Here is a 273,630-nt window from a genome sequence, read left to right on the forward strand (position 1 = left end):
GTATAAAGTATGTATCATTACATTTATAATTTATTCAGCAACCAAAACTATCTGGCTTTAGATCTAAGCACGCACCCTCCTCTTGAGAAAAAAAAATCTCCATCTCTCTTTTCTGTTCTTGCTGCAGGAGGTTTTCTTGGCTTGACAACAGCTAGTGAAATCATTCAAGGTAATCATCTTCAAGTTTAACCTTAGGGAAAGATTGGTATTATGCTTCTAGAGAATTTTTCTTATCACCTCTCTTTCATGGTTGTTTTCTTTTATTTTCTCGCATATTTGGTTTCCTTGTGGTGAAAGTCCTTTGTATCTTTACACCATGATTTTGCATCTTGCTAGCATACTAGTATTCATCTCTGCATGCCATAGAATGATATATTATACTTTCATTTAACTAGATCTGTACCAATTGTGTATTACAGCAACACATAAAAAAATCTTCACCTTTAGCCTATTACACACACTCTTTGTAACTAGATCTAGATATATGCAAGTATACTCATATTATGTATAGTTTTTCCTTCAACAGCATATACATAATTTTCTTCTTGCACAAATGATAGGAGTAAAGTTGTATATGCTATGGGTCCCCATGAATGTTCCTTGGGAGTTTAGATCTGTAGTCAAAATACCCTTATGGTCTCAAATGAAAAATAAGGAAAATATGATCCATAATTTAAATCTATGTATTTAGGGTGCTTTTCATTTGTAGGAAAAAATAGGAATTTTGAAGGATTTCAATCCTATAGGAAAATTTCCTATGAAGGCCTTTGAAACAAATGATTGAATCCTTTTCTATTCTTTGAAATCCCTATGGAATAGATAATCATATAGAAATTTTGGAGGAAACTTAGCAAAAGCTCCAACCTTTTGGAAAATTTCCTATGAGACTATATTTTGTACTATTTTACCTTTCCAAGCATTACAGTGTGGTGGATGACACTTTAGGGTACCCAACTGTTAGCGCACATATGTAGATAACGGGGATCCGATGGGACCCCTCTTTGAGTTTGGGTAGTAAAAATGTGGAAGCGGATGAGAGCTAGGGTATATACAGGTTTGGGCCACCTAGGAGTATAACACCTTACTCCTAATATGTCTTTGATTTCTCTCCTAGTGGAAATTAAGATGTTATAAAGGTTCCCTAGATCATGGCTCCTACACCTTGGTTAAGCACTCGCCTAAAGTATTCAGACTAGTTGTGTTCCTCCTCCTCTCTTTCATATTTCCTAAGAACTTCACAAAGGGTGGCTGACCATGGGAACTTCACAGAGTCTTTCTCTCCGAGTTTTTTTTTCTCGGTCCCCCCTCTCCATGGTCCTAGCTCTCCCCTTATAATACACTAGGGAACACCACATGACCGAACTACAAAAGAGGTGTCAAGTGTATAGGCATTAGGTATGGAAAGTCTTGTTAGCAATTATCCATCTTGCTTGCTCCTCTGAGCTCGGGTGGGTCCCCGTGGGGCCATCCCGTGTCTGGGTATGGTGAGCGCTCGCCACACACCGCCACCCGAGATCCACGCAGGCTCACTGGAATAGGTTTATCGTGTTGCCCTAGTCGTGAGGCTCATCTATTAGTGTTTGGTAAATGCTAGTAAAAACTGGTGGGCCCAGGCAAATGGCGTGGTACTCAACCACACCGCCTACGTCTCACCACCTTGTTAGGGTGAGCTGTGGCTGAAATGATAGGCAACAAGGGTGGCAGATGTCATCATGTCCTTCACGTCGCACGCCTTAGCTTGCGTAGATATATGTTTTGTCGCCCTTAAATTGAAAGACAATCGAGTGCCAAGGCGAGACAGCTTACACCATCCAACCATTGGGAGCAGGACAGTTGTGGCTATGTGCCCTACCACCTCAATGGAGACCTGTAGGGGTAGCACGGGGATTGTGCCCAAGATGGGCCTTTGTGGCCAAGGGCTTGGGGCTCTACATTAATTGTCGCGGATATACCACTCTCCGTTGTCTTCAAGGAGGGCCACGTGTTGACCCGTGATTGTCACGTGCCATCTTCAGTAGCTCGAGAAAGAGATGACGTAGCACCAACACGCCCCGGGCCGCTGACCATGGGGACCTTGGTTCCTATGTCACTAACTCCAACTGATTAAAGGGCGCCCCAGCTCTAGGATTAGTGTATCAATGTTGGTTGGACCATGACCAAGGCAGGGCTCAAACTTAAAGCCTAAGGGCCAACTCATAAGTTGAAGTTGCCAATAAGGCCCAACCTAGACTTTAAGTGTAGGATCGCATTTATGGCATATAAAGCCCATAGCTCAAAAATGAAAAAGATTCACTCGACCATAAAACCAAGAGAAATATGTGTGAGCTAGCTTTGAGACAATCCTCTAGCATCAGTTATGTTTCAAACAAATACTACGGACTAAAATCATCCAAGAGCATTTGGCCATATGTGGATTTGTAACTCGATATATAGGATGCTACTTTCATATGTTGGGAAAGTGAAGTCTCACAGGTGTGGGGCCAAAGAAATCAAGGGGAGAGCAATGTTGACGTGAAGGATCAAACAACATGTTGCCATGATGAAGGGTTGTCAAGCAGAAAAAGACATTGTACAAAGACAATATGCAAGCTTAAACTTGCTGGTGATAGGCACACATGTCAGCGATATCAACTACTGGAGATGACGATAAAAAGGGTTTCCAGTCCTCGGAGTTTGAGTGAAAATAATGGTATTTGGCAAAAATGATACTCTTTGTATTCAAGGATTATATGAGGTAGTCTTCTATAGAGGATAGAAAGGTTTCAAAAATCTTTCGTTGATCTAATACTGCTTCTAAGTGGTTTCATCGACCTTCATGAATACCACTCAAACACCAATAAAAACCAATGAAATATGGGCAAGTTTTCCCAAAAAAAGAACTGAATCTCTTGTACTTGGCTGATTTACCGAGTAGTTTCTTGATGAGAGTAGGAGCGAATCGACCGAAAACTGTGATGAGCATGTGTTTTGTCTCAGACACATCCACAGACTAAAATCATCTGGCCATATGTGGATTTGAGGCTCGATAGAGGATGATGTTTTTCTACGTTATGCAAGTAAAATTTCACATGCATGGGGCCAAACATATCAAGGGAAGGCGATGCTCATGCGAAGGATCAAGCACAATGTTGCCAAGATGATGGATTGAAGTCAAGCCCAAGATGAAATTGCACAGAGAGCAAAAACATGCTTCAAGATCGACTATCAGTGATGATGGTAGAAAGGCATTTCCGCTCCTATGAGTTGAGGGAAAATAAGGGTATTCTGGTAAAACACACTTACTCAAATGTTATATGAGATAGGTTGTTCCCATTGAGGAGTGGGTTTCTCCACATATCCATTTGTAGTACTTGAAGAAATTCGAGTTCTTTGTCATTTTGGCTTAGTTTCAACCTCATGTTACCACCATCCTTGATGAACTGAGGGTTCCTTTCCGAGACTTGTCGTACCATGTATGGAATTGTAATATAATGTATGGTATTGAAATCTCCTTGTCATTATTACCTTGCCTATACTTCGAAGAAGCAACTAGAGATAACACACATGGTAGATTGGAAATTGCTTGAGGTTAAGCTTCGTTGGAGAGATCCTAACATGCTGAACTCTATGGGAGCAAAACCCTATAGGTACGCCATCCCTATGAGGTCTCTCGTATCTAATTGTGAAGTCCTCCAGTGATAGATGTAGGAATTTGGGATGCGCAACGGGGAGCGGGACTTGCACAGCAACTACATAACTATTACATTGGATTTTAGGGGCAAATAGAAATAATACATGTAAGAAAATAAATAGAATTCAAATAGATATGAATACATTTTAAAATCCTAAGCCCGCTTTAGTCCATCCCTAGTATCATAGATACACAGAAGGATAATGAGCAAGTCATCAATTGGTCGGATATGGTGCATATGTTAGATGTTTTCCTTCGTGGGTGCAACCACCAAGCTCAACTTGGAAGCAATAGAAAGAGGCATACAATCTAATGGATTGAGAAGAAAATTTGGAGGTAAAATGGGTTAATTCTTAATAACTATAACATAAAGTTGTCTCAACAAGTAAGATATGTCTTTACTTTGGAAACACCATTACCATAAAGGGGCGAGGAGGAATGAGGGCACGAAAGCGATGGCATAAGGCTCGGAGTGTGGACATGCATAAGAGTTTTCGTGTGCTGGTTTGCTCTAGAAATTTAGGTCGTCCATTTCCAGTTTTATGATCTAATGGTTCCGAATCAATGGGTATATATGTTGTGGCACGTGGACAGATGGCTAGATCAACTCTACCATGGATTTTTTTTTGGGGAAGGGGAGGACGTAATTGTATTAAGATTTGATAGCTTAGGGATATTCTAGTCTTTTTGATATTGTATTGCTATGTATTTTGAGACGGAGGGAGTATTATATGCGTGGTTAATTTGTTATCACACTAGTCATCTCAAATTACATGATGAAATTTGGTGTTTTCCAGGTAAGTTGGAATTAATCAGTTAGCTTAATTTTGTTGGGTTGACAGGGCAGATCGATGGCGTGCATGGATGATGTTCCTCTATGCATCCTGCAGTGCATCATGATGTTCCTGCTGCCGGATGTGGGAGACGTGGTGCGCGCGTCAGCAGTGTCGAGGAGGTTGCGTGAGGCGTGGATGGGGATGGAGGCCTACGAGCTGGATGCATCCACCATCCCTGATCATCACCTCCTCGACCTCGACTCCACCTTCGCCGCCATCGTCGACCGCGTCGTCTTCAACCACTCCGGCCCCGGCATCAAGTCCATGTCGCTGGCGCACACGCGCTACGACACCGACGGCGACCGGAGGGTGACGGCCTGGCTGGACCGCCTGGCGTCCCGCGAGCACCACCGCCTGGAGAGGCTCGACGTCAACATTGGCGCCGCCCTGCACACGCCGGCGTCGCTGTTCCGGTGCGAGACGCTGGTGGAGCTGCGGCTGGTGGTGCACGCCGCCGCTCGTGGGTTGCGGCTGGACGTGGACGGCGCCGTCCATCTCCCGCAGCTGAGGCGGTTGTGCCTGGAGCACGCGGGGTTCCGCAGCTCGACCCAATTCCAGAACCTCATCGACGGGTGCCCGTTGCTGGAGTTGCTGCACCTGAGGTTCACGGCGGTGGCGCGGAGGGAGGACACGGTGGGCATCGAGATCCGCAGCCCGTCGGTCCGGCGGGTGGTGTTGGAAGGGTGCGGCGGGTACGGCATGGTGCCGTTCGAGGTGTCGGCGCCCAACGTGGAGGAGTTGGTGTTGTCCGGGCGGAACATGGTCGCCGTCGAGAAGGGCGGCGTGAGGAGGCTGTCGGCGCGGAAGGTGAGCCTGCTCATGGACGACAAGCTGTGGTGGTACAACGTCTTTGCACCCTTCCACCACTTCATGGCCTTCCTCAACGTCGGGACCAACATGAGTCGCATCATGGCTGGCTTCCATGGCGTCCTCGAGCTCGCCATCTCCGGCTGGTGCATCGAGGTATATATATATACACTCATCTGCATATATTCTGCACTCTATACATATAACAAGAATATAATCGGAATTGCAATGCAAATGCAGTACCTGTCGAAGATCGTGGACAGCATGAATCTGCCGGATTGGGGAATAGAGGTTCTGAGAGTGGAGGGAATGTGGCCAAACCAAGGCCAAGCAGGCGTCGTCCTGCATCTCCTTCGCAGCTCGCCATGTCTCAGGAACCTTTTCATCACCAACGAGGTCGCTCACTCATTCTACCTCCCTACTCTCATCTTTAATTTCTAATAATGATGAATCCTAGCTAGCTACATGGCTACTTACATGATGAATATATGTGCATCAATGATTAAAGTGCAAGTAATTAATGGTGATACTACGATGTTGATCAGTTGGAGCATCCCAGGGAGATCTCGATCGATGAGAATCGGGAGCAGTATCCTGCAACGCCGGAGTTCCTGTTCGACGCCGTGCCCGGCCGGCTGACCCATCTGAGGCGCTTCTTCATGTTCAACTTCACCGGCAACCGCAACGAGATCAGCATCATCAAGTTCGTCTTAGGAAGCTCATCCATTTCCATCAACCCGGACCAGTTCGGTGTCACTGATTACCTCGGCAACGACTGGAGTTCCACCCATCTTATCCTAGCCTCGCTCTAGTTGATTCGCTAGCTCTCTCCTGTGTGTGTCTTCATCGACATTTTATCATCGATAGATCTGGCTAGTAGATGATGCCAGATGTTATTGCAGATATATGGTGCAACTGCACACAGACAATCCATGCAGTGGTTCATGCAATGCAAGTATGCAACAGACTGTTTTATGACTTCTTATGGGAAAAAGAACAGACTTTTTTTAAAGGAGAAGAAGCTTCGTTTAGCATTGCCGCATTCTCTGTTTTTTTTGTTATGTATGAGGTTCATCTGTATCTTTATATTGCTAGGGGCAAGGCTGGTGGTTGCTTTTGCCCTTTAATTTGTGAGTATGAGTATCACTGGCTAGGCAGCAAAACTATATATATTCTCCTAGTCCTAGGCTCCTAGCTATCTGAAGAAATGAACTTTTTTTTCTGCCTTCTTGATTTGTGCAGAATAGCTTTAGAGCAGGTACAGTAGCAGGCTATAAGCAGCTATAAATATATTTTAAAAAGATAAAGAAAGAGAGAGAAAAGCAGCGGGCTACAGATTTGTAGCCAGCTGCAGTATGGACTCCAAGACGTAATGTGTGTATGACAGGTAGGACCAGGTATTAATAGTATAGTAAGCGACTATTGTACGAATTGGCTATTACATTGGCTATAGATGATTTGGAGCTAGTAGTTAGCTATACTATTAAACTTGCTCTTATGAGGGATAACAGGGGAAGAACTGAATATGCTTAAAGGAGATGCAGCATGTATGCCTGCTTTTTGTTTACAAATGTATGACACTATGGTGGTTGTATTGATTATATATTGGTCAAAACCTTTTCAACCTCTGTCCACCAATATGCTTTATTTATAATTATACAGGTTGGCTGATGGAGATTACACCGGTAGATTTGTTGTCGAAAAATATATTAAAAGGAATCTACGGATTCATGGCTACACAATTCCTAGCATACATGTATAGATTAAGCTAAACAGAGGAAATGCTAGTACAGCTCATGTATCTGATCCATCCGGTGGAAACTTATGAAAAGTGACACCTGCTTCTGTTGTTTTGCGAGGAAAAATGATTCCATCCTTACAGGTCATATGCGTGCTGCCACTGCTTGTTTGTTTTGATTCTTCAAGTGCATAAGACAAGTTGATGAGTGAAAGTAAAGCCACCGACCTTATTACATACTTCTTCTAAGAAAACTAGCCTGTTACTGAAAATTTACAGTGGTGAATAACAGATGAAGGAAAACAAATGGATGGAGGGGAGCTCACTTTTGTCCTAGTGTTTGCCTAGAGGAAATGTAGTGGCCACATTGTAGGCTATCCACCATGCATGCAACAAGTGGAGAAGATTATATATTGCTGACTTTTCTTTTACAGTTCTTTTTGTGCTTGAAAATGACATCTTCTCTTTGACACTGAAATGCCTTGAGCGTTTTATTTTGGATCCTTGAGGAAGGAGAAGATGCGCAAAGAGTAGTTTGGTGAATCTGAATGCATCCCCCAATTTACTTCCTCTGAGGAAAGAAAAGCAATTAGCAACTGACGCACGGAAGAAAACAGTTGGAAAGGGATGTTCAGGATCCAAGGATGGTCAATGCCGGTCAAACATCCGTCGTGTGTATGGTACGAGATAGGTAGGTAATTTAATTGGCACAATCACAAACAAACAGATGAGATCCATCGCTGTCATGCTCCTCAGATAACTGAAATTCAACAAATGAATTTGATGGTGGAACAACAGAATTGTCAGGCAACTATTTGTACAGTGTAATCAACTCACGCAACATCAGAGATGAACTCAACTCAGCATTTCAGCAAGGCAAAATTTTGCGAATGAATTGCAAGATTAGCCAGAATCACTAGCAGTACATCGAATCGCCGGGCTACCTGACACACTAGAGTAGCCGCTCTGAATCTGAGATGAAGAATCGGCGGCATCAGGAGGCCGTTGGGCTTGGCGCCTCCGGTGCGGGCGGAGGAGCTGACGGTAACGCCGGCGGTGGCGTCACCAGCGCAGGCGCAGCGGGAGGAGGCGGCGGGGGCACGAGAGCGTCGGGAGGAGGCGGTGAGGCGAATGCGGGAGGGGGCTGCGCAATCGCTGGTGGTGGTGGCTGCAGAGGGGGTGGGGGCTGCGGCATGGGCATGGGCATGGCGGCGTCCGGTGGGGGGAAGGTGGGATATTGGTGCGGCGGCGGAGGAGTGGTGGCGGCTGTTGACGGCATGGAGGGCTGCGGGACGGTGTCGGGCAGGATGGGCTGGCACTCGTCGGCGGCGGCGCAGGCGGAGGAGGAGGAGCTGGCGCGCGACTTGGCGCGGTGGAGGAGGGCGCGGAAGGCGAGGACGACACCGATGAGGGCGAGGAGGGCCAGGACGGCGAAGAAGATCTTGGTGGCCTTGCCGACATAGCACCACCGCATCGCCATCGCCGCCGGTTGCTTCGCTACACTGAGATGGAAGTGTGTGCGTATGCAAATGCAAAAGCAACTTGACTTGTGTCGTCTCGTCTCGTCTACTCTCTCTGTGTAGTTGAACTGGAGAATTTTTTTTTTCTGTGGTGAAATAAATTAAAGCAAGGATGGGCGTTGGATGGAGCATGTATTGGTGGATCCATGTTGCAGCTACCTGATGATGCAGATGGCCTTGGAAACGCAAACCTCATCAATGAATGTCACTGGATCTACGTTATCTATACTTATGATTTATTGGTACCTGTACTGTACTAGTGCTCCTCATCACCTGCACGGCTGCATCTGCATGACCAGTGTTTACGACTATTTTAGGACTCTACTACTAGCTAATAGTAGTGGACGATTGTGTTCGCCATGGTACAGTATCCATAAAAAATAAACTAGTTTATTAGCGCGTGATTAATTAAGTATTAGCTAATTTTTTTAAAAAAGATTAATTTGATTTTTTAAGCAACTTTCATATAGAAATTTTTTATATTAAAAAACACGTCATTTAGCAGTTTGAAAAGCGTGCGCGAAAAATGGGCATCGAACACAGCTTAAGTCTATTTTGCCTCCTTCCACTATTGCGTTGTGCTGAATCGCGTCCTCCAAATTCGAAACAGTTACAAATCGATTTCTTCTATTGTTGCAAAGTTTCTACTCACGGGGTAGTTAACCATGGTCAAACTTGTTGACGTGTACAAATGGAATCACATGTAGGGATGGATGTCGAGTTGACTCGGCTCGGCTCATCAACAAGCTCGAGCTAGCTCTCACGAGCTAGGGGCAAGAGACATAGCTGACGAGCACAGGAAGCAGCTCAACCTCGCTTGCACTTCAAGTCTGCAACTAGGGGAGGAGGGGAGGAGCTTGACGGCGGAGAAAACGAGCTCGAGCTTGAGCTCGACGGCGACTACAAGGAGGAGCTCGACGGTGGAGGGGATGAACTCAACCTCTACAACTCCGCCGACACTTGGACAATTCACGGTTGGACCACGAGGAGGAGGCGAGCTCGACGGCGGGCACTGGGGGAGAGGCGGAGAGCGGCGGCGGCAGCACAGCGCCGATGGCGATGGCCGAGATGCCAAGATGCGCCAAGCGCCCAAGCCGCTGATGCGATTCGAATGTGATATGTGCAAGACGGTGGTGGACAGGGAGTCAGGGTCTCAGGCTGAGGTGAACTAGAGTTTTTTTGATGAGTCTATTGGGCCAATGGGCCATAATGTATGTGTGTTGTTGGCTGTGGACCTGACTTGGCCTGGTAACCCTAGCTCGTTAAGGCTCGCGAGCAGCTCGAGCTGGCTCGTTATCTCTAACGAGCTAAGATGCCAGCTCGGCTCGTTAGGAAATTCAAACGAGACGAGCCAAGTCGAGCCTGTCACGAGCCGAGCGAACTAACGAACCACAAGCTTTCTGTCCACCCCTAACCACATGTAAATGCCTTGGTTTGCACCAGATTGAGAGGAGAGGAAGAGAGGAGATTGAGAAAATACACAAAACGAGGTGAGCCATTAGCACATGATTAATTGAGTATAAACTATTTTAAACTTAAAAAATGGATTAATATGATTTTTTAAAGCAACTTTCATATAGAAAATTTTTACAACAAACACACTGTTTAGTATTCGGGAAGTGTGTGCGTGGAAAACGAAACAAACTAACTCACAATCACTGAATCACCTCCTGCAGAATAAGAAGATGGTGGAGGCATTATACCAGGTTTAGCGGTTAAGAGGGACGATTCAATCAAGAGCGAGAGAGGAGGGAGGCAAGTTGGACTAATTCCTTCATGCAGCCATTCTGTCGGCCCAAGATACATTGTGGGCTGTGGCCCAGTGAATAACTAGGAGAGGCAGCCCCATCAAACCGAGAGAAATATCTATGTGGTGCACTTTTGCAAAGGCGAAGGTTTTCCTCATCCTCTCGTGGCATCGCGCGCTATCCATTCATTCCCTTGCTACACTGACACACATCCTCGATGGCCACTTATCTCCAATCAGCAGGCCTCACCGCCGCCACTGCCAGCACCAGCCGCCTCCTCCGGCCAACACCACGGAGGCTGCTCCTCCTCGTGGCGGCGTGCTCCACTGGCGGACGGAGATCAGCCTGCCTCTCCGTCGGCCTCGCAGCCGCCGCCGCCACCATCTTCCAGCATCATCCCGCCTGCGCCGCCACCGACGACGAGCCGGCAAACAATGGGTGGTGGCTCACTGAGTTCCCTTTGCCGGTGCCAAAGATTGTCAACAGTGAGGAGTAAATTAATTACCATTACACACACAAAATATATAAATATAGTGATTGCAATATATATATATATATATTGTGTGTGCAGAGGAGCTGAACAATGGCGAGACGGGGAGCCGGACGTTCGTGAGGAACGGCATCTACATAGCCGACATCGGGCCGAGCTACGCGGCGCACGCGTACAGGCTGCGGAGCACGGCGTTCGACCTGCTGGCGCTGGAGGACCTGCTGGGCAACAACGCCGACAGGGCCAACTACGTCACCAAGTACCTCCGCCTCAAGTCCACCTTCATGTACTTCGACTTCGACAAGCTCATCTCCGCCGCCTCCGACGACCAGCGCCCCCCGCTGCTCGACCTCGCCACCCGCCTCTTCGACAGCTTCGAGCGCCTCCAGAAGGCCTGCGGCACCAAGGACGACACCCAGATCGGCTCCTCCTATGCCGACACCAAGATCATCCTCCAGGAGGTCATGGCAAAGATGGCCTAGTGTTTCTGTTGGTGTACTAGCTAGTACTGTATTTCTCTCACTTTACTTGTCATACATATATATATATATATATATATATATCTTCCTCATCACACACACATTCATATTCACATCTACGCTATGCAATATAACTTCATACTCAGTAAGTACTAAAAAGCAACAGAGCATTTCAATTCCAATTACTTGTCTGTCTTTATCATCCAAACAAAGCCAGCCCAACACAACACAGGGCACTTCTCCAATAAAATACAACCAACCTCACATCTTGTTACTACCACTGCACATTGATGCAGCCACAAATTAGATACTACAGTACTATCTGTAATGTAATGCAATGCGATGCTCGTACAATCAACAAAGCCACATGCCAAATCAGAATATTATACACACCCTCTAAGCAACCAACACACGAGGGGATGCAAATGATCCATTGCATCCCTCAAACAACACACAAATACAATTAGTCATGGACATTCATTTTGTCCAAGCCAACTCATCCTTGCGCCAAGCTACGCACTTGGGTTTGACGACGAGGGATGCCAATCTCGCACGAGTTCACCCGTGCTGCGAACCGTAGCGAGCAAATTGACTCCCCTGTAGAAGACATCTCTGGAGACAGATTCACAAACATAAGTGTCTTCGAGTCTCCTCCAAGGCATGGCTGTGTCCAAGGGGAACAAAATCATTCACACATTATAGCCACGGAAACTAGAACAAGTTTGCAGATATTCTTAGCTGAGTGCTTAGAATTTACCTGTAGCAGGTACGTTAATTTTGAGTTCCTGAACGGAACGTGCTCCTCTTTCTTTGCAATGGAGAAGATTACATCGCTCAAGCATGAGAGGCTCTTATTAATAGCCTAAATAGCAAATTTATATCATAACAGTGGTTACGCATTGTACCATGTATACACCTTAGATGCAACAAAAACTGAGGTGTGAAATAGCAAATTACCTGTGTCTCCTTTAGCCTATCTCCGGTGGCACCGCTCTTGTTAAGCCGCTCACTGCCGGCAAGATCGATTAGATTGAGCACTCCTTGCACCTGCTGGTCTGTTCCCTGTAGAGAAAACAATCCAAATGATGAATACAAAAAATTACCAGGCATTAGCAAGACCTACATTAGAAGATATCGCATACCTCATTGACACCAAAAATTCGAAGCGTGAACACACAATGACTTCTAGATGATTCTTCGTTCATCTGTGTTCTTCCAACAGATCTGCAGATAAATAATAAAGCTGTGTACAACGTATGGCAGCAAATTTAAGGTACAGATTCAGAACTCTTTCTTGGAGAATTCAGCTAAATTATTGTGCACTCTATAGCACAACAGTATGTAAAGCACAAAGATTTTGAAAATGGTGTCATAATAAAGCTAGTTTTTGACTTATTGCATTTCATTGAAATTATGCTTCTAACTTCACTTCAGGCTTTATGCTAACCTGATTATGTTTCTATGTGCTCACAGAAACTATATCCAGGTTCTTTGCCTTCTTTATATTCTTCTGTTCTCATGAATTTAATTGAAGATTTGAAAAACTGATGAGAAGAACTAGAGTGTAACCTGCTCTGAGCAGCCCGCTTGAGGAGAGAAGAAACTTCATTGATACTCGATACATCGACGATTGTGAGATCTGATACATGGGTATTACCATTGGCATCATGCTTGATACTGTACTTTGAAGCACCACCATCTTGAACAGTTGTGCGATTAGTGGCTAGCAGATCACGTATGGCTTCATTGTAGATTTCCAGCATAGATGCCTAGATGTTCAAAGTAAACATGACAGTTACAACTATAGAAAGCCTGCACCTTTGTTAGCTCAAACAAACTGACCAATTGAAGTGGGTAAGAACTCACCTGCATCTTATATTTCCATCCCTGTGAAATAAGAGCCTGGCTTGTTTGGAAAATTTGTTCAAGTGATCTCGGAATTAATCCTTTCTGGTCATGCAATTCTGGATTTCCCATCATTGTGTATGTTTTACCCGAGCCAGTTTGGCCATATGCAAATATGCACACCTGAGTTGTTTTCACATCAGTTAGCACGAATTATAAATACTAACTTTTATGGACAAACTTTTTTCCCTCTCCTATAGCGAGGTTGTGCTCTTGCACTTCTCAAAACACAGCAACAAGTAAATGTTACCTTGTAGCCATCAAGGGCGCTTTGGACGAGTTGGGAAATCTCAATGAACACATCTTCTTGTGATGCCGACTGCTCAAATACTTTGTCAAATGTGAAAGAATACATTTGAGCTGTGAAGAAAAATGAAGATTTACTGGAATGAGATGAATCTTCCAAGAGGTGCAGACATGAAAGTAAAAAACACAGAAGGATCGCAGTAAGTGTTACTATACCATTATGTGTCAACTCAATGCCACGACCTAAGTTTTCTCCACTCTTTGGATAAGCAACAGCTCCTGATTCATTTGGCAATAAAGGTCGCACCCTACAGAATACTCGAATGTTTCCCTTAAGCTCCTGCAATGCAAGAGTCTTAGCAACAACACTAGAAACACAAAAGACCAAGAACAGTTTAAGAGACATTACGAGTATTGTATTATGGAGTCTTTTCCGCAAATTCTCTCCATCCAAAATTTGTTGCTCAGCTTCTTCGAGTCGTAATTGCAGATCCTCCAACATTCTTTTTTGCTTCTCATACTCAGTCATCGTCTCCATAGTAGTCAAATCAGATCTCTACATAATTAAATAAAATAGCAAGTCCTTAAGTGCTTGTGGATATAATATATTGAAACAAAGAGGCTTTCAGTATGCACCTTTAACTTTTCGTTAGCTGATGCAAGCTGCAGCTCCAATGTTTTAATTCTCTCTGCTTGGGACGAACATGTTTCCTGTATTGAAAATACATTAGCTGCACTAATAACAGTAATTAGACATTGAATCAATTACAGCACAGGAGCATACCTCAAGGGCAGTACTTCTTGTCATGGCATTATCCAATTCTGCTACCGACTTTCCAGTCATTTCCTTGTATGTACTTACATCGGCCAACAGGGAATGTATTTCAGCTAATTTATGATCACGGTCATCCCTTACTTGCTGGAGTTCACCCCTGAGATTATCAACTTCCTTTAGCAAGTCGGTCTTTTGTTTTAGAGCTTCATTTTGGGAAGACTGCATGGAATAGAGGCGTTGTTTATCACCACAGAATCAATGCAATACAGCAGTATAATTTAAGATGAACAGATGTTTGTACTGAAACGCCGGGACTAAGATCATACCTTTGCCAAATCTAGCTGCATCTTTACAGAGTTAGCATGGTCCTTCAAACCATTCATTGTTTCTACCATAGTGTTCTTCTCTTTCTGCAGCTTTGCTATTGTTTCACCATTCTTCGTTGCATCAGCCTGGAGGTTGCTGTTATACTGCTGCAAACTAGTGTTGTATTCTTGAAGCCTCTTATTTGTGTCCTGAAGCATCTTGATCTAAAGGAGCCAAAACACAGTCAAAGCATAATCTGTAGTGAATGGAAAGTGCAGAGTTATTTATTAATCACATAAGCTTTTCTAGAAAGAAAGTAAGACCTGATCATTAAGGCGTTTTTCCTCCAACTTAATCCTTCTAAGATCTTCTAAATGCTCATTTCGGGAAGCCTCAACAGCAATCCTTGCTTCCTTTTCATCTCCAAAAGACCTAAGGGCATCCTACATTTCAAAAATTTGTTAATCATAGAACACTCCTGGAGCAATAAGAGGGAACTTAACCAGACGCACGAGTCACCCACCAGTTTCTCAGCCTCCACTCTCTTTAGATTCTCCTCTAAAGAAGCATACTGTCTCTGAAGCTCCTCATTTATTGCCTTTGATTCTTCTATTGCACTTTTCAGCTGAGCCACTAGATGACATAGCATAGATTCAGTCAGTAGAATCAACAAGCGCACAAAGTGTCATGATATGAAATGAAAGGGTGGTACCAATCTCAGAGTGATGTTTCTCTGCTGCCTCAAGTAGACCATTGAGCTTCCCAATCTCAGCCAGGTTTGTATCCTCCCTCTCTAGCAGCCACTTGATGCAAGCCCGTAGCTTTTTTATGTATTCCATCATTTGCTCGCTCTTCCCCTGCAGAAACAATCACAGCATGGGAAAAGAAAATATCAGCCAGTGTAAACAACTAAACACAGATGATGAGTCATTCAAGGTAGCAAACCAAACGGCAAAGTAACATTCAAATTTCAACTACTAAGTCGAAAAGAACATCTTTTCACCAAGGCGGTGGAAGGACGCTGTCCAATTTTATATAGTTCAGTGGACACATTTGCGGTTCAGGTCCTTGGAGCAACATGGTGCTCAGGATTATCCATTGTGAAAATTAGACAGTTGTTTGTCTCAGACTGTTTGAGGGTTTTGTATTTGCTCTAGCTAGTCCTTTTGGTGTGAGCATACAGAAATGACTTATCCAAATTACTGAGTAGCCAACATAACATATGACACAGCCTCTAACCTAACCAATTGTTACAGGTAGTTCAGTAGGGTTACTGCCACTGTAGTGTTGTCGAATCCTCTGGTTGGAACTCTGGGCGTGGCTTAAGTTGTTTAAACATTTTAAGGTAGAGAACATAACATGCATCAATTTTGACAGCCGGGAAGGAACACCGGCTATGTACTAGTATTTACTTAGTACAGTATTTAGGAAAGAGGTAAAAAATATCCCAATCCGCAGTAGCAAGCCACGCATAAGGCCAAGATCCATAAGAAACGACTATGGGGGAAATACTGATCTAGCAATAGTAAGTCTGTCCGTAAATTAGGGTGTGGGGGGAAAAGAAGAAGAAATGGGGAGGAGAAAAATCCTTGACCTTGTAGTCCATCTTGTTCTTGCCCTTCATCTTCTCGTTGAGGAGGGCGTCGACATCGTCCCTCCCGGCGAACTCGATGGCGGGGTCAGGGGCGGGCGGAGCGGCGTTGGCGGAGAGCGGGGCGCGGGCGGCGGACCCGGCGGCCGTGCGCTGGCGCTTGCCGGCCTGCGCGTCGGCGGCGTTCTCCTTCTGGTGGAGCATCCCGGGGCGAGTGGCGCGCGTGGACATGGCCGGCGAGCGGATCTAGGGCTAGGGCGAGCGGCGGCGGAGGCGGCGGGGAGAAGAGGAGGAGGAGAGGATTTTGGATTTTGGATTTGGATTTGGGAATGGAGCGACACAAGAGAGAGAGAGAGAGGGAGGGAGAATTGAAATTTTCGGTGGGAGTGGGACCCAAGCCAACGCGCCGCCCCCGCTCCTCTAACTGGGCCGCTCGGCCCATAATGAAAACCTAACGACATGTGCGATTTACATTGTGGGCCGGAAAGTGCAACGGAGGAGATTGTGCTTGTGCTTGTGCTTGCACTTGCACACAGGGAGGTCTATACTTTCCCACCCTTATCGTTTGCTCGTGATTGAATCTCCTCCCTCAACCATAAAACCGGATATAACGTCTCCACCATCTCTTAGAATTCCGTGCAAATATACTTCTTCGCTGGTTTGAAAAGCGCCTTTTTGTTGACGTGGCATGTTGACCGCATGTGGGACCCACATGTCATGCACTCTATATTCTTTCTCCATACTACTCTCTTCTTCGTCTTTCCATTTCTCCCCCTCTCTTCCTCATGATCTCCAGGCCAGTGAAAGGGGAACGTACTTCAATCAGGTCATATCTCTCAGATCCGAAGTCGTCGAAGTATCCCCTCGTTGAAAGATCCACTACTTGAAGCCATCTCTTCGCAAATCCTTTGAATACCAGCGCCCCTTACCTAGCACGTTATTGTCAACGGGTTGTACCCCGATCTCCATCCCTATGTGGTTTTTTAATTTGAAGGACATATGGATCAGCTGATACGAGGATGCAGACAAATATGTAAAGAGAGAAGGGAGACGGAGATTTTTGTGTGGGTTTAGACCCTCTGATGATGGGTAATAGCTCTACTCCTATTGGATGGGTGTTGCCATTATATATCAATCTCTCATGAGAAGTATAGGGATGAATACCTAATCTAGTTTGGCAGTATATCGGTGTAAATCTTGGGCTCAACAATTACCTATAGTTAGTTTCGTCACGTATTGACTCGCGAGATCGAGGGTGGCTTATATCGATTTGTATCTCTCTTGGGTTATTGTCTTTTGCATTATGCTTGTCTTGTCCCGTCTAGGGTCTTATATTTATAACCCCCCACCCCCAAGTGTCCCTTGTCCAATTAAAACCAGGGAGGTAAATATGGATACAATCCAAATAGTCTTGATCGGGCATAAATTGGACTATGTATTTCTTTTCTTATATTGGGACTCATTCCTTATCTATTTAGAACTTTTGCCATATGCACAAGGTTTGTTTCCTTACAAGACTTGGCATATGATGGCCCCGTGCGATCTAGTTATACATGTATAGGGCATCCCATATCTAGGATATTGACAGTTTTGTCATTTCAAAAATATATGTGATTTTTAGTGAATTCAGTTTACATTCTCAGTCATAGTTATTAAACCTGGATTAGTGGATATACCAGTCGAGCTATCGGTTCGCTAGTCCGATAGTCTTACTGACCCTCTAGACGGTCCAATTGCAGTTTGTTAAGTTATATGAACTGTCTGTTTGATTACAACCACAAATGCACGGGCTAGTGGGATGGTTAATTAGTTTGCGCAACTATCACCCCGTCAAACAGTGGTCGAATCCCTCTCCCTCTGTGCCTCGATCTATGGTCTGGAGGGGGAAAGTGATTTCATCCCTCGAGGGGATATCCCCTCGTTTCATACATGCCACCTAAATAGATGACATACAAACAACGAGAGATGTCCCCTCGAGGATATGATGAAAATCCACATCCGTCTAGAGAGAGTAGTACTACGGTCATTCCTAAAGAACCAGCAGTCGAATCCCTCTCCCACTGTGCCTCTACGGTCGTCCTCCTCCTTTCTCACCATATAATTTAATTCCCTCACGTAAAAAAACTTTTTCACTCTTAAAAAAACACCCGGCCAAAAAACTAGGACTCCATTTAAGAAACTAGTGTTTCCACCCGAAAATCAACCTAATTCCCTCATGTAAAAAACTTTTCCACTCTAAAAAAACACCCGAGCAAAAAACTAGGACTCCATTCAGGACCTAGTGTTTCCACCCGAAAATCAACCTAATTCCGATCCCTCACGTAAAAAAACTTTTCCACTCCTAAAAAAAACACCCGACCAAAAAATTAGGACTACTCCATTGAAAAATAGTGTTTCTAACCGAAAATCTATCCAGAAAAACTGTCCTGTCCACTAGAAAAACCAGCTGATCGATAGGAAAAAACTGAACCCTATAAAGCCATCCGTCGCGTCGTGCAATGCACAAGCAAGCATGATACTCACGATTAGAATAGCATCTGTGTAAAAGGAAAATCCATAGCAAAAACAAAAGGCGAAGAAACAGAGTAATAAAGCAACCAATTAGGCTTCGCAGCTGCATGGGATGTATGTGCATCAGTGCATATGCATGATGCACAGATCTGTAAGTGCGACAAGCATAGCACTCACGCATCGATCGCATGTCTAGCTAGCTCTGCTTTTCACCCTAGCTACACTTCTTCATGTATTATTTGTTGCACTAATTCTAAATTGAGAAAGTATTAAATTAATTCTGAAAAAAACTTAAGATTGAATATGCATATTTTCGATGGTATGTTAACGTCTAGGGTGTACTTGCCTCGGTGTTAAAATATAAAGCGAGGTCTCGGTGCTTAGAGAGTAATAAGTTTTAGGAATAGTACTTGAGAGGAAATCTTATATATATATGGGTGCAATGCACAGTAGGTGCAGGTGAAGTTTGAAGTTTGAACTTGCATACTTTGCGAGTACTAATATATCTTGTTAATTTTCTTTTAAAAAATAATAGCTATTTAATTAATTGATATGTAATAAATGAGTGGATGTTTACTACTCGAGTGATTATTAATTAAAAGAGTTTTCCTGCAGTGCTATACGATGAGATGCAACTCAATTCTAGTTAGTAATTGAAGTAATGTATACAGTAGCTAGCTGGTCCGACAAATTTACTTTCACGCTTTACCCTTTCTCTTTTCCTTTGGAAGAAAAAGGGAGTTATTCGATATATGATGTGTAAGCTACTTGATGCAAGCCACGATGGAACAAGGCACATCGATCGAGATCATATCATTTGCGCTCGCCGAATCGCTTTTTATTTTTCTCTCTCCAACCCTAAAAAAAAAACAATCCCGGATCGCTTGGCTGCCAAGTAATTTACTGAAGACGGAACTCGATCGATGGTGTACTGTGTACATGCAGTATGCATCGATCGATCAATTGCATCTATATATATATATTGCTAGGTACCATATAGTATGATGCAGCAATATAATGAACACAACAGTAATACTATAGCTAGTCGATCGATCTCCAGCTCCTACCGCATGCATGCATTATCGATCATAATTAGCAGGTGAGAGATATTTAATTAATTTTCTTGTATCGATCACTTAATTAACCTGGTTCTTCCTTTAATTTCTAGCTATATGGAGTTGCATGGTATATATATTCTGTACGTCTGTGTGAGTAGTCAACTTAAAATAATTTTGTCTGCATGGATATATATATATTGACGTTGAAGGAAGCATATGCATGCATGCATGAGCTGATCAGAGGAAGACAACGACGAAAGAGAAGAAGAAGAAGGTAATTAAGCTAGCATCGTGGATGGGTTTCAATCCGCCGGTGCCGCAGAATGACAGCGACTGGGAGATCAGGGTGGCGATGCTGCTGAGCCTCACCCTCCAGATTCTCCTCATCTTCGTGGGGCCCATGCGCAAGCGCTCCTCCCACCCTGTCCCGCGCTTCGCCGTCTGGTCATGCTACCTCCTCGCCGACTGGGTCGCCGACCTCGGCCTCGGCCTCCTCCTCAACAACCTCGGCAACATCGGCGGCGGCAACGGATCCTCCTCCTCCTCTAGCAGCAGCAGCATCAGCCACCTCTCGGCCGGTGTCGGCGGCTTCAAGCGTGGGCCCGGCGGCGGCAGCACCAACAACACATCCTCCGGCGGCGGCAGCCCGCCCATCTTCGCCTTCTGGACTCCATTCCTGCTGCTCCACCTGGGCGGCCCGGACACCATCACCGCCTACTCCCTCGAGGACAACGAGCTCTGGCTCCGCCACTTGATTGGCTTGCTCTTCGAGCTCTTCTCCGCCTTTGTCGTCTTCTCCTGCTCCGTCAAGTCCAACCCCATGGTCCCGGCCACCGCCCTCATCTTCCTCGTCGGCATCATCAAGTACGGCGAGCGCACCTACTCGCTCTACTCCGGCAGCGTCTCCGGCTTCCGCGACAAGATCCTCGGCGAACCCAACCCTGGGCCCAACTACGCCAAGCTCATGACGGAGTTCGACTCCAAGAAGAATGCCGGACTGCTGGTGGAGATCACCATCGCGGACGGCGAGGCCAGCAAGGCGAAGGAGGCGCTGGAGGAGGGCGAGGAGGTTCGGCTGGTGAAGGAGAGCAACAAGAGCCTGGAGGCGATGGCGTACGACTTCTTCACCATGTTCCGGCTGCTCTTCGTCAACCTCATCCTCAGCTACAAGGAGAGGAGGATCAGCCAGGCCTACTTCCTGGACCGCCACGACATGACGGCGGGCAAGGCGTTCGAGGTGGTGGAGGTGGAGCTCAACTTCATCTACGACATGGTGTACACCAAGGCGCCCGTGTCCCACAGCTCGGCAGGCTGCGTCCTCCGCTGCGTCGGCACCGCCTGCCTCGTCATCGCCATCCTCCTCTTCGCGCTCCTCGACAAGACCGCCATCCTCCCCGTGGACCGTGGCATCACCTACGCGCTGCTGCTCGGCGGGCTGGCGCTCGACGTGGCCGCCATCCTCATGCTCCTCTGCTCCAACCGGATGATCGTCTTCCTCGAAGCCAAGCACATGGCGTGGCTTTCCCGGGTGGCCAGGGCCGTGCGGCTGCAGCCAAGGCGGTGGTCGGAGCGGACCTCGCAGCTGAACTTCATCTGCTACTGCCTAGGCAAGCCCAAGGAGCAGGAGGGTCGCCGCCAGTGCTGCAAGCGGAAGACGATACCGCCGAGTGTGATGCGGTTCCTCATCTGGGTCGCCGACAAGGTGAGAGTCAGGGAGACCTTGGACGACTTCTTCTTCATCCAGCGCAAGCCGGTGAGCTGCAGTCACATCGACAACAACAACAACAAGATGAATCACTTGTGCTGCTGGCACAAGGAGGAGAAGCCGCACGTCGACGTGCTCACGTATGTCTTCGATAGGCTTAAGAAGGAGGCCCAAAAATTCAAGGGCTCCACGGACTACGACTTGATGAAGAAGCTGTGCGGCTACCGCGGCGAGGGGACCCTATTGGATGACGAGGGCCTCGTCCGAAACATCAAGATGGAGCTGACCAAGGCAACACGAGAGGCGGAGCTCAAAAAGAAGGATAATAGCTCATCAACCAACAAGGAGGAGGAGATGGACGAGTCCGAGTACTTGGTCGAGAAGATGGTGAAGGAGAAGCTGGATGGCGTCCTGCGGAACAGCATCGAGAGGGAGTTCGACGAGTCGCTGCTGCTATGGCACATCGCCACTGACCTGTGCTGTCACCGAGAGTGCAAAGAGCCTCGGATGCACGACACCAACGGCTTGATGTCCATCAGCGAGACCCTGTCGGAGTACATGCTCTACCTCCTCGTCAGGCAACCGGAGATGCTGTTGGCCACCGCCGGCATCGGCCTACTCCGCTACCGGGACACGTGCGCCGAGGCGCGCCGCTTCTTCAAGTCGGCGGAGGCGTGGGACCCCAACCACGACGACGCCCGCCGGATGCTGCTTTCCGTCAACACGTCCAAGAAGCCGGCCGATGTGAAGGGCGACCGGAGCAAATCTGTGCTGTTCGACGCCTGCATCCTAGCCAAGGTGCTCCAGGAGCTGGACGACGACACCATGTGGAGGGTGGTGGCCGGAGTGTGGAGGGAGATGCTGACTTACGCGGCCGGCAAGTGCCATGGGAGCACGCACGTGCGGCAGCTCAGCCGCGGCGGCGAGCTCATCACCTTGGTCTGGTTTCTCATGGCGCACATGGGGATGGGAGACATGTACCGGATCAATGAGGGGGACGCCAAGGCCAAGCTCATCGTCCACGACCAGTAGCCACCACATCCATCTCCCTGCATGCATTAATATTTATCTCATCCTTCAATTCGCTAGCTCTCATACTTGTACAAGTATAATCATCGTCCATGCATACTATATACTTCCTCCATACCAAAATGTTTGACACCGTTGACTTTTTAAAAAATGTTTGACCGTTCATCTTATTAAAAAAAATTAAGTAATTATTAATTCTTTTCCTATTATTTGATTTATTGTTAAATATACTTTTATGTATACATATAGTTTTACACATTTCACAAGAGTTTTTGAATAAGACAAACGGTCAAACATGTTTAAAAAAGTCAACGGCGTTAAACATTTAGGAAATGATGGGTGTGTGTATATATATATATATATATATATATATATATATATATATATATATAGCACTGGACTGGAGTATTTATTTGTAAGAGATGGATATTTGTTCCTTAATTAAGGGGGGTGTTCCGACCCCCCTTTTTTTATGCCTTGCATGCACATGATATCCAAATTTGATGTATACAAATATAAAAATGTACGTGATATCACTCCACAAACATAAACCTATAGAATCGAACTAGTATGTAAGTATATAAAAAAAATTAAACTCTAACTAATTATTCCCTGTCATATTTGATATTTTGTTGCAACTTAGGTTGAATTTAAACTTGTTTATAAATTTATATATCATATATTTAACTATGAATATTAAAGTTACATGTCCATCACAGCCAACAAATATTTTTTAGAACTTAACTTTAGGTTGATTTGTTCTTTTTTTCATTATTGTCCATTTTCAGTATTTTTTTAAAACCGTTAATAACACATATAAAAATTTTATGGACAAATTATTTTGAATTTCTTCATTCATTTTTTCACAGCATTAATCCAATACTCTATAATTTGAGAAATAATCATGTCATACTGCCATATGATTAAAATTTTAATATTTATCATATATATACTACTATCAGCATGGATTAATAAGGATATAATTCAAAGTACTAATATAAAATGAATGTTCAGGCATGAGGATAGTTTCCCTCAATGTGGGGTCTGTTTGGTAGGGCTCCAACTCTCTCAGATTTTAGCTCCAAACTCAAACTCCAGTGGAGCTAGCTCTTCTAAGATCTGGAGTGGCCTTGAAAGTATTTGGTTAGCTTAGTCAGCTCCAAAAATTCTCAAAAAGAGGATATGAGGGAGATGGACAATAATACCCTTATTTTTTCTGCTTAGTGGTGGGACTAATAATGAATAAAATTTCTTAATAATTTGAACACTATAATTCTCACTGGTTTATAATTAGAGATTACTGCTCATAATACTTCAATTGGAATGGTTAAGTGGATAAAAAATTGCAAGGGCATAACACAGCACATCATATCAAAACAAAAATCTCGTTTTTTTTATCAATAATCTGGCACAAGGACAGACACAGGCGAATACAGTACAATGAGTCATACTGATCAAATTTGGACAAAAATTATCCTTGTAACTATTATCTTGACCCAACAGGAAAAATAATAAATTATCTTTTAGGAGTTGGAGTTGTGGAGTGACCAAAATGCCGCTCCACACAGCTAGTTCGTTTTTTAGGAGCGATCTGGCCTACTCCGCTCCACTTTTTTTTTTGGAGCTGGACCGTTTGGTTAGGCTCCAGCTAGATCAGAGGTGAATCTAGGAACTGGAGCTTTAGCAAACAGGCCCTGACTTTCTCCTGGTGTAGAGCTCGACTTTTCCCATAACATATATATGGAGAAACACACAAATAAAAAGATATACACCCTATTAATTAAGGGATTGTCTATACAACTTATGACAGATAATACCATTCCATGTCATGTGAATTTTGGACCGTTGAGGCGTTGAATGTGATTTAAGATTTGTGCGCACAATAACCTTATCATTTTCTTCCTCTCCCACTTCTCTCACGTTCACACTGCCCACTACTCGCTGTCCGCTTTCGACACCGTGGCTCTGACACCGCCACCAACACCTTGCTGCCTGCCCATGTTCCACCCATCACCGGTTCTCGTCTTCATCCAGCGCTATATCCCTCTAAGCCCGGGAGAAACCTCCCTGATCTCCCGGTAGTGGATTTTGATCCCTTGAGGGGATATCCCCTCGTTGTTTGCATGTTACTCAAAATAGTTATGAAAAAAATTAAAAAAATTTGAGAAGATGTACATGTGATATTCACTCCACAAACCTGTAAGTTTAAATTCAACTTCTACATCTCGCAACGAAAAAAATAAATTAAACTACAAACTAGTTAACGTATATTCATAATCAAATTTGTTTTTTTCGTTGTGAGATGTAGAAGTTGAATTTGAACTTGCATATTTGTGGAGTGTTATAACACATGTTAATACATCTTCTCAATTTTTTTATAACCATTTGAGTGACATACAAACAACGAGGGATCTCCCCTCGAGGGATTAAAATAATTTCCCTTGATCTCCCCCCTCCAGCAACTGGCCTCCTAGCACGGTCTATCCCATATTCTAACCCATATGCCCTCTACCGAAATTGGGGAGTGGATTTTGATCCTCGAGGGGAGGTCCCCTCGTTGTTTGCATGTCACTCAAATGGTTATAAAAAAAATTAGAGAAGATGAATAAACATGTGATATATCACTATACAAACATGCAAGTTCAAATTTAACTTCTACGTCTCGCAATGAAAAAAACAAATTTGATTGTGAATATACGTTAACTAGTTGTATTTTAATTTTTTTTCATTGCGAGATGTAGAAGTTGAATTTAAACTTGCATATTTGTGGAGTGATATATCACATATTAATACATATTTTCTATTTTTTTTTATTTTTTTTCATAATCATTTGAGGGACATGCAAATAATTGCGGAGTTGCTGGCACTAGAGAAGAGGAGAAGCTCGCCTGGTTGGAGGGGAAGGAGCTCATGCACTAATCTTTGTGTGGATTTGATGGTGAAAAATCTGTAGAAGTACGTAGGAGTACACAGACACAAATTAAATACAAGAAGAAAACTCGATGTGTACTTACATTCATTATATTATATTAGGAGGAAAAATGATGGACGATATATATGGCATTGCGAGAGTAGCATGCGTGTGCAGCAAAACATTAAATTACGGAATATATATATAAGTATAGTGTTTGGATGGATGAGAGTGGATCTAGGCGGCAGCATGATCAGCAGGGTCGCCGGCGTCGGCACCTTTAGCAGTAGTGGGTTGAGTAGTTTTGGCATCGTCGTCATCAACGTAAGTGCAGTACTGGGCGAAGCCCTTGGCGGCCTCGAGGATGGCCACCGGCAGGCCGAGGCACTTGCCGACCATCTCCTCCTGCACCACCTTGAGATCGTTGTACAGCATGTCGTCCTTGACGTTGTACCCGACCTGTTTCTTCTTGGCCTCCAGGTACTCGCGTTCGAAGAGCTTCCAGGCGTCGGCGACGGCGAGGAGCGGCGGGTGGAAGACGCGGCCGGTGCGCACCATGGCCCTGGCGTGCTCCTCCTTGCGGCAGGTGACGAGCACGGCGCTCTTCTTCAGCTTGGGCAGGCCGTAGCCGAGGCGGTCGCTCCACTCGCCGTGCGGCGGCGGCGGCAGCGCCAGGTTGGTGTACCAGGGGTCGTACGCCCGGATGTCGTCCAGCACGATGAGGTAGGAGGTCTTGGCCAGCGCCACGTGCAGGATGAAGAGCAGCACGCCGATCTTGGACTCCTTGGCGGCGTCGCTGTCGCCGTCGCCGCCGTGCTTCTTGACGGCTTCCGAGGCGTTGACGACGCCCTCCACCTTGTAGGTGTCGAGGCCGAGGTTGTCGAGCATGCGGTAGAGGAGGCTAAACTTCACCTCGTACTGCTGCTGCTTGTCATCGTCCGGCGGCGTCGGGCCGACGCACACCCAGAGGCGGAGCGGGAAGGTGTCCTTGATGCGGTCGTGGACGAACACCTTCTGGGCCAACGCCGTCTTGCCGCTGCCGTGGATGCCGAAGATGCCCGCCGCCCTGAACAGCTTCTCCTTGTCGTCGTCATCTTCCTCGGGGCCGGCGAGGGCGTCCGCCACCTCCTTGGCCTCGTCGTCCCACCCGTATAGCCTCTCCTCGTCGACGTAGCTCGTCGTCCACTCGTACAGCACCTCCTTCTTATTAGGCCCTGCACCTGCACCTGCAGGAGCAGATGATGATGAGTCGCGGAGAATGTCCCTGGCCTGCTTCAGCAACGGCGCCACCACCGACGGCGTTGGCTCGGCATCGGCATCGGCGTCGGCGTCTTTGTGGTCAGGCGGCCTGGACGACGACTTGAAGGGGATGCAGTCGCCCATCTTCTTCTTCTTCTTCTTCTTCTCCTCCTCCTCGGGCGTCGTCGAAGATGGTTTCTTGCACAGCTCAAGGACGCCCTCGATGTTGCGGAGGAGGGCGTCGAGGTCGTCCTTCTTGTCCCCTGGAAGCTGCGAGAAGGCGGCCTCGTGCTCCCTGAGGAAGCTGAAGAGCTCCTCCAGCTCCTTCTCATGCCTCACCGCCTTGTTGCCTTCCTGATGGTCGTGAAACGCCGACATCAGCTTCTCCAGCTTCTGCTCCATGCCGTCGCCCGCGCCCGCACCCGCCATTGATGATGTCTGCTCACCTTGGCCTTGCTCGCTCGCCATAGCTGCTTGCCCTTGCAATCTTGCTCAATTCACTTCACATCAGCTGCCAGCATTCGATCCCATTTTATATCGATCCAACAGGCAAGCTCAACAGCAAGCTAGATACACAGTAGTAGTAATGAAGATATGCTTGCCTCGCTCCACGAGCAAAGCCACACACACTGCTCTCATGACTTTAGGATTGGACAAGCTAACTAGCCAAATTTGCAAACTGGCCGGAGTAGCTTTCTTTTCTCTGCTCATGCAGCTGCCATGATTATGATGATTTATGCCTCTCTTCACATACAGGCTAGAGACACTTTGGTCCAACATGCTACTACTACTTTGTACAATATGCGTTCACCAACAAGGCGAGTAGCATCCAAGCAACGTATCGATCAGCCCATATGCCTCAGTTTCTTTCTAGCTTCCAACTGATCTACTGATGATAACAAGATTGATTTTATTTACCATGCTAGCTGAAGCAATCTCAATAGTCTACTTCAAGCAATACAACCAATCAGGCCTTACAATTTTGATGAACTAATAATCATTTCTTTGTTACTAATTCCATATATACTCTGTAAAACTCCATTTCTCTAAAATGCAGGCTCACTTGTCAGTCCCGGCAGCCTCAGTCAGCTGGATCTATAAAGATAGCAACGTGCACCACAACTAGTAGTTGTCAATTCCTCAACCCACCATGTATCTAATCAACAAGAGGTGTTGGGATCTGATGTTCTTGTTCTTGAAATGGTGAAATGGTCGACAACCCGTACCGACGTGACAGGGTCTGGGGAAGAGGATGACCTCCACTTGCTGGGGTGCTTCCGGTGATGGCTGAGCTGATGAGGCCTCCTTTCCTCTGCCTCCCACTTGGGATCCAACTTCCAATCCTTTGGGACCTGCTCACCAAATTGGCGTGTTTAAAGATGGATAATATATGTACTTTGTTTCTGTGTACACAAACATGTATTGACACTTATATATTGGGTGATATGGATCAGCGGATTTTGAAATTCAAGTTCTAAATGGATGAGATCAACGCAATCAAGTTGAATTGTTACCTTGTCTACTGCAAGCGTGAATATTTCCAGGTTACCATCCTTCTTAATGTGGAATCTTGTGAATGATTTGTAGTTTGCAATACGCAACGAAGAGAAGGCTTCATCAAAGTGTATGTGGAACCAGTTGATGCAGATATATAGGTAACTACCAAATATGAGGGAGACAACTGGAGTTGAGAAAATCCAGAAATAGATAAACACAGAAGTGTAGTACATCATCAGAACACTCCGAGAAAGAGACATCATCCCATTCTTGCAGATATTAATTCTTGTCACAGCCATGACCTGAATAAAGATATACATTGTTTCATAATTGTAAGTAAACTATCCAAAAAGTGCATGGAAACTGTAGTTGTTTCCAAGCTGAGACACTTGTTACCTCAGGAACGTCAAAGGCTGACATTAGGTATTTTATGCATGCTGGGTACAGTCCAAGTGTCCATTGCTCCAAGCGAGCACGAAGACCGGTTGGATCAGGGAAATGCTCACTTTCCATTGACCGATACCAATCGTATAGTGTGTGATAACCTACAACAAATGAATTTACAGTAAAATTTTCAGTTCAAGTTGAATTTTGCTTGGAAGAAGAAACAGGACACAAGCAAAATCTCTGAAGTCAGGAACAAATATAAGGATCGTAGCTACATCACTCACTAAACCTTTTGTGCAGTGGAGCTCAGAGTAAATGGCTGAGGTATATTATCAGGGACATGGCATGATAGTTTTGTCAAATAAACTTCCTAGGATATGACATGTCTGCACAGGAATATCTTTTGCCTTTAATTTCCTCTAGGCACTTCAGGGATGAAATATGAAATGTTTACAATCTAGTCCAGTTGGAAACCATAAATTAGTATATCCTGAGTTTAAAAGACTAGATAAAGATCTTTTATTTTTTACATATATTAGAAGACATATCATAAGCATGAACATGCAGTTTGATCTTGACCTGCGATAAGAATTTTCATCTTGATATGAGCATGACATGGAATACCTGATGTTGCCAATAAATGATTCCGAATACAAATTTCAATTCCCAACTCCAACAGCAACATTAAAAGCAGGGCTGCAGTGAGATGGGCCAAAACATGTAGACCACCTATAATAGCTCTTTTTCTCCGTGAGAGCTTGGATGGTACAAATGAATATGACGCCAGTAATAAAGTTAGACTTCCTACTGAAGAGACATAAGAGTGTTCAAAAATATAGAGCAAAGCACTCCATATTGTATTTGAGAAGCTTCCCAGACGCCCTGACCAAGTTTCTTCATTTAAGATGTGACCAAGATTACACTGGAACAAAACAGAAACAGGATCAATTAGTCGTAATTAGATCAAGATTATTATAGCATGATAGAGCATCAAACAACATCTTAGCAATGCAAGGATACACATCAATGCTTGCTATCACCAAGTTTGATTTTCCAAGTAACCAGTAGGTGGTTAAATGCATGTTTTTTCCTTTTTTGAAAAAAGGAGCAAAAATGAACAAAGCCTGAATGAGTTTTACAATAATTGAATACGTTGAGCAACTGGGTCAACAACAAAAGTCAAATACATTTGTCGAAAGAGACAAAATAACGTAGGGAAGCATGAATAAGGTTTCTTTCAACCAATTCAAAGCTATACAGCAGCAGGTTTTCCTGTAAATTCCATGGTTAATTTCTTAAAAGGATGTCCCTTGTTTGCGGATTTTTAAGTCAAAGTAAATATATTCAAGGAACAATACATTTTCAGAGAAACTACATACAAGAAAATTATAGCTAAATAGGGTATAGAACTGACCTGTGGGAACATTGAGAATACCAGTATGAAGTAGATAAAACCACCAATTGTGTCAAACTGCCAATTCTTCTTGCGGAACTTTAGTATATTACCCAGAGCAATCTGCATATTTAATTGATAAGATTTCCTTATTTCACTTGTACACAACATACAAGCTGCTTAAGCTAGTTAGGCTATAAATTTCAGAAATTCCATTATCATAGAGAACAACATACCCCGCTAGAGTCATCGAAGGATGGATACGCAGCCTTGCACTCATAAGTAGCCCCAGAGAACTGCTCAAAGTTTTTGAAAACATGTGTTGGGTGCAAAAATGCACCACCGCATCCATTGACAAGCAAGTGTTGCACAGAAGTAGGGTTGTCTATCTGATTAGCTGAATGCCTCATAAAATGGTGTAAATCCCCGGCCAAACGAAGTTTGCATCTTCCATTCAAGTAGTCCTGGATTAAATGTGAAACATTCTTGCCAGTAGTCTCCTTCCAATACCAATCAAGAAGCCAGTTTGGCTCATGTGTCATCACAATCACAGAGTCATTCTCTCCAATCTGCAGAACTTCAGAAATGCAGTGGATCAACAAGATCTGGAAATAAAAAAAATAGTCCCAATATCCAAGAGATTCTGATGTTCTTGAAATTTTATTGGAAATGATTAACAGTTCATTCATCAGGAACTAACCAAAATTAAATGATAACAAAGTAACATGCAAGGAAGTTCTCCACCTAAAAAGCAAAAGGGGCTATGATTAAAAAAAAAAGAAAAAGAAAACTTTGTTCATATTGGGTGTTTACTAGCCACTCTGATGGCAGTATACATGGTTGAAGCAATTTTTTTTTTTAAAAAAAATGTCATGTACATGAGAAACCAAAAATATGAAAATAAAAGCAAATGCATAAACAGAATTAAACAGAAGGATATACAAGGAACAAAAAGAAATGCACCTTGTTTCGGCAAAGCTCTGCAAAGAACTTGAATTGGTATACATCAATGTCACCATGAAGAGCTAGATCAAGTCCAAATACCCACCAACCCTGGGGAAGCCGCAATGCAAAATAACTCTTCTTCTGAGGCAGAAACCATCCACCTAACCAACTTTTGTGACATACATATCTCATAAAAGTGTGCAGCCCATCAAACCAGTCTGTGGTAAATGGAATGGAAATCATGAAATGAACTTCATAAAAACAGGCATATATTATCTACCTTACATACTTAACAGTTTACAGAGTCCAAAGGAAAGGAAACAGGATATGATATAGTAGATTAATCAAGTTAAGAATTAAAAAAGTACAGAGTACACACCATGATTCCCAGGAATTATGAAACACTGTGGTCCGTCATAATCTTTCATCTTTGATATACCAAGAGGAACCTCAGGCTTGTCCAAAGCTATATGTTCAGCTCTATACCAAGGTGGAGGTTGCAGGGCATACTCATAAGGACTAAAGAAGCGCATCTCATATGTAAATGATGATGGGTTTGGGTATCTGTATATTCCAAAATTACAGAAAGTTAAAGGAAACAGAAACTACAATATCCATATTGCACAAATAAAATGGACTAAGTTCCACATACTTCACGGAGAACGACTATGGATGGGGAATTCATGGAAAGAATATTAAAATTGTGTAATCATTTATTTGCTAATTTGAAAAAAAATTGTGCTAGGTTTAGCAAGAGTTCATTGGAGTCATGTGACTGCAATGCTTGAATTCAGATCCACCCATGGATTGGTAATGAAATATGTGAAAACACCATCATCGTGTGCAAATGATAAGAAATAAACAAAACAATTTATAGTGCATCCAAAAATACTGAGATGTGCCTAAATAAACTCGAGCCTTTGCAATTATAGAGAAGAAGCTTGATGTGCTTATCCATGAGTAGCTGTTGCTTGAGACAGAACATAAGAAATGAGATCATCAACAGGTAACTCGGTCTATTCAATTATGAAGGCTAAGGTGCTCAATACTGAAGATGCAGTCTAATGCTTCAACGGGACAAAGAAAACATTTCATTCAAAAATAACTGTGAAACTCAACCATGCTGTTAACAGTCTGAATCTCCAAACATTTAACAAGAGCTATAGTCTGTATAATTTCCCATGGTATAAGGATGAAATCAATCATGTGATCCAACTGGCTAAACAACAATGAGTCTAGATTTTGTAAGTATGAATTAATTGACCACAGGAAAAGCGCAACTCTGATAAATATGCTGTAAACTTACGCAAGGTCTCCGCCAATAAGAAGCAGATTTCCACGTGGAAGAGTATGCATGGAGCCACCAATTACAGTCTGAATGGATGATTGAGCTAGCAATCGGGCAACTGTATATGATGAATTTCCTCCATCACCAGTGTCTGCGACAAAGTCAAACCAAAGGTCTTCTCTTTCATTGAAGTAGTCATACAAAAGGTCATCATTCTGAGTTTCATCTGTTGTTCTTTTCATTGCAGCCTATAAGACAATGTTAAAAAAAAAGAAGTTTGAGAGACCATGCATCATAGGCTTGAACATACACGCACGTGCACATTGACAGGATATAAAGCTGAAAATTGGAGTGTTAAAATTAGATAGCCATGACCACCAAGGCAAAACATTTCAGTGAAAAGAACCAAGGAAATGAATCACAATTCTGACTTGGAGAACCTTAGAGCTTATATTCATGTTGGGCATATCATATTGAGTAAAAGTTCCAGAGGAAACACTCTTACTTGCATCATGCGCATATCAAATCGCCCAACAAAAAGAGTTACAGAGACCATAAGATCAAATGCAGTCTTGAATAAATCAGCTGATGTCCTGTATAAAGCAAAGCCAAAGATGTTGGATTTTTCCATTGGACTAGCCTGTAATCTACTACCTCCGTCCCAAAATAATTGTAATTTTAGGTTGTTCCGTATGTATTAAGGTTTGAGAAAAAAAATACTATGATGCCCCTTATTAAATGGTGTACAAGAGTAGGAGGGTAGTTGAGCGTAAAATAGGGAAAAAAATTGAATGAGAGGTGATTAATGAGACCATTAGTACTCTATTGTGACAATTATTTTGGGACAAATTCAGATCCTAGAAATACAATTATTATGGGATAGAGGTAGTAACTTGCTGCCGTCAGAACAATAGAAAGGCCCTACCCTGAATACCAAGGTACCATGTCCAGGAAATCTGGTTTCATTTGTCTCTTCAGCTTCTCTTCCTCCAATACAGTTGATGGGTGTGTAAGAGCCCATCTGAAATAATCGCAGTGCATAATTAAGAGAAAGATTGAATGTATGCAAGCAATATTTTTGGAAAGGAAATATTACTAGCATCTATTATAAGAAAATTAATGCATCAATAAGAACATGCACGGTGCAAAACAATAAAAACATACCCAGTTGATCTCTCCACAACAAAGTTAGCAATATAAAGGCCAACAAATGTAGCCCACAATGAGTACAGAGGAGATATTTCATCTGAAGGGCCAGCACAGGATCCACTGCAAACTAGCTGGAGAATAACATGATCAAAGAAGTGTAACATGGATATTGTCAGCTGGAAACATGAAAAGAAAGAATATATGAATCGAGGCCAGTGGTACCTCCCCATAGATAACCCATTTGGATAGAAGAGGATAATCACTAGCAGATCCAACCGGAGCAAACCAAGATGAACATATCTGATCTTTTAACTCATTCATACGGAGAAAATTTGATATCCAGGTGGTTCCCTTTTCATTCTCAAGAAAAGCAAGCAAATTTGGATCAGAATTCCTACTGAAAGATTTACTTTTGTGCACAGCAAGATTCCCACAGTGACTGTAGAATACACAGCAAGCAATACTGATTACCTGAAACAAATGCAGAAATAATCTTCCAATGAGCAATCTGACAGATTAGTTTTTCTTATAAAAAAGAGTAACAAAAACAAAATTTCAGTAAACTTACAGTACAGTTCTGGAATATGGTCCAAATTCCAGGTCTTGTTCCTGCCATGCGAGCAACCAGTCCAATGTACCAGAGACCAATAAAAACTATATGAAAGGCGATGATGAAAAGGACAGAAGAGAAATATATCGTCAAAAAAAGTGAAAGGTTCATGCGCATATCAACTCCCATTGATTGGAAGCTGGGAAGATGATACAGTGAAGCGAAGCAAATCCAAGCGACATACCTGCAATTATGCAATACAAGTGACAGAATCACTTCTCCTAACAACTTAGTTATGCATTTGCAGAAGTTTCTGTGGAGCAATGGAGACAATCCAAAAGAAATATAATGTTGAGTTGTTGAGACATACTAAAGAGTTGACAACATACCATCGGTTGAAATTCGAGTAACTCGGCTGAATAGTTCTTCCGAGAAAGGGAGAAGAGAAGAAATAGAAGAAACCGATTAGGCAAACATACATGGACCACCACTTGATATTGTTGTCCAGTTTATGAATGAGGGTATGCATATTGTCAGACGAGATGAAAAAGAGGCATGCAATTATGACTGCAGTCATGATATGCCTTGAGTGTTCATGAGGATATGGATACGTGTGTGTCAGGATCGTCCTGACGCTCTTCATCTTGAGGGTTCCCAGTAATGGGCTACCACTCTGCTTGTCTGAACCCATTGAAAATGCTTTGCTTCAAACAATATATAGCTGTTTTACCCAGAGAAATGGGGTGGGTGCATTAGAGCTTCTCTTTGAAGACTGGAAGCTTGACGCTCAATTCATGTTCTGCGTGTGTTAAACAATGTGAGATTTCAGGCAGATAAAACAACAAGGTTGATTCTTGAATTTTGTACTAGTTGGTTGCATGATTGCATAAAATCCTAGTATAACCATTGATAAGCAAATATGCAATGTACGATATTAGCATGTGTGTCGTAGATAGAGTCAACTGTGCAAAAGCAAGGAACTGCGCCTTTACTCAAGAATCAATAGGAGCAGATAATTAACTTTGCGTTACTCAAGAGCGACTCATTGAGTTTGAACACATATGTGGTCTTTTTCATAACTATCCCAAGAGATAAAAGAAGGAAAACCAATCCATCCTACTAGGCTACTACTACTAATTAGTACTCCTCCATTCTCTCGGAATCGGAAGGAGAAAAAAAAATCATGGTAATTAATGATGCGATGTCATGTACTTGTTGTACTGGACACAAGAGGAGTGATGTGATGTCAGCTCCTAAAAACAGAAGACCAGATTCATTCATTCGGATCAATATTATAATTACAAAAATGGTTATTATATTGTGAAAACAGCATTTGGCAAGAAGAAAGAGTGAGAAACTGGTAGTGTCATTATTATTGTGGTGTGGCAAGGCATGGCACTCCATTGGAGAAGAAAAGAAATACAAGTGCGTGTATTGTTGGGACGGTTACTGCAACAAGGAGGGTGCGCATGAACACCGAGATGAGTAATGCAAGGCGCAAATATTATATACATACATATATATATATATAGTGATGATAAATACTGTAATAAATAGATAGCGCACCTGAGCTAGCAGTGTCGTGTCGTATAGGCAGGGTAGCCGCGGGAATGCGGTGGGGAGATACGGCCGGGCGCAGTCGGCGCCGCCGGCCAATGGCCCGCCCCGCCCCGCGGCGCAGGGAGAGAGAGAGAGAGAATCGAAGCTTTTGGCTTGGATTTGGGAATGGATCGACTCAATACTCATCCATGGGAAGGAAATGGGATTAATAAACAAACAAGGGCAATGGCGAATGGAGGGGAGGAAGAAGAAGGGAAGGGAATATCCTCCGCAGCCACAAGGCCAGATGCCATGGGCTCATATATGGGCCATGGCCCACAATCCCGTCCATCCGGCCCGGCCTAGCCCAGTAACATGTCTCCTCCTCATCACCAGAAAAAAAAAGGGAAATAATAAATAAATAAAACGAAGAAACACTTCCTTTCCTTTACCCCGTCGGTCTCCAAGTCCCAAACAAGAAGAAGCAGCAGCAGCTCGAGAGAGAGATTGATAATTACAGATCCAATCACAGGTGAGGTAGGTTCTCCTCCTCCTCCTCCTCTCTTCGCCGCAGCGCACACCACCCCAACTAGCTAGCCATTAGAGCCGGATTCTTTTCTGGACGAACAAGCGGAGAGGGAAGAAGAAGAAGAAGTCAAGAAGGTATGCACCACGGACGGCTTCCTCTTCTTTGCCCTCTTCTAGGATTTGTAGATTCATGCATGGATTTCTGTTCATCTTCTTCCTCGGACCTCTATGTAGTTTGCTCACAGATTTCTCCTCTCTCTCTGTCTCTCTCCCCTGATTTTGTTCAGGTAGTATATTGTGCGTGTACTATTATTATTCGCCCTGACCTGAACCCATGCCGTCATCGAATTATAGAGAGCAGCCCCAGTGGATTAGGCGCTAATTCATCACTTTTCTTTTCTCTATCTGCCATGAAACTTTTGGATCTAGCTGTCTCTCTCTTTTCATGGACGAATCATTCAGATATTTTTAGCTTTTTGTTCAGTACACATCTTGGTTCCGTTTAATTCTTCAACATATATCTAATCAAAAAAAGAAAGGTCCTGCTTTTGTATTCATGATGATGAGATTTTTAAGTACCTCCCTAATAATGACGATGGCAATCACTGTACCAAAAGAAAGTCGTCTTCTTTACGGCTACACGTTAGATTGTCACTGCACCTCTAGTGGCGAGGGACGGGAGAGGTCCATGGACCCAAAGCATCGCCATCGCCAGTCTGTTTGGTGGCGCTGCTGCAGCCACTCAAGTCTCAAGGGAAGGGTGGTGCAAATATGTGCTCACGAGATGAGACAGTGCTGGGGAGCTTTCGGTCCAGGACCTCTCGTACTCGTATCTCATTAACTGTTGCCATTGGGTCGTCCAACGATGGAATCGATAAGAGCATAAAGCCTTTTCATTTCTATCTCGTCCTTGCTGTTGCAATTTTCAAAGCGTTTTGTGCTCTTAGTCTTGGTTAGTAGCTGCCTTTGGATGAGCTCACAACAATCTGCATCCTATCATCTCTATCTCGTCCTTCCTGTTGCAATTTTCAAAGCGTTTTGTGCTCTTAGTCTTGGTTAGTAGCTGCCTTTGGATGAGCTCACAACAATCTGCATCCTATGGGATTCTGTTATTTTCTCTTGCATGCAACCAGAGTAAGTTGGACTCGTTTGGTTTCAGTTTCAGCTCAGCGTTAGTTTTGATTATTGGGTACCAAGGCCAATACAGAGTGCTTTCTTTTTAATAATAACTGAACATTCGCTGATCATGAACATCACCTTTTAGAGCTTAAATGTTATAGAGCAAAACAATATTTGGACTATTGTTTTATTGTGTTTAACATGGTGAACATCATGAGAATTTCTGGTCAAGTTTTCTTTATTACTCATGGTAATACGTAATGCGTTTTCTGTTTGCAGGATTGTGCCAACCACATGCATCCTTCTGGAATTATCTAGTTCCTTAATCTTTCGTCCAGCCTGGCAGATATCAAGAGGTCAGGCACATCTCGCACCTCTAAGTGGGTGTGGGTTTGCAACTACTCTGCAACCAACTTAACCTCGCCTCTGGGGAAAAGCCCGTCTTACATCTGGAGACTACGCCGAGCATTGGAGGGTCTTTTCGATTATGGTTAATTTCCAACAATAGTTGAGATGTAACACGTTTGCTGAGCTGAGTTCTCATCGAAGGTAGTCCTTTGATATAGCAATGTGATTGGGTCGACTCTGTTTGTGTTGTCCTTGTGATTGCCGTCAGAGTTGACTTATGGTTAGGTTTTTCTGCTTCTCATCCTCGACCAGTACCACACATCATAGGGCAAAGGTATCAAAAAGTACTTACTACATTTTAATTTGCTTCTCGTTGTTTTGTCCTGAAGAGAGCATTTGGATTGATTGGCTTGTCTGAACTAATTTGCTCCAACCACTCATTTTTCTTTCCTTTTATACTTTTTATTATTAGGAACACTTTCTGCCAGCTGAACAAGTCATTCTCGGTGCTTCACAGAAGGATACCATGCTTGCTGTTTCACAGATGGATTCTCAGGATCAAACAGTGAAGTCCAACGCTGGATCAGCAAGTCCAAACCAGTTGACAGATGTAAATGATCATTCAAATGTTAGCCGGCAGTATGATACTAGCCCATCGTCTCATCAAGAATGCTGGAGATCTGAAGACTTGAACAGATATGCATGCTCTGATGACAGTAAGGAGTCTGGCCACCTAAAGAAGAGCCTATCTCTTGGAAACATGCTTCACAAGGATCATGATCATCATTTTAGTGAAGGTGCTGAATGTGATATTATCGACTGTGACCACAAAGGCCATTGCTCTAGTTTGAAAAGCAATTCAGCTGTTGGAGATTCTGCTAAGTTAAACACTAAGGGCAATGAGAACGCTTTTGATGCCTTGTCTGACTTGGTCAGTCCTTCAGGTGACCATGTTGTTGACTCTGATAGCCACTACATGTGTTATGACCAGACCAAATTTCCAAGATCACAATCTGCTATATTTCAGAATAATTCCAATTGTGGCACAGAAGGTTCTGCTGATTCTGAGATACTAGGGCCTCGTTGCAGGTCTTATGAAGATCTGTGTTCAGCGGTTAGTGAGAAGGTTGATTATCTGAATAGCGATCTGTGTTCAGCGGTTAGTGAGAAGGTTGATTATCTGAATAGCGATCTGTGTTCAGCAGTTAGTGAGAAGGTTGATTATCTGAATAGCGTCGAGCCACATCACTCTAAATCAAATTTGGATGTGCAATGTGCTGGACCTTCTTCTCCAGATGTCTATGAAAGAATGAACTTTGAGGACAATGGTTCAATAGGTTGTTCTGATGCTGCTGATGGGGGTCAAAGGTCTACTGCAAGTGCAGAAGAAAGTTTTGTTAGGGATGGGGTGCTAAGTCATGAATATTGGGATAACAAACATGTGAGCGGTCACCAATCAGTTGATCCAGTTGCCCCCTACTACTCTGGTACAGGGGATGGCTCTCACCATTCCAACAATGACCGTGGCATCAATGAAGCTCTAGATCAAGAGAGAAAAGATAACTTGTGGAACAGAGATAGCACTCCCTACCACAAATCACTTGTCATTGATGCGAGTGATCTAAAGTTGTGTGATTCAAAGGATATTAGTGAAGAACTCAAGCACAACAGAACTGGAATTAATGACAATCAGTATTTCGATGTGGACCCAGATGAACTTTCCCCAAGAACTTTTAGCATTAAAAGAATTGAGGATTGGATCAACCAAATTGATATTGACGATGACACCCTTGTTGAGGAGCAAGGAGAAAGTTCAAACTCGGTGTTGACAAAATATAATGAGCCGGTGGCTGGTGTTCCTGCTGTCCGACCTGATGCTAAAAGTCCTCTTGGCATGGAGATAGCTTACACTTATATTTCGAAATTGACTCCTACTTCTTCGTCGGCACAATTAGGAAACCTTGGCTTGGTTGCAATTCCAAGATTGAGCGCTTTCTTAGGCCTACGCTTGTTGAACTTGTCTGGGAATTCAATTGGTGTGTTCTTCTTCTCTCCATAATTCAGTAGATTAGTCACTGGAAATGTGCTTTCATTTGTTATATAAAGATTACAAAATTACCTCATTTGGGGTTTTCCTATGCACTATGTAGTGCGAATAACTGCAGGAGCTCTTCCAAGGGGTCTTCACATGTTAAGCTTGTCAAAGAATAATATCTCAACAATTGAGGGCCTTAGAGAATTGACACGCTTACGCTTACTGGACATCAGCTATAATAGGATATCCAGAATTGGCCATGGTATTGACATTAACATCTTTTACTTTCTTCTTATTTATATGCTTTTTTTTTGTTTATATGTCGTATGTCAAATGTTCCTTTGTGCATTGGTAGAGGAAGTTTACTCTGGTCTGTCTACGTAATGAATTCATGATCTGTTTTCCCCCTTGATATGTGGGCTGTTGATTTATCTGAAAAAGAAAGATCCCCATTTTAGCATGCTCTTACTGAGAATTGTTATGTTCTGCCATCCTCACTGTGTTGATTGTTGAATTAAAGAAAAGACTATCCAACGAATGAACTGAAATTGAATTTCTGCCTCGATTCTGGACAAAATGCCTCAATACTTTTGTATTATGAAAATGAAATTGAATAGGCTTCTGTCTCTTCTTATTGACTTATGATCCAAGTTATTTGTTAGGTTTGGCGTCCTGTTCTTCTTTGAAGGAGTTGTATCTGGGTGGTAACAAGATCAGTGAGGTAGATGGTCTTCACCGTCTTCTGAAGCTGAAGGTTCTGGACCTGCGCCACAACAAGATCTCCACATCGAAGGGGCTTGGCCAGCTGGCTGCAAACTATAGTTCTCTTGAAGCTGTAAACCTAGATGGGAACCCAGCACAGAAGAATGTAGGTGATGAGCACCTGAAGAAGTACCTTGTAGGTCTCTTGCCGAACCTTGGTTTCTACAACAAGCATCCTATAAGAGCATCTGGCTCAAAAGAGGTATCGGACCGGCACACCCGCAAGATTTCTTCTTCCCACCGTTCCGATCGCAGCGGTAGATCGGATCGTAAATCCTCGAGGTTGGTGGCTAGCACATCGTCCTACAAGGCACAGAGTTCACGGCATGCGCATTCTGGGCATGCCTCGAGCTCTTTTCTGAAGAATCCAAGGGGCCGAAGCATGGCGGTGGCAGCTTCAGGGCCGAGACTGATGGAATATGGCAGCGCCGGGGATGTTTAGATCGAGGGAAAGGCTCAGTAATAAGTTTTCCAGACTGCCAATGCTCTCTCCTGTTTTCTTTTAATTTGTTGGTAAATAAAGCTCAAACAATATGCTGAGTTTCAGCTGCAGCAGCAGCTTCGTATGATGATTGGAAGACAAATGGTGATTGTGTTGTCATCATCATTAATTAATTGTTGAATAATTCATTGGTGACAATTGTGGAACAAAAAAACCTTTAGGAAGATAAGATGGGCACCCTGTACACACACTGCCGATGTTATTCTCTCTTTTTGGGTCTGTACTTGTGCTATTCTTGCTGTACATACAGTGTGAAATTCTCGTCCTAAATGGGAAGATGTAGTGAAATCTTTCCGTGTAAGAATATGATAATGGTAACAAATAAAGTGACAGTCTTTGACAGTGAAAGGTACAGCAATTAAGATCAATTTGGGCAAACAAGAAACACACGTACATTAAGATTGAAGACTGACTAGGCAAAACAAAACAAACTAATAAAAGGCATCTACTGTACACAGGGATGAACACAAGAAGAAGAATATAGGGCGCCGCGTGACGGAGCTTATTCGTGAGTGGATTATGGTTGGAGCTTATTATTGTTGGAGACGTGGTTGGCTCCGACGTGGACGTCTTGGTCTCCGATGAATCGGCGCCAGAACCAGTGGGACTTCCAGACGAGCACCATCTCCTCGATGGGGACGTTCTTGGTCTCCGGGAGGAAGAGGGCGATGAAGACGGTCATGATGACCACCCATCCGGCGAAGAAGTAGAAGAGGCCGAACTTCATGTGGCAGAGCATGGTGAGGAAGGCCTGCGCGATGACGAAGGTGAAGAGCATGTTCACCGACACGTTGATGCTCTGCCCCGCCGGCCTGATCTCCAGCGGGAAGATCTCGCTGGGGACGAGCCACCCCAGTGGGCCCCACGACCACGCGAAGCCCGCCACGTACATGCAGATGAAGAGCACCACCACCGCCGCGTACCCCTTGGGGATGTCGCCGATGCCGCTCGTCCCGAACTTGACGGCGATCAGCGTCCCCACCACCACCTGGCACACCACCATCTGCGCCCCGCCCTGCAGGAACAGCTTCCGCCGCCCCAGCCGGTCCACGGTGAAGATGGACACCAGCGTCGCGAAGACGTTGACGAGGCCCGTGATGACGGCGGACATGAGCGACGCGTCGCTCTTGAACCCCAGGGTGTCGAACAGCACGGGGGCGTAGAACATGATGACGTTGATGCCCGTGAGCTGCTGGAAGAAGGGGATGCAGATGGCCATGGTGAGCTGGGCGCGGTACTTGCGGCGGAGGATGTTGCGCCACGGGTGCTGCACCAGCTTCGACTCCTCGCTCGCCGCCACCAGGTCCGCGTACTCCTCCGACACGTCCACGTCGGAGCCGCGGATGCGCCGGAGCATGCGCTCCGCCGCCTCCGGGTGGCCCCTGTCGATGAGCGAGTTGGGGGTGTCCGGGAGGAAGAGGGAGCCGAGGGTGATGATGGCGGCGGGGACGGCGGCCAGCGCCAGGCTCACCCGCCATCCCCACCCGGCCTTGATCTTCGCCGTCCCGTAGTTTATCAGCTCCGCCGCCAGGATGCCGATGGTGATCATCAGCTGGAACCCGATGTTCAGCATCCCCCGCAGCCGAGCCGGCGCCATCTCCGACAAGTACACCGGCACCGACTGCATCCCATTCATTTCTCATATTAATTTCATCCATCACCAATATATATAATTCATTCAGCATTCATGCATATATACTTTCATGGAATTAATATATATAGCAGGAAATAAATTACACTGTTTGTTAATTAATTAATTGTTCATCACATGTATATGTGTTAATAATTTTCTGCAAAGTAGAAGACTACTAGCTACTACTATGCCGACATATATGTTCATTTTTCAGCAGATAGGACAATATTTTATATATCGATTGAGACAAAGGCATGAATTTTTTTTTAATGATTGTGTTATTCTCCCTTCAAATTCAACATATCTCACATCGATCGATCGATCTGTCCCTTTATTTCCACTAGTCTAATACGTACAGTAAGTAATAATACGATTCATTTTCAGTCTTGTTCCTTTGCTGAAAACGACGCTGCTGGTATAGTTGTAACCGTATATATATGCAGGTCAAGTCTTCAATCTAAGAAAGAAAGCAATGGCCTACTCTGCAAGTGTATGCACAATTCTTCCAACTATCGTGACGACTAGACGACTAGTCTAATCTATCCACACGACTATTCTTTCATACAATGACGTCCACAATTTTTCTTTTCGCAAAAAAAAGAAAAAACTCCAAGATAGCTTAATTATTTACTAGTAGCAGTTAATTATCGATAGCTTTACCCTTTAATTTCCTATCAATCGGAAACGTACCGACAAGGATCCATCAGTGATCGACTACAATGGAGTATTAAGATTACCATTGCAGTCCGTGACTAACATGAATGCAGTTTCTAGATGATGGAAAAAGGTTTGAAATTAATTATCCTAGTTATCTGGATAAGTTTCCTTTGACGCTATCGATGTTTATGCTTCAATTCAAGGTTAATCAGCTTCACATGCATCAACACGTACTCTCGCTTTTCATCAATTAATTGGAAAAAAAATAAAGAGAAAAGGCGTCTTCAATTCCACGTGAATCTTGGATGAATGCATGGATCATGGATGATCGAATCCATCGAGTTCAAGCTACAGCTTGCATGCCACCGATGCATTCAATGCGAGAATTGTGAAGAAAAATATGAATATTTTTAATATATTTTATAAATATGTGCATGATTAGAAAAAGATGGTGATAAAATATGCATATTTGGCTACTGCGTTTATGCATAAGAATAGATGATGATGCTTCAGAAATGGAAGGAGATTTATATATATTAATTTGGGACGCAAGAGAATCTTACAGTTGAACCTCATCACGTCAGACCTTAAACTAATTCTCATTTAATTTAGTTTGAGAGCAGATATCTCTGCTTGCCAATAATTCTGGCGAGATTCTCGCACTCTAATTTTCAGGACAGTTTACATATATGCCAATAATATTCGTTAAATGGCCATGTACTAATTAATATCTTCCATGTGGGGGATCGGATGAATGAGTAGTAGAATATGCTATGAGAGTCAAAATCACAGCTCAGAGCAAGAGACAAATTAAGCAGCAAGAAGAGAAGTGGCACTGGGAACAAGTAATCTAATCATGGCCAGCTACTGCGAGTGATAAACAAACAAATCAGTCAACCTCTGTAGCTTTGGAAGTAAACATCCAGCTTGGACTTTGGGAAGCACATAATATTTGCTTATGCATGCATATCACCATCAACCTATCCAACTGGGTGGGCCCTATACCTTCTCTTGAAGACTATATATGAAAATGAGATACTAGGGACTTTTGTAGTACTTGAGAAATTAATTAACATAAAAGAAATCTATGGCTAGCTAGCTGCTAGGCCTACCAGCTTGGACTTTTTTTTAGATAATGACCAGCTTGGACTTAATTTGCACATGTAAGTTGCTGGCTTGCCCAGCTTGGCATGATAAAGCATATATATATTTGTTACTAATCAATTGATTGTGTTCAAAACGAGCAACGTACCTAATCTCACCCATGGATATTTCGTTGATCTCTTTGTGGAAAAGGTATATATTTTATATGATTATATGTACTAATGGTCATGGAAGGAATCGATGTTATAACAGTAGAATAATGATGGGTGGTGGTGCAACTGGCCGGTTTATATTAACATTTTTGTCTCATATATTGGGATGGCTCCATCAGCGTAGCGCATGTGAGACGCCGGCTAGCTTTACATAACATAATTTTCTTCACGATGTAACCATCACATGAGACTGATCGAGCAGCATCGTCTTCGATCGTGTTCTCATTAATTGATGTAACCCGAAGAAAAGCATATCTTAATTTACTTAATTAAATACACGATAACTAATTAATGTTGCTTATTATATGGAGTATATGGTAGTGTGTTTTAAGCTGGTTTAGTGCATGCAACTCCATATATATACTACTGTGTCGCTTAATATGTTTTAATTAATTGAGAACAAATTAATAAATAATTAAATGGACAAATAAGAATAGGGCGGGCGGCTGGGTACCTGATTGGCGAAGCCGACGCCGACACCGAGGAGGATACGACCGACGATGAGCATGGCGACGTTCTCGGCGGCGCCGTTGAGGGCGGCGCCGATGAGGAAGGTGAGGCCGCCGGCGAACATGGACCACTTGCGGCCGAGGACGCGGGTGACGGTGGCGGCGAAGAAGGAGGAGACGAGGGCGGCGAGGTAGAGCGACGACGTGAAGGTCTGCAGCAGCTGGTTGTCGTACTTGCAGTACTGGTTGTTCTTGTCCGCCATCTGCTTCTTCCGATACACCTCCGGGAAGAACTTCTTCAGGAACGGGTCCATGGACGTCACACCACCTGTGTATTAATTTTGTTTTAATTATAGATATATAGATAGATATATTCAAGGCACCATGAACAATTAAGTGATTATATATATATATATAGTTAATTGTTCGTACCTGATATACCGATGTCATATCCGAAGATGAGACCACCGGTGGCGGCGACGACGCATGTGAAGAAGACGAAGAGGGTGAGCTTGCCAGGGTAGTCCTTGCCTGCCCCCGTGCTCACCACCGCGCCGCCGGCCATCGCGATCTCACCGCCGGCGCCCGGGCAGGACTACAAACTTAACGACCCAGAAGAAAGCTAGCTATACCCCTACTCTCTAGCTAGTCTAGTAGAGAGAGGAGGGAGAAGCAAATCGATCGATCAGACAAAGAAGAGGGATGAGAGGGGCTCGACGACGGGCTGCGCCTTTTATAGATTCTTTAAGCTACTCCAACTTGATATAATACGTACGCGCCATCTCATCATCTTCTTAATATTCATGATATTGTTAGTTATGTCTGTCGTTTCTCTCTCTGTAGCTCATAAATTAAGCTACTCATCCATTTCATATTTTAAGTCGTTTCAGTTTTTTCTTACTTAAAATTCTTTAGGTTTGATCAAGTTTATAAAAAATAGCAACATCTGCAATACCAAATTAAATAATTTCATTAAATTTGATATTGAATATATTTCAATAATATGTTTGTTTTATATTAAAAATATTAGTATTTCTTTTATAAATTTAATCAAACATAAAGAAGCTTGATTAAGAAAAAAAATCAAATAACTTATAATATGAAATGGAGGGAGTAGCTTATAATTTGTGCCAGTTGTGTTTGTGTGTGTACGCATCATGGCATCTGAGCAGATAATTCAAACTTATTAGAAAAATTAATTAATTGGGTGCCAAACATAGAAGCAATTAATCAAGTCAACGCTTGAGAGATGGCCGGTCAGTGCAAGCTAGCTAGCCAGCAGCTGCTTGATTGATTGGCCGGATTGGACTCACCGTACCGTACGTTATCCTACCATGGACGACCATATATATGATCGATCGAATTAACCTGCTTGCAATTGCATGTTTAACTTGCATATTGCTATAGCTGGTATAATGTGCTGTACTTTTGTGATGCTGAGTTGGAGAAATTATCTAATCCAATTAAACCCAATCCAAATCCAATCCTGCTGCCGCGCCGCCGCTTTCTAGCTTGCTTAGTTGCGTCGCAAACTAGTAACAAGCTTTGACTCGACAATCGTATTTCTGCCCGTTGGTTCACATGTATGCTTGTAGTATCATATATATTCGCAATATAATTAATTAATTGTATAATGCACGCACACTCATGAACCATCCGTTCAAATTGCATGCCCCCAACTTGACTGTTATATATATATATACATACAAAACCCGCCCGATTCCTTAACTTTTCTCCGAAAAAGAAGATTGCTAATTGATCTTTGATCAACACATCGCTCGATAGATGATCGATTCATTCACACGGACAAATTAAATTGATCGATTGAAAAAAGAAACATGTACTACGACTCATATATATCCACCGGCGGTATGAAGTCCGAAAAATCGGCCGAATCAAATCTGAATATATAATATATGTCATGCATGCCGTGTTTATCCCTTCATTCACATTGAAGTGATTATTCTCATTCAGCACACAACAAATTTAAAAAGCTAGCTAGATTTTTTAGCTTGTTTCATAGAAAAAGTTCGTTCAGAGTATATATATGACAAAATAAGGTACGTATATATAGTAGCTAGGAAAGGCTTAAAAAGGGAGTACTTATAATTATCGATGGCATCAGTAAATTAAAGCTGCCGATTCCTAGATAGTAGTTGCGTGCGTGTACTGAGAAAATTAAGCAATAAGATTAGATTATAGCAGGGGTTCGATGGCGACATGTACATATATGCATGTGTTTGTTTTTCTCCACTCGAGATGACGATGCATATTTTTGTCAAATTTACCTGCGTATGAACCTATCATTCCTGTTTGATATTATATGAGTCAACAACAAATATGTAGACAATGATATCTATCTGTTTGATAGGAAAACAAAATATCCTAGCTACATCATGCATGCCATCTCACTTATGACTTATACATATATGTAAAACAGTTTACCGGTCGTAGCCCAGCCCGCAAATTCTACCTAAATTACTCTTCTATTTAGTTGTCATGTCATTGCCCGGCCTGCAACCAAAACAAACCCTTAAAATTATCTAGTTTGTCTAAAACATGTTCTGATGTTCACAAGTATTTTAACTTTTTTGAAGGGGGAACCAGTATTAATTTGTTTGAATTTACTCGCGCGAGCTACATATATAAGTTCTAGTGGAAAAATCTCAAACCAAGGGAAGTGCTACGTACCTCGCTCCTACCACCGGTGGTGCCGGTGGGTACGGCTTATTTCTAGATCTCTCTATAGCCGCTTCACCCTTAAATTATACTCCCTACGTTAAATAATTGACGCCGTTGACTTTTTTAAACATGTTTAACCATTCGTCCTATTAAAAAATTTAAGTAATTATTAATTATTTTTCTATTATTTGATTTATTGTTAAGTGTATATATATACATATATATATATATATATGTGTGTGTGTATAGTTTTATATATTTCATAAAAGTTTTTGAATAAGACGAACGGCCAAACATATTTAGAAAAGTCACGTAGGGAGTAGTTTTGAATCGATCTTGTGATGAACATCACGCTCTATCTCTATGTACAACAAACTTTAACCCTTAAATTAACTAGTCGCGTTATCGTTGAGAGGAACAGGTGAGATCGCGCCGAAGAAAGCGGAGAGTGGATGATGCATGCATACATATTGAACTACTCCTAGTATTTTAATCTAGGAGCAAGGTCAATCAGTAATGGCCAGCAAATTAATCCCTAATTCTGTCAATCAGTGATGAAGCCAGCCAATATAGCTATGCAGTACTTTTGCTCCAGCTCGAACCAACCGGCTGTACCGACATGCAAGCATGTGGATATATAGATTAAAAAAAAATAAGCACTGGTAGGAAGCCATCAACGACATGTATAGTATAGTATAGTTTCTTACGACCGTTTAATTAGTTGCCCAGTGGCGCTAACGTTCGAAAAGCTGGCGCGCGGTCGATCGATCGAACATATGGATCGATAATGCGACGATCAATTAAGAAACTGTTTGCTATTATATTAATTATTACATTAATTAGGTGGGAGTATAATAACTAATCGATCTGATCACTGCTGGCTATTTAATTTATTTATTTACATATTTTAATTTACTCCTCAGTTCAATATTGATTTAATTTCTTTTAACCAAAATTTCATACAATCGTACATACCCCAGAATTAAAACTGTAAGGATTATATACATGTGATGACGCACTCACATCCCTAAAACAACACGTACCATATCAAGGCTTGGACGTATGGATGAGTAATGTTAATTATTAGTGCTTTGTGTTGTCGTGGATCCTGGCATATATAACTAGCTAGAAAGAGAGCAATCAAAATTTATTTGTTTAGCGGCATATATATCCAACAAGCAAGAAATTATTGGGGGAAAACAGATAGATTTAGTATATATATATATATATATATATATATATATATATATATATATATATATATATATATATATATATATATATATATATATATATATATATATATATATATATATATATATATAGGAGTAGTTTTCAGTTGTTAATAGGCCGTAGCAACTAGCTAGCTGCCGTTGGTACAAATAAGATAGTAGATGGGAGGGCAGTACATAATGCGCTGTGGGTTGCGTTGACACTCAAGCTTTGATACTAGCTAGATTACTAAAATTATTACACGAATCACGGAGCTCACGCGGCATGTTATCAGGACAAGTTATATATATACTCATTGAGTATATTATGCAATAAATATATATGTAGTACTCCCAGTGGGACGTGCAAAGTGATCATCAGTTCATGGATTAATAAATAATTAACTACTCCCGTATGGTTATTAGCCGTTGAACCCAAGTAATTAAACCAGCGCAAATTAAGGTAAACAGCTAGTATCTTAGTCCTACATATGTACTACTACTATACTAGATACATGCAATGTGGATAAGAGGCATGCGTCATCGATCAACAGGTTATTAGTCTTCGGAGCCAGCTAACTAGCTAGATTTCCCATTAGCCTGCGCCAGTGATACGATACAGAGTACTCTCGGTTAAAAAAAAAACCACCGTTTCATATTACAAGTCGTTGAATTTTTTATTAATTAAAATTCTTTAAATTTAATCAAATTTATATAAATAATAATAACATATATGACACCAAATTACTTTTATTAAATTTAACATTGAATATATTGTGATACAATATTTGCTTTTATTAAAAATGTTATTATATTTGCTATAAATAAAGTTTGACTAAGAAAAAAGTTAAATGACTCCTAACATGAAACTGAAGGAGTAGATTGGTTTTGATATAATCTAGTGATTTTTTTTAAGTCGAAGGAAGTACATATACGAGAATTGAATTAGCTATATATAGCTAGCTAGCTACACCATTTCATTGAGAGATGGATGATCCAAAATATATACAACAGCGCAAATTCAAGCTAGCTAGCAGATCGATCGGTCGATCGAGGTCGGCATCATAAATAATCTTGATGATTTAAGTCTGAACCATGCATTAACTAGCAATTCATCGATTCGGCTGGCTGGTCAAACGCACGCGCGATCGGATGCAACTAGCTAGGAGTAGCAGTATCTATCTATAATCTATCTATATTTCTGGTCAAAGTCAAGTTTCTTCTTCATCAATGGAGCAGTATTTGTCTTGTTTCACATGTCGAGTCGACGACGACGAATCAACGGAGCAGCGGGCCCGCCCGGGCCCCGGCCGATTATGTTGACCCATCAACTTCAACTTATATATGGGCCTCACTCACACTCCCGTTCCAGCCCATCCAAACCTATATAACGGCCGGCCTGCCTGCCTGCACGAACTCTACACTTCCTTTCCAGCCCAATATAAGACGCCCTGCTCAAACACTACAAGCACCAGCAGGCACCAAGATAGTTAACTACTCCCGCCGACCATCCTTATTACTACCTCCGTTTTTTAATAGGTGACGCCGTTAATTTTTTCTCACATGTTTGACCATTCGTCTTATTCAAAAATTTTACGTAATTATAATTTATTTTGTTATGAGTTGTTTTATCACTCATAGTATTTTAAGTGTGATTTATATCTTATACATTTGCATAAAATTTTTGAATAAAACGAATAGTCAAACATGTGAGAAAAAGTCAACGGCATCATCTATTAAAAAACGGAGGGAGTATTAAAAAAAATAAAAAAAACCACGTATAAAATAGTATTCATGTTTTATCATCTAATAACATTAAAAATACTCGGATGATCAAATGTTGGACACGGATACCCATAACCACACTTAAAATGGGACGGATAGAGTAGTTGACAGATACAACAAATTCTGCAGATAGGTTGGGAACAAGGCTAATTAAGTTTCCCATTGTTTTCGAGGTCCTGCTGATCATCACCCAAAAAAGCCCCCACAAATCCAACTGAGAACAAAGTCAATGAGGATACTCCAAAGAGCCATGGTGATATGATTGCACGTCGCTGCTCCTTAGCCCAGCTGCAAATGAGGGAGAAAAGGATGAATTGATAGAAGGCAGGATCAGGCAGAGAACAGAAGTGAAGAACATGCAGAGATCGATACCTCTTAGTTAAGTTGCGAAGATGTTCCTTTTTCGACAGATTATCAATATTCTTCAGCAGTGGATGAACCTATATATATAGCACAACCAATTATATCAATTAATGCTTCCTATCATGTTAAATTAACTCGTGGTTAAATTAGAAGTTCAAACTCCCCTTTGTGTGTGTTGGCATGCTAGCTAGCTAGCTTTCCCCTTTAAGGTGTGCTACAGATATGGAGTAATAGTGACAAACAGTAGCCCTTGCCGCTATATATTGGCTTCATAATTATCAAATTGAAGCACTCTAGTTGCTGTTCAAAATACATTTTGAAATGTTATATTTTGATGAAAGCAGAGATCATGCATGTGCTTATTTTGACAAGAAGAAGAAGAAGAAGAAGAAATTTCAAAGTAGTTTTATGAATGAATGAAATTATTTGGTTCATCCTCTCTTAGAATTACCCCTTGCGATCCACAACTATATATATATATATATATATATATATATATATATATATATATATATATATATATATATATATATATATATATATATATATATAAAATAATAATTGGGACACCATGGTGTCCAGGCTCCAAAATCATCCACCGTTCATCTGCTTTACAATTTGTGCTAGGCAAAACCGGGTATCAGTGAAAATTAACGGGTTCAGTGAGTTATAAAGAGATTCAAATAGTGTTGTTTTGTACCTTTCCATTTTATAATCATGCATGCCGATATTTCCGTTCTTAATTACTATGGATTTTGAAAATGATTTAACCGTTGAATTTATTTCCATATATTTGGTTTGATTTATTTCCGTGTAAATCATTGTACTTTACATTTTTCTGCGTATATAAGCTGGATGCCGATGAGTTTCCCAGATCTGCATATGCTCTACCCAATGTGCACACCCTGCCATCGTCCGGCACCGTCACACCGTCGTGTCACCATCGCTAGCTTGCATGTGAAATCAGTAAGTGAGAATCCTTGTCGCCGTCGCCGTGCGTATAGAGATCGACTTTGGCCGCCTGGCAGATTGAGCCTGCCAAATGAACGTAAGCGGATTGAGCCTGCCAAAGAATTCCTCTAATATATTTCGTCAGGCAAATTAAAGGCATCGATCATTAATTTCTCTAATATATTTCGTCAATTTTACCTGCGTATATATGAGCCTACCATTCCTGTTTGATATTATATGAGTCAACAACAAATATATAGACAATGATATCTATCCGTTCGATAGGAAAACAAAATATCCTAGCTACATCATGCAAGCCATCCCACTTATGACGACTTATACATATGTAAAACAGTTCACCGGTCATAGCCCAGCCCGCACTTCTACCTAAATTACATACTCTTCTATTTAGTGGATAGTTTGTTTAAAATCTGTTCTGATGTTCACTAGTATTAATTATTTTTTTTAAGGGAACCAGTATTAATTTGTTTGAATTTACTCAACCTAAATAGGTTCTAGTGGAAAAATCTCAAACCAAGGGAAGTGCTCCTTGATCCGGAAAAAAAGGTGGTGCCGGCCGGTACGGTACCGCCAATTACCGGACCTCCGATCCCTGTAGCCGCTTAATTCACCCTTAAATTAAAGTTTTGAATCTTGTGATGAACATTACACTCAATCTCTATCTCTATGTACAGCAAACTTACCCTTAAATTAACTAGTCGCGTTATTGTTGAGAGTAAGAGGATAAGATCGATCGCCAAAAGGAAGCCGCGGAGATCGAGCGGATGATCGATGCATATGAACTATTTTTATCTAGGAGCAAAGGTCATCAGACTACCAGAGAAAAGGTTGGTCAGCAAATCACTAATTATATTGTCGATCAGTGATCGAACCATTTAATATCCTTGGGCAATTTTGCTCCATCTCAAACCAACGTACCGGCTGTACTGCTGTACTGTACGCATGCAGTTCCCGACATGCATACAAGATACATGTGGACAATATAGATTAAAAAAATAAGCACTAGTAGGTAATAGGAAGTCATCGCAACATGTACAGTGTAGTATCTTACGGCCGTTTATTAGCTGGCCAGTGGCTCTAATGTTCGAAAAGCTGGCGATCGATCGATCGAGCTTGGTCAAACCCATCAAAGGTGAGAGTTTTTTTTTCCGTCACAACTGATCTGATCCGGTGTTGTGGCACTTTTAATTTTAACTAGAAATATTGGCGTGCTACGCTGCGCCTGGCTGACGATGCCATTGATTTTGAAGGAACACCCATTATAAGTAATGGGTCCGACAAATTTCTAAATTTCATTCACCCGAATCACATCACATAAGAACATGTTTTGCTTCGCCATGCAATGGTTGAAGTAGGATAAAAGAACTTCTACAAAATATCTTTAAACAAAGCGGTGTCTGAAATCAATGTCAACTTGCAATTACATTGGAATTAGAATTAGGCAGAGTTAACTAATGTACGGTGAGCTCCCGTGTTTGGCCATGGCCAGGACACCATAAGAACAAAAGGTAAATCTTTGCTCTATTATCCTTCCAATTGTGCCAATATCATTCAGCAAGGCATCACCTATCATACAATTCAATAAAACATATACGGTGTTACCACACTAATAGATTGAGGATAGTATCAATGGAGAAAAGGGAAAAAGATGCAAGTGCAGTGAATGCGATTCCATAAAGATGGATAAGGTATATATAAACAAAGGAGATGTTGACCTAGGGAAGAAAGCACCAGTTATTACTGCAGTCAACAGGAGATAAATAACTCAACGAAGTAATGAATTAGCCAGTGACTAAATATAACAGTTTCTTTGTGTAAGTCAAAACTAAAACCTATGGATATGCTAATTAACTTATCTATACAAAGATTAAATAAGATGTAATCATGCAAGGACTTCACTTGTCAATGCTTAGCTAAGTCACATAAGAGGATACATTCATTAAGTCATAATGTAGCATAAAGATCCAACACAATAGAACTTGATTACACGTGCTATTTGGGAGCTTTGCTCAACAACTGATTACTACCAAATAGCTCAATTCTTTATTTGAACTGTAGCTTGGAATAAACTAATATTAATATGAATATATAATAGGAATATAATATGGACATGTAACTTTATAAAAGGGTAAAATAAATCTGTTTTAGGGTATAACTGAATCCTGAAATGCAATAAAGGTAACTGTCTTTTAATCAAGCAAATATTTAGAGTGAATTTATTTTATTTGAACACTACCATAAGGAATGTGTGTGGTAAGAAATATCTACAGCTACTGCTTCAATTGGTTGTGACCAAAGCACTATTGAAGATAAATTCAGACTTTATGAATTATTGCACGTAAAGGAATTAAGACCCCATTTTATATGGGCAACCAACGTATCTTAAGAATATGGTGCATGCAAGTTACAGGTCTAAGTAAGTATGTTCTTTGAAGTGATGTGCCAGTTGTAAACCTTAGTTATGCCAGTTAACTGTTAACTGATCTGGTCAAGTAACAATAACTTTATAGCTAAGTTAATGACCATATAGCTAAGCCTGATTACCCACAAGCCATGTCTACTATACTAATGCTTATCTTTATGCTACTTAGGTCAAATGAAACACGCCAAATTTGGACATTTGTTATGATTCCACATCTGTCCTATCAGCAGGAAAGAATCCTAAAATGACTATTCCTGCTTCATACAGATGCTGTAAAAACAGAGTAAGAAACTATAACTAGAAAAGGCACCTAGAAATGTGATAAATGGGCATTAAAGAATGCTAAGTATAACCAGAAGAACATAAGAACCTAACACTGTTAGATTTGTGCTGCAACAGAACTTGCTTCAGCGACTGATAATTGTTGAATACATCAATGAGGCTTGGCAAAAAGCAATTGCAGTTAGAGCAGGTACAATAGATCCTCAAGCGTCGGCGATAGCAATTCCACGTAGGCTCGAATGGTGCGCTGGATGGGAAAACAGAGGAGAGAGAACGTGAGCGAGCGACTAAATAGTCGCCTGGCTGCACGCGAAGTCCTAGAAACGAGGCCCACATGCAGAGCGCAAGGGAAGTTCATTGACTCAAACGTTGTAAAATAAAATAATATATAATATGAGTAGTATTAGAGCCCAGTTATTGTATCATGTGTCTCTTAAGTAAACTGTAAATGACATGGAAAGAATTGGAGATAGCAACGAGCTACACTATTAAACTTGCTCTTAGGAGAATAGCAAAAAGCATTGCAGTCAACCTAAAATTTAGTGCCACTGATTGGGATCCAATGCATAATTTAGAGCAAGGATAATAATAGAGCTCACTTTCTACTATTAGCCCATCTTAAAGCCAACATATATAATGGACTAGCTATAAGGTTGGCTACAATTTTCTTCTCCTCTCTCTATCTCTCACCTACACATTTAATGTATTTACCTAGGAGTTTGTGTTAAGCTAGCTCTTGCATGAGAGCCAACATTCTTGATTTTCTGTTATCTCTCTCCTCCACATAAGCTTACAGTAGGCTTATAGCTCACTATTATACTTGCTCTTATGTCATAGAAAGTACTCCCTCCGTCCCAAAAAAAAGACAAACACTGGGTTTCTGTGTCCAACGTTTGACCGTCCGTCTTATTTGAAAAAAATATGAAAAAAATTAAAAAAGATAAGTCACACATAAAATATTAATCATGTTTTATCATCTAACGACAATGAAAATACTAATTATAAAAAAAATTCATATAAGATGGACAGTCAAACGTTGGACACGGAAACCAAGATTTGTCTTTTTTTTTGGACGGAGGGAGTAGCAGTTAATTGCAATAAGATGAATAGTACCGTGTATTAATGGCAATCCTGATGTTGGAATCGTCTTGGACAAAAGACTGCAAGGTGTGACATCTGAACTTTACAGTACAAAGAAGGTTTGAAGATAAATCTACACCCACATACGTTGAGTATCTCAGAAAGATCACATGCAAGTCGTTGTCATCTGATATATTTGAGATTATTGCAAATATGAACTTGTAAAATAGGAAGAATAAAAAAATCTGAAGCTTGAACTTACTTTGGATACCGCAGTTATAGTGCGCTCACTAGCAATGCTCTGGCCAATATGAAATGAAGATGGAATGTATGATAAATCAATTCTGATAAATTGAAAATTACTTTGTCAAATCCTAAATCATTGTACATTGCTATGGAAGAAGAATGCACTTGTATGAACAGTTCCAGAAGACACTTGTTTGAATGAAACCTTGTGTTGAATCCTCTCAAAAGTGAAAAATTTTCTCTATCATGTTAATGTAAGATAATAATTGACCTAAGAAAAATGGTTAACTAACAGATTAATTGAGCTTTCAAGGCATTATCTCCATCATGGATTAATGATAAATAGCTCATTTAAATGTGCCCATCTTGTACAGAAAAAGGATGGGCAAACAATGTTGTTATGAATAAGCACAAACCAAACTCCGGAAGGACAGTAATGAGCATATACAAAGAAAAGCAATTAGAAAATCTATTATCTTCTACACTGCTATTGGGAAGCAAAATTCAATGTATACAGTTTAGAGTTTACTCAACTTTGTGCAGAATTGGATACTTGTGTAGATCATGTGCTCGAGAAGATGGTGCTCTGAGTCTATCTGCATCCTAGTTTCTCTAACAGAAGGAAATAGTGTATGAGAAGCTACAACCAAATGTACTCCATGCCAAATTAAACAATGGAGGGGGAAGCAGATCTCACTAAAAGATATAGCTAATTGGGACAGAAAAAAGCAGGAAACGCGAACACACTATAGAATCATTGATTTGAATCTTATACCTGATTACCAGAGCAGTTACCATACCTGAAAAGGCAAGGCAGTGATGTATTCAGCAGTTATAGCTGCAATTAAGAATAAGTCATGCAACACAGAAATTAGCATAGTAAACATAGAGCATTAAAGATAACTATCAAAGAGATAGAATAGGATGCCAACAAAAGTAGGATGGGTGAGGATAGCATACAACCAAAACAGAACAGAGATTTAATCAGCATGGCACAAGCAGAAGGGACAGAAGCCCCACTCGTACTGACCTATGGTCCTATCGCATAATAGCAGCCATGATTGTTGCCTCATCTCAGATTGTGAGGCTAGGTCCCCGTGCCGTGCTGCAGACCTTGGTTGTGGCTATTGGTCAAAGATGCGAGGACGACGTCCAGGAAGGTACCTAAGGGCGGAGGAGGTGAGGATTACCATGGTCACCGATGGAAGAAACAATTTATAGTGAGGAGGGAGGGGAAAATCAGATCAACGGCACACCGTGTTGTGGATTCTGTAGGAGGCGAAGGCTAGATGAGAGAGGTCCGACAGAAATGGGATTGGAGCAATGGGGAGGAAAAGGGATGGTAGCGGTGGAGGCGACACAGACAGGCGTCGGCGCTTCCGCGGCTGTCGCCGCCTCTTCCGAGAGGAAACGTGAGGAGCGCGAGGCGGCATCGCCGCGTCGATGCCGGCTGGGTCGAGTGCGGCCAGGGTTTTTGTGTTTGCTCTACTCGAAAGATCTGGACCGTCCAGTTTTGCTCTACGTGGGGCCATGTGGACGGCTAGATCGATCCTAGCCCGAGGTCGAACGGATCTTGGTAATTGAAACCAAAATGCAATTAACCAAAAGTATAGGGTGTTTTCCAAAAAAAACCTGATGAGGAGGCACCTTTTCAGCAATCCTACGGTGTTCAAGTAAACAAATATTGGCCTGTGTTGATTTAGGGACATCTTTATTGTGCTTGTTGAATAAATATAAGATTAATACAACCAATGTTAACTTTACTTATGAAGATACAGGTCGAATTTACCAAGAGCAAAAAATTGTTACTCGGTCAGTCTAAATGATTTTGCTTTTATATCTTAACTAATATAAATATTTGGATTTTTCCGGTCGTCACATCTCAGTAATCGCACTTTTCGTCCGTCAAGGCGCTAATTTTTCGTCCGCATCCGATTTCTAATTTGATTAGGTCTATCCACAAGCCCACAAGCGACCGTACGACGCTACTTTTCCATCCATACGATCGCATCTGATTTTCTTTCTGTCATCCATCCACAAGCCCACAAGCCCAAATTGATTCCACGAGAATACACAAAAAAAAAATCGCAAGTCCACCAACCCAGACTCCTTCCAAGAGTACAAAATACACAAAGCAAACCAAAATACCCCAAAAAGAAATCGCAGTCCAGGAGTCCCGGTTCCAGGAGTTTTTCTTTCCATTTTGTTTCCCTTCAGGAGTCCGGTTGCTTTTCTTTCCCTTTTCTTTCCGGCCAGGAGTCTGACTGGGTCCCGCTTTACAGATTTCTTTGGAAGACAAGCAAGACATACATTATTATTATTATTAGAAGTAGAAATAATAGAAAATGCAGCACACAAGAAAATGCAGATGGCAAGTCTCTTCCTCTCGGACATCAAGCCTCTCGGACATCAAGGCACCTCCAATTAATCTCGATTCCAGGTTATCTTTGAACTCAACCCTGCAGTTTCAATTTAATTAGATTTATGAGATTTACCCAAGGTCCTTGAATAATTACTAACATAAGCACTTCCATTAATAATAAAAATATCCTAATAAAACTTCAAAACAAGCTTCCTAAGCTAGCTTACCAGCTTACCAGGCATATACATGACAAGTTCCATCTCATCTCCACCTCTTCTCTTCATAGCTTCAATAAAGGGAGGATAGCTTTTTGACGGTAGCTTCATATTCAACATACTCCATAGCATCCTGTGAAATATAGAAAGTTGAGCTGAGAGCTCCAAAAGGTTCTAAAAAACATCAAAAGAAAAAACAGTTCAAGCCGTAATACAAGCATAAATATCGGAAAACTAAGAAATTGTGTCCTAAAAGCAATTATTGCAAACAGTTCAGGCTGTAATACAAACATAAATATCGGAAAACTAAGAAATTGGGTCCTAAAAGTAATAATTGCAAACAGTTCAGGCTGATAAAAGCAATACTTGCAGAGTAAATTTAAATATTGTCTTGAAGAAATTTCACGGACTAAATGATTGAAAAATTGGGAGAAAATAATCAAAAGGAGGAAACACACTAAACAAATTTATTAGGCAATATCATTGCAGGCTGAACTTCTGGAACTTCAGATGATATCACTTTCCCTCTGTGATGTCTCACTGCCTCGCTGGTCAAGTTTGCTTCACCAATTTCTTTCAGACCTGTCAAAAGAAGTATTTCAGTTCTAGCAAGATGTGGTACATGATTAGCAACGGCGGATCCGCACAAGAGGGGCGGAGAGACAACGAGACTGACGGCAGTGGGGAGGCTGCCAGGTTCACCCCTCCCGTCGTCTCTGGCTGCGAATCAGCGCGAGCGGGGAATTAAATCATAGGGAACCACTGGAATTATAAGACAATACTGAATATTTGGAAGAAATACTATACAATGCTCATCCATGCATAAGACAACCCAAGGTGTACAATTTTAACATATCTAGCTATACTAATAGATCAATTAAAGCAGCAAAGAGGATATTAATATTGAATATGTGAATGCAGGAACAATTGTTAGCACAAAAGACCTATTATTGGGACACAATGAACAGCAGTTTCCTGGAGGATTCGTCCAGCCACCTCAATGGACAAGCATTAGCTTATTATTATAAAAAAAATACTTATACATAATACAATCAATTTAGTGACTATGCATCTATCCTTTTCATTTTGATCTAGAGAAATGAATATTGCTTTTATCTTATCACAGCTGATTCTGAGCAAAAAAAATAAAATAAAATGTCATTGCATTAACCACATGAATATTGTAAATTTTGGCCAGTTTCGATGAAATTATGCAATAACCTGGGAAATCAGTTGAAAAATTACCTCACCACAATTTGTTGGACCATCATAGCATGATTAAAGTGTGAGAGCACGGAGTAGATAAGGTTTCCAGTGCCCATTAAGAAAGTCCCTTCTGGTCATTTCAATACTGCTATGGTAGTGCTGAAATAGAATGGGACATGGCAGCATTTTCAGCACAGCTGTACATAAGTTATTTCTAGCATAACTTGATTAGAAATGATTCAACCTCAAGTAAATTCCACAAGAATGGTTCTTCATTAAAATTATCTATGCGGACAAAAATAAATGGCACCTTGCAATCCAAAGCATCACTTCAAGTTCCATATCCAATTTTCCCTATAGGGTAGTGAGAGTAAGCAGTGCGTAGAAAAATATAGCGTGATACATCACAAAGCACAAAATAGCACCAAACTATATCTAGCTGAAGCATCGGCACATTATTAACCCTCGGCAGGATTGCTCCTATGCAAAAGCCAAAATGAACCCAAGATTTCACTTGAACAGCATGATATATTGTCTTAGAGAAAATAAAGTACCTGGGAGGAAGTGGCTGGAACTGATGGTAGTGGGGAGGCTGCCGGCTCCGCCCCTCCTGTTGTCGCCGGCGTGGAGAGACGGCGGGATCCGTGTGGGAGGGGAAGAGGTCGCCGGAACCACCCCTCCCGTCGCCGCCGCCGACGGATCTGAGCGAGAGACGGGCGGAGAGAAGACGGGATACGTGCGGGAGGGGAAGAGGTCACCGGATCCGCCCCTCCCGTCGCCGTGGACGGCGGATCCGCACGAGAGGGGGCCAGAGAGACGACAGGATCCGTGCGGGAGGGGAAGAATTCGTCGGATCCACCACTCACGTCGCCATCGACGACGGATCCACGCAAGAGGGAGGCGGAAAGACGACGAGATCAGGCGCCGACAACGGATCCATGCGCGCAGCAACGACAGCTTGGAGGCTCCGCCCCTCCCATCGTCGCCGGCGGCGGATCCGCGCGAGCGGGGGACGGAGAGACAACGGGACCCTCCGCCGATGGCTCGCGATGCGTGTCTACTGGAGAAATTTCATTATTTGCCATGCAATTCGTAAGCCTTTCAGAATTTACCACTCAATACGCACTCCTTCCAGATTCTACCACTGAGACCACGAACTTTTTAATTCCGCGCCACTCCGGCACCAATCCGTCCGTCCGCCCCAACGCCAGCGATCCCGTCACCTTGTCGCGCTCATCACCGGCGCCGGCGACGCCGCCTCCACGTCTTCCCGGGCGATCTCCTTGACAGCTCCGCCCTCCACACTGTTGCCAGCTTCTTCCACCTCGACGTAGCCGGGGCCGAGCTTGGGGCAGATCGGATTCGGGAGTAGCTGCTAAGCTCGATCCACCGCCCCCGCGGCCCCGCCGTCGTGTGCTCCTCCTTTTCTTCTTCTGTCGCCGCCGCTGCGTGCACGGCTGTAGCCAACCTCATCCCCATGATAGCCGCCGCCGCCTCGTCCGTAGCGCTGCTGCCCGTCCCTACAGTGTGTTCGTGCTTGCGGCCCCGGGCACCAAGCAGAGCTGCAGAGATAATCTGCTCCTTGTCACATCTGAGATGCATAATCAACAAAAATTTGCTAACAATTGTACTGCGAAAACTGGCAAGTAGCAAAAATTTATTATTCTTCAGAAACAAATGCATTGATAACTACCAAGCGTGCTCTTCAGAAGTGAGAACGAAGCAGAAACAAATCACATGCCGCAACTAATTGATGAGAGAACGAAGAAACAGGGGAGGAAATCAGCAAGCGGCAATTAACACATAAGATCGATGCACAATAATTTTATGAAATCAAAGGTCGAATTCAGGCATGGAATAATTACGTACCAGCCTGCAAAATAAACTCTCCAGGTGTGTTTGCAACCCCTTTTTCCCAACTCATCTCCCTCGTTTTACGCGCGCACGCTTTTCAAACTGCTAAACGGTGTGTTGTTTGTAAAAATTTTCTATACGAAAGTTGCTTAAAAAAATCAAATTAATCAATTTTTAAAAAAAAAATTAGCAAATACTTAATTAATCACGTGCTAATGGATCGCGCCCGTTTTCCGTGTTTACTGTGTACGCTGGGAACCCAGAGTAGCGAACACACCCTAAGCAATAAAACTGAAGAAAGTATGAGCGTCACCAGCTTCGGCTATGTCGAGGTGGAAGATGCCGGTGACAGTGTGGAGGGCGGCGCTGTCAAGGAGGTCACTCGGGAAGACGTGCAGGCGGCGTCGCTGGCGCCGGTGACGAGTGCGACAGGCGACGGGGTCGCTAGCGTTGGGGCGGACGGACGGATTGGTGATGGAGTGGCACGGAATTAAAAAGTTCACGGTCTCAGTGGTAGAATATTGAAGGTGTGCGTATTGATTGAGTGATAAATTCTGAGAGGCTTACGAATTGCATGGCAAATAATGAAATTTCTCTGTCTACTGAGGGTCCGATCCGGACACCGCCACTTGGGGAGGGAGGTCGCCGGGGGGATCGGTCCAGATCCTCCTCTAACCCCTTCACTTCTAGGACCAGCATCAGCAGCGAGGAGTCTACTGATGCTATGCGGGAGGAGGGGAACTGCTAAGGATGGAGAAAGTGAAAAGGATAAGCACGGAGGAGAGAGAGATTGAGGAGAAAGGAAGAAACGATAGACTTGTGCTTTCTTCTTTTTTTTCACTCCTGTCGGTTCAGCTTTTAATTTTATTTTTCTATTTTTTTCCTCCCTATATGTTCGGTTTTCATTTTTCTCCGCTATATTTATTGATATTTGACCTCAAATGAAATTTAGAAATAAAACACAATACCTCAAAAAATATCGATTTTTATGACATAGATGTGCCATCAGCTCTGACATATACAATATATAGAAAATTGAGATTATTCCCACAATTACATTATACAGAGTATAAGAAAAGTTTAATATTTGTTTGAGATAAAAAATATCAATTGTAAAAAAAAGAAAAATTTCCACGAAACTCGACATATTAGAGTTTGCACGCTATATATCATCCACATGTCACATGATCAGTCTCCATGTGACTCTACATATGATTTTGGAAACGAGATCACACACTTGCAACGCGAGTTTTGACATAGTGAGAAGCACGGGTGACCACTAAGAGACTTTGAGTAAATATACAAAAGTATTTTTTATCCGTTCTGAATATCATTGGTTTTATGATAAACTTACCTATTTTAAATACATATTATTTTTAAAATCACCTAAGAAGATAAATATCTCCCACCAGGCGTCCACTCAATTTTCTCTCCGGGGTAATGTACAAGCATCAATTTTCCTTTTATTTTTTAAAAAACAACAAGCTTCTGCCGCGTGCGTGCTCCACCTTGACGGACCGCTGTCACCACCATCGTCACGTTCCACAGTCCACTCTCTCACCTCGTCGGAGTTTGGATCGAGGAGAGTTGGGCAGAAAGAGGATTAGGGTTAGGGTTTTTCGGACCCCTCTAATTTCATCGGCGCACGACCGATCCGAGCCGTCCATCAGATCGGACGGCTGAAATCGGCCCCGCATCGGGCCGCCACCGCTGTTGGGCCACGCGGTATTTGAGCTGCTCTCAGTTCGCCCGCGTCGGGCCGTCGACGGTAGATGGGCCGCATGCTGCTCGCTCGCGCAAAAAGGGCTGGGCCGATTGTAACAGGCCGAAATAAGATTTTATTTAATTCCCACTGATTTAATTCATTTAGTCGTTTAGAAGAATTTTCTTTGGCATTATTTTGAGCCAATTTCGATTTCCTTTACATTTACGTTTTCTGTAATCCTAGAGTATATTATAAATACATGTTATCAAAGTGCCATCTCATCTTATTGTGAACTTTTTCCGTTTAAACATGATGTTTAATTCTGAGATTGTTGTTTTAATTTGTCTATATTTTTCTGACCAGTGTGGAAACTATTTGTTATTGTTCATCACATCATCCCGTGTGTATATATATAGTTTTATTTTTCCGTCCCATTGCAATGTAATTATCTGGTTCTACCAAAATATTGATCAAATAATATGGCTTGGATTTAAGGTTCATATTAAGTTCGATTTTATCTTTACCGATTTAAGGTTCTTGTGGTGTCACAAAGTAGTTTTTCCCGTTGCAATGCACGGGCACTATTGCTAGTTAAGCCAAAAAAATATTAGGAAAATTCGTACATTAAGAAAATAAAAAGAATGCTCTACGTGAATTCTCAACAGCAAAATGCATTCATGTCCAGTATTCATTTTAACTAGTTGAGCGGCCCGCGTAATTGCACGGCTAGCATCAATTTAAAATTATATTTTTTTACACATGATTTTATTTGAAATTATCATTCCCGTGATTCTAATAATTTTATAGTTTTTAAAAGCCACGCCAATCGCTTCCCCTTTTTTTTCTTACTCGATCTACCCTTCTTCTATTCACCACCTTTAGAACTTTAAAAATTAGGTCTTATTGTTTTTATAGTTCATTGTCTTGTTTGGGTTTCATTTTCATAATTTTTAGAAGTATCGTCAAACATCGTCAATTTACTACTCTACGGCCCATCTGCTGCCACCTCTCTTTGTTGTCATTGGGATTTTAAAAACCGAACATAATTATTGTTTGTGTTCTTTTTTTTTTACTTTCTATAAGTCTCGCCAAATCGTTTCTGACTTCGCCACTACTCTACAACCCGCCTGCTGCCTCCTTATTGTCATTGAGATTTTAAAAAGGAACATGATTATCATTGAGGTTTATTTTTACTCTCCATAAGTCCTGCCAACCGTCGTGACCAAGCTGCTTAACGGCTTGCCCATCGTCACTCCTCTTAATCGTCATTGGGATTCTTGTAGCACCCATATTTTATTTGCATTTATTTAAAAAGTTGTCATTTAAAATCTTGGAGTTAAATTTGGTTCTTAATTGTTTTGTGCCAATTTAGATCTCAAATCCTCTCCTAGAAAATTCCCTTCAAAATCCTGTGAAACCCTAGTCCAAATTCAAATTCAAATCCCTCCAAAAATCTCCTCAAAATTCAACTCTATAGATCCTTGAGAAAAAGTGAAAGTTCACTGTTCGAATTGGGCCTCCTCTCCTTTCCTCAGCCCAACTCCCCTCCACCCTTTCCTCCCCTTCCCACCAAAGCAGGCCGGCCCGGACCAGCCCATCACTGTGCATCTTCTTCCTTGAGCCAGCAAGCACACGCGCACGCCAACCGTTCGATGAAATGCCAACCCGAGTGCTGCACCGTTCCGCCCTCGTTCCTGAGCCGCACCGCACCGTACCATCCTCCCGTGCGCCGAGCGTCGTGCCGAGACCGCGTCGCGCCACCCCCGCACCGCGCCAAGCCGCAAAAGACGCAGCGCCGGTTTGCCATCCGGGAAACACGGCGTCCCGTCGCCCTTGTCATTCCGTCCCGTCGCCGTCCATCCGCGGGCATCACCTCGCCGTCGACGCGTCGTCTTTGTCATCCGTCTACTCCCGGGAAGCCGCTGAACCCGTGTCTCCCTCTCTCTCGCGTCGCGTCGCCAATGTCGCTCGCGTCATCCCTCTCTAGCCCTACCGCCCCAAATCCCGGCCGTAGCCGTCGTCGGCTGTGCTTGTCTATAAAATGCTGAATCAAGTGGCTGTCTCACTGAAGGTCTTGTTTGTTCTCTCACTGAAGGTCTTGTTTGCCAACGCCACAATGTGTCTCTGTTTATTTGAGACTGGAGGATTGGAAGAGGCACCTGGAAGATTAGAGGAAGCCAAGAATCTTGCGAAAAGCTCTGCGATGGTCCTCTTTCACATGCTGCAGATCTGTGGAATCTGAGTGTATTTAGATGAAGTCACTTGGTTGCTACTGCTACTGGCAGTTCTTCATTCAGCAAGAAAAACTTGCGCATTCAGCAAGAAGAACATGTAAATACATTTTATCAGAGCTTCAAAGGAAGAATACATGCAGCAGCAACAAATGGTAAATATCAAATGAACAGCATTACAGAGGTATTTAGATGCTCGTCCAATGCATTCAGCTTCGCACAATGCAGTTGTACAGAAGTTCAAGAACCCACAAATATAGATTCAGATCTCATATATTATTGCATTACACCAACACCCCAGTCCCCAGCCAGCATAACTTAGTTCCCTCCTAAACCCGAGTCCCCAGCCAGCATAACTTAGTTCCCTCCTAAACTATTACAAAACCATCTAATTGTCACCAGAAATCAACTACTTGAAGTAATCACGAACGAACGACCAGAAGTAGCAAACGAACTCATATGCCTTGGGAACTGATGTGCAAGCGTCAGAGACGACGTTGAAGAACCAAAGCATTAAAGTAATCCACCAGAAAATCCGGAGCATTAACTTCCAGATCTTCATCTTAGAGGAACCTTTGGCTTTCCCCTCCTTTTCGAGGACCTTAACCCGAGCTGTAAGCCACTTACGTGGGCCATCCGGAAGGTTCAGATACGTAAGCATGGTATCCACCTTCGTTGACATTGACTCTTCATCGTCTGAAGTACCACCATCAGATTTACCAGCAGGTGTAGAAGGTGCAGATGGACCTCCCTGTCCTCTGATCCTGAAGTGATGAACGAGAATGCCAATGACTGCATCCCACTCAGCTTCTGCACTGGGAGAAGATTTCTTGATGGCAGAAGATACAATAGCAGTAAGACTCTCATGGGATACATTCGAATCTCCAATTGTGGTGCCCAGTTTCTGATATAAGTCCTGCAAAACCATAGCATCCATCCTCTGGCGGTACTCCCTAGATATAATCTTGCTCACAATAGCTTCTATTTCTCTATCCTTGTTTTTGGTGGAGTCCTGTCAAAAAATTTAAAGATTTTAAACTATTCATCCTATTCAAAGCATGACAATGTCTACAGTATCTGCAAACAGATTTTAAACTGACAGTGCCAATAATAATGAAGCAATTCCCCACTACAAAAACTGTAGGGGGTCATCAAACAAGACATCCCCCATAACAAGAATAATGCTTCAGCCACGTATACATAAAAACAAGCAAGCGAACATGCCACAAGTATTGGTAGAAAATACAGAGTAAACTATAGGAAAGGCAAAGCTTAGCAAAGCAAATGCCAAATGGTTTGGCATCACAAAGATGTAAGAGTTCATTGAGTGATGCCAAATAACCTCTGCTGTAAAGAATATGGGGAAATAGACGCATGGCAGTGCCAAAAATGTGGGGGGTTTTCCAAAACTGCCACTAAACATACTAGTAACATACCATGCATGGCATTCAAACTGAAATTTACTACCAAAGGGAATGATATAAATTGGATAATTCAAACTGGAACTCACTACCAAAGACTTAACATCCTGAGTTAACACACTCAATTTGGATTAAAAACAACATACTAGTAACATACCAGTTCAACACAACCCCCTCCTTGTTTTTCAGAGACTGTACTCGTTGACATCACAGACACTCCTCCTTGCTTTTCAGGTATCGTACTTGTTGACATCATTTTTTTGAATTGAAAAACAGCAATGTCGCTGCAAAACCACAAGATAGAAGATTGATTAGATAGATGCAAGTGGTGGACAGGGGTGGAGCTTCAGAAAAAATGGAGGGGGAGGGAGGGGGGCACAACAAGAACATTTATTAAACATCAGGTTTAATGAGTAAATTTCACTTTAGTTCTTTTGATCCAAGCTTCACAAAGAAGCAGGGCTAACACAAAATTTTCACCTAACAGCATTCGATTGCGCTTTGGACTAGGCTAGCACGGATGAGAAGAGGGAAGGGGCAAACCTAGAACGCCCAGTGAGGAAGCCCGTGAGAACACCACCACCACCACCACCACCACAGGATGTAAAGTTACGGATCTGGCCCGGGACACCACCACCATTACCCAGTACCCCTAAGAAGCTGCAAAAACCACAGGATAGCAGGAATGGGATCGAATGAAGCGGTGGATGAATTCCAAAGAGCAGAGCAAGTAGGGGTAGGGGAAAACCCTAGGGAGGAGCTGACGAAGTAGTCCGGGCGCCTCACGAGGGTAGCTGGGCGGTCGGACAGGCCCTGCGCCGAGGCCCGGATGACGAGGCGGCGCGCGCCCGCGGCGGCGGCGGCGGCCATGTTCGATTCGTCGACTGGGTGGTGTGTGGGAGAGATGGCGGCGGGGGAAAGGGAAGGGTTGAGGGGTTCGGGACTCGGGATGCTAGCTAAGTAGCTAGGTTAGGTGTGAAACTTGACCGTACACTCTACAGGGTGGTTTTACCCTTCTCACATGACCCCACATGTCATTGGGAAAAATTTCATAAATCCCTCCCGGGTACTATTTCACAAAATTAGACTTAATAACCAATTTGAGATTTAAAACATGATGTGTTGTTATTATATGATGATGGCCGGATCAAAGAATTCATAAATTTGATACTCCATCCGTCCCAAAATATAGCAACCTTGTACTAAATCTGGACATGCCCTAGGATGTGTTACATCCAGTACAAGGTTGCTATATTTTAGGACGGAGTGAGTATTTGATTATGACAACACAGAAATAAGTCTGTTGTGAAACTCAAAAAAAAAAGTCCAAATCAAAGTTATCAACAGTAATTATCTAAGATATGCACATTACACTTAACACTTAATGTGGCTATTAAATAAAGATGTTCTAGGTTTGACCAAGTTAATAGAAAATGATGGCTACATTTCTAGCATAGAACAAATATACCATAAAATTATATTCGATTGTGTATTTAGTTAAACTAATTTGGTGTTACAGATGTTGCTACCTTTTTCTATTAAACTTACTCAAGCTTAAAGAAGTTTGACTTCAAGGGAGTATAATGTGAGATTGTACCTTAAATTTAAGAAATAGCTCATTGCCATGAGGCTTTTAGTCCTTGACATTTTCATGACGATACCATCTTCTTCATGCAGTGATGTAATTGATGCCTTGCTCCAATTGAACACTGAAATATCCAATGGTATGCTGACCAATTTCATATAACGCAGAGGTGCCCACATCATGCAGATACACATTTTTCCCTCAGAAAGGAAAGTAATTAGTAATTAGTATATGTCGTATCTCTAATTACTGACCCGACCACATTACTACACCAATCTAACCCTTGCCCAATCTAATCACAGGGCTACTTGAAGCAAAAAGGCACATTGCCACGTGGCCAAGCAGGATTTTGCTAGCAGCCAGAATGGACATGCACGCAGCCAAGCCCTCTAGGGAACATGCAAGTGCTGTAAGAAATAAATGAGCTGATTAGGACCATAAAAAAGTCCCAAAAAAATACCAACTACTCATTACAAGGTAATGTGTGAACATGCCACTTTAAAAACCTGAAACATCTATTAAGAGACATCCTAAAACGACATCTAAGGAAGAACGGAGGATGTACTTATGCAATAGAACAATAGGTACGACATGGAAAATGAGAGATGCTAATGATTTTTTTCATGATTCACTGTTACTTCGGTGTTATTTATTATACTATTTTCATGTCCTAGCAATGCGCTTGAAGAGATCTTGCATAAGACATAAATGTAGGGAGCTATGTCCTAGGTTTAAACAGCAAAGTTAGTCTATCCAATACCCATATGAGATCAAGATATATAGCGGAATCTAGACCAAAGGCCCAATTTCAGGCAAAGCTACTACAGATTAGTGAATGAGCAATTGAGGCATCACCAGGGTATCCTATTCAAAACTAAGACCTATAAAATTACTAAGTATCAATAGAAAAAGAGAGCATCCTGGGTTCTTTCAATGTTGGCCTTTGCCCTGTGATGTCACAGAAACCCAGGTTTGTTACAACTGATACCAGAATAGAAATTATGTAGGAGAGTGGGGAAGGACCATGACAACTTCAGGTTAAAGGTAGCATTTAACAACTGTGCAATGCATGGATTAACATAGACAGCTAAAAAATATGAACAGGTGTATAACATAAGTACAATGAATAACTTCTGCAGTGGCATAAGCCACTTTGTGGACAATTCAAGCAGGGGAACACTGTATGCTGCATCACTTACAAACTTTGGTGCAGTGTCTGCATTTTTAAACAAGGAAAAAGTGATACATTGACATGATCAAGTTCCGTAATTAACAGCTAACAAAAATCTATATGAACCTTATCTATTCATTCATGGATATTGCTACAAAGCTAACAATGAACTAAAGATCTGATACCACTTTACCATGCTGAAACATTTTAACTCTGTATATGCTCACAACAAAGGTCTGATTCCACTTTACCATGCTGACGTTACCATGACAATATCACGGGTGTGGATTGTGAATCTGACATCCCAATTTTCTCTCTTTTTGCCCTTATAATCTATATGTGAGTGATATGGTATATGAAACACTTCTGAAGGCGATTTGCTGACTAGGATAGTAGGATTGTCAATTTAGCACCCCAGAAGGGTCCATGAATGATTTGAGCTAAAACAACAATTGAATCTTGAGGATCAAATTGGTTATTTCCCCCATGGCAATCAAATGCACCATGCATGTATATAATGTTCAGCCCCAATTAGTCTCAAGTAAATGCAGCAAACAGGAGTAGAGAAAAGGATCTTAGGAGCAGAGATGATCAGATGACAAAAAAACAGTCAAAGATGATAAAAAGGCAATCATTCTTACCATCTGCTTGCCAACCAGCAGAATGCAGGAAACTATTAGATATATAGGATGGTATCCTGATATCACCATGTATAACCTTGTTCATATTTATTTACAGTGCAGCTATTTGGAGGCCTCAAAACATGGCCAAATGAAATTCCCGCAAATTTAACTCGGTTTCACAGTGAGATGACTCATGTAGGGCTGAGGTGCCATAGTTAAACAGGAAAAGCTGCAGATAAATAGAGTAAAAACTTGTCAAGCAAAAGGTTCAAAGAGTTAAAATACAGGATTTATATAAAATTAATCTCAAGAAGTCAATCTTGACACAATTTTAGCGATCAACGTCTGGAAATTTGTTTTTGTCTAGACGAAGAAGACATACTCCCTCTGTTCAGAATTAGATGCTGTTTTAGGCAAAGCAAGGTGAAGTTTAATTCTGTTGAGGCTCACTTACCCCTAATTAGCATGACTTCTCTCTAATTACTAATCTGTCCACATTACTGCACCAATCTAGCCCATGTCCAGTCCAGTAACAGTGGCACCTGAAGCAAAGTGGTACATTGCTACATGACCAAGCAGGATTGTGATAGCAGACACAATCGACATGTCCAGAGCAAAGCCATCTAGGAAAAATGCCAGTGGTTACAAATAAATGAGATAACTATAACACTATCAAGAATACCAACTGCAGGGTAAGTTGGCAAAATACCACCTAGAAAACCTGAAACATCCCATAGAAACACCCTTGAACGACATCTAAGAGGACGCACTCTTGTGATAGAACGAGAGGTATCACAGAGAAAAAGAGAAGTTGCTGAATTTTTCATTATTCCATGTTGCTTTAGTGTTTTAGACTTTTCGTATAGTATTTGCATGACCTAGTAATGTGTTTCAATAGATCTTGCAAAAGACATAAATGTAGGGAGTAATGTCATTGGTTTATACAGCAAAGTTAATCCATCAAATAGCCATTGGAGATCAAGATAGTAGAGTCCAGACCAAAGGCCCAATTTCAGGCAAAATAACTACAGATTAGTGAAGCTGTAGAGGCATTGCCAGGATATCTATTCTCAATTAAGACCTATAAAATTACAAAGTAATAGAGAAATAGAGGAGTATCCTTAGTGCTTTCATTGTTGGCCTTTGCCCTGTGATGTTACACTTGCAATTGATACCAAAACCAAAGTCATTTGTGAGAGTGGGGAAGGACCATGAAACTTCACATTAAAGGTAGAAACAGTGTAGTGCATAGATTAACATAATAAACAGCTAAAATATGAAAAGGTGTATAATATAAGAAACAATGAACAACTTGTGCAGGGATGAATAATTCTAGGCAGATGTTCACAGCAAAGATTTTCACCATTTTAAAATGTTATCATTACAGCCTCATGGGTCGAATTTAAACGCTCCATCCCATTTTTTTTCTACTTTTCCCCTTTATAGTCTGTGAGGATATTATGATGAATTTCTGAAGGCTAAAACAACAGTTGAAACCGAGAACGCTTCCTATCGGTAATACCAATCAAAAGAAAAATATCGGACACTTCAATTTCCCAAACAACTACCTACTCCTCTCCTCACTCTATCACACATACATACATGCATCAATCTTTAAAATATTTTTTCACATAAACTATTTATCTAATCTACGATCCAATTACACCATTATATTTGTTGATATTAAATCTTTATAACAAGATATCGAATGATTATATTCCAATAAAGAAAAACGTATGTTTAAACAGTTAAAACTCAATGTTTCATACGCTAGAGACATGTTTCAGTGTGTGTTTTCGCCATGCTTCACAAAACTTACGCAACACCTGCTCTTACTCTCTCTCCTACCATACTATTTTCTCTCCATTCCATTCATGCATGTAGTGGCCTTCAAAACAATTTATCATAAACTAATTATCCAATCTACGATCCGATTACAACATTGCATTCGTTGCAATTAAATCTTTATAACAAGATTTTACATGATTATATTCCAATAAAAGAAAAATATAAGTTTCAACTGTTAAAACTCATTGTTCCATACATAATAGCAACATGTTTCAATGTGCGTTTTCACTATGTTTCACAAAAAATTTAAATGTTTCAATTGCTGGTTTTTTTTGTTCCACCATGTATGACTTGATGTTTCACCCAATGGTCAACTGAAACATTTAACCATCCAATTTTTTTTAGGAAATCGATCACCCGATTTATAGCTCCCTCCAGTTGAAACTTGGATTTAATTAGTTGTCCACCCCCCCCCAACACACACACACACAAAAAAAACAATCAAATGGGCATAGCAAGCACAAATTTACAAAGATACTGTGACGTGAAGCCACAATTAGAGCTCAAGCACAGCAAACATGCTTTCCTCAGGCCCACTGCATATTCCAAAAAAAATAAACAAAATAAATAACAGACTGCAATATGTTGTAGCTTATGGGCTAAACAAAACTTACATATCACCAACTAGACAAGACAGAAGGAACTAAACATGTGAATAGTACTGCAATGCAATGGAGGTTCTAATTATTGCCGGACTTAATATTATACACCCTAGATGATACTTCATCTTATTCAAAAATTTTGTGCAAATATAAAAATATTTAAGTCGTACTTAAATAACATTTTGATGATAAAAAGTCACAATAAAAGAAATGATAATTACATAATTATTTTCAATAAGACGAATGGTCAAACGTATCTCAAAAAGTCAACAATGCCATATATTGAAAAATGAAGGGGGTATGTTATAAGATGTAGAGCTAAAAAGCACCAAAAAAAGTATCAGTTCCAAGAATTATAGGATGCAGGTCCTATGCAGTACTGCTCACTAACATGTGGGTCCGACAGACCCTCGGGCCCGTGTGTTAGCGAGCAATACTGCAAAGAGAGGACCTGGATTGAGAATTATACACATTACCACATGGGATCAACCAAAAAACTAAGACCGTATGCAGATTGCCATTTTTTTAACAAAAGAAATTAAAAACAACTCACACGTGCCCACATAGATTAGCCATCTTCTCTACTATCTACTGGCTAGACAGCCTAGACCTCAGTTCAGAGCAAAGCGTGAACTCTGCTTCTATCTATCCTACAGCTTTGTGAGAGTGCGCGCAGAACACGCCAATCATCCCTAACTTCTCTTTATGAGTATAAAGATAAATAATGGTTATCTCAAATTCCATATATATTATGGAAGAAATAGAATGGAAAAAAAAGCATTAACTCAAAGAGGCTGCTAAAATGGAATTCATTACAGAGTTCAATCTGCATTAGGATGACTTTGGGAATGAAGACATTGCTCAACTTGCATAATAGGAGAAAGTGTTAACCCCAAGTATTGGGATTCGTTTACTAACCCCCTATAAAAATATAAGTATGAAAATCAGTTCAAAAAGCTCCCTAATGGTTTGGCCATGTGGACTATGACAAGCTATAGTGAAGTGGTGATGGATTCGGATAAAAGAATCAAGTTATAAAGCTTGGAAAAGAAGCACATTAATGCAAATAAATAGGTATTCCCAGGGTTACTGATAAGTGAAGAAAAGGGAGCGATTGGGCTGGCTCGAGTAGTGAGCTAACATGTGAGCCACATAAGCAATACCCACCCCACCACTGTTCAGTGCACTTTTTCTTCTATAATACTCCCTCCATCCCAAAATGTTTAACGCCGTTGACTTTTTAGCACATGTTTGACCGTTCGTCTTAATCAAAAAATTTAAGTAATTATTAATTCTTTTTCTATCATTTGATTTATTGATAAATATACTTTTATGTATACATATAGTTTTACACATTTCACAAAATTTTTTGAATAAGACGAACGGTCAAACATGTTTAGAAAAGTCAACGGCGTCAAACATTTAGGGAAGGAGGGAGTAATTATAATCCAATGGTTCCACCAGGACACATTGCAAATCAAGCATCACACCAAGGAATAAGTTTACATTATGTGTCTTTTTTGAAACGAACAGCACACCAAGGTATCATGTTTTGGGATTCATTATGTGTCTTGTCATTCTTCATAAAGAGATTTTATACAAGTGCACCCAAAAAAGTATGTGTGTCAATCTTTTTTTCACCCGTGCACTTGTAACATGTTTCCAGTTCAATGTCTAGTCATTCGTTATAACCAGAAGGATATTCTATTTATGTGTACAAAATTATAACCAGAAGAAAGTATTTCTGAATACTATACAAATCTAATAACATCAATTATGTGTCACGGAAATTATATTTTGATATAGTAAATAAAGGTCAAAATATTTTTTCTAGTAAAATAAAATATACCCTACATTTTTTATAAATAATTTAAGAATAAAGACGGATGGAGTAGTATTTATTTCCCAAGCCAACAACAAATAGGATGTAGCACCTTTTATTATTATTATTATGGATGGGGAAAAATAAATCTAGTGCTTAATTTACGTTTAAAGTTATCTTTATTTATATCTTTGGGGTAGGAAATAAGAGGGCCGTCGACGGCGCTGTGTTTGATGGTCTGCGGCTAGCTGTTCTCGCTAGATCATACTCCTACAAGATCAGTACTAGTAGCTCCTAGTAGTACTGGATTGCTACTCCAACAGTAGTACTACTAGATCCATGCCGGCAGCAGCGGGGAAGGCACCTATGAAATCAAAATAATACTCCAATAAATAAAGAAAAGAAACAAGAGAGGAAAAATATGGATGATGCTGGATTGCTGGTGCTTGTGTAGAAGAAGAAGAAGAAGAAGCAGCTAGTACAGTACTCCGTAGATGGTGAGTAGCTAGCAGCTGGTTCTCCTCTCCTCTGCTATCCTCTCCTCTCCTGCGTTGACGGACGGACGGACGGTATGAGTCATCTCATCTAGTTATCCGCGCAGGCGCAGAAGAAGAAAAGACTGCAGCCTGCTCCTCTGCACAGGCGGGTAAAAAGTACTCCTACTCTGTAGGGCAAAAAAAAGGAAGAAGAGCAAGCAAGTACCGATACCGATCTGTGCGCCTCCTCAAATCGGAAATCATGGGGAGTCAGGAGTCGCCCCGCCGCTCGTCCGTCTCGTCGATCCCCCTCCTGTCCTGACACCCACGAGATTCCTCCTCCTTTTCTTCCTTCCGTCATCACCCGCAGAGCAGACCTGCCGCCGCTGAGAGAGAGAGGAGGCCAGATCCGATCTTATCCTTGAAGGGGCTAACGCGAAATCCCATCCATGCCCCCCCCCCCCCCCCCCAATGCCTATTTATTAGTACTATATAGGAGTAGGTACTGGTACGAGCCAGGCGTAATATTATTACCCATCTATTTGCTCCCTCTGTTTCGAAATGTTTGTTTGACCGTTCGTCTTATTCAAAAACTTTTATAAAATATGTAAAATTATATATCTATATAAAAATATATTTAACAATGAATCAAATGATAGGAAAAGATGTAATAATTACTTAAACTTTTTAAATAAGACGAACGGTCAAACAAGTTTAAAAAAGTCAACGGCGTCAAACATTTCGAAACAGAGGGAGTAGGAGTATTTAGTAGTAGTTGATACCCCCGCTAATCGCTAATGGGCGAGCGATCCATCGCCATCTACCCCTCTACACTACTCTCCTCCCCTTCTTCTCTTTCTACCACACCATAAACTTTTAAAAAATAAAAAAATAAAGTTAAAAAAAATTATATATAGAAATACTATATATAAAAAATATTTAAATTTGAATCGGATATGTAAACTTTTGACTTATAAACTTTGGGTGTATAAACTTTAGATGTATAGAAATACTATATATTAAAAAAATATTTCAATTCAAATTTAAATTTGAATCGAATACAATTCAAATTCAAATTTAAATCGGGTATGTAAACTTTTGACTTATAAACTTTGGGTCTATAAACTTTAGGTGTATAAACTTTAAATTTATAGAAATACTATATATATAAAAAATATTTGAATTCAAATTCAAATTTGAATCGGATAAACTTTAGGTGTATAAACTTTAGATGTATAGAAATACTATATATAAAAAATATATTTGAATTCAAATTTGAATCGGATATATAAACTTTTGATTTATAGACTTTGGGTCTCTAAACTTGAGATATGTAAATTTGAGGTGTACAAACTTTAGGTGCATAAAATTATTAAAATAGAAAAATAATGCGATGCCAAAAAATGAAACCAGGTGGAGGGAGGGGGGATCCCAATCTGATCGCTAGGGAGCGATAGATCGCCCCTTAGCAATCTCGCCCCGCGCATACCTCCGTCCCATGGTAATGGTCGCTTTGACTTTTTATTAGCAAAGTTTGACTATTCATCTTATTTAAAAAATTAATACAAATATAAAAAATAATAATTATACTTAAAGTACTTTTAATAATAAAGCAAGTCACAACAAAAATAAAAAAATTCCACACTTTTTAGAATAAGACGAATGATCAAATGTTATAAAAAAGGATAAATATTTTAAGACGGAGGTAGTATTTAATATGCAAAATCAATGTAAATCATATGTGCATTCATTTTATTACTCGTGGTGTCCGAGAGGCTCTCTGTTTATGTAATGAAGCTTGGTTTATACTCCCTCCGTTTCAAAATATTTAACGCCGTTGACTTTTTAGAACATGTTTGACCGTTCGTCTTATTCAACAATTTAAGTAATTATTAATTCTTTTCATATTATTTGATTCATTGTTAAATATATTTTTATGTAGGCATATAATTTTACATATTTCACAAAAGTTTTTGATAAGACGAACGGTTAAACATGTGCTAAAAAGTCAACGGTGTCAAACATTTCGAAACGGAGGGAGTACTACATATATAACTGATTGCAAATTGACAAACTGACTGTTTTCATGGTAGTCCAGGAAAAGATTTGATTCTACATACCGCCAAGTGCATAATATATTGCAGGTGAAAAAATAAGGTCACATATTAATGCCATGATTGAAGAGTTGAGAACTACATTATATATTTTGGGAAAAAGTACGAATTACCCCTTTAACTATTGCACCAGTACGAATTGCCCCCCCTCCCCCATCTGACCCACAAAACCAGACACATTAAACCTCAAACTATTGAAACCGGACAAATTACCCCCCTACTCAATCCGAAGCGGTTTTAATCCTACGTGGCATACATGTGGCGCCGACGTGGAAATCCAATCAGCAAAAAATAAAAGAAAACAATATATGGCCCACATGTCATATTAACCCCTTCTGTGTCCTTCCTCTCTGTGATGCTGGTGTTGGGAGTGGCCGCGTCGCTGGGCGAGCGCCAGCGGCGAGTGGTTCGACCCGCGGCTGCAGTGCGTGCTGCTGCGGCACGGCGTGTTCGCGGCGGTGGAGGTGAAGCTCGGGGACCCCGGCGTCGGGGACGGCTGCGCCGCAGCGGTGCTCGCGCTGGTCCGCTTCAACAAGGACGTGTTCGTCGGACCGGTGCTGATGGGGCGCGCCGTCGGCGCGCTGGTCGCGTTCGCCTCGCCGGCGCTGTTGCGCGCGCTGAACGGGCTCGTGGCCGCCATCCGCAGCCCGCTCGTGGACGAGCTCCACGCGCGCGGCGAGCTCCCCCGGCTCGTCTCCCTGCTCTGCTCCGCCGACCCCCGCATCCGCGCGCTCGTGCTGGAGTTCGTCCTCCGCGTCGGCTACTACGGCCGCAAGGAGATCGTCGACGTGCTCCTCGCCGAGGGCCTCGTCAAGCGCCTCCTCGCCCTGGAGGGCGTGGTCACCGCCGTCGCTGCCACATGCAGCTCCTCCCGTATTGTTTTCCAGAGGAAGATTAGTTGGTGTTTGCTGTTTCCATTTGATTGATTGGCTAGCATTGTTCCAAGTGGTTCGATTCCTGCACCTGCCTAGTGCATTCCTGCCAGTCTTAATTGCATTTAAATAAATCGGGGATCATTGTTGGTCTGTCTGAACTGTTCGTTCATCTCGCCTCTCGGTTTTGGTCAATGACCTGCGGGAGGGCAATGTCAAATGTCCAAGCAACCGGGGGAATCGGATGGGGGTAAGCAAAGCGCAAGATGGTGTAGCCGTGTTAAGGGAAGACGAGAAAGGAGATGCGTCTGATTTACCCAGAAATCCGCCGCCGCTTTCTGTGTGCCCTGTAGGAGATGAGAGGGGAAAGTGGAAGAAAAGAAGCGACATGGCGCTGCTGCCACCGGATCCGGCAGCTCTAGACGGCGGTGAGGGAAGGTGAACTGGTCGGCGGCACACGGTGTGTCCTCCTCCCCGTGGGGCTTCCCAGGCCGCCGGAGGAGAGGACGTTGCCTCTGCGCGTGTTCTCGTCGGCGGAGGGACAGTGGAGGCGCAGGCGGCTCTATGAACCACTCCGTCGCCGTCTCCGCATCCCGTGCCGCCGCGCCTCTGTGTCCTAAGCCGCCGCCGCCGTTGCCTCCGCATCCCAGGTCGGGCTCCGCTGCCGCGCGCCGCCGAACGCCCGCCGCAGGTGCTCACCGATAGAGAGAGAGTGAGAGAGGGGAAGAGGAGGTGGCGGTGGGAGAGTATATATATGACAGGTGGGCCCCACCATTAAAAAAAATAGAAAATGCTGATTAGATTGCCACGTGTACGCCACGTAGGACAAAACCACTCTGAATTGGGTCGAGGGGGTAATTCGTCCGGTATTGAAAGTTCAGCGTGAGCGATGTATGGTTTTTGGGTTTAGGGGGTAATTCGGTCGACTGTAATAGTTTAGGGGGTAATTCGTACTTTTTCCTATATTTTAAACCAATATCACCTATTGTACTAAAGAGAAGCGAGGCAACATCTTTTAATGTTTAAAATACTACTTCCTCCGTCCTATAATATAATGGATTTTGATATTTTGCTTATACTGTTTGACCACTCGTCTTATTAAAAAAATTTGTGCAAATTAAAAAAAGGGAAAAATTGTGCTTAAATTACTTTGGATAATAAAGTAAGTAAAAAAATAATTCTAATTTTTTTAATAAAACGAATGATTAAACAGTGCAAGTAAAATGTCAAAATCCTTTATATTAAGGGACGGAGGAAGTGTATAGAGTGATATTAATTTGGGTGTTTAGTTAGAGCCACTTTACGAATGTACTACTACAATAGCGTCAAAGTAACGTTGTTGGTGTGTGTTATTTCAATTAGTAGTAAAAGATGAAATAAAATAAAAGATTTTTGCTTTTTTTTTACGCTGACCCTTGACATATTTTTGTTTACTTAAAGCGCGTGGGATCGCTGGAGAGTTAGGCATGCCACGTCAGCGGTTTCTTTTGCAAATAAAACCCCGCACATGGGAGATTAGGAGTGTAGTTTTTGCAAAAAAGTCCCTGTACTTCCAGTTAATTACGTATCAGTCATCGCTACCGTCCACCGTCCGATCTCTCCTAGAATCGATTTGGGCGTCCACGTGTCCCATTGTGCCGGCCCTTCCACGCCCGTGCAATCGTCGGGTCGGGAACAGACGGTGCAGATTTCCCCAGCCCGGACTAAACCCTAGCCGCATCGCTCCCCTGGGCTGCGTCACCGTGCTCTTGCCCTCCTCTCATCCTGCGCGCCGCCTCACAGTCCTCCTCCACTCACGCGCGTCGTCGCCGTCGCCGCCGCCGCCGCCGCAATCTTGCCCTCCTCCAGCCATTGTCGTCATGTCGCTGCTGCTGCTCCCTCTTGGTTTCCTCCTCCTTTCACGCGTGCCACCGCCCCACACCTTCATCCGTCCATCATCTCTGCGCCGCCGCCGCCGCTCTGTGCAAGCGAGGCCATCAGATTTGCCAGCGACGAGCCCAGGCTACCGGATCCGGTGACCCCGACCGCACTGCGGCGCACGGCGACAGCGGCGGAGGTGGTGGGCATAGGCGACGGCGCGTGGCGGCCTCCTCCACGCGGCGGGGGTGGAGGCACGGGATCCGCCGGGCGACGGCCAACCCCCGTACGGATCCGACGGCCGGTCGCCCTGCCCACGGCCGCATCGCCTCCCCTTGGCCCTGGCGCTGCAGTCGCCCCTCCCCCTCCTCCCCGCGACATCGCACCCTAGCGCCATAGGTGCTTCACGCTCCCAGCAGCCGCCTCCTCGGCGTGTATGGAGAAACGGAACCGTCGGTGGGCGCACACAGCAAGAAACCGAAAACCGCGGCATCCAAGCGCTCCTCCCTGTCCCCTTCCTCCGGCCCTCCACCGAAGCGCCCCAAGGTGAGAGAGACATTTTTTTTCTCACCTCCTCCTCCCATGGATCGGAGATTCTTCTTGATTTGATTTTCCATCGGGGTGGTTTTTAATCCGATCTGAATCAGGCGGAGGCAGCGCCCGCGTTGCCGACGACGTCGGTGCCTAGGAGAATCAAGGAGGATTCGGCAGCGACCGCGTCCGCCAAGAGCGCTAGCTCGGGCGAGGATGTGGCGGCCAAGAGAGGTGAGGAGGGATTTCCTTCTTTTTGGGACGCGCATGGGTTTGTTGGATAGAGCTGTTAGGGTTTTGATGCTTCGTTGCACATCAAGAAGGGGATAAGACGGCCATCACTGCAGCGAAGGGCTCGCGCAGGAAGAAGGAGTAGCAACAGCAGCAGCAGCAGGCGAAGCCTTGGGTGAAGCTGCTTTCGCGGTCCTCACAAGTACATGGGAAAAAAAACTATAGTGTGTAATTAGGAGTTCTTTATGGTATGGGTATTGCAGGGTTGGAAGTTAAATCTGGGGCTTTTGTATACTGAACTCTAAAGATTCAATCTTGACGATGCCTAGGGTAGAATTTAGTGTACATGTGGTGCGTGTATGAGCTTTTGGATGCTGTTCTTTGTAAAGATTCAATCTTGAAGATATTTAGAATGGAAGTTAGTATTCGTGTGGTGATTTGCAGCTTGATTGAGTAGTAGTTTTGTTATTTACTTATTTAGAGCTTTGCAGCAATTAGACTTGGTGGCAGTCTGTTCTGTTGGCTGTTGCCCACCCTGAATCTAATGTTTAACCATCCTTTAGTTGTTTGCAACAGTCCCATCTATTCATCTTCATTTTCTGAAACAATACGTTACTTGCATTATTCTGGCCATTTTTCTAATCCTATTTATGTATGATGATATACACAACAGTTGAAGAAAAGTGGTACACAACAGCTGGATCGATCTGCTCGGCCAACAAGCAGCTTCTCCTCCATACAAGAACAATCGTCCCTGGATCTCTGCTCCGCCAGCAAGTAGCTTCTCCTCCATATAACCACATCTGTAGATTGATCTGCTCTTCCAACAAAGGGGTTGTTCCACTGCTTGCGTAGGTTCTTTTCTCATTCAGCTAAAACTTTTTATAATACAGTGATTGATGCTAATTGAGTAATCACACTAATTTCTTCGTGATTCAATTATGAATTTCCAACCGATTTCAGTATCCCAAATTGATCCCTTCTTTTTTCCCTGTATAACAGTATTTGCAGTAACAGTTTAATTATTCCCTTCAATTTCTTCACAGGATTAACTACTTTGATTTCGTCTTGGGTTTATTACAGGATTAAATAATCCACAACCATTTTATCGATGTTGTTGGACTACTGTGGGGAAATTTCTTCGACAGTAATACGTAACAATTTAATCATTTTTCCCCTAACTATACAATTTCTATTATTATGCTCCTTTGTTTTCCATTTTTATTTTTTATTTTGTGATTATTCAGGTTACCTTGCATCTGTCAAGCACCTTTGTATTTTAAGGTTTTAGTATTCTATAATGTAACATGGAAAGTTTAGTAGTACATTTGCTTCACTGAATCACTACAGATAATTCCTATCACTGAATGACATTTAGTGATTCAATGATTATATATATATTTTGCGTACTTGGGGTACTAAATGATAAGATGAAATATAACTTCAGATAATTCCCAATTTATCAAAAGTTTGGTGATCCTTTAGTCAGCCTTGTGAGCATGATTCAGTGAAGCAATGGCTCAGATGGAGATTTTTTTTATCATATGCAACAAGGTGTTCTCATATAGATTCTTTTTGTGTGATTCTTGAGGCTTTGGCAATTCTTTCTATAACCATCAGTGATGTAAGTGTCAGCTACAGTTTGTACAGGTCCCAGTCTTCTTTGATTTTGTTTACCAAATATTACCTGACCTGAGTTCACAATTTTAAGTCATAATAGTATGATCTCAAAATTCTCAAATTAACTTAAAAATAAGTTACTGTCTATTTTATCTCAAACTTACATTGATTCATATATCAAGTTTATCTTCCTCATGTATTGAGAAACTGCATAATTTATCAACTTTTCATGAATCCCATTTCCTCATATGAGGTACCATGCATCATGTCTTTGTCTACCCTATAATTCACCAACAGTGTGTTACATCCTCATTCCTCATTGATCGGTCAGGATCATCTCAATCAGATCCAACGCCCCATGTCGCTCCCACCTCCCTCCTCCTCTCTCTCTCCCGCAACCCTCGCTCTCCTCCCCATCCACGGCGCAGTCTCCTCGCTCTTTCCCATCGCTCCCTCTCCCCCATCAAGCTCGCAACCCACGCCGCCGCCGCTCCCTCTCTCCCATCGCAACCACCGCCGCCGCCGATCGCCGGGGTCGTCGTCCTCGCCTCAACCCGCCGCCGCCGTCGGACGATCATCGCCACCAAGTCACCGGGGTTGTCGTCCTCACCTCGCCTCGCCCCCTCCGCGTATCCCTCACCGATCTCCTCAACCCGCCGCCGCCGTCGGACGATCATCGCCACCAAGTCACCGGGGTCGTCGTCCTCACCTCGCCTCGCCCCCTCCGCGTATCCCTCACCGATCTGCTCCCGCCCGTGCTGATCTCTCACATCCGCGTCACCAACGTCGACCTCCGGCGCGCCTCCGCCGGACCTCCCTCACCGATCTGCTCCGCCGCCATCGATCGCTTCCACACCGCCTCGCCAGGGAAGTCACCGCCCCGGCACCGCCACTCTCGACTGAGGTCCTTGAACAGGTTCATCTTCCCCTCTTCATTAGCCGCTTGGCCCCCTCCCCTCTATCGTGCCCGGTCTCTTCCGCGTCGGAGATCATGATTTGATATTTGGTATTTGTTTTATGGCCTGATCATGATTTCAGCAAATAATCACACGCTTCGTCAGTCTCAACCAAAACATTGTTGTAGTGTTAAACTTTGAGTGTTTTTTCTCACTAACAAATGGTACTCCGTATGTGATAAGTTTTATGTGGGCTTCTGTGTTGAGATCACTCATGGGTTTGATTTCTCTTCCAGCTTAGTGCCAGGACAAACCATCGATGTAAATCCTTACGGACCATATTTATACCATATCAGTAAATTTTGTCCTAGCAATAATTTGACCATACTTAGACCAACGCAATCCATTCATGTTTTTCTTTCTGAATTTGGTAATGCTGATCAACGTTTTGACAGAAAATACCAGTTCTTATTATCTTGCATAGATAAGTTTTATGTGGGCTTCTGTGTTGAGATCACTCATGGGTTTGATTTCTCTTCCAGCTTAGTGCCAGGACAAACCATCGATGTAAATCCTTACGGACCATATTTATACCATATCAATAAATTTTGTCCTAGCAATAATTTGACCATACTTAGACCAACGCAATCCATTCCTGTTTTTCTTTCTGAATTTGGTAATGCTGATCAACGTTTTGACAGAAAATACCAGTTCTTATTATCTTGCATAGATAAGTTTTATGTGGGCTTCTGTGTTGAGATCACTCATGGGTTTGATTTCTCTTCCAGCTTAGTGCCAGGACAAACCATCGATGTAAATCCTTACGGACCATATTTATACCATATCAATAAATTTTGTCCTAGCAATAATTTGACCATACTTAGACCAACGCAATCCATTCCTGTTTTTCTTTCTGAATTTGGTAATGCTGATCAACGTTTTGACAGAAAATACCAGTTCTTATTATCTTGCATAGATAAGTTTTATGTGGGCTTCTGTGTTGAGATCACTCATGGGTTTGATTTCTCTTCCAGCTTAGTGCCAGGACAAACCATCGATGTAAATCCTTACTGACCATATTTATTCCATATCACTGTTTTACTAATATAATGGACCAGTTCTGAAGCTGCCTGTTCTTTGATGATAAACTTGTTCTGGAGTTTTCTTTATCGTTTGATGGCTAACCTGTTCTAAAGCTACCTTGTAAGACATTTTAATCTGAACACACCCATAATGCAAGACGCATGTCATTTCAGTCATTTGTCTGAATCTTTAAGTTTGCTTTAACTTCCTTTTTTGTTTACAAATTTGTTGCTTTCAAATAATATAAATTCGGACAAATTCTCAAAGCCAACAAAAAAGGAAGTTGAAACAAGTCATTTGTCTGAATCAATCTAAATTTTTAAGCCAATAGAAATATACGTCGTCTCTTAACACACCTACGATTGCCTTGGATTAATCTCAGTGGAATGGTGCTTCTGTGCTGACACCAACTTTGTGTTATAGTTTTTTTTTCATGACGAGAGTGTAAAGTGTCTTCACGCTTCATGATTATTGGTTCTGGATATGCTTCCTTATTTCTTTTTCAAGGTTCCTGAAAATAAATAAATCAGTTTGTGTCATTTTCTAGTAAATTATTAAATTATTCTCTTGATTCCCTGATTCCTCAACTATTAATTATTCCCTGATTCCTACACTATCAATTATTCTTTGCACCCTGTATTTACCTGTAGTCTTGGGCAACCATGTATCTAAAATGGCTCCTCTACCAGTCGATTTAATGGAAGCCTCTATTCAAACCTTTTTGCATCCTTTCACAATAGTACACTTATACAAGCATGGAACTTTAAATGCTCCAGCGCTAACAATGAAACAATACTGCATCTAGCTATGTATTGTAAAAACACGGCTTTAGAGAAATACTATCATCCTACTAACGAACTAAGTGGAAGTTTATCACTGGTGATGATGTTATAGTCATATGAGCACTGCACTGTTATATGTACTGGAAACTGGAAAATAGAAATTTGTATCACTGTTACATGTTAATATTTATATAAAATTTGACTTTTGAGTGTGCAACCAGAACGATACCCAGTTGATAAAAAGCATGTGCAGCGGTTGACTATTATGTGGAGTTCCTTCTATTATGTATATTGTCTTGTCTCTGTAGCATCAAGTTCTCCTATGCATTTTTGTCAAATACTCCCAACTTCCCAAGTCCATGTGAATATGGACAAGTTTCACGCTTCAAATTGATGGCAATTAATCAATTCTAAGTGTATTTAGTGGATGAATTTGACCTCGGTTTGGAGATACACGGGATATGCACTCTCTTCAAAATAGTCTCGAGTGCAAGAGTGTGTTTTTTTTCTCTGTATCTAAAGCTAGATGTGCACCGTTGTATGCTCTGGTTGCACCAGCTGGAGTTGTCTTTTATTCATTTTCAGTTTGCTTTGAAATGTCAATGAAGCCTGAACCAGTATTTTATTAGCTTTGTTTCTTAGCTATATGGATTCCATTCGCATTACCAGGATGTTTCTTTGTGCAGTGAGGTGCCGTTTTTCTCATTCAGCTCGAATGCAAAAAAAAAAATTGACAAAAACAAAATTTAAGCTTGATATATTGTCTCAATCCGTAATGTTCGCTTGATCCCATCTTCTTGCAGGCTACAACCATCCTGGGTGTTCTTATTGCAGCACCTCTATATATATTCTTTCTAGGTAAAATAACCCCTAATGTTCGCTTTCCCGACATAGCCTGTTTTTGCAGTTTAAAAACCTTATATGAACCTAATGACATTTAATCTGAATTTAACTTTACAATTGGAAATGTAGCGACTAAGAATCGCCAGTATCATTGACAATAATACAACTTTGTTATCTCCTGTCCTACAGTCTGCATAGTACTATTGTTTGATGCCTGGATTTTTTAGAGGATTCAACAAATGTAACATCAGATTATGCAGATCCAAAATGTCTTAGAAAAAAGATCAGTTTAATTTTAATGGATATTAATCTAATTCCCTTGGATAGAGTATATATATACAGTATATATATTTACTCATGAACCTTTGTCATCTTCATAATAATATATTCAGAAATGTATTTCAATACTTATATAAAAGATAGAAACACAATTTATCAACTCAAAATGGGTTCATAGTTTCTGTATTTGGTTTATATAATAAATACCCGGCTAACATGTTCTGTTTGATACTCACATTTGTATGTATTTGCATGTGCATGTATTGCTAAGTGTTTTTGACATGTGCAGAACAAGTGCAATTTCCAGCTTTGCTCCATTAGAGGGATATAAAAAAGTGATCAAGAAGAAAGCGGGTGAGAGATGTTTTATTGTTCTCAACTTTGAGCTCCAGATGTTTATGTATTACATAGCTCATTTTGTAAACACCTGCATCAAATTGTTTAATCCGTTACAGTCTTCAGTACCGATCGGTTTGTAAACATCTGCCCCTTACATAGGCACTTTTGATTGACTCGAAACACATTATATTGTTTCGGGTTCAGATGTTCACAATATGATATCCATAACTATAATATAAATAAATGAATATTTTATGAGAATATGTTACGGATATTTCTATGATCAATGGCATAGCACCGTTGATGGTTTATGTTCAAGTCTGTGAATTCATACTGTCAATTTGCAACACTGTGGATTGAGTTGAGCTAATGATTGTTTATATTTTGTTCGGAAGATATGGATCGAAATGCTTCTGCTAACCGAGATCGCATTGCCTTCAGAGATATAACTAATGTTTCTTCAGGTATTGTGAATGTGTATTGTTTTCTACTTGTACTCATTTCTATATCCTCGTTTGGCATATATGAACCATTTCCGTTTCTTTTGCATTATACAGCCGCAACGACACAAAAAACACCTTCGAATTTCCAGGGCGCAAAACGAATAAATCAACATGCGAATAGATCCGCTGATATTCACACAATCATCCCAGCTTTCACATTTACCACCCCAAAATCGACACAAAGTGAATTGTTAGCCAAAGAGAAAAGGGAAGAAAAGAACAGAAAGCAACGCGAATGGCGTGCAAGGAATGCAGATAAGAAGGCTACATGTGATGTTGAGCAAAGTTTGTCACACAGAGTTATTAGCCAAAGAAAGGAGAGATGAGAAAAATAGAAAGCAACGTGAATATCGAGCAAAGAGGAAGGCTGAGTCACAGTCTGTTGAAGAGAGTTTAACAATTGAATCTGAAATACAAATATCTACCCCTGGAAATTCGCAGTTGACTGAAAGTAGAGACGACCAATCATCTGGAATGTCGAGCATACAGAATAAGAGAGAACAGAGGAACAAATATACGCGTGAATATCGCGCACGAAAGAAGGCTATGTTAAGCAACATTGATGGAGGGACTACTACACCAAGCACCCCTTCTATTGGTAATGTTAAATGCCGTTGACTAATTTCACCATACTTTATCAATTCTTTTGATATTGTTTTGTCATGTAGGTGCTTCCTCTGCCATCAATGAAGGGTCGTTGTATGGAACGATGTGTTCTACCATTCTACAAGATCCAAAAGGCTGTAAGAAGGAGGACCTTTATTCAGATATTCCAGATGATTGGCTACATAGGAATGATACCTACCGACCTCAATTCAATGCAAGAAAAATAATAAGCCTTCCTCATTCAGGAGACGGATCAGTCCTAGGTGAGAACAACCCATCTACTTCTATGCATTACTCTATGTTTGGGGTGCTAACAATAGTAGTCACAAACACTTATATTGTAATTAATAATGAAACCCTTGTAACTAGATGGAGTTACACAATGTCGAACTATGCAACTACAAAATGTTCCAGAGGTCATTGCAGATACCGACTACGTCGAATTCGATAGTACACTATTCGAGCCTGCAAATGAAGGGGGAGTCGGCAACGGTAAGTTCTCATGAATCATTTGTCATTTATTTGTTAATAAATATATAGTCTCATGCATAATCAATCATCAATCTATAGGGTGTCTTGAGGATGCAGAAGGTGTGGATAATGATTTTGATGAAGCCAATCAAGTTATGGAGGACGATAGATATGAGTCATATCGTGTTAATGTGGGTGTTGTTAACGGAATTGATAGTGATGATACACATAATAGTGTGTACCATAAACTGCCAAAGACACACCATGTTTTAAAAAAGGTGCCAGATTGCAAACACTGCCAAGCGATTAGGTTTCAATTTGAGTCTCCTGGGTTCTGTTGTAGGCAGGGAAAGATAAATGTTATGATTCCAATAGTGCCTGATGAGTTAATACGGTTGTTTACCAGCCAAGTGCATAATGATGCAAAGTATTTTAGAAAGCACATACGGTACTTTAACTCCCATTTCTCATTCACGAGCCTTGGAGTAACCCTTGACCAACAAGTCAGCACTGCAGCGGGTACTGGTGTGTATACATTTCGTGTGCATGGTGCGTTGTACCATCGCCTGGATAATTTGGTTCCAGGTTCTCAAGGGCCGCGCCATATGCAGCTTTACTTTTATGATACAGAGGACGCTGATGCACTAGCCCATAGGGTTCAGAGGTCTCCCGACCTTGATATCAACCTTGTTCGGGTCATTCTACGTATTTTGGCACATAACCCTTATGTACAGACCTTCAATAGAGTTGGATCTATGCCCAATCTAGATGACTACAAGATTGAGCTCAACACTAATGTAACGCCTGACCAACGAAGATATAATGCACCCACCGCATCCCAGGTTGCTGCTATCTGGTTAGAGGGGGATGATCCGATGAGAACTTTTGATAGACATGTTTTGGTACATGCCAAAGGCGATAAGCCATGTTATATCAAAGCATACCATGGTTGTTATGATCCTTTGGCGTATCCTTTATTTAACCCTAATGGAGAGACTGGGTGGAACCTGAAAATGCCGTACGACGATCCCAACCAGATTCCGTGTGATGTGGAAATGGATGAAACATTTGAAGCATCAACATTTGGTGATGTACATACCAATGAAGAAAGCACTTTTAATGATCTTCCGGGTATGTACACTCGTGGCTTATGTTGAATAATTCTAATCTTTATATTCTTATGCATTGTATGATGTATATTAATATGTAAGTTTGGACGCAGAAAACGAGGTTGTTGAAAATTATCTAGACAATGAAGATGATAATGATGATAGTAGCAAATCTGGCAAAGGGAAAAAGGACAAGTTTGTCACAGTGAGGGAGTACTATTGCTTCAGGCTGCAGGTTAGAAGGGGACTTCTAAATATCATTTTGTTCGGAGGACGACTTTTCCAACAATGGGCTATTGACATGTACATCAAAATAGAGTCTATGAGACTTGATTGGTACTCAAAACCTGAAAACCAAAAAAAGATTCGTGCTGAGCTATACCAGGTAAATGGTATATCATATTTCTACAACTATTGACACTATCTCCCATCTATGATTCATTATACCGATTATTTGATCATGGTGTTATTTAATAATTGCAGGATGTGGTTGATGTACTTTCTTCTGGAGAGACAAGCGATACGGCGGTTGGTAAGAGGGTTGTGCTACCTCGATCTTTTCCTGGAGGTGATCGTGACATGCAGCGAAGGTTTCTCAATGCGATGGCTCTTGTCCAGCGTTTTGGGAGGCCAGATTACTTCATCACAATGACGTGCAATCCATATTGGGATGAGATAACGGAACATCTCGAACCTGGCCAGCAACCTCAGGATCGACCAGACCTTGTCACAAGAGTTTTCAGGGCTAAGCTGCGAGATATGCTGGATCTTATTGTGAAGAAAAAATATTTTAGGGAGGTTCAAGCTTACGCGCACGTCACTGAGTTTCAGAAGAGGGGACTACCGCATGAACACATCCTGTTGATCATGAAGTCAGGCAGTAAATTGACAACCCCAAATGAGTACGATAAAGTGATTTGCGCGGAGATACCAAACAAGGCCAAATACCCTGAGCTACATCGTCTTGTCATCAAGCATATGCTGCACGGACCATGCGGCGCACTGAACAGGAATTGTGCTTGTATGGTGGATGGAGAGTGTCGCTTCGACTTTCCTTGGCAGTTCAACCAAGCAACACAACAAGGGAAGGACTCGTACCCTTTGTACAGGAGGAGAGATGATGGATGGCGTGTCAAGATTAGAGGTGCAGTGCTAGACAATAGGTGGGTGGTCCCATATAATCCAGGATTGCTTATGCGGTATAACTGTCACATCAATGTTGAGGCTTGTGCAAGCATCAAATCTGTGAAGTACCTCTATAAGTATGTGTATAAAGGACACGACTGTGCATCTTTCTCGGTTGATCCATCTGGAGAAATAAATGAGATACAGTAGTACAGAAATGCCAGATACGTGACACCACCAGAGGCTATATATAGGATGCTTGGTTTCCCACTGTTTGGTATCTATCCAGCTGTTATGTAGCTCCAACTTCATCTTCCTAACATGCAGTATGTCATGTATAAAGAGGATGGTAATCTCGAGGATGTTGTAAATCGTCCATCTTCTACCAGGACAACTCTTACGGAGTATTTCAAAATGAATCAGGTAGACCCGGAAGCAAGGAAACTGCTATACAAGGAGTTCCCTGAACACTACCGTTGGATAACCGGACAGAATGTGTGGCAAAAAAGGAAAACTAAGAGAGGCCAAGTTGGACGGGTTGTGTACGCTCACCCTGCAGAGGGGGAGAGATACTACTTGAGAGTGCTTCTCAACCACGTGCAAGGTGCAACCTCGTTTGAAGATTTGAGGACAGTGTCAGGTACAACGTACTCTACCTTTAGAGAGGCATGCGAGAAGAGAGGGCTTGTGGAGACGGATAAGTCACATGACGATTGTTTGAATGAGGCATCCACTTTCCAAATGCCATCTGCTCTGCGTCGGTTATTTGCAACCATACTGGTATTTTGCGAAGTCACTGATATCCGTGCACTATGGGACAATCACAAGGCTACAATGTCTGAAGATTACAGCCGAGGGAACACTAACCCTGCAACAGTAGAGCAAATGGTGCTACGAGATATACGTGATTTGCTTCATTCCATGGGGAAGGATATTACGGAGTATGGTCTTCCCGAGGTCATTGATATAGGTATTTTTTTTTGTTATACTATCACGTATTTTTCTTATTAATTTACATTTGCACCACCCACCAATAGTCTCATGATGCATATATTTGTTTTTACTAATCAGGTGAACGTTGCAACGACGTAATGACAGAGATTATAGAGGAACTTAACGTGCCAGTGGACCAAGACCATTTAGACATATTTACATCCCTTAATGATGAGCAACGTGCAGGATTTGATGAGATCATTGATCATGTAACTAATAAGAAGAGCCAAATATTTTTTATCGACGGCCCAGGTGGCACTGGCAAAACATTTCTGTACAAGGTGCTTCTTGCTAGAGTGCGATCCGAGGGATTAATAGCCATTGCAACTGCGATGTCTGGTATAGCAGCGTCAATTTTGCCCGGAGGACGTACTGTGCACTCGAGATTCAAAATCCCTATTAAGATTGCTCACAACAGCATGTGCCACTTCACGAAGCAAAGTGGCACCGCAGAATTGCTTCGTATGGCGTCCTTAATTATTTGGGATGAAGCTGCAATGACAAAGCGTCAAGCCGTAGAGACACTTGATAGGTCTCTTCAAGACATTATGGGTTGTTCATTGCCATTTGGAGGAAAGGTTATTGTTTTTGGCGGTGATTTCAGACAGGTACTTCCCGTGGTTACACGTGGGACAAGGGCCCAGATAACTGATGCAACATTGCAGAGATCGTATTTATGGGAAAATATTAGGAAGATCAGATTGTCGCGTAACATGAGGGCTCAATTTGATCCATGGTTTTCGGAATATCTCCTTAGAATTGGAAATAGCACTGAAAACACTATCAGAGATGATTACGTTCACTTGCCTGATGAAATTGTGATTGCTTATGGGGATAGCAAGGATTCAGTACAAGAATTGATTAATCATGTGTTTCCATCGCTTGATGATGAAAAGAATGCAACCTCTGCATCTTATATGAGCACACGTGCCATTCTATCCACTAAAAATGATTATGTGGACAAGCTGAATGCGAATATGATTGACAGATTTCCAGGGCAGGCCAAGGTTTATCACAGCTTTGACTCTGTTGATGATGACCCTCACAACAGTTATCCTCTGGACTACCTTAACTCTATCACTCCAAATGGTCTCCCACCACACGAGCTAATAGTAAAAATCAATTGTCCCGTGATTCTTCTTCGCAACCTTGATCCAAATAATGGATTGTGCAACGGAACTAGACTAATGGTTAGAGCTTTTCAAGATAATGCAATTGATGCTGAGATTGAGGACTCCCATAGGTTTGGAAGCTAGCGTTTGATAAATAATAAACTGAGTTCGGGAATAGCTAGCCTACAGCAGATGAGAAAAAAAAAACATATACAACCATTCAGCTCTTGCCTCTGACTTTACCATTAACCTTATCTTATTGGTTCATCGTAAATAAATATACTCCTATTTTCTGTCAGGTACTATCGTGCTATTTTACATAAGGTCTCAACTCTCAATGCACTGAAAGTGAAGCATTGTGCAAAAAGTTGCCCCACTATCATCCAGAATTTCAGACTGCAGTTTATTGCGTCAGTTTCCCTTCTTTACATACTATTGTTTTTATCTTACAAAGTGTACCTGGATTTTTAAATTCTATTTCAATACAAATATCCCGCAGCAACGCGCGGGGTATCATCCAGTGTTATATATATGTGTGATGGAGTCAAGATAATATTTAACTTTAAGAATAATACAGACAAAATAATATATGCTATGTATTGATTGCTATTTTGTGTTTGCAGGTAAGGCATGTAAATAGGCCCCGTTTGTGCATTTGATAAAAAAAAACTGGGTTGTGTGCCCCATCAAGATCTTATTATTCTCTTTCAAAATTGTCAATGTATTAGTAAACAAACAAGCAGACGTTTGGGCGTTCGTTTATAATCTAAATGCCTGTCATACGTATTTTGGATTGTAACAATTTTTTACAGCGTATATATCGTACATTAAAACTACTAATATATATTGAACAGAATTTATGTGTTGCATGTCATGAGCTCATTTCGATTCTATGCATGTCTACACACAGCGTGACGCGTGTCTATTGCTAGTTGTTGTAAACGCACACGCTCTCGTCGATTCCAAATTTAAATTAGCACACAGCTGACCTATAAAAAATAATGAAAACACGGCTTGCCTTCCGCTGGAGGTCGATGTCTGTCCATAAGCAAACTGTGGTTTCAATTAGCGTTACTGTATTAAATTTACACAGTACGGTCTGAATAATCAATCAGTAGTCCAAGATGAATTTTTGTAATATCTGCTTCAAGCTGAAAGACATTTTTTAGGCATCCGAGCAAGACATTCGAAGAGATGCATCAACTTGACAGGTGGATGCAATTTGATGCAAGAACTTGAAAAATGAGCGTTTTAATGCCGCAACATGGTAGATAGATGCTGAAAGGACCTTGATGTCGCCTAGAGGGGGGTGAATATGCGGTTTTTAAAAATAAATGCGGAAGCTAAAACAAAATAGGGTTGGATTGTCTGATATCAGGTCGGATAGTCCTATGTGATCGGATAGTCCGAACTGAGATCAGACTATCTGACCTGCATAACAACAATACAAACAAGAGAACAACCTAATATCTCTAGATTCAATCCACAAGCAAAGATGTGAACTCGACCAACAACATTATTAGCATAGCACAAAGCAATGGAACAAGAAGGTAAAAAGAGTGAGGATATCACCGAGGTTTACGCGCCAATGTATTTCCTGGAGTTCAAATCCTTGAGGGGATTCTAGTCTCCGTTGAGGGGCTCGCAAAGAGCCGGGTCTTTTTCAACCCTATCCTCGTGATGTTGCACAAATGCACTCCTCCTTCCACTAAGGGTATCTCTTTCTTGCGGAGGCGAGATCCGGCCTTCACAAACTTCTCTTGGCCAACCACACGTAGATCGGTGGCCCAAGAATGACACCTAGCCGTCTAGGAGTCCTCAACCTCCAAGAGTAATAAACACCACACAACTCTTGGACAAATTCTAGTGCTCAAGATCAAAAGAAACACACACTAGGCTCCCAAACTCCAAATCCACAAACAAAAATCCAAGTCACAAAGAATAAGGGGGATTTGAGATAGAGAGGGAGAGAGCTCAAAAATCCAAAGCACTTAGCACAAAGCTCAACTCAAAGCAAGATTGGAATGAAATCAGTTTGGGCAACCCTAGAAAAGGGTTGGTGGGGGGTTTATATAGATCCCCCAAAATGTGACCGTTGGAGGGGAATCTTTCAGCCCACGTCGGATAGTCCGATACAAGATCGGATAGTCCGATATTTTAAACCTCCAAGGCAACGAGAAACAAAGAACGAAGTTACATGAAATTTCGGACTTTCCGAAACATCGGACTATCTGATGTTAAATTGGAGTATCTGATATTTTAGAAGCAAAAACTTCGTCCTCAAACAGAGACTCAAGTTCCATGAAATTTCGGAGTCTCTGTATCATCGGACTATCTGATCCAACATCGGATACTCCAACACTTAGAAAAACTCACTCGAAAGGATTTTTCAAACAAAAACAGAGAGTGAAGTTCTATGAAAAATCGGATAGACCAATACATCGGATAGTCTGATTTCAAATCGGATAGTCTGATGTTGCTCAAGTAAAAATGCAATAACTTTTTACTCCGAACTCCGATTTCGAAGATCTTGGACTCTATGGAAAGCTAGTTTCATGGGCTATCAAACCCAACATAAAATATGGTCCAAAACCTTCAAGAGATGTTGAAAAACTTGCAAAGAAACCCAATGTAAGTGTTGTGACAAGTGAAACAACTCGGGATTAAAATTTTGGTTTAGGTTTTTCAACTCACACAAACATGAAGCATTTTGAGCACTAGTATTCAACCAATTATATGCATGTGGTATCCCTCTTAATAGTACGGCATCCTAAACTCAATTTTAAAAAGCAAAGTTATACCAATACGAGTACCTTCACACCATATTGTTTTTTCACTTGGAGGGTTACCAACGTCAAGGTCATTTGATCATCGGGAAGATCTCATCTTCTTGATCTTTGACATTTCATATTCCATTTCTCAAATGATTAATGCGGATAATCCATGGCTTCAAATGGTCTCACACGGTTCATCATGACACAGTCTTCACTCGCCCTTCACCACCGGTTTCGGTTCGTCGGCGCCAAGCCCCTTGCTTGCCCTTCACCACCGCATGGTCCATCGCTTGCGCTTCACCGTCTTTCCATAGGTAGTCACTTCATACCCGCATCTTCAATATCTTCTCTTTAATTCTCATCCATCGATAAGTCCATTTCCTAGCTTCTTCATCGGACTAATCACTTTCTTATACACTCAATAAGTGCATTAGTCTCTTAATCGTTTGTCATCAATAAACCAAAACCCACTAGGGGCATAGATGCTCTTTCAGGTGCAATTTAGTATAAGAACTTTATAAGCAATCGTATAAATGCAACAACTTGCAAGGTATGTACGATTTTGATACAATAAACTAAGAAGTTATGCGACAACTTAATTATTTGGAGCATTTTTTTTATAGATTGATTTTTTAGTAATTATTTTGACAATATACTAGCGTGGATTTGTATAAGCATATTTATATTTTTATCCTAATAACTAATAACTGATAGGCAATTAAACTGGATGTAAAAATTATTACATTTCGGTTGATATTTGAGAAGGTGAAGAAAAAAAATTCTTAAAGGTAATTGGATGTAAACTGTATATACAGTATAAATCTTAAAGATTAATTTCAATATTTAAGGTAATTTTCATATGATTACTATGTAATAATGGCATATTAGTATAAATCTTAAAGATTAAATTCAATATTTAAGGTAATATCCGTAGGATTACTATGTAATGGCATATTGACATCGTGAAAAAACCTGACCTAGCATATGTTTAACCAAGTTGATACATCAAAATACTAAATTGTCAAGTTCTTGTATTAGAACGCACCCACTTATCAAAATGTTACACTCGGATGTTCAATTCTTAAATTCTTGCACTATATCGCACCCACCTACTAAGTTATTATATTGTGGGTATAATTTACTCAGATATAAATTTCTTGAGATAGAACTGAATTACTTCCACTGGAAAGGTGTTTAACCTGCAATGCAATAATACAATTTCATCTCAAAAGTAAGTTTCGATCACGTATTTTTGTTAATTAAATTAACCAGCCGGGTCAGAAGTAAAGAGATACCTTCTGTAGAAGTACTTCTAGGGTAGTGAACCGGAGACTATGACCTAGTACGTAGCTTCTGTGTAGGACTCAGACAGGAGAATGCAATTTATGGTATTTTGACTATGGGTTTATCTCATTATGGTATTTTTGCAGATTGTTGTTCTATATCGGCAAAGCACAACGTTTATCTTAATCTTATGGAAAGCAACAAGTAGTTCAATACTATGAACCAGATTAGTCAAGCAGTTTGGTCATCATGCTTCAACCCTAGGGATGATGTAAAAGCACATGGCGGCGGAGCATCGGCACGTTGGCTGTGGACTCACAGGTGACAGGTGAAAATCTATCCTGATCTTAGTCGGGCCCGCAACGACAAACGCTTTCGAGCGTCTCTTCTCCTCTCGAGGGCATTATCGTGCCGTCCCATGTTCTATATCGGGTGAAAATCATGTCTCGGCTCTCCATGAGACGCCAACCGACGACGACAGCAATTCTTCGTCGTCTCTCGCGGTTGCAATCATGTTTTTAAGCTTAAATAAACATGTTTGGAGAATCACCGGTTTGATTTTCTGCGTTCCTTAGTGGCTAATAAAACACTTTGGATCTGGGGTTGATATTTGCAGTTAAAACCTACGCGGCCCGTTTGGTTGGAGGGAGTTTCTAGGAGGGATTGGGAGTTCAGAGGGATGAGGTCATTAAGTGTTTTGTTTGGTTGGAAGACATGAAAATTTTGGTGGGATGTGGATGGGGAATTGAAGAAGGAACTCCCTCCTTTCAATACCTGGGTAGGGGCAGGTAATTGGGAGGGAATCCATCCTTTACTCTATCTAAGTAAATCTCAGCCATCCGTTTTTATTAATGACCTAATCTCCAAGTAAACTCCCTATTAATTTTCATCACTTCTACCAAACAAGATATTGAGATTAAAAATCAAATTCTCATCTTAATCCCATCATCAATTCCCTTGTGTAAACTCCCAATCCCCTTGCATCAAGTTACCAAACAAGCCGACCGTACTTTTATTGTTTTCCAAGTTGCTACAGTAAAACACATTCACTCACCTGTTCCTAGCCGTCCGATTATAGCCTCTTCGATCTGGGCCATCGATGCTATCATCAAGGCCTCTTCCCCGCCGCCTCCGCGCCAGCGCCGGCATCGTTCTCCGCCTCCCGTCCGCTTCCGGCTTCCCCGAGGTCTCCACGACCCGAGTGCACGTCACCGCGCCACCATGGGGTGCCGCCTCCAAACCTAGCCCCGGCCCCCGGCCGTTCGCAGCGGCACCTCCGCCGCCGCCTTCCGCCGTACCAGCCCTCCCTGTTCGGTAAGGCTCCTCTTTGCTGGATAACCAACCTGTGTTTTCGGTGCTTTCGGACTGAGTGCGCTGATCGGTCGGTGGGTCGCTGCAGTGGACAAAGCTGGCAACGGTGGAGGACGTCATGCCCGTCGCTGAGGACCTCGCTGCGGAGCTGAAGGTTAAGCAGGAGCCTGTGCTTCTTTTCTTAGCTTTGGTTGCTTACTCCGGATCTGTAAACTTGTTATGGCCTTAAGGCTTTCTAAGGCGACCCCGCACATCAACCTACAAATGTACATGTTCTTTTTAGTTTCTTGTCTTGCTACACCTACACACATATATATGATTCCAAATTACTCATATCTTCTGTGGGTTCCAGGTTTCAAATTTGCACTGATATGATCTGTGAAAGTTCAGCAAGCTTTGGAAGAAATAACTTACCAGTTAACAACTTATCAATACCATTTCAATGTGACACTCTTTGTTTTTTACCATGGACATCCGCAACCAAATAATATTGGATTGACTGTAATGGTATGAACTAAAAATTTGTACTGCTAGGCATATGTATCAGCTGTCTGATTATTTAGGCAGCACATCACAGTAATTGTTCAAGTTCTTTACATGCTTCTCTTATTCTCTGATTATATATTGTTCATACTGTTAAAATATCTGCTTTCTCTACCACCCGCAGCATCTCCCTGGTTTCCTGCTAGTTTTTTCTAGATTTGAGCGGAAATTTTTGTTTTGGTTCAATCAGAGGATGGAGGGTAATATTATGTACTCAATCAAGCACCAAGTGACCAACTCTGTGAGTTGGCCAATCTCTTTTCTCCGGCAATTACAATTTTCCGCAGTAGCTGGATCTTGCTTCTGATTGATTTTGCAGGGCAGTACCAATGGACATGAAGAGGCAGCAGGATACACTTATCTCCAAGTAAATTTTGCAGCACCAAAACAGTACTACACTGGCTAACATCCCCTGTCTGTTTGCATTCTGATATATATATATATTTTACCCTGTGGGAAAGATTTATCTAGGCTATGATTGAATGCCATAATATTGCAATGCTAGGCATATAACACAGGGGAGTGCGGAAATCCTGTTACTTCCACTCAATCTGGTAATCTGCCCCAATTCTTTTGCTATCGTTTGCTTTGTCCATGTACTGCATTGAAATTGAAGTGAAATTACAACATTGCATACAACTGAGAAGGACTGGAGTGATCAATATCTATAATTCAAGTGTGTAAGACTTGCTGGGCTGTGTCACCATTGCATCTGATCTAATTTAGCATTCTTGGTTTAAATTGTACTCCTCTCTCGGTTTCCTGCACGGAAGTGCTGAATGCTAATGCCATCTAGAATCTATCAATACCCTGTGGAACATAATGATTCCTTATTTATTTTCTTATAACATTGATTGTTGTTCAGGCAATATCTTTAGTTGTTAGCCGTGAAAGACAGTTTGATATGTTTGTTTTGCTGTCAAAAAATAGCCTATTAATTGTGAAGTATAAAGTTTAAGTTTGTACTCTTTATGCAATTATCTGCGTAGCACATGCACATAATGCTAAGAATTAGTTTGATTCTAATTTATATCAGGAGATTTCCAATTATGAATGCATCAACTTCAGTACGGACGTTCATTTGTAAGTCATTCAAGCGGCTCTTTCTTATAACAGTGGTTTATCTTCAAGTCCCGATTTTTTTTGCCCCTAATGTCTCATTATTTTTTAGAATATTGGTGAATCTTGTACATAAAAGTTAGTTTTTGAAAATTTTGTAGTATGGAAGGTTGTTTCTAATTTCCTAGCAGCTGGCAGTGTGCAAGAATCAGAGATAAGCTATATATGAACTTGCAGTTGTAGAGGTATACTGACCAAACAAATTGTTATTGAAGAGAAAAAAATGCCTAAAGTTCCACTGAATGTTTCAAACGAACTGTGTATTCTTCATCTTCATGCTAAACTAATGCGAGAAGAGTTAAGGATCTTTTACCTACTTTTACGCAGGGACACTTCTCGGATGCTGTAACCTTATGTTCGTATGTTCGTTTAGTTCCTTTAAGAGAACAGAAGCAATGGAAGGCTCAATGTGCTGCGTGATGTAGCAGATGTAGATGTGTTCATGCCACAGAAATAACAAATCATTTTCTAGATGTTTTCTGTAGTAAGGAAATAATAAATCTACTATTTAAATATTTTTCCTAATTTTATATTCTTGAATATATAATTTATGATTTAAAGGCAATGGTAAGTCATATATATTTCTTCATACCACTCATCTGCCATGTATAGTTTTACACATGTTTGATTTGCGTTACTAAATATTGTTGTAGCGTTAGCACAAGCATGCTACTAGTAAAGGATAATGGATGAAAGGTGGGAACATATTCATGTGAAATATTGTGGCCTCACTTCATATTTGGTAGACATATTTCTCCCAGTGGCCAGTTATATTAAGTGTTCCCTTCATTTCTCCCCATGGTTCTTCTCATCGGCACGTTCTAGGTAAAAGTTTATGGGTTCTCACGTTGATTCCTTTTAAACCATAGGAATCTTAAATTGTATTCAGTCTTATGTTCTAATCTGTAGGAATGGGTTAGTTATGTATTTTCTTGTTTTACAAAAATGTGGGCATTGTATATGCCTATTGTCCAAACTCCAAAGTAAGTTTTGCTCTGTTGTAGTACTCAGTTCTGTTGACTATCTGAATTGTCCATATATCCCATAACTCATGTAAAATCATGAAACAACAACTAGGCTCAGATTTTACTGCTTACATCATAACTGGTAGATCCTGTAGCAGCACCACATACTTTTGGAATTCATTGGAAATAAAATGAACGCAGTGAGGCTGCGGTAGCACTTGGACTATCTAGGACCACATGCTGTTACATGTTCCTCTGACAAAATTGATTTTCTGCTAAAGTCTGGTCATGAAATTAAAGGTCAAGAATGCCCATGTTCTAGTGAAATAGTGTAGGAACAATTCAGTTTTTTGGCTATTGATGAGACTGTTGTTGGTCAAAGATACAAACAAAATACCTTGTTGAAAATAGTACTGAGTACTTCTTTAGCAAGACTTTATTAATTTTTGTTGATACCTGCAAGGGCAAACTTCATAGAGATTTGCAACACTTCCCATTTTTGTATAAGTTGGGGTGCAAATTCTTTTTCCTGAATCAATACTTTGATGCATATCCTTTGAACTCCTAATTGGTTGAGAGCATCTCTAGCTTAACACTTTATCCTTAGTATATTTTCATGATGATGTGCATGTATCAGATGTAATGGTTTTAGTAGTAGCAACAATTAACTAAAACTGGTACTTTGTTATTTCATCATTTTGTGCAAAATAGGAATAATAATAATGTTTGTTCATTGTTCGGTTAGAGAAAACAGTGCAATCTATAATTGTGCATGGCTACTTTGTTAGTCAGAAAGTAATGATTGACTAGAAAGAACCCATAGATTTGTGTTTCGTTGATCCCAATCATCTGTTCCAAAAATCTGAAAGCAACATCTTGGCAACTCTACTAATAGTAGAAAAATGTAATTTTGTAGATTTGTGTTTCATTGATCCCAATCAACTGTTCAAAAAATCTGAAAGAAACATCTTGGCAGCTCTACTAATAGTAGAAAATTGTAGTTTTACGTGACGTGATATGGAGCATTGTGGGGAGGGTGTGTGGTTTGCCTGTTGAACACAGGAATTTTTTGAAATCCATCACTTTGTACCTCACACTTGACGTGCAAGTCTGCCAATCTGAAGTGTAAAATACGTGTTACTACTATGTGCGTTGAACAGCGTCCTAATTGGAGGTGACTGGGCATGGTTTAATCGGCCTTCTGGAGTGAAAGGCGTCCTGTGGTGGTGAAGCTAGGTGATGGGAAAACAGAGTAACGGGCGTAGTGAGTGATATGGAAATATATTGGATCTATCACGGTGTAAAAATTGAACCGTTATACCCTGCTGATCTTACTACAGAGTTTTAGCTCTTGTAGGATTCTTGTGTCCCAGTTCTACATCGAGACATGCCGTATACTTTGATGAAGCTATCTGATGTGATACTTGCTTATGATGTGCTTGTCCAGGAAGAAGTGGAATGTAATGCTGATAATGGAGAGGAAGGTGAAGCTGAATGAGAAGGTGAAAGTGAGGGGCAAGTTATGATGGAAGAGGAAAGTGAAGCTTAAGCTCATCCTGCTGATCTTGATCAAGGAGAAAGTGATGGGGAAAAGGTGCAGAGCCCCCCAGAAAAAAGAACTTAGTGACCGTGTGATGCAAAATGATGCAACAGGCATGCATAGTGAAGACGAAGTAGCTAGCAGAAGAGTTGTTGCCTCTGAATCTGAGGAGTCTGAAGATGACCATTATGCTGGTCGAGCTCATGAAGTTGAGGAACCTTGTGAAACAAGGAAACCAAGGTTATGGAAAAAATAATCAGAATGCTACTTATCATCTATGCATTATATGCTATTTAGATTTGACATTATGATGTAGCAATCTATCCACTGTCGACTAAATATTTCTAATTTTGCATGTGACTCAATATCTTTTGCATATGTAGATCCTCCCTACCAGTGTAGTATTTAGTAATACAGCTGGCCAGTTGAGAAAAGAGATCATTAAGTTCCCCGTGATGTATTTGGTGATAGTGATGAAGATTCACATGTGAAATTTTGATTCTCAAGTTATTTACTGTTCAGGCTTAAAGTAGGAATATCTTTTTTTCAGGCTTAAGAAATACCATATCCTCACAGAAATTCCAAACGGAGCCACTTTTTATACATTCTGCACTGAGCAATGTGGTTGTAGGCATTAGTTATTTCTTAGATACTTGTGGATGTAATTACAGTATGCTAACGATGGCTTGGTAGCATGTTGTTTTAACTGCATTTCAACAGAAGTATTCATGTAATCCAACATGCAAAGAATTATGTGCTTTATATTATTCTAAATTCAGAGTTACTATTTGGTGGTTAACTCTGCAAACATATTTATTAAGACATGTAACATCTTTGCTGATTGTGTATTTATTATCTAACTAAAAATCTTTCTCCCTGTTCATTTCTTGTATCTATATTGCATGCATATGAATCTGCGCTCCAATCAGTTTTGATCATTTTTCACACTATTATTTGCTATCTTTTTGTGGATGCATTAGGTACTCAAGTTTTCTTACTTTTCTTTTGTAGAGATCACCCATAGAAGATGGAAGTCACTATGAGAAGGATTTGCAGCCAGAGGATGTATTGGCTGATGAATGTGAGGTATGAAATCAGGTGAAAATCGTGAACTGAAACCAAAAGAGAAACCAGTTGGTCCACCGCTGAATCTGGCGGTTCCACCGTTAAGCCCTGCAGAGTGAGTTGATTATCTTGTTTTTTGAACCATATCTTTCAGTCTTTAACCATGCAGCACTGTTATGCTTTTTACTGATGAGATGGTTTTATATTGGCAGACATTAGTTCTCTTTGATGGATATTGATTCCATTGCTGTATATGCACCAGATTTTTTATTTGTTATTCTTTGCTATATGTTACTGTAAGTTATTGATCTATGCTTAAATCTTATTGTGCAGAACTCCACACTTGGCTGGTATAGTGAAATGTAGTAAGAAATAAAGGACCTGCTGCTATGAACTCCATGCTTATATATTTATCATGTGACAGTGGCATTTTGATATAGCTGGGTTTTCTTTTTTATGTTATGGCGATATTCAAGAGAACTTTGCTATCATATTCATATGCTTTACTAGGAATGTTATGATCAATGCTAAATAGTTTTGTGCTTTCGCACCTATTCAGCTGGTTATATGTTACCGACTGATTTCTTAACTTGAACGTGCTACCTACTTTCCAGTTTTTTCCGTTCTCATTCTTTTTACATCTATGACAGATGGTCGATAGCTGGGGTGGCTGGAGTCTGTTCCAGGCTTTTCTTCAGACACTGAAGAGGAATCAATGAATCATGGTATTTCTATAGCAACTGCCAACTGTTCCTTGCATAGGAATAATTAGCCACTGCCTAGTTGTACATGAAATGATTGTGTTTTCACTACCTGCTTCAGTGTTCCTAATTGGCTTCATGGTGATATAAATAAGAAGAATGAAGTGCTTATTCAAGCTGGAAGATAATTTACTACTTTCACAAATAATCTTGATGCTGTCATACGAGGCACAAAATATAACTTGATCGTGACCCCTTATTGCAGTATCAAGCCATCATTGCTTACTTTACGAGGCATAGGCATGGACTGGACTGTCAGGTTCACCATCTTCAGGTGAGTGATATTTTGTTGAACTGCATGAGTAACACCTTGCTTCCTTTTGTAGGTTTCACGGCTTTGCAGATACTTCTGTTGCTTTTGTGCCTTCCTTGCGCCGCATCCTTTTTGTTACGGTGATTGAACTCATTATAGCTCTAGTGTGTTGTCCCCTTTTTTCATGTAAGCTTGCCTACCAGTTCGAATTTTTCTTCATGTCACAGGAAGATTAGAGAGTATCAATAAGGTGCTTGCATTATATTTCTTCATTTTGCATAGTACAAACTCTGCACATATGTGCTAGTGAGATCGAATGAACAGTTCAACAACATAAGGCTTCAATTTGTAATAACGAAATGTGTTTAAACATTTCTCCAGCTTCTTTCAATAAACGATGTGTGATACGCCCTTCCCTTCGTGACTCTAACAATTAGGACCGTATTCCTGAACTTCGGGCATTAGGAGTAAGTGTGGTTTTCCTGAACTTTTGCAGGTTGCACTAAACTATCAAACTATAGGACCGTATTATTATATCCTCTCCTCTGATTGTGCTTTTTTATGGTCGGTATCACGTATGAACGTCGTCGGAAGAAGATTTTCTCGTGGCAGCGGATAATCCGCTTATTTTATCTTCTTATCTACTATTCATTTTGAGCAATGCTACACGTACTAAATTTTTCTTACTAAACTTTTACTAACAATCATCTCAACCGTTTGATTTAAGTAGATGGAAGTTACAAAATTCTAGGTGCACTCATAGCATGACACATCAGTGTTAGTAAGAATTTAGTAAGAAAAAGTTAGTACGTATAGCCTTTTCCATTCATTTTACACAATCTCAGTTTGCAATCTTGTTTTGGGCGCTGGCTCTGTTTTCCCATGATGTGTTCGCTTGTTCACATAGCTTGCCCACTTCCCGATCAGAACACATGGGGATCCTAATGGGCGATCGATGCCTGGAGATGGGGATAGCGATTGATCCCCCTCCCCCCTCCCTCCCTCCACCTGGTTTTCCTTTTTGGCACCGCATTACTTTTCTATTTTAGTAAATTTATGCACCTAAAGTTTACACATCTAAAGTTTAAAGACCCAAAGTTTATAAGTTAAAAGTTTATATATCCGATTCAAATTTGAATTTGAATTTAAATATTTTTTATATATAATGTTTTCCTATACATCTAAAGTTTATACACTTAAAGTTTATAGACCCAAAGTTTATAAGTAAAAAGTTTACATACCCATTTCAAATTTGAATTTTAATTATATCTGATTTGAATTTGAATTCAAATATTTTTTATATATAGTATTTCTATGCATCTAAAGTTTATATACCTAAAGTTTATAAATCAAAAGTTTACATACTCGATTCAAATTTGAATTTGAATTCAAATTTTTTATATATAGTATTATTATACATAAATTTTTCTAACTTTTTATTTTTTTAAAAAAAAAAATTGGTGTACTATAGTAGGAAGAGAAGAAGGGGAGGAGGAAGGGGGAGAGGAGAAGGAGTGTATCGAGTACAGGGGAAGGGCGGGGGGGTGATCGCTTGACGGATGGGGGAGCGATCACCCGCCCGCCCATTAGGATTTCCGAGAACACATCCGTTCTTTTTATAAAGTTAAGATCTAAAGCTGCATCTAGAAAGAGCCACGTCATCCAAATAATCCTAACCTTCAGATTTTATTTGGACGGTTAGATTGCTATCTTTCCAGGGTTTCTCCCCATCCGCGCGGTCGCTTCCCCTCCCCCGCTGCCCGCGCGCCTCGCTTCTCCTTCTCCCTCGCGCACGCGCGCACGCGCGCACGCCAGCTGCGCCGCTGTGCCGCCAGCCGGCGCACTCGCTTCTCCTCCCCGCGTCGCACTGTCTCCCACCCTCCCCCATCCCCCACGCGCCAGCCATGCCGCGGAGCTGCCTCCGGCCTCTCCCAATTCTTCCGGCGGCTGGACGTGCGAGCCCATCGCCATGGCGGGCGGGAAGATCCAGAAGAAGCGGCACGGTGGCAACGGAGGAGGAGGAGGAGGCGGCGGGGGTGATGGCGCGCGGCTGCAGGGAGGGATCCCGTTCGACAAGTCCAAGGGGCAACACATCCTGCGGAACCCGGCGCTGGTTGACTCCATCGTCGAGAAGGCCGGCCTCAAGCCCACCGACACCGTCCTCGAGATCGGCTGGGCACGGGGAACCTCACCAAACGCCTCCTCCAGGCCGGCGTCAAGGCCGTCGTCGCTACCCCGCATGGTTCTCGAGGTCAACCGCCGCATGGTTCCAGTTCTTTAATTGTTTTCTAAAATATATTACAAGCCTAACTAATACTACCATTCTAGGTCCCGCTAATTTTACATTACCTTTTTACTCCAGCATATGAGGTTAATATCTTCCTTCAGAAATTCTCAGTATACAATTCTGTGAGTTGTTTCTTCGTGCTTACATATATGGTGAGGATTATAATCATTTGGTTAATTCCTATTTATCTTGCAGAGGTAAATTCCCTTAAGCAATTCACAATTCCCAACTGAATGGTTTACAGAACTTTGCTGAGATAGCAAATTGAAGGTATGGATATATGTCAAAATCACGTCTTTGCCTCTTGCGATGGCAGTTTTGCTGTGATCTTTGAAGGAAGTTATTCTTTTAATATATGCGTTTGTCAGTATCCAAATTAAATCCAAACGAAATAGTTCATTTTTTTTTGCCAGGTCGGCAGAAGGAACCGGCGACCAAATTTCATTAAGATTGGAAGGAATAAAATCAAAGTACAAGTAGTTCTCGCTTGCAACGACAGGAGGCTGTCGAATTAGACTGTGGCAGGAACCACAGCCCGGCAAACTAAAGAACTGGAAACGTCAACACAACAGAAAGAAAACTAAGAACTGCAATTCTCGAAATAGCCTGCTTCTTTCCACACTAAGATCTCTTCTTTGATAGCCTCTGCTAACTGGTTAGGGCTTCTCGATCTTTGGTCGAAAACACGCGCATTTCTTTACTTCCAAATCTGCCAGCAAATCAGCATACAAGTGCTGTCGAAGTTTGTCCTGTAGCACTTCCGAAAACATGTTCTGGCCTGCAACCACCACTCTGTCAGGCATGTGTTTTCGCTCCCAGGGATGGGGAAGTAAGCGCTGATCCATTGCCGCATCAGTCTCCACACTGTGATGGTATAGTCGCAGTTGATAAACAGATGTAAGCAGTTTTCAGGTTCTCGTTGGCACAAAGTACAGCAATCAGCGTGAGGCCATCCCCTTTTTTCAAGATTATCAGCTGTCAGACAGCGTCCTTTTACAGCCAGCCACATGAAGAAACGTATTCTTGCCGGTGCCTTCGCTTGCCAGATTAATTCGCTGATTGGGCAGAGTTCCTTTGCCAAGAAGAATACACTGTAGGCTGAGGAGCAGCTGAAATGACCATTGGTGGATAATTTCCATCGGATTGTGTGGACGTGGCTGAGGGGCATCAGCTCGGGGGTCTCGTCGGTGGCGTAGCCGAACATGTGGCCCTGGTCGCCGGCGCCGATCTTAGGTGAAATAGTTCATAAATTTGATAGATCTGGAGAAAAGAATACTGATGCCTTCTGATTTTAGTATTTCTTTATTTCTATTACTGATGTTTTCTTCCAAGCTTCACGCCAACATATATAGGAACTATGTCAGTCAGTCACAAAAGTACCGATTTGAAAACAATACTGCAGTCAGATATGCGCTCTCCATGCTGATCTCCTTCAGATTTCAGTAGCCAGAATTGATCTCCTTCTCCTGATCGGTTGTTGAGCTACCGAAGTACCGATCATCTCCCTCTAGGAGCAAAAGCATTTACTCACCAACAATGAGCCGTCCATTACCGGCGATTAATTCCATTTATTTCCCTCTTAAGCCTCTTTCAGTACCTCTATAAACCACACTCCGTCGTCGTCAACTTTTAGGACTCTGAATTCATCCCCAATGCTAGCAGGGTGATCATCAGCACTGGACACCAATGGCGGAGCGCCAGAGCCTATTGGTTAGACCGGAGCAAGCCAAGCCGAGCAGGCGCCACTGGCCGGAGCTGATGGAATTACTTTGGTCCGATCCCCCCACAGGTATGATGCACCATGTTCTTGACCTGCATAGCCTCATCCAGAAACCAGGCTACTATTTCTGCTGCTACTACTACTACTCCAGTAAGAGCAGATGATGCTACTACTGATGATCTTGCTGTTGCCATTGCAGTATAGGAGCTGTATACCACACTGTTCAAATACTACGCAGCCTAGATTCTCCCTGCTCTTAAGCATCGTGGGTTAATCTAATCCATGATCCATTTTTATTTTTAGTCCTAATAGAACCAACAAATACTGTATGCCATTGCAGTATAAGTGGTTTTCTTTGACTAAATTCTTTTACATGGCTATTGCTTTATTTTTAACACTACACGCTATACTTTATTCACTTCCAATTTGATGACTGTGTCAAGAAATCCATTTAGTTCCCATTCATCCACATGACAATATTGAAAATTGAGTTAATTTATGAACTCTGCTAGGAGTCATTCAAGCGTATTGGATGTGGCTTCTAAAAACTGAGGTATGTATACCAAAAAATTTCAGCATCTGTAATAATTTTTAGCTTTTGCATTCGTCCTGTGTTGTTTGCTGCTTGGTCGCTGCATTGTTGCAGCTGCCCTGTTCGTGCTGATCTGGATATGAGTTTGCCTCTCTTTTTACTCCAAAATTTGTGTTTACTCCAATTACGAGTTAGTATAGAGTAGTAGTTATGTTTTTTTTGTTATTATTTCGTTCAGATTTATGTTACACAGGATTTAAACAAGTTTAGTTCACGAGACTACAGATATCTGATGTTGTTACAAAAGTTCTCATCATGCATATATTTTAGCTTATGCTTATAATCAGGTTAATATGGGCATTATATATGTCCTGATACATTCCATTCTTCTGATTGCTATTTGATTTACTTTTTTCCCAAGTTCTGTAATAGAACCTGTCATGAATCCATTTGATTTGCTATTATCTTAAAAAGATATTAAAAGTTTTTCGTAGGCTTTAAGTTTGATAAACTGGATGCACATGCATTTACTTATTGTCAGTGCAAATACATCCTTGAGACATATTGGATGATCCCATGGTGTTTTAATTAGTTATAAAATTTTATCCGCTCATTCCTTTACCGTATTGATCCAGTCGGTGCTCGCTCAAATTTGTTCATTATACATACAATGGCGCATTCTTTGCATGAATTGACAAAATACCATATGGAAAACACTACAGTGATTGTGTTCTTGATCTTGCTTGCTACATCTCTGTATTATCCTTAATTTCCCGTTGTGGTTTCATCTACTTAATATTACACCTCAGGCCTGGTTTAGTTACTAACTTTTTCTTCAAACTTTAACTTTTCCATCACATCAAAACTTTCCTACACACAAACTTTCAACTTTTCCGTCACATCGTTCCAATTTCAATCAAACTTCTAATTTTAGCGTGAACTAAACACACCCTCAACTTTCAACTTTTCCGTCACATCGTTCCAATTTCAATCAAACTTCTAATTTTAGCGTGAACTAAACACACCCTCAGAATCAGTAGCGTGAACTAAACACACCCTCGGAATCAGAGATTGATGGATTTCTCAAAAATTGCAGTGGTGTCCTGTCACGTCACCTAAAATTACCGCGAGAGGCACACAAAATTTGTTGAATCTCATCGCAGGCTGAATCCCTTCGTCCAGCCTTATGAGTCCATTTTAATACTACTAGAGTCAAACGCGCGCAAAGCGCGCGGCACCAGTGGTACCATTAGAGGGAATCAGTGGTTACATTTGTAAGTCAAGGTAGCCAGCTAAAACAATGTTCTTTGAAAGTTCAGTGAAGGACATGTACAAGTATAACATCATGCATGCAGATTGTGGACAGTATATATGTAGTAAAACTTGCCACATCTATGATGGCAGGATATATAGTAGTTCCGCTAGATGAGCATATACGACTACATTACAAATAGATAAATTTTAATGCAGTTTGGATGCCTTAACAGCAATTGCACTTTTTTCCCTTGAATTCAGAGAGTTGAATTACTGCAAGGGCCTTCCTGTTGATGTGCAAATGGAAGGCGCATTTTTTTTTTGCTACGATGAATTGCTTCCACTATACATAGCTACCTGAGAAGCGCGGCAAAAATACAATTTTAATGTCAATATTGGGGGTCAACAATATTATGGCATTGAACTACTCAACAGTATTAGTCCTCCCCTTCTAATTTTCTATTTCTGTAAGGATCAATGCAGGAGTGGTCCATATCAAGTAATCTGTGAATGAGGTAACTGAAGGAATATGCACGTGCTAACTGCTAACACAAGGCGATATTTAGAACTGCAATCAAACAACCAAAAGAAAATATTACTACATGATTTGGCAATATATTTTCAAATATGACAATTTAAAACTATCACATGCGTAAAATAACATCACAAATATTGTATTTTTCAAATCATCTATTATACATAGGTCCATGCAAAGGAAACACAGTTAATTCTATATATATATATATATATATATATATATATATATATATATATACCCAGGTTACAAATATTTGTATTGCCAATTGGGCTAAAAACTAAGAATTCAAATCCTCACTCCCCAAACAGATTCTAAACTTCTCTTATCAGGAATTGTTAATGTGCCCCATATTCTCAGTTTTTTAAACATGCATGTGTAATCCTGCAAATTTGTTAGCTGGCCCCAAGTCTAGCTGCAAGAGCCATCGAGTCAATAGATTACTAAAATGCACAAAAGAAGCTCCTGGATCAAGATGCAAAATTCTGGAAAGTAGTATGCAGGCTGAGAATGTTGTTTTGTCCAAAAAATTAGGGGAATTATGGAAAAATGACTTTATTAAATATTGATACCTACCCAGAAGTACTAACACAAAATATATTATTCTAGGTATAATTCAACTCAAATAAAAGCCAGTTATAAAATTCAATTTAGTTCATACATCGGTTAGTTTTGTCTAATTGTATAAACCATTAACTCAGAAGGTTCAACCTCCATTTTGGAATTCTTCAACATGTTAGCAATCTTAAAATCATGAAATATGCACATAGACCCATTGGCATCAACTGGTTACTTTCAGATACCAAGCAATTCAGAGCGATCATAGGATTTACCAATATCCATATGTACAGTAAATGAACTAAGATGCAAAATGTAGGGAGTGGTCATTTGGAGGGCAGATCCATATCTGTACGGTAAATGCATCAAGATGTAAAATGTAAGGGTAGTCAATTGGAGAGCAGATCCATATTGTAGAAACAGCTTAGATCCTAATTTTGTCATCAAAATGAAACAGCATCCATTCAAGTGATGATGCCAAATAAAACCAAACATCAGTGTGAAAAAGTTGGCAATATAGAACTCTGAATAAAAAAATAGATAAAAGTAGCAGTCTTGCTAATAATACCTTTAGTTGCACTACCAGAAGAAACAACCATGTAACAGACTTTTTCTGCATCAATTGTAGCGATTCTTACTTCTGAAGATTTGTCCAAAATTTCATCAAGAACTCCATATAAATAGTTGGTTTTCTGGACCAAACTAAATATAGCGCCTTAGTAAGTATAGTGAAAACAACAACTTGCTATACCTTCAAACGCAAGTTAACAGACTGCGGATTGGGGATCAGCTAGCTAGACTACGTGATCACGTTCTATTGGGATTGCGTGTCACGATGGAATAATGGTTATATATTTAGCTCTTCTATTTTGAATGCTACTACAATAGCTACAGCTCCTTCAATTTCTTACATTTTAATATAAGAGACAACCGGACGACTCAGCTCAGAATACATATAGTGATAGGATATTTTAGGAATTTACAGTAGTCAAAGTCAGAAGCATTTAAACCCATGTTAATTTTTTGTTATCACAAGAAGAAAAGCTGTTTTAATTAATGGTGCATACCTCAATGTATGAAAGCCCTGTGGTGTAAGTTTGGATCAAAAGCATAAGCAAAAATGGTACTAATACTCCATGTTGTCTAAATTATAAGTTGTATAATTTTTTTTTGCATCCTTTATAATACTGCATTTGCCTATTAAGCATGACCATAAGTATATTTCCTGCCTCCCGATAACATGTTCAACGCTTCCATTTTTTCACACGATAAAGATAATTGAATATTCGTAGATTTGAATTTTGATTCCTTTATCTACCAGAGTTATCTATGTACAGCACTCTCTAAGATCTGCGCTACCCCATTCATGCATGTAAGGTAAAAACAAAATAGTTAATTTTTAATCGAACCAATTAACATACTATTTATGTGTAACATTGGATATGCTATGCCATTCTTCTATGAACCACTATAGTGCATACCCAGCCATACCTTTATTCTGTTTCAATCCAACGCAGCTTTGATGGAGCGGTTCTCTGAACCAGGAAGCACAACCACCTCTTCTTTATGTAACTCAACAGATTCAACTGAGGCTATTCGTCTTGATTCAAAGTGCGCCCAAGTTTAGAAATATGAAGTGACTATCTAGCACATAACGGATATACTACCCAGATTGCCATTAATGAATCAGAAAATCATCATTTTCCTACAGAGAAGTATAATTTATGGAGTGAAGTCCTACAAATTTATTATAGAGTGCAATTGCACATGAAAATACATGCAAATTTAGCTATGCATGTATGCAAAAAAAAATCTCAGAGTTACTAAAACAATCATAAATATTCCCCCTTATGTTGAACTACCAAAGTGTGGGTTGCTAAGTTAAATCAATTGCATAGCTCAAGCATGTCTTGAATTTATTTGGATGGGGATACATGTTAGTTGGTACTTAGCAATGTGCATTTCACATTTTCACATGCCATAATCAGGTACTTCCCTACTATGCGTATCCCTTCAGCAAAATTAAATAAGAGAGCACTACAAACATACAAGTACATTATTGAGTATGCAATCCCTCCTTCTTCCTGATTTTGTGAGGGATATTCCTTGCCAAGCGAGTCTATTAAAGATCAAAAGAAGAAAAGAAGCAACAAGCTTTCCATGCACATCTGATTCTGGGTCATATTCAGAACCAAATGTGTATATCTGCAGATTATATATGTGATTAACAGTAAAAAAAATCATCAGATTTCCATAAGAACAAATGTTGTTCCTTTAAATCCAAAGAAGGAAAAAAAAACAGAAGCTTTTGACTATAAATATGTTACCGCGTCAAGTGAATTCGAAGCTTATAAGTAGTGTTATACCATCAAATTCCAGCATTGCAAATTTACCAGGTCAGTATTCATTTGCAACCAGTTATTTTGTTTGCAAGATGTCATAAAACAGGTCAAACTGATGATCAGATAAAAAAAATACATTTAGAGCTGTCATTTGCATCATCTAACAGAAAGAGAAATGAAGAATCAGAAATATGGGGAAAAAACAACACCACACAAATAGGATAAATTAAATGGTACACATACATAAAAATGCATGATACTAATCTGTTTCCTGCATAAGAGTAGGTGCCAAAACTAAAATAGTAAATTTTACTTAGTCACTCCATTTTGCTAATATATGTCCATACACAGCTGAATTGTACAATATATTAAGTGTCAATAAATCAGAAAGCAAATCCATTATGTTAACATATACAAGAGGAGATGATGGAGAAGAACAAAATTTGCAGGAATAAGAAGCACATGAATCTTGACTGATATATGATACACTAAAGATGCAAAATCTACAGCTCAACTGTTCACAGAAGCTTTATATCTCCATGACAAACCTATTGCATGATGCATATGTATATGCAATCAACAGGTCATGGTGTTCATCAAAGACATGTCTGCAACTTCCGTATGTGAAGTAACGGTGAATAGATGACGTGAATCATTTGCCTCGTCGGTGAGATTGACGTCAAATACATAACATGGTTATAATGGGAGACAACACTTAATGTCCTAAACTGAAGCTTTATGGTAGCACAGGAAGTTGGTTACCTGCTGTTGAGGACCTGAAATGAAGATGAGCAAAGGTAAATTAATCATCAAAGATCACAACAGTCAATATGTGTCCAAATTGACCAGCACACTATCCAACAGTCTGTAGTTAAGGAATTCAGCCAACCATCAACTCTGAACCATCAAATGCACAAGCCAAAATATGCATGCATGTTTGGTTACTTTTGCTATGAGACGTTTCAGAAACACACACAAAAAAAATAACTTTGGGACCCACAAATCTCTTTTCAGCATTATGGGCAGTCAGTGAAGCAGGAGCAACCAACACCTGCAAAATTAACATGATACTGTAAATCAAGGCTTGTTCTTCTATTTAACTAATAAAGCTTGGAGGTACATAGTTCTGATAAGAACTCTAGTACTATATGCAATGCCACAATTTGATTAATAATGTAAAAGAGCCACAGTTAACTGATTTTTGACCATGGGAAGCAGAGGCACGGCGGCAAAATACCTCATGCTACTGCCATGGCAAGCAACCATGAGGCTACTGCTATGACAAAAAAAACATGAGGCTTTTGTAAATGAAGCCCACGTCATAAAAAATACATGCCATTTAGCACAACCCACCACTACCAAACACCAAGGCCAAGTTCTGGTTCTAACTCACCAACCATATTACGGAATTTAGGTCTAACCTAACACTTAGCAGGCCTCTAGAACACAAACAGACTCGGAACTGCAAGAACTATATAAAAAAAGACAATCTTAGCAGAGCCCAATAGCCAAATCATATATCATCAAGTTTCTTCCCATGCAACGATGTTTCGGATGAAAAATCGAAGCAATCAAACATGATGAAACAGCAGGAGAAAGCTCAAAATGTTGATGGCGACTTGCTACCTCTCCTTGAGGCACTACCACTGCCGGTCGCTACCCCTCCTGGAGGCAAAATTTTAAAATAAAAGGAAATAAAAAAAAATAGTATGAGTCACATTGATAGATTACCACAAAGTGCTCCAGAACATGTATTCACATCTATACACAGAAAATGCATACATAATCATACATAAAAAAATGCACATCATGCCATCCCCATCTTCATCAATTTGTAGATCACACCATCACCGTTTTTATCATTCTACCAAGAACACCAAAAGGACAGAAACTTACAAGCTCAGACGGAGCTGAGGAAGATCAGCTTTGGCCTCGGGCTCCTGTGGTCGCCGGCGCATGCTCGAGGAGGAGGGCGTGTCTGAGACGCTGTTGCTATCATTGTCGAGCTGCTGCCACCGCTGCCACCAAGCTCAATAGATCCAGCAACCCTGGATCTGTCACATCCAACTTCCCCACCGGCTCTGGATCTGGATTAAAGACAAGGAGAGCAAGAAGAAAATGGGGTGGAGGAGCAAAGTCTTTCCCCATGGAACTCACTGCTGTGGAGAAAGGACCACCATCCGACACTACCGATGAGCCTCTTGTGCTAGACCAACCCATGCCTTCGGGTGGCTGGATCCGCCGGCGGGGAGGTCGTGGCTGCCGGATCCGGCGAGCACGGCTTCCCCTCCACCGGAACTGGCCCCGCGGTGACGAGAGGGAGGTGCGGCGATGAGGCTAGGTGCGAGAAGAGTGTGCGGCGGCGCGGCGTAAGGGGGGAGGGGAGGACGCGAGGAGGAGGCGGCGTGGGCTAGGGGAGAGAGCGAACGAGAGGAGAGGAGCACGGCGCAGGGGGAGAGCGAACTGTGGTGGGCTAGGGTTTCGGGGGAGGAGTTGATAGGGATAATTTGTTTTCGAAAGAGCCCCTTAGTTTTCGTGTTTCTGAGCGCAATCCTATTTTCCAGATTTTCTCTTCTTTGTATTGGATATTCTATATTTTGGAGGTCCTAAATGCAAGACTTCTAAACCAGAAAACTTTTAATTGGGATCTATTACGAAATATCAGTAAATTAGAGGGCTTTTCTGCAAAATTTGCAAAGACGACGCGGCCGCACGGGAGCTAGCGAAAATCTCACCGGATTCCAGCCACCCGATGACGTGTCGAAACGCGGCAGTGGCCACACCAGCGCGAAATTCCGTGGGAGCTGCATTTCCAGGCAGGTTTGAAGACTTTAGATTTGTTATTGCAGAAAGAGCGTTTGTTATGCACATCTACTTGTGCGAAATAAGTTTCTTATGTTCTATTATTATTATTATTATTATTATTATTATTATTATTATTATTATTATTATTATTATTATTATAACTTATAAGGTTGCCTCCTCTTATATCACAGATATTGCCTCTGTTTCATACGATTATACGAACAGGTGAATGGAACTCATTCAGCTGAATTTCTATTGTGGCCATGATTCTCAACAAGTTGCTCGTCATAATGTTATGCGTCTCATGAAATTTGGAGGTAGTTGTATCACTGAGACCACTTCTTTCCAAGCTATAAACTTATATAACTGGTTGACACAAACATTAAAATTCAGCAGATGATAAGCTAAGTACTCCATAACTTCACTGAATTAGTCGTCCAGGAGACAGCACCAGAACGCACGAAGATAGTTAACTAGTTGACAGATACATCAAATTCAGCAGATAAGTCGAGAACAAGGCTACAAATGAACTGCAGACTGCCAAGTTGATATCATACTGTGCCACCTCATCTAATTAAGTTTCCCATTGTTCTTGAGGTCCTGCTGATAATCATCACCCAAAAGAGCCCCCATATATCCAAGTGAGAACAACGTCAATGAGGATCCTCCAAACAGCCATGGTGATATGATTGTACCTCGCTGCTCCTTAACCCAGCTGCAAATTTGTGAGGGAGAAAAGGATGAATTGATAGAAGGCAGGATCAGGCAGAGAACAGAAGTGAAGAACAAGCAGAGATCGATACCTCTTAGTTAAGTTGCGAAGCTGTTCCTTTTTTGACAGATTATCAATATTCTGCAGCAGTGGATGAACCTATATAGCACAACCAATTATCAATTAATGCTTGCTATCATGTTAACTGGTGGTTAAAATAAAAGTTCAAACTCCCCTTTGTGTGTGTTGGCATGCTAGGTGTGCTACAGATATGTAGTAATAGTGACAAACAGTAGTCCTTGCCGCTATTGGCTTCATAATTATCAAATTGAACCACTCTAGTTGCTGTTCAAAATACATTTTGAAATGTTATATATTTCGATGAAAGCAGAGATCATGTGCTTTTATTTTGACAAGAAGAAGAAGAAGGATTTTCAAAGTAGTTTTATGAATGAATGAATTTATTTGGTCCATCCTCTCTTAGAATTACCCCTTGCGATCCACAACTATATATCCAAATAAACATAAGCAGATTGAGCCTGCCAAAGAAAAGCCTAACGGCGAAAAGGGATTTGGGGATTCAATCCGGCCGCCTCCCTCGAAGGCTTTAATTCCACACCACAATATATATATAGATCTAATCCCAGATCCCCTTGGGTGAGGGGACAGGCCTCAATGGGGAAACTGAACCGCACAAGAGGGAGAGGGAGAGAGAGAGAGGATGGAAGAGATTAGGGAAAGGGGGCAAATAAACCTTGTTGCTTAGAGCTGTGCGGAGGAGACTCCAGAGACGAGGGTGCTTTGCTAGCTCCGGCGGGATGCCTTCCGATTGGAAGGAGCGGCCGCCATGGAGAAGCCGCCGCGCAGCTGGGGCCGCCGACCACCACCTGTGCCCGGAACCCCCCACCATCATCGTTCTCGGTGGACTGCTTGCTGACGATGATGCTCGGGGCTAGGGTTTCGTTCCCTTCAATATATATGTGTTATGTCGCCGATCAATGAGTTGGCCCAGGAAAGTAGAAAACGAGCCGGGCCGGGCCTCTTCATAATACAGCAAAGGAAGGAATAAGTTCATCTAAGGTCCCTTAACTTGTCAACGAATCTGATTTTCGTCCTTGAATCCCAAAACCAGATACAACAGGTCCCTCAACTATTAAAACCGGTGTAGATAAGGTCCCTCGGTGGTTTAGATAGCGGTTTTGGCTGACGTGGCGCCTACGTGGCTATTTTGACTCCGTCTTAATCTGACATGGCACTGACATGGCGCTTACGTGGCAATCCGATCCAGAAAAATAATAAAATCCATGGGACCCACATGTCAGTTTCACACAGAAATAATAAAAAAGGTGGGACCCATGTGGGCCCCACATGCCATCCTCGCTGCTCCCTTCTTCTTCCCGCTATCCTCTCTCTTCTTCCCTACGATGTGGACGCGGACGGGGACAATGGCGTCGGCGTCGTTGAGGCATTCGACTGTGACCTGGGTCTTGCCGTCGGGCCTGAGCTAGGCGCAGGTGCCGTTATTGCGGACCTCGATGAGGCGGGCGCCGAGCTTGGTGGCGAGGACGTGGCTAAGGGGCATCAGCTCGGGGGTCTCGTCGGTGGCGTAGCTGAACATGTGGCCCTGGTCGCCGGCGCCGATCTCCTCGGGGCGCTTGGTGAAGTGACCGTGCACGCCCTGGGCAATGTCGGGCGACTGCTGCTCGATGTTGACGAGCACCTTGCAGCGGTCGGCGTCGAGGCCGATGTCGTCGGAGACGAAGCCGATGTTGTGGCAGGTGTCGCGGACGATCTTCTCGTAGTCGACGGTGGCCTTGGTGGTGATCTCGCCGAACACCATGACCATGATTGTCTTGGTGCAGGTCTCGCACGCCACCTTGCTCTCGGGCGAGGCACGCGTCGAGGACGGCGTCGGACACCTGGTCGCACAGCTTGTCGGGGTGACCCTCGTTCATGGACTCGGAGGTGAAGAGGAACGTCTCCGCCGCCATTTCTATCTGCCCGCTGCATCGGTTGCAACCAAGCAATCAGAAAAAAAGACTCCATTTCTGCAGATCTACTGCTGCCGACAGCTAAGTACTGACAAAATTTTGCAAATTAAAATTGGATCCACCAACGCTAGATCTAATATGTTCTCCTAATCCACCGACAGCTAAGTACCTTTTTTTTCTCCTAATCCAGAACTCCATACACGCTTTGGCTGTGAGAGGAATTGGATGTTGATTAGTTAGGGTTTAGCAGTAGGTTTTGGATTTTGGCAAGATATTTTTGCAAGTGTCGTTTATCAATTGTAATCTTTTAGGAGGTTTTCTTTCTCTGTTCTCTCCTCGTTGTATTCTCCGTGTATTCTGTTCTCCTATCCTCCATGGCCCCTGCGCTTGCATAGGTAAAGCTTGCCCTGTGTAAGATCATTTGGCTCAATATATTCAGGTGGGGATTCTCTCCCCCCCCCCCCCGGTGATTTAGTCAAAAAAAAAAAAACTCCATACACGCACAATCAAAGATTAAACAAAAAAAGAAAACAAGAATATCCGCCAACCATTTTCCCCTACCACGGCGGCGGTGGGGGGGAAGCAGGTGGGGAAGCGGTAGCTTGCCCGCCGCCGCCCATGGAGGAGGCCGCGCCTTATCTCCGCCGGCGATAGAGAGAGATGGGGGCGAGAGAAGAAGACGACGGGAGATGGGGGAGAGAGGAGGAAGAAGAGGAGGGGCTGAGGTTGACATGTGGGGCCATGTAGGTCCCACCTTTTTATTATTATTTATGTGTGTGAAACTGACGTGTGGGTCCCACATATTTTATTATTTTTCTGGATCGAATTGCCACGTAAGCGCCATGTCAGTGTCACGTCAGATGAAGACCGAGTCAAAATAGCCACGTAGGCGCCACGTCAGCCAAAACCGCCATCTAAACCGCCGAGGGACCTTATCTACACCGGTTTTGATAGTTGAGGGACCTGTTATATCTGGTTTTGGGGTTGAAGGACGAAAATCGAATTCGCTGACAAGTTAAGGGACCTTATATGAACTTATTCCGCAAAGGAAAGGGATTTGCTAACTGAACTGGCTGCCTACTGATTTATTTTTATTTGTCAGCCGAATTTGTGTCCGTTCGATTTTGTTTAAGATTCGTGCGTCCATTCACGGGCTGAAACATTTTCGCTCTCCCAAGTCCCAAAGCATGGCCAAATAAGGACGTTTGGGAGGACGTGGCACTCAACCTCGTTGCTAAGAATCGAATATTCCACGCCACACCAGCTAGACCCAAAGCCAGAAGAGGTCCTCGGAGCCAAACTTGGCTACTCGTTCTTGAAACGAAAAATGCAGGGAGAAAGCATTATAGAGGACAGAGCCTCGCGCGAGTGGCTTCGCGCAAGCGTCGGTGGTGGGGCGGTGACGAGGACGGGAGCTCGCCGGCCAACGTTGTTGCCGCTTGACCGCCCAGTCGTCCGGCGCCATCATAGCTCGAGTGGCGCCGACTACCACAAACGCTGTCGCCGCTCGACCAGCCCACCGTCGGCGCCATCTCCCAACTAAACTTCCTCCGCTGCCGCCGTTGTCGAGCTGTCACCGCCGTCGTCGGGCTGCTACCGCTGTCGTCGTGCGACCGCCGCCGCGGCCACCACCCGATGCTAGATCTGCCACCCAGCCGCCATCGCTGCCTGAGGCCGGATCTGGCCACCCCGCGTGCCACTCTGCCGGCGTCGTTGCTGCTTGGGGCCGCCGCTCCGCTCGGAAAACCGTGCCGCCGTCGTCCGTCGCGCCGTAGCTGGGTGGCTCGGCACCGCCGCTGTGCCGGATGAGGAAGGAGAGGCATAGCGGCCGGAGAAGGGGGGGGAGGCGCGCGGGTGGCCTAGGTGGGGAGCGGATTGGATAGGCCATAAGGGAGAGAGAAATAATTTTTTTATTTGTGTGAATCCTGTTTGAGGCTACATAGCACTGTGAGACTTGTGTAAGTATTCTTCTTCTTGTGTCTTTGTCCTATGTGGCAACCCCAGACTCCACAAAATGGGTGGCACACTGCTAATGCCCTAAGGCTGAATGTATAGATGGCCAAAAGGCCCGCCCGGCACGGCCCGGCCCAGGCATGGCCCACCAGCCATCGGGCCGGCACGGTCCACCAGCCATCGAGCCGTGCCGAGCCGGCTCGAAGGCGCAGGTGGCCCATCGTGCCTTTTTTAATTAAGTCTATTTTCCATCCCTCCTCCTTGGGATGTGACATATATGTAGTGAATAGGTCTATTTCCGTCCCTCAACTTTGGGCTGTGACATATACATAGTGAAAATAAGTCTATTTTCCGTCCCTCCTGTGCTGACATATATATAGCTAAAATAAGTCTATTTTACATCCCTATTTTTTCGACCATAGCATATAATATGTCTATTTTTACTCCCTATTATTTATGTGTCGGGCCTAGCCTGTGGCCTATCGTGCCGTGCCGGGCCGGCCCAACGTGCCGGTGGAGAGGCCCAGGCACGGCCCGGTGGTCAGGCCGGGCCGGCACGGGCCCAACCTCTGACGGGCCGTGCCGTGCTTAGACCGGGCCAAAACGCCGTGCCATGGGCCGGGCCGTCGGGCCTCGGGCCTTTTGGCCATTTATAGCTGAATGCCACGTCCTCCCACACCCTGAACGCCCTCTGTTCGCGCAAACGTGTCTTTCTTGCATTGCAGAGGAGACACGGGACGGGAGCAAAGTCATCGGCGGTGACGCCGCATATCCACCGCGAAGTCGGTTCCCTCGGTGGATGATTGCCCAAGCTTCATGTGTCCTCCGTCGTTTGCCTAGCAGTCATCGAGGGGCAGGGGGGCCGCTGTTGTGTTTGTTTCGGACCGTGAAGCAGCGGGGAGCAGAAGAGTATTTCGATGTGCGACGGCGAAGGGAGGATGGCTGATCTCCAGTCTGTCCGCGAATTACTCATGGTTGTTCCGGCGGCCATCAGAGAGGCTCCCATGGAGCACTTCGCGAGGGGTGCCAATGCAGTCATGGGTGTTCTCTCTCCGGCGGCAAGGCGACCAAGAGTTCTTTGTTGGCTGTCGCAGCTGGAGCTCTGATGTCTGGAGTACCAATCAACTACGGACAGCAAACCTGCTCTCAATATATATATATATATATATATATATATATATATATATATATATATATATATATATATATATATATATATTTGGAAAATCACTTCTCGATTTCTACTGTAAGCTGTTGCTTCTAAACTAGATATCTAATATCCACTACCAAAAATACATGCACCAGTTCAAAATTTCTCTCTATATCCATTTGTCCCCCAATCGAGGTGCAATAATACATGCATATTAGATGTCTATTTTTCAGATTATGCCGGTCAACTAGTTAACTATCCAATCCATATAATACAATCCGGCCTTTTTTTTCATTATCTATTTAGGTATCTAATGATTATGTGCCAAGCAATGTTTATTTAGACATATTTTTTCAGGAGCTGAGAAAGCAAAAGAATCAGTATGAGCTGAGCCCCCCTGTGTTTGAGCTGGAAGTAGTAGTATTTCTTTCTTTCCTTTCTACTATAACTGTGAACAACTTGATTTGTGTATTTTGCCTGAGCACCTTATGCATTTTTGCCTCAAACTTTTGTATCTACGCTTATATATGTCCTCAGTCTTATTTTGTTTGCAACTGCGAGGTCTGTTCGATGAAGTAAGTTCATCTTCAATCGTGAAGGTCATCTGTTTCTTGGCAGAGGAACTAGGACAGTAGTCATCGAGATTCCACTCTACTTTGTTTAACAGACATTGGTTGTCAGTTGTCATCTGAGAGCCGTGTGCTTTCCTGAATGGGGCGCTCAACAGCTTCGCCCTGCATTTCTTCTGTTATATATTGTTATTCAAGTGACTCAATTAATTTGCGTTATTCTTTTCACTAGTGGAGCTCAGAAAATCATTGAATTAGTGAGATCACCATAATTCATTTGCATAGGAAAATAGGACACATAATTTTAGTGTGCTCTGAACTCTGGATCAGTATGTTGTGCTGTGTCCACAACTCCACGCTGAATTAATCTCAATCAGTCAGGCTATGTTCAAAATCTGCTCCAAGGCTGCTAAACAGATGCGGATCCATCAAGGTTGATTCAAGCCTATGTGCAATGAAATCTAGGTTATATGAAAAGGTTACAACGGTTTAGGTTACATGAAAAGGTAAACCAAATATAGGACAGTACATGGTGAGAATTTTTGTTTTTTTTTAGTTCACTGATGGCAGGGTAGCAGCAATGCAAGATGGAAAGACTTGATTGCCTGAACTGAACCATCTGTTTTTGTAGTCAGTAAATGGTTAGCTATTTGCTGTAATCCCCTCTTGTTTCCAGCTGTCTGGCTATTCAGTTCAGTTGCTAAACATTCTTAGTACATATGATATTCTGGATACTTTCATGTAGATTCTATTCCTTGTTTTTTTTATTTTGTTTTTGTCTGTTTTTTAAACTTCTCAAAATAAGTGGTTTTGTCATATTAGTATTTTTGTATTTTGTTTTTGTCAGTTTTTTAAACTTCTCAAAATAAGTGGTTTTGTCATTTTTGTATTTTGTTTTTGTTCTTGTAAAATGGTACATATGGAAATGCTCACCCTACCTACATTTTTTATGGAGTGATCTTCTACGATTACTCTGCATTCCAATTATCTTCAACTGGATGCTTGATGGGCAATGTGTTCCTGATCCTTGCTTCCCCTCTCCCTTGAGAGTGTGTCCTCAGCATCAATAACAACATTGTAAGATTTAAAAACAATAATGGTGACCTTTGAGTGGATGCATGATAGCCATGGTTAGCGTGAGCCAGATACATATCTAATGCAGTCCATGTTAGATGAAATCTGGAGGTGGATGGAAAGGTAGTCCTGTTGTTTTTGGTATGCAATGCACATGGTAAGCTGATTGGGCTCATATGTCCGTACTTCGGGCTAGCAGATCTTTATGGATGCTACTGCCACAGCACCATCAAGTTGAAAGTGCCTGCAACAAGGTAATATTTTCATGAATAGTGGCGCAATAAAACACATAATTTTCGTCTCTTTCCATGGTGCATTATTATGCCTATCAAAGGCTAGAGGGCACATATCTTTAGTGCCTCCAATATATCAGTTCATGCAATACCCAGATTTCCTTAAATTTAACTTCTTAAAAAAGGTATCCTAACATTTGCAAATTTTCAGAGCCATTGAGTTTTGTATTGGAACAAGTGTTATATTTATAACTCATAATATTATGATATCTTAGAATTTTATTCCACTGGAAGGTACAGACCAAAATAAACTTCACATGATGCTGGCATGGACATTTGTGGACATACACATCTGGCTCATAGTGTTCCTCAAGTGATCGTCGACCATGAAGTGGCTTGAGCCACTCGGCAGCGTGGCTAAATTCGACCAAAAACAAGAGCAATAGGTTTCAGCTGGGAACAATATCGGCAGTTGATATTTGACTTGGAAACCAGTAGTGACTTAATGCTTCAGCAATAGCAACACCAGGCCAACAGGTATCTCTGGCAGTAGAGGTGAGCAGTAGTGCTGCAAAATCATGGTATATCGGTATGCTCTTATGCCTTGCACATCTTTTTAATTCTTGGAATAAGCTAATGCTTTGGCGCTTTGCTAGCTATTATGCTTCCATCAGCTCGATCTATTCCATATACATATAATATGAGCTTTTCTAAATTTTTAGCTTGCTTATTCTTTTTAAATTGAAAGGGCATACGTTATAATCAAGATATATAAACAACTGCCGAACACCTGCTTTCATTTCTAACATACAGTTGTTTGGAACTTTGGATGATGTGCAAAGGGTGTTCTAACCTTGTGGAAAGACATTGCAACTGTAGCTGGAAGCTTGGGAGAAAGGAAAAGAGAAATTCACCAATAGCGTTGCTATTGCCATTTTACTTAATCATGTTCAGGAGCTACAGTCATGTTCATTTCTAGAAAGTTGAAATCTCTTTCGCAGCTGTGTTCAAGCTAGGATGTTAAAATTTTCTTTCACTACTGTTATATTTGTTTTCTGTGCTAAAGGAGCATATAATCTTCGCTGCGTTCGATCTCTCTGTTTTGAGAGAGATTTTTGATACACAAAAAACGAAAAATTTCATTAGCACATGATTAATTAAGTATTAATAATTATAAACTTGAAAAATTGATTTATTTAAGTTTTTTAAATAACTTCTATATAGAATTTTTTTTTGCAATAAACATATCATTTAACAGTTTAAAAAACATGCTAATGGAAAACGGGAAGTTGAAATTTGAAGTTACAAGATCTTTTCTATGTTTGTTTTCTCGGTGTCACCGTCAGAAGAAAATAGGGATACAATCACACACACACATTGGTCAATGGCAACAGCATGAATAATAGTAATATATGAATAACAACAGCATGATGAACATTACATGCGATTTCTGCCAATCATATTCTCAAACACTAAAGTAACATACTACAGGTCAAGCCACAACAGAAGTAGTGCGTAACAATGCTTTCACAGCTTCACTGATATGGGAATATTGAATGCCACAACTAGAAGAACAGGAGTTGACAGATGATTCAAAAGTGAAACAGAATTAAAATCCACATGCTAATGATTTCAGTTTCCGTTCATATGATATGAAAAACAGAAACACGGTGATATCAGATAAGTAGAAATTAACATCTTCCCAAAGTAAATCAGTAATTCTTTTGCATATGCAGTCTAGCTTCTGCGACATGTTCAAGAATCTTTCAAGGGGATGAGCCACACTAATTACATCCTAAGATTGCGCTTACCAAAGCTGTTTCTAGTTCAACAAAAAAAGAACATCCTAGAGACAAAGAACGAACGCAGATGAATTCCTGCATTTAGCTCAATCAGACTATAATTACCTAATTTACATGTGGTGGCTGTGGTAAATCCTTACCTTCCACCAGCAAGAACACATCAAAATTAGCATCCTTCGGACCTTCCTAGAGACAGAAACTTAAGGGATCCCATTCTTCAATGCTGGTATGTCACCCTATTTTAGAATTCATGCATGCATGGTCACACCACTATACATTGGATATATTTAAAACACTTCATTCTATAAGCAACCTCTGGGTTAAGTGCAATGCACAGCCCTAAGTAGTAACCAACGTACTTGTGTATACACGCCATGATTGTCAAATCGTAAAGTTGAGTCAAGATACCCCTGGACCAACTTGTCGACTAGTCCACGACTAGTCAACGATTTGGTCATGCAGAAACATAGGATGTAATATATAGTCTTTACTAATTACTACTATTATACTGCACTAAGCACCGCATATGGCATAAACCATGGACTATGGAGTAGCAAGCATGACAGTAAGTCAACAAGAAATAAAACTGAAGTACTAAATAAGCGAATTAGCATGGTGAATTGGTGGTTTGATTGATACAACTAATCTAGGACTAACCACAACTAATCGCACGACTTACTATTCAGTCGAGTCATGGCCCTCTAGTCAACTAGCTTGAATGACTTTACAACTAGTATACGACTAATCACGATTAGTCAGAGCAACTTGATAACAGTGACACACACAAAACATTTTTAAATGACTAAATTGAATTATGAAGAAAGAACAATATTACAAGATGGCAACATTGATCTAATTAGTAAAGCATAAACAGAAGTACCCTAGGAATAGTTGACAACGGATCAGATGGTACATTTAGCATGTTTCAAGTTGCATAGAACAAACTAAAGGTGCACATGCCAACTTTGAGCATTTATATTCGATTACGGGAATTATCAAGGTTAAGAAGTCCCCGAATATATGATGTATATATCCTGCAAATAGGGATGAACACAAGTAGAGAAAATTAAAGCCAAAGGGGAGGATGGTTATAGAATTTCACAGCATTCATATAGGTCATAGGAAGGAGATACGAATTATTAGTGTAGTAGAAAGATACAACAGGTGGGCATATATATATTTAAAATGACATGACATGTCATTCTTGTACAGGAGATGGATCGAGGAGCGAGCAAAAAAGTTTTGCAAATAGAGGAGGTACTCTGCAGCAGTTGTAACTATGGATGGTTTGTCCGGATGACGTGCTTGTGGTATGTCCGTTCGCTAAGGTTACAACCACAGATGAATGAAACACCGATCGTCACGAGTACACGGAAAACTCGACGAGCCCTGAAAGAGAAGAGAAGAAACCTTATTTACTAATAAGAGAGAGATTAATTAAAGAAATCAATCATGCAAGAGAGGAGAGGTTGGGTTTGGGGGGGGGGGGGGGTGTTACCATGGAGGATCTTCCCCATCCGGCACAACGTTGTAGGTTTGCATCTTTGATCGCACCATCATTCTGACGATGGCATCCCAGTCTTGCTGCTGCTCATCCTGCAGCTTCTTCATCTTGGCGAGCTTCTAGTGTAAGAAACTCAAGGGGCGTAAGAGGGGATAGAATCGATCGAGCGCATCGATGGAAGAGTTAATAACCGATCGAGCTGACCTGATCTGGCGCCGGCGCGTCGTGGAGGAGGCGGCGGAAGTGGGTGGTCAGCGGCGGGCGACACAGGAGGGATCGAAGTGCAGCCGCCATGTCTCTCTCTCACACACTCTGTGCAGAGGAGAGGGGATTGGTTTGAGGTTAGGTTAGGGTTTCAAATAGATCGAAGCTTTCCTTTCCTTCTCTTATTCTCTCCTAGTACCGGGCTGGGCTGGGCTGGGCTCCTCTCCTCCCTGTACGGTTCAACTAGTATTTTCTTTCCTTTCTTTTTCTTTTCTTTTTGACAGCAAAAAAGCACTACTAGTAAATGTGAAAGGGGAACCCGAACCTAGCCGAGACTAGAGAGAGGCAGATCGATCGATCCCAAGCCCTAACTTCTCAGAGGAGAGGAGAATCTCCATGGCAGGCCTGGTACGATCCGTCGGCGAGAAGCTGCTTCGGCGCCGCTCCTCCGCCCGCCGCTTCTCCTTGGACGAGGTACGTACCCCGGCGGCGCCGGCCCCCAATTAAATCACACTGGTATCTATCCCTAGACTAAATCCAATCCATCCATGGATGGATGTAACAAGACAAGATTGGTCGTCACTCACAGGCACAGGCAGCGCTTATGAAGCTGGAGGGTCCCAAGAGGGAGGAGGTGGTGAGGATGATGCGCGATTGGGAGGCGACGCTGGACGACCACATCCTCGCCAATATCCGCAACATCCACGCTCTGCGCACCCATCAAGCTGGCTTCTTCAATTGGTACCTACCTACACTATCCATCCATCTCCATCCACAAATCATCATTTTAATTGCAATCGCTGCTCCTGTATATATTCATTCACTTTTGTATGTATGTATGTATGCTCATGATGAATCAATTTACCTTACCAGCGTGCTGAATCGTTTGGGAGTGCCAAAGGGGGGCTTAAGAGATATGTGGCTATGGCGCGCCAGCCTTACTGCCATGTTCTTCACCTCTTATGTGCTTGGCTACTGCTCGACTCATCACATCATCAACAACTATGAACAAGATCATGAGGCCTAGTCGTCTTCTTTGTTGCCTCCTTATTTCTAAACTTAATTATGCCCAGGATAAAGCCGTCTTGTGTACGTTGTAACCTGCCTCCCCTTTTGCTACCCGGATCTCTTATTTTGTGTTGTACTATGTCGTTGCTTGCTTCATCATTGCTACTGACAAACCATTTCTCTTATATACTGTATGTTTCCACCTTCTCCGTATAATTATGACCGCCTGTTTTTATCATTCATACAACTCGGTCAGGCTAATTTAGACTCAATTTTACACATGTTGGCAGGACTTCAAATTTCAGATTCTTCAGGTCACAATGACTTGCTTAATTTCAGGTTTTTCTTGTATTCGATCACTCTCCATCTTACAGGAAACAAAGCTGAACGCTTTGTTCCGTGTTTCATTTGTTTCCTTTCCGACATTACAATTCTAAGTTTCTAAAATAGGATATAATAGGGTGTAATTCTTCCAAGTAGCCAACTTTTGCCCACGGTGTCTCACCCTTAGCTATCAAGAGCAGTGTTGTGGATACGATGGGCAAGCTGTCACCTTGATATCATATGGTGTGCATTTGTCCCTAACAAAGTTTTCCATTCCATTGCCCGAATTAATCGTTCAGGATTTGTTTGTTGACCCGAACATGTAGGATACTGCATTTGATGGTTTGCCTTAGACGGAATAGAGTAACTGATTTCAACTTGTTTATGTTGTAGACTTGTAGTACTACCTCCGTGTGGAATCCATGTTATAAAACCGTTTTGGTATCTTCATTCCTCGTCTACATTTTAGCATCTCCATTCACTTGATATCTGTATATGAATTTGAATACATATATGAATCATATACAGGCCCTGTTTTGATTCCAATTTTTTTCTTCAAACTTTCAACTTTTACATCACATCAAACTTTCCTACATACACAAACTTTCAACTTTTCCGTCACATCGTTCCAATTTCTTCAAACTTCCAATTTTAGCGTGTACCTAAACACAACCACATTCATCTATTCAAAACCTTTCGCTGTTTATCTATTAAATACATTTGATGTTTTTATGCATTAAATGCGAACTAATCCTATCTATGTTTAGTGCACAACCGTGAGCGTATAACTCGCTAATATTTCGAGTTAATGGCAAAGTTAGGGATGTTCGGTATAAGAACAGTACAAGTATGTTTGTAGTTGTATATCAGTATTTAATTCTCCAAAATAAGGGCATGTATATAAGAAAATATGCTTATATATTCACTGATCAAGAGCGCACACAGGGAGTCGAGCAGCACTGCAGCATGCATCCCCTTTCGTGCTAGGATTTAACCGGCTTGTTCACTTGTGCTAGGATTTAACCGGCTTGTCCACTTGATACATCTTCAGTACTGGATCAACAATCACAGTTCATTCTTTCAATTCACTGGATCAATCTTTCAATTAACTGGATCAACATCCACAGTTCATTCTTTCAATTATTATTATACACTTTACAAGGTTCTAAAATCATTCATCAGTTTACATTCTTTCAATTATTATTATACAGTTTACAAGGTTCTAAAATCATTCATCAAATAAGACGTACTGGGTTAGTACCTACGTTACTAACTACTCCCTCCGTCAAAAAAAAAAAAAACCCTGGTTTTCGTGCCCAATGTTTGACCGTTCGTCTTATTTGAAAAAATTTAAAAGACAAGTCACGCACAAAGTATTAATCATGTTTTATTATCTAACAACAATAAAAATACGAATTATAAAAAAATTTCATATAAGACGGACAGTCAACTAAAGTTGGACACACAAAACTAGGGTTTGCCTTTTTTTTTGGACGAAGGGAGTACGTTACTAAGTCTCTAAATCAATATGGCGTGGAGGAAAACATGGATAACATGTATACTCTTATTAAGAATCAAATTATCCTTCCCAAATTCGAGATTAAGACAACCCATCGGAATCAGAAGACAAAAATTATGCCTCCCAAATTCGAGATTAAGACAACCCATCGGAATCAAATTACGAAACGGACGGAGTAGTAAAAACGTAAATTATGCTTCCCAAATAAATCACTCGTGCTGACACTTCATTGACTAGTACTCCGTACATACATAATGGAGGGTTCATACAGATGTCACGATAACAATTAATATATAGCCCTTATTCATCTAAGACAAGAGGTGCCCTTATAGTGGCAAGTTCCATGAGCGTCAGGATCCCATACAAAATCAAGTGTAACCAACATCATCTCCAAGGTGCTAAGCCGACATATTCCGACGCCCGGTGCTTCATATTTTTCCTATTCGGAAAGCAGGTAGCTTGCCGGAGTGGCTGAGAAGGCACCAACTGTGAAGCCAATAATAACGACTCCAATACTCACGTATGCCCGCTGAGCTCTACGGGCCATTGCACCCGAGAGTGCTGAATTAACGCTACATACACATGGAAAACATAGATGAAATTTAAGCTTAGAGAAAGAGACATTGAGATAGCAATATAAACTTTTTAGTACTCATACTGAGAGTACCTATCAAGAGTCTGATCCAGTGTAGCCATGTCCATTGATTTAGTACCTGTTTCCTTCAAGCGATCCAGAAGGATATCAACCTATAAATGAGAGTGAAAATATTTAGTGTTGAACATAACAATGCATGACTGAAGAACGACAATAATAAGAACTTTAGTCTGGAGTCGTTTGATAAAAAAAAACTTTAGTCCGAGTCAGAGTCATTAAGGGGGACCTACTTAAAGAAAGAACTTTAGTCCTCGAATAGTACATCTTTTGAGTGTACAACAGGAATCAAATACTAGAATCTAAGCAGCCAGGCGCAATGCGACCACAACAATACCGCCTTAAACCTCCTTTGCGAACGCCGGCAATCTTCCCTTAGACACATTTCTACTCTCTTGTCTCTTCCCAGTTCCCATCTTACCTGCTGCATACCCCCTTGCTCCTGACCAACACCAGCTAGCGTCAAGCACCATAGCAGTAATGAGTCCATCCCTAAGTTGCTGTCGCCGTTGGTGCAACTCTACTTGCACCTGGCAGGAGCGGATTCAACGTGGAGACAGGGGGGCCCTGAGTCCCCCCATGGTTGTTAAGGCGGTAAGGCAACCTGAAGCGACCCATCCACGCTTAATCTACATGATTAGCAGCGATCAGAAGAGAGAGAGAGCCTAGCAGGCCAGCCCACAAAAGCCCAATAACCTTCATACCAGCCCATGGTCAAGGAAACAACCCTAATACCCGCACCAGGTGCGTCTCTCCTCTCACAGCGCTGCCTCCGATGTCTCTTCTTCCTCACGCCTGTACATCGCTTCTTCCTCGTGCTAGCTCTGCTCCTCTATATGTGCTCCTTTCTCCCCTGATTCAGAACGAATCCAGCTATGCTTCTATTTGTATGTGCCCCTTCCCTTGGATAGATCTGGTGCTGCTCCCTTGAGTCAAAATGAATCTGGCACAGGAGAGAGAGGAAGAGAGTGGAAACCAGAGCTGAGGAGTAAGATGGCAATGGCATGGAGCAGAGAACAGTGAAAAGGGGTAGTTGCTGCTGCATTCACCTCTCTCTCTGGGTTATGGCGTTAAGCCCTTAAGGCGGAGGGACGCCTTAACCCCTCGGCACGCCCTAGCGCTATAGGGACGCCTTAACAACCATGGTCCCGCCTACCCTCTCCAGACCTATCGAGCCCCCCTAAGTGCCCCCCCCCCCCCTCCAAAATTTTGCCATGGATGATAGAGTAGGAGGTGCTCGAGCTCTCTGGATGGTTGGAGGCTGAAGAAAGCATGAAATTGGGCAGGCGAACACAGTTGGGCCAGGCTCACTTAGAAAAAGGAGTTCCCTTAGAAAATAGGCTGCAGGCCCACAGGCCACATCTAGCCCCCAGCGGCTCAGCCCAAGTGCCCAACTACCTAATTCCCCAATCTCCAGCCCCAAAGCCCTAGCAGCCAAGGCAGTGAGCTCTCCGTGCGGCGGCACAAGAGGCGAGTGGCGCGGGGGCCAGCGCAGCGGAGAGCGCGCTGGCAAGGCAGCAGGCGGAAGCACGTGGCACGGCGGCGACAGGCAGCAGGCAGAAGCACGCGGCGCGGTGGCAACAGGCAGCAGGCAAAGCGCGTGGCACCGCGAGCGCGAGCAACCGAGCAGGAGCAGCAGCACGCCAGCGGAGGTGGAGGCTGCAGGCCAGCGCCAGCGACGCCACGGGAGCGCATGAGCAAGAGGCAGGACCAGGCGAGCAGCAGGCAGCAGCTGGCCGATGGCTGCAAAATAACTAAACAAGGTATGTAATGTTTAGAATTTTATGCAAATATGCAATGCAATAGTGATTACTGATTACTTAATTGGAAGTTTGGAATGATTCAATCCATTAGCAATTTAGCACAGTTGAGAGAGTCTTTTCAGCCATGTCGCTTATAAAGATGGATTTGCGTAGCAAATTGGGGGATGAATGGCTCAATGATTTGATGATATACTACACAGAGAGAAGGAGATATTCAGAAGCATTGATAATGAAAAAAAAAAATCATAAAACGATTTGAAGAGATGAAAAAACGTCATATGTTAGTGCCTCAAAACAATTTACTGGTATATGCTATATCCTATTCTAATGCTCATAATTATTTTGAAGAACTGAAGTTCTTATTTGGTACTTATCACTAATTGTTGTCTCATACTCTCATGAAGGATAATTTGCGTCACACTTGAGAAATAATCAATTGTTTTGTGAAGTTGTGATGTTTTTCTCATTATCTCTCTGTTTCCATATGAAACTTCTTTATTAGAGTACAACGTAATATTATGGTATTGTAATATTGTACGAGACATTATGTGCTGATGCCGGTGTTCCTGGGTATGTTGAGCCCCCCCCCCCCCCCCCCCCAACAACACACACATACAAATTTTTCATTCATGGATCCACCCCTGGTTCCCGGAGCCGGAGTCTAGGCTGTACGCTGTGAGAGGTTCTATGCCTTGCTGAGATCCCTCCTCTCAAGATTTCTCTTGCTTTCTCCGCCAAACCAGACCAGATCGATCTGCAGGTATGTGCCTTCCTCTGATCTAATCCAGTTCCTTGTTTGATTCGTGTTTTTTTTCATCGATTCCCCAATTTTGAACATCCAAACACATAATATATATATAATTTTGATTACTAGTTTATAATAGTTGTATGCAGATCAAACAGAATTATTCGAATTTGAATTAAGGCAGTTAAACATCTAGAGGAATTTAGACTGGAATACAATTTCTCCAATAAAAAACCTTATAGGACATCGATCGCTTTATCAATTATTATGCTTATTATTACGAGTTAAACTACTTCACCAAAAACAAGACACACGGATACAGATACACACGGAAGAAAGATGCAAATCTAGCCCTAGCTAAAAAGGGAGAAGGGGTGGGAATTGAAGGAGGGAGCAAACCTCTTCCTTGCTAGTACTTGTTCTATGGGAAGGACTGCCGTGGAGAAGACGGCGATGAGCAGGAGAAGACTTGGACCCAGCCAACGCGGCGCGCATCATCGCCCTCCCCATCGCTGACCCAGAAGCCATTGTTGCCTCCCTCTTCCTTCCGCCTCGCGCTGCACTCTCTCCCCTCCTTTGATCCCCTCCGCGCTCGCTCGATTGTGGCGGCTAGGGTTTCCTTCCTCTTGATACTCCTTTTCTTCTCTTTCTCTCTCTTGCCTTCCGTCGTTTTTCTCCCCACGATCGGCTTCCTTTGATGGGCACCATTACGGGCCGAATATAATGGGCCATGAAAGTACAAGAAGGTCCACTTTATGGAGCAAGTTCACCGGAGGTCCCTCAACATTAACAACGAGATTTTTTTTCCCTCTACCACAAAACGAGAAATGTTCACCTCTAAACTCACTCAAACCGTACGAAGGAGGTCCCATAGCAGTATTTTGGTCCGGTTTTGCTGAGGTGACATCCTAGTCAGCAAAAAATAAAAAAAATAATATGTGGGGCCCACATATAAGTGAGAAATTGGTGTAGGCCCCACATCCACCATTTTCTCTCACTTACATGTGGACCACCCCCCATATATATATATATATATTCCCAAAAATATAGAGGGATGTGCTAAACCGCAACTTGGATACGTAATAACTAAAATGCTCCCATCACAACCGGAACCAGCTCCTCTGATGCATTCTACTTCAGAGGGACGTTCAACACACGATCTCCGTCGCTTGCGCATCGGACGGCTCCAGTCCGTCCTCCGTCCTTGGCCTAGAAACGCGAAGTACAGCCTGCTCGTTGTCTCGTTCGTTCAGCCTATTCGCAGCTGGCGGAGCTCGCGGCGCAGGCCGCAGGGGATCTCCGGCCGTCGAAGCCTGCTGTTCCTCACTGGTTGGTTCCAGCACGCCCACCATCGATTTTCCGGGCGAGTTGTGCTAGCCATCGTCCTATTGTCCAGCCGCGGTACGCGGTGCCGTCACCGGCAAGGATGGACTCATCTCGAACTTGAACTTGTTGATGCCTTGTAGAAAATCGTCTATCCTCTTGCTGAGCCACGCCAAGCCGTCGAGTACCAGCCTACCAAGCCGGCGAGTATGCGGGGTGGACGACGACGGTGATGCACTGACTGGCGACTGACATGGATGCATATTGTTAGAGAGTATTACCCGCTAGAGACGATATTTCACTCAAAGCAGCAGCCGCTGTCACCTGCAAGCAAGAATCAGGAGCCGTCCTGAGCTCACCGGGACTCTCGGTCTCCGACCATGGCAAGATGGACAAGTCCGTCCTACAAATTTGTGTTGTATCCAATACTATCCATCTCTCTCCGTTAATTAGCTCGTGATTGATTCATACGAGCAGTAGTAATGTGACCGTCATTGACTCGCTGCATTCTTTGAAGGCAGGAGCCGAAGCCGGCGAGCGGCGCGCGTTGTCGCGTGCGGTGGGCCTCCTGACGAGAAGGGCTGGCAGCAAGATCGAGGTCGAGAGGAGTTCGCCATCGTCGACGGCGGCACCGTGTACCCCGGCTGGACGACAAGTCGAGTGGCAGCTCCGACGGCTGGAGCCTCCCTGCACCGTGAGCCCCGGCGGAGCATAGGCGAACGAGCAGTCTGGACTTTGCATTTCTTTGTCAAAGGACGGAGGATGGACTAGAGCCGTCCGATGCGCAAGCGACGGAGATCGTGTGTTGAACGTCCCTCTGACGTAGAAGGATTCTACGTCAGAGGAGCACACACACAACCGTTGAGATGTTCCGCAAGAGGTAGCACGATCAAATGCTAACAGGGAGACCTTTCCATTTCTTAATTGCACAGCACTCCATTATGTCTAGACGTACAGGGGTACGGGTGGTACAGAGATGCCTATTACTTTAATGTTCTGACAAGCATGCCCGTGTTTTGTCTTGTCATTTGGCTTCTCATATTTTTGTTAGGCCTCGTTTTGTTCCCCAAATTTTTTTCCCAAAAACATCACATATAATATTTGGACACATGCTAGATAAATAAAAAAACTAATTGCACAGTTAGAGAGAAAATCGCGAGACGAATCTTTTGAACCTAATTAGTCCATGATTAGTCATAAGTGCTACAGTAACTCACATGTGCTAATAACAGATTAATTAGGCTCAACAGATTCGTCTCGCGGTTTCCAGGCGAGTTATGAAATTAGTTTTTTCATTCGTGTCCGAAAACTCCTTCCGATATCCGGTCAAAAATCCTATGTGACATCCAAAAATTTTCTTTTCACGAACTAAACAGGCTCTAAGGATGTGACCTGCTCAATACTCTACTCCCTCCGTCCCAAAAAAAGGCAAACCCTAGATTTCCGTGCCAACGTTTGACTGTTCGTTTTATATGAATTTTTTTTATAATTAGTATTTTCATTGTTGTTAGATGATAAAACATGATTAATACTTTATGCGTGACTTATCTTTTTAATTTTTTTCATAATTTTTTTAAATAAGACGGACGGTCAAACGTTGGACACGAAAACCAGGGTTTGCCTTTTTTTTTTTTTTTTTTGACGGAGGGAGTAGATGCGATCGTGTGTTTTTTTAAGTGAGCCGGGAGTAATGGGGAGAGTAGCTGCGTAGCTAATTTTTTTTCCTTGATCTAACATTCATTCTGCAAAAATAATTTTATAAATTTATTTGTATATTTGGGCGAGTGAATAATATTGCTAATTAGCTTATCTAATCGACTTTACATGTCAAGTGATATTATCCAATCTCAAGATTTGCTATTTAGCGGTAGTATATTAGTGTTAATTTAACCAGATTATATTACATTACTCTCGTAATTGTAATTAGCATGACTGAATGGTTTGGTTGGCTAGAAAGACATATATAGTCTCGCACAAGTTGGCAATTAATGGATACTAACATTGACTAACCATCATCAAATCACCAAAATCTGGGTATTTTAGTTGATGGGCCCACATGCTATTTTATTCCCAGACATTTGCTTTTCTTTAGATTATAACAATACAGATTTTATGCTGTAGCATATATCAATAGGAATATCAGTCATGTTGTTCTTTTTATTTCAATAAATCCCAAGTGACATATCATTTTGTAATTTCATTTTTTTGGACATCACTTTACAAAATGTCATTTTCACAAATGTTATACTTGGGTGGTGAGTGGATATTTATCTCGATATATTTTCTATGTAGACTATAACAAAATAAGACTTTAGAATGTAGCATATAACTGTAAAAATATCAGACATGTGATTTTTTTTAATACATGCCAAGTGATATAGCCCAGTTACGTACATTGGTGATTGACAAGTAAAAACTAAAATATTTTTTGACATGCCAATTTAATCACCAAATAGATTTATTTGATTTAATTTTTAAAAAAACTATATAGAAAAGTTCAGTCGTTTAAGACGTGCTGACGTTAAACGAAAATTTTTTTTAACCAAAGCTCACTTACGGAGTAACATTTGCAGCTAACGCAAGAGCTGATGGATCATAGATGTGTCTGTGTGTGACGTCGGGTTGACCGGTAAAAAAAATGACTAGGGCTGTGTTTAGTTGGATCCAAAGTTTAAATTTTGGTTAAAATTAAAAATGATGTGACTGAAAAATTATATGTGTATGACAGGTTGATGTGATGGAAAAAAACTGAAGTTTAGATCCAAACTTTAAAACTAAACACAGCCTAGAAAGGAGAACCTGTACCAGCGAGAGACTTTGGTGTCATGATGTGACCATATGGGCGTGGCAATCGTACTGACTTTGGAAGGGCAAAGCTGAAGCAACTTGTACCAAGCAAATGAGCACAAGCAGCCGATTTTTTTACATCTAAACACATGCAGCACCGTATTTCCAAATACAAGCACGCCAAACACACATTTAACTTTGTAGGCACTAGGCAGGATGCTCCTTGAGTGGTGATTCTATTGAACTGTTGTGAACAAACTAATTGGATGCTGAATTGATGAGTACATACGTATACGTATACACCAACAGGTTACCTCCAATTGGCTCGTTGGCTTTTGTTTCAGAAATCAAAACAACATAGTAGGTGTAACATTTTTTCTACATTTCAAATCTAATTCATCCGTAAGGATCATCAAAATTAATCATAATTTGTGCTAATTAGTAATCTTCATTTGTTTTGCATACTAGTGTTGCATATCGATCAGTTTTTACAAATCATAGTAACATATACATTTTTCAGTGTAATCTAAATATAGTAAAGCAGCTACATGATTGCTTTTGGTTGGCAAAGAAGATTTTTTTTTTTTGAAGAAGGCGAAGAAGAGAGTTATCAAGGCTGATGATTCCTGCAAGTTACTGCTAGTAACAAGGCAGCGAAAATCACATTAATCTCTTGGACATTTAGTTAAACAAACAACTCATTTGTTTTTACCAACATCAGGTCAACAGGATCGATGCGGTCACGTAGGCATGTTGCTTAGAAACAAAAATCCAAAAATTATATGCTCAAATTCATAATTAAATGGTTGCATGTGCTTAAATACCAAAAAATCGGCACAAGCAGCCTCGCCGATTCTTTTTTTTAATTTGAGCAGGATGAGAAATATAATTTTTCGTGTAAGCATCATAGAAATTAAATTAGATTAATAAGCAGGACGTTATGGTCATGTAGCGTCCTGTTGTTTTCATGCGGACGCTGCCCTTTGCCAGCGACTAATAACTTGGACGCCTGGTGTTTACTGCGTCCTTGAACGGGAACCTGGACACCGAAACATAATAGCGGCCTTGCCCGAGCAACTGCACACACGCAAGAAAGATAACGAAACGGATCTGCGCGCTGAGTTCTGGTACCCTATCGCTGTCTTTCTTCATTATCCTACAGTTCATATCCCTAATCTTCTCTCCTAATTTTCTCTTACTGGAGAACTAATGCCCAAATCTTACATTAGATTATCAGAATTCAAGTGGGGATCGCAGATTATTTGCTCTAAGGTATTTCTTTTGGTTGTTTGGAATAGATTAGACATGATCACTACCTATCAAGTAGCGGATTAGATTTGTCTATTTATCCTCCAAGGTTGCAGCGCTAGATCGAGAGTATGATTAAAAACTTTAGTGCATCAAATAACTATCATCATCAACGATGCTGCGATGCACATGTACTCCTTTGTAATATGCTCTACAACTGTAGTCCTTTGCATTGAGTATACATCACTTATACTTATAGACTGCACATATATACTAAATATTCTGGTCATGGATTTTTTTTGGAAGGGCCAAATCAAACAGAAATTGATATATAATTTATTTGCTTTACTGTTATTAGGTGCCTGCACAGACCATGATAATTGTTCTTGTATACAATGGAGGTGAAATCGTATATGGAGGAACTGGCGCAGAGTATAGCATTCCACCCAAGAGGATATGTGGCAGAGGATAAAGTTCCCGACCACACCATTTTGCCCCAAATGTAGGACAACACTCTGGGTCTGGCTCTCCCCAATTAATTGGATTGCTATGTTGATCCACCGGTCGTCCTGGACTCAACCGCGACCAACACCACTGCTGCAAAAGCACTAATGGACCAGCTATCTCTAATCGTTCTGCACCAAACCTCAATTGTCTATATAGCATGGCAAGAGTAGCAGCCCCCCAATTGTACTCCTTAGGTTTATCAAGATCCCAAAGGAATTGCAAGTACATCGTAGGCACTCCATCTCCTGATGTAAAACCAATGATCCAAGAATATCCAAAATGAATGCTCTAGTGTAATGCTCAATTTGCTCTTTTGTTGCATTATCTGGCATCTTCTTGAACTGAAATTTCTTTAAGTTGATGGAGTAGTTAGAGGGCGCCCCTAATGCGCGATCAGTCGCGCGGGCGCGCGACCACCAGATCCACTACTACTACTCGTACACTACTACTACAACTCATACACTACTACTGCTACTACTACATGTATATATATGTATATACTTTGTATATATACATATAAACTTTGTATTATTGTATATGTCAACGGGTGATGTCTCGACTACGGTATTTGGACAGTATGGGGATCGTTGGTGCTAGGATATACGCGAGACTGAGGTAAAAGAGACGTGGACGAGGATTTTTATACAGGTTCGGGCCCCTGAGTGGTCAGGTAATAACCCTACATCCTGTTGGCTGAAGCCGGTATTGCTCTTTATTCACCATAATCACACCAGTACAATATGTGGGGTAGCCTATCTAACTGTTGTCGACATGTCGGTCTGAAGGTCTGACTCGTAGTCGACAACAGGGTAGTCTTCCTCCTCGAATCCGTGCCCGGCGAGATCAGAGATAGCGCTTTCGTATCTCCTGACGGTATCCGGAGACACCGTAGGGGAACAGCCATGCCTATCCCTGAAGTCGATATCCGGCGGCGTGTCTTGGCGTATGTTGGCTTGTATGTTGTGGTTTCTGGTGGGTGTATGTTGATTGTCATGGTTCTCCCTGGTGGGTGTCTTCCATGGTCTTCTCTCATGCTAGGTCCCCCCTGTCCTCCTAGGGGGCTTGTATTTATACCCATAGGTGTCCCCTTGTCCAAGTAGAACTAGGGAAACCAATATGGATACAATTCCGAGTAGTCCTTTTCGTTTCCATGTAGAACTCTGGTTGTCTTTCCTTATCCGGAACTCCCTCCATATCCGCAGGTTGTTTCCGTATAGGACATGGTATGTGGTGGGTCCTGCCGAGATTTAGTCAACTACTATTAGGTATGTGGTATCCATAACCCTGACAGTAGCCCCCGACTTTGATGCAAATGAACGAGTTCATATTCTCAACTGCAGACTTCTGAGAAACTGTTATCGAGCTCACGTGACTGTTCTCGGTGAGTTTAGAGATAACGTTAGATTTCCTTTATCAGCCTCGTGCGGGCACCAAAAGGGTTTGTCTAAGTCGATCTCTAACGTCGACCGAGAAAGCACAGAACGTACGACTAAGTCTCCCGTCTTGCTGTAATCGAGAATTTGGATTGAAGTCAAGAAATTTTATCTCGGCGGGTACACCATTTCTTCATTCCGTATTCCTTGTCGAGATCAGCAACCGTTCTCGAGCGATCGAGAAGGCGTAGAGTCTGCGACGGAGCCTTGTCAACATTGGTCGTACTCGCCTTAGTCGATCTTGGTGTAGAACCATAGAGACATGGAGTCTTCCACAATGTCGAAAAGAATTTTCCTGAAATCAATACTCAGAAAAGAATATCAAATAGAAATAGCCCCCGAGCGAACGCTCAAAGGGTGACATGTTATAATATGTATGGTAAACTGGAAATGAATCGAATTTACCGACCAATGTTTTGTGTAAGAGTGTCTTCTCAGTTCACGACTTTGGTCAGTCGTTTGAGTTGCACTCTCCCTAGCCCCCAGCCTTGTCGTCGGAGAATCGTTCTTGGAGGAGAAGGCTCTTGGACCCTTGACCTACCTTGGTTGAATAAGCACTGATCCTAGCCCCCAGCCGTGAAGTTGGAAAAGTCAATTTCTGATTACACGGCTTGGTTAATACGCACGGCGAGAACTTTTACACGACCAGATCTTACATGGTCTTTCGTCTCTGAAGGATCCGATAAGGCCTTATCGGCTCTAGGCGTCCCCAGCCGAAGATCCCTTAGGTTCCTCGGAGGCCTTGTCAAGACGGCGTAAAAGGACAGTAGGATAGGTTTCAACGCTAGGTGTCGACTTGGTAAGGGATCTCTGGGTAAAACACTTGGCGATATTGTGTACCTGCTATCAACTTTGTTGAAATAAAGGTGGTAGGAGAGTCGCTACACCGCTGGTTGAGAACCAGGCAGTAGTCGTGACTCGACCACTTGGAGTGGAAGTGGTGGGAGGAACGCTACGTCGCTGGTTGAGAACCAGGTAGTAGTCGAGACTTGACCACTTGAAGTGGAAGTGGTGGGAGGAACGCTACGTCGCTGGTTGAGAACCAGGCAGTAGTCGTGACTCGACCACTTGAAGTGGAAGTGGTGGGAGGAACGCTACGTCGCTGGTTGAGAACCAGGCAGTAGTCGTGACTTGACCACTTGAAGTGGAAGTGGTGGGAGGAACGCTACGTCGCTGGTTGAGAACCAGGCTATAGTCGTGACTCGACCACTTGAAGCAAATGTACGAGAGATCACTACGATCAACTGGTTGAGAACCGGTGAGTAGGTGTCCCTCGATCATTTGGAGTCATGGTATGAGGACCGCTACGCTGCCGTAGTCGTTCCTTGACCATCTGAAATTAAAGTGCGAGAGATTGCTACGTACTGGTGCGAGAACCAGTGAGCGAGTAGAATTATCTCTCGAACACCAATAGAAGTTGCGTGAGAGATTACTACGTCCTGGTGCGAGAACCAGCGAGCGAGTAGAATTATCTCTCGGACACCGATGAAGGTTGCGGTGTGAGAGATTACTACGTCCTGGTGCGAGAACCAGCGAGCGAGTAGAATTATCTCTCGAACACCAATGAAGGTTGCGGTGTGAGAGATTACTACGTCCTGGTGCGAGAACCAGCGAGCGAGTAGAATTATCTCTCGAACACTGATGAAGGTGCTAGAGTTGGTTTATTACATGTGCGTCTCATGTGGCCAGCATGACTCACACACCCAACTTGTAGCATATCCGGATGTCCGTTTGCAATTATGTCGGGTGATCAAGCCGATGACGTTCGCGAGGAATTATCCGTTAACAACCTTTTCTCGAGTAGTCTAGCCATGGCCGGTGCTATGAGATAGGTCGTCGGTCTTTGTTGGTAGGTTGGGTGCGATAACTCCGCATTTGTCGAGAATGTTCTCGATAATGGAGTGTACTCGACCATAACCTACTCGAGTGCTTAGTTGTTCCTGAAAAATATTTTCTAGAAGGCAAGATATATAGCAGATAATATCGAGTATGTACTCAAAAACTGCATGGATCTTCTAGTATTATCAGGATATAACGAGCATATTAAATATCAGGCATTATGTAAACCGTAAACAAGCATGATTTATACAGAAGATAACAGAGCGAGCCCCCAGCGTTAGACCGTAGTTGGCCTAACATCGGAAGTACTCGCGCAATATATATTGTATAAAAAACAAGCTCTAGGTAAACATAATAAATCGTTGATCTGACAATACTGTATGATCTGAATGGGTACGATAAATTGCATATATAATTTTGCGTACCTGTGTAGATATATGCCGGATATATCTACGAAATTAGTAGATTAATTTAAAAACTAATCTTACTAATTACCTTTTTTTTTTGTTTGGCGATTATTGCATGTGGACAGCTACCTGGTAACTTTCCATATGCATGTATTGGTCCTGTTCCGCGAGACGTGCGCATGCATCATGCATGTCGGAGTACTGTACGAAATCCGATTCATGTCCTCAGCTCTACGTGGCAGAGTCCAAATCAAGTTGAGCTTGAGGCTTCCCATGCATCTCGGTTGTTGTCTCTCTCCGGCAACGCGCGGTGTGCCCGGACATAGGACCTCGGCCATGGCACATGGGAAAAATAGACAAATCAGGAAGCTGATTAGTGTAACAGGACGAGATTAAATCACATATGAAATGTTGGAATGACAAACCCGATATCGTGTTATACGACGACGCTCTGGTTGGGTTAGATCTCTCCATAGCCGAAGTCGTCGAGTAGCTTGTTGTCGGAGAATCCATCTTTTGAACTCATCTCGTCAAAATCCTAGAGCACCAAAATCTCCCTACCTGGCGCGCCACTGTCGACGGGTGATGTCTCGACTACGGTATTTGGACAGTATAGGGATCGTTGGTGCTAGGATATATGCGAGACTGAGGTAAAAGAGACGTGGACGAGGATTTTTATACAGGTTCGGGCCCCTGAGTGGTCAGGTAATAACCCTACATCCTGTTGGCCGAAGCCGGTATTGCTCTTTATTCACCATAATCACACCAGTACAATATGTGGGGTAGCCTATCTAACTGTTGTCGACATGTCGGTCTGAAGGTCTGACTCGTAGTCGACAACAGGGTAGTCTTCCTCCTTGAATCCGTGCCCGGCGAGATCAAAGATAGTGCTTTCGTATCTCCTGACGGTATCCGGAGACACCGTAGGGGAATAGCCATGCCTATCCCTGAAGTCGATATCCGGCGGCGTGTCTCGGCGTATATTGGCTTGTATGTTGTATGTTGATTGTCATGGTTCTCCCTGGTGGGTGTCTTCCATGGTCTTCTCTCATGCTGGGTCCCCCCTGTCCTCTTACAATTCCGAAACTCCCTCGATTTGAGCTCTCCATTTTGAGTACAAGCTGTAGTATCTGACCTTGTGCGTGACGAGGACGTCACTCTACTATTGTGGCGCTGGCACGGGAGAGCTGGAAATTTATTTGGGAATAAATCCCGGTGAGACGCGCGGGTGACAGTATACATACGTATAAATTTTGTATTAATAATATAAAGTTTATGTATATGTATACAAAGTATATACAAACATGTATATATAATTTTTATGTGTACCAAAAATCGATGTATACAAAATATACACATATACAAACTTTATATACACGTGTACAAACTTTACATATGCGTATACAAACTTTGTATATGTACATATTAAAAACCGAGAGAAAAACAATACAAATACAAAGTTTATATACGTATGAATAAAAACTTAGTATACACACAAATACAACCTTTGTAATACGTACATCTTTAAAAAAAAAAGGAAAAAACCAAAAATAGAAGAGAAACGAAAAAAACAAAAAAAAACGGAAGATAAACGAAAAAAACAAAACAGAAAAACAGAAGAGAAACGAAAAAAAGGGAAAAATCGCGACTGAAAAACAGAAGAGAAACGGAAAAAAAGGATAAAAATCCTCAGTCGCGGCGCGCCGTCCGCCGCCCTCTCCGCGCGTGACACGTGTCCAGTCGCGCGGGGGACGGCGCGCGCGACTAGCCGCCCATTAGCTTTTTCGGTAGTAAGAACATGTGATCCTCCCCCCCCCCCCCCGCCCCCCGCCTTCCAAGTCACCATCTGCCTTTCGCTTTTTTTGCTTCATCACTTGTTTTCCTGGAGTAATTCCTAGTAAGGTCTCAATTTCATCAACCCATGGCCCCTCTGACTTGCCTATGATAGGCTCACCTTGAATTGGTAAGCCCCATAGACAACTCACATCTTGCAGGCTACCTGACATTCCACTGGTAAGTGGAATGTGTTAGTCTTAGGCCGCCATCGTTCTACTAATGCTCCAATTAGAAATCTGTCTATACTCATTCCAACCATCTGAGCAACTTGATAAAATCCAAGCCTCTTCAATAGCGGCTCACATAAATAATGGAAACAATTTATGTAAAAATTGCACAGTGATACCTGACACTTACACCATCATTAGCCTGCATACATAGGGTAAAAATCAGTCAATCATTTATTTTTTTTTTGGAAACAAGTATATGAAACAAGCTAATGATAACTTACATTTTCCCAGACTTTTGAGATTTTGTGCTGGCAATGGGGCATCCATAGCAGTGCACTGAAACGTTCCGAAACACTTTATTCAGTTTGCTGAATTAAAGTTTGATCTGCATCTAACAAGCCTAGGTCTCCATCACTTCTTGCAGCTGACAGACTTAGCCCATCTTGAGTAGTCCTCATCTTACTAGTTACCATAAAAAAAAATTAATAGAGCATGTCAAACAATTTACAACCAGTATATTTTTTTCTGCAACTCAAAAATAAGGATAGTATGATGATTGGTCCTAACGTAAAACTAAATCATTTTTGCAGAGTATGTGCACACTATTGTCTCCTTAATCATCATGTTACGTTGACAAAACATGAATGAACAGTAGACAAATTAGCTTACAAGCACTTACTACTGACAACGTCCAACAAGGAGACACCCTTCTTCTTTGTGTACGGCTCAGAAGCCATGCTCCCTACCGAGTTACGACATCAGAGTACACGAGTACAGAAGTACTCCGACGAGGATTAGGAGGAACAGCGAAACGACGACGTGAACCTACTCAAGGAACATCGAGAACGGGCAGCCGTCAGGGCAGCTAGCTACCAACAGGCCCTCCGCCGGTATCACGAGAAGCGCATCCGAGCACGCATACTTTCGATCGGCGACTACGTCCTCCGACGAGTTCAAAGCCAAGCAGGGCAGAACAAACTCTCACCCAAATGGGAAGGACCGTACACGATCACACAAGTCTTGCGGCCAGGCGCATTTAAGATTGCAGACGGCGATGGTCGTGAGTTAGCAAATTCTTGGAACATTGACCAATTATGTAAATTCTATGTATAAGTCAATAGTATCCATACATGTAAGACATCTTACAACTTCAATAAAGCCTGTTTTAAAATGCAGATTTCAATCAAAGTGTCCCTTCTTGATGATCCCTTACCCAGACGACACCTAGCGTTGAAACCTATCCTCATGTCGCTTTACGCCGTCTTGACAAGGCCTCCGAGGAACCTAAGGGAACTTCGGCTGGGGACGCCCAGAGCTGATAAGGCCTTGTCGGATCCTTCAGAGACAAAAGACCATATAAGATCTGGTCATGTAAGAGTTCTCACCGTGCGTATTAACCAAGCCGTGTAATCGGAAATGGATTTTTCCAACTTCACGGCTGGGGGCTAGGATCAGTACTTATTCAACTAAGGCAAGTCAAAGGTCCAAGAGCCTTATCTTCCGAGAAGAATTCTCTGACGACAAGGCTGGGGGCTAGGGAGAGTGTATAACTCAAGTGACTAATCGAGGTCGCGAAATGAGAAAACACTCGTACACACCGCATCCAGAGTAAGAAAGCTTAGTTAGATAGATTTCCTTTCTATTTCACAAGTATTTCTTACAGACCACAAAGAATTCCAAAATATATTACACTTTTCTTAAGATGTTTGTCACAGATATACAAGTTCTACCAGGAAGGCCAATGCCAATCCATTGACTGGAAGATTTTCTCCGTTAGCGTGGCCATCGACTTTGCTAGGTTGTCGATCTCCGCGGGAGTCCTCCGAGAACGGGAAAACCCTTCGTGGAGGAACTCGAGGTGTAACTGCAGACGATAATCTCGTATGCACGCCAGCACGTGCCCTCCGGCGTATCGGCTCGATCGACGACACTCCTGCTTCAGAGCCTCGTCGATACGCTTGCCGATGCCTTCAAGCTGAGCACAAGCCCTGTTCAGCCGCGAGATGTAGCCGGCCGCTGACTCCTCGGGATCCCCGTAAGGTATTCGGAGCTTCCTGCAGACAATGGCCATGGTTGTGCAACAACTCCTGACGTACGAGTGAACCACACCTCGCGATCTCGGAGCGCCTCCACAGCCCGGTCCCTCTTCACCTCCAACATAGTCCTCTCAAGTTCGGCGACCTCGAACTTCGTCCTACAGTACTGGATGCGACAGTAGCGATCAGCAAGCGCACTTTCGAGGTCTGCTCGGCAAACAAATACCTAAGTCAAGCTAATCAAGATAGAAGAAACAAAGGAAATGGAAACGACGAGAACCAACCTAAAGGAATCGTCGCCATGCCCATCTCCACGGACAGATCCTGGTCTACGTCATCCTACGGCACATACGGCTCAAGCGCAAGTGCCGGAACGACCACAGGCAATTCAGGCTGCCCGCGCTGCTGGACATCCTCAACGTCGACATCTCTACAAACAACAACAAAGTACTCAGAATCAAAATGCCAAAGAAAACTAAGGTGATAACTGCATACACAACGGCAGTTGGAACCAACGAAAGTTTTACAAGGCGCGATTTGGTTAAGGGGTACAGGCAAATGGCGGCCCTACTCTTCGAAAAGGGGGAGAACGGACTCCCCCAGATCGCCGACTTCCTCCATCACATCCTTGCGCGCGTCGCTAGCCGCCCCATGATCCAAGATCTTCTGGAGATCGAGTTCAGGGTGCGCCAACCTCACGCACGCGAGGACATGACACGACCCGGTGTAGATCCCGTTGGACGTCTCCTCTCCGATCCTGGCCGCGTGCTTGGAGTGGATCGCCTCCATCGCCGTCGCCAGTTCCGCGAGCGAAGTCGTTAGCGAGAACTTGTCGGGATTCGCCGGGATGGTGGTCATGATACCGCACTCCCCGGCGAGCTGGTGCAGACCAGTGTAGGTAACCCGCAGCGAGCCACGGATTTCCGACAAGTTGTTCTCGAGCTCCGACATACGATGCTCAAGCCCCTGCCGTTGTCGCTCGTTGCTGGCCACCAGCTCCCTCATTTTCTGGAGGTCCTTGCGAACCTCTGCCAAATCACGCGTCAGCCTGTCGGCGCGTTCGTTCGCCGACGCCGCCACCGCCGCCCTTGCCTCCGCGATCTCGCGACTTATGCCGCGAGCACCAGCCTCGAGGATGCGCCCCATCTCGACCTGGAGCTCCTCCCAGGTGAGGATGGCAGCCGGCTGTTAACAGTGAAATTTGGTAGGCCCAGAATAATCATAGGCTTAGAGTCAGCATCGGCTTCAGAGTCCTGGGATCAGCCGATGAGAGTTATCAAATTGCCAGTTGTCGGATTCTTATTATATTCGGTTAAGGAAATCAATCTACTAAAGGAAGCTTATCTAGAAGAGTCCGAGTTCAAGGAGGATGCGGCATGGCAGGTGTATCTATTAATTAGGAATAGTTTGTTAGTTTTCCTTTTATCTTTAGGAAAGTGTGTTTAGTGTCCGATAAGGACTTTATCTTTTCCTTTTATCTTTAGGAAAGTTTCTTTCTTGTCCGACAAGAACTTATATCAACCCATGGGTATAAATATGCATACCCGGGGTCTATGTAATCTATCGCTACGATCAATACAATTCGGTTTGCATCGCCACCTTTTACCTTTTCTACTTTATTTTATCGTCCGGCGGGACTTGGCACTTGACGCGGGGCTACATCGGTGTTCGATCTCCGACGAAGGGATAAGTCCAATGTTCCGTCGGTCCAGGCAATTGTATCGTCTACGTCGGCGTCGTTCAAGGCTGCATCAGTACATTCGACCTCTTGGATTACTCTGGTTTGGATAATATATTTGCCTGGCTATTTATCATATGTCTATGTTAATCTAGTCCTAGCATCTCAATTTAGCTCTATCGGCTGTCTCTCGCTTTAGGGTTTCTGCCGGTATCGGCTAAATCACTTTGCTAGATTAGATTAGCCTAGACATCTACCACCCTGAAAATCAGTCAACAGCTTGATTGTCTAGATATTATGTTTCTTTTCATACTTAGTGTTGCATCAGTTAAGTTTGATCTACTAAGTCGTGCTTAGAACCATAATCTCTAGCCTGCTTCTTGATTGCCAATAAGGGTTTCATCGTGGTTTCAGCCGGTGAGTTATCTGGACATTGCATCGGCTCATAAGGATTACATATACATATAAGTTGGATTTAGCCGATGACAACAAAGGCTTCACTGTTTAATCTAATCTTGTGGATTTCATGACATCGGACCTCCAGCCGATGTATGTTTTAACCTTCGGATCAATGCTTATTCTATCATATCAATGCTAGCCGATTGGTTTATACTGGACTATATTATTGTTATATTTTATTATCAGTAGCCAATTGCCTTTATATCATTATCTACATTGGACATATAGCCGACTGCTTAAACCCTATCGCTATCAGCTATTATCGGCATCGGCTGGAACTACTCCATCGGCTTGTTAGCCGATCGGCTGTTTTGATCTACTATTTGCATATCTTGTCAGTTGCAGGATCAAACTGACTGGCACGCCCACATCTCATTAATCTTTGGACCTGCACTGGAGCTAAGCAGATCTCCTAGGCCGGTGTGTTCGATTTTTTTCGTCAACATCGGCGGGCCTTGACCAGCCGCAAGATCGCTGACCGGGTCGCTGGGCGTCACCTCGCGGCTCCTAGGCACGACCACGACCTCGGTCGAGGCCACTGTAGGAGATGCACTAGAGTTCCCTCCAGACCCATCTTGCGTCGCCTTCGCCTGCGCCGCCCTACGAGACAGCCATGTCGGTCATCATAACAAGACAACAGAATCCGATCAAGTAAAGAGCCTCAAATTTCGTCCACTTACTTCTCGCTGAGTGTCACCAGCCTCTGTCGTCGTGGAGGCGGGGGAGACGCATCTGAGGCCTAAGTAAACCGAGTACGACACGAGGGCGACATTCTCCGACTACGTAATCGATAACCAAAAAGGCTTACCGATGGGGTGGGCGTCTTCCGGCGGTTGCCGAGCACGGAGGAAAACTTCCTCCCCTTCCTCGGAACCTTGCCGCCGCTGGTCGTGGCAGCAGCGACGGCAATGGCCGCGTCGGACGCCTCATGTGCAACGCCCTCCTTCAACGAAGCCGCCGCCTGGTGGTCCGCGAGCGGCCCGATGATGTCAGTCAGGGGGAGAGCCTGCACAATATGAAGTCACGATGCGATCTAAGAATTAAAAGGTAAAGGGTTATCGATTACACTCACATTGATTGCGGCTTCGCGCTCAGCCGCCTCTCTCTCGCAAAGAGGGGTGGGGACGTTGCTTGCCGTCGTGGGACCACTAATCATCACCTGGGCAACACGGTGCTCCACGGTTGCGCTGTTCAAACCTATAGATCGAGAACCAAATTTCGATAAGTCAGGAGGAATGCGCATGAAAGGAGAGAAACCCAAAATACAAGAAAAATACCCCAAGGAGAAACCGGGGTCACGTCCTCCGGCCCAGAGTAGTCAAAGGCTGGATAGGCTCGAGCCTGGAGCGGCTGGATCCGTCTACCAATGAAGTCGGCAACGACTTCATACCCCGACAATCCTCGTACTCGGAGGTCATCGATGACATCGATGAAAGATTGGAGGGATGGGGTCAAGGCGGGTTTGGCGGTCCAAGACAGGATCTTGTCTGGTTGCTCCTCAGGAACAATGAAGACTGGATCCGAATCTTCTATCTGAAGATAGAACCACCTCGCCCGCCATTTGCTACGAGAAGAGGGGCACTGGAAAGGGATGTATAGCGACTTCAGGCCATCCCGAAGTCGAAAACCAACACACCCGAATACCTTTTTAGGTTCCATCCAGTGCAACTCGTAGTAGAAGCAGAAGAGGTCAAGAAACGGCTCTACCCCAATGTAGGCCTCACAGAGGTGAGAAAAAATGCTAAGGAAGGCTATGGAGTTGGGGTTCAGATGGAGAAGAGAAAGACCGTAGAAGTTCAATATGAGAAGGAAAAATTCAGAAGGTGGAGGAAGAAAACTACAGAGAATGTAGTCCTCAACCCTAACCATGCGGCCTAGGACGGGTTCAGGTTCAGTACCTCCCGGTTCCCTCTCCATGGTCCCGCGACCGGGGAGAGCGCCCTCCTCCTGCAATTTCTTCAAGGACGCACTGCTGGAGGTGGACTTGTCGAGGTCCATCGCCGTTGGAGATCGCTGGAGAAGAAGCCGAGGCGAGCGAATTAGGGTTTTTTGTGGAAGCGGAGAAGACGAAGAGTGTTTGAAGGCTAGAAAGTTTTCGCAACAGCCGGACTCCAAAATGGATTCCCAAAACTCCCTTAAATAGGCGCACTACCGACGGTGCGAATTCCAAGGAAAGGAGATGGATGGCCGCCGGAAATTTCTAGGTCCGTTGCGCGAGGCGGTTTCTTGGACTTCAATTTAAATTCACTCATAACCGTTGGACTTCGCATGATGTTGTCGACCACTCCTTGTGTCTACGGACCCCACACCGAGATCGACCAGTCGAGAACGACAACAACACCGACATCAGAAGTCGCGATCGGATACACGAGTTCATTTAAGCAGAAGTTGGGGGCTACTGTCAGGGTTACGGATAAGGTATACCCTCTACCCTTGGATGTGCGCTATACGGCAATACGGTATGTCGGTGTATATACGGACGTTCTTTGTACACTCTAAGGAAATCCATCACGAAGTCCACCAATGGAAAGGTTCCTACCCGTATAGGACTGAGTCGTTACTATATCGTGCAGGGTCCGATGTCTCCGAGTCCTACTTGGAGACCGCTTGACTTGCGATATAAAAGGGACCCCCGGGGGACCTAAGGCATCGAATCTGATAGCCAACACAACGACCACAGCCTACGAAGCCGGAAACTACAGGAGCCAAGTCGTCGGGTGATCTAGTCGAATCAACTCGACTACGATCTCGTCGGTACCATCGAGTTCTATTATTCCCTTTGTAATCTGTGGTTATTTCTATATAATCCCATATCAACTGGATTAGGGCTATTACCTGTTCAGGGGCCTGAACCAGTATAATCTTTGTCTCTTGTTTCCTTGATGTCGTACTACGTAGATCCTCGTAACAGCGTACCCCAATACCCTCTATATCCGGTCTACGGGTACCCACCGTCGACAGTATTTTCTTTCAATAATACTCTACTATAAATAAAAAGGAAAAAATTGATAAATAATGTTCATTTCAGTACGTACACGCATGGTGATCGATGTATAATGACCCTGCACCTGCAGCGTTTTACTGACATTACATTAATTCACATTGCGCATGGACAAGTGGAATTAAACATATATCAGAAAGAAACAAGAAATGTCATATATATACTGGTGCGCTAGCTCATTAGGTGCATGGACAATTCCCCCTAGCTAGCTAGCAATGTGTGACTTGGGTTGTGTACGTATCATGCAACATCATTTTTTATATACCTGATTTAATTATTTGTTCTTTAAGCATATATATCAAGTTAATTTGGGTGGTGATGGTGGGAAATTTAACTATTTGCCACTCTTGTGACATGGCAATTAACGATTTGTCACACCGTGTCTATAACATGTGGGCCCTCATGTGTCTATGACATGTGGGCCTAGTGGCAAATCGTTAAGCACCACTCGTAAGAGCGGCAAATAGTTAAAAGCCTCACCGGTAGAAAATTTTGGCTTATCACTGTTGGAATTGTGCTTTATGACCTTAACTAGCGTGGAAATTTACTTGCTCTGTACGATTGGAAACTTAACAGCCCGAAACGGCATATTTGCAAACGAAAAGCGCTCTGCGAATAAAACTTTTATATACTCGTTCTTAGCGACCTAAAAGCAAAGACTGAAAAATAAACTTCGATGAAAATAACCTCAAAATCAGCTTCAAATCTAAGGTTAAAAATTTAAATTTTGGCTGATAAGTATAAACAAAAGCGAAAAGATAAGGTCCTAAAATCTTGTACAGATACGGGGATACTGGCAGATCACAAAAACATACTATTGTTGGGGTTCCTGTCATCTTAGTTTGTGCAAGGTTGCCCCCAAGAATTTTTCAACTATATATTTGGATGGTTGTGATCTTTTAATTTGTACATTTCCTTGTATATTATTCAATGCTAGCTTGGCCAAATATCGAGGACCAAAATAAACTTGAGCCAAATTTCTTGTGTTAAGGAGGAGAGATTGGGTAGAAACCATATATATATATATAATATAGTATATACTGCCATTTTTTCCGTCACTCTTTGTGTTGTTCATATACACCTATCATTGGGCACACTGGTCATATATGCTTAATTTGTACTGGTATTGTATTAATTATGGAGTATTATTTTCAGTGGAAAGAAATTAAATAATATCATGAAATTTCAGTTTGGGTCTGATATGGTTAACCTACCTAACTTGTCCTTTAATTTGCTTTGAATGAGCTGATCGATGTGTTGTCTGAAATTTTTTTTAATAATGGATTTTCATTAATCCGGCCTCTATATCCACGAAAGATATACACGGTCAAAAGGGTACATGAGTATCTAGACTCACACCTCAACAAGGAGGAAAACACACAACCAAAAAACGAAAAGAAAACCAAACAACCTCGGCACATCCTGCTTCTCTGCGTCCTGCCATATCCTTCTGAAACAGCCAGATTTGACAAGTGGAAGTCATCTAGTAGTCGCCGCCCCTAGTGCACCATCGATGCAAACATTCATTGGTGCGATCTTTATCTGTTTCAAATAAGCTGATGCCACACGCTGCCAGTTAGCCTACTTTCAACCATCGTCATTCGTCGTTTAGCCGGAACTAGCCAACCATATACGAACTGACGGAATCGGCTTCCACTTCATCGGATTCACAGTGCTCAGACTGCCGTTGTCCTGGGCCGTCGGCGCCGATGAGAGCCGCCGCCGTCCCGTAGTAGCCCCTAGGGCCGCCGGCGCCGACGGGAGCCGCCGCCATCCTATGCCACCGCAGCCCGTAGGGCCACTGGCGCCGACGGGAGCTATCGCGCCGCCGTCCTCCGCTGCAGCCCCTATTGCCACTGGCGCCAACGGGAACTGTCGTCGCCCCAAGGGTCGCCAACGCCGACGGGAGCCGCCCGGGCCACTACTGCCCCTAGGGCTGCCGCCACCATTGGGCCACCGCTGTGCTTCGTTGCCCCTACCGTCGTCCAGAGGGACTCCATTACTGACGCCTTGCCGGTCCCCACCGTCCTCCCGACCACCTCCGGCCATCCCCAACCCACAGGGCCAGGTGCAGGCCTGGCTGCCTCTGGCCGCCACTGCTGCACCTTTGCCTCCCACCTCCCCACCGCCGTTGTGCTAGCCACCGTGCAGATGTCAGTCAGATTAGCGATGATAAGGCTAGATCTACCGCCGCCAGATCTGGCTGGGAGAGAGAGAGAGACGCGTGGGGAAGAGGAAGAAACGCGTGGGAGAGCAAGCGCCGGTCCCATCGATAGAATGGTCAGTAATTGAAGGGTTAATGGTCAGTGGGGGAGCAAGCGTCATGTGTGTTGTCTGAAATGATTGGAGAGTGGAGACTATAAGAGCAAGTTCAATAATATAGCCAACTACTAGCTCTAATTCATCTATAGCCAATCTAATAGCTCATTCATACAATAATTACATACTACACTATTAATATCTGGTCCCACCTGTCATTCACACACTGTATCTTGGAGTCCGTGCTACAGCTGGTTACAAATCTGTAGCCCGCTGCCCTTCTCTTTTCTTATGTATCTTCTTAGAATATATTTGCAGCTGGCTTTATAGCCTACTATTGTACCTGCTATAACAAGCTCTGCTAGGGAGGAGCAGCCAATGCGAGCGAATTTCTCCATCTCCTCGATCAGGCTCAGGCTGCACTGCAGGCAGAGTCGTCAGAGACACAAATTAAAATGGCCAGGTCTGCCAAGCTCCTCCTCCTCCTCGCTGTCATATATATCCTCGCCGCCGCGTTCGTGGTGCCGGCCTCCGCGGCGCGGCGGAGGGCGGTGCGGCTGCAGTTGTACATGCACGACATCGCCGGGGTGACGGCCGTGCAGGTGGTGAAGGGCACGGGGCCTCTGCACCCGTCCATGCCGCCGGGAAACAGGCACTTCGGCGACACGACGGTGATGGACGACCTCCTCACCGAGGGCCCCAGCCTCGAGTCCAGCCCCGTCGGCCGCGCCCAGGGCTCCTACGTCCTCGCCGGCCTCGTCGACCCCGTCGTCGTGGTCACCGCCACCTTCAAGCTCACCCACGGGCCCTACAACGGGAGCACCCTCGTCATCGCCGGCCGCGACGAGGTCCTTGCGGAGGTGAGGGAACTGGCGGTGGTCGGCGGGACGGGGAAGCTCCGGCGAGCGTCCGGGCACGTGCTGTGGAGGACGCTGGAGGTGTTGGAGGGGGCGCACTATGTGCTGGAGCTGGACGTGTGCGCCTCACTGCCCGCTACTGCTGCTGCATCTGCTTTTGCTACCAATTAAACGACGTCACCCTCACCCCCTCCTCCTCATGCTGCAACCTGCAGGTAAAATTAATTTAATAATCCTTGCTACTTTTGCTAGCTTTTCTACGAATTTTATTTCGTTTGTGTTTCAAAATTAAATGCATATGTTCAAGCAATTAATAGGAGTAGATATGATGGACAACTCTCATTTCTTAATTATTCGGTACTTGAATTTTTTTTAAAAGCTCATCAGAGCTACAACCAATTATTAGAAAGTATCACTCAAACAAAGAGTAGTTTAAAATGAAATTAAACACACCCAACAAAATAAAAGACCAAACCAAGATAAGGAGTACACATTTATTGAAGTTTATTTGTGAATCTACATCCATAGTTTGCAAAAGGTTGCATAACTGTCATCTCAAGCCTACGACATGTAACCTTCATAAGTTCTCCATCATCTTCACACTTTTACAGCTGTGCTCAACACTGAAACCAATATGTTGTCCTGAAAATTACCTGCAAATATGAGATAGATGGTGATTTGTCAAATATCATATCATTCCTACTCCACAGAGCCCAACATATGGCAGATGCTTCTACAAGTATGAGTTTACTCTTCATCTTGTCAACCCTCAGAAGCCAATTATCAAACATATTACATATGGTTCCAGTATTACATATTATACTTGAATTATATGTCTTAAAATTAATTTATTAGCAAAATAGCATGCTTGTCAAATCAGTACCATCAACGTTAAACAAAAATGCATCTTGTGCAATGCAAATCCAAATCACTACTACTATATTACCCGGGCCCGTGTCTGCATTATTCAATTCGTCTGAATTAATTTGCTTGCTTGTACTCACTCTACTTATCTTGCTGGTGTTAATTTTAGTTGGGAATGGAGAGGAAGATTAATAGTATGATGACTTGAGAGAAGGACCATATATACCTCTGAATCTCTGATGATGGGAAATTAAGAGTTCCAGGATCACGTCTCGTCGACTACCTATGGCGTGACTCATCGTCTCATGCTCATAGTGGCTATGGATACTACTACTACAATAATCCATTTGGCCACACAATTTGTCACAATGCCCTTAATCATTGTGCTTTTCAATAATTAACATATTTCATGTTATGAATAATACTCCCTCCGTATTTTAATTTATGACGTCGTTGACTTTTTTGCCAACGTTTGACCATTCGTTTTATTCAAATTTTCTGTGAAAATATGAAAATATTTATGTCATTTTTAAAGAATATTTGATGATGAATCAAGTCACAATAAAATAAATGATAATTACATTTTTTTTTAAATAAGACAAATGGTCAAACATTGAATGAAAAGTCAACGGCGTCTCAGCGTCGATTCAAAGACCGATATCGATGCAGTTTATGCGTTCTCAACTGAAACAATGATGAATGTTCGTACATATGGGAAACGATTCTAAATTTTTTAGGGGCATTCCCTCATTCTTAACATCTCACTCAAATAGTTATAATTATTTAAAAAAAATGAATATGATATATCATTTCACGAACCTACAAATTTAACTTCTATATATTGCGAAATAAAAACAAATTTAACTTTAAATATGTGTCAACAAGTTGGAGTTTAATTTTTTTTTGCAACTTTTAGATGTCGTGTTTTAACTTCCATGTTTCTATAATGATATATCATATATTAATATATTTTTATTTAATTTTTTCATAACCATGTAGACGGCACGTGAGAAACGAGGAGACATGTTCTCGAGAGTTTAAAAGCCCTTCTCATGTGTGACTCGTAGAGTGTTGTAGAGTACTGGATGACGCGTGTGTTTGCCCCTTGCAACACTCGAGATTTCAAGAATCTTATCATGGCTATCATTTTTTTGCAAATCTTTAATATAAGAATTGGCACTGGTTCATCGCTCTTGGATGTTCGATTTCAAGCGCTTATGACCGGATTCAGCTGTCTGAGCAAGAGCCCCAAGCCAGTGCACCATCCAAACACACCCCCAAATCTTTTAAGATAAAGATAAAGTTTATGTATCATATATCCGTGTGTGGTGACTGCAGTTACTCTTTGGACCAAGAGTAAATCAAACATAAACAACAACTCAAAATATATGCAACACTTTGCTATATTTATATGGGTTAAATGGATCATGCCATTGCAAATTTACCGTATTAGAAAAATACCACTACTATTCACGATATCGGATAGGTGTCACTGGAATTTTATAAAATTAAATCCATGCCATCACTGTCACATTTTCCATCACACTCTCCTTCCTTCTCTTATTTTCTTTTCCTTTCCTTCTTCCCCATCGGCTAGCCGCGCCAGCTTCTCCTCCCTGGAGCTCCTCGTCGGACCCCCGCCACGCTCGCTACCTCATCGGAGCTCCTCTTCACAGTGGCCCGTCTTTGTCGCTCATGGCGACGATGCCATCAACACGTCGTGGATGGGTGGTGATGCTTCTCGTCGGTGATGGACGGCAACAACATTGTCTCATTGATAACTACTACCTGGATCTGGAGGACAAGGCAGTGGTGGTGATGAGCGGAGTAGGCGCGCCGAACATCGTTGAATCTGGCCGCTGCGCTGGCCACCCCATGCTCCACTCCGACGAGATAGCTTCGTGTTGGCCAACGCGTTGTCGGGGCTGAGGACGGTGACGAGGAATGGAAGGAGCTCAAAAGGAGGCGAGGGAGAAGAGAGGCGCGTCAAAGAGATATAGGGAAGAGAGAAGAGGGAAGGATAGAGGAAAATGATGAAACAGACATGTGGAGATGAAAAACATGACGGCGATGGCATTGATCTAACTTTACAAAGTTCCAGTAGCACCCAGCCGATATCGCGAATAATAGGGGTATTTTTCTAATACGGTAAAATTACAATGGCATGGATCCAATTGATCCTATTAAACCTTGTCATAAACATTACTAGTAAACTATATCTATAAACACAAAGCACCTCTTGGTTCGTGGTGACGGAGGGTTTTTTTTTCTTTTCCTGGTTACAATCTTTCATGATGCAAGCCAAATAATTTTTTCTATTCTGTCCAATGAATTATCATGTTGTCTGGTGCTGATCGTTAAAAAAAAACCACGTATGTGTGCATATATCTCTTTAAATAAATTGGACAGATGTAATTTAATATTATATACAGACATAAATGTATAAATATATGATATTTATGACAAGATTTAGTCCAGTGGATATCTATATCAAAGAAAGCATGCGTATCCTCTGTTTTTAATGAGCTACCAGCATGTATATCATTTGTGTTTTAATGAGGTGATCTGCACCTGAAGGAGACTTTAATCATCCAGAAGGATACAACTAAATTAAATGGTTGGACTCCTCATGTTGAAGATATACTAGTACAGTACTACTATATAGGAGTAATAGGCAAGCAGCGATGGTGCATTCATCGAAACCATCCAGCGAGCAGAGCAGCTAACAGCAATGGCCATCATCTCCATTGCCCATCTCCTCGCCGCCGTAGCTCTCGTCCTCGCGGTGGCGGTGCCGGCCTCGGCCTCGGCCGGTGGGCTCCCGGTGCGGCTGCGGTTGTACATGCACGACATCACCGGCGGGCCGGGGCAGACGGCCGTGCAGGTGGTGAACGGCACCGGGCCGCTGCACCCGGCCATGCCGCCGGGCAGCCACTTCGGCGACACCATGGTGGTGACGACCTCCTCACCGACGTGGACTCCTCCATGGCCGTCGGCCGCGCGCAGGGCTCCTACACGCTGGCGCGCCTGCGCGCCCCCGTGTTTGTGGTCTCCATCACCCTCGTCCTCACCGACGGGCCCTACAAGGGGAGCACCATCCTCATCGCCGGCCGCGACGACATCTCCGAGGAGGTCAGGGAGCTGGCAGTGGTGGGCGGGACGGGCAAGCTCCGGCGAGCCACCGGGCACGTGCTGTGGACGACGGCGAGGCGGGAGTCGCCGGTGCACATGGTGCTGGAGCTGGACGTGTACGCGTGGGTGCCCGCGTCATCTTCTCCGGCTCGCCGTTGGTCTTGATCGTCACTGCTGCGTGGCACAAACGTCGTCACGGCTGATGTTGACGACGCTGATTGTTATTTCTAATTATTACTTTACTACTCGAGTTGGCTGTGCATTTGTCGCAACCGCAACAAATATTTTCCTTCAATAATAAACAAAAGGACAAAATGATTGATCGATAAATGTTTCATTTCATTTCAGTACACGCATTGGCGGGAGAAAATAGACATTTAGCCACATCCAAAACACGGTTTCACTAGAATGCCATCCCGAAAACGCGTTCCATCGAGGAGGACGAGGAGAAAGACGGTGAACTACTCGTGGTGGACATGGAGATGGCCAGCGAGGATGAGCTCCTCTCCCTCAATGGCGGCGGCAGAGAACATGAAGGGCAATTTTGTCTCATCACCCGGTGGAGAAGCGAAAATGATTTCGAAAATGCACAAAAGGCCAAAATGGCAAAGTGGCAGTGAGCACGCGCTTCATATTAGCATTTTAGCGAAACACGTTTTTGAGATGTCATTATAGTGAAACCGTGTTTGAACGTGACTAAATGTCCATTTTCTCCATTGGCGATCGATATATAATGACCCTGCACCTGCAGCTTTAAAACATTCGTAAGAATTCGTCCTGCAGCTATATATATAATTGCATCTCCATTTTTCGTCTTGTGAGTGAACCAAACATAAAGAGATGGGTAGCTCCAGTGCTCCAGAGCACCGTCGGCAGCTTGTCGCCGCCGTGGCTCTGATCCTCGCCGTCGCGGCCGCCGTGGCACCGCTGGCCGAGGCGCGTCGGAAGACGGTGCGGCTGCGGGTGTACATGCACGACATCGTGGGCGGGGCGGGGCAGACGTCGGTGGTGGTGGTGAAGGGGCCGGGGCCGGCGAACCCGTCCATGTCGCCGGGGAACAACTTCGGGGACACGGTGATCATCGACGACGTGGTGACGGAGGGCCCAAGCCTGGCGTCCAGGGAGGTTGGGCGGGCGCAGGGGACGTACATGCTGGCGTCCATGGCGAGGCCGGTGTTCATCGTCGACATCACGCTGGTGCTCACCGACGGGCCATACAACGGGAGCACCATCGTCGTCGCCGGCCGCGACGACACCTCCGAGGAGATCAGGGAGCTGGCGGTGGTCGGCGGCAGCGGCATGCTCCGGCGAGCGTCCGGGCACGTGCTGTGGAGGACGGCCAAGGTGGAATCCAAGCTGCACGCCGTGCTGGAGCTCGACGTGCACGCCTCGGTGCCTGCTGCTGCTGTTGCTCCCAGTGGTAGTGGTAGTGGTAGCCATGGCCATCCATTGTTGGTGACCTCTGCCTCAGAGTAGACCACTCACAAGCGAACTAATAATGCAGCACAACCACCTTTTAGGTGTGCATTTATCCTTTTGTCCTTTTTTTTTCTAAAATTATCTGCAATATCTTTTTTTTTGGACAATGAATTGCACACAATAATCAACATCGTTCATATATATACTGTGCCACCACGATCATCATCTATTTCAATTAGTCACTTGATGTTGTTGATATTGGCTCGCTGATCATCATTATCATCATCCTTCAACAAAGTCCCAAAATATCCAAAAGAGAACAAAAGCACACATTCAGTGTCCTGCAGTTCGCACAGCAATGCGATTATTGTACAGGGCTTTCAATTTCGATTTCATCCAAAATTTCGGTCATTTTTGTAGAACCAAAATTTCGTGATTTTTGGCACCTTTTGGATTTAATTTTTTTTTAAAAAAATAACATAATTTAACCGAATTTGACTAAATTTTCACTAAATTCACAAAAAATTGAGTAAAACTGAAAATTTCTGTCGAGATAATCACTTGCCCGGGGGAGGAGGGGCTTCCAAAATTTCGAACCAAAATTGTACACTGTTATTGTACAACCTCACTTCTCCTTAGTCGACCTACAGGGAATTTTTTTCAGAGGGATCGACAAATTAATTAAGGATGAATGAATTATGTAAGGCATGCAGTCTCAAACAGAACACTTGTGTATACGGTAGGACACCTCTTAGTAAAGTCGCAAAGCAAATCATTTTTCACCAAATAATCGATATTCTTCACCAATGGATCCGTGGGAATCGGTAAATAGCCAAATAATTTGGAGGGTGACCTGTCAATAGCCAACAAATTAAAGGATGGAATGATATCCTACTGTCGAAAGAAGACCAAAGAGGAAAAGCTTCGAACTTTTTGCCGTCTGATCCATCATCCATGTTAAGCCTTGTTTAGTTCGCGAAAAGAAAATTTTTCGGTGTCACATTGGACGTTTGACCGGATGTTAGAAGGGGTTTTTGGACACGAATGAAAAAACTAATTTTATAATTCGCCTTGAAACCACGAGATTTATTTACGATAAATACAATGGTATAATCGAATTGTAGATCGGATAAATAGTTTAGGAGAAAAAATGCTTAAGTTTTGCTAAAGTTGGACATGCATGAATAGTAAGAGTTAGAGGAGAAAAGAGAAAATAAGGGCATTCACATTTCACAGTGCGTCAGTCTCATATGACTATATGAGGAGCCTCAGTGTGCCATGTACGCTAGAGTTACGAGTCCCAAATTTGAATTCTTCATAGTGCAAGTGGCTCTACAAGTGGCTTCAATTTCGTATTTCAGCCACTGGTACGTTTTGTTTCAGTTCTCATATTTTCTTTAATTTGTGTGGAGATCAAAAATTTACACTCAACAACCTTGAATCCAAAAAAGAATATAAAATCCAACCCTACCCCTCTCTCCATTATCCTCACGCCCACTACCTCTCTTTCCCTCACGCCGGCGCCCGCGACTGGCGCCTCTCCTCCCCATTGCCAGCCCCCCACTACCCACGTCGTCGTCAGCGGAGGACCCCGAGGCAAGTCTCGTCGAGTGGCCTCACGCGACGGCACATATTGAGCCTAGCGCGGTCGGTGAGCTCCCAGCTGCGGATCGAGGCTGGCCTCACCGGCAGGTGTGGATCGAGGCTAGGCGCGACCGGTGAGCAAGCTGAGGCCGGCTTCCCCAACCCCTCAGCCGGCTTATCCTTCCCCTCCCCATCACCGGCGCCTTCCCTTCCCCCTCCGGTGACGACCTTGAGGCTGGCCATGGAGCTTCGACGGCAACTAGATCGGGGCGCCAGCGTGCTGCGGCCGTCCTGTCTTTGTTGCGAGCGTCCTCCGCTCGCAGGTGCGAATCGATGCTAGGCACGGCCGGCGAGCAAGCCGAGGCCGTCTTCGCCAACCCCTCCGCCGGCTTATCCTTCCCCTCCCTATCGCCGCCGCCTTTCCCTCCTCCTCCGGCGACGACCTCGAGGCTGGCCATGGGGCTTCGACGGCAACTAGATCGTGGCACCAGCGCGTTGTGGCCTTCCTGTCCTCGTCGCGAGCGTCCACTGCTGGCAGCCTCCAGATCAAGGCGGCGGAGGAGAGGGAGATGGCGACGAGGACGATGGTGAGCAACGAGGGATGGCGACGAGACCCGCGGTGGCGCGGAGCCGAGGGGCGCGACCTTCTTTGCAGTGTGGAGAGGGGCACAACGGCAAGCTTCTTGCCATGGTGTGGAACTGGAAGACGACGTACGACGGGCTCCCGCCGTGACGAGCTTCCTTTCCTCCATCTCCCTTCTCCCTCTATCTCTTTCTAGGTGACGCGGACAACGATGTCGCGAAACGAAGCCACGCCCCCCACAACACGTCTCTGCCTTCTCTCCCCACGCCAACAACCCTTGAACAGGCTAAAGAACGAGAGACCATCTTTGATCACGTGGTCCTCAATTTTATGGGCATAAAAATACCGATGTGGCTAGTTCGGACTGAACGATAGCACGATGCACCGTAAATGCCCTAATGCATAGTAGCAGTATGCAATGCTAGGGGCACAGGGGCAGCAGCGCTAGCGAGAGGAGGCTAATTTTTCAATCGCTGGATCGGGCGCCCATCCCGAATCATTTTCAAAAAAAAAAAAAAAATCGAGCATGCGTGCGGGAGTCAAAACTCACAATGCTTTGGGAATGGGGGACATGTTGCTCTACGTACGGCTCGTCTTATGAGTTACAGTTAGGTACATCCAATTTATATAATATAATTACAAAATAAGTATAATTATATATATTACAAGTTCGCTATAACTGTACTATATTTATCTTCCGGTGTCCAAAAAACCTATACTATATTTATATTTGAAAGATTTAAAGGAGTTTTCTATAAAAAAAAGTAATGCATATAAGTCATATCAAAGAATTTTAGGAGCTTTTATAATATGATGCTGATAAAACTAAATGATTGACCACCTTTATATTGTGAAAATAAAGTGAATAGATAGATGGTGAAGATGGTTCTCAAGGTGTCAGCTTTATGCTGCAGTACAGTAATAAGTGGAGTGACAGGAAGGCAACCAACCAAACCAAACAATTTACTTGCAGTAAAAGCAGGCTCAGTACGGGAATCCGGTTCCAACAAATTAAAAAGAAAGAAAACAAAGAGAAGGCACCAACGAATCTCGACACCGACGACTCGACGCCTCACCAACCACGCCCAACCAACGCCACCACCAACCCCACTACGCACGCACTCACCCACCCCACCTGTCGCCCCCCCGCGCCCGACTTCGCCGTCGACGTCGACCCGCTGCTGCCTCCGCCGTCCAGCGGCGACACCGGCGCGGAGGCGTCGATGGTGGTGGCGTTGGGCGTGGTGACGTAGACGTCGAGCTCGAACACGCCGGTGCTGGCGCTCATGCTGGCCGTCTTCCACACCACGTAGCCGGTGGCCATCCGGAACTTGCCCGTGCCGCCCACCACGGACAGCTCCCGCACCGTGGCCATGGTGTCGTCGTGGCCGATCACCGCGATGGTGCTGCCGTTGTTCTCGCCGGCGGTGAAGTAGAGGTTCACGCACACCATCAGCGTCGGGCTCGACAGCGACGACATCATGTAGAACCCCTGCGCGCGGCCGACCTCGGGGGACGTCGCCGACGAGGTCTCCGTGAGCGCGTCGTCCACGACGCTGGTGTCTCCGAAGCCGGTGCTGACGCCGCCGTTGGCCGAGGTCGGGCCCTTGATGACCTGCACCGCCGTCGGGCTGCTGCCGGAGACGACGTCGTGCATGAAGAAGTGGAGGTGCGTGTCCGCCGCCCGCAGGAGCGGCGGCGCGGCGCAGGCGAGCGCGAGCAGCAGGAAGAGGGCGGCGGGAGGGCGAGAGGTGGGCGCCATGGCTGAACCTGGACGAACACTAGCTGCTGCTGCTGCTGCTGCCCATAGGAAGTTTAATTTATCAACAGGGATTCTCAGAAAGTGGGAGTAGGTAGCACAAATGACTATATTATTTCCACTAGTATTAATTAACTAATAATAACCATGTGAAGCTTAGACTTTACGGCAGGCATTCATGCTGCAAAGCAAGCATGATTCTGGTCAAGAAAAATGCATCCTACTTGGGTTAATTTAGTTGATGTCAATGATGAGTAATAGTCCAAGAAATAAATAGCACGTAATTAATTAATTAATTAAGGAGCGGGAGAGAGCGACAGACTGAATTAGTAGTTGGATATGGTGATTTGTGGTTGTGCTTCGGCAGCCAGCGATGACGATCGATCTCGAGAGAACCAAGTAGGCGACGGAAAACGAAGTATAGTAGACTAGTAGTACGATTGTTAGTTGGGTAATCGATCAGCTGGTCAGGTGAGATGTCTGCAGTTTACCTACTAACGACTTTGCTTGAGTACTACTACTACTCCTTGAGAGTCTTAATTAGGACATGTTTGGGGAGCTCCATATCCTCGTCACTCGGATTCGTTCTCGTTGCTTCTAATTAATCTAAAGCTTTTTAAACAGATCCTTAATTTAGTTCTAGATGGTTAATAGCTAGCTACATCATTGCCTGCCTGCCTCTGCCTTTTCTTACCAGCTGCTTTGATAGATGCTGTTCGATCCATCAGTTTACGCCGTGTCCACTTTTCTTTCTTTTACAGATCGATCAGCTTCCAGTACCATCCATCAACCACCCTTCCGGCCACTACTAGCACTGTTGCAGCTCAGAAAAAGGCTTTTTTCTCCCATTTTTTTTTCTTTTTTTAACACGTAAACAACTTTATTAAGCAAGAACAGAGTTTAGGGGATAAATACCGATACATATTCAAAGATAAGAACTGAAAGCAAAGAGCCATCCCTGTGAAAAGGAGGGTTAACTGAATTACAGAAGCGACCTTCCTAATGTAACCAAACAGCAGAAAAAGAAGCAGGTCGAGAGGGAGCTGCGATAATGCCGATAAGGAGCTGCGGTAATGCCATGACGATTGCCATCTTGGGCCTTATTTGACGTGCACTCTGTTTGACAAGCCGTTAATCCCCATCGGCTGCCTCCGCGGAAACGGCACAAAACAGAGATTTGTTATACAAAGCCGTAGATTTTGGTGTGAGAATCACCAGACTCAGCAAAGGATTCCCACGAAGTTCATCATTGAATTTGAGGAGCCCTAACATCAAACCTATCAACCAAGATTGCGCAGGTGGTATGAGCTCAACCTGAATGACAAACCCAACATAGTTTCTGCTGCTAGGGAACAAAAGACCCTAGCCTGTTGGGAATGTAGGTGTCCGAGGGCAAATTCGAAGACCAGCCAACCTTCAACATTGGAGCATTTGAATGACTGCAAATCAACTTCTGTCTTGCTGAGAGGACGAAGATGGCTGAGGAAGAGATGGCCTACAACTTGAAGCTACAAGATCCTGGCCATACATTCACCCATCCACGAAGATCCCAATATAGGCGCTCTCTCTGCCGCTGTGATGCTATTGAACCTCCAGCGAGTCGACAGCCGTGGCAGATTCTCCGGCACGATGTTCTCCAGCGAGTTGGCGTGCCACGGAAGGCACTGCCAGCGGTCGCTCCACCGCGCTGGCCCCTTCGCCGTCACCTGCGCGCGCGCACGCAGAGCCTCTCAGGCCGTCACCACCTCCGCCACCATGCTTCGACAGATATGGAAGAAGACCCGTCGTCTCCACCACCCATCGGTACCACTGCAGGAGGGTGTCTCCACCACCGGAGATGCGATTCATCATCCTAGAAGCACACTACCACCATCTCCGCCACCAAGGACCCCTACACCGGCCACCGCCATAGGCCGACAAACCCTAGGACACGAGACTAGCTCGACTAACAAGACAACCCGACAACTAAAGAACAACCACAAGGACTAAATTAGGCTTGAAAGGAGATCACCCTGACCCCTCTTCTAGTCGTCACCGGCGGCGAGCCACCGGAATCGACGACGAAAGAGGGGTCGGAGGGTTGAAATGTAGGGAGAAAGAGAGAAGGAGAATTTACTGTAGCGAGAAAGAGAGAAAGGAGAAGAGTCTCTAAAATAAAACTCAGGCTTATCTCTCCCTTCAATTCCCCCATTCATAATTCAATGCAAAAGTTGGTGGCCTAAATTAGGAATTGAGATCCAATGCAGTCGTAATAACGACGGCAACTTTAGCTGTGATAGCACATTATGACCGTTGGATCGATACAGCCAGCAGCTTGGATTTGCTCTGCCACCCCACTGCACATTAGACGGTACAGTAATCGCTACAGGAGGAAATTGCTACAGTAATTCGTGAACAGTACTTATGATGATCTGAGCCGCTGGTTTTTGATCCATCAGCTACCTTGCAACTGCTAAAGTTGCTGTCATAGTAACAACTGCACTGGATTTCAATCCATAAATTAGTGGCAAGAGAGAGTATCATACTCCATGTAAAACTAGTTCACTACTACTGTAATAGAAGTAAGCTGCTAAGTAAACCTGCAATTAATCCTAGGTACTTTCAATGGATCCATGCAGGAGTGGTTTTTTGAAGTCCCCTTAATTTTCAAGTTTAGCCCCTCATGTTTTTTTTTCCAATTACAGTACTTGTTCGAATTAACTTTTATCCAAGTGCCTTAGGGTTAAAATAAACTAAGAGTAACATGCACCTTAGGCTACCTTATATTACAGCTGGGTAAACCAAACTTTTAATTTTAGACCGGATACCTTTATGGATGATTCAATTCGGATTCTCTTTTTCTTCCTCCATAAAGCTATCATGGTACAGTAGCTCGAAAAGGAGCAACGCACATGAAGGAGAAGCTCGGGTAATATGTAACGCAGTAACGGAGGTTAAGCATGAGCGCAGAATTCATCTCTCCTCCCAGGTCCCTCCACATTATCGATCAAGCAATTCTACTCGTAAAAGCTACCAAAGAATTCAAAAGGATGCTTGCATTTCCAATCATCGATCGACTAGCTAGTGTTTACGGTTTCCGGCAGAAAAAGGGCACACAACACAAGTATTCCTGCTAGTAGCAACTGAGGAGAAAGGGAAAAGAAGAGGGCCCAAATTGAAACGTGATGTAAAGACACCTGGTCCAAAATGTGAAAGGGCATGCAGTGGTTGAAATGACCTGAGTAGCATCCTAAGCTTTTGAGTTCAAATCTTTATAGGAGCGAATTTTAAATTAGTTAATTTGAGGGATAACTCCATATAAGCGAATTTCAAATTGAGTTATTTGAGAGCTAAGTTTTCTGTTTGATAGGCTATGTTCCAAATTTAAAAGGGCTACATATATCCAGTTGGATGTAAAGTAAAAAAAATTACTCTTCTTAAAAAATATAAAGTAAAAAAATATCCTTCTCTAAAAAAATAGAGGTGGTCTAAGATCTAATTTTCTCTAAAATAAATCATAAACAGGTCCGGCACTATGAGAAAAGTACATCCAGCTGCAGTACAAATACTATTGTACTACCAGTTGCTACACCGCCATCTAATTAGCCCTGCGCCCCTGCCAGCTGGGCTAGCTTTACAATCAAATTATTTGGGCCGGAATTATTGTGGGTCCCACTCAATTAAACTGTGCCTTCACGAGCGTAATGCAGGCCCACGGACGACCTCATTATACTTTCCTTTGGTTTCTCCCGTAGAACACTGATTGCATTGCAACAATGTTAAATTTATTGATAAATCAACTGTGTTAGCCTAATTTTTTGTTTGACCCACCTGGCGTATTGAAAAAACAATATCTTATTTTTACTCCCTATATTATATATATCTCACCACAAAAATGGTTTATTTCGAATATATTTGCAATATCAAGTTAACTTCTAAAACTGGGGCATCAATGTCTTTTTGAATATCAGGATTGGATGCATGCATAAATGGTAGATGTATCGTGAATAAATTTCAAAATAATAGTATAATTATTTTTCACGTTTTTACATACAATATATGATACTGTATTTATTTTCATATTTAATGCTCGTATAAATGGCATGGCTTTAATTTTAGCAATATGCATACGCAGACACAAGGCTCTGGCTTGCTAGATGTCCGCAACAAATTGGCTTAGTTCGGGAGGCAAGGTTGGGAACCTTGCCTCCTGACACGGAAAACGAAGCAAGCAATTATAGTGAGATTAATTAAGTACTACTATTAGCCTAAAAAAAACTTTTAAAAGGGATCAATATGATTTTTTAAAAGCAACTTTCATATAGAAAACTTGTAAAAAAAATGCACCGTTTAGTAGTTTGAAAAACGTGTGCGCGGAAAACGAGGTAAGTGAGTTGGGAAAGAGAGGAAAAGAACACAACGCATGTGTTTGGTTTGCGATGTGGTGGGATGAGTTGTACTCATCCTTGTTTTGGGATGGTCCGCATGTCAAAGAGACAGAAAAGTGGGTTAGATTTATCCGTTGGTTTTTGAGAAACCATATCAACCTGGATCGTAAAGGAATATTCTCTCTTTAAGGGATATCTCATCTACCAATTCCCAAAACAAACATCTTGAAAATGGGATCAACCCAACCCAATCCATTCTATCCCTTGAACCAAATACATGCTAAATAACCTATAGTCCGTTGATATTGTAATCACCTTTAACGTTTTTTTAATTAGGACTTTAAAAAATTCCTAGGCCGACCACTTAGAGTGGGTAAGATATATGCGGCAGCTAGCAACCATGAAAGTAACTAATTAATAATAATCTCATATTTGTTCAGTTCGATTGTTTTTCAACTTCTTATTTAACTTCTTTTTTTTAAAAAAAAAGAAATGATCATCGATCGTTTTCGATCCAAATAAAAGTCTGTTCGTCATAGATTCGCGCAATGGCCGGCCTGGTTAATTTGATTATTGGACGAGAACGTATATACGTCCGGAGCAATCGTTATCGATGACCACATGTGTCCACATTATAGTTACTTACATATTTTTAATTTGGTCGTCCAAGAGAATTATATACGTTCAAATTTTTTTGGAGAAACATATACGTTCGAATTGAAGATCAGTACATGCATATATGATAATGTTATTTAGTTAGTAGGTAAGCTAGCTTGTTTGTATGCGCGTGCTTAATTAGTTACTAGTTACTACTAACCTTTGTTCCATTTGTTAACGTCGTACCTAATTGCTTGGTTCTAGCTAGACTCAAAGGTGTCACTACTGCAAAACAAAATGCACATTGAGCTCGGCACTTTAAATACCAGAACAGCTAAAACCAATATCTACAGTGCTTCTCTCCTCCGCTGGTTGAAAACATATAAAACCGGTACCTCTAAGTAACTATAGGTGCCGGTTCTAAAGAAAAACATTTATTTTAAAAAAAACAGCTTTAATATATTATAGGTGCCGGTTTTAGCGGCAGCGGCGGTGGTCGTGCCCTCCCCTCCGCCAGATCCGGCGAGAGGGGAGGCGGAAAGATAGGAGGATCCTACCTATTTTACGCACTAATTTTGATTAAATATGGGCAAAAAAATCATTGACTCGAGCATATGTGCCTTGGTAAGGTCTATCTCTTCCCTATATTGCAAGACTTGGATGGCTCAGTTCTTCTCAGTTCACCGACTTTCATGCAAAACCGTGCGGTCCAGCCAGTTTTCTCTAGTTCAATAACTTGAACGGTCTTTGAAGGAAACTGAACCGCTGAGGAGGCTGGTTTTGGTTTTTTTCGGGCCTAACCGCTAGCATAGACCAGGTTATTGTACTATGGGCAGGAGGGAAGTCAGCGGCCTAAGGCGATGACAACGGCGATGGCCGCACCTCTCCTCCACTAGATCCGGTGGGAGGGGAGGCGGTGCCGGCTGCAGCGGGAGGGCCCTCCTCTCCTCCTCCATATGGCATCGTCAGTAAGGGTGTCTAGGGTGGAGTAGGACGTCGACGCCGTGTGTACCGTCGGTGGGCCAGGTGAAGGGGATGTTCTTGATGTGTTAGCTAGCGTCGTGTTCTTCATGTTTATATTCACTATGATCACGGTTTAATTTTCATGATCCAACCCCTTCCATAAAAAAATAGAGTTGATTTCAAATTTAATTTTAGAGTTAATTTTGATTTTTTATCATAGTTTATTTTCAAGCAATAGCTTTTAAGTCAACAAGAGAAAATATAAAAGTTTTACCCACGAATTAATAGTTTATCCTAATACATAACATAAGCCTGTCTTAAAATTCTGCATGTATGATAAGCCTCTACTTATCCCTTTTTTTCTGTTTCCTCGGTCCGTTCAGGAGATGTGCCAATGTGCGTGTATGTAGAGTCCGGGAAACATGAGTTGATGCGGGGACGGCGCACTGATTAGGAGCGGAAACGAAGACGGATGACAAAAAAACGATCTGGACCGATGGAAAGCCATGAACGAAATTGATACGGACTCTGAGTGACGTACCAATAATTAGACAAAAACATCTTTAATTTTTATAATAGTAGAGAAAGAGATGTGTTGATATGTTCTTAGATGTTGTTGATGTTTATGTGTTCTTTGATCGTGGTGAAGGGGATCGAGGTACTCGATGCGCATTGGCTCGAATCAAGCCGTTTTTTTTTTCTTCTATGCATCTTCGTTTCTTTCTTTTCTTCTTCTAGCTTGCTCGCTAATATACATTTGGAGATGGTGCCCAATAATAAGCTTTTTCTTATGTCAATTAATTTCTATTGAAAGTGCAATGTATAGAAAAGATTGAAAATTGTATTCTCATGTATAGAGCATTATTCATAGTTCACGGATATGATGGGTAGTCATGAGTCATGACTCCACAGTCCGCACCATGTGCTCCCACATACATATATATCTCACTTAATTAATTCACCGTACGTGGCTAGTTTTATTATTATTGAATTACAGAAAGCTAATTAAGGTTCATGTGATGCATGCATCCATCGATCAGGTCGTAGATGAGGCCGGCTCTCATGTAACGACGACGGTGGGAGGAGGAGGGCGGTGGTGCAGCGGCGGCGGCGGCGACTGCAAGTACTCCGGGCGCGTGTGGACGAAGACGTCGAGCTCCAGGACAGCGTCGGCGCGGAACTGCCAGCTGGCCGTCCTCCACAGCACGTAGCCGGTGGCCATGCGGAAGGCCCCCGTGCCGCCGACGACGGAGAGCTCCCGCAGCGGCTGGGTGATGTAGTCGCGGCCGAGGATGGTGACGGTGCTGCCGGCGTACGGCCCCGCCGTGAGCACCACGTTCATGCAGAAGAGCAGCGCCGGCACGTTCATGTCGGAGAAGACGTAGAAGCCCTGCGTCCGCCCCACGCGCGGCGACGACCGGCTGGGCCCCTCCGTCAGCACGTCGTCCATCACCACCACCTGCCCGAACCGCAGCCCGCCGGCGACGTCGAAGGCACGCCCCGTGCCGTTCACCACGTCCACCGCCGTCGCGTCCGGGCCGGTCAGGACGTCGTGCATGAACAAGAGCAGGTGGGTGGCAACGCCACGGTCCTCGCGCCACAGCCATTGCGGCCGCCACCGGCTGCTGGTGGCCGGCAGGATGATCACAACGGCGGCCACGAGGTAGACGACGGACAGCAGCTGCCGGCCGCCGGAGCTCTGCACCTTCATCCACGCCGCCATGCTTAAATACAATCTTCGTTTAGTAATTTGTGAATTGAGTGTGCAGAAGTGCATCGATATATGATGGTCGTATTCGTATATATATACACGCACGGGAATGGCATGCTTAAACATTTAGGAGAGTATATATTATATATAGCTGCAGCCTGCAGTTGCCGCCGGAGGATCGATCAACATGCATATACTAGTCACTCATATATGCAGGCATGGCGACAGATCGGAATATTTTGGAGAATGCAGCTTCGTCTTGGCATCCGCCGCAACTTGCAATACTCCGATCGACGACCGCGAAACTGATAGAATCCAAAGTTTCGCATCCAACTTTAATGCCACTAGGAGATTAACCGGAGAACCAACACATGAAAGACGAGGTTTAGTCGCTAGGGAGATAGCCCAAAAACAAAATTCCCAAAAACGAGATAAACGCCACAGTTAGGGAAATTATCAACTGATGATTAATTAGTGCATGCATGTAATGCAACGGGGTTCACGTTCTCTTGATAAGATGTTGTTTTAGGAGGGGATCCAAGGTTGCGTTTTTTTGACGGAGGGAGTATGTTCTAAAATAAATACATTAAATATATAAGTGAGAGAAAAACAGAGAAGAAAAAGAAGATAATTTTATAACTAATTTATTACATATGTTGACTCTAACATAGACATATACTCCCTTTGTCTTACAATATAAGGAATTTTGGAGACATGACATATCTTAATACTACGAATATGGAAATATATGTCATATCTATCCAAAATCCTTTCTATATTATTCGACGGAGGGAATAGTTATTAGCAACATCCCACTACTACAAAACATCAAGTAGGTGTCGCCACTATAGGTGCCGATAGTGCTAAAACCGGTACCTATAGACCTTTTCCCACCTTCACGTATTGAAATCGCAAAAAACTCACCTTTTAGTAGTTATAGGTGTCGGTTCTAAATAAAAACCGGCACCTATTTTATTTTGTGAAAAACGAGCACCTTTAATATATTATAGCTGTCGGTTAATTAAAAACCGACACCTATAATATATTATAGGTGCCGGTCTTTTTATAAAAACCGACACCTATGTAAATCGAGCCGAGTCGGCATCGGATGAGCCGACCGGTCGGCCCCACCATGACGAGACGAGCATCGGATAAGGTTCGATCGTCTCGCTCTCATCGTCTATTCGTCTCGCTCCCTCTTCTCTCTCTCGTTTCGCTCTCTTCTCTCTCGTCTCGCTCTCTTCTCTCTCCTGCACGCTGCTGGCGGTTGGCTGGCAGAGGCGTGTGGCAGCGGTGACCATGCCCTCCCCTCCACTAGATCTGGCAGGAGGGGAGGCAACGGCGGCGGTGGAGCCCTCCCCTCCGCCCGATCCGGCAGCAGCAACCATCTCCTTTGCTTGCGGCAACGACGGCGGCAGGCTCCCCACGGGCGACGGTGAGCACCCCCAACCATCTCGTTCGCTTGCGGCTGTCTGATTCAAAATGTTTGATGTGAGATGAATGTTGCCAAATTTTTTTGTGAGATGAATGTTGCTTGATTCAAATGTTTGATTCAGTGATTCAGTGATTTATTTTGTGAGATGAATGTTGCCAAAAAAAATTTCTTGCGGATGTGGGAGGAGGGATTGCTCGGCTCGATATAGGTTATTTTTTCCTTGGAAAAACCAGCACCGAAAGGGGTTTCCAAACCGGCAGTAAAACCCTTTTCTGTAGTAGTGTCCATTGGAGTATTGAACTTGCGTAGGATCGCTATAATTCAGCCATGCCACATCGGTTGTTTTTTTTCCCTTCCATTCCGCTCTGCTTGCTTTATATTTTTTCTGTCACATCTTTCCCTCATTGTCTGCTTTGCTTCCATTTATTATTGCCTATTTATTACTTCCTATATCAAAAATATTAAGTATATTTTTTCCATATTTTTTAAGAAGTGATCAGATTTGTAGTACTTTCCATATAATAAATTAATTGTTGATCCGAACCCAAACAACAATATTGATACTCATTACTCATTGATTATATGTATGCATATAGTTCTTTGGTTTTGTTACATAGAGGAGTTAATTTCTCTCTATTCTTGATGATATTAATTTCTCTTTATTTTTATGATAAAAGAAACATATCTTGCATTTTTATGAAGGGGGCAATATTATTCAACTCCATACATTTTCATCACATATCAATACCATGAGTATATTCCTATAGTCCACTCATTTCCGCTAGGCTTATCTACTTAAATAATATATCGATATTTCACTTTGTCACACAAATTTCTATCCGTGGTTTCGCCATCCGTTCATCCCATGCTACAACCATCAAGCCCACACGTCAAAAACATCATCCACATCCCGTTTAACTATTTGACACTCATGGATCAATGATGGGTCAATACATGCATGGTAAATTGTTAATTGCTATATCTGAGAGAGTGACAGAGAGTTAAATATCTCTACGAAGGTAAACTTACACTCAGGACTGTCGGAAATGAAGTAGCAGCTCTTTTAACTTGTAGCAAATATGACTACTAGTTAAATCCTAGAACACTACTATAGAAATTTTTTTTCCTTGCGGTCAAAACCAATTTCCGCATGCAGATTGGTGGCCCGCATGCACCCAACAAGTGCCTCCTAAAGTCCAATTTTCACGCGCGAACGTTTAAACCATCTGACTACTCCTAAGAGTAAAAGAGCAAAATGGCTATAGAAATAACAGATGAATTAGAAAAACGAGATAGACATATAGCAACTTTTATAAGAGGCTAGTTAATTAGATCTCACATTAAAATTCGTCTAAAATTAAATCCCTGTGATTTAAGCCAATCAATCTCCTTCGAAATTTCTCACATGTCGCAATCACTTGTTGGTGTGGTGTGGCGGATGGGTTGATAGACATGAAAATTTGTGTTAATTGCAACGGACATTTTCAGCAGTGGGTGATCTGATTGACAAATGACCCGGCCTGCACGATTCAGGTTTCTACTCCCTCCGTCCCATAATATAACAATCTAGTACGAGATGTAACACTTCATAGTACAATGAATCTGGACATATTTCCTATCCAGATTCGTTGTACCATGAAATGTCCAATCCGGTTCTAGATTTCTATATTATGGGACAGAGGGAGTAGCTAGCTTGTGATTGTCCTTGCATATGAAATTTTCTTGCAGTACCCTCTGTCCACAGATATTATAAAAAGTTTGATGACTCATCTCTACAAATATAAATATAAGGCCACCATAAATTTTCTTGCATTTGTACTAGTCAAGACCTCACCATACATAGGCCACCCAGCTTAGGCCTTATTTAGTTCCTAAATTTTTTTCGTAAAAACATCACATCGAATTTTTTTTACACATGCATAAAATATTAAATATAAATGAAATAAAAAACTAATTGCACAGTTTGTATGGAAATCGTGAAACGAATCTTTTGAGCCTAATTAGTCCATGATTAGTTATAAGTATTACAGTAACTAACATGTGCTAATGATGGATTAATGAGGCTTAATAAATTCGTCTTGCGGTTTCCAGACGAGTTATGAAATTAGTTCTTTCATTCGTATCTGAAAACTCCTTCCGTCAACCGGTCAAACGTCCGATGTGACACCTAAAAATTTTCTTTTTACGAACTAAACAAGACCTTATAATGGGTCTACTTGACCATATGCTCAATCCGGTCCATATATAACTTTAGATTTTAGGTCTACATAATCTTAGATCTTATATATTAGGCCTACATAATCTAAAAGATAAGTGAATACTATTCCCAACCTTTATTCTAGGAGCAGCTTCCATCGTCAATTATTGGTATGTAAATAAACCTAACACTAGTTACTTTTCACTTCAATCATCACTCGTTCAATTTTTTACCGTCTAATCTCAACTACCCTTTAACTTCCAACTATTAGCACTATAGTCTTTTTTCCCCTTAATCCTTAATCTTCTAAAAGTACCTCCAAAACCCTTTATCTGTGGACAGGACTACTACCAAATGACAGGTTTACAATTTCAGTATACACAAAATCTATTGGCGTGATTGAAATTTTGGAGTATTATGGAACGAAATTACTTGAATATGTAAAGAAATTTTGACTGAATTTAAATAAGTTTTGCTAAATTCCTGCATTCCGAAATTTTGAGCCCGAATTTCAAACCCTGCTAAACGACTGTCTTCGTGTTCACATAATCATCAGATAAGTCTCAGTTTGATCCTTCATATAATCGGCCCTCACCAAATTTGCTATGATATATATCTAGTCGGCTAGACAGTACAATACCAGCATATGCTCCATCGACCATCGTCCAGAATTACAAGGGGATTTTGAGGTTCCCACTTGACAAATATAAGGAATTTTGGAGTATCACTTGGCTTATTTATCATCGCTCGTATGTGTAATTTTCATTCCATCTTATCTCCAACAATCCTCCCACCCTCATTCAGGCTAATTATATTGTACGTAATCTTACTCTCTTCATTCTTTAATATGTAAAAAAAAAACTTGTGTATGTATAGAGCAATTAATTAGGCCCGGGCAAACTTTGTGATGGGTTTGCTCAAGTGAAGTGGCCACCCCTGATGGGCCTGGTTGTACCTAATTATTTTCTTGGGTTTTCCCATTTGCAGATAACCTCTGTACGACTTACAAGTCATACTTATAAGAGTGTAAAAACGGATAGTATATATTAAGAAAGCAAGTGTGTTATAGCGCAATTATATTGTTTACGACATAACCAGCATATCGTAGGTGTATTGTGCTCGATCCCCTTGGAGAAAAATACATTTGAACAAGCATAATTAATAAGTCGACTAATTTTAGAACTTGAGCGTCGATATCTTTTGAATACTTAGAATGACTAAATGAAAAATCACATTTCGAGTTTATCCTAAGAATGAACTATAAATACTACAATTTTCTACGGTTTTATTACTAACACAAACCTAGCTACGGGTGATGGCTCTATAATTTTCTACTAGGGAGTAATGCTAAGAGGCCACTAACTGGACAAGCCCACAAGCCCACAAGTAGCTAGGTGGCCCATCATATATAAGTAACCCAATTCCTAGAAAAACTGTGTTTAAAAGACTGACATGTTACCATTAGCTTGATTATTAATATATATAATTTAATAATTAAGAGTAAATTACAATTAAAACACTGGATTTAGAAGTGCATTACTAAACACGAAGCACCAATATAATGGTGATACACATACAGTAACTACACGATGCAATTAGCGAGAGGGGGCAGCCGTTGATTGGAGTAGTAAAAATTTGTTTCATATATAATCGAAAATCGATCAGTATATATAGTTGTAGGGGTCGATCGATCGGTAGGTGATACGTACAAACATACAGTAATTATTAAGTAATTAGCTAGTTATTAGGATGATGGGATGATATTGTTTTTGCAGTAGTTCATGCTGCAGTAGCAGACGTGAAAGAATCTGCCGATGAAAGAAGGTCGTGGTCGATTGGGGTAGCAGGAGCCGTAGTCGAAACCTTCGGCGCGGCAGGGGACATTGCAGGTTCCACGCTTGGTGCACAGCTTCCTCTCATTCCACGTCTTGCTCTTCACACTGCACCCACCACTACCATACTCCTCCATTCTTCTTCCTCTTCCTGCTGCTGCTGCTGCGATATGAATTGAACATATATATATATACATATCAGATCGATCGATCGAGTTCTAGCTAGCTAGCTGGCTTCTGAATATATGCAATTCAGTACCCTATATATGCTTTGCATTTGATTTACCTGAAGAAGAATTAGAGGGAGAGATGACGATCATTGTAGCAGATGATGATGCCGAGACAATCATCATCAGCAGCAGCAGCAACAAGCACCCCCAAGACATATTATCCTCTTCCTCCTGCTGGTTACCATGCATGCAGATGCAGGCATCGATCGATCAGAGCTTAATTTGTAGCATATATATACCGGCTGCCTCTCATCAATCGGCGATTTTTTTTTTTTTGCGTGGGCACATTGCTTTCTATCAGATGTAGTCAAATGTATGCAGTCAGGCTTGTTTTGTATCTTTGCTTGTGCTGACAACATGCATTTCATCATCAATAGCTACAAGCTAGCACATCAATCGTTTAGAGCCATACTGTATATCTTCTATGTATACATATGTCAAAGATCATTATCTAAAAAAAAATACATATCTCAAAGATATATATGCACTTCGTCACTTCTACCTACAAACATCAATTAATTAATTAATTTGGAAGATGGCCATAGGCAATTCTCTATATGCCCTGTGATCTCAAGGGTGTGATGAAAATTGAGGTACTTACTAGCTACGAGTATATCCAACTAAATTTCGACATACATTTTTAATTGCCGCCGATTAAAATTGATACAGCATCAAGACGTACACACACGCCACTAAAACACCATTTTTTTCATGTGGCGAAAATCTATTTTTCCATATGGTTGAGTCTCCGTCTGTCCAAAAATGTCTGCAAAAATAACGATTTTTTTCTTCATGTGGGTGACGCATCCGCATGCGAACTTATGTCATCCGCAAGTAAAAATAAAAAAAGGGAAAAAATCTCAAAATTTAAAAATCCAAAAGCCTAGCTAGCTCCCATCCGCACCCTGATGGCGGCGGCGGCGGTGGTGTGGATCCAGTCGTCCCGGGGCTGACAATGGCGGATCCAGCCGTTGCGGGTAGAGGTAATTCAGTCAATCTTTGATCTCGCTTTGGATTATACTCCCTTCGTATCAAAATAGAGAGAATCCCTTATATGTCACTCTAAATTAACCGGCTCCCTTATATGTCACTTCAAATTGGCTTATCCCTTTTATGCCACCGGTTCAAGTTTCTCCTCCCTTTTATGCCATTGCAGCCAGTCCACCGTCAGTTGACCGTTAACTTGATTGTAAAAAGACGCATTTGCCCTATAGAATTAGTGTACAACTAATAATAGGTATTTTAGTACTAATATAGCTACTGGATACAACATATGAAAATTGATTTTTTTTTCTGCATCACATGCAATTTTAGCCATTGCCATCACAAATAAATTTTCAATATAAGCATGAAACATGCAGTTTTCCAACAATATTTTTAATATAAAGAGCATTTTTCACTGGTTCTGACAAAATTTTGTTCACTCAAAAAGGATTTAAAATAAATTAGTTATGGTTTTTTGAAGTTTACATATTTTTTAGTTGAGAGGGCATATTGGTCATTTAAAAAAACCTAACCTTTGACTAACAGTCAACTAACACTATAGTGATGGGAGTGGCATAAAAGGGTGGAAAAACTTGAACTAGTAGCATATAAGGGAGAAGCCAATTTTGAGTGGCATACAAGGGAACTGGTCAAATTCTAGTGGCATATAAGGGATTCTCTCATCAAAATATAAAGGATTTGGGTGTATGTGATATATCCTATAACTATGAAACTGAACCGGCCCTGTCACATCCAACTAAAATCCTTTATATTTTGGGATGGAAAGCATATGATCTCTGGCTTGTTGGGCAGAAATCAACCCAACACACATATATATATACTCCGTACTCATATCTCAAGTCCTGCATGAAGGGTTTGTTTAGATTAGGGGTGTAAAGTTTTGGCGTGTCACAACGGGTATTATATAGGGTGTTGCATGTGGTGTTCGGGCACTAATAAAAAAACTAATTACAGAATCCGTTAGTAAATCACGAGACGAATTTATTAAGCATAAGTAATCCGTCATTAGTAAATGTTTACTATAGCAATACATTGTCAAATCATGGAGCAATTAGGCTTAAAAGATTCGTCTCACAAATTAGTCGCAATATATGTAATTAATTAATTTTTAGCTTATATTTAATATTTCATGTAGGTGTACAAACGTTTGATGTGATTCAGTGAAAGATCTTGGGTGGGATATAAACAGGGCCGAAGGTTAATTTGCCGCTGCTCGTCAGTACTAAATATAGTACGATAACATTGTCTTGGGCTCAATTTGTTGATCCAATCCAATATGTAATCCAATATGTGGCCCAAGATATACTAGCTGCTACTACTACTAGGACTCTAGGAGGAATATTTGCTTCTTTTTTTTAGTAAGGTACAGTTGTAATTTTGTCCAGGAAAGTTAAAGAAAAGAATTACAGGACTGTAATAGTGCTAGAATTATTTTAGTGGATGATGGGGAGAGCAGAGCTTCGACGGCACGGCTGGTAGCAAGCAGTAAATAAATGGAAGCTATAGCATCGAAAAACATAAACTAAAAAAAGCTTCGAGACTCCCATCCATCAGTCGTCCTACTCACGTGGAAGAGGGTGACCAGTTCATGAAAAACATGACCACACACATCTCTCTCTCGGATCCTCTCTGACTATACTCCTTGCTTCTGCTTGGAATTCTCTGCCAGCGCTAAGCTTCAGCCTTCACACAACTGCTCGATTCTCGTCGTTAATTATTGATTCGATGTACGTGATGTGTATATTTGAATTGACAATATTCAATACAACTCAATAAGATTCAATTAACAATTGAGCATTATCACAATAATCGGTTTGAATACCCCTAAATTTTTATGGGAAGTCTATCCTAGCGCTATAAACTTTGAAACCGAGTATCTGACCCATCAAACTATACAATACCAACAAAAGATTAACCCCTCTAAGCTTTGGCCCTTGGTAGTATCTTTCAAGGTGAAAGAATTGTCACACAAGTTCCCGCAAAGAATAAGGATACAATTCCATATTCCAAACTAAGAGTTACTTTACAATACACAAGATTATACAAACATAAGAAAAAAAATATATATATAGAATTAAAATGTCGTGCTTTATTGAATCTTTAGGATCCGTACAAAACAGGAATTGTTTAAATACATTGTCTTGATGTTTCAATGGAAAAGAGAAGAGGAGTTTGGGGAGAGACATAACAAGATCACCATGAGGTTGGACCTCATATATGAAATCCTCCAAAATTCATGTGAACTGAGGCAATTCGTAGGAATTCAGGTGGCTTAGGGCCCATTTGAATCAAAGAATTGATTTAGGTAGGAATTTTATAGGATTTAAAACCTATCAGGAATTTTTCTAATTGGCCCTTTGATTCAAATGGGATTGAAGCTTTTCAAATCCTATGAAATGACTTATTTCACGTGAATTTTGGAGGAAACTTAGCAAGACCTCGAACCTCTTGGAAATTTTTTTTTGAGTCTATCTTTCTCATCCGATTCCTGCGTTTTTCATGCGGTCCAACCAAATAATCATTCCTGTGTTTTTCAATCCTCTGTTTTACACTTACATTCCTATAAGAATCTTATGTTTTTTCTATTCATTCTTTTTTTTTCATTTGTACAATTCAAAAGGACCCTTATTTGTTTGTTTCAAAGGGACATATACTATAAGAAATGTTCCCTTAGGATTAAAGTCCTTCAAAATAGTTTCAATTATCCTACTAGCAGTAGAAATTTACACATATGTGCAAGCAACTGCAAGGTGGTGCACAGAGAATCCGGGTGGCCACAACAGAGAGAAAATAATAAAGGGCCACGCCACTGAATGAGTGAATTTTGGTCAGCGCGTGGTGCCGAAATAACATCTTGGGCTGCTGCACACGCACTCCTACACTCCAAGTGCACGCACGTATCCCTTCGTCCTTACCCAACCCCCCTCCCCTTTGCCACCACTGCACTATGCTACTGCTGTGTTTAGTTCCTTTCAAATTTCCAATTTTTTATTACATAAAAAACTTTTATAGTATACACATAAACTACTAATTTTCTCTCTAAACTACCAACTTTCTCCCAACTTCTTAGCTTTTCCACCATCTAAACACAGCCTACCCTACACTTTTGTAGTCCTACTGAACCGGCACGTACCACCACACTTTCTCATCACAGTCTCTCACTGCCACTCCACATCAACCACGAACCTACTATTCCCAGCTCTCATATCATAGCTTTCCACTAGAAAAAAGTTATTCGACTTTTTGATTGAACATTTATTTTATTCCCTACGAAATACTACAAGTATAATGTACAAGTTATTGTAATACTAATGTATCTAGTTTAGTGACTTGCATATGAATCCAATTAGTCCTTGGTGTTTTACACTTAGATTTTTCTCGCATACGACTAAAAAACAACTCGAAGTAATTTTAAAACGTGACTTTTTATACTCTCACTCTCTTCTACCAAACAGACCCTAATTTCACTTTCTTAGTGGTTCAAAAGCAACGGGTTAAAAAAACAACAAATATTGTCTGATATAAGTGAAAATTCTGCTAGTTTTATATGGGTAAGTGAGAGGGAGGTGGTATCGACTATATTTAAGGCAATTTCTAACTTTTAACTCTATGGATAAAAAGAAGTCATACGTAGAAAAGGGTATTGTAACATATATAGTAGTAATAAGAAACTACTATGGCTCCTAAACTTCCAACTTTTTCCATCACATCAACCTGTCATACACACACAACTTTTCAGTCAGATCGTACCAATTTCAACCCAAACTTCCAACTTTGGAAGGAACTAAACACAACCTATATAACGACATAGGCCAAATGAAAAGTTTCTAATTTTGTGTTGTATCCATGGTTACAATAGTACATTTTGCATGGACCATGTGAGGAGCCACGTATTCGCGCTAGTCTATGCTCCTTTAGTGCTACGAATTGAATGCTGACAATATTGCTAGTGCTATATTATGACTTCCGTTACTTTTGACCTCAACCAGAAGATATACATACGTCTTCTGTCATGACATATTTAGATCGAAACAAAGTTGGTCTATATAAAAGTTTAACTAGAATTTTGGCCACTATAGAAAATAATTTGTTAATTGGTCGATACAAAAGTGCCTTTCTTCTTTTTTTTTTCTTCCTTTTTCCGACCATAGTCGTATATGGATGATAAAAGTGGTAGCTATTGAGTATGACCTGTGAGAGGCCAAATATTGGGTCCTTAAAAGCCAACTATACTCATCAGGTAGTAATAGACAGTTTATAGAATTATTCATAAAAGGCAATTTTTAACTCTGTATAGTATACTGTAGTACTGTAATAAATCAACAGATAATAATAGTACTAGTAGCAGAGTTGGAATAGAAAAATCCACCAAACGGACTCCACACTCATCTTCTCCTCCGTTTCTTCTTCGCTTGTCTCCAAGCTGTGTACTCTACTCCTCTGATGAGTAGAGTGGCACCAACAGTGTCGTGGAGTAGAGTGGACTTTGCAGCTATCGAGCTTGGATTCTAGCGCCATCTCCATCTCCACCTCCACATCCCTACTAGTATACATCATTGCTGCTGCTCTGCCATCGTCGCGCGCACACACGCAGACAAGAAAGCTGGACCAAACGGGCCCCGCCAGCAATGGTGGTGCCGCCGCCGCCGCCTTCCCTTCTCCCCCTCTCCCTACACCCCGCCTCTGCCCGTGAGGCCAAGTCCATGGCGAGACGCGCGCCCCTACGCTGTCTCTTCCTCTCCCTCGTCGCGCTCTTCGCTTTGCTGCCATTCCCGCCCGCGGCGGCGGCGCCATGCCACCCGGAAGACCTCCTCGCGCTGCGGGCATTTGCGGGGAATCTCTCTGCGGGTGGGGGCGGCGCCGGACTCCGCGCCGCGTGGTCGGGTGACGCCTGCTGCGCCTGGGACGGCGTCGCCTGCGACGCCGCCGCCCGAGTCACGGCGCTGCGCCTCCCCGGGCGAGGTCTCGAGGGGCCCATCCCGCCCTCCCTCGCCGCCCTCGCGCGCCTCCAGGACCTCGACCTCAGCCACAACGCGCTCACCGGCGGCATCTCCGCCCTCCTCGCCGCCGTCTCCCTCCGCACCGCCAACCTCTCCTCCAACCTGCTCAACGACACGCTCCTCGACCTCGCCGCGCTGCCGCACCTGTCCGCGTTCAACGCCAGCAACAACTCGCTGTCCGGCGCGCTCGCCCCCGACCTCTGCGCCGGCGCGCCGGCGCTGCGGGTGCTCGACCTCTCCGCCAACCTCCTCGCCGGGACGCTCTCGCCGTCCCCGTCGCCGCCGCCCTGCGCCGCCACGCTCCAGGAGCTCTACCTCGCATCCAATTCCTTCCATGGCGCCCTACCGCCCACGCTCTTCGGCCTCGCCGCGCTGCAGAAGCTCTCCCTCGCCTCCAATGGCCTCACCGGCCAGGTCAGCAGCCGCCTCCGCGGCCTCACAAACCTCACCTCTCTCGATTTGTCCGTGAACCGCTTCACCGGCCACCTCCCCGACGTGTTCGCCGACCTCACGTCGCTGCAGCATCTCACCGCGCACTCCAATGGCTTCTCCGGCTTGCTGCCGCGCTCGCTCTCGTCGCTCTCATCTCTCCGTGACCTCAACCTCCGGAACAACTCCTTTTCCGGCCCAATTGCTCGTGTCAACTTCTCCATGCCGTTCCTCGTGTCCATTGACCTTGCCACTAACCACTTGAATGGCTCTCTCCCGCTTAGCCTCGCCGATTGCGGCGACCTCAAGTCACTCAGCATTGCCAAGAACAGCCTCACCGGCCAATTGCCCGAGGAGTACGGCCGCCTCGGCTCGCTCTCCGTGCTCTCGCTGTCCAACAACACCATGCGCAACATCTCGGGGGCGCTCACCGTGCTCCGCGCCTGCAAGAACCTCACCACACTGATCCTCACCAAGAATTTCGTCGGCGAGGATCTCCCCGACGACGGCATTGCTGGATTCGACAATCTTGAGGTGTTGGCCCTTGGTGATTGTGCTCTCAGGGGAAGGGTCCCGGAATGGCTGCATCAGTGCAAGAGACTGGAGGTGCTTGATTTGTCCTGGAACCAATTGGTTGGCACCATCCCTGAATGGATCGGTCAACTTGATAACCTGACCTACTTGGATCTTTCGAACAATTCCTTAGTCGGCGAGATACCGAAGAGTTTGACGCAGCTCAAGAGCCTTGTCACCGCCCGACGTTCGCCGGGTATGGCGTTCACTAACATGCCGTTGTATGTGAAGCATAACAAGAGCACAAGTGGCCGGCAATACAACCAGCTCTCAAACTTCCCACCGTCGTTGTTCTTGAATGATAATGGTCTGAATGGGACTATCTGGCCCGAGTTTGGGAACTTGAAAGAGCTACATGTGCTGGATTTGAGCAACAATGCCATATCTGGGAGCATTCCTGATGTGCTGTCCCGGATGGAGAATTTGGAGGTTCTTGATCTGTCATCCAATAATCTCAGTGGATCGATTCCATCGTCGCTGACGGACCTGACCTTCTTGTCAAAGTTCAGTGTGGCTCACAATCACTTGGTGGGGCCGATCCCAAATGGAGGACAGTTCTTCACCTTCTCAAACTCAAGTTTTGAAGGTAACCCTGGTCTGTGCAGGTCAAGTTCTTGTGACCAGAATCAGCCTGGGGAAACTCCTACCGACAATGACATACAGCGGAGCGGCAGAAACAGGAAAAACAAAATTCTTGGAGTGGCCATCTGCATCGGTTTGGTACTTGTAGTACTGTTGGCTGTTATCTTGGTTAACATCTCAAAGAGGGAGGTCAGCATTATTGACGACGAAGAAATTAATGGCTCCTGTCATGACTCGTATGATTACTGGAAGCCAGTGCTATTCTTTCAGGATTCTGCCAAGGAGCTAACTGTCAGCGATCTCATCAAGTCAACAAACAACTTTGATCAGGCCAACATAATAGGATGTGGTGGTTTTGGCCTTGTGTACAAGGCCTACCTCCCAGATGGAACAAAGGCGGCGGTGAAGAGGCTATCTGGAGATTGCGGGCAGATGGAGAGGGAGTTCCGTGCTGAGGTGGAAGCGCTGTCGCAGGCTCAACACAAAAATCTTGTTTCACTGAGAGGGTACTGCCGCTATGGAAATGATAGGCTGCTAATCTACTCATACATGGAGAACAATAGCCTGGACTACTGGCTGCATGAGAGATCAGATGGAGGCTACATGCTGAAATGGGAGTCAAGGCTCAAAATTGCACAGGGTTCCGCAAGGGGACTGGCTTATCTGCACAAGGACTGTGAGCCCAACATCATCCACCGAGATGTGAAGTCCAGCAACATTCTTCTGAACGAAAATTTCGAAGCGCACCTGGCTGATTTTGGGCTAGCAAGACTGATACAGCCATATGACACTCATGTCACAACTGATCTGGTTGGTACATTGGGATACATACCGCCGGAGTACAGCCAGTCGGTGATCGCCACTCCAAAAGGGGATGTCTACAGCTTCGGCGTTGTCTTGCTGGAACTTCTGACCGGCAGACGGCCCATGGATGTGTCCAAAGCCAAGGGATCAAGGGACTTGGTTTCCTATGTTCTTCAGATGAAGTCCGAAAAGAAGGAAGAGCAGATCTTTGACACCCTGATATGGAGCAAAACACATGAGAAGCAACTGTTTTCGGTCCTTGAGGCGGCGTGTAGGTGCATCAGCACTGACCCTCGGCAGCGCCCATCGATCGAACAAGTTGTTGCTTGGCTTGACAGCGTATAATCATTAATAATTCTGTGTTTTTAAGTTGTCTGCTGTTCATTTTGGATTGCAGGCTAGGCCTGACATGAGAAGTAGACAGAGGGTATAGGAGCAATCTGAGTGCTAATAATCTTTAGAAGATGCAGTCTATGTGATGTACATAGCTTAGTGTCGTTTTGTTATATTATATCCAGGAATAGACCTGTATCTTTGTTTTGTTGTCTGAAACTTGGCCTTCCAGCAAAATACCAATCAAGAATTGAGTACCTAGTACTATGTGGCATTCCAGTGCTATATCTTGGAGATAAGTGGTGGTTTGTGATGAAATGTAGTAATGTTCTTGTAATTTGTCCTGCGAAAACTGAAATTCTGGCAGCTTATGGTACAGGGGTACATCATCACAGATTTCTTATGCAACTGCCGATGTGCTGATGCGCCTATTTTTTTTGTGTGTGTTTTGTTAATAGTTGTGTGGTGTATATGGCTGCGTGTGCATCATCCATGTAACCAGAAAAGAAATTGCTTCCATCTAGTAAAAAAAAATTAGAAAGAAGATAAATTGCTTTTGCTAATTCAGTTCGCCTATGGAAAGCAATCTTAAACATAGTTTTGGATAGAAAGAAAAGGACTTGTTGCACCAAACCTGGATCTCTTACTCATATGAGATGGTGATGGGTCGTGGCGTGGGTCCATATTGCGCGTTAGATTCTGGCGTGATCTGAGCCATGAGTCCATCCATGGCCCCAACCTAGCTAGTGCGTGTTGTGTTCTTTAGTTGGTCGCCACACGGGCAATGCCAAAGTAAAGCCAGGCATGATGCCGGAGGAGGAGGAGGAGAATATGAGATGAGATGAACACTTAAAAGGAGAAAGAAAGAAGGAGGAGAATATACAAAGGGAAGTTGTTCCCATCTGATCTGATCCATCATCCATCTCAATGTGCAGCAGCAGCAGAAGCAGTGTATTATTCTGTTGTTAGGAGAGAAAAGTTCAGAGAAGTAGTAGCAGTCCCTATAAGAAAGGGGAAATAAAAAAAAAGAAGAAGAAACCCTATCCAAACAAAAACAAAGGGAAGAGAGAAGAAAGTTGGAGACTTGGAGGAGGAACCCTCCACCACCAGCAAAGCCAAGAGAGGGATCATCCGCCGTAATCTATCTAGCCATCAATCCATCTCCCTCTCCTCCTCTGCTCTCCATGAAGAGCAAATCCTCCAGGAAGGCCGCCGACGAGGTAACCTCACTATCCCGCTTTGGTCGATTTCGGTAGGGTTTGTGCGCTCCTCAACAATCTCGCCCCGCGATTAGGGTATTTGCGATAAATTACTGCGGAAAATCTGTTTCTTGGGGGTTGGACTACCCCGGACGCGGTGCCAAATGAAGCGCTGGGATTATCACGATGCGCTGCCGATTCTTCAGCCGAGTTCTTCGGGGATCGTATTAACTGATTTCTTTTGTTTGAAATTTCTTGTTAGGATGAGGCCAAGTCCAAGAAGCTCCGATCCTCCCGCGGCAAGCAGCGGCCTAAGCAGCGCCGGCGAGGCCGCTGCAGCAGCACCTCCTCCCGCTCTGAATCCCCACCCCGCAAGCGCTCCAAGAAGCTCAAGGTCTCTGACAAGAAGAGCACCAAGAACAAGGGCCGCAGACGCCACCACAGTCTTAGCCCCAGCCCCAGCCCTTCATCGTCGTCCGTGAGTTACTCAACGCGCAGCAGCAGCGGTGGCGGCGGCGGCGCTTCTGAGAGGTCGGTGAGCCCACCGCGTAGGAGCCGCTCTAGAGATGTTAGGAAGAAGAAGAAGGAGAGGGGGAGGGACAGCAAGAGGGTGAGGAGGTCAAGAAGATCTACAAGCTATTCAACCAGTGGAGAGAGAGATTCCAGTAGTCGCAGCAGGAGTAGGAGCAATAATAGTAAGAGCAGGAATCGCAAGTCAGGTGGCAATAAGGATCATGCAAGCAGGAATAAGATTGTGCAGGATTATGACAATGGCCATGCTCATCGGGCTGAGAATGTGAAATCTGTTGAGATTGCGGATAGGGATGAGAAAGCCATGGCTGATACCAGCAAGGGGAGCTCTATTGAGATATCTCACTCAATTATTGATCATGAGAAGAATGAGTCCGTTGAGAAGATGGAGAGCGCTCCTACCAAGGATGCTGATGAAACACAAGACATCTTACCTGCTGGTAGTGGAAGCCCTGATGCTCAGGATCTGGAGCTGATTCTCAGGCAGAAAGCTCTTGAGAACTTCAGAAAATTTAGAGGAGCAGCGCTCATGGCAGGCAAGCCGCAAACCAATGGTACAGGGAAGGAAGTGGTAACGGATAGCCCCAAGAGCAGTGACACGAAAATTGCTGAAGCGAGTTCTGTTGACAAACCTTTTCAGAGGCAAAGAAGTGGTCTTTCAGTGAACTGCTCTGTTGGATCCCCTAGATTGGAGGATTTCGGGAACCATATAACTCCTCGAAAGCAGGAAAGCTCCGCTGGCAAGAGCGTTGGCGTTGAATCACCTGGAACATTTGAGGCCGGCAGCACCAGCGGGCGAACTGAGCAGAAAGGAAGCAGTCTAGAACCTACTCGATCAAATTCACAGATTAGGCTACAGGATGGTAGGAGTAGTTCCAGCATAATGCATAGGTTGGGAAGCCCTCCAAGGAGCTCTGCCAGCGTGATTCGAAGGTTAGGAAGCAGCGCAGGGGTGAATTATGTGAATGGAAATCCCAGAGTTAGATCAGTTGTGAGCATACCCACTAAGGAAGGGCTTGATAGTGGTACATCTATCAGTACCCCTAGTGCTTGTGATAATTCTCCCCCTGTTGAAAACATTAGTGAAGTCAGGCATCCTCCTATTGATACTAACAAAATTGAAGGAACTAAAGGGGATGAAAGAAATTCAGGTGAAGCTTCAGCTCCTAATGTTTCTACTTTGTCAACTGGTGAGGTCAAGGATCAGCCTGGGACTGAGGTCAAAGATGGTTCTCAGTTTGAGAAAAAGACATTCTCTAGAATGCATGAGGGAGAAACTGTGCAGGTGAGCAAGAAACCTCTCTTTTTTCTTCAAATGTATGCCTTATCTCTACATTGTACTGATTAGCTTTCTTGCATTTGTTAGGTCAGTTACAAAGTCTACATACCAAAGAAAAGTCCAGCACTTGCAAGGAGGAAGCTACAGCGCTGAAGTTGCCAAGATTGTCACCAAATTCTCATTATTTGTCTTGTCTACACCTTAGTTATGTAGCTGGATATACTTTTACTCTCTGCTGCCATGTATTGACAATACATGCCTTCCGGAAATCATTCCCACATCAAAATTGCTCATATTTCAGTTTTGATGCTCGATAGCTCAGATAGAAGCCTGGATAGTCAAAACATGTCATAGTTGTTTCTTTTTTACTGCAAAATGAACATTTTGACTGTAACTCGCTCCGAATTCTGACACAGTGTATGGGCAGCTACTGTTGTCATGGCCTGCAGTGAACTATTGCAATGAATTATTGGACAAATATCTGGCGTTTGGCACTTGTACCATGGAGGGAGCTATGGTTGGCTTTGGACCGATACTACTATCATACTAGTAGTTTGGGTGTCATGAGCTGACATGAAAGTTCCTGACGATTCCAATTTAGTACATGAAATTACTTTGTGATATCCTGAAATCCCATTGTTCTGTCTAACAACTGAGTATGTTGCAATATTTTGTGATGTGCGGATGTGTGGATTTTGGTTTCAAACAATACTACTTCGTCTTCATCATCAGAATATTACGCCGTATATATACAGTTAGTAGGACAAGTATATATTGTAATAATAGGATATATATATTCCTTGAAATAAAAAAGAATACAAGTATATTTATTGGGCCGGTATCAAACGAAGAAAGCCCGGTCCAGTGGGCCATTGTATACTAGTACAATCCCTCCCCCTCCTCGTTCACGGCGACAACCCCGCCGCCGCCGCCGCCGCCTTTCGAGAGATTCCCCGGCGAGATGGCGCCTCCTCCCCCAAAAGGTTCGTTCATGTATACTAGCTTGTTCCCTCCTCCTCTCTCCAGTCTCCTCTGACATCGAGGCGATCGCAGAGCTTCCTGGCTTCTACTACGACCCGGACAAGAACCGCTACTTCCCCATCCGAGGTCCCATCCCCGGCGCCGCCACCCGCCGCCCTGCACCACCGCCTCCTGCCCAACCCCCGCCGCCCCAGGTATGTTAACTCTCACCATCGCTCGCTCTACCTGTCCCCACGCATTGATGATGATGATGATGATGATGATGTTCTGCAGGCTGCAGCAGCTGGATGCAGGAAGACGGCGAGGCAGCCCGAGCTGGTCCACGCCAGGGAGATGTACGGCGGCGGGGTCATCTTCTCCAACAAGAGGAAGTCCACCTTCATGCGCCAGTGCCAGTACGCCCAGGCGTCTCAACCCATGGTTGCCTTTCCTTTCTATCTCTTTGGCTTTTGACATTTGCTGCTTTGCTTGCTTGTCTCTGTTCCTGCAATACGCTCATCTTGTTCGGTTAACAGGTTTGGAAGTACAAGGGCACGGCCTTGGTGGCTGACAAAGCACTCGAAGAATTGTATGTGACGATTCAGACACCAATTGGACTGAAAGAATCCAAGGTGCTAGTGACCGGAAGCATGAATGGCATAGTTCGGTAAGGCTCTCAATTCCATTCTTATTTCTGTGTTTCAGTATGACAGTAGGTTCCTTTAATAGTAAGAGACAGGGCACATATCTACCATCGTTTGATGTTATCTTAAGACTGCATTATTTCAATGATACATTGGTGCTCATCGGTGTGCTTGTGAAATCTGCTTTCAACAACAAACTAGATAACTGAAGTTAAAAAGCAAAACATAAAAGTAACCAACAACCCCTAAACACACATCATGTACTTCGATTACTCCTAAAAGTCCAGGAAATATTCAAGTCTTGAAATTCGGGCGGTTGAAGTGATTAGTTTTTCACCTCACAGTATTACTTTGACAAGCCTCTAACCAGCAACAGCATTTTTATGATTGGCCGCTGTTGATGCTGTACAAATGGTCTTCTAACCACCGCCATCACCATTGCCTCCTCCATAATGATATGAAGTCAGATACTTGAACATAAGTGCGCCCATCCAGTACAGTATAATAATGATATGAACAAAATTGCACCCTTCCTACGAGTTACACAAGAAGGTCCACACTGCTTAAAAGCTGTACCGATAAGGCTCAACTAGACCTTTCATCTCTTACTATATTTTTATTTTGATATGTTTTAACAACCATGCCATGTGTGAATAGAAGTATATGTTTTAAAAGAACACCACAGTTTCTTTATATTTATCCTTTTGATGGTTAAAAAGCTTTTATTTGTGTATATAAGCTTACAATTACTTTATCAGTTTGGTTTAATGATGTACATTGTTCACTAAACATGTGACTTCTTTTTTTGTTTTGAAATCATCTGGCAGTTTATATGGACTAGGGACTGCTATAGCAAACATTGAGGATGAGATGGAGTTTTTACCTGAACCTGCTTGGACTCCCTTGGTAAAGCAGAATGCACCAGTGAATTCTGCACTTGCAAGCATCTGGTCATCTGAAACAGCTTTCTCAAAATTCTTATCAAGTGTAACCTGCATAAAAAAGCTTCAGCATTGTTTCCCTGGAGCTGACAACACCAATTCCTCAAGCCAGCGAGCATTGTATCCTTAATTTGCTGCTTATACTATGCATATTATTCCTACCATGTTTGCACATGTTGTGTCAATGTGCATTTCATTTATTTATTTTTACCTGCAAATCTGCAATTTTGTCGTGAGCTTGCTTTACTTGACATCACAAAACATGGTGGCTACTCTAGGATCTGGAGAATCTGGTGGTTCTATACATATTATGGATCTGTCTGATACTATTGACGTGGCAATGGGCTCGATGAATGCCTATGGAGGAAATATTATAGGAAATATTATACCGGTTGCTTCATTTAATCGCACAATCTGGACAGCTGATTGTAATTCAGATGGCACACAGGCAGTCATAGGTGAGTTTTGAGTTGGGCCTATAATTTATGGTGCACCTAAAATGCACCTATTACTTGGAGTAACAATTTAATCTTGTACCTTTATAAACATTTAGACAGCATTTGAGTACATTTGTTCATAATTGTTAGCGTGCTATGGAATGCACTTGTACAATTGTATCCCACCATAACTGTACCCTGCTAAATTTGGGTCTTGCGTGCAATTGTATTAATCCAATTTTAAAGGTCAGGTGTTGCATTAGTTCGACACATTATTTTATGTTCACTGCAATTTGGACTGGTAGTGTAAGGAACTTCTGTTGCATGAACTAAGCTTGCTTTATTATTAAGTTTTCACTTCATCTATTTCTAGGTACAAACAGTGGTGCTGCTTTTTTTGATTTGGAAAGAAGAGCATTATCATGGATGTATCACTGCAAGAGTGACATTCTCTCCCAACAATTTATGCAATCGGTAATAATTTAGATTTAAACATGGGTTACCTTTCACTTAGATTTGCACATGTTCAAATGATAATGTACGGTATGTGTTGGAAGGATAGCCATTGAAAATTTTTGTTGATTCTTTGGTCCATTCATAGTTTCCCTCAACATATAATCTTTTCCTGCTACGTTATTCAAATAACTTAATTCAATTTGTTTGATGCATGGCTAAATGTTTCTCCTGAATCTCATTATAAAAACTGAAATAGTGCCTTTACCAGTGTAGATCTAGATGGTAATATAAGTTTATAGGTTTTGTACTTGCTAGTCCTATGATTGTTAAATGGTTTCTGTTTCTATGTAAGTTTAAGTTGTAACCCCATCCAACGTAGTGTTAGCACTTGAGCGCAGTTCACAAGACTTGCCTTGCTATTTTTTGTACTATTTCCAAATTCCAAATGATTTTCCCATGTTTTCAGGGAAATGTTGTGCTATGCGGCTTGAGGAATGGGAGCATATTTCCTCTTGATGTACGGCAAAAGCAACATAATCGTCCTACCGAGCTAGCTTCACCTGGTACTGCTAGGAGGACTATTCCCCTGACACCCAGAAGGCATAATCGTTGGAGAAATCAGGTGCGCACTAAGTCTAGTACATATCGTTCATTGATACATGTCTACAGTGTATTGTTGGGCATTTGGTACTGTGTCTGGGGCACTGGACAGGACAGAGGTATTTCTTTGATTGTGTTATATGTGACATCTATGTTGTACGTCTCTGTTTTATGAGCTTAATGTGTCTGGTTCATACATGATAACAATAGGGACACCTACTCACTTCCCAGAGCAAGCTTTATTTGTATTCTGTATGTACTTTGACAATGTAAATGGGAAAAAAGACAAAGCTTAGCAATCTTTCATCCTTTAACAATTGTAACCTGTGTTTAATATAAGCCATAAAATATCACCACTTTGGTTATTGGTCAAGTTCTAATTTTGGTTCCTCCTAGTTTTCATATCACTAGAAAAAAATTCTGGGGATAATTTATTTTGAATGCTTATCTTGTTTATTGAGCTCATCAATATTTTAATTTATGATTTTTGTTTGGGAAAAAAAAATGCCTTGCAGGCTGATAACGCTAAATCTTCAAGAGCTATTTCTATGTCTTCAGCAGTTTGCAGGTAGTCAAAAAAATTCCCCTTGCTGATACTCTACATTTGACATTTTTGTTGAATTTCTTTGTGCTAAAATTGGCATCGTTATGCAGCTTGGTGGTTCTCTCATCAGATGAGCACTACTTCTTAGGGAGCTCCATGGATGGATCTGTAAGTGCATAACTGCATACTAGACTGCTTTTTGCTATGAGCAAGTGTATAAGCGACTGTGTTCCAAATGTCTCTATTGATTTGTTTCAAAGCTGGAATTGTCTGCTCACACCTCAACATATAGTTTAGTAAGATGTCAACTGAAGTTCCATTTGGCCTTTATGCCACTATGAGCTGTTACCTGTTACGTAGTTGTTATCTGTGAAGTTAAGTTGCACCTTTTTTTTTTACTTGTTTCGGCTGCAAACTCAGAACTTGACATGCAATTGCTTCACTTGTTGTACAGATCAAGCTATTCGATCTCCGTCTCATTCAGAAAGGGCCTATACAGTCTTATGCAGGGCATATAAATTCACATACTCATTTACCACTTGTTGTCGATCCGTCTGAAACCCTTCTTATGTCAGGTAAGTCAATCCTTGGTTCCAGATATCACGGTTTCCTGTCTGCTTCTGTTAGGACCAATGGCTCTCAAGATTACACCTTTAGATATAAGTAGTAAATACATTATCCAAAACATCGACAGTACATTGCACAAGCTCCACCACTGATGATACATCATAGAAGTCAGCCTGCCCTTTGAATTTTACTCCCTCCGTCCTAGAATATAGAGAGTTTTTAGAGTTGGACACGGTTATTAAAAAAGTAGGTAGAATTAAATAGGAAGGGGTTGTGATTGGTTGAGAAGTGGAGGTAGGTGGGAAAAATGAATGGTGGAGGGTTGTGATTGATTGGGAAGAGAATGTTGGTGAAGTTGTTATATTTTGGGACAAATCCGAAGTGCTAAAAGTTGGTATATTTTGGGACGGGGGGAGTAACTGTTATAGAACAGAGGGGCTATATGGCTCCCTGTATGTAGAATCCTAAATCCTGTGGTTAAATGCTGTCTGATAATGTTACCATGGCATTTCCATAAATAATGTTAACAGTCTTTCAGTTACTGCAAGTCTGAATCATGATAGTGTCATTATGAAATTTGAGAAATCTATGCTATTATTACTAGCTGGTTTGCCATTATGCATTAGGCCATTTCGCAAAGAGAGCTTTCTATAATGCACATGGCAGTGGTATTCCTAGCATCAAATTTAATTTCTCAATAATCTGGAAGTCTCTGAATATCTTTACCCTTGTCAGGTGGGGAAGACAGAATGGTTCGAATTTGGAGTATAAAAACGGGCGAGCAAATATTTGCACAGAGTGTGGCTGGTTCACTATTCACGGCACTTTGCTGGCCAGAAAGCGGCTGCGACTTGCACAATTCTTCGCTGTTCGGTGTAAATCACAGTTGGGGGGCTTGGATGGGATCGCGTGATGGTCTGTTCTATGTGCATGGTACTTAAGCGACTGATGGTACTGACTCAAGCCATGATGGCTCTACTGGTGTTATGTACATAAGCATATAAGGAGAGATGGACTGAGTTCTTTGCTGCTGGAGAGTTGACGCTAACGTTACTGGAGCTGTGTGCACTGATGAGAAGAGTCATCTCAATGTAGCCGATGTTATATAACCATGAGATAGATGTGTGCTCATTTTAACGTTTTTTTTCTTTTTAATCTTATTATGATGATAGATTCTTAGGTCATGGGTGAGAGGTACTGGGAGCTATGTTCAGCATCATGTATGTGTTGAACCGCTTGTATTTTCGGTTATCCTTACAAGCTAACTATTCGTTGTAACAACCTGTGCATTTCATTTCATATCTCAGTTACCTCGTGCTAGTTGGGTGATGCCTGACTGACTGACTAGTTGGGTGCTGAAGCTAACGCACCAATCTGTTTCAATCATCAAAATGCTGGGTGACTGTTCTTGGTGTCTGTATGTGTGTGCTTTTTTAGAACTAGTGATTATATCAACACATAAATTAACAAGTCCACTTCCAGACATATACTAACAGTAATGGATATATATACTTCTTCCATTCTAAAATATGATAACTTCTAACTTCGCATCTGAAAAAAAAGTCTGTCCATATACATAGTCCAAAGTAACTATAATTTGAGACGGAGATAGAAAATAATATTAAAGTATCTAGATAAAGATATGTTATATACATAATTAAATAATAATAATAATTGTAATTTAAGATGGAGATAAAGAATAATAAATACATTTATATAATAGGAGGGGAGCCAATCCAATCGGGTTCAGATTAAGTGATATATAGGGTAGGTATGTCACAAGGTGACATAGGGTGAATCTCGGCCCTCCAAAACAAATCTAACGGCTGAGATTCGTCCACGTCATCACGATTCACCCTATGTCACCTTGTGACTATGTCACCCAATCCCAATCGGAGCCAATCACCCAACGTCGGGCGCAGCGTGCCCTAGCCGCCCTGCGCCGATCGAGATAACCAGAGATCGCCTGATCGCTTAATTTGTTGTTTGGTCGATTCATCTAGCCAACCTAGGGATTGTTCGCCATGAGGAGAGGAGCAGCAGCAAGTCATCTTCTTCATGTACACATATATATGCCTTCTTTTCATTCTCTAGATCTCTTTCTTACACACAATGCATACATGTACTCTCCAAATTAATATTGTAAAGCGACTGATTTTTCCTAGGGATATATATAATTTTGATCCAGGGCCTTGCTCACCATGTCGGAAGATCCAATACCACGAGGCTCCAGGGCTCCTCTCTCAGGTGGTTTTCTTGCTCAATCTGTCAAAAACCACAAATTTCTATAAACTATAATTTACAAAGGTTTTCTTTCAACAGAAATTATTGATTTTGCCGAATCCTATTCTGTTAACCTTTGATCTGATTGTAACCCCAAACAAAAAGACTAGTGATTCTTATCCGGGATTCTAGGATGACTATTTCTTCTCACCAATTCCATCAGTTGGATCCCTGAGTTCAGTAAATTATATCAACTGTTCTGTGAAGTTCTTCTTCTTCTTCTTTTTTTTGTTTCCATTAGATAACTAAACAGTGATGCTTCAGAATTTAGAGTATTTACCATCTTTCTCATCAATGGACGATGCCACTTGACATGTATTAACGAGTATTGTCATGGCATATGTACCCTACTATTTTTCTACTCGGTGCTATGTAGCAAAGAGTTTGCAGTTTACCGCTTTACAAACAGAAAAGGTTAAAACAATAAGATCTTGTAGTATTTATCACCCATTAGCCTACATATTAATTACCTATCTATGTGTACATGCAAATTTGCTACTAACTCTTGCAGGGTGCTGTCAGGGGGACTTGAACTCAAATTATTATTAAGGCCTCGTAACAACACCATGGCAGCAGTGTCTATAGGACCTGCATTGCTTGGATATCAGCGGTATGCCACAAACATTGCAGAAGAACCACAACCACGTACGGACAGCTTAAAATCTTTCTTTGGTTTCCTGACATGCATTTATGTTCATCGATCCCTTTTTGTCATAATTAACCATAGTAACTGTCTAGTACCTAAGCTCATGAAGACAAGCGATGACGATGAGAGGATGAATCTGACTGAGGAGGAGGAGGCGGCCCTGAAGGTGAGACACCAAGAGTGGATGAACAAGTTCAACCGCGAATACAAAGACGAGGCAGAGAAGGCTTATCGCTTTGAGATATTCAAGTCTACTGTCCGATTTGCTGAGAAGTTCAAAGCTGAACAAGTGAAAGAGCATGGGTATTGCAAATGCATACTAGGTACCACCCAATTCGCAGATCTCACTCTAGAGGAATTCGGACACTGGGTTGATGGTCGTACGGACACTTTTGGCCCGCCTAAGGTCACTAAATTTGATTAAACACATATGTATTAGTATTATTAATTGGTGCCATTTGACTTAAGTTAGTTCGAGATGTACGTATGATCAGTAGTCTAACTTTTTAAAAAGTTAACGGAAGCTTTATTTAGACTCGGTTAATTACATCAAGATGATACAATCAAACTGAGTCACTCCCAGTCTATACAGAAAATGCACACAGCCAAAAAAGAAGAAAGAAATAACCAGAACATCTACCAAACACAAAAGTTTAACAGAAACATATATCTTAGTGGCTATCAATCAGTAGTCTAATTTACTATTGGTAGTACCAAGTTTTTGTTTTTCTGTATGATCCTTGGCACTTTTGTGCTTAAAATCCTTGTGTGTTGTGAATATAGATAGTCAAATAAATATACAGCATCATATTAGCAAATTATGTGTTCCACAAGATTGATACATTTTCCAGATTCTGATCACGCAAAAATGTTGCATGCTAGCACTAATTGCTATTACTATTCAGTTACTCCAAGTTGCTACTAACTACTTCCTCCATCCCAAAATGTTTGGCGCCGTTGACTTTTTAAAAAATGTTTGACCGTTCGTCTTATTCAAAAAATTTAAGTAATTATTAATTCTTTTTCTATCATTTGATTTATTGTTAAATATACTTTTATGTATACATATAGTTTTACACATTTCACAAAATATTTTGAATAAGATGAACGGTCAAACATATTTAAAAAAATCAACGGTGTCAAACATTTAGAGAAGGAGGGAGTACTTCGGTTGTAGTAGCAGAGGCCATCCTAGTAAGCTCTAAAACTTTTCACTTCAATGTTCGATTCAACCAGAGAGGCGTATGCTGCTGCTAAACTGGTAAGTTCAGATCTTTCAAGCCTCAACAGACAAAACCGTCTTCTTTGCCGTTCATTGTCAGCTCTAATCTTTCCCATTTGGTCCTGAGGGTGATAAAGAGTAGAACGGCGTTCTGCAACAGGAGACCACATATCTGACCCAGCCACAGCCCCTGAGGAAGGCAGTGATAAGATGGATTAGTGGGGAAAGCATCAAATTTTGATTTTTTTTTTCTTATTTGCATTGGATAAACATTACATATATCATATATGCAAAGTTTCAGAAAGAGTACCTTGGTCTGAAGGCCAAGCTTAAATCCAAAGAGGATAGAAAGTGGTAAGCCAACAATGTAGAATGCCACCAGGTTGGTCCATGCTGCCAAGTGCTGCCAACCACAGCCTCTTGAAACCCCTGCAAGTTTTTGTTGTACACAAGTTACTACAAAATGGCCTTCATTTGAACAACACGGTAATATCTCTATGTGCCTTTTTAGATAGAGAAAGTGAGAGAGACTACCCACGAACTAACCTGACAAGACTCCCTGTGTAGAGTCCAGCACCACTGACCCGATGAGCAACGGAGTCATCGAAGCGAATTCGCTTATAACTGCATCACTTTTGCTGAACAGCCCTGCCCAGAGATCATGACCAAGGCCTAGGAGCAGAAGAAATGCCACTCCCAGCAGCAGGGAGAGCACCAGCGTCACAGCAAGCGCCTTCTTCGCCTTCGCAACGTTACCAGCTCCAAGCTCATTTGACACCCTTGTGCTGTTAAAAAAGAACATCACTTTTGAGTTAGCATTGTCACCTGTCATGGATGTTGTCAACTGTCACAATGTTACTTACCTGATAGCAGCAGCAAACCCATAGGTGATCATGTATGATATCGCTTCAGTGTTTTCACTGTCAAGTAGTCATTGCACTGGTTTCAGAATTTTACCATAGAGACACACACAAAAAAGATAAGGAATTGAATTCTCAGATATGAAAGTGAAGAGATATTTACCACATTGCAATGATAGAAGTACTCATATGAGAATTCGGCATCAGCCCAGCAACTAAAACCAGCACCTCGAACGCCCAGTACTCAAAGCTGTCATTTACAGTTTGCAAAAACAATGTCATGTGAACACCATCAAATACGATGCCATAAGTTGTTGAATTGATCAGATTATCATTTGTGCACTAACCACACCATCACTGCAGAGGGGATAGCCAGCTTTAGGCCAGGTAGAACATGGCGAAATGCCTCGGTGGAGAAGCCCTCCCAGGTGTGCTTGAACCTTTCTGACAAGCACACATAGGCAGCGAGCATGAGGAAGGAGAGCCACAGCGACACTGACGTTGACATACCAGCCCCAGCATAGCCGAACCCCAGGTAGTGCACGAACGCATGGGTGATCCCGACATGAAGCACCAGTGGCAGGAGTGCAAACACCACCAGCGGTGTCACCACAGATTGTGTCTGTAGGAACCTGAGGGTGCACTGGATGAAGCCATAGGCAAACTGAGCCGGGATGGAGTAACGCAGGAACAGCGTTGCTGTTCTCGCGACCTCAGGGTCCTGGCGGAGGAAGATGAGGACAGGCTCTGAGTAAAACCAGAGGAGGGAGACGAGCACCGAGAAGAAGGCCGATGTGATGATGGATGCTTGTAGGTACACCCCCATCATGTGGTACATTTTTGCACCATAACCTTGCCCGCAGAGCGTCTCTAGAGACCCGCTTAGTCCAGTCTGCAAGGGGAAGAATATGCATTGGTTGATAAGCAAAGTAATTTCTGTTGCGCCAAATTCTTGCAAATTTCGGACCCCCCCCCCCCCCCCCCGCCGCGCGGCAAGTGATTATCTCGGCTGAAATTTTCGGTTTTTCTCTTTTTTTGCGAATTTAGTTAAATTCAGTAAATTTATATTAAAATTTCAAAAAAATTCGGTCCAAAAAGTGCCAAAAATACAGAAATTTGAAATCGAAATTGAAAACCCTGCCATCATAATCTAAAGCTTGGTTTGACTCATGCCATTTTTTTTAGTTGAAGGAGATGCCAAAGTACTACCTATACACTTGGGTTGATTTTGTTATGCACACATGCCTTCGCAAATTCTTACATCCAACTTAAAGGAAAAAAACATATAACTCCCACTTTCAACTTCTAGGACTCACTCAAAGCACAAGTAACATCGAGTATGACCAGTTCAGCAAATCTCAATGAAAATTTGAGCTGAAGGAACTAGAGAAACATGCCAAACAGAAGTTGACATATATTTCCATTTCATCAATAAGATCTTGTAGTTGTGAACAAGGGTGTTGAGTTGGTCTTAAATTGTGACCATGTGCTATGTTTTACTCTGTAGTTTGACCATGCTTAATTTTTGGGAGACTCAGGCATGGACGTTATCAGAATTCAGGACAGAGATGATATATTAAACAATGCCCCCCAAAACTTTTTATATTGTAATCTAAAACAAAACATTCTAAGTTGACTATTACAGGCTTACATCTAATTTATCCTTTTGCATCCCTTTTGCAGCCAGAACACCCCTAATATTTAACCATGGCTGTAGGAGTTGACTGCATAAAATTATCTTGTCATATATATTAAACAAAAAATTCCATCCTCCTTATCTGATGTACTGGTTGACTTGGAACCGAAAGAACACAGAGCACCACTATTTTCAACCAGAAAGGAGACGGTTATGTGCATATATTTCTGTTCAAAGATTTATATATTTTTTTGACTGATATATACCCTACAACGAAAAAAGTTATATATGAACTCATGCTTTGAAGTGACAAGATGCACTTGGATTACAAACTTCTCTTGAAACAGCGTGTGCACCTATACTTGATGAAAAATGGCGTTGAAGTTATTTGTGTTTTTTCTTCCTTCCAGTTAACATCAGCAAGTAGTTGGTTTATAGTCAGGCAAAGACAGATGGACTATGTGGCATATTAGCGCCAACATATGAGAAGATTTGTAATTTGTTTGGTCTAAATCTAGTTTGTAATTTTCATCAAAAAAATAAATCAAGTGTATTCTTTGAAACATTCATAAAAAATGACATGTTTAATCTTTCATACAGATCTCCCTTTCAAAGCGAAATGACTAGCAGGTTTTCAGTGGTACGTAAATATTGTCGACTGCGCCAATCTGTCATATAAAATGTCAAGTGTGATATTTATTCTTCATATAGCAGGAATAAGGGATGTGCATTATGACAGTCAAACTGAAAAAACATAGAAAACAGTAAATGATCCAAGGGGTTAGAAAGTGTAAATGAGCATGCAACTTTGACCAGACTGGGGCTAATTTTATTAACTGGTAGTATGATATACTATGATAACCTTATGAGGTAAATTTAATTTCTCTTCTGTTAACAAGTTTATTTTCTAGTTTTGGATACACCAATTAGTTGAGACTTGAGAGAATATTATTTAGATCTAAAAGCAAAATGTTGTAAAATTTTGCTTGCACTGACATAGGTAGTGGAGTAGATGATAGATCTCATTTCAGGTAGAGCTCATTACATACTAACAACACATCTACAACAACCACTACAAAACCAGCTCATTTTATGGCGTTTTGGATTTAGCCAAAACTACATATGCATTCTTGCCTGAAATCTCGTGAAATCCTTATCGTAGCAATCACCAACCACCACCATATATGCAATCCAATTATTTATTTTGTCCACCAACAATAAAAAAATATATATCGAGTTTGGAATCTCGATGCAAAAATGAAGTATGATAAGACATGTCAGATGGTGGCCCCCACTGCATGGTGCACCGTGACTGGAGTAGTGAGAGACCAATACGTTTCATTATCTTTTCATTCCTTTTTTTTTATTGTTCAGAAAAAAGTCCAAAAAAGAAAAGAGAGAGACCAACAGTGAAACCATCGGTCGGTGAGCCTCCGGCCAAGCAAGCATCTCCGGCCACCGGAGACGAAGGAGATGATTGATTAGATTAACGAATGGATCGATAATTAAATTGGAAAATCTAAGGAAGGATATGATTTTCAGATGGTGAAGGCCGGTATAGATGAATGAATCAAAAGGAATGGGATGGAATGTGATTACCATGAGGGCGATTCCGGTGACGGTGCCCCAGGAGTTGCCGAGGGTGGCGCCGGCGAGCTCGAGCTCTCCGAGGCGGCCGGCGTACATGACGGAGACCAGCGGGATGGCGTAGTAGGCCATGCTGGTCGCCACCATCGGCGCCGCGAACGCCAGCTGCCCCGCCGCCTCCTCCCCGTCCCACCATCCCCACCACCACCGCCTCCTCCTCCTCTCGCCGTCGCCGCCGCCGCCGTCTTGCTGCTGCTGCAGCAACGGAGCAGCCACTGCCCGCTCATCTCCACCCATCTTAACTCTTCTTCTCTCAACTCTCAACTCTGATTTTTTTGTCTCAACTCTTTTGTAGTTAATTACAGTAGTTAATTTTGCCTGCGATTGGATCGATGCAGTGCAATGACACGTTGACGATATATATAGCGTGAGCCACGACACGAGGCAGCAGGACACGTCTACACTGTAGCTACTATACATGTCTACTGTACCTGCTTGTGGCGGCTTACTCTTTTCTTTTCTGTAGACTTTGCAGGACCAGCACGTTGATCTTGCATTGCGCTCCGTTCCCAAAATATAAATATTTTTGTAAGATGGAACAAGATATAAATACTTTTGGACAATGATTCTAACTTACGGGGTTTTAACCATTTTCAACTAATCAGATGATTAGGAGGAAAATCCATGTAATTCAAAAATTAACTGACGACGTCATTGAAAGGAAATCTTTCATTTTATTCTTAGTACTCCTTTGTCCCACAAAATATCAACTATCAACTTCCCAATATGAAGTTAAGGAGAAAGACAAATGATCATAATATCCCTAATAAATAGAAGAGTTGTATTGATAAATGGGTAGGTGAGTGATATTTAAAGAATAAAATTTCTTGATTTGCGAATAAGGGTAGGCAACTAGGTAGAAGTTGATTTATTTTGAGATAAAATTTAAATCTAGAAATTGATTTATTTTGTGATGGACGAAGTATTTGCTAATGTTCGTATTTAGGATCAGAGTGAGTATAGATCTCCCTCTAAATTAAAGCATGTCTTTTTTTAAAAAAAATATGTCTGCTAATTTGGACAGAGAACAGGTCTGGTCAGAAGTGAGTCGGGTCTGGTGGTGATTATATTATTGTTAATTTAATCTATGGTGATATTTTTTTCCCTGAAGAATGAGCTCATCTCCTGACTTTAATATATACAGTACAACGGTCTCCAACGAGGTCGTGCGCTTAGATCTGTGGACTGGACTCGTTCGTTGCAAAATTTGCAGCCTTTGTCAAATTGGAGCTTCGTTTGCATCCGGAAGAGTTCATTTCGGTTTGATCTCAACAATAATTTTGTCGACTTCCCGTACATCTTCTAGTACGAGCATCATGTCTTGACGGAGGGAGTAATGTAATACTGGATTCTGGATAGAGCTAAACGATCATTGAAGTGAAGAGAGTTGACATGTATGCACGCAGCAGACGCCAAGCCGGCACAAGTAAGAAGAAACCCCCCAATTTGATGATATGTGATTTACTGTGTGCGTGAGCATGATGCTGCTCAATTCACCTACAATCCATCAACAACCAACTGTATAATCCCCTTTAATTTCTGTCTCTGACTGTGCTACTTCCAAAAATCTCTGCCTTAATTTAGAGACCAATGTATAATTCTGCATTGATCTGATCATATAGTGATCTGCATTATATTTCAGCCAGCACAAGTGACTTGCCAAGCAACTTGTTCACAGTATCAAAATATAGAAATAGTTCGCTACTGCAGCCTTATAGACAGGACCATGTATAGTAGACTGTAACCGGTGGGTGCGCCCGTATTATTCAATTCCCAAAGAGCAGAAATAATTTTATCTATACATCATGCATATCAAGGACAAGAAGTTTTTTTTTTTCCTTCAGTAGATCGAGTTACAGATTGTTGCAGCAAATAATTAGCCTTTCGATTGATTGATTAATTAATTAATTAACAGTGCCTTATAATTATAACTACTCGATCAGCCACGCTGAGGCAGATTCTTTCTCTCTTCTCCTGGGGTAGTGCTCATCTTGTTTTCATTTCACATCCTGGAGTAGCCATCGTACTGATCCATGAAAGTGTCGTTGAACTTCTTGAAGCTGGTCATGATGGCAGGCATGTCCTCCTCAGCTGGCAGGATGGTCGTCCTCAGGTGGAACACCCTGCAGTGCACACCAACCATGCATCAGTTTACTTACTTATATATACACACAAAAAATCGTCAGTGATATCTTTTCAGATTTCCTATCAAGAAGACAAGTCAGATGTATGGTTCAAATGCTTTCTACCAGTCCTTTTGGAAGTTAGAAAACGCTTAACTGCCAAATAAATCTAAAAATTTGATTGGAAAGGATAAATTCAGGTACTCCTGAGTCATGTCTAGTTGAGAGATCTCTGATGTTTATGAAACTTTGAAGATACATATGTATGTCAGGGAAACACTTACCCTTCTTTTTGTCCGAAACCTGACCCTGGAACAGTGGATATTCCAGTTGCTTCAAGAAGCTTGAGGCAGTAGAAAACATCGGCCGCTTTGCCAGCCCTTTTGGCTGCATCTATAGCTTTTGGTGGTAAGCGTATTTGGGGGAAAGAGTACATAGCTCCTGCAACAACATAATTGGAAGAGCATTATTAGAGAAGCTGCTTCATTTTCTCCTATTGCCATAAAGGAAGGGGCTCATATGTTAATGTCACCTTCTGTGAAATTGCAGACAACATTTCGGCAACTATTGAAACCATCTGTCATCAGGCGTGCTCTCCTCCTCAAAGACTCGAGGATAGACTTGCTGCAACATCATCAGGAGGCACATTATACATAGAACACCCGAAATTACTACCAGAGGAAATAAATACTGAATAACTGAATACCCGTGTAGGTCTTCTTTTCCTTGAAAGTGCAGACATGGATTAAAATGATGAGAAGGGAAAGTATATACCTTTCAGCAGAAAACTTCAGATAAGAGATATCTCCAGGCTTAGGAGGGTTAACCATTAAACCCATCTGTAAATGACATTAAAACCATTTTTATTAACTTGTTAAAGCAAAGTAACATAACTTCAAGAAAATTAGTACAGTTGCAACTAAACTGTTTCAGGAACTAAGACCACATTGAATAACTCTGACACAAAAAAGAAATGCATGTTTGCTATTCCTTGTAAGGCTGTAGCCCACAGAGACATATATTTTCAAGGTGCAGCATTATATGCTAATAAAGTAAGCCATTGTGCTCATCACCAACATATGGACTGACCAAATAAGGGATTATTTAGATGCTCTCATCTATTATTGTTGCAATCCATGGAAAAAAAATCTGGATATTTTTGGGCATCTCAGGGCACCGAAATTTTGAGCAATGCTCCATGGATAAATTAAGGATATCATATTTCCAGTTTTAAAGCTTGTGGTTTGGCCACTGGAAGAACGGAAAGCTGTTTTAGATAATTGCACAAAAACAATGAATATTGTTTGACTTACAAAGATCTGCCCAGGAACATTTGGACTGAGTGCGATTGATGCAACCTTGTAGATCTCGTCTACTGTCTGTCATATGAAATGAGGAACGTAATTAGATCACAAGCAAACAGAAAAATGGTATGTGTGCTACTATCCAAACTTCAAAGTAAAATCTTACATTACATGATCTATAACCAATCTTGTGCGAGTGCTTAATCTTATCTAAAAGCTTAATATTTCAACTGCCAAAGGCTCTTCAAAATTTGTCAAACATTAAGTTTACAGTTTGGAAATTGGACAAACCTAAGAGTTGCAAACTTGCAAACTCCAGTTTACGTTGTTCATACTCAAGTTTCTGAGACTGACAAAGACCACTCTAGTAAGGGAATATTTCGGTGCAACAAATGTAACTACACCAACCTAGTTAGCAGGATGGGCTACTGGATTATATTACATAGTTCAACATATACACTATTTTACTGTGGACCAAATATAACAACAAGAAACTAGCATATTCTCTATTAGACTTTGCAACATGGCATGAAGACTGTAACATCTTTTCTAGTATCTGCATCTACATTTTTGTGTAGCTGCATTCTATAAATCTATATAGTAAAGACTAGAAATTTGAATCACGATCTTTTGAGATCAATCACATATTCTATAATGGCATCACCTTGGGAGGAAGATTTGTCATTTCAAAATACCCTCCACGTTGTCCACACTCCCCCCAATATCCTTTTGACACAGTATGGAAAGAAACCAGTTGAACTTCCCTGCTCATAGGAGGACCCATGTCAAACAGAACCTGAAGAAATTGAGAAAGTCCATGTTAACATCAGCAATCAGAATAGTTTACAATTGATCAAAGTAATCAATATTAGGGCATAAACTCATGTATTAGTTATTTATAAGTGAAAAAAGCTATTAAATTTCCACATCAAAAGGAGCAGCTATTAATTAACTTGGTTCCATCTGGTACTTGAAGGCAACTTATTATGTTCATTTTAATTTTTGGTATACCACATGAAAGTAAAAGGTTGGGAAATGTTGTATTCATGATAAAGCATCACGGGTCAGAAATCAAAAGTTACCTTTCTAGCACTTATAAATGGGCGCTCATCTTGATAAATGTTCTGTTGATAGACTTCATCTGCAAGCAGAACTAAGTTCTCATGGAAGCAGAATTTGAGAAGTTCCTTTATGTTTCCTTCACTAAGGCATTGGCCAGTAGGGTTTCCTGGGTTGATAATCACCATTGCTCGAACCTATGGAAGAAAAAATAACATCAGAGCTGAATACAGATAGTATAAATGCTACATTTTTATGCAAACAGCATGATTGAAAATAAAAGAAAGGGGAAGAAATATAAGCATGGAAAAGAGGAACCAAAACAAAGTGTACTGATGGACATAAATCATCAAGTGGGCATCTTTTTGCATGCTAGATAATGACTAGCAAAGTGTTCCTCCAACCTAACGGCTAGCGTTTCTGTCCAAGAGCTAGCAGAGGTTTTAGGTGAGCCAGTGAAGATAACATGAGGATATGATTATCGGAACTGGTTAAGAAAAGGATAGCTTTCACCAGATGCAAAAACAATATGTACCCCTTAAACATTACAGAATGAGTGTGGTTCGGTGGTTCCTCTCCAAGGGACATGTTTCAATCATACATGCTTTAGAACTTCATATAAGCCTTTCTATTTTTGATGAATTATTGAACAAAGCCTTATAGAAATGACTCAAAGATTTGAACTGATCAAGAGAACACGCCGATGGCCGGTGGTGAGGAGGTTGATTCCAGTGACCATTTTCCACTTAGAGAGACTTGAACTCATCAATATTACATTGATATTGCTATTTTACTTGGGGTATTGTTTTTTGTATGCAGGAACATGGTAATGAACTCATTTACAGTAATTGCATGAATGACTGAATAAGATACCGTGACTCCCAAATTTCTGTAAAACACTCACAGTGATTCCCTTTGACCGCGCTGACGCCACAGTCTGTCGGAGATTGACGAAGTCAAGTCCCCAGTTAGCCTCTTCTTCTAAGTAGTATGGCACGAGAGAACCACCAAAGAGGGAAATGGCAGCAGAATAAAGCGGGTATTGTGGAACAGGAACCAGAATCTGCGAAGGAAGGTACACATCTCGGTTGAATCAGATGGGGTGAAGTTAGTCTTCAGTAGAAATAGCACTGAATTAATCAGGGCAAATACAGCTTTTAAGGAATAATAACATACCCCATCTCTCTCATTTCTGATAATGGTATTCAGCATTTGCATCACACCTTTGCTGGCACCATCTGTGAGGTAAATAAGTTCTGGATCACTGCAATAGGTATAGGATACAGGTGTGAGAATATGGCCCAAGAAAGCTATGATGTAAAAGAACACCACCAGTTGAGACTTGTCATGAGTACTCTTGATCATTCTGACCTTGGATAACCATCACGCCTCTCGATGAACTCGGCGACTTCCTTCCTAATACCAGGGATACCTCGGGAATCACTGTAAGCACCTGATTACATAAAACCTGAGTCAACGAGCTCGCGTGTATGGGCTACGAGAGAAGAACTACATACACAACTAAAAAGGCTTTTGCAAGGAAGCTAAAGTTGACAACTTATGGGAGCATTTCGATTGAGGAAAGGATACATGATAGGTTTGCCAAGAACACTAGAGTTGTGTGTGACTGTGATACCTAGTCCACCGGGTGCCATGGCGAGGTAGTGCTTGGCCCGCGCGATGGCGTCGGCGGGGAAGATAAGGCCGACGTTGGGATCATCGAGCAGGAAGGGGGCCTGGCACAGCGCCACAACCTGCACAACACAACAGAATAGGGAGAAATCAATCGATCGAATCTACTAGTAGTAGAGGAAGAAGAAAGAAAGAGGAGTAGTGACCTGGCGGGGGAAGGTGAGCGGCTTCTGGCCGAGCGCGTGTGGGTTGCCGACGTTGGTGAAGATGATCTTCTTGCCCTCCTTCTGGAGCTCGGAGGCGCGCAGGTACAGCTCCCCCCGCACCGCGTACTGCACCTTCTTCACGTTCTCGTTCAGCTCCTCGTAGTCCAGCGGCTTCCTCCCGCCGCCGCCGCCGCCGAACATCTTGCCGCCGCCGCCGGATCAAGAAGTTGAGAGGAGTTGGTGGCTGTTGTGGTGACAGTGTGTGCTGATGAGAGAGGAAGGGGAACCAAGAAACAGGGGAGCAGGTGAGAATTTGTAGGCTACTGGAATTGTGGAATTTATCCTATTGTCCTGTTGCGCCCCGTGCGCTGCAACTGCGGATAATGCGGGGAGGAGGAGATGGCATCCGCTCGTCGTCGCCGCGGGAGGATAAGAGGATCAATGGCCACTGGTTGGGTTATCACCTCGCCTGCGGTCCACAGCCATCGCCGACGACGACGACGAACAAAGGCATCATCGTCTTCTTTGCCTCTCCCTTTCAGTTGAACTTGTCCCTTACTCTCATCTCCGTATAAATTCAGGCAAAAAAAATGTTACTGCTACTAGAGAAGGGGTTCACTTTCAGAATCGCAAAAATGAATTCGCCCACTTGACTGCATCGAGCCACGTTAAGCAGCAAGCAATTCTCAAGATAACAGGATATAATACTGTTTAAGATGATAAAAGTTGAGGTTCAGGCAAAAGTTCAGATAGCGATTGCCACGACACTGAAGAAGAATTCCACATGAGAAACAGTATTTGTGATTGATTTGTTGCAAAAGCACAGGCAAACATGGTCCTATCGTTTGTACTATTTGATTATGTCATCCCAAGCTTTACTGATCATGCTCTCAATGCATTTCGGCAACAACATTTTAACATCATTTTCCTTTCCTACAGACATTGACTAACCCGATGAACCCTTTGCTGGTCACAACCTCCACATCAAAACGTGCTTGACATGATTCATTTTTTGCACAGTATTTACAGCCCCAATGGTTGACATGATCCATTTCGCACAATATATGTTTTGGCATTCGGAAATGTCAATGATATCTCAGTAGCCAAGATCTCCCAATGGCCATGAGACACTTAGTGCCTGCCAGGAATTTTCACCCATTGCAGTTGCACTTGCAGCTCACCACTCTCGACGTTTCTAAGTCGGAGAATAATGTCCTGGACAAATTTACCATTCCTCCAGCATAGGTGACTCTCATCAGCAAGGCAGTTCTGGTTGGATGGTCGAATTGTTTTTATGATGGAACCATTCCGAATGTTCTCCGGGTCCATGTTCAGAACTTCCATGAAGGGCTCCAGGTCTATTTCTGCATCTCCCATTGGGTCGTCTCTACTGAAAGTGTCTTTGTCAAACACCCCCTGTTTATTTCAACAGAAGAAGAAAATCCGCAATGTGAGCATTCATTAAAAAAAAAACAGGGTTGAACATGAAATATCATAATCAGTTAGTACACATGCTTGTAAGAAAACAACATCCACTCACAAGCTTAATCGGTGCAATAGGGTTCATGATCGACAAAGTTAGCTCTTCATGCCAAATAGGATTCACAGATTTCTTCTTTACACTAGTCTTCACTTTCTGTAATATGATCAAAACACAAAACTCGGTAAGACGCTGAGAACAATATATACTCAAACAAAAGAGATGGAGATGAGGCAAATCGCTAGAGATATAAAAACAAAAAAGTAATCATACTTGCTTGCCGAGGCGAAGGACGACATATGGATCACTGCCTCTTGTGTCGCGGTAGGCAAGGTTAATCCCACGCACCACCCGTATTTTCAAGAGGCCTACCAATCCGTCCATAATTGGATTTAATTGTTGTTTAGTTCCTGTGGATTATCAGTTGATACTATTTTACAATGAGAGGCAATGTGGGGGCGAAGATGTGCCTAATTCAATAGGAGAATTAGGCGACTTCTTGCAACCCCTGTGCCTCTCGGTAGAATGCGCCTGTGTTTTTTCCCCCTTCTGTCCTCATCGGCCTATATAGTTGCAGCCTTGCAGGAAGGAGCCTAAAAAGGATTGCTCAGGACAGGGTGAATGAGGTGTGAGTTTCAACCGTAGGAGTTGAGCTGACCATTTCTTTTGTGGCCTGTATTGAAACCAAACTAATTGCTTCCATTTTTGGACATGTGGGAGTTCCTTATGTTCTTCCTTATTCTTTTTTGCCACAGTAGTATTTTTGTTCTTGGATTTCGATTAGCTCGGATAAGAAACCTGGATAAAGGTGTGACCTCTATAAAGGATCACATTTGGACAACACGTGCAAAACCTATAAATAGATATGGAAAAAGGCATGGAAGTTTCAGTTTACCATATCTTTTTTTTTCTTTCCTTTAGAAATGTACTGTAATATTTGAGAAGCAAATGTATTATAGCCAGAAGAGGGAGACCCCTTCCATTTCCATCATGATTCATGAGAGGCAGGCTACAAAGTGTTATCCCAGCAACAAAACTTAAACAAAAAGGAACAAAGAGCAGAACACATGGCTGTTTTCGGCTTTTCGCATATATAGAGTGATGCCATCCCCTCACTCATTCGCCACCACAGATCAGGCCAGGTCCATAACAGCACCAAGTTTTTATCAACAATAGTTAAAAAAATCACCATATTTTCAAACAATGTTTCTGGAACAAAGTTTATGTGAGTAGCAAAATGTAAGGTAAATAAATTAAAGCAGCAAGTGTAAAATGAAGTAGCAGTTGGTGATGAGTAATGATTAGAAAGATTAACACGAAGTCTTGTGATAATCATATAGCACCAACATCGAATCGAAGCCAAGCATCCTAGCCCATCAGTTTGAGGGCTTCCTCTGTCGCATGCTAGCCGTGTTGAGAAGAAATGGGCGGCGTCTCCACCCGCCCCGCCCCGCCGCAGATGGATGTCATACAACCCTCACAAATGAGAGCAATGGAGTCGGGGGCGTACCTGGAGGCTGGAGGTGGAGGAGGATCTCATTCTCGCGCGAAGATCGAGGATGATTGATTTGGAGGTGCTAGGGTTCGAGGAGTGAAAGAGATGTTGCTCTTCAAGTGGACGAGACGCGGCGGAGGCGACGGCCGATTGGGGGAGCGACGGCGAGTCTGAGCGCACCTGCGGGAGGGCCCAACAAATCCCAGTCCCGTTCTTGGGCCGCATAAATTCCAAATTCCGTTACGGCCCAACAAATATGGGCCGCACGTAACAGAAAGAAAGAATTTGTGGTCCAATTGGGGAAAAAGTACACCCAAGGTCCCTCAACTTGTCGTCGAGTTACGATATCGTCCTCGAACCACAAAACCGGATATAACGCATCTCTCAACTTACAAAACCAGTGTAAACTAGGTCCCGAGGCGATTTTGAGTCCGGTTTTATCCTATGTGGTAGCTGACTCAGCATGGGACCCACGTGGGCCCCACGCGTCAGCCTCTTCTTCCCTCCCCTCTCCACCTCTCTTCCTCTCTCCTCTCTTTTCCAATCTCCACGGGCGGCGCGCGGGGAGCAGCGACACGGGCGGCGGCCGGCGGGCGCAGGCGGCGTGGGGAGGAGCCGCGCGCGGGCGGAGGCTGGGCGGCGGTGCACGAGCTCCTCGCCGGACGAACGCTAGACCGGCTCCGCCACGTCGGCCGCGAGGAGGTGGCGCGCCTCGTCGGCTCGCTCAGTCGGAGTGCCGCCAACGGTGAGCACGTCGACGCCGACGCCGCGCTGATGGGCCTCACCAGCGACATCGTCTCTCGCATGGTGAATTGGTGATGGGCCGGCGACGACAATGACACGGAGGAGATGTGGAGCGTGGTCGCCGAGACGGCGGAGCTCACCAGCACGTTAAACCTGCAGGGCAAGGTCATCGTAATACTTGTTGTAGCCGTTGAGCAGCCGGGCGAGGTCTTCGTAGTGGTCGGCGCCGCCCTGGTCAATGAAGAAGTCGATGCCGTCCACCGCCGCGTCGTCGCCGAAGGGGCGGTGCACGCCGGCGCGGTGGCCGCCTAGGTAGGCGTTCCAGATCAGGTTGTCGGCGACGTCAGCGGCGGAGGCGTTGGTGGGGAGGGAGTAGCCGCCGCCCTGGCCGCCGATGGAGAGGAGCACGGTGATGCCCCTGGACTGGCAGTGCTTGATGTCGGCACCGACGGCGGCGAGCGGGTGGCCGGAGATGTCGAGCGAGTAGCGGCCGTAGCCGAAGACGTTGTAGAAGGTGATGATGACGGTGGTGTAGTGGCCGGTGTTGCAGGCCTCTCTCAGGGAGCCTTCCTCCTTGTGGCGGCCCCAGTAGACGGCGAGGCCCGGGTCGTCGGCCGTCGCTGGCGGCGGCGTAGCGAGGAGCAGCAATGCTGCTCCTGCTAAGGGGAGGAGTGCGTGCACGAGGCCCATGTGTAAGTTGCTGTGTGCTAGCTAGGTTGATGGTTTTGCCATGTACTTATAGAGAGATTTGCAGGTGAAGCTTCATGTCCTCTTGTGTTGAGGTGTTCGTGCGTGATGTGCATGCGTACAAGTTTAATGGATTGATTCGTCCACGTGGATTGAAGCTTTTGAGATGTGAGCATTTGACTCTATGATCGGCGGCTAGTTCGTCGGTGCTGCTCGATCGATCATATCTCGATCCAGTGCTTAATCGTGTCAATCTTGTTGATAGGGCTTGAAGGAGAACAGCAAGATGGCAATGATCTCAAATTCTCAGGTCATTTGCGTAAACGTCGTCGGCGGCACTCCGGCTGAGCGAGCCGACGAGGCGCGCCACCTCCTCGCGGCCGACATGGCGGAGCCGGTCTAGCGTTCGTCCGGCGAGGAGCTCGTGCACCGCCGCCTAGCTCCTCCCCCGCCGGACGTCGCCCGCCCGCCCAGCCTCCGTCGCTCGCCGCCCGCGCGCAGCTCCTCCCCAAGCCGCCTGCGCCCGCCGGCCGCCGCCCGTGCAGCTGCTCCTCACGCGCCGCCCGTGCAGATTGGGAAAGAGAGGAGAGAGAGAAAGAGAGGTGGAGAGGGGAGGGAAGAAGTGGCTGACGCATGGGGTCCACATGGGTCCCACGCTGAGTCAGCTGCCACATAGGACAAAACCGGAGTCAAAACCGCCCAAGGACCTAGTTTGCACTGGTTTTGTAACTTGGGGGATGTGTCATATCCGGTTTTACGGTTCAAGGACGATATTGTAACTCGATGACAAGTTGAGGGACCTTGGGTGTATTTTTTCCTCTAGTTGGTACGTCTTCGGGTGCGCTTCTTCCCGCCACCTCCTTTTTCGCGCGTAAGCTTCTCAAGCTGTTAAACGGTGTATTTTTTTAAAAAAAAGTTTATATATAAAAGTTGCTTAAAAAATTCATATTGATCTATTTTACGAAAAAAATTTAGCTAATACTTAATTAATCACGTGCTAATGGTCTGAGGTGTTGCTAATTCGCGCGTGCGCGCCAGCAAAGTTGTTGGCGCGTCCCGGCTCCCCCATGCCATTTTATTTGTTTTTACAACGATTATTTTCCTTTTTTTTTGTCCTTTTTTCTAATTACTTTTTTAAATCTTTTTAGCACACATTTTTTTGAATGTTTTGAGTTGAAAGTTTTAAAATCTTGACTTAAAAATTTTTAAATCTTAACTTAAAATTTTTTAATCTGATTTGCAAGTTTTCAAATCTCGAGTTGAAAGTTTTCAAATCTGGGTTGAAATTTTTCAAATCTAGGTTGAAAGTTTTTCAAATTTGAGATAAAAGTTGAAAGTTTTCAAATCTCGAGTTGAAAGTTTTCAAATCTGGGTTGAAAGTTTTTTAAATTTGAGATGAAAGTTGAAAGTTTTCAAATCTCGAGTTAAAAGTTTTCAAATCTCGAGTTGAAAGTTTTCAAGCGTTAGTTAAAAGTTTTTAAAATTTAACTTCAAAGTTTAAATCTTAAGTCAAAAGTTTTCAAATGTAACTTAAAAATTTTCAATCTATTAGTAAAAAAAATCTCCCAAAAAGAAAAAAAAATATTTCCTTAATTACTATTATTATCCTTAACTAATATAGTTAGTTACGTTACTTTAAAAAAAGCACCAGAGAAAAACTGATCTTTAGAGCATCAACGGCATCGCGATTCATAGCGTCGACGGCACCGCGACACGCGTGGGCCGTGGGCCGGAAGTGCGCGCCTGGGGCGCGTACGCGTGAATTAGAAATCTCGAATGGTCTGCTTCGTTTTCCGTGCCGAAGGGATTATTCCCCGTCCCTCACTCTCGATCGGGACCACTTGATCGGCTTAGGAAAATTGGGCGATTCTTGCGAGAGGGCCTGTAGCCTAGTAGTTACAAGAGTCTCAGTAGCACCTGAGGTCCTGGGTTCGACTCTCCATGGGAGCGAATTTTCCAGGATTTAACGACGTTGTGCTTTCAGTGGTAGGCGACGTACCCGTCGACGGTGAGACACATATGGTGACTTCATCAATTTCTCCAGAATTTGCCGCTCCGGTCCTCAAAGATGCTCATAGGGGTAGGGTTTATATGCGTGTGTTCATAGGGGTGAGTGCGCGTGTGTTGTGAGTGTTTGCGTTGCACCGTGTAATTTTTAAAAAAAATTGGGCGATTCTTTCAATCCCTTGAGTGGCTCCACTCCTGAGCTCCGGCTGGTGACGTCCCCTCCGCCGCGACAGTAGGAAGCAAGCGGTTCTAGGCGACTCCGACGGAAAGTACGTACCTGTTCATCTTCAGCTCTGCTCCAGTAAATGCATTCATTTTTATCGATTCATTCATATCAACCACAGTATGTATCTTTGTTTCAAACAAGACTTGCATTTGGAATTCCCATCATTGTCATAGAAATTACATATGCACGCAGCTGAAGTACATATATATAGTCTTGAACAACAACAACAACAGCACAGCAATTAATGTGTATGGCAAAATGCATATACTCTGAAGTCTGATCAACATTGTCACAGAAATTACATACATATACAGGCAGCTACATACAGTCTGAAGAACAACACAACAATTAATGTGTATGGCAAAATGCTGAAACAAAACAACACCGGTTTCTTCACCAATTTGAGGAACCAATATCTGCACCATCAAATTGCTTATGTTAGATTAGTTTCCGATGTGCCGATGAATGATCAACAGGTCTAGAGGAGGAAAACTTAATAAAGCCAATGTTACATTTACTCTATAACATTTTACCTTTGCATGAATGTACCGAAATTCAGATTCTTCTTCAGCCTAATGTGAAAGAAAATTCGTTAGATTACCTTTGCCAACTGCTGCAGCTTGCAAGAGATAGCATATAAAATCATCCTAATTACTACTTAGTCTGAAAGACTGGCTGTGTAGGCTGGATTGTTTAATCCGTTATTATCTTTAAAAAAAAGTTAGTCTGAAAGATGCTAGGATTTTAGGCAATAGCAATGAACAATGGACAAGACTGGATGTCCGATACTCTTTTCTTTTTCTCGTAAGATCGATGTCCAAATACTCTTGATTCAATTGCAACAGGCTTACTCTCTGAAGATTCAAGTTGGAACACTATGTCATGCAGGTTGTTATTGATACAAATCCTCTACCATTACTGCTATTGGTTCAACAAGATAAATCATAAAATAAAAATGTTAACAAATTAAACCTGCTACTGGTTTCAACATGATTAATAATAATGGTGTTTTGCTAATCTGAATGCATCATTTCTAGCATGAATCCGGTAATAATAGTAAACAGTGGACAATCTGTTCTAATCTTTTGATCTCTTTATGCCAAATCTTTTGTACTTGACCATCTAGTGCTATTATGCTAAATGTTGACGTATCATGAGTCCGAATCCAGCACCCCAGCCTTATAATTGTGCAGAGTACATACCTGGAATGTTCACCCATTTCAGCTGCAGGTGCACCACGCCGGTCTCAACATTTCTCAACTTGAGAAGCATGTCTTGCACAATCTGACCATTCTCCCACACAATGTGACTCTCGTCTGCTAGGCAGCACTGTCTGCCGGGTCGCACGGTGCGTACGACGGTGCCACTGCGGATGTCCTGCAGATCCATCCTCACGATTTGCATCAGCGCCTCAATGTCGAACTCTGCGTCACCCATCTGGTCATCTTTACTGAATGTGTCCTTGTCAAATACCTCCTGTTTGAGAAAAAGAGGCAGCCTATATCGTAAGTTTCCTGTCTTTTTTAAAAAAAAATTCAGTAAGAGTGGTAAGAACTGTCTACTTAGTTTAGTGTTTGAGCATTTGATATAAGTATAGAGATACAGATGCTTACTAGCTGGATAGGTGTTTCTGGATTCCTGACAGCTAAAGTCAGCTCTTCGTTCCAAACTGGGTTTGTTGTCTTCTTTACCACACCTGTCTTTAATTTCTGTGTAGGCAAATAAAATGACAAATTAGAGTTGATACAAAATGTTGATGAAGAAACTTGACGCTATAATTAAAGAACTGTTGATGTCAAATAGGTTAGCACATCACATCTCATCAACTCGTTATCTTATTTAGTCTATCTGTAATTTAAGTCTTCTTTACTGGGCATACCAGTACTATTGGATAATCAGGTAAAGAAATAAATGGATTCCTTGTGCACATTACCATTACTTTTCTGTTTTCGATAGTTGTAAAAAAAAGAAAGAAAGGTGAACGTTGTTGTACTTTGGCAGTGTTTAGTTTCCTTCAAACTTCCAAAAATTTCGTCACATCAAATATTTAAACATATACATAGAGCATTAAATGTGGACGAAAAAAAACCAATTGCATAGTTTGCATGTAAATTGCGAGACGAATTTTTTGAGCCTAATTACGCCATGATTTAACAATGTGATGCTATAGTAAACATTTGCTAATGACGGATTAATTAGGCTTAATAAATTCATCTCGTAGTTTACAGGCGGAATCTGTAATTTGTTTTGTTATTAGTCTACGTTTAATACTTCAAATGTGTGTCCGTATACTTTAAAAAAAATTGGCACACGAACTAAACATGGGCTTTGTTTACTGTCCTGTCCCCACAGTTAAAATTAATTTGCAATAGTATAAAACATTAAAGTGCATCTACAGTTAACTACTTAAAAATATAGCAGTACATCCAAAACAGTATATATAATGTCAATGTTCAAGTCCTTGTGCTTGTGGATCTCAAAAATTATGAACAAATCGGAGAATTAATAGATTTTAACGATTAATATATAGCTAAAGAAAAGAAGAGGCAGGCTACCTGATTGTCCAGGTGAAGCACAACATAGGGATCACTGCCGCCGGCATCACGACTGACAAGGTTTACCCCTCGCAGCACTCTCACGCTCAGGAACCCTGGAAGATCAGACATCTTTAATTTCCTCCTTGTCCTGCTCTTCCTTGCCTTTATTAAAATGCAGAGAAAAAAGAAAGAACCCACTGTCCGTTGTTCGTCTTATTGAAATTTAGCATCGATCAGTTACCATTCATGCGTGTTTCCCATTTTTGTTAGCGGCCAGAAATGTTTAAGAGATTGTGACCTCATATTAATTATTAGAGGAGTAGACCATTTTCTTTTGGAACTTGCGTTGAAGGTCTCATGCATGGCTCCTGTTGTTTGGCACATTTGGAGGATTTATTATATGTCTAGCGTGCTATTTTCAGAAAATCCCAGATGCAGATAGATGCATGTCACGAATTAGTGGAATGCACAAATTTTTCTCTAATGTCATGGTGTATAATACTAGTGATTATACAAGCATTAATTGCTATATATATATATATATATATATATATATATATATATATATATATATATATATATATATATATATATATATATATATATATGTATATGGGTATCTAAAAGTTATTAATAAGTTAGTGGTCAAAGTTGAAACATATATGAGTTTACATTAATTTTCCGGTCAAATTGATTAGGCAGGAAATGATCCGCTCGGGCGGGGAGGGGACGGCACGGAATTAATGGAATTATAATCTAGAAAGTCCACAATCCACATTCAGGACTGCGCGCGAGATCATCTAGTTCGAGGCACATCGTAAGATATACTCCACTCCATTATGCCAGCTAGCTAGATGAGTTAGCTCAATTACTTTGGTTGAAATTACTAGCTAGTTAATGATCTGCTATGGAAATGATCAAACCTGGTAAGTTTCTACATTAATGTGGCAGGGGGAGGACTTGAGAAAACATAAATAATGCAGGATTACAGGTGATGTTTTCAGTTCAGAAAAAACTATACATACTAACTTTTTCTTACTAAAATCTATATGTCATGTTATAAGTACATCTAGATTTTTTATAACTTTTCTCTATCTAAATCAAACAGTTGATATGATTGTTGTTAGTAAAAGTATAGTAAGAAAAATTTTGTACATGTAGCAGTCCTCTTTCAGTTCAGCACTCCCTTCGACCCATAATTCTTGACGTTTTAAATAAGTTTAAGGTTAATTTTTTATAACTTTAACTATCAATAAATTTAAAACTATATATTTAGTTTAATAGCATCAAAATAACATATATGTATATAGAGAGTATCTACTGAACATGTATGTTTATACTGTACATAAGTAGGTATCACTGATACGTTGGTCCGACCTAAATGCCGATCACATCTACTGCACATCTGCACATGTACTTCGTACACAATAGAGAGAATCTCCATCCGTATCTACTATTTAGTTTTTTCTTACCGCGATCGGTTACGACGTGGTTAATTAGTAACTGAACTTAATTCCGGGACAAGTAAAAAAAAAACTTAATTCCGGGTGTGTGATATTGATTTTTTTTTTTAGTTTTTTGTTGCTCGTCGTCAAAAATCGTCGTAACTGTGTTTACTACTCCCAACTTATACGCCACACCAGACGGCATCCTATTTTACTCTCTCCGTCCCACAATTCTGAACGGCAAATTAAAGGTACGTAGCTCGTATGTTTGTATGCATCATCAGTTCATAAGTCTCGTTGTACATGTAAAAAAGGGACATACATATGGGAGTGTATTCTAATTTTATCGAGGGATGTCCTCTCATATACCTTTTTCTTCCAAATTCGATACAAATAGTTATAAAAATTTATGAAAAAAATTAACAATGTTGATTATTGTGATATCTATATGTTCACCATAAATCAAGTTGAATTCGACTTACACATCGAGGGGAAAAAATGGGTTAATTGGATCTATGCCACGCGAATTGTGGCAAATAAAAAAATGCCACACCTATTCCGGAATCCGGGTGCATGCCACTACTACTTCGTCAAATTGGAACCATGCCACAATGTACGCCCTGCGCGCGCTTTGCCACCATTTTAGGGTACCGTATTTTCGTATGGACGTTTCTGTCCTCGTGTTCACGTGTGCTTAGACCAGCTCTGGTCCGGCTCGAACAGCCCGGTCGCCATTCGTTCCCCACACCGAAACCCTAGCTTCTTGGAGGCGGCGCAGGCGACGGCGCCGGCGCAATCGACGGCGGCGGAAGGCAGCGGAGCAGGGCGGCGGCGCAGGCTACGGCGACGGAGGGCGGCGTCGCAGGCGGCGGCGCAGGCTTCGGCGTCGGAGCAGGGCGGCGGAGCAGGGCGGCGGCGGAGGCTACAACGGCCGAAGGCGGTGGCGCCGGAGCTCCTAGCGACGGCGCAGGCGACCGGCGGCGAGTACGACCTGGCGCGACGGCAAGGCGACGATGGAATCACCTCCTTCCTGGCGTGACGGCAAGGCGACGATGGAATCACCTTCTTCCATCCCCACGCTGAAGTGTGCTTGCGGTGCCTCCGCCGCTGTGCAGATTTCGAACACGCCAAGGAATCCTCGACGCCGGTGGCTACAATGCGGCAATTCGGTAAGAACTTGCTTAGTTTCGTTGGTTTCATTTCGGTGTCTTAATTCTTAGTTGTTTGCTTAGGGCTGTTGCTTCTTATGGATATGGGAAGACCTGCTGAATGAGTATGCTGAGGAGATGGTTGCGTACTATCACGCCGGCGAGTACGATCATATGCAAGAAACAATCGACATTCTTTGCCAATATTTAGATGATGAGAAGAATGAAAAAGCGAAGATTTGTGAGGTCCTTGATGCAAAGGAAAATGAGTTGAAGTCAACAATTGAGACGCTCAACCAGTGTAGGCTGGAGTGTTTAGCGATGAAGAAGCAGTTGGAAGAAGTTAAATTTAGCCGTGCTAGACTTCTATACCTTACCTTAGTGATCACTGTCTTATTTGCTTGCTTAATGGTAGGTAGAAATTAGATGGGAAAAAAAATGGATGTATTGTCAACAAGTGTATTTTGGATTGGAAATATGGATGTATTGTCATGTATTGTCCTGTGTATGTACTGTGGTGACCTATATGAATGAAAGAGTATGTTTCAGAAGAAAGTATGTGTATGTGCAGTGCTGAACAATATGAATGAAAGTGTATGTTTGAGAAGAAAGTAGTGAATTGTTACAATAATAGAACCATAAAATTTGCAGATTCCTGGGAAAAATTGTCAGATTCCTGTATAGAATCAGTGTCATGCAGACAATTGTCCATCACAAATTTTCAGCAAAGAGATCATTGGTGCATTCCATAATTTCAGTTTACAGCACAGAAATCTTTACAAAAGGAGAGAGCACATGAGTACAGTAAATTTTCAGCAAAAGAGATCATTGATGCATTCCATAATTTCAGTTTTCAGGCTCAACATATGCATACAACAGTACAGACATACATGAGCAACATTACTGGTTCATAGCAGCCTTACTAGCAAAATACTTAAGAGATGGGGCAGGCTACATTGTCACTGCAAATAGGTTACTACAAGTTCACAGGCACACGTGCATTACAAGTTCATCACAGCCATTGGCAATTAGCAAAATACTTAGAGAGGAGGCAGCTGGCATTACAGTCGAAGATAGGTAGATAGGCTCCTAACTACTCTAGTTGGTGGTGCACTTGAGGATGCTAGGTCTTTCCTCTTCTGGGGAGTCTTCTTCTTTTTTTGTGTCTTTTTTTTCCTAGGTGTTTTTTTCTTCTTTGGTGCAGAGCAGCTTGCTTCACTTGTTGACACTCCTGGATCATTTCCTTGCCTGCACACTTGTCTCTTCCTACAAAAAAGTGAGAATTTTTAGACCATATGGCAAGCATACAAGCCTGAATCTTAGTGACTACAACATAGCACAATATATCAGGAGTGTAACTAACAATAATTATCAAGTTGGGTTTTTTTATCAAGTTGGAGTTAAAGAACACAAACCGCTTGCACAAAGATTAATTAAGAATGAAAGCACAATGACAGCAATATACCCTTTTTGGGGGGGGGTGTAGTGGCTGCTCATATCATCTGCATCTGTAGGTTCAGCCAGCTTGCATGTTTTCTCAAAATGTCCAAATCTTTTACATCTCTTGCATTTCACTCTCTTTCTTCCAGGCTCAAGAAATCCCCTTATTCTCTGTACTCTAGGCCTCCCAGCACCTCTCTTCTGCTTAGGGACATGCACCTTGAAGCCCAAATCAACTACTGGCCACTGTGTCCTGTCAGTCATAGGTGGTACTCTGCCTGCATAAGCTATCCTGAACATTTGCACACTATAATATGGGCTCACAAAATCTTGTATCCTTCCTCCACTGCTACATATCCAGGCCAATGCATGCCTGCATGGCTTCCCTGTTATTTGCCAAGCCCTACAGGAGCATTTTTGGTTGTCTAGGTCAACAATATGCCTTCTAGTCTTGTTGTCAGTATCCACAAGTGTGACCTCTGCAAACCCATCATCACTTCTGGCAATCTTCACCACTTTAAGAAGAGATGTGGCATCATTAAGCTGCTTCATAACACCTGGAATGATTCCATCATCCATTTTCTTGCCAACATCTCTTCTAGTGGCCATCTTCTCCATTATTAACTCTCGTATGCTGTCAACAAGTTCATGAGGTAGCAGTCCTTTCAGATTTCTGATATGAGCATTAAAGCTCTCAGAAACATTGTTTGTCAGATAGTCACATTTGCTGCTATCTCCAAAGCCACATATGTACCAAATTCTTGAATGATGTAGCTCAAGAAGCTCTATTGCATCTGGTTTCACTGCATATATTTGCTGCATATGGTACTTGAAACCCTCCTCGGTGTAGCTCCTAGCAACTGGATACAAATTCTCAGTGATAACAGAACCATGGTACTTCTTTAGGAAGTTAGCATAGAGGTGCCTAACGCATTCTCTATGCTCAACAGGATCACTAAATGCAGCACTAACAGCCTTTTCTAACCCCTTGCATGCATCGGTTGAGATAACTAACCCTTCAGGACAACCAATAACTCTATTCAATTGTTTCATAAACCACAACCAGTTGTCATCAGTTTCCAAATCAAAAATTGCATATGATACATAAATCAGCCAGTTGTGACCATCTACAGAGGTGGTTGAAGCTAACTGTCCAGTGTATTTTCCAGTCAACTTAGTTGAGTCTACACCCACATATGGCCTACACCCTTGCAAAAAGCCATCTATACATGGTTTTAGAGCTACAAACAAACGCTTGAAGCACACCTAACTTCTCCAATTCAATTTCAACTATACTACCTGGACACTTCCTCTCAATTTCAGCCTTCCAGTTGAAAAGCAACTGAAAACTTTCCTCATATTTACCATGTATCTGTTCTAGTGCTAACTTCATATCTGACCATGCCTTTGAATACTTCAACTTGATCTCATACTGTTCTTGCAGCTTCCCCCTTGCATCCTTAGCACCCTTCTTTGGATTGTTCTTCAACCAATCACCAAGCCTATCAGCAACTCAGCCCTATGTAGCCATCTTGCCCTCTCTTAGTTTGGTAGATGCACATTTGTGTTCAAAGGGAAGAACTGTAATCTGCATGACATGACATGGTGATAAAAAGTTACTAAAACTAACACTACTTTCAGGAGATGAATAAATAAATTAACTAAAATAATACATTTATACCTTACTTGTTTTCTTATCATGGATTAGGGAAGCACGTATTCTCCATGGACAGCCTTCAGCGCGACAGGTTGCAATGAATCTTGTTTTATGTCTTCAAATCAGCAAACTCAAAACCTTTCTTAATTGCATAATGCCTAACTGCTTTTCTAAAAGATATCATGTCAGGGAATAGAGCATTCTTCACTATATTTGGATTCTCTGGATCATGCAACACTCTAACAACCTGAGGGTCTTCATCAGTGACTTCTACCTCAGGAGCTTCAATCCCTGTGGCAGCAGTCTGAGAGGATTGGCCACCAAACCCTGTGGCAGCAGGCTGAGAGGATTGGCCAGAGGTGTCAGGTGGCTGAGTAGGTTTTGGAGGCAGATACAACTGCTCATCATTAACACCAACATATTCTTCCTCACTCAAGAACTGCTACAAGTAGGTGGAAACTGGCCTCGGTTGCATACATCTCGAAAATATCTGGCAAATCAGTGTCCCCTGTGAGCCTAACATCCTCACCCAAATTTTTGTTAAAATACCACACTGAGGGAGACTGGTTCGAGCCCCACTTAAACGCAACCCTCAAACTTTCCATTAGGAAATCAAACGAAAAACTCTCTGAATCGATTACCCAATGCCCAGTGCCTCCTTTACTGATGATTTTCCTACCATCAGCATCTACTGTCGCATAGGGTTGCACCCTAACATCGACTGAAAACCAATGCCTACCAACGATGACAAAACAATAACTCAAATCGCACATACAAAGTTCAAATCGAAACTCAAATCGCAATTTTATCTGCATAAAGAGTTCATGGGGGAAGGTACTCACGGTTTGGAAGCAACCCGTACAAGGGATTCGCCCAAATACATTGCCAACGCGGTGGGGGATGCAGGCGTAGGCCCCTGCACACTCATCCTTCCATCGGCAGAGGTCCTCCCCTTCGGCCGTCGTAGCCTCCGCCGCCGGCCTGCTCCGCCGCCTTCGCCTGCGCCGCCGCCCTGCTCCGCCGCCGAAGCCTGCGCCGCCGCCTACGACGCTGCCCTCCGTCGCCGTAGCCTGCGTCGCCGCCCTGCTCTGCCACCGTCGATTGCGTCGGCGCCATTGCCTGCGCCGCCTCCAAGAAGCTAGGGTTTCGGTGTGGGGAACGAATGGCGACCGGGCTGTTCGAGCCGGACCAGAGCTGGTCTAAGCACACGTGAACACGAGGGCAGAAACGTCCATACGAAAATACGGTACCCTAAAACGGTGGCAAAGCGCGCGCGGGGCGTACATTGTGGCATGGTTCCAATTTGACGAAATAGTAGTGGCATGCACCCGGATTCCAGAATAGGTGTGGCATTTTTTTGATTTGCCACAATTCGCGTGGCATGGATCCAATTAACCCAAAAAAAATTCAGATGTGAACAGTACACTACTATTTATGGGTAGAATTTGTCTTTTTTATATCTCGATGTGCGAATTAAGTTTAGAACTAAGATTTTATGAAGTTGTAGAGATATGTTATGTGAGTATTGTCATTTTTCATAACCGTTTAGATAATGTTTAAACAAACGAGAGAACATTCCTCAGGTGATTAAAGTAGTTTGGCAATAGATACGCGTCGTTCAGAGGAGCGAATACCTTGGTCTAGTCTAGTCGGTGGACCGGACGACGTGGACTCGTGGAGTATAAGCCACGATATATAGCTTCTTCATATACATGGAACAAGGTAGTTACTAGTCATTGACCAACTAATTAATTAATGGAAGATTTACTCCCATGCTTCCATACATGCATGTGTAGTGTACGTACTTGATCGATCATGCAATCTATATAAACCCTAGCCCCTCCTCCAAAACCAAACCAAACCACACCACGCACAGCACACACACCTCTAATAGCTTCGAGTAATAAGCTAGCTAGCTACATTAATTAGTTACACTAGGTAACTAATTAAGTCGTTGATTAATCATCATATGGCTCGTACTAGTAGTAAGCTGCAGGTCATGGCAGCCTCGCTGCTGCTCGTCGTCGCCGGCGGCCTGTCGACAATGGCGAAGGTGACTATGGCCAGCCGCGCCGGCACGATGGAGGCGAGGCACGACAAGTGGATGGCGGAGCACGGGCGCACGTACAAGGACGCCGCCGAGAAGGCTCGCCGGTTCCGGGTGTTCAAGGCCAACGTGGACCTCATCGACCGCTCCAACGCCGCCGGCAACAAGCGCTACCGCCTCGCCACCAACCGCTTCACCGACCTCACCGACGCCGAGTTCGCCGCCATGTACACCGGCTACAACCCGGCCAATACCATGTACGCCGCAGCTAACGCCACCACCCGCCTCTCGTCGGAGGATGAGCAGCAGCCGGCCGAGGTTGACTGGCGGCAGCAAGGCGCCGTCACCGGCGTCAAGAACCAACGATCCTGCGGTTGCTGCTGGGCCTTCTCGACGGTGGCCGCCGTGGAGGGCATCCACCAGATCACCACCGGCGAGCTGGTGTCCCTGTCGGAGCAGCAGCTGCTCGACTGCGCCGACAACGGCGGCTGCACCGGCGGTAGCCTCGACAATGCGTTCCAGTACATGGCCAACAGCGGCGGCGTCACCACCGAGGCGGCCTACGCCTACCAGGGCGCGCAGGGGGCGTGCCAGTTCGACGCCTCGTCGTCGGCGTCGGGCGTCGCCGCCACCATCAGCGGCTACCAGCGCGTGAACACCAACGACGAGGGGTCGCTGGCCGCCGCCGTGGCGAGCCAGCCGGTGTCGGTGGCTATCGAGGGGAGCGGCGCCATGTTCCGGCACTACGGCAGCGGGGTGTTCACGGCGGACAGCTGCGGGACGAAGCTGGACCACGCGGTGGCGGTGGTGGGGTACGGCGCGGAGGCGGACGGGAGCGGCGGCGGCGGCTACTGGATCATCAAGAACTCGTGGGGAACAACCTGGGGGGACGGCGGATACATGAAGCTGGAGAAGGACGTCGGCAGCCAGGGCGCGTGCGGTGTCGCCATGGCGCCGTCCTACCCTGTCGTCTCTGCCTAGGAAGAAGAAGGACAAGCTGCTCCTAGCTTGACGACGACGAAAAAGAAGAAGAAATACGTCGACGTCTATGGCTGCAGCTCGATCGCATACAGAAGAATTAGTTAATTAATGAATAAATAACGTTGTCGACATTGTTATTAATCCCTTTATTGGATTAATTAACTGATTTAGTTATGTTTCTAAATACCGTTAATTAATTAATTGGTGGCTCGATCGAGCTCTCCATATGGATCATGGATATGCATGGCCTTGATTTTTATATAGTACATGTAACACGTATATCCAATGAATAAAGGCTTTCATTGACTTATTACTTACAAGTAAAAGAATTGCTTATGATGATTTCTGACTAAAAAGTATTCAAAGATAACGACGCTGAATTGTTATTCGCCATAGCTAAATTAGAATCCATGCTCCCATCAACTGCATCGAGTTCTGGTTTGAAGTTCTCGAGGTTTGCATGGTAAGAAGTTGCATGCTCAGCACAGTGGGCTTGCAGTCCAGGAGGCATCAGGGTCATGGCCCAGTGGCTTGAGGCCCGGTCCACCCCTGATCATATAGGTGGCATGCATAATTAAATAAAAGGGATTAATTAGGAGTATAAAATTTACTCGTGTTATTTTTTTCCAAGGAGTTTAAATTTGGAAATTTTTATTTTTATATTTTATTTAGAATTTTTTAGAAAAGAAAAATGTATCCTATGTACTCCTAAGAGAGAGTATCATTTATACTGTGTTTGGTAAGGTTTATTAGCTAAGCTAATCAGGCACACATAAATGATATAGATAATTAGTTGCACGATTAATCAATTAGTAAGCATTTTTTTATTTACAAAATTTTTATATATATTTTTACGAGACACACCGTGTAGCAACTGGATCGAAAAATGTGCTTAACGAAAATGAACCGGGTAGCTGTTTACAACTCAGCTTTGCCTTCACAGCTGGAGCAGTAACCAATATATTCGCACATGTGAAGAAAAGAATAGGTCCGTACCGACACAGCAACCAGCCACCTCCCCGCCGGCATCGGCATCACAACAGACACGTCACACCCATTCATTTATCACACCTAAGCAAAACCTATCCAATCCGGATCCTGCGGAGTAATCACCTACTTAGAGCAGTACTACACCATCGCAGATTATAAGCCACCTATAAAAATATTTCGAGAAAGATAAAAGATGAGAGAGAAGATCAGCGGGGCTATAAATTTGTAGCCGGCTACAGCACTAACTCCAAGATACATGTGTGTATGACGGGTGGGACCATGTATTAATTGTGTAGTATATATTTAAAGGTAACTATTGTATGAACTAACTATTAGATTAATTATAGATGATTTGGAGCTATACAGGTTGACTATACTATTAAACTTGCTCTTAGAGAGAGTTGACATAAGCGGGCTATACAAGTTGCCACGTCAGATTTTTGCTTGTGTGGAGGAGAGAGAGAATAAAAGCGGGCTACAGATCTGTAGCCAGCTACAGCACGGGCTCTAATAAACCATGTGAGAGAGATGGGTAGATTATGTATTAATGATGTAGTGTATTTCTACAACTAACTATTATATGAATGAGTTATTAGATTGAGGCCATGTTTGGAAGATTAGCGCAGGGCTAATTTTGAGAGCTAATGTTTAGTCATGAATTGGTAGGCTAAACATTGGCCTAGGGTGGTATGTTTGGATCCATGGGCTAATTCAAGGATAAAAGGTGGAGAGAGAGAGAGTAGAAAGAGAGGAGAGAAGGAGAGTGAAAGCTGCTTTTTGATGGTCACCACACAAAATTAGCCCCATTAGCACCCTTTTGGAGAGGGTAATGTTTTGAGGGGGGCTAATTCACATTAGCTCAAAATTAGCCCACCTATTTGGATTCTTGAGGGCTAATTTAAGGTTAAAAGGTGAGGGCTAAACTGAGGTATATTATTAAAATTGCTCTTAGTGACTGATTAAATTAATTACCACCCCATCCATTAACTTCCTGCCAGCTGTCTGATGCTGAAACCAATCCACCACAGACACACCTCTATCTCCTTTGTTTCTGTTCCCAATTTCTATTTCACACACATCGATGATCGATCGATCGCTGCACCTCTGAATCTTAGCTCAAATTCCACCTCAATTATCACCAAATCAATGGCGGCCCTCGACCAACAACCGCTGCTTCACGACGGCGGCGACCAGAAGCCGCCGCCGGAAGGAGCGGCAAGAAGGTTCCGGCGATGCAGGACGGCGCCCTCCTCCGAGCCTCCGCCCACGGACAAGGACAACTCCTCGGCGGCCGACGCGCCTCCCAAGACGCTCTTCACCGGCGGCGGCCGCCCCAGCTTCCGGCTCGTCGGCCTCCTCCTCGCCGCGTACCTCCTCCTCGGCACCATCGCCTTCTACCTCGCCATGGACCACATGTCCGGCACCCGCACCACCCGCGCCCTCGACGCCCTCTACTTCTGCGTCGTCACCATGACCACCGTCGGCTACGGCGACCTCGTCCCCGCCAGCGACGCCGCCAAGCTCCTCGCCTGCGCCTTCGTCTTCGCCGGCGTCGCCGTCGTCGGCACCTTCCTCAGCAAGGCCGCCGACTACCTCGTCGAGAAGCAGGAGGCGCTCCTCTTCCGCGCGCTGCACTCGCACACGATGGTGCGCGCCATGGAGATGAACAAGGTGAGGTACAAGCTCTACACGGCGGGGCTGCTGCTGGTGGCGGCGGTGGCGTCGGGGACGGTTGTGCTGTGGAAGGTGGAGGGGATGCGGGCGGTGGACGCGTTCTACTGCGTGTGCGCGACGGTGACGACGCTGGGGTACGGCGACCGGAGCTTCTCGTCGGAGGGGGGGCGCGCGTTCGCGGTGGCGTGGATCACGGTGAGCACGGTGGTGGTGGCGCTCTTCTTCCTGTACGCGGCGGAGCTGTACACGGAGCGGCGGCAGAGGGAGCTGGCGAGGTGGGTGCTGCGGCGCCGGACCACCAACATGGACCTGGAGGCGGCGGACCTCGACGGCGACCGCCGCGTCGGGGCCGCCGACTTCGTGCTGTACAAGCTCAAGGAGCTCGGCAAGATCAGCCAGGAGGACATATCGGAGTTCCTCGACGAGTTCGACAACCTCGACGCCGATCACTCCGGCACCCTCTCCCCCGCCGACCTCGCCGCCGCCCAGCCTACTCCGGACCCGCCGCCTTCCCTGCGTTAGACATTTCATTTCACCGCCATTTTTCCTTCTTTCTTTCTTGGAAATACTCCTCCAAGAGTTAGTCCTACTGTACATTTACTGATGTAAATTACTCAATTGAAATTAGTAGTTGTCCAAATTGAAGCCTGTATAACATTTTCTTTATCTAAAATTATATGTATAACTTATTTTGCCTTTTTTTTACTAGGTAGGACTAGGACTTGTTAGGAGTACTATACTAAACTGATATAGTAGCATGTAAAAATTACTCCACTAATGTGAAATTTTTGTGTTACATGTTTCTTCTATTCCAAAATATAAAGTTAGTGATGTACTATCTCCGTATCACATTACTTGTCGCTTTAAGTTTTTATTTATAATGTTTAATCATTTATCTTATTAAAAAAATTTGGAATTATTATTTATTTTGTTTGTGACTTGTTTTATTATCAAAAGTTTTTTAAGTTTGACTTATTATTTTTACATTTATACTAATTTTTCAAATAGAATAAATAATTCAAACGTTGTAAGAAAAAAGTCAAAGCGATAAGTAATATGAGACAGATGCAATGCAGTAGTATTTAAGATTTGCCCCCCAAAGCACCTTAAGCTCTAGTACACGAAAACCTGCGAAAGTAGTATTTAACTTACACCAAAACCTTCAAAAGTAATTACTTAATTTACACTAAAATGGGGGACAGATGTGTGGTGTTCAAATTGCAGCTTTATCTGAACAAAAAAAGGTTGCACAGTCTTCAAGAGGAAGTAGAGAAAGGGGCAAAAGGTTGCACAAAGCAAGTGAATGATTATTATCCGAGGGACACAAATGGCTGCAGATGAAAGAAAAGGCAAAGGCAATCAGACAGCAAGAGAGAGTGTGTGTATGTGTGTGGAAATGTCCAGAGATGGAGCAATGTGGACGTGGCAAACCCTGGTACACCAGATCATTTTTGTTAATGGGCCCTAAATCTTATTGGCTGGCCTTCTCAATCATGTCGGCCCAGTGGCATTACAAGACCACACCTATCCATCCAATCCCATTATTTCCTTTCTTTTTCTCTTTTCTGTCGAAACCCTGGTTCTTTTGTGTGAGAGCGACACAGGAAGCCCGTCCTCGTAGTTTGGCTTATGCTTATAAATATAAGTTAAAATTTAATTTTTAAATCTAATTTTAAATTTGATATTTTAAATTTTTTTATCGTAGTTTATTTACAGTATTTGCTTTTGAACCATTAAAGACACGCATATAAAAATTTTACTCACAAATAACTTTTTGTTTGCTATATACATGATTTAGATAAGCATATAAATAAACGAAAAATGGGACTGTAACAACATTAAAGATTCTCTTTGATTTGCAGTTTAGTCCGGCAATATCAACGCTGATTTTCTCACTACCACATACCAAAGCATATCGTGATTATTTTTTCCTCGGAAAAGGATGTAAGTACATTTTTTTTATTAAATGTGGCATGCTATAAGTAAATCTAGATATTTGTAATCTCCATCTAATAATTATGTAAGAATTTTTTAAGTATGTGTAGCAGTATTTTCTTTCCCTTCGTATGACATGGTGTCATATGCATGGTTGCACCGTTTACAATAATTTTTTTTAATATGATAACCAATTTGGTGTAAAAGTTTACGGTGGTCAAGCAAAAAAGAATAGACAATTTCGAATAACACTGGTAATGTGATGGTAGTATTCTGGGTACACGACTTCATCTGCTAGAATCCTAGCAACGATGGAACTTTGACTTAAGTGGCAAGATAAATTAGATATAGTAGTGACATTTACCAACAGATTATCAAATTGGCTCGTACGATATAGATTTATTCCCTTGAATAGCTAGGTTTCCTTTGTCGAATATAAATTGTTTCGTTTATACAGTATGTTTTGTTTTGCGCAAACTTTTTCGGGGTGTACAGCCCATCTACCCTCGGCACTATTACGACAAGCAACACTTTCAACATAATTTTAGAGCTTGTTTGGAGGAACTTAAGATTTTGAGAAGTAACTGATTGGTAGCCAGCTTCTGAGAATCTGAAAAACCTAGGTTTGCTAGCTTTTGGCTTCTAGTTCATTTTCTGAATTCTACCACTACAACTTATTAGAATCTAAACCAAAAGTTGGACTGTTTGGGGAGCTTCTGATTTTGCGAGATGTTTGGGGAGCTTCTGATTTTGCGAGAAACTGTAGCAGTTAGAAGCTCCCTCCAATGAAGTCCTGTAAATTAAATGTCGCTGGCCTTCGTCACTTTTAAGTATATTTAGAGGGTGTATATGTGGGTGTGAGTATGATGTGTGTGCGTATTAATTACATGTAACCCAAGAAAACATATAATTCACTTATATATTTCAACGTGATGTACTGCTGTGGACTAGACAATTCAATGAAAAGTTCAATCAGCTAGAAAGAGAAGGATGATCAGTTCACTCATTTATGTTTCAATGTGAATATCTCGATCCCATCAAAAGAGAGACAATTTTTAGCACATACCTGATGGTACAATTACCATGGAATAGTTCTTCTCTTTCATAATGAGTCGTGTTAATTAATAAATATATGGAGACAATATATATACATGCATAACTTGCAGTTCTAATTAACCAGTAGTACATATCTATTCATTTGTAGTCACTAATAAATACTAACGATTATCTATATACACACAACACTATTATCATATAAATTATCTTGAACTCTTAAATTTCCATAATAATGAATTAATTGAGAAACCACCAAATGTAATCCCCTGCCATATATCCAATCACAAAAGATATATAATTCGATTGATTAGTTTGCATCTGCAGTTAATTAGCGTATAAACACAATCATAAATTAATTAACCATCACGGGAGCATGGCATGCAAATATATTTATATGCACACAATTGCATGCATATATATCAGTAGGAAGCACTAGGTACGTGCTGATGATTACACAAAGACACATCCTGATCCTTGCTCATAATTAATTTCTTGCAAATCATATGTAGCCTGTAGGGTAGGGGGCAGCAGGCAAACACATATATAAGAATAGCTTAATCGCTAGGTTTTTTTTTTTTTTGAGATCAATTTCATTTTAGGAGAATCATATATATTATCGCTAGGATCGATATCAATGACTTCAATTCATTCAAGGTTGCTCCCATGATTCTCGGTGCATACGGCAGCTGTTTGGCCGACGACGACGACGATGATCATCTTAAGCATTGAGGTGGCTCAGCATCCATGGCGGAAGACCTCCGATGCGGAGTTGCACCTGGCCCTGCGCCGCCACCGCCGCCGCATCATTTCTCTCGCCCATCATCACCGGCGGGTAGCTACTATGCACAGATGTGCATAATTATATACATGCAGTTAATTAATTAGAGACTAAGAACTTAACAAGGGTGTGATCGATCTTAATTAGTGCAGTAACAGATTAATTTATAACTGAATAGCAACTGATGAGACATGAATGCAGACATATACGTACCAGATATTTTGTGGTGGAAGAAGTGCCTGCTGATCCCTCAGCATGGAGGAGGAGGAGGAGCTTGTCTGGGCTTGGGGTTGGGCTTGGGCCTGGGCCTGGACCTGGGTTTGGTCCCACTGCCCTACTTGCTGCTGGCCCCTCACATTCTTCTGCCTCTCCACCAGCTGCATGCGCACACTACAAACATCACGATTTTTTTCTAAGAGGCACAAACCGACCGCCAAGGAAACCACATAAACCGTTAATAAGGGACAAATTTATCGAGATGCATTTGATAGCGCAATGATAAAAGATGTGTGGTTTTAACCCAAGGTCATATGTTCAATCGCCAACACGCTAAAAAAATAGCCGTCAAGTCTAGAAGGCAAAGAAAATTACTTCTCATTTGCGGTCAACTGTGGGGGAAAAAAATTATTGGCGATATGATCCACCCAACAAGTAAACTACAGCAATTTCAAACTTTCGAGTGCGCATATGAATTAATTATCTCTAATGCCTCCATTGACAAAACTAGTAATTAAACCCATGGATAGATTGGAAAATTGTCAACAAGATAAATCAATTGATCAAAACCAATGCGCATGAATTAATTATGTTTAGTGCCTCCATTGGCTAGTCAAGCAGAATGAATTAATTAATATAAGCAGCAGTAAATACTATATTTTCGACAACTTACTTCCTTCTGCAGAGCCTTGTTCTCCTCCTGCAGTGACCTCTCCTGCACTCATGCAAGAAAACTGCACTATCAGTTGAGACTAACCAAGAGTAAACTATAACTAACTACTAGCTAACAACGGTTTGCATGCACGATTCATATATACATGCATACACAGTAGTGCAGTTCAATTGGTCACCTTTTTCTGCAGCTCGGAAATGGACTCAAGCATAAGGTGGCTCTGCAAACACAAACATATTGTTCTAGTTAGTCCGTCATATTTGGTAATTGTACTCCAGAATGTGCTAAAAAGTTTATATTTGGTAATTGTTCCTCCAGAATGTGCTGAAAATATTTACTCATATATTTTCTCAAAAAGGAAAAAAAAGAACATTTGTTTCAAAGTAGCAGTGACAACAAGACATTTGGATATATATTTATGTAACTCAGGCATGAGCATGCATGAATTATTTCAATTCAGTCCAGTTTGAAACAGAACATGCTAAATATATTACTACGTTTCTTTGTAATAATTTGCTCCTTTTTTTTTTCTGTACATTTGGTGTGTAGAGGTCGGGAGTTCAAATAAAAAGATTCCACTATCCAAAAATACTACCTTTCTTGATCTTATGTGCTTCAATGAACTCTCCAGCTGCTGCTCTAGCTGTTGGAGTTCTTTGAGATTCAGGGATTCTAGATCCTCTCCCATGAGGTGTCTACACAAGATACATAAGTTAGTTTCACGTCATCTTCAGCAGTCAATACCGGAAGTTCTCTTTTAAATTGGTTTAAAAATAATAATTAGTGCAATTAGTTCGAAATTTATTTAACATTATTATAGAAATTGGATATATATATCGATTACTTGTGACATTTTTGTATGGTCTCAATCTTTGCCTTAAGTTTCCTGTATTCATGGCACCAATTTCCCTGTACAAAAAAAAACTCTTTGTCAGTATAAACCAATATATATGGTTGGTTGATGTTTTCTGTGAGCCAACCATTACTGTCAAAATTAGAGAACTATTACTAAATTACTGTAAACATAAACAGATGATGAAACGATGGAAATAAAATATTATAAAGAACCTAAATGCATCCTCATTTAGTGGAGTATATAGAAAATCCTCAAATGCAACCGTGTATGTGAATATTTGATAAAATTAAGGGAGTTATAGCTCCTTAAATTAATTTATTAGTAGATGAGAATTTGCTGTCTTGATAAATGTAGAAATTCAACAAATGATAAAAAGAGGCATGTTTAAATTTTTTAAATGTACATGAACTTTTCAATTAAGGTAGAGAACTAATTAACTTACTCCTAGTGCTTATTGATGCATTTATTCGCATTATCTGCACACTAATGCCGTGATATATGCAACAACTTTGCCAAACCACACACATTTTTTTCTTTACTCCAAGAAGGTGGAAGTGGTAAAGGAACAAATATTTGCACTTATCATCATTTTTTAACACTTACCAAAGTTTTACTCATCAAACAGTACTGAAAACAAATACCATGAGTACTTCTGGATGCAGTGCATGTTGTCAACTGGGGAAGAGTTATCTTGAGAAAAAAAAATGAAGAAACATCTCATCGATCACAGTCCATATGCATGTTTATGATTACAGTTTTACTTAGTATATATAAATATGCACTTAGAATATCGAAACATTTGGTCTCCAACCGGATTCTACCAGCGCTATTATTGTATTGTGCATGTTTCTATGTTTTCTTAAGCATATTATATTGCTTCATGAAACACAAAAGAAACCACTCAAACGGAGTATGGATAAAAAAAATAGAATAGTAGCATTTAGTTAAAAACAAGTGCAATTTTAATTTATTTACAGAAGAATTAGTATAGATCATAACATTAATGATAGGATGCTGATCGCAAGCTGGCGATCGACTTCCATGCATGTGGCCCATTAATTGTATGACCATAATAAATAAAATTTGAGGGGATTAAATGAAGGGAATGAGGACTCTCCTGCATGATATCCCAATAAGTAGAAATTTTAAGAAATATGCCAGAGTGCAAAAGACACGAGGTTTGAAGTTAAAAAGTATAAAACAGAAGGTTACCAACATCTACTTTTGGCAAGTAGAACGATAGAATTCAGAAAAACTGCTTTGTTAACATGTGATTTAAAAGGCCACAAGGAAATGATATGATTGAAATGCTAATGCAATAGAAAAGGAACAATAATGTTCCCTTCATGTAAAAGTTATATATCATACAACCTACTGTGTTTTACCTCACTCTCGGATTCAGCTGAAATAAGAGCCTTTTCAGCATATGAATAGCGCTCATAACGTTCAAGGATTTTGTCCATCCTGCAGGGAAAACCATCATGAGCAGAATCTGAAATTAGTCCACTATATATGTAAATACTTTGCATTCAGCATTCTCATGACAACGTTTAGGAAGTATATTTAAATGGTCTGAAGCTAGGAATGCCTACCAAACTATTCCAAGCAATTAAAGCTGAAATGTGGATTAAGACTACTAATATATAGATATCGGCATTTGTATGCACAAGAGCTCTTTTGCTGTCTAAACACTCGACACAGCCAAATAAAAAGCATGCACATGAAAACACTCGGTTATATTCAAGTGCATGCATGAATTATCTTATCTTCAAGAAAACAGGGACGTTGTATGGGACTGTGTGACGAAAAAAAAGCTCCTCATGACACATGTGATATGAGGGTGTGAACATAAGAATTCACCCATTCCAAAATTTGAAGTGGGTTGCTTAGGAAAATTTAGCAAAAAAATAATCAAGATTATATATAACAGCACCGTTAAACAGCCATCAGCAAGGACCCTAACAAAACCAGTGGAACTGTTCAAAACAGACTATATATAATAGCACCATTGAATTACTGGGTGAGATTTGCACATCTTGATAATTGCAAGTAATTTAACACCTTTATTTTAGACCAACCTCCCCATAATCCTGTAGCCGTACGTATAGGTGTTTACAGACTCCTTGATGATCAGTAGGATTGTGAGACTACAGTTTAATTATATCACGAGGATCCTGAAGAACTTGACTTCTTCTGTTTTACTGGAACACCCTTAGATCTATCTCAGGAAGATCTATAATTAAGATCAAATAAGTGAAGATTTCTGAGCTAGAAATGAAGCGCCTTAGACTGATCTTGACGCTGGGGAGTGTGCAGGGCACTGTTCCAGTACAACACAGACGACCGTAAAAGTCCTCTTTACCTAGACGTCAGAAACGCATTTTGAGCAAAAGCTAGCAAGCAAGATAAATTATTTTTCTGAAACACGGGCGATGGCTAGCTATTATGTGATTTTACAGAGAGCAAGATTATTTTTTGAAGTCATCGTGTCACAGGATGTTTAAGTACATCTCTTGATCTAACTCCAGAATAATTAGTGAATTATCCCATCATTATTAATTAATCAGCTGAGCAGAAAAGGAAATATCTCGCGTACGTGGTCGTTCTAGACCAAAACACACAAGCAACTGGCCATGAAGTTAAACCAAAAGAGATAGATCAAATTTGATCTAGGGCTCTTTAAAGAGATGCTTAACGTGAATAATACCAAATAAAGATTCATCTAAGAAGAGGCAGAAACATAGAAGAGGATGAGAGAAAAGGGAAGAGGAAAGGCCAGATCTGTCCATCTCCAACGTTTTGGTATCTGAGGAAGATGATGCATAAGCAAGAAAAACAGCTGTTTGAATAATTTTAAGCCAAGCCTCACAAGAAGAGGGGAATTAATTACTTGAGAAACAGAAGATGTTTTGCATGCATCAGCTGTCAGACTGTGAACAATAGGGAGGAGTGCATGACACTGGTGGTGGACTCCTCGTAATTCGTGTGATATATTCTTTAATTAATTTCTTGACAGGTGGAGAACAAAGGCACGCGCATGAGATTAATTTGAGAGGAAGATGGAACGAAATCAACCCAAATAAAAGTCAGGAAGGAGCTAGCAATCAAATCACATGGGGAAGAGGGAGAAGAAGCGAATGAATAAAAAACTATTTGCAGTACATCAAATGGAAGGGTGATGAGAATTAGCACTAGCTCAATGCATCAGCAAAAGACCAAAGCAAGATCATCAGCTACATAGATAGCTGATGTAATCACAAAGTACACTTAGTAGTAGATCCTCTTATATATATAATCCCCTTGAATCTAAGCAAGCACATGATGTTAACAAAGACCGGCCACACCAAGTGCGTACTACATATATATATTTTAGTAGTACTCCATATGATGAGAAATTGAGAGGATCGGGAGGAGATGAATTAGTAGTAGGGTAGTAATTAACTAAAGAAAGGAGGGGAAATTAATTAAAACCGGCCATCAATCCCAAAAAGGGTATGCAGGGTGTAGAGAGAGAAGCAAGCTAGCAGGAAAGCAAAAGGGGAAACAAGAAAGGAAAGGGAAAAAATAGAAAGAGAGAGAGATGATTTCCCGAAATGAGGAGGCATGCAGCTGACTCCTCCTCCTGGAGTAGCTGAGCTAGCTTGGATTGGACTGTGTTGCATGTGTTGCAACACTAGTGAAGCATAAAATCATCAGCTGTAGCACACATGCAACCAGATGCACAAACCAAACATGGCAAATTCAGAGAGCAGCAGCTGAAATCCATGGAAGCGGCCGGCCAGAAACGGCAAAAAGCTAGGAGAATTATTGAGTTCATCCATCTCAGGCGGGCTCAGGTGCTCCAGAAATGGCAAGGAATCGATCAGGCTATAGGTGTACCTGGAGTCAGTGGCGTACTCGTAGAGCTTGCCCTTGGGGGAGAAGACGATGGCCGCGACCTCGGCGTCGCAGAGGACGGAGATCTCGTGCGCCTTCTTCAGCAATCCATTCCTCCTCTTGGAGAACGTCACCTGCCTGTTGATCTTGTTCTCTATCCGCTTCAGCTGCACCTTCCCCCGCCCCATCCTCGCCGCTCGCCGCTCGCCGGCGGCCGATCCCGATCTCGATCCGACCTAACCTTAGCTGCTACAAGCTAGCTGAAGGAGGAAGACGAACTAGCTAGTGGAAGAAGAAGAAGAGGAGGAGGAGGAGAGGGATCGGCGAGAGAGAGAGAGGCCTCTTTGCTTTTGGGGACGGGTGTCAGTATGCTGTCGAGCTGTGATTGGTCCCGGAATCATGGGGCCCACCTGCAGCCTCTCAAGCCTGCTGACACACGGATTACATTAATATTAATCTGGTAAAAAATAATTGGATTAATTATTTTAATATATATAATATAATAACGGCATGTTACGTGAGAAGGAAAGCTTGGGGTCGATTCTGCCGCTATGCTACCTCCTCGTACGGTCGAACTCCCAACCCCTCGATTCCTTTTCTCCATTTCTTTATTATTACTATTATTATCCTCTTGTCTTTTTTATTGATATATTGATAAATGTACACAGGAATACATGGCCAACCATTACTGCGAAATTTTGTTAATTTGCACCATATCAATACATGGCCAATTATTTAACTATAATCCGGTTGTCTTTTTTTTTACGATACGATCCATTCACTATATATATTTAAAGATGGGAAAACTAAGTTTAACTTTTCTAACGCTAAATATAAATATAAATAACCGGAGGGAGTATATTGGTATTTACTTTCTCAACTACAAAATACCTTATCTTCAAATTCAGTTGTAAAATAAATCTTTTTTTAAGAGACGTGTGGAGATATGTGGTCCACTAGCTGTTTTTATTGTCCTTATTTTATCTCTATTGGTTAAACCCCACTCTCGCCCACCTACTTGAAATCGATTTAGGTGCAAAAATCATTTGTTAGAGCTTGGGCATGCCAAAAGTCTAGCTAAACATGTAGTACAATAGAAGCATATAATCTTAATGAAGTGCATATTCGTCTTTTCACAACCATACTAATATATCTGAGACCAGCTAAATACTACTTCATCCGTTTCACAATATAAGAATTTCTAGCATTGGCCACATTCATATATATGTTAATGAATATATATATATATATATATACATATATATATGTGTGTATGTAAATTTATTAACATCTATATGAATATGAACAATGCTAGAAAGTCTTACAATATGAAACGGAGGGAGTATAAGGTATTTTAGAGATGGAGAGAGCAGTGTACACACATATGTATGAATATATATACATTTCCAACAGTTATTGCAGAATTTGTGCACCCTTTTGTACCAATTCGTGCATATGAATACATGGTCAATAGTTACATATACGCGCACGACGTACCATGTCGTTTTCGAAACCTTGAGATTTTCTTTAATTAGTCCATCGAAATTAAATCGTGGTAAAATTCAACTCTCTAAGTACGTCCACTGCATTAATTTATAGTAAGTAAGTCGCTTGTGAGATAGCGTAGCATCCTAAGAAATCACGCAATACACTCAGTGTGATTTACAGAGTTACTCCATTATAATAAGACGTTTTGACTTTGGTCAAAATCAAATTACGTTTTGACTTTTCAATCCAAGATAAATTTATTATGAAAATATATTCAATTATTAATTTGATGACTCTAATTAATTTAGTATTATAAATATTATTATATTTGTCTACAAACTTAGTTAAACTTAAAATAGTTTAACTTTGACTAAAGTCAAAATGCATTATAAACTGAAACGGATGGAGTAGTATATATGAGTGTAAACTATACCGGTCGTTTTCAAATTATATATGGTGCTTTTTGCACAGTATGGCTAGTATGATTTTATTTTTCTGTCAATGTTCACTGATATAGTTCATTAATTACTACTCTCTCTATTCTTTTTTCATATGACATTGGTCAGTATATTTAGGAATGGATCGGAGGTGGTATCAATTGTATAATAGGCGAATATTAATAAAAGTCAGTACTAATTAGCCAAGAATATTATTGCTTGCAACTGTTGAACGCACTGTGCCAAGAAAGATCTTTTATATTTGGTGGGAAAAACTGTGTGGTGTTGTTTACTGCAACTGGTGCTCCTGGCGCTGGAGATGCTGCAATCCCAGCTCGACAGCTCTCTCCTCTATCACTCTGATCCATTCCATATAACATTTGCATTGCGTCATGACCTGACCTAGCCTCGATCGCAACACCAATTGGCCTCTCTCTCCCTCTCTCACCGAGAGCATGGCCTACATATATAGTACTCCGTCCGTCCTATAATGTTGCAACTAAGATAGGATGAGACCCATCCTAGGACTACGAATCATGTCCAGATTCGTAGTCCTATGATGGTTTGATGTGTCTCATCCCATCCTAAGTTGCAATATTATGTGACGGAGAGAGATTACTACGTATATATACTAGTAGTTGCACAAATGATATATATACCCAATACAATAATTGTACTACCTCCGTCCCAAAATAAGTGCAGCCATAGATATCCGTGTTCATTGTTTTGACCACCCGTCTTATTTGAAAAAATTATGAAAAATATTTAAAAAAAAGTCACACGTAAAGTACTATTCATGTTTTATCATCTAATAACAATAAAAGTAGTAATTATAAAAAAATTTCAAATAAGACAAACGGTCAAACGTTGGACATAAACAGTGCTAAAACTACACTTATTTTGAGACGGAGGGAGTATAAAATTAGTCATCTTTACATACAGACCACTCTAGTTTACACACTTTACATCCACACTAGACCCTGTCAATGGTTGGTTTTAATGAGGCCATGTTTAGATCTCACCCAAAATTTTACATCCCGTCATATCGAACACATGCATGAAGTATTAAATATAGGCTAAAAAAATAACTAATTGCATAGATTGCGACTAATTTGCGAGACAAATCTTTTAAGCCTAATTGCTCCATGATTTGACAATGTAGTGCTACAGTAAACCTTTGCTAATGACAGATTAATTAGGCTTAATAAATTCGTCTCGCGGTTTACTGACGGATTCTGTAATTAGTTTTTTTATTAGTGTCAAACACCCTATGTGACACCCTATATAATATCCGATGTGACACGCCAAAACTTTACACCCCTAGATCTAAACACCCCCTGAGTATGTGGCCCTGTCTTTTAGAGAGTTTTTGATAGATGATGTGGAGTTAATAGTTGGCTATGCTATTAATGGTATAGTTTAATAGGACAGTCAACTACTAACAGAGGATGTGAACCTCATAACACATAACTTCTTGGAGTTCGTGCAGAACAGAGAATTATAAAACACAGGAAATCATAGAAATAACCGTTTGATTAAACCGTAGAAAAAAGTACGAATCGGATAAGAGAGATAGACTCAAAGGAAAATTTCCAAGAGGTTGAAGCTCTCGCTAAATTTCCGCCAAAATCTCTATAGAATTGTTCATTCCATAGGACTTTAATAGGATAGGATAGAATAGGATTCAATCTTTTGTTTCAAATGTATTTATATAATTATTTTATATAGGATTGAAATTATCTAAAATTCCTATGTTTATCCTCTAAATCAAAGAGGCCCTTAAGCTTTTCATCTAGATTACAAGGATCAAAAGCTATAGAATCTAGAAATCTATACCTAATAAAAAATACATATGCTTCCACCTATAATTTTCGTCTGTTTTTCTTTTTTCCCATCTTTTTCCGTTTTATTTTATTTTTCACCGTTTTCCTTTTCTTTTCTTTTCTTTTCACTGTTCCCTCTTTTTTTTCTTTCACCGGTTTTCGGGTTTCTTTCTTTTGTCTCTATTTTTTTCGCGGTTTTTTCGTCGGGCTGAACCCTAGCGCCGCCGCCACGTCGATTTGTCTCCCCATGCGTTTCCTCCTCCAATTGATTGCAAAAACCGATTCCCCACTACTCTCTCATCATATTCCCTTTGAATGGAGAGGATCGGCTTCGTCATGGTACGGGCACGGGACTAGCTCGATCGGATTATCAGAATTGATGGAAGGATAGGCTCCGCCATGGTACGGGCACAGGACTATGCGAGCTCGACCGGATTATCGGATTTGATGAGAGGATAGGCTCCGTCATGGTACAGGCACGGGATTATTCGAGTTGAGCTTACAGCTCTACTTGTGGGCGCGCTGAGCCAAAGAGAGGTAGGTTGAGCAGAGGGAGGCAGCGGACTGGGCTATGACTAGAGCTAAAAATGAAGGAAGGAATGAGCGTTCAGTCCAAAACCAAGGGAGTATAATGTATAGGATAAAAAAACATTTTTACTGTTGCAACGCACGGGCATTTTTTCTACTCTATAAAGTTATAAGTAAAAAAAACACTTTTTTAGATTCTCACCAGCTGTCTATTCATCATTTGCTTCTCAACATTTCTAGCGTTTCTAACATGACCTATTATAGTCACGTACAAGCGACGACCATAGTGGAAGGGGAAATATATTATTGTTGAAAAATAAGTGAAAAGTCAACATGTTTAGTTTTATTCTATAGAAATTTCCAAGGATATGTAGATACTATTGGTTATATGGACGGAGAGCAAAATGTGCACTGCATGGCTTTTCCCGTGTGGTGATCTTTCCGAAGGATTCTTAATTTTGATGTTGACTTGAAAGACGAAATTAATAGCATTAATTAGTTTATTTCATCAATAATATGATGAGATCAAGCAAAGAAAATAAAGCTGTCAATTGATAAAATAAAGCTGTCAAGAGGCGACATGACGCTTGCTAGTGATGTCTAACCAGCTATATATTGCTAGTGCCATTAGCAGCTAGAGAGTAGCTAGCTTCAGGACTTCAGTAGCTTGCTAGTGATGCTTAAAAATATCGCACAACGTTAACGGCACAAGAGATACTCTCTCCGTTCACTTTTACCGCGTACACACTCTCTCGGTCCCACAATATAGCAACATAAAATCAAATGTCCAGATTCGAAGAACGTTCTACGTGTCCTATCCGATCGTATGTTGCAATATTATAGGACGGAAGGAATTGTATATATTTTGATTCTAGAAAGCCATACTTGAAAGATTTTGACCAATAATTAGCTAGTTACTCGCTCTATTTTTTATTATAAGTCGTTTTGATTTTTTTCATAGTCAAACTTTTTATAGAAAAATATAGCAATATTTTCCAAAAAACACATTATTAAAATATATTCAATGCTATATTTAGTGAAACTAATTTGGTGCTGGAAATGTTGCTATTATTTTCTTTAAATTTAGTCAAACCTAAAAAAAATCAACTAGAAAAAAGTCAAAATGACTTATAATAGTATAAAAGAGAGGAAGTAACATGTAAGTATATTTAGGTGAGTTCTATGGAGCTGATTGGTTTAGCTACTCACCAGCTCGGAAAACACTATAGATAATTAGCACATTATTAATTAAGTATTAACTACTATATACTTGAAAGAATTGATTTTATTTGATTCAAAAGAATAGCTTTGATATAGAAAGTTTTAGAAAAAAAACACACTGTTTAGCATTTCAAGTGCGAGCATTATTGTATATATATATGATTTGTGCCATTAGATTCATACCTAATTAAGGTAATTTCGTACAATATTAGTTTTATAATTTTGTAGATATTATAAATATATTGTAGGAGAAGTTAATGGTAAAAGTTTAGTCTTAATGTTTATTTAAATTAAAACAAGCATATAATCATGAATAGAGGGAGTAGTAATATATTTTAGAAGCCTACAATAGCCATATCCGTCCATCAAAGGAAAATATAAGTGCTAGCTCCTTTGGAACACATGATTTTTAAAATGTAAAAATAGTTTGTCACATGCTACGCAATGCTCTAGGATTTTAAAACAGGGTAAAAATATAAGTGATGTCTTTGGATGGTGCATGGGAATTGTAACACAGGAATTTTACAGGAAATTCTTTGTGGAGGAGAGAGAGAAGAGAGAGGAAGATAGAATGTACAGTGGGGACTTATAGGAAAATAAAACATGAGGTATGCTGTATGCAGCTCATGTTAAATTTTCTATGGAATGTGGGTGTAGGGAAGTAATCCATAGGAATTTTGCAATCATGTTCCTTTGTTCCAAAGGATACTATAAGAATTTTTTTTCAAAGAATTTGATCCCTCAAAATTTCCTATGAATTTCCTTTTACTGGTGGAGAAACCGTTTATAGTCCCAGTTGGTAACCCCTTTAGTCCTGGTTTTTCAACTGGGACTAGGAATCCGGGACTAAAGATGCCCATCTTTAGTCCTGGTTGAAATAACCGGGACTAAAGATCCATCTTTAATCCCGGTTACCACGACTAGAGAGAATGTATCTTTAGTACCAACCGGGACTAAAAAGAGGGTAGCGACAGTCCCAGTAAGTCTCCTTTTTCTTTTTTTTTCATTGTTTCTTTAGGAGTTTAATCCCTGTATTTTCTCCCAAATCGAGTGGGATGCATATCCCCAAATCAAACCCCAAATCCTAAATCAAAGTAACATCCCAAAACATTCACATCACAAATCTTAAGTTACTTATACACACAAATCAAATACATCACAAATCTTAAAAAAATTACACACAAATCAAATACATCACAGATTATATATCTCAGATCCATGCAACGAATCACAAAACTATACATCTAAGTAAATCACAAATTGTAAAAAAAAACAAAAGAAAAAGAGAAAGGATGTTGGTAGCGGCTGCCGCCTGCCACCTCTCGCCACTCACCACGGGCGCGGCCCCGCCGGCTACTGGCAGCCGGATGGGAGGGGTGGAGGGGGAGAAGGCCGGGGATGGGAGGAGGAAGGGGAGGAGGGGGGCGGAGGATAGGGGAGGGGAGGAGGAAGGGATCGATCTGAGGAGAGGAGAGGCCGGTTGTGGAGGAGATGATAAGTGTGAGGGGGCCAGTTGTGGTGGAGAGGGTAAGGGAGAGGGATTATATACCATGCATTCAATTGGACTAAAGATAATCAAGATCACTAAAGTAGTGATCTTTAGTCCCGATCCTCGGCTCCTGACAGGCTACTGACAGGGAATGAACCGGGACTAAAGATTATATTTGGGTCGACCCAGCAAAGATCAGTTTTTCAGTAGTGTTTATTTCAAAGAAAGCCCTAAATTGAAGTATATTGGCATAGTCGTCAAGTCACATTTACCGCCATTCTCAGCCCTTGAGCCCCTCTAGCCACCATCACCATACATATATCCCTACTCCTTAGGGAGTTAGAGTGAACGAAATGGAGAAAAAAAAACAATTAAGGACGATAGATGTGTAGCATCACTAAGCTAACAATAAGAGCTAGAGCAGGATATATAGATCCGATATTACGGTGCACGGTAGTTAATTCTCTCTTCTTCTTTTTTCAAAAAGAAAATGAGGCTCATCGTGCACAATGTTATTGCTAAGTTCCATTTAGAAAGAGGTTATTGCTAACCAACCAGAGTAGATAATTAAAAGCTGTAAGTTAGCATAATAAGGGGAAAAAACTAGGAGCAAGATGACGTAGGACTGTGCAGGTATGGGACAGTCGGAGCAGCTAAATGGTCAAGCTGGTGAAAGGAGAGCAGTTAGCTTTTGTAGCCTCTTTTTATTTTTAACTGAAATATGTAAAGATTCCATTACATAAGTGCAATAAGTTGAAACTATGTAAGCATTTCTAGCATTTGAAAATTATCCTGTAAATATAAGTATTTCTAGAGTGCTATTCTCCCAATCCAACCACTTCATAACTCCATTTGTTGCTGCATGTCTGGAGCGATCTTTCTTAAACTTATTTGGGAAAATATAGAACAGGACAATCTGAAAATTCTTGGGAATCTAATGGGCAACGAGGAGGAGGAAAAGACAGCGATTGGCCATTGCATGCTAGGCTCTAGCTGTGTGTGGGCCTGGATTTCTTCTCTCCTTTATTGGGCCGATCCATATAGATTCTCTTTGGAAATATGATATACTTATTTGTATAGTAGTCCTCCATATAAATATGCATGTATTTTTCATGGCAATGCATGACAGCTACATACATATATACCGCTAGTGCTAGTTCATGCTAGAAATATAATTATTTGCCAAAAGTAGTGAAACGTGTCACCACATTTCCCTTGGTTCTACTCCATGGTTGGACTTGGACATGCATGAATTAATAATAATGCACGGGTTTGCTAGCTACTCCTAACTTAATTGAAATTATTATTGTTGTTTGTAGCATCTTTCTCAAATCAGTCACAGGTGGAGACCATAACGCACTACTGTAGCTTATTTATGGATGTGTTGTCTATGATGATGAGTAGCTAGCCGGCCCACCACAGCTTCTTTTGTCTGCATATATACATTGGCCTATTGGAAGACTAGTTGTAGTAAATGGAGCCAACAAAGCCAACTACCGCTAGTGTACTCTGTCGACTCCATCCACAACTAGCACTATAGGGCTCTTCACTCTTGATGCAACGGTTTTGTTTTTTTTTTTCCTCCCCTTTTTTTTTCTGTTTTTTATTAGGCCCTGTTTAGTTAAAAAAAAATTCACGCTGACGTATCGAATGTTTGGACACATGTATGAGGTATTAAATATAGGAAAAAAACCCACTTATACAAATTTGCGTGTAAATTGCGAGACAAATCTTCTAAACTTAATTGCGCCATGATTTGACAATGTGGTGTTACAGTAAATATTTGCTAATGACAGATTAATTAAGCTTAATACATTCGTCTAGTAGTTTCCTGACGGAATCTGTAATTTATTTTGTTATTAGACTATATTTAATACTTTAAATATGTGTCCGTATATCTGATGTGACAACGAAACTCTAAAATTTTTCCTAACTAAACAAGGCTTTAGATCCAATCATTGGAGTTACAAGGCAGAAAAATAGCTGTAAGAAAAAGAGAAAAACAACACGAGGATATATTTACATGAGCAATATAATCTCTCAATACAGAGCTAGCAATACCCTTGGAGTATATCATTTCGTTGATCCGGCTTTTTAGAGAAAAGGATATATAGCACATCTCATATGTATAGTGCACTAGCACATCTCTTCAGTTATTCGCTTGTTAGGACAAAAGGATATATAGCAGATGCTTAGCTAGACTAGCTGTACGAAATTAATCAACTTCAATATATATGTTTGCTTTAAATCTTTCAAAAAGATTTGCCCTTTTTAGGAGAAAAATGTGGATGTAATAATCGCATTAATCCAATAATATATCTCATCGAGCTTGAAATTAAAATACCACCACGAGACGATGGGACATCGCTTCAATATATGCCATGGAAAAAACTCACAACTTTGGAAAATGACATCGTCCATATATTCATTTTGTGTTCATGGGCAATAATAGTGTCGCTCTCCTTTTGGATGGGTGTACTAGCTAGTTCTCTAATTATTGTTGTTGTTTTGGACAAAAAGTTTACCTAATCACTTCAAGTACAAGCCAAGGCAATTTGTAATAATTCCATCGATCTCAAAATATGTTGGACGAATAAGATTTTTAAAGGTGTATATTTAGGATAAGCTAGCGGGTATACATTGACAGATAATTATAGTGCTTGCACGTGTATATGAGCATCTCTATCGATACAATTTCAGAAAAAGGTGTTTTGTGTAAAATTCTCTGTCTGCAGTTCCGCATATCCTTTCCCTTCCGTTAATTCTGCAATGAAAGTGACAAGTTAATTAGGACTATTCAAGATCTTCGCTGCGTACTCCCTCCATCTCTAAATATGTAACGTCGTTGAAATTTTTAAACATATTTGATCATTCATCTTATTTAAAAAATTTAAGTAATTATTAATTTTTTTCCTATCATTTAATTCATTATTAAATATACTACACTACTCAAGTTTTTAATAATATATATTCACAAAAGTTTTGAAATAAGACGAATGGTCAAATATGTTTAAAAAAACTAACGGTGTCAAATATTTAGGGACGAAGACAGAACTCTCAGGATCAATGGTACGGTATGGCCGTATGACATTTCTCAATTAGGTATCTTTGCTAGCTTGACGTACTTGTGTGTATCTCTCTTGATAAAGACAACACTGCTCAAGATCAATGGTACGGCTTTTGTTAATTTCCCCTTAACATTTATCGGGAAATTAATTAGATGCTTTGTACGTCTATAACTCTTCTCTTGACACTGACATATCGAGAGAGAAAAAAAAAACCATTCTCTCGGATATTTAATTTGTACGCGGATATGTTTGCTAGCTAGTAGGTCCAATTAGGGCCAAGGGAATAGGATTGGTTCCCCTAATTAATAACCAGGAAAATTTCCTCGCCAAACTTGCGCACTATACTCTACCAAGCCAGTCTAATAAGTCAAACACATAGGTACAAATATACGTACTAATTAATTAATTATATGTACTTAGCTGATACTCCCTCCATATTTTAATATATGACGCCGTTAACTTTTTAACCAACGTTTGACCACTCGTCTTATTCAAAAATTTTATATAAATATAAAAATACTTATGTCATGCGTAAAGAACATTTCATGATAAATCAAGTCACAATAAAATAAATATAATTACATAATTTTTTTAATAAAACGAAAGGTCAAACGTTTGTTAAAAGAGTCAACGGTGTCATACATTAAAATACGAAGGAAGTATATAATTACGGCCGTATACGTACGCACGCATGGACCGTGGATAATTGAAGAAGGAAGAATAATAATTTGTAATCCACGCAAGTGAAAAAATATATATAGCTCACCGCAGAATCGGGATCGGATGTGTAAAAAAAAAAAGAAGAAGAAGAAGAACCTCCAGTTGATTGATAATGAGATTATATTCCAGCAATGGACACGATCGATCCCTACCTACGTACACCGTACCACCAACTATATATACATTATTCCTTTCGCTCATTATTCATGCCATATCTCTACACACAGGGGACACGCGAATATATTTTGGCTCCCACTATGCAACTTGCACACCAGCTTGTCAATTGAAACAGAGTAAAATATGTTATATGTCACTCCTTTTGTAGTAAAAATACTGTCATCGTTCATAAATAGGAGTATATGACATTGTAAATACTTCCTCCGTATTCAAATATACGGTGTTGTTGACTTTATTATGTCAAAATTTTAAAACATTATTCATCAATATTTAGTTTGCAAAACATAAAATTCATATGGTAGGAGTATCGTCCTTTAATAAAGTCGAACGGTATATCATATATTTTGAATATGGAAGTAGTAAGTATGGTCATACCTAAGCAACATTGATCAAAGGGTGCTTAATCGGATTTTGCATATGGAAGTATAACTGTAAAAAAAATTAGCTTTAATCAAGGGCTGAAAAAAGAAGTCAAAACATAGCAATTTTGTAACATCTTCATATAAAAAAACTATGATAAAATCATTATGGATGTCATATAGTTATCGAAAATGTTATACTCACTCTAGTTCTATAATACTTGTAGTTGAAATGCTCTATACGGTTGTTGACAATACCTATTGTTGGACTATTGTAGCGAAGGTTATGGACGACTTTGCCCTCTCCTTTAGTTAATGGTGGTGGTGTTGTCGGACTATTTTAACGGAGGTTTTGGACGACTTTTTCTCTCCTTTTGTTAATTGGTTAATTTGATCCGTATCATTGCAAATATAACTATTCAGATAAATATCAAAATTTGCAAAATTAAACCCATATCATCGCCGTCACGTTTTTCATTTTTTTTTACCATCTATACGTGAGACCCACCCCCAGCAAGTTCATCTTCTTCCTTTCACCCTCCCTTATCTTCTTCCTTCTTAGGAATTAATACAGAAGAAATCCAATGACATGTATCAATGGTACGTATGTAAGGAACTTTTTTTCTCTTACTTGTCTTTTATATCACGACCAGGACAACAAACATGACTAGGGAAACATGTAATTCTTTCAGCATCATAAGTAGTATTTTCACCGCGAACAGATCAAAACAGCATATATACTCCCTCCGTAAAAAAAAAAGATAAATCATAGGTTTCCGTGTCCAACGTTTGACTGTCCGTCTTATATGAAATTTTTTATAATTAGTATTTTCATTGTTGTTAGATGATAAAATATGATTAATATTTTATGCGTGACTTGTCTTTTTAATTTTTTTTCATAATTTTTTCAAATAAAACGGACGGTCAAACGTTGGACACGGAAACTCAGGGTTTGTCTATTTTTTGGGACGGAGAGAGTATGTACTTTGGATAACAGACTTATCCGCTGTAAACTTGAATTCTCATCGATCTATCTGTGATATCCTCTTAGGACGGATGAGAGAGATAGATAGATACTCCCTCCGTCCAGAATATAGCAACCTATCTAGCAGCAAAAGGCAAGGAGCACATGAGAATCGAAGTTGGATGGATTCCCTGCTCGGTAAAGGGCATGCAGCAGCTGTCAGGATGGTCTAGCCACTATGAGTGCTCTTAATGGTTGATCCATGTTGACAAGACCCTTTGAAACCATCATGCTTATGACTTTTGAATTTGATGATCGTTGGATCGACAGCCATGCACATGTCCTCCTCAAAAGATAAACATCTAGTAAGCAAACAACATGATGATACTTGTCTTAAGCAAACAACAGCCTAAAATACCCCTTTCAATACAAATACCAAACATGTTACACCTCAAATTAAACTCTTCAAACCAGATGAATTACCCCCTTTTCAATTAAAGTGGTTTTGATCTTACGTGACATACAATATTTTAAAAATCGGTGAGCTCATGCTCACACCCGAACATATATTTTCTCACCCAATACTACAAAAATCATTTTCGCTGACGGCTAAAATGGATTTTCACTAGCGGCCAACGGCACCGCCAATGACCAAAGGCCAGTGAAAATAATGTTTTTTTACTAGCGGCCAGCTAGCTGCCAGCGAAAATCGAGTTTCACAGGAGGCATGCTAAGATAACCGCTAGCAAAAATACTAAAGAAAACATAAAGACAACCGCCAGTGAAAACATTTTTTGGATTAAAGAGATAGAAATCGGATCCAGATTTTGAAAAAGAAATGAAAATCGAGCTACATGATGCCATTGTCGTGTCCATCCTCCATCGCCGGCGGGAGGGTGGACGGAGGTCGACGAAGAGGTGGGTCGCCAACTCTAGATCCCGTGGGCCATTGCCGTCGAGCCTGGCCACGAATGGAATTGGAATTCGTGTGCGGTTTCATTCCATGTTCAATCCCCAACACGCTCGTAATTTATTCTTAAAAAATGTAGGGACGCCTCTACCTTCAATTTTTTTTAATTAGAATTCGAGCCTTTGAGAATGCATCCTTATTTGTTGTACGGATGTGATCTAAATATTGGATTTATAGGTGTGATCATATTTACGGCTAATTATTTTGTAAGTGGTAGACTTGGATCTGTCGACTATGAGATACTTGTTGTCAGAGTTATGGATACCACATACCTAATAGTAGTTGACTAAATCTCGGCAGGACCCACCACATACCATGTCCTATACGGAAACAACCTGCGGATATAGGATGAGTTCCGGATAAGAAAAGGCAACCAGAGTTCTACATGAAAACGACAAGGACTAATCGGATTGTATCCATATTGGTTTTCCTAGTTCTACTTGGACAGGGGGACATCTATGGGTATAAATACAAGGTCCCTAGGAGGAGAGGGGGAGAACCAATACAATCAACACCCACCACAATCTACGGACAACATAGATGCCACAAAGCCATAAGCCAATACAAGCCTACATACGCCAAGACAAGACGCCGGATATCGACTTCAGAGGTAGGCACGGCTAGTCCTCTATGGTGTCTCCGGATACTGTCAGGAGAGACGAAAGCACTATCTCTGATATCGTCGGGCACGAACTCGAGGAGGAAGACTACCCTGTTGTCGACTACGAGTCAGACCTTCAGACCGCCATGTCGACAACAGTTAGATAGGCTACCCCAAATATTGTACTTGTGTGATTATGGTGAATAAGAGCAACGACCGGCTTCGGCCAACAGGATGTAGGGTTATTACCTGACAATTCAGTGGCCCGAACATGTATAAAAATTCTCGCCTCCGTCTCTTTTACCTCAGTCTCGCGTATATCCTAGTACGAACGATCCCCATACTATGCAAATACCGGAATCGCGATATCAAACGTCGACAGTGGCGTGCCAGGTAGGGGGATTTTGGTGCTTCAGGATTTTGACGAGATGGGTTCAAAAGATAGATTCTCCGACAACAAGCTACTCGACTTCACCGTGGGGATGTCTCTCGACGAGATCAGAACCATCGTCATCAACAACTCGATCTCTCGAGATCGACCGAGCCTCAAGATACGCGGCGTACCAAAAGACGTCAGATCATGTGATGTCGAACGAGTACGTGACAAGGTAATTGGTAGATTGTTTTTTTAAATTAATCTATTAATTTCGTAGATACATCCGGCATGTATCTACAAAGGTACGCAATATTTTATATGCAATTTATCGTACCTATTTAGATCATACAGAATTGTCAGATCTATAATCTGTTATGTTTACCTAGAGCATGTTTTTTTATACAATATCTGTTGCGCAAGTGTCCCCGATGTTAAATCGACTACGGTCTAACACTGGGGGCTCGCTCTATTTTCTTCTGTATAAATCATGCTTGTTTCTGGTCTATATAATGCCTGATATTTACATCTGCTCGTTACATCCTAACAGTACTAGAAGATCCATGCAGTTTTTTGAGTACATACTCGATATTATCTGCTATATGTCTTGCCTTCTAGACAATATTTTTCAGGAACAATTGAGCACTCGAGTAGGATGTGGTCGAGTATACCGTATTGTCGAGAACGTTCTCGACAAATGCATAGTCGTTGCTCTTTCGTCGCTCCCAACCTACCAACGAAGACCGACGACCTATCTCATAGCACCGGCCATGGCTGGACTACTCGGGAAAAGGTTGTTAACGGATAATTGCTCGCGAACGATGTTGGCTTGATCACCCGACATGATCGCGGATGGACAACCGGATATGCTACGAGTTGGGTATGTGAGTCATGCTGGCCACATGAGATACACATGTAATAAACCAACTCTAGCAACTTCCATTGGTGCTCGAGAGATAATTCTACGCGCTGGTCCCCGAACCAGCAAACCCGTAGCAATCTCTCACACCGCGACTTCCATTGGTGCTAGAGAGATAATTCTACGCGCTGGTCCTCGAACCAGCAAACCCGTAGCAATCTCTCACACCGCGACTTCCATTGGTGCTCGAGAGATAATTCTACGCGCTGGTCCTCGAACCAGCAAACCCGTAGCAATCTCTCACACCGCGACTTCCATTGGTGCTCGAGAGATAATTCTACGTGCTGGTCCTCGAACCAGCAAACCCGTAGCAATCTCTCACACCGCGACTTCCGTTGGTGCTCGAGAGATAATTCTACGCGCTGGTCCTCGAACCAGCAAACCCGTAGCAATCTCTCACACCGCGACTTCCGTTGGTGCTCGAGAGATAATTCTACGCGCTGGTCCTCGAACCAGCAAACCCGTAGCAATCCCTCACACCGCGACTTCCGTTGGTGCTCGAGAGATAATTCTACGCGCTGGTCCTCGAACCAGCAAACCCGTAGCAATCCCTCACACCGCGACTTCCGTTGATGCTAGAGAGATAATTCTACGCGCTGGTGCTCGAACCAGCAAACCCGTAGCAATCCCTCACACCGTGACTTCCATTGGTGCTCGAGAGATAATTCTACGCGCTGGTTCTCGAACCAGTAAACCCGTAGCAATCTCCCACTATTTCTACTTCAAGTGATCGAGTTATGACTACTACCTAGTCCTCGACCAGAGGTGCAGCGATTCTCCCACTACCTGTACCTCAACAAAGTTGGTATCAGGTACATAATATCGCCAAGTGTTTTACCCAGAGATCCCTTACCACGACGACACCTAGAGTTGAAACATATCCTCATGTCCCTTTACACCGTCCTGACAAGGCCTTTGAGGAACCTAAAGGAACTTTGGTTAGGGACGCCCAGAGCGGATAAGGCCTTGTCGGATCCTGTAGAGACGAAAGACCATATAAGATCTGGTCGTATAAGAGTTCTCGCCGTGCGTATTAACCAAGCCGTGTAATTGGAAATGGACTTTCCAACTTCACGGCTGGGGGCTAGGATCAGTGCTTGTTCAACCGAGGCAGGTCGAAGGTCTAAGAGCCTTATCCTCCGAGAACGATTCTCCGACGCCAAGGCTGGGGGCTAAGGAGAGTATATGACTCAACAAACTGACTGATCGAAGTCAGTAAAAGAGAAGACGCTCATATACAAAACATTGGTCTGTAAGTTTAATTCATTTTCAGTTTTCCATACATATTATAACATGTCACCCTTTGAGCATTCGCTCGGGGGCTATTTCTATCTAATATTCTTTTCTGAGTATTGATTTCAGGAAAATTCTATTTGACATTGTTGAAGACTCCATGTCTCTATGGTTCTACACCAAGATCGACTAAGGCAAGTACGACAAATGTTGACAAGGCTCCGTCGCAGATTTTGCGCCTTCTTGATCACTCGAGAACGGTTAGTGGATCTCGACAAGGATTACGGAATGAAGGGATAGTGTACCCGCCGAGATAAAATTTCTTGACTTCAATCCAAATTCTCGATTACAACAAGACGGGAGACTTAGTCGTATGCTCTATACTTTTTTGGTTAACGACGGAGATTTGACTCAGACAAACCCTTTAGGTGCCCGCACGAGGCTGATAAAGGAAGTCTAACGTTATCTCTGAACTCACTGAGAATGGTCACGTGAGCTCGATAACAGTTACTCCAAGGTCTGCGGTTGAGAATATGAATTTGTTCATTTGCATTGAAGTCGGGGGCTACTGTCAGGGTTATGGATACCACATACCTAATAGTAGTTGACTAAATCTCGGCAGGACCCACCACATACTATGTCCTATACGGAAACAAACTGCGGATATAGGATGAGTTCCGGATAAGGAAAGGCAACCAGAGTTCTACATGAAAACGACAAGGACTACTCGGATTGTATCCATATTGGTTTCCCTAGTTCTACTTGGACAGGGGGACATCTATGGGTATAAATACAAGGCCCTTAGGAGGAGAGGGGGAGAACCAATACAATCAACACCCACCACAATCTACGAACAACATAGATGCCACAAAGCCATAAGCCAATACAAGCTTACATATGCCAAGACAAGACGCCGGATATTGACTTCAGAGATAGGCACGGCTAGTCCCCTACGGTGTCTCCGGATACTGTCAGGAGAGACGAAAGCACTATCTCTGATCTCGTCGGGCACGAACTCGAGGAGGAAGACTACCCTGTTGTCGACTACGAGTCAGACCTTCAGACCGCCATGTCGACAACAGTTAGATAGGCTACCCCAAATACTGTACTTGTGTGATTATGGTGAATAAGAGCAACGACTGGCTTCGGCCAACAGGATGTAGGGTTATTACCTGACAATTCAGTGGCCAGAACATATATAAAAATCCTCGCCTCCATCTCTTTTACCTCAGTCTCGCGTATATCCTAGTACCAACGATCCCCATACTATGCAAATACCGGAATCGCGACATCAAACGTCGACACTTGTGTTGATGATTTTATCTATCTCAGATATATCGAAGGTCTTCAGAGGTGTATGGTGTACGTGTATGTTTATATTATATTAGCGGGTGTGCGTAAGTGTATAGGAGTCCATAATTAATACTTGTACTATGTTTTGAAAAAGAATGATTTATTATGTTTTTTTCTCTCTATGTTAATTAAATTTGATCTTGTTTGCTTGTGCATTGATATGTGACTCAGTAATTGTCTTTGTTACCCATTCGTAAGGTATAACTTCAAGTACTCTTTTGCACAGGAATTATACTCATTCGTGGAGTGAAATGCAAGCGATAGCTATGTAGCATGCATGCAAATGCAATGCGTGTATGTTATGCATGTCGCACGTACGTAGGCTAATTTGCATATCACACTCACATCACAGAGAGGCCTACGTAAATACTCCCACCGTTTCAGGTTATAATATAAGATATTTTTGACTTTGGTCAAAGAAGTCAAACTGCTTCAAGTTTAATCAAGTTTATAGAAAAAATAGTAATCTTTTCGACTTAAGATAAATTTACTATAAAAAATATATTTAATTACTAATTTAATACAAGTAATTTGGTAATGTAAATATTACTTAAATTGTCTATAGTAAAACTTGAAGCAGTTTGATGTTGACCAAAGTTAAAACATCTCATAATTAACCTGAAACGGAGGAAGTACCTTTTGTTGCTTCAGTCTTTTTTTTCACTTTTTGTTTGAGATGTCTTTCTTTTTTGGCCTACATAGTTGAGTACACCACACAGATGCTATTCAATCGTGTTCGCTACAAAATGTTGTGCCACCCCTTTTCAGAGGCTTGAGCTAGGGCTCTGTTTTCATGCACGCCATCAAAATATTTTTGAAAACAAAATAGACAAACATTTGACCACATCTATTTTGGTGTCATACATCACTTTATAAACTAATTAACAAGCTCCATTTAAACATAGAAAAACACAAATAATCTAATAACTTAATTATATATGAGTAAATTTCACAAACTACATATATATATATATATATATATATATATATATATATATATATATATATATACTTTAATCAATCTTTCACAAAACTACATATATATATTTTTAATCCAAGCTAACAATTGCTGGTGCTATATTAAATAGGGGCAGCAATATATTAGAAATTAAAGTGCAAGCAAGGCTTGTAGGCAGAAACTCAAGGAAAACACTATAATACCTAGGTGAGCTGCACTATGCATGGATAGCGCGGCCAACAGTCTCAATCAATCCAATATTATATTCTCGCTAAATCTTTCGCTCCACACACATAGCCCTAGTGAATTTATGAGTAAATTTCACAAACTACTCATACTTTATTCAATCTTTCACAAAACTACATATACTTTTTTTTTGAATCCAAGACAACAATTGCTGGTGCTATATTAAGTAGGGGCAGGCAGCAATATTTACACTTGAGGAAAACACGTACTATGCATAGCACTAATAGTCTTAATCAGCTCAATATTCTCGCTAAATCTTTTGCTCCGCACATTGCCCTAGTAATTAATAATTTATGCTCTTATTCTGCTAGCAATTTGAGGTACGTGCCTCTATTATTTCTTGGTGAAGATTGGACGTCGATGAGCTATTGAGTATGGCTAGCTAGCTATTGATCATGGATGATGAGCTTGGCCTTGGTGTCACCGGCCAGCTCGCCGATCCGATACACGTCGCCCATCCCCATGTGCGCCATGAGGAACCATACCATGGTGATGAGCTGGCGCACGTGTGTGCTCCCCTGGCACTTGTTGGCCGCATACATGAGCATCTCCCTCCACACTCCGGCCACCACCCTCCACGTGGTGTCGTCGTGGAGCTGGAGGAGCACCTTGGCCAGGATGCAGGCGTCGAACAGCACAGATTTGCTCCGGTCGCCCTTCACATCGGCCGGCTTCTTGGACGTGTTGACGGAAAGCAGCATCCGGCGGGCGTCGTCGTGGTTGGGGTCCCACGCCTCCGCCGACTTGAAGAAGCGGCGCGCCTCGGCGCACGCGTCCGAGGCCCTTTGCACTCTCGGTGACAGCACAGGTCAGTGGCGATGTGCCATAGCAGCAGCGACTCGTCGAACTCCCTCTCGATGCTGTTCCGCAGGACGCCATCCAGCTTCTCCTTCACCAAGTCGTCTATCTCCTTCTTCTTCTTGTCGGCCAGCTGCAGGACGTCATGTGTAATCCCCTCGGCCTCCTTCTTCTTGGTTGTTGAGCTCGAGCTCTCCTCCTCCGTAAGCCTAAGGTTGAGCTCCTCTCGTGTTGCCTTGGTCGGCTCCATCTGGATGTCTCTGACAAGCTCCTCGTCATCCCTGAGGGTCCTCTCACCACGGTAGCTGCACAGCTTCTTCATCAAGCTCTAGTCCTCGGAGTCCCTGACTTTTATGGCCTCCCTCTGGAGACCAACGAAGACATACGCAAGGGCATCGATGGTCGTCGGCGCCCTCTCATCCCCCTCCTTGCAGTTGCACCATCGTCCCCGCCTCCCGATGACGCTCACCATCGTCACCGGCTTGCGCTGGATAAAGAAGAAGTCGTCCAAGGTCTCCCTGACGCCCACCTTGTTGGCGACCCAGATGAGGAACCGCATCACACTCGGCGGGATCGTCTTCCGCCTGCAGCACTGGCGGCGGCGACCCTCCTGCTCCTTGGGCTTGCCTAGGCAGTAGCAGATGAGGTTCAGCTGCGAGGTCCGCTCCGACCACCGCTTTGTCCGCGGCCGCAGGACCCTGGCAAGCCACGGCCACACCATCTTCTTCTCGCCTTGTTCGAGGAATACTATCGTCCGGTTGGAGCAGAGGAGCATGAGGATGTCGGCCACATCGAGCGCCAGGCCGCCGAGCAGCAGCGCGTAGGTGATGCCACGGTCCACGGGGAGGATGCCGGTCTTGTCCAGGAGCACGAAGAGGACGATGGCGACGACGAGGCAGGTGGTGCGGATGAAGCGGAGGACGCAGCCTGCCGAGCTGTGGGACACGGGCGCCTTGGTGTACACCATGTCGCAGAGGTAGTTGAGCTCTACCTCCATCACCTCGAACGCCTTGTCCGCCGTCATGTCGCGGCGGTCCAGGAAGTAGGCCTGGCTGATCCTCCTCTCCTTGTAGCTGAGGTTGATGTCGACGTACAGCAGCCGGAACATGGTGAAGAACTCGTACGCTATTGCCTCCAGGCTTTTGGTCGTCTCCACCAGCCGAACCTCATTGCCCTGCTGCAACACCTCCTTCGCCTTGCTGGCCTCGCCGTTGGCAATGGTGATCTCGACGAGAAGGCCGCCATTCCGCTTGCCGCCAAACACGGTCATGAGCTTGGCGTAGTTAGGGCCAGGATCAGGGGCCCGGAGGATTTTGGCGATGACACCGTCCACACTGCCGGAGTAGAGCGAGTAGGTGCGCTCGCCGTACTTGATGACGCCGACGACGAAGATGAGGGCGGTGGCCGGGATCATGGGATTGCTCCTGATGGAGCAGGAGAAGACGACCAAGGCGGAGAAGAGCTCGAAGAGCAAGCCAATGAGGTGGCGGCGCCAGAGCTCGTTGTCGTCGACGGAGTAGGCGGTCATGGTGTCGGGGCCGCCCAGGTGGAGCAGGAGGAACGGCGTCCAGAAGGCGAAGATGGGCGGGCCGCCGCCGGCACCGGCAGAGAGGTGGCTGCTGCTGCTGCCGATGTTGCCGAGGTTGTTGAGGAGGAGGCCGAGGGCGAGGTCGGCGACCCAGTCGGCGAGGAGGTAGCATGCCCAGATGGCGAAGCGCGGGACAGGGTGGGAGGTGCGCTTGCGCATGGGCCCCAGGAAGATGAGGATGACCTGAAGGAGGAGGCTGAGCAGCACAGCCACCCGGATCTCCCAGTCGCTGTCCTTCTGCGGCACCGGCGGATTGAAACCCATCCACCGGCCACTAGATCCCTTCCTTCCTTTTAATTATTTCGATCGATCGATCGATCTTGTGCTCAGCTGCCTATAGCGCTCATCATGCGCATCCACGTCCACCCAACATAAATTAAATTAAATTAACTAAGACAGATATCATGAATTCATGATTATGGATGGGAGTATATACTCTTGGGGCATGTACAACGGTGTTTATTAGTGGTCTCTCTATTGCCATGCAAGTAAATTTGATGACATGGATGAAAGAGAAAGGAGTATGGTTGTTATTCATGACAACGGCTCAGAGTCGACTCTTAGAATTTATTAGAGCAAATTTTGTTGCATGGTGGTGAAAGAAAGGAAAGAAAAAATAAGAAAACGTATTTTGATACATTAATGATTAGAGACCATTTTATTTATAACTGTTGTAGGATGCTAGTCTCTAGATAACTAGAGCTCATATCTGACTCTACCTTTGTACATGCCCTTATATGATAAACAAGAGAAGAACGGAAGAACACACCTGCATTAATTATTGGCATTATTGATTGTTGCGCACATACATATGTTTGCCAAAAAAAAATCTGGAGGAAGCCTTACTACACCTTAAAAAAACTAGCTCAAGAGGTGCCTTTTTTTAACAAATTGATTATTTTCAAAAACTTATTTCGAAACTAGTCCTAGAAAAAAACTTCAACAAAAAAAAAAGGCCGTGGACTCAGCGCCATAGACCTTGGCACTGAAATATAACGTGTCAGCGCCAACTTTATTGGCGCTAAGCTCTAATCTAAGGTGGCACGAATTTACTGAGTCATCATAGCTCAGCGCCAAATAACTTGGCGCTGAGGTCGCGACGATTTAAATAGTTGCGCAGGCAACATATGGAAGCAAAACCGTTATAGCGGGTGGTTGATGGCTTAGGCTGTGAGCCCTAGGTTGCTAGGTTCGAATCCTGGTATCCCTCCTCTCCTATTTTCTTTTGTATTTTTGGGTTTTTTCCTTTTCTCTTCCTCCTAGCATTCTTTTAGAATTAATATGTTTTCTCTTCCTCCTAGCATTCTTTTAGAATTAATATGTTTTCTCTTCCTCCTAGCATTCTTTTAGAATTAATATGTTTTACAAAATAAGTTTTGTTCTCTTGACTACTTACTCTTATTCTTTTCAAATTTCTATAATTTGTTTTATTTTGAATTTGATTTGGAATTTCAGTTTAAGTTCTCATTTGCTATATAATAAGCCACTTTAATATTATTTTCCAAATTCAAAAAAATTATATTTTGAAGATAGTATTACAAGAAAAAAAAGAAAAATAAAGATAGAAAAATAAAACGAGAGAACAAAAATAGAAAAACATATTAATAAAGAGTGAGAGAGAGAAGAAAAAGGAAAACTAAAAAGAAAAAAAATAGGACAGATGGGAATCAAACCCTGCTTAATCCTAGATTAGAGTAGAACTCTACTACCATTGTACTATCAGTCGGACATTGCTAGAAATCCCTCCGCATTAATTTAACTCGTCGGGACCTCAGCGCCAAGTTATTTGGTGTTGAGCTACGATAACTCAGCGAATTCATGCCATCTCGGATTAGAGCTTAGCGCCAATATTTTTAGCGCTGAAAAGGACTAATTTGTTAAAAAAAAAGGCAAGAGGTGAGGGACTCCTTTCATATTTAAGTTGGTTTAACTCCCCTTAATTAACTAACGTGGGATTTATTCCCAACAACATACATACGCAGGAAACTACTATATTTTTTTCGTGTCGTCTAAATACTTATAAAAGAAACTATAAAAACTTGATGAGATAGATTAATATGTGATATATTATCACACAAACGTACAAATTTAAATTCGATTTATATAATTTTCACAAAACAAACAAATTAAATATGACTATAAATATACACATACGAGCTACATCAGCTTAATTTATTTGCAACAGTAAAAGCCGAAGTTGAATTTTTATGTTTATGAAGCTGATATGTCATACATTAATTTATCTTGTTATTTTTTTCTTAAACTTTTTTGTACATTAGCTATTTAGAAAATATGCAAGAAACGAATGAATATATCTTTAAGAGAGTTATGCGAGCTACATAGCAAAGCTACTCAATAGGAAGGAATAATTAGAGGTTGAGTGATTGAAATATCGCACCTGTGCTACGATCGATAATGCATATGTGTCGTGGATGCAGTACACACTTGACTTGCTGCTGCAATAATTTGTTAATTGCTGAATGAATGGTAGCAGCAGTATATATATATAGTGTGTATTTGATCTAGCGATCCACGATCGACATGCTTCTAACTTACACAGTTTATATGGAATAAGTCTTTTTTTTCCTTTCCAACAGAATTAAAGAAAAAGAGTAAAGTGAAAGTAAATCTGGAGTACTCTGCTTGCTTTGCTATCATAGAGGAATGAGTTCGCTCGCACGTATCACGAATGGAATTGGAATGGTAGGGACTTAAAAGTTTAGGTCAAGTCCCTATCACATTGGATGTTTGGACACTAATTATACATATTAAATGTAGACTATTAATAAAACCCATCCATAATCTTGGACTAATTCGCGAGACGAATCTATTGAACCTAATTAATCCATGATTAGCTTATGTGATGCTACAGTAAACATGTGCTAATTATAGATTAATTAGGCTTAAAAAATTTGTCACGCGAATTAGCTCTTATTTATGTAACTAGTTTTATAAGTAGTCTATGTTTAATACTCCAAATTCATCTGATATGACATGGACTAAAGTTTAGTCCCTGGATCCAAACGCCACCTCAATCCAATATTGTCACACATAGCCCTAGTGATAATTTCTTCTGTTATTCCGCCAGCAATTTCAGACGCCTCTATTTGTTTCTTGCTGAAGATTATCCTGTTGCATTCGCTTCAAATTTCCCAAGCCACCAGGATTGGTGTGATCCTCACAATGCTTTTGACTTTCCCCTGCTGTCCTGGCGTCTGCACTGTGCATCTGTCATTGCTCAAGCAAGGTATCATTGGCGTAATGGTTAGTGTTAACTTGATCATTGTGCAGTTTTGGCGCCACTGCTTGCCATATATTTTCTTGTGATGCTGGGCAGTTCTTGAAGCGATGGCAAAGCTGAGAGAAGTAATATTTTTCAGCTACTCTCTTCGTTATAGTCGGTCAGGTATCCCGATCCTATTTTTCATAATTAAGTAACCATGTAAACATTTTGTATTTTGATGGAGCCCAGGTCTTCTAAATTTGTTTTGACCACTGCGTCAGCTTCTTGATCATCGAATTGTGCTAGGTAGGCTGACCTCGTTGTGAAAGATTATATTTATATATATATATATATATATTTATTTATTTAAGGATGTGTATTAATTAAAAAAACTACAAATTTATCAATTTTATCACAAAATTGCAGATTGTGTAACTTTTAAAAAGCAATAGAGTTAAGATATGTAGTTTTTGATAGCTTTATCAGTAAATCTACAATTTTGTGATATGATACTTTAAAATTTTAGTTTAATGATAGTTTTATAAAATGTAATCCTCACATATTAAAGATGGTAGCGGCTTTTCCCCCATGCTGTACCTAATTTAGTTGGACACTTTTAACATCTTTGAAAAAAAGACATAAAAAGAAAGCAAGCAAGGTCGTTGTAGTATAGTGGTGAGTATTCCCGCCTGTCACGCGGGTGACCCGGGTTCGATCCCCGGCAACGGCGTTCTTTTTTTCTTCTGTTGCCATTTCTCAGCATTTTCTGCATCAGTTCTGCTTTTTATGTCCATTTCATTTGTTTTTCTTTTCTCAGCATTTTTTGCTTCTTGCTGCTCTTCTCTGAAGCTGACATGATCGACTCTCCGTGTATCCTCGAACTCGAATGGCTATGAAACAACCAATATTAATCTCTTTGCCTACTCTGCACTACGTATATTTATAGGGCCTCATCGGATAGCCAAATGCTTTGGCTGCTCAACCATTTATGCAAAATAAGCTAACCAATATGCATTAAAGTATGGCTAAATTGGAGGCGGCGCGGATACTATGTATTTAACATAGAACGCATTTAGACTGTAACAATTACTCTACAAATAATTTATAAAAAATATTTTAATTCCCTTAAAGTTCCATAAAAACTTATTCCTTGTTGGCTTATTAAAAAGACATTCACCAAGCTTTCTTTTTTTTTTCTAAAAAATGTTTTATGGAATGTGACTTTCACAAATTAAAAAAATTCCGTATATATACACTGTTAAAATCTATCGAGTACTAGGATTAAGAATTTTCATCCTATCTTTATCCTTCTTATATCATACATTTAATTTAATTATTTATTATTTTTCTATACATAAAGAAAATCGTGCATAAATATCTTTGAACGAAACTTGCTCATGCGCTAGTAATCGTCTGAAATAATTAAGGTAGACGTGAATTCATGGTCATATATAAATAAAATAATGGCTAGCATTTTCAGATGCCACTAATCGCTGTGCTTCACATATTTCAAAGAAAAGAAAAATTCATTTTACAATATGAATGAAACATTTTAGCAACATAGCCTGTTATTTTAAAAACACAAGCATGAGCTATAGTTATGAGGAATATAAATTCCTTTTGATTTGCAAAGAGGACGGGTGAATTGGAAACCTCTAGAATCTGGATGTTGTTGCTACTGTCTCTCTTCAAGTTGCTACTAACGTAGTACTACATGTGAACGGTGATTAGCTTATCTTTTTTACTATCCGTAAATTCCTGATTTATCTTAAACTTTAACAGCGCCAAGTGGCCCAATCAACTAATCTCAAGCCGGCGTTTTGTCGGATTTGGATTGGATCACGTGGCAGGGTTGGATATGAAGATAAACTGCAGCTATGAGGTAAAAAAATGACGTGTGAGGTGAAAAAAAACGAAACATCAAGAGACTTCCCGTGGCCGCAGCTTCAAGGGAATTAATCCACCTGATCATTAGAACCGTTATATGTCTGTGTAACTGAAATCCCATGTCGTAACTTGATTAATTGTTTCCATGTATTAACATATACTCCAACGTATCATAGCTATGAAGCTACTTTCTCCGTACCAAAATATGAACTTTTTTTACATGGTAACAAGTCAAACATTTTCAACTTTAACTATTAATAGCAAAAATATAAAAAAGATTATATCATGTAAAATTGATGCTACTAGATTTATCATTAAACAAACTATCATAATATGTAACTCTTTTTATTTAAAACATCACTTTTATAGATATTGTTAGTCAAAATAGTATCTCGTAGACTGTGTCAGAGTCCAAAAATACTTATATTTTAAGACGAAGGGAGTAGCTTATGTGAGCTACTCATTGAAAAATTGGCTTATATGTACAATTGTTAAAGAACATCGAATAAAAAATTTATATAATGATAATAGCAATTTTTTTCAATGTTGGGGGCATGAATTTTTTTGAGAAAGGGCATGAAAATAACTATATGATGTGCTTGTAATAGTTAAGTGCACGCATTATATGTCCCAAGAAGAGACCGAATTTATTTATGTTGTGGAAAAAAGAAGAAAACTATGAACACATGTCTAGCTAATGGATGATAAATGAAACCGATTTTGTGATAATTATTCGAGAACACAAACAAACGGATTAAAATTATTTTCTTAAAAAAAGTAGGTATCGAGAAATTGATATTTTATACTATCATAAAACACATGTAAATATAATATACCATTAAAAATACTTCTTGCCTTCACAAAATACATTTTTGACTTTAAGTTGCTAATTTGACGAACTATATTTTTAATAATCAAATTTTATGACATTAAAGGGACATTGAGTCTGGTATGGTTCGGAAAAATTTCAACATTAACATTATACACGGGCTATGAAAATGGCACGCCAACGAGCGCGCTTATTTTCTAAGTATCTACTTCTCCCGTTTCACAATGTAAGTCATTATAGTATTTCCCACATTCATAGTGATGTTAATGAATTTAGATGGATATATATGTCTAGATTCATTAACATCAATATGAATGTGGAAAATGCTAGAATAACTTACATTGTAAAACGGAGGGAGTAACAATCATGTCGTGATATGTATATGCTGCCGTCTCATCCAGTTATCAATATAATAAAAATTGCATAATCTGACAAAATTTGTAATAAAATTAGTTTGAACCCATTTTTGGGAAGAATACCAAATTAACACTCAGCTTTGAGCAGCAGTTACGTCTCGTGGGAGATGAGAGGAAAGGCCAACTCTAGATAACAGAAGCCCAGTAGCAAATGGAGGCCCACAAAGCCCAACAAACAGGTCAGGCCCAATAAGAGGAGGCCAACGAAACCCGGCTTTGACCTTGCCGCGCCCGTTACCAAATCCGACGAAACCCACCGCCGTCGCCTCGCCGCCGCCGCCATCGCCATCGCGCGCTGCCCTGCTCTCCCTGACTCCATTGGTAGCCTCCGCGGAGGAGAAGGGGAGGCGGAGCCGGTGGGTGGCGGCGCCCTAGCCTTCCTCGAAACGGCGGCGCGAAGCCACCACCACCTCCACGGCGGAGGCGCTGCAGGCGGAGAAGGTGATGGACGAGCCGGACGCTCCCGCCGCTCCTGCTCCAGGTACGGGCCCATGTCCTCCTCCTCCTCCTCCTCGCTGTAGGTCCCAACGGCTGGGCGCATGCGCGGGCTTTTGCCTTCCGAAAATAGGGTTAGGGTTTTATCTTACCCATGCGCGGCGATTTGAGAGCCCGCTTCTTGATTTCTTGCCTCTGATGATGCCATTCATTCGACTAGCCTAGCCTGTGGAGTTCATTTCTTGAACCGTAATTGGCTAATTGCATTTGCACAGGTTTCTTTCCAAGCAAATAGGAGTACTGCATTTGCACAACGCCCTAATGCCATAGTTTTAATTTCATTCACCAACCTACCAACTCAACCCTGCTGAAAATTCTGAGCATTGAATTGCATTGAGAAAGCACTAATCATGCTTATCGGTATTTGCTTTCACGCTTCTGCAGTGGAGGGGGAGCCAAGGGGGAAGAAATCCAAGTCAAACAAAGGAAATAAGCATAAGCAGCAGGATTCCCTTTCTGCTGTATCCGATGCCAGTGCTGTTGTGACGCATACAGATTTGCCTGATGAATCTGGAAATGGTTGCACGAGCGAGGAAGGTGCCACCACCTCCACAGCGCCGGCGCTAGAGGCAGAGAAGGTGGACAAGCGGGAGGCTCCTGCTGCATCTGCTTCAGGTACGGACCATCTCATCCTCGCTGTAGGTTGCTATGGCTGTGAGTATGCCTGGGGTTTTTGCCTATTGTTACAGCCTAGGTTTAACCACGCGCATCCATTTGAGAGCGCAGTTCTTGATCTCTTTCCTGTCATGCCATTGATTCCATGAACCCTTTGCGAGCTCAATTCTTGAACTGATATTGCATTTGCACCTATAAAAAAGTACTTCATTTCCACATCGCCCTGATGCCATAATTCTAATTGCATTTCGCCTACTTGCGCATCACACCCTAATGACACTCTCAATAGGGATATTTGTTCGAATTGCATTGAGCAAGCAGTAATCGTGCTTATCAGTATTTGCTTTGACACTTCTGCAGTGGAGGGGACGCAAAAGGGGAAGAAATCAAAGGACAAGAAACGAAAGAAGCATAAGCAGCACGGTTCCCCATCTGCTGTATCCGATGCCAGTGCTGTCGTGACGGATACAGATTTGGCCAATGAATCTGGAAACGGTTGCACGCATGGGGAAGGTGTATTACGAGATGCTGATGTTGCGAGTTCCAGAAGTGGCAATGATCTAACACCGGATGTGGATCGAACGCTGGGGAAGAGCAAGGCGTCGAAACGGCAATGCGATGCCACCACGTCCACAGCAGCAGCGCCGGAGGCAGAGGAGATGGACGAGCGGGAGGCTCCTGCTGCTTCTGCTTCAGGTTCGGACCATATCCTCCTCGCTGTAGGTCGTAAAAGCTGTGCTCATGCCTAGGGGTTTTGCCTAAGTCTAGGGCCTTGACACCTAGGATTAGGGCTTATCGATGCATGGCCATTTGAGGGCCCAATTCTTGATTTCTTCCCTCTGATGCCATTGATTCGACGAGCCTTTGAAAGTACAATTCTTCAACTGATACTGCATTGTACAGATTTCTTTCAAAAGAAAAATATTGCATTTGCATAACGTCCTGATTCCATAGTTCAAATTGCATTTCGTCAACTCCACATGTTGAAATTCTGAGTAAGGTATTGGTTTTAATTGCGTTGAGAAAGAATTAATCATGCTTCTCGTATTTGCTTTGAAGCTTCTGCAGTGGAGGGGACACGAAAGGGGACACGAAAGGGGACGAAATCAAAGGACAAGAAACGGAAGAAGCATAAGCAGCAGGAATCTCCTTCTGCTGTATCCGATGCCAGTGCTGTTGTGACGGATACAGATTTGTCTAATGAACCTGGAACTGGTTGCACGAGTGGGGAAGGCGCATTACGAGCTGATGATGTTGTTGCGAGTAGTGGGCATGATCCAACACCAGAAATGGATCGAACGCCGGGAAAGAGCAAGACATTGAAACAGCGGCGTGGCGGTGCCACCTCCACGCTTGCGGTTCCGGAGGGGGATAAGGAGGTGGATGAGCAGGAGGCTCCTGGCGCCTCTGCTTCAGGTATGGACCGTTCCCCCCTTGCTGTAGGTTGCAACAGCTGTGCGCGTGCCCAGGGCTTTTGCTGATGGCCACCTAGGGTTAAGCGGCTATTTGAGAGTCCAATTCTTGATTTCTTGCCTCTGATGCCATTGATTCAACGAGCCTTTGTGAGTTCAGAGTTCTTTCATGAACTGATATACCATCTGCACACATTTTTTTCAAAAGAAAAATGTTGCATCTACACAGCACCCTGATGCCTTGATTCTAATTGCATTTCACCAACTTGCTGACCATGTCCTCATGAATTCTGAATGTAGTCTTAGTTCAAATTGCGTCTAAAAAATTAATCATTCTTATCAGTATTTTCTTTGAGGCTTCTGCAGTGGAGGGGGCGGCACCAAAAGGGAAGAAATCAAAGTCAAAAAAACAAAAGAAGCAATCCCCTTCTGCTGTATCTGATGCCAGTGCTGTTGTGATGGACACAGATTTGGCCAATGAATCTGGAGGTGGTTGCAGGAGTGGGGAAGGTGCATTACAAGATGCTGATGTTGTTGCGATTCCCAGAGATGGGCAAGAACCAAAATGTCCTGAGGTAAACAGTGCTGAAGATTTGGTGGCAGGAAAGAAAGGGAATAAGGATAATAACTCCCAGCTCTGCAGCTCGTTGCATGAGAGTTCTATAGAAAGAAAAAGGAGAAAGAATAGAGATAGGCGGAGGAGAAAGAAGGAAAATGCCAATAGAAGGAGCAATGTGCAGAATCCTTCTTTGCTACCTGGTGCTGGTGAGGTTGTCTCGGTGGCAACAGCTGACATAAATAATACTCCTGGCTCTAAATGCAAGAATCCTTCGCAACTTGTTGCTGACGAGGTTGGATTGGTGATGACAGCTGATGGAAATATTTCTCTAGGCTCTGAATGCAAGAAATCAAACAAAAAGATGAAGAGAAATCAAACAAATGTTCCTGAGGCACCCTCGGTGCAAAGGATGGATTTGGGTGAGACTGCTTCGGTTGGAGTGATGGATGGTGAATGTGAAGTTCAAGCTGTCTTATCCGATTGCCAAAGTGCAAGGAGCGATAGATCAAATGTAGCTCAGGCACACAAAGAGAATTTTCGGCACATCTACTCACCAAGAGGATCATTGATAAGATTTCGAAGGAAAAAACTTCTTATTCTAGATATTAATGGTTTGCTTGCGGATATCAATCAGGACCACCACAATGCTCACCTGTCACATGCAAAGGTTCGGGGAAAATTAGGTAAGGTTGCTTATTTAATACTTGATACACAATTATATTTGTACACATACTAGTGTTCTCTGTAAATAAAGGACCAACATATCAAATACAATATACTAATTTGCAATGGCTTATCGTTTGTGTGCCAGTCTTCACAAGACCCTACTGCGATGATTTTCTGAGATTTTGCTTCGAGAACTTTGAGCTAGGGATATGGTCATCGAGATTGAAGTACTAATTCCTCTCCCCTACATCTCTTGTTTTTGCTAGAGTTTCTTGCATGGTGTTAATGACAACATTCTTATTCTGCAGAGCAAATGTGGATTCGGTTGTAAATATCATTATGAAGAAGGATATGAAACAGTCCCTATTATTCTGTTGGGTAAGTTACAGAAAAGTATGCATAGTTGCTACAGCCTACAACTAAATTCATGGTTTCTGCCTAGCTAGTAATTGAAAGAAGGCAAAGTGGTTGTTGAAAAACTCCAAATTTTATGCTACTGTATTTTTTTTTGTTTTAGTACTCTTGTTTGTTTTCTTTTTCTGTAGCTTTGGTTGCGAGTCAGGTCCTAATGCACACACTATAATTTGCCAGGACATGTCGAAATGCACTGGTACTGGGTTTAAAACTCTTGAAAACAAAAACAAACCATTAGTACTGAAGGAGCTAAAGAAACTGTGGAATAAAGAGGATCCTGATCTTCCATGGGAGCAAGAAGAGTTTTCACCTTCAAATACATTACTTGTGGATGATTCCCCTTACAAGGCTCTGGGCAATCCGGTACTGACTTCACCCCTGTTCCTATGCAATTTATATCTGTTGTGATAAGATCAAGTTGTTGTAATTCGCACGCATTATTCTTCTCTTGATATATGTATTTTGCAGCCACACACTGCCATTTTTCCTCACCCCTACAGCTATCTTAACAAGAAAGATGATTCATTGGGTATGCTCCATTATTTCAAGATCTATTTAAGTATTTATTTCTTATACGTGGTGCTTCAAAATGGTTAGTGTTGATGCCAATTTTCCATGAGCAGGACCAGGTGGAGATCTTCGGGTGTATCTGGAGAACCTTGCTACTGCAGATGATGTTCAGCGCTATGTACAGGAGCACCCATTCGGTCAACCTTCCATTACAAAGAGTGATCGACATTGGAATTTCTATGTGAAAATACTTGATAAACTGGAGAAGCCCTTTGCCTGATGGCCCCGTTTGGTTCAGTCTGCTAAGCATTGAGCATTTGCATGGGCATGAAGTTTCTGACCCCTGGTTCTGTTTGCTCGCTTGACACACCTACCTGTAGCTACTTTTGTACTAGATCCGTAGAGCCTTAGACAATGGGGCAATTGCCCAGTTTTGATAGCTTGTTGTTTTGGTCCCTTCCTGTTCTGAACTAGTGATGAGATGGAAGAACGTAATACCTGTTCGCCTGTATTTCAGTCGCATGTACACTGAATCATTTTGTTTCCCGGCATCAAGGGTAACAGGGTTGTAATTGTTAGTTCCCATTGGAAAATTTTGGTGAACTATTTGTTGTAACTTGTAAGAATGTTTCAAGCTGTAACCTTTCTCCCTTGCACAAAGTGCTGTAATCTTGTAACAATCATTGAACTCTCTGGTAACCTCAATTCTGGCCAGGAACAGAACAAAATATTATCATTTTGAATGTGATTGGTTTGTCCAAAGAAGTTGTACGTTGCTCTGAAACGTCCAACTGTGGTAGGCCTTTTCAGCAATATTCGAGAGTGGCCTTTTGTGCAGGACAAAAAGGATAACCTCTGAACCTATTGATCGTGATGATGGTAATTTTTATCGATTTGATTAGCAGGAATTGTGCCTCAGGATTTGCAGGTTCATGCAAAACCTGATATCTTTCTGTGAGACATTGAAAACATGGATACCAATTATCTCCAAGATGCTGTATGGACCATCAGGCCAACTCATCGCTCCAGGATCAAAACATGTCTCTGTTCATGCTTCCTAAATCATTATCTACACTGTTTGATAGTGCATGTTTAACTCCTCAGATACATGATACATGCTTGCAGCTGTTTGGCCTTGGATGGATGGAGCAAGAACCCATAATTGAAGACAGGAAGGTATGTAAGTTTACATGTAGATTGCTTGTCTTTGTACTAGTGATGAATGAATGCAGCAGGAGGCGCCTGATGAGTCTGTATGCTTAATGTTAAAGTGCAGGTTGCAGAGTCACGAGGTGCTTGCTCAAGGTGCAGTGTGTCTGTGTGTGTGGTCACAGCCGCTGTACTGGCAGCAGCACATCCTGCCATCCTGGAGAAAGCTCCCACCTGATTCAGCCTAAAATCTTCAATTGCCTGACTATTCTGACAATATCAATAGTCTTTGCCACTTGTCAGCGAGTGTGATGAATGAGGGCAAATGAAGTAAGTAACCTGTATTTAGTCCCATTTATTTGTAATCTTGACTTAGGTTATGCCTTGTGCAGATTTGGTTGTGCTTAGTTGAACTTCTTTGATAGGTATAAATTTAATTTTTAAGACTATAGAATTTTCATGTTTTTTTTTTATTTTTTTCTTACTCTGAATATCTCGCCTTTGGTTCAGGAAGCTCAGTTAAACTCCCAGTATATCTATTCTACACCAATTAGTTTGCTGATGGTTCACTGAAGTGTGGGATATTTCCTGCTTTTCTTTGGTAGTGTCATTCATGTGTGAAGCTTAACCCTTGTACTATTGGTTGGTCCAATATGCCTCACAAATCAGGTCTTAGGATAAGCTCTATTCTTGCTTGAGTTACTTGGAAAATAATCCTAGATGCCATTCCAATGGTAAAACAGTAAAATCATATCCATTGTTTACAAGGATACTACTTCACTACCCACATCAATGAGATATTCATAAATGGCAATTGACAAGGAGACAAGATGCAAATGCCACACGCATGACTTGCTAGCTCGGGAGACCTTTCGTCATCTTTGCTAGATTTTGCTGAATTCTTGTACTACTATACTAGTAGTGGTACATCCAACAATGGCATATGTCTACACACATCTGGCCATACTGGCATACTATACTACAGTATAGTACTATACCAGTCAGTCAGACTGGACCTGCATGCTGTGAAATGAAATGCATTTATCAAACACACCAATTCAATTGCTGCTCTGCTCATGGTTATGCATGACTTGTGAAAATGGCAACATCAAGAGATGATGGACCACACCACACCAC

General features: G+C 42.3%; 34 protein-coding genes, 3 long non-coding RNA genes, 1 other non-coding gene and 4 pseudogenes across 68 annotated transcripts; 20 read left to right on the plus strand and 22 right to left on the minus strand.

Moving 5' to 3' along the window:
* Positions 1–4,416: 4,416 nt before the first annotated feature.
* LOC127780539 (uncharacterized) lies at positions 4,417–6,313 on the plus strand. Of its 2 annotated transcripts, XM_052307459.1 has the most exons (3): positions 4,417–5,469; positions 5,554–5,709; positions 5,859–6,313. In XM_052307459.1, the coding sequence occupies exons 1-3, from the start codon at positions 4,522–4,524 to the stop codon at positions 6,123–6,125; spliced, it is 1,371 nt and encodes a 456-aa protein (XP_052163419.1). In that variant the 5' UTR covers positions 4,417–4,521; the 3' UTR covers positions 6,126–6,313. The 2 variants fall into 2 exon arrangements, with proteins under 2 accessions (XP_052163419.1, XP_052163418.1); XM_052307458.1 differs by having other exon boundaries at positions 4,417–5,709.
* Positions 6,314–7,238: 925 nt separating this feature from the next.
* On the minus strand, positions 7,239–8,623 carry LOC127780530 (extensin-like). Its single transcript, XM_052307448.1, has 2 exons — positions 7,996–8,623; positions 7,239–7,811 (listed from the first exon to the last, which is right to left on the minus strand). Exon 1 carries the CDS (start codon positions 8,529–8,531, stop codon positions 8,046–8,048), a length of 486 nt encoding a protein of 161 aa, XP_052163408.1. The 5' UTR covers positions 8,532–8,623; the 3' UTR covers positions 7,239–7,811; positions 7,996–8,045.
* A 1,836-nt stretch (positions 8,624–10,459) lies between these two features.
* LOC127779864 (photosynthetic NDH subunit of lumenal location 3, chloroplastic-like) lies at positions 10,460–11,389 on the plus strand. The gene is made up of 2 exons (XM_052306785.1): positions 10,460–10,804; positions 10,891–11,389. The coding sequence occupies exons 1-2, from the start codon at positions 10,537–10,539 to the stop codon at positions 11,289–11,291; spliced, it is 669 nt and encodes a 222-aa protein (XP_052162745.1). The 5' UTR covers positions 10,460–10,536; the 3' UTR covers positions 11,292–11,389.
* Positions 11,390–11,438: 49 nt separating this feature from the next.
* LOC127779863 (kinesin-like protein KIN-14N) lies at positions 11,439–16,449 on the minus strand. Its single transcript, XM_052306784.1, has 16 exons — positions 16,115–16,449; positions 15,233–15,377; positions 15,044–15,153; positions 14,844–14,963; positions 14,541–14,744; positions 14,224–14,433; positions 14,076–14,150; positions 13,849–13,995; positions 13,656–13,779; positions 13,444–13,553; positions 13,155–13,316; positions 12,858–13,057; positions 12,431–12,512; positions 12,246–12,350; positions 12,046–12,150; positions 11,439–11,952 (listed from the first exon to the last, which is right to left on the minus strand). Exons 1-16 carry the CDS (start codon positions 16,340–16,342, stop codon positions 11,785–11,787), a joined length of 2,295 nt encoding a protein of 764 aa, XP_052162744.1. The 5' UTR covers positions 16,343–16,449; the 3' UTR covers positions 11,439–11,784.
* A 3,189-nt stretch (positions 16,450–19,638) lies between these two features.
* Positions 19,639–22,753, plus strand: LOC127779939 (uncharacterized). The gene is made up of 2 exons (XM_052306873.1): positions 19,639–19,721; positions 19,890–22,753. The coding sequence occupies exon 2, from the start codon at positions 19,976–19,978 to the stop codon at positions 22,415–22,417; it is 2,442 nt and encodes an 813-aa protein (XP_052162833.1). The 5' UTR covers positions 19,639–19,721; positions 19,890–19,975; the 3' UTR covers positions 22,418–22,753.
* A 2,564-nt stretch (positions 22,754–25,317) lies between these two features.
* On the minus strand, positions 25,318–27,163 carry LOC127779498 (probable disease resistance protein At5g45440). The gene has a single exon (XM_052306291.1). It carries the CDS (start codon positions 27,030–27,032, stop codon positions 25,563–25,565), a length of 1,470 nt encoding a protein of 489 aa, XP_052162251.1. The 5' UTR covers positions 27,033–27,163; the 3' UTR covers positions 25,318–25,562.
* Positions 27,164–27,270: 107 nt separating this feature from the next.
* Positions 27,271–35,750, minus strand: LOC127779494 (uncharacterized). Of its 2 annotated transcripts, none has more exons than XM_052306286.1 (16): positions 35,340–35,750; positions 34,163–34,572; positions 33,792–34,017; positions 33,446–33,694; positions 33,239–33,354; positions 33,000–33,095; positions 32,580–32,667; positions 32,093–32,322; positions 31,166–31,350; positions 30,805–31,004; positions 30,078–30,410; positions 29,863–29,964; positions 29,028–29,370; positions 28,458–28,606; positions 28,079–28,363; positions 27,271–27,916 (listed from the first exon to the last, which is right to left on the minus strand). In XM_052306286.1, exons 2-16 carry the CDS (start codon positions 34,462–34,464, stop codon positions 27,725–27,727), a joined length of 3,096 nt encoding a protein of 1,031 aa, XP_052162246.1. In that variant the 5' UTR covers positions 34,465–34,572; positions 35,340–35,750; the 3' UTR covers positions 27,271–27,724. The 2 variants fall into 2 exon arrangements, with proteins under 2 accessions (XP_052162246.1, XP_052162247.1); XM_052306287.1 differs by having other exon boundaries at positions 27,272–27,916; positions 29,073–29,370.
* A 24-nt stretch (positions 35,751–35,774) lies between these two features.
* Positions 35,775–40,816, plus strand: LOC127779495 (uncharacterized). Of its 2 annotated transcripts, none has more exons than XM_052306288.1 (5): positions 35,775–35,975; positions 37,239–37,641; positions 37,780–39,343; positions 39,458–39,604; positions 40,005–40,816. In XM_052306288.1, the coding sequence occupies exons 2-5, from the start codon at positions 37,585–37,587 to the stop codon at positions 40,544–40,546; spliced, it is 2,310 nt and encodes a 769-aa protein (XP_052162248.1). In that variant the 5' UTR covers positions 35,775–35,975; positions 37,239–37,584; the 3' UTR covers positions 40,547–40,816. The 2 variants fall into 2 exon arrangements, with proteins under 2 accessions (XP_052162248.1, XP_052162249.1); XM_052306289.1 differs by lacking the exon at positions 35,775–35,975 and adding an exon at positions 36,763–36,974.
* Positions 40,817–40,956: 140 nt separating this feature from the next.
* On the minus strand, positions 40,957–45,369 carry LOC127779496 (sugar transport protein MST3). Its single transcript, XM_052306290.1, has 3 exons — positions 45,094–45,369; positions 44,667–44,989; positions 40,957–42,227 (listed from the first exon to the last, which is right to left on the minus strand). Exons 1-3 carry the CDS (start codon positions 45,224–45,226, stop codon positions 41,124–41,126), a joined length of 1,560 nt encoding a protein of 519 aa, XP_052162250.1. The 5' UTR covers positions 45,227–45,369; the 3' UTR covers positions 40,957–41,123.
* Positions 45,370–57,743: 12,374 nt separating this feature from the next.
* On the minus strand, positions 57,744–60,558 carry LOC127779543 (uncharacterized; annotated as a pseudogene).
* Positions 60,559–65,464: 4,906 nt separating this feature from the next.
* LOC127779404 (uncharacterized) lies at positions 65,465–75,283 on the minus strand. Of its 19 annotated transcripts, none has more exons than XM_052306156.1 (8): positions 75,058–75,283; positions 74,837–74,895; positions 70,532–70,619; positions 70,096–70,306; positions 68,296–68,483; positions 67,242–67,358; positions 66,856–66,982; positions 65,465–66,289 (listed from the first exon to the last, which is right to left on the minus strand). In XM_052306156.1, exons 4-8 carry the CDS (start codon positions 70,162–70,164, stop codon positions 65,687–65,689), a joined length of 1,104 nt encoding a protein of 367 aa, XP_052162116.1. In that variant the 5' UTR covers positions 70,165–70,306; positions 70,532–70,619; positions 74,837–74,895; positions 75,058–75,283; the 3' UTR covers positions 65,465–65,686. The 19 variants fall into 19 exon arrangements, with proteins under 19 accessions (XP_052162116.1, XP_052162114.1, XP_052162125.1 ...); XM_052306154.1 differs by having other exon boundaries at positions 70,532–70,700; XM_052306165.1 differs by having other exon boundaries at positions 68,296–68,407; positions 70,532–74,713.
* Positions 75,284–79,514: 4,231 nt separating this feature from the next.
* LOC127779223 (uncharacterized) lies at positions 79,515–92,335 on the plus strand. Its single transcript, XM_052305963.1, has 12 exons — positions 79,515–80,214; positions 80,316–80,433; positions 81,104–86,287; positions 86,668–86,736; positions 86,830–87,373; positions 87,444–87,644; positions 87,751–87,873; positions 87,952–88,983; positions 89,075–89,346; positions 89,445–90,260; positions 90,414–91,056; positions 91,158–92,335. The coding sequence occupies exons 5-12, from the start codon at positions 87,025–87,027 to the stop codon at positions 92,333–92,335; spliced, it is 4,614 nt and encodes a 1,537-aa protein (XP_052161923.1). The 5' UTR covers positions 79,515–80,214; positions 80,316–80,433; positions 81,104–86,287; positions 86,668–86,736; positions 86,830–87,024.
* A 5,055-nt stretch (positions 92,336–97,390) lies between these two features.
* Positions 97,391–104,548, plus strand: LOC127778327 (uncharacterized). 6 transcript variants are annotated; one of them, XR_008018488.1, is made up of 5 exons: positions 97,391–97,563; positions 97,649–101,967; positions 102,739–102,907; positions 103,443–103,517; positions 103,759–104,548. It is a non-coding gene; the product is annotated as an uncharacterized LOC127778327 (long non-coding RNA). The 6 variants fall into 6 exon arrangements; XR_008018485.1 differs by having other exon boundaries at positions 102,739–103,517; positions 103,615–104,548; XR_008018486.1 differs by having other exon boundaries at positions 102,739–103,517.
* A 1,162-nt stretch (positions 104,549–105,710) lies between these two features.
* LOC127779009 (uncharacterized) lies at positions 105,711–106,175 on the plus strand. The gene has a single exon (XM_052305657.1). The coding sequence runs from the start codon at positions 105,711–105,713 to the stop codon at positions 106,173–106,175; it is 465 nt and encodes a 154-aa protein (XP_052161617.1).
* Positions 106,176–106,841: 666 nt separating this feature from the next.
* LOC127779008 (uncharacterized) lies at positions 106,842–110,108 on the plus strand. The gene is made up of 3 exons (XR_008018598.1): positions 106,842–107,882; positions 108,326–108,366; positions 109,861–110,108. It is a non-coding gene; the product is annotated as an uncharacterized LOC127779008 (long non-coding RNA).
* Positions 110,109–113,378: 3,270 nt separating this feature from the next.
* Positions 113,379–115,518, minus strand: LOC127779007 (uncharacterized). Its single transcript, XR_008018597.1, has 2 exons — positions 114,931–115,518; positions 113,379–114,699 (listed from the first exon to the last, which is right to left on the minus strand). It is a non-coding gene; the product is annotated as an uncharacterized LOC127779007 (long non-coding RNA).
* Positions 115,519–116,221: 703 nt separating this feature from the next.
* Positions 116,222–117,509, minus strand: LOC127779004 (uncharacterized). Its single transcript, XM_052305654.1, has 3 exons — positions 117,306–117,509; positions 116,643–116,710; positions 116,222–116,554 (listed from the first exon to the last, which is right to left on the minus strand). The coding sequence occupies exons 1-3, from the start codon at positions 117,462–117,464 to the stop codon at positions 116,410–116,412; spliced, it is 372 nt and encodes a 123-aa protein (XP_052161614.1). The 5' UTR covers positions 117,465–117,509; the 3' UTR covers positions 116,222–116,409.
* Positions 117,510–118,055: 546 nt separating this feature from the next.
* On the minus strand, positions 118,056–118,542 carry LOC127779002 (S-adenosylmethionine synthase 2-like; annotated as a pseudogene).
* Positions 118,543–126,404: 7,862 nt separating this feature from the next.
* Positions 126,405–127,199, minus strand: LOC127779006 (uncharacterized). The gene is made up of 3 exons (XM_052305656.1): positions 127,032–127,199; positions 126,822–126,946; positions 126,405–126,712 (listed from the first exon to the last, which is right to left on the minus strand). Exons 1-3 carry the CDS (start codon positions 127,119–127,121, stop codon positions 126,601–126,603), a joined length of 327 nt encoding a protein of 108 aa, XP_052161616.1. The 5' UTR covers positions 127,122–127,199; the 3' UTR covers positions 126,405–126,600.
* A 113-nt stretch (positions 127,200–127,312) lies between these two features.
* LOC127779003 (uncharacterized) lies at positions 127,313–128,286 on the plus strand. Its single transcript, XM_052305653.1, has 3 exons — positions 127,313–127,505; positions 127,621–127,772; positions 127,905–128,286. The coding sequence occupies exons 1-3, from the start codon at positions 127,428–127,430 to the stop codon at positions 128,056–128,058; spliced, it is 384 nt and encodes a 127-aa protein (XP_052161613.1). The 5' UTR covers positions 127,313–127,427; the 3' UTR covers positions 128,059–128,286.
* Positions 128,287–130,073: 1,787 nt separating this feature from the next.
* On the minus strand, positions 130,074–133,713 carry LOC127779005 (uncharacterized). The gene is made up of 3 exons (XM_052305655.1): positions 133,442–133,713; positions 130,550–130,629; positions 130,074–130,454 (listed from the first exon to the last, which is right to left on the minus strand). The coding sequence occupies exons 1-3, from the start codon at positions 133,568–133,570 to the stop codon at positions 130,322–130,324; spliced, it is 342 nt and encodes a 113-aa protein (XP_052161615.1). The 5' UTR covers positions 133,571–133,713; the 3' UTR covers positions 130,074–130,321.
* A 20,692-nt stretch (positions 133,714–154,405) lies between these two features.
* Positions 154,406–156,215, plus strand: LOC127779000 (dirigent protein 1-like). The gene is made up of 2 exons (XM_052305651.1): positions 154,406–155,097; positions 155,916–156,215. Exon 1 carries the CDS (start codon positions 154,481–154,483, stop codon positions 155,051–155,053), a length of 573 nt encoding a protein of 190 aa, XP_052161611.1. The 5' UTR covers positions 154,406–154,480; the 3' UTR covers positions 155,054–155,097; positions 155,916–156,215.
* Positions 156,216–158,425: 2,210 nt separating this feature from the next.
* On the plus strand, positions 158,426–159,183 carry LOC127779001 (dirigent protein 21-like; annotated as a pseudogene).
* Positions 159,184–159,656: 473 nt separating this feature from the next.
* LOC127778999 (dirigent protein 1-like) lies at positions 159,657–160,498 on the plus strand. Its single transcript, XM_052305650.1, has one exon. It carries the CDS (start codon positions 159,719–159,721, stop codon positions 160,352–160,354), a length of 636 nt encoding a protein of 211 aa, XP_052161610.1. The 5' UTR covers positions 159,657–159,718; the 3' UTR covers positions 160,355–160,498.
* A 2,892-nt stretch (positions 160,499–163,390) lies between these two features.
* LOC127778996 (dirigent protein 21-like) lies at positions 163,391–164,396 on the minus strand. Its single transcript, XM_052305648.1, has one exon. It carries the CDS (start codon positions 164,224–164,226, stop codon positions 163,537–163,539), a length of 690 nt encoding a protein of 229 aa, XP_052161608.1. The 5' UTR covers positions 164,227–164,396; the 3' UTR covers positions 163,391–163,536.
* A 6,543-nt stretch (positions 164,397–170,939) lies between these two features.
* On the minus strand, positions 170,940–171,906 carry LOC127778997 (pterocarpan synthase 1-like). The gene has a single exon (XM_052305649.1). The coding sequence runs from the start codon at positions 171,871–171,873 to the stop codon at positions 171,211–171,213; it is 663 nt and encodes a 220-aa protein (XP_052161609.1). The 5' UTR covers positions 171,874–171,906; the 3' UTR covers positions 170,940–171,210.
* An 11,147-nt stretch (positions 171,907–183,053) lies between these two features.
* On the plus strand, positions 183,054–186,727 carry LOC127779210 (phytosulfokine receptor 2). Its single transcript, XM_052305945.1, has one exon. It carries the CDS (start codon positions 183,189–183,191, stop codon positions 186,291–186,293), a length of 3,105 nt encoding a protein of 1,034 aa, XP_052161905.1. The 5' UTR covers positions 183,054–183,188; the 3' UTR covers positions 186,294–186,727.
* A 291-nt stretch (positions 186,728–187,018) lies between these two features.
* Positions 187,019–189,768, plus strand: LOC127779211 (uncharacterized). The gene is made up of 3 exons (XM_052305946.1): positions 187,019–187,501; positions 187,743–189,296; positions 189,378–189,768. The coding sequence occupies exons 1-3, from the start codon at positions 187,466–187,468 to the stop codon at positions 189,441–189,443; spliced, it is 1,656 nt and encodes a 551-aa protein (XP_052161906.1). The 5' UTR covers positions 187,019–187,465; the 3' UTR covers positions 189,444–189,768.
* A 391-nt stretch (positions 189,769–190,159) lies between these two features.
* Positions 190,160–195,831, plus strand: LOC127780941 (uncharacterized). The gene is made up of 12 exons (XM_052307934.1): positions 190,160–190,273; positions 190,344–190,465; positions 190,545–190,691; positions 190,787–190,917; positions 191,722–191,954; positions 192,099–192,293; positions 192,646–192,746; positions 193,195–193,350; positions 193,844–193,896; positions 193,983–194,040; positions 194,327–194,447; positions 195,175–195,831. Exons 1-12 carry the CDS (start codon positions 190,252–190,254, stop codon positions 195,378–195,380), a joined length of 1,545 nt encoding a protein of 514 aa, XP_052163894.1. The 5' UTR covers positions 190,160–190,251; the 3' UTR covers positions 195,381–195,831.
* Positions 195,832–196,190: 359 nt separating this feature from the next.
* LOC127778478 (uncharacterized) lies at positions 196,191–197,862 on the plus strand. The gene is made up of 3 exons (XM_052305081.1): positions 196,191–196,499; positions 196,628–196,686; positions 197,234–197,862. The coding sequence occupies exons 1-3, from the start codon at positions 196,464–196,466 to the stop codon at positions 197,790–197,792; spliced, it is 654 nt and encodes a 217-aa protein (XP_052161041.1). The 5' UTR covers positions 196,191–196,463; the 3' UTR covers positions 197,793–197,862.
* A 357-nt stretch (positions 197,863–198,219) lies between these two features.
* On the minus strand, positions 198,220–203,051 carry LOC127778477 (protein DETOXIFICATION 18-like). The gene is made up of 7 exons (XM_052305080.1): positions 202,686–203,051; positions 199,798–200,342; positions 199,614–199,700; positions 199,454–199,510; positions 199,137–199,375; positions 198,901–199,019; positions 198,220–198,780 (listed from the first exon to the last, which is right to left on the minus strand). Exons 1-7 carry the CDS (start codon positions 202,968–202,970, stop codon positions 198,652–198,654), a joined length of 1,461 nt encoding a protein of 486 aa, XP_052161040.1. The 5' UTR covers positions 202,971–203,051; the 3' UTR covers positions 198,220–198,651.
* A 1,416-nt stretch (positions 203,052–204,467) lies between these two features.
* On the minus strand, positions 204,468–209,565 carry LOC127779018 (glutamate--glyoxylate aminotransferase 2). Its single transcript, XM_052305670.1, has 12 exons — positions 209,058–209,565; positions 208,856–208,973; positions 208,591–208,672; positions 208,396–208,483; positions 208,124–208,282; positions 207,243–207,416; positions 206,825–206,956; positions 206,170–206,235; positions 205,631–205,695; positions 205,389–205,480; positions 205,141–205,297; positions 204,468–204,856 (listed from the first exon to the last, which is right to left on the minus strand). Exons 1-12 carry the CDS (start codon positions 209,256–209,258, stop codon positions 204,736–204,738), a joined length of 1,455 nt encoding a protein of 484 aa, XP_052161630.1. The 5' UTR covers positions 209,259–209,565; the 3' UTR covers positions 204,468–204,735.
* A 277-nt stretch (positions 209,566–209,842) lies between these two features.
* On the minus strand, positions 209,843–212,144 carry LOC127779020 (GTPase activating protein 1-like). Its single transcript, XM_052305672.1, has 3 exons — positions 210,811–212,144; positions 210,598–210,693; positions 209,843–210,473 (listed from the first exon to the last, which is right to left on the minus strand). Exons 1-3 carry the CDS (start codon positions 210,919–210,921, stop codon positions 210,189–210,191), a joined length of 492 nt encoding a protein of 163 aa, XP_052161632.1. The 5' UTR covers positions 210,922–212,144; the 3' UTR covers positions 209,843–210,188.
* A 425-nt stretch (positions 212,145–212,569) lies between these two features.
* On the minus strand, positions 212,570–213,623 carry LOC127779019 (xylanase inhibitor protein 2-like). The gene has a single exon (XM_052305671.1). It carries the CDS (start codon positions 213,464–213,466, stop codon positions 212,924–212,926), a length of 543 nt encoding a protein of 180 aa, XP_052161631.1. The 5' UTR covers positions 213,467–213,623; the 3' UTR covers positions 212,570–212,923.
* Positions 213,624–215,933: 2,310 nt separating this feature from the next.
* On the minus strand, positions 215,934–218,435 carry LOC127780622 (protein C2-DOMAIN ABA-RELATED 4-like). Its single transcript, XM_052307549.1, has 5 exons — positions 218,252–218,435; positions 217,310–217,405; positions 216,899–217,172; positions 216,230–216,268; positions 215,934–216,112 (listed from the first exon to the last, which is right to left on the minus strand). The coding sequence occupies exons 1-4, from the start codon at positions 218,360–218,362 to the stop codon at positions 216,264–216,266; spliced, it is 486 nt and encodes a 161-aa protein (XP_052163509.1). The 5' UTR covers positions 218,363–218,435; the 3' UTR covers positions 215,934–216,112; positions 216,230–216,263.
* A 3,710-nt stretch (positions 218,436–222,145) lies between these two features.
* On the minus strand, positions 222,146–225,039 carry LOC127779225 (uncharacterized). The gene is made up of 6 exons (XM_052305964.1): positions 224,970–225,039; positions 224,565–224,644; positions 224,087–224,362; positions 223,566–223,749; positions 222,292–223,474; positions 222,146–222,152 (listed from the first exon to the last, which is right to left on the minus strand). The coding sequence occupies exons 1-6, from the start codon at positions 225,037–225,039 to the stop codon at positions 222,146–222,148; spliced, it is 1,800 nt and encodes a 599-aa protein (XP_052161924.1).
* Positions 225,040–225,922: 883 nt separating this feature from the next.
* LOC127779226 (ervatamin-B-like) lies at positions 225,923–226,951 on the plus strand. The gene has a single exon (XM_052305965.1). It carries the CDS (start codon positions 225,923–225,925, stop codon positions 226,949–226,951), a length of 1,029 nt encoding a protein of 342 aa, XP_052161925.1.
* A 1,995-nt stretch (positions 226,952–228,946) lies between these two features.
* On the plus strand, positions 228,947–230,426 carry LOC127778780 (two pore potassium channel b). Its single transcript, XM_052305400.1, has one exon. It carries the CDS (start codon positions 228,947–228,949, stop codon positions 230,135–230,137), a length of 1,191 nt encoding a protein of 396 aa, XP_052161360.1. The 3' UTR covers positions 230,138–230,426.
* Positions 230,427–232,958: 2,532 nt separating this feature from the next.
* LOC127779419 (MADS-box transcription factor 15) lies at positions 232,959–239,345 on the minus strand. 4 transcript variants are annotated; one of them, XM_052306189.1, is made up of 8 exons: positions 239,009–239,345; positions 236,515–236,593; positions 235,118–235,182; positions 234,869–234,968; positions 234,452–234,493; positions 234,274–234,315; positions 233,598–233,774; positions 232,959–233,442 (listed from the first exon to the last, which is right to left on the minus strand). In XM_052306189.1, exons 1-8 carry the CDS (start codon positions 239,191–239,193, stop codon positions 233,410–233,412), a joined length of 723 nt encoding a protein of 240 aa, XP_052162149.1. In that variant the 5' UTR covers positions 239,194–239,345; the 3' UTR covers positions 232,959–233,409. The 4 variants fall into 4 exon arrangements, with proteins under 4 accessions (XP_052162149.1, XP_052162150.1, XP_052162147.1 ...); XM_052306190.1 differs by having other exon boundaries at positions 232,959–233,445; XM_052306187.1 differs by having other exon boundaries at positions 232,959–233,445; positions 233,598–233,761; positions 239,009–239,344.
* An 18,733-nt stretch (positions 239,346–258,078) lies between these two features.
* Positions 258,079–260,582, minus strand: LOC127778955 (uncharacterized; annotated as a pseudogene).
* A 3,617-nt stretch (positions 260,583–264,199) lies between these two features.
* Positions 264,200–264,271, plus strand: TRNAD-GUC (transfer RNA aspartic acid (anticodon GUC)). The gene has a single exon. It is a non-coding gene; the product is annotated as a tRNA-Asp (tRNA).
* Positions 264,272–266,886: 2,615 nt separating this feature from the next.
* On the plus strand, positions 266,887–272,080 carry LOC127780447 (uncharacterized). 2 transcript variants are annotated; one of them, XM_052307352.1, is made up of 10 exons: positions 266,887–267,154; positions 267,553–267,783; positions 268,144–268,479; positions 268,852–269,199; positions 269,562–270,437; positions 270,566–270,647; positions 270,729–270,798; positions 271,012–271,197; positions 271,303–271,363; positions 271,458–272,080. In XM_052307352.1, the coding sequence occupies exons 1-10, from the start codon at positions 267,118–267,120 to the stop codon at positions 271,622–271,624; spliced, it is 2,394 nt and encodes a 797-aa protein (XP_052163312.1). In that variant the 5' UTR covers positions 266,887–267,117; the 3' UTR covers positions 271,625–272,080. The 2 variants fall into 2 exon arrangements, with proteins under 2 accessions (XP_052163312.1, XP_052163311.1); XM_052307351.1 differs by having other exon boundaries at positions 266,888–267,154; positions 268,843–269,199.
* The last annotated feature ends 1,550 nt before the right edge of the window (positions 272,081–273,630 follow it).

The sequence above is a fragment of the Oryza glaberrima genome, chromosome 7 (genome assembly GCF_000147395.1).
Source record: "Oryza glaberrima chromosome 7, OglaRS2, whole genome shotgun sequence".
Classification (NCBI taxonomy): Eukaryota; Viridiplantae; Streptophyta; class Magnoliopsida; order Poales; family Poaceae; genus Oryza; species Oryza glaberrima.

Coding starts and splice junctions, on each gene's coding strand:
- LOC127780539 (XM_052307458.1), top strand. CDS start 4,522: ATGGCGTGCATGGATGATGTTCCTCTATGCATCCTGCAGTGCATCATG. Junction 5,710..5,858: donor ACCTTTTCATCACCAACGAG/GTCGCTCACTCA, acceptor GATGTTGATCAG/TTGGAGCATCCCAGGGAGAT.
- LOC127780530 (XM_052307448.1), bottom strand. CDS start 8,531: ATGGCGATGCGGTGGTGCTATGTCGGCAAGGCCACCAAGATCTTCTTC.
- LOC127779864 (XM_052306785.1), top strand. CDS start 10,537: ATGGCCACTTATCTCCAATCAGCAGGCCTCACCGCCGCCACTGCCAGC. Junction 10,805..10,890: donor GGTGCCAAAGATTGTCAACA/GTGAGGAGTAAA, acceptor TTGTGTGTGCAG/AGGAGCTGAACAATGGCGAG.
- LOC127779863 (XM_052306784.1), bottom strand. CDS start 16,342: ATGTCCACGCGCGCCACTCGCCCCGGGATGCTCCACCAGAAGGAGAAC. Junction 15,378..16,114: donor AGAACAAGATGGACTACAAG/GTCAAGGATTTT, acceptor TTGTTTCTGCAG/GGGAAGAGCGAGCAAATGAT. Junction 12,351..12,430: donor GAATTTTTGGTGTCAATGAG/GTATGCGATATC, acceptor TTTTCTCTACAG/GGAACAGACCAGCAGGTGCA.
- LOC127779939 (XM_052306873.1), top strand. CDS start 19,976: ATGGGTTTCAATCCGCCGGTGCCGCAGAATGACAGCGACTGGGAGATC.
- LOC127779498 (XM_052306291.1), bottom strand. CDS start 27,032: ATGGCGAGCGAGCAAGGCCAAGGTGAGCAGACATCATCAATGGCGGGT.
- LOC127779494 (XM_052306286.1), bottom strand. CDS start 34,464: ATGGGTTCAGACAAGCAGAGTGGTAGCCCATTACTGGGAACCCTCAAG. Junction 31,005..31,165: donor CATAATTCCTGGGAATCATG/GTGTGTACTCTG, acceptor CATTTACCACAG/ACTGGTTTGATGGGCTGCAC. Junction 28,607..29,027: donor GATGAAAATTCTTATCGCAG/GTCAAGATCAAA, acceptor CATTTGTTGTAG/GTTATCACACACTATACGAT.
- LOC127779495 (XM_052306288.1), top strand. CDS start 37,585: ATGGTTAGGTTTTTCTGCTTCTCATCCTCGACCAGTACCACACATCAT. Junction 37,642..37,779: donor CCACACATCATAGGGCAAAG/GTATCAAAAAGT, acceptor TTTTATTATTAG/GAACACTTTCTGCCAGCTGA. Junction 39,344..39,457: donor CTTGTCTGGGAATTCAATTG/GTGTGTTCTTCT, acceptor TGCACTATGTAG/TGCGAATAACTGCAGGAGCT.
- LOC127779496 (XM_052306290.1), bottom strand. CDS start 45,226: ATGGCCGGCGGCGCGGTGGTGAGCACGGGGGCAGGCAAGGACTACCCT. Junction 44,990..45,093: donor ATATGACATCGGTATATCAG/GTACGAACAATT, acceptor ATTAATACACAG/GTGGTGTGACGTCCATGGAC. Junction 42,228..44,666: donor GCGTCGGCTTCGCCAATCAG/GTACCCAGCCGC, acceptor AATGGGATGCAG/TCGGTGCCGGTGTACTTGTC.
- LOC127779404 (XM_052306163.1), bottom strand. CDS start 70,164: ATGGTGATATCAGGATACCATCCTATATATCTAATAGTTTCCTGCATT. Junction 67,359..68,295: donor AGCTATTTCTTAAATTTAAG/GTACAATCTCAC, acceptor TGGTTTTTGCAG/CTTCTTAGGGGTACTGGGTA. Junction 66,983..67,241: donor TTCCTCACTGGGCGTTCTAG/GTTTGCCCCTTC, acceptor GTGGTTTTGCAG/CGACATTGCTGTTTTTCAAT.
- LOC127779223 (XM_052305963.1), top strand. CDS start 87,025: ATGCAGATAAGAAGGCTACATGTGATGTTGAGCAAAGTTTGTCACACA. Junction 87,645..87,750: donor AGGAGACGGATCAGTCCTAG/GTGAGAACAACC, acceptor CCTTGTAACTAG/ATGGAGTTACACAATGTCGA. Junction 87,874..87,951: donor TGAAGGGGGAGTCGGCAACG/GTAAGTTCTCAT, acceptor ATCAATCTATAG/GGTGTCTTGAGGATGCAGAA.
- LOC127779009 (XM_052305657.1), top strand. CDS start 105,711: ATGCCGCGGAGCTGCCTCCGGCCTCTCCCAATTCTTCCGGCGGCTGGA.
- LOC127779004 (XM_052305654.1), bottom strand. CDS start 117,464: ATGATGGTGGGGGGTTCCGGGCACAGGTGGTGGTCGGCGGCCCCAGCT. Junction 116,711..117,305: donor GCACAGCTCTAAGCAACAAG/GTTTATTTGCCC, acceptor TGTGCTATATAG/GTTCATCCACTGCTGCAGAA. Junction 116,555..116,642: donor CTTCGCAACTTAACTAAGAG/GTATCGATCTCT, acceptor ACAAATTTGCAG/CTGGGTTAAGGAGCAGCGAG.
- LOC127779006 (XM_052305656.1), bottom strand. CDS start 127,121: ATGGCGGCTGCACTTCGATCCCTCCTGTGTCGCCCGCCGCTGACCACC. Junction 126,947..127,031: donor ACGCGCCGGCGCCAGATCAG/GTCAGCTCGATC, acceptor TTCTTACACTAG/AAGCTCGCCAAGATGAAGAA. Junction 126,713..126,821: donor GATGGGGAAGATCCTCCATG/GTAACACCCCCC, acceptor CTTCTCTTTCAG/GGCTCGTCGAGTTTTCCGTG.
- LOC127779003 (XM_052305653.1), top strand. CDS start 127,428: ATGGCAGGCCTGGTACGATCCGTCGGCGAGAAGCTGCTTCGGCGCCGC. Junction 127,506..127,620: donor GCCGCTTCTCCTTGGACGAG/GTACGTACCCCG, acceptor CGTCACTCACAG/GCACAGGCAGCGCTTATGAA. Junction 127,773..127,904: donor CAAGCTGGCTTCTTCAATTG/GTACCTACCTAC, acceptor TTACCTTACCAG/CGTGCTGAATCGTTTGGGAG.
- LOC127779005 (XM_052305655.1), bottom strand. CDS start 133,570: ATGGCTTCTGGGTCAGCGATGGGGAGGGCGATGATGCGCGCCGCGTTG. Junction 130,630..133,441: donor CAAGTACTAGCAAGGAAGAG/GTTTGCTCCCTC, acceptor TCTCATTTATAG/GTTGATATCCTTCTGGATCG. Junction 130,455..130,549: donor CTGGATCAGACTCTTGATAG/GTACTCTCAGTA, acceptor ATGTGTATGTAG/CGTTAATTCAGCACTCTCGG.
- LOC127779000 (XM_052305651.1), top strand. CDS start 154,481: ATGGCCAGGTCTGCCAAGCTCCTCCTCCTCCTCGCTGTCATATATATC.
- LOC127778999 (XM_052305650.1), top strand. CDS start 159,719: ATGGGTAGCTCCAGTGCTCCAGAGCACCGTCGGCAGCTTGTCGCCGCC.
- LOC127778996 (XM_052305648.1), bottom strand. CDS start 164,226: ATGGCGCCCACCTCTCGCCCTCCCGCCGCCCTCTTCCTGCTGCTCGCG.
- LOC127778997 (XM_052305649.1), bottom strand. CDS start 171,873: ATGGCGGCGTGGATGAAGGTGCAGAGCTCCGGCGGCCGGCAGCTGCTG.
- LOC127779210 (XM_052305945.1), top strand. CDS start 183,189: ATGGTGGTGCCGCCGCCGCCGCCTTCCCTTCTCCCCCTCTCCCTACAC.
- LOC127779211 (XM_052305946.1), top strand. CDS start 187,466: ATGAAGAGCAAATCCTCCAGGAAGGCCGCCGACGAG. Junction 187,502..187,742: donor CCAGGAAGGCCGCCGACGAG/GTAACCTCACTA, acceptor ATTTCTTGTTAG/GATGAGGCCAAGTCCAAGAA. Junction 189,297..189,377: donor ATGAGGGAGAAACTGTGCAG/GTGAGCAAGAAA, acceptor TGCATTTGTTAG/GTCAGTTACAAAGTCTACAT.
- LOC127780941 (XM_052307934.1), top strand. CDS start 190,252: ATGGCGCCTCCTCCCCCAAAAG. Junction 192,747..193,194: donor CCCAACAATTTATGCAATCG/GTAATAATTTAG, acceptor CCATGTTTTCAG/GGAAATGTTGTGCTATGCGG. Junction 194,041..194,326: donor GGAGCTCCATGGATGGATCT/GTAAGTGCATAA, acceptor CTTGTTGTACAG/ATCAAGCTATTCGATCTCCG.
- LOC127778478 (XM_052305081.1), top strand. CDS start 196,464: ATGAGGAGAGGAGCAGCAGCAAGTCATCTTCTTCAT. Junction 196,500..196,627: donor CAGCAAGTCATCTTCTTCAT/GTACACATATAT, acceptor ATTTTGATCCAG/GGCCTTGCTCACCATGTCGG. Junction 196,687..197,233: donor CTCCAGGGCTCCTCTCTCAG/GTGGTTTTCTTG, acceptor TAACTCTTGCAG/GGTGCTGTCAGGGGGACTTG.
- LOC127778477 (XM_052305080.1), bottom strand. CDS start 202,970: ATGGGTGGAGATGAGCGGGCAGTGGCTGCTCCGTTGCTGCAGCAGCAG. Junction 200,343..202,685: donor TCACCGGAATCGCCCTCATG/GTAATCACATTC, acceptor TTCCCCTTGCAG/ACTGGACTAAGCGGGTCTCT. Junction 199,020..199,136: donor TACACAGGGAGTCTTGTCAG/GTTAGTTCGTGG, acceptor AAAAACTTGCAG/GGGTTTCAAGAGGCTGTGGT.
- LOC127779018 (XM_052305670.1), bottom strand. CDS start 209,258: ATGTTCGGCGGCGGCGGCGGCGGGAGGAAGCCGCTGGACTACGAGGAG. Junction 205,481..205,630: donor CTGAAGTTTTCTGCTGAAAG/GTATATACTTTC, acceptor ATGATGTTGCAG/CAAGTCTATCCTCGAGTCTT. Junction 204,857..205,140: donor GGTTTCGGACAAAAAGAAGG/GTAAGTGTTTCC, acceptor TGTGCACTGCAG/GGTGTTCCACCTGAGGACGA.
- LOC127779020 (XM_052305672.1), bottom strand. CDS start 210,921: ATGGACGGATTGGTAGGCCTCTTGAAAATACGGGTGGTGCGTGGGATT. Junction 210,694..210,810: donor TCCTTCGCCTCGGCAAGCAA/GTATGATTACTT, acceptor ATCATATTACAG/AAAGTGAAGACTAGTGTAAA. Junction 210,474..210,597: donor CTATTGCACCGATTAAGCTT/GTGAGTGGATGT, acceptor TGAAATAAACAG/GGGGTGTTTGACAAAGACAC.
- LOC127779019 (XM_052305671.1), bottom strand. CDS start 213,466: ATGGGCCTCGTGCACGCACTCCTCCCCTTAGCAGGAGCAGCATTGCTG.
- LOC127780622 (XM_052307549.1), bottom strand. CDS start 218,362: ATGTCTGATCTTCCAGGGTTCCTGAGCGTGAGAGTGCTGCGAGGGGTA. Junction 217,406..218,251: donor TGCTTCACCTGGACAATCAG/GTAGCCTGCCTC, acceptor TTGCCTACACAG/AAATTAAAGACAGGTGTGGT. Junction 217,173..217,309: donor CAGAAACACCTATCCAGCTA/GTAAGCATCTGT, acceptor TTTCTCAAACAG/GAGGTATTTGACAAGGACAC.
- LOC127779225 (XM_052305964.1), bottom strand. CDS start 225,039: ATGGCGCCGACGCAATCGACGGTGGCAGAGCAGGGCGGCGACGCAGGC. Junction 224,363..224,564: donor AAGGAGGCACTGGGCATTGG/GTAATCGATTCA, acceptor TACTTGTAGCAG/TTCTTGAGTGAGGAAGAATA. Junction 223,475..223,565: donor AATTGAGAGGAAGTGTCCAG/GTAGTATAGTTG, acceptor GCTTTTTGCAAG/GGTGTAGGCCATATGTGGGT.
- LOC127779226 (XM_052305965.1), top strand. CDS start 225,923: ATGGCAGCCTCGCTGCTGCTCGTCGTCGCCGGCGGCCTGTCGACAATG.
- LOC127778780 (XM_052305400.1), top strand. CDS start 228,947: ATGCTGAAACCAATCCACCACAGACACACCTCTATCTCCTTTGTTTCT.
- LOC127779419 (XM_052306187.1), bottom strand. CDS start 239,193: ATGGGGCGGGGGAAGGTGCAGCTGAAGCGGATAGAGAACAAGATCAAC. Junction 235,183..236,514: donor CAGCTGAATCCGAGAGTGAG/GTAAAACACAGT, acceptor TTTTTTGTACAG/GGAAATTGGTGCCATGAATA. Junction 234,494..234,868: donor AGCACATAAGATCAAGAAAG/GTAGTATTTTTG, acceptor TTGTGTTTGCAG/AGCCACCTTATGCTTGAGTC.
- LOC127780447 (XM_052307351.1), top strand. CDS start 267,118: ATGGACGAGCCGGACGCTCCCGCCGCTCCTGCTCCAG. Junction 268,480..268,842: donor TCCTGCTGCTTCTGCTTCAG/GTTCGGACCATA, acceptor TTTGCTTTGAAG/CTTCTGCAGTGGAGGGGACA. Junction 270,648..270,728: donor ATATGGTCATCGAGATTGAA/GTACTAATTCCT, acceptor CTTATTCTGCAG/AGCAAATGTGGATTCGGTTG.